Here is a 259755-nt window from a genome sequence, read left to right as displayed (position 1 = left end):
CATGCATTGCACTTCTTTTATTTTGGGAGATCTGTGTTGTCGATGTCCTATGTTTTGTTTTGAGTTCAGCCTGACTGTTCTTTAATTCAGGGGTTATGTGTTTAATCAGCATTCCTTGTGGTCTCTAAGTGTATGGTCTTAGAACTGCCACACAGAACCTGTGTTTGCAGCTGGGGTCGAGAGACGGGAGTCCATAGCCAGTTGCTGCCTTAAGAACTTTTGGTGCAAGATGGCCGGCACTGAACTTTTGATATGACAGTGTACTTACTGCCTTGTAGTGAAATAAAGCTGTGCCCTTATTTTACTTACTTTTGATTTCTGTCTTTTGGTTATGGATGATAGTTATACTTCTAAGAAAATGGACTGAGCATTTTCCTCTGTTAATAATTTGTATACCATCTGAACTTCACTTGAAGAAACCAAGAATTACAACTTGGGAGAAAGAAGAACAAGCAAACCAAGTTCAGTAGTTCACAAAATAATCAATCACGTGCAGGACGACAGCTGGGAGGAATCTTCTAGCGTCTGTCAGTCAGGGTTCCCACAGCATTTGAATCAGGATACTGCGAGGACAGTTCATATACAAGGGTACTGATGCTGCAGACGTGGGTGAGGGTAGGAGGACCACAAGGGTCGTGCATGCACATGGATACAGGCCTGAAGGACACTGTTACGTGTAGGGCGAGAGTCATGGAAAACAGGAGTCCTTGAGAGGAGCAGGGACCTTTGGAATACTCACAGGAAGAGAGCCAAGGGTAATCCCTAACTTTATATCCCTTACTCTTCCCATCTCAGCCAAGGGTCACCTTGGCAGAACCAACCAGAAAATAGAAGGCACAGTAGCACCTGGATGTAAGACCGCTGGTTAGCCCCCTAGGGCAGAGCCAGAGGGTAGTTTTCTGTTGAGATAAGAACAGGGTGTCCCAGTCGAGTCATCCATTCAGTCCAACGCCCTGTCTTACGGATGACCTCTCGCTGGCCTCCATCGTTCAGCTCAGTGTTCTCTTCACTGTGCTACAATATCCTTTCACACAGGTTCCTTATAATTTCCTTTAGTCACTCCTTTCCAACTCAGACATTGAATTCTCATATGCACAATGCACTTCCTAGAGCCAAGGATTTGTTGCCTCTAGTCACTAGTTTTCAAGACTGTTCAGTGTTCTTTGATTGTATTTCTAATAGATGATAACACATCATCCCAGTGTTAGGAATCTTTTTATAGGCATGAACCCTCAGAGTGTTTTCCAGGGGCTGACTCCATCCCTTACTAGCAGCTTGAACTTGGACAAGTCACTGACCTCTCTGAGACGTTTTTCTCCATCTGTGAAATGAGTTCATTCCTACAATGAACTCTTGCTACATAATGTACTTTACAAATGTTTGTTATTACATATGCTTTCCATAATTAAGTGACACATGCTGTGTAGTGTGTCATATGTTCATCTGGTCAATAATGTGCATTGCTTATTGCAGAGTTAAACTTAGGAGTCATATTATATCTATTAAATTAATGGCAAGAGTGAACTCAGCATTATACAGAACTGAAGTAAATATTTATTTTTGTAACAATACATAACCCAATAACTAAAAACTAGAAACCCAAAAAAAAAAAGAAGTATTAATTTCGGTTTTTATGTACAAATACCCATTTGTAACATAATGTAACACTCCTTTCATGAGCATCTGTAAAACTTTTATCTGTCCTGGACACTTTCTTTAATCCTCCTGCTCTCTACAGCAGAGATTCAGGTAGAAAAATAAATGTAAACAGTGTTACTTACTATCCAAAGAACAGGTGTCCTTTTGAGTTACTGTGTATAAAGTTTGCGACCACAAGTGCATATCTGGAGAACAGGAGAGACACTGAGAACACCTTGAACTGTCTCCCAGCCATTAATGGGACTGATAATCCAAGATGAGCAAAATATTCAAAGAACTTCTTTGTTTCTTTAGAAATGATGCAATATTAGAACTGAAAGGGACCTTTGACATCATAAGGCGCTTCCAATAAGGGGCTCACCACATTGCTTCACTGAAAGAAAACCAGTTTTGGAGCCCAAACAGTCTTGGTTTAAATTCAAACTCTGCCCTTTATCGGCTCTGTGACTTTGTAAGACTTTTATTGAGTCTCCATAAACTTCATTTTACTTTTATTTCTATTGGAGATAAAAATACATCTCAAGGATGGGTATCGTGAAGATCATGTGAGATGGGATACGCGTTCTTGCACCTTTATAGAATGTCGCAGTGCCGATCCATGAGGTAGGTCACCATAACACCTGTGGGCAAGGAAAAGCACGTCTGTTCCCTAGCAATGTGGAAGTGACTAAGAGTGAGACCCACGTACCTGATTGGATGTTAAATCTATTCATTGTATTAAAACTAATGTTAAATCTAAATTATATCTTTTCAAAACATTCCTAATCATTCAAAATACTCCTAAACGTATTTAAATATATGTTTCTCCTTCTTATACAAATGTATGTGGGAAATATGGGGTATAGTTTCTTTAAATGTAGGGTTTCTAATTCAAAACAGAAAACTACCTGGTAGATAAAACGTGATGTGCAGATCTGTGACATGGACCTTAAAATAGTAACAAGTTTGTTATTTATTTTTCTCCCTTCACTTTGCTATTACAAAATAAAGTCTTCCTTATTCACCATTTTTAGAGGATAGAGTTGGAAAGGAAGGCAGCTAAAAGGCAAACCTCTTTTGAGAAATGTAGTGAACTTATACACAACCATACATAGTCACTGGGAAATACAGCAGGGGAAGCTGAATTATAAATCTTAGGGAACTTTTTAGTGTTTTGGTCATTAATAGGTAAGAATTCTTTTTAATTAACATTCAGCACAAATGTTCTTGATGCTAATGTGGAAATTGAAGAGACTGATACTTGCTTTACAGGCCACATTTTTCTTATTCAAGTAGCATGTGTTCAGTCCCTATTGTGGGCCAAGTGCTGTGTCTGAAGTAGGGATTAGAACTCAGAACAACACAGAAAATGCCTGCCTTCTGTGAGCTTGTGTTCTGATGGGAGCTACCGCTGAGTGAGTAGATGATTACAGTAGGTTCATAACAGGGGTAACAGAGACACAGGAGATCTAGATCTGGAGGAGCCGCACAGGTTTCCACAGAAGAGTCTAGCAGGACTGAAAGACAAAGCTACAGAGGAGGCAGCGGGGTGAGGGTAGCATCTGAAGTTTCCTGGAGAAAAACATCAGAATATATTGATTTGTCTTTAAAGTCATGATGACAAACTGCAAATGAGCACTTAAGCTACTGCAGGTATCTACTTTTTCCCTTGCTCTGGACAACGGTTTCACACCACTTCCTCTCAGACCTCTTTATCCCATCTCCATCCAATTCCCAGCTGAGAACCTTGACTCGGACATCAATGAGAAAATAGAAACATTCACCTTCCCACACCAAAGCCATCCTTGCCTTCCCAGTTGTTAGCATGGATGAATGCTCTCAGCTGCAACCAAAGGCCAGCCCTTCCATTTGTTCTTTGTAATCTATTTCCTAGTCTCCTCCAGACCTCATCCTGTAGGTACTCTTTCTCCTATATTGTAGTGTCTTCCTCTGTTCTGAATCATTCTTCTCACATTAACATGGGGTGCGTCTCCCAGCAGTAGAAAATCACACCCTCCTTATCCGGTTGCCACCCTCATACAGCCCCATTTGTCTGCTCCTCTTCTCAACCAAACTGCTTAAGGGAACTTCTATGGTCATGGTCACATTTCCTCTTGTTGCCTCCTCCCGAAGCCGTCACCGCACGAACTTTCATGGCCCCTACTTCACCAAGCTTTCCTTCATCATTGTCACCAATGGCCTCCATGTTGCCCAATCCAGCGGTCATCTCCTCAGCCTCATCTTAATTCACCCATTGGCAGCCTTCAACAGGATTGACACTCTCACTTTCTTAAACCACTCTCCTCTCTTGGCTCCAGGGTACCACTCGCCTGGTTTTGTTTCTTTTTACTGGTTTCCTCTGCTTGCTACTCCTCCTCCCCTTGCCCTTGAATTGGCCCTTCCACTTTCTTTCTGCATTACTCTTTCCAAGGGATTTCATTACTGCTGTTGCTTTAAATACCATCTCTATCTTCAGCTCTAACCCCTCTGGAATTCCAGACTCCTGTATCCTATTCCAGGTTAACATCCCCTGCTCCCCCCATAAACATCTTTAATTTAGTATGAACAAAACAAAGGCCATAGTCACTCAATGCTTCTATTTTTCTCATTTGTAGTAATTAGCCCTAATTTTTTAATTGATTTCTTTATTTCTCAAGCCAAAAATTTGTGTCATCCTTGACTTCTCTCTTTACTTTGTAAGTCCTCTTATACCCAAGTGTTCAAAAAGACCTGAGTACTCTACCTTGAAAATATATCTTAAACGTGTCCACTTTTCTTCATTGTCAGTAATGATATTATTAGTAATAACACAGTATGTGTTAAGCGCTCGCTACATGCTGGGGAAGAAAGGAGAGGAGGGAAGGTGCCGGGCAGAGAGAATAATAATGGTGAGATCTGAGAGGTCAGAATGAGGAGAAGCCAAAAGGGAAACCTGGGGGAATGGGAAAGACATGGGGCTGGAGAGGGAAGTTGTATAAATATTCTTAAGGAGTTTGAACTTTGTCCTTAGAGATATGGGGAGTCATTGAATGGCTTTAGTCAGGGAAATAAAATGATTAATTTATACCGGATTTATAGAAATAATTCTGTCAAATCCCTTTTTCCCGAGTATAAACTTAAACCTCAGGTTAGCAGGGCCAAATGATTGCAGCGAGTCTGAATTTTATACCCAGTTAATTGGATTTTACAGAGTACATTTCCTACTGCTTCTTAATTTCAAAAGAATGTGCTTTAGTCCAAGAAAGTTTTATTGAAAAATATCCTTTGATCTGAAGTTTATGACACCTGTTTTCATATTTTATCATATACAGAGTATTTTATCATGTACAGAGTAATTAGTACAGAAAGAATTGTTTACATAAAACACTTTTCTCCTGTAAGAGTAAAATGTTTTCAAACAATAACCAGTAATTTATCTAAAACCTTCCTTGTTTTCAAACACTAAATCTTTAATTGACTTTTAAAAATATGGTATAATCCTTTATTTGCCTGATATTTTACCCATTAAGGGATCCTGCCAATATTTGCTCTTGAAGGTGTCTTCAGCTTACTTTGATATTTACTTTATTACACTCTTTAATCTAGAAGACATTCTCATAGTCCAGCCGTTTTCAGATTTTGGGGGCATAAGAAACACATTAAGAACTTGTTTAAAATGAAAATTCTTGACCTCACCCTCAGGGATTCTGATTCATAAGTCAGGCTAGACCTAGGAATATTTCAGCAAGCTTCTAGGTGATTCTAATGCAGGTGGCCTGAGGGGATCACACTAAAAACTCTGCCTTAGGAAAAACATTTTACTCCCCCAACCCTGTGCTTTTCTTCTAACACTTCCTACAGCTTTCAATTCCAGTTGAGCTTATAATTCTTTTATTTTTTTTTATTGAAGTATAGTTGATTAACAATGTTGTGTTAGTTTCTGGTGAACAGCAAAGTAATTCAGTTTCATATATATATATACACACACACAAATATACGTATATATTCATATATATGTATGCATATTCAGATATATATTCTTTTTCATTGAATATAGTTCTCTGTGCTATAGAGTAGGACCTTGTGATTTATCTACTTTATATATGTAATATGTATCTGTAGAGCCCATAATTCTTCATTAAAATGCCCACTAATCTATAGAATATTTGAAAAATACTAAGCCAATAACTATAAATAGAATTTTTTAAGTCCAGATAATTACTGTTACAAATATTGCTAATTAAGGATAACCTTGGCCTTCAGATCCATCTTTTGTTTGATTTTTGCAGTATGTGGGGAAGTGTAGTTTTACACACAGTACATTTGAATCTTTCTAATAATATAGTTCTCTTGCACACGATCTATCAAAAGGGATTTTATAGCTCAAGAAGTTTAGCACATTAACAAAACAAAACAACACTGTTTTAGTCCAAAAGCCCCTGGGTCTAAACCAGTCTCTAACAAATTTGCCAAAAACCCTTGTTCAAGTCACTTTACACCACTGTGCTTTGGGATTTCTGTTTAAATAGAGAAAGTATTTAATCCTGTAAATAGTTATGAAACACATGAAGGTCCCCAGATCAAAGACAAATAAAATTTGAAGAGCGCTTCAATAAGCCAAAGACATTGAAACACTTAGGGTAGAATTGTGAGGTTTTCCTGCTAGAAAACATCCTCTGAAATGAATTTGAAAGTTAATAAATCACCCTTAGCCTGTGTTTGGTGGCAAATGTTAAGGCTAGAGCTAGGATTTGTCTTCATTCACTCACTTTTCTAAAGAATGTAAATTCTTACTTCTAGCATCTAATGATGGAAAGACTTCTCTATCTTCTCTTCCTTGGTCGGTTTCAGAGTCAGCCAGTGTAAGCAGTCTCCAAGTGTCCAGCCTGAAGCACACTGGAAAGATGGTCATTGGGTAGAGCAGTAGCCATTGGCTTTACTTAGATCATCCCAAATCCATTCTCTTCCCCTATTTCAAATATGCCAAAATGAAAAGACATTAGAAACATGTATTCTGGTTAAACATAGTGCATTGAAGACATGAATTAATGACATACTATCAAGAAATTCTACCAAATGACAATGAAGGCAGAAATAAGGGGCATAAGTGTACAAGTCAAACAGAATAGAAAACAACAGGTAAGAGATATTTGCGAAGGATCTAAGTCACTTATTGAACAAATATTCATTGAACAGTTCTTATGCAAGGCAAAATTCAGCACCATACATAATTTGCTATACATAATTTTCAAATTACTGGCAGGGCAATATGGTCTTAGATACCCCAAAAAGTAATCGTCTGTTCAGATTTTTTTCTAAATCTTAATAAACATAACCATAAGCATATTTCTCTAAATCCAAAATGTCCTTTATCATGTTTTAACATTTTTACATCAGGATGTGTCTTTTTAGCATAGTCTGAGTTTTTCTTTCTTTGAAAATTGCTATTAAATACATAAGGCCAAATAATTGGTGAAACTATAAAATAAAGAAAGAGCTTGGAATTCTTAGAAAGCAGGAATTTCAGAAAACACTTCCTAGCTTTTTATTAGTAATGAAGCAACAAGTGTTCAGGTCCCCCATCAATGTCATTCACTTTCCTAGCCACATAAGAGCCACATGCCTATGGTTCATGGGTTGCTACTGTCTAAACCACTCTAGGGTTTATCTCTAGCATCTAATCCAATGTCCAACATGGGGTAGGTGCTCAATAAATGTATGGAAAATCCATGGGAGAATATGAGTTAGCATCCTGCACTGTCTTTCCTCTGCTCAATTGGTGTGACTATAGTCAACCACTTCACCTCTCTGAGTCTGTTTGCTCGCTACAGAATGAGTTTGGATAAGCTCAGCTAGAGACTCCTTCCAGCTTTAACCATCTTTGAGAAGGAGAAGTCATTAAAATGCAGCAAATGGGAAACTATAATGATTTTAGAGGATTTATTTGACATGTGTACTGCTCATGAAGGTAATGCATCTGATAACTTTTATGGGCTGAGTTATGCCCGCTCCCCAACCCCTAATTAACGAGTTGAAGTTCTAACCCCCAGTACCTCAAAATGTGACTGTATTTGGAAGTAGGACCGTTAAAGGGGTAATAGGGTTAAATGAGTTCATACCAGTAGACCCTAATCCAATATGACTGGTGTCCTTATATGAAGAGGAAATTAGGATACAGACACACACACACAATGAACATGTGAAGACACAGGAAGAATACGGCCATCTACAAGTCAAGGAGAAAGCTCTTAGAAGAAATCAACCCTGCCAACATCTGCATCTCAGACTTCCAGCCTCCAGTACTATGAAAGAATACATTTCTGTTCTTTAAGACAATCAGCCTGTGGTACTTTGTTACGGTAGCCCTAGCAAACTAATCCAATAACATTTGCAAAACATAAATTGTGTAAGAAGGGGAAAGGAATTTCCACAGTCTGGGACTCCTTCCACCTCTGTTCCCAAGTCTCACAAATTCTGCTTAAATGGGAGTCCTTCTGTTCTAAGGAACTCAACAATACTCCGCTATATCACTTGAAAGCTACTTGACATATAGAAGTTTTCTGTGCATCTTATAGCTAATTTGTTTAACTTTACTTAAGTCAACTGGCTAGCTGTTTCATCATGCAAAAGTCTTAGACAACTTATATCTACTCTCTAGAACACTTATGGAAAATTCATACCATAGAACAGAGGTTGGCAAATTATGGCCCCTGGCCAAATCTGCCTGTACAGTTTGATTGGAACACAGCCATACCCTTTAATTTACACATTGTCTATGGCTTGTTCCCCACAATAATGCCAGGGTTGAGTAGTTGCAAGAGACACCATGTGACCTGCAAAGTCTAAAATATTTATCATTAGGCCCTTTGCAGAAAGTTTGTGACCTCAGCTCTTGAGGAAAAGTAATCAAAAATCACACTAGTGGTTCTATTATTAGCAGTGAAGATAATGGTTCTGCTTCAGTTAAACAGATTGAGCTTATTATTCTTTCTTCAGTCCCCGAGCCCTTTTGTTGGCTATCTGCCATGACTGCTTTTCTGGGGGAGTTGAGAACATCTAGTAGGTTAAACCCTATATCACTGCCAACATTTGACAGGTTTTGAGCGACAAATATGGCAACTTCATGTGATTCAATGGCATACTTCAGCCTCCTTCAGCGTGCTCAATTTTGATTCTGATTTCCCTTGGTAGTCTTCCAAGCATCTCAGTGATTCTCAGTCTTGGCTACATATTAGAATCACCTGGAGAGCTTTTAAAATATGAATGCCCAGGCCACTTGCAGAACTTATTGAAGCCGAACTTCTAGGAGAGGAGCCTGGCATTTGGTATTTTGGGGAAACATACCAGGTGATTCCAATGCGTAGCCAGGCTTGAGCGGCACTGAGCTACTAAGACTTTTTGACAATATCCAGCTGCTAGGTGTTAAGGGCTCCTACTACTGAGACAGAATAATGGGGACAATTGTAACGAACAACTGAAATTATCACTACTACAAACCTAAAGCTGCATCAGAACACCTGGAGGGCTTGTGAAAACAGATGGTAGGACCCATCCGCAGAGTTTCTGATTCTGTAGGTCTGGGGGGAACCTAACAATCTGTATTTCTAACAAGATCCCAGGTGATGTTGATGCTGCTGCTCCAGGATCCACACTTTGAAGCCACTGCACCATCACTCCCCTCCATGGGCACGGAGCCTAGCTCATAGTATGTCTTTCGTGAATGTTTGTTAAACCAGATAAATGGAATTGTGACAGAAGGTAAAGTGGACGGTTTTCTCTGTGCTACATGCTAGGGTTATAGCAGTGAAAAGACAGACATCCTCTGTCCTCACAGAGCTTATGCTCTAGGGAGAAACACAGAACTTCAAAGGCAAAGAGGAATGCTACAACAGGGAAACATGGAATTTTATAGCAGAGCACAAAAATCCCCTATCTGATGGTTCCTTGCCTTCTGAAAAGCCATTTTAAATTCCATTTTGCCAAATTCTATCATTACTAGGTCAGCTGGAATCCAAGAACACAGCACTCACTTGGGAAAACAGATGGAGAGAGGGAGAGAGAAAGAGAGGGGTGGGGGGAGAGAAAAAACAAGAATGAAATGGAGCTGGTTGAAAGATTTTTTTTTTTTTTTTAAAGAGCAAAAAAAAATTATTTGACTGGGAGTCAGATCTAGGTTCCTACTTTGATAGTGTTACTACTGGATTAGTCACCTTGAGCTGCTATAACAAAATACCACAAAAAGGTGGCTTAACAGAAATTTATTTTCTCACAGTCTGGAGGCTGAAAATCTGAGATCAGGGTGCCAGCATGGTCAAGTTCTGGTGAAGGTTCTCTTTCCAGCTTGTAGATGGCCAACTTCTCACTGGATCTTTTTGTGGCCTTTCCTCAGTGTGTGCCCATGGACAGAGCAAGAGATCTTTCTCTTCATCTTCTTAAAAGGCCACCAATCCTATTGGATAAGGACCCCATCCTTGTGACCTCATTTAATCTTAATTGCCTCCTGAAAACCTTGTCTTCAAATACAATCACACTGGAGGGTTAGGGCTTCAACATATGAATTTTGAGGGGACATGATTTAGTCCACAACGACGACTCACTACAAACAGGCTTATTTAATCAATTATAAAATAATACTGTCTCTAATATAAGATCCTAATACTTCCTAGGAGGAAAAACACCGAGGTGTGAGTGAAGGTCGTATGACTCATCCCTTCACTCCTCTCACACACGTTGAGCTTCTGGGATGTCTATACCTTAGAATGAGAGAAGGTCAACATTTTCAGTTATTTGAGCTGCTTAATATGATAAAGACCTAAGACACATTCAGAATCAGGGCTTGTGGAGAGTTAGATGGCTATCTGGGATATCAGGGCAGTTGTGATGGTCCAATTGCCCCAAGGAGTCTTCCATTCCCATGGCTCAGTGGCTCTTCTCTCCCACCTACTCTGGTTCTACAGCCCTTCCCACCATAAGTGCTGTCTCCAAGCCCTGGTCCATTTATCTCACAATAAATATAGCCTCCTACTTTCGCCATAACAATAGGATGCCATGATTGTTTTTGGCCTGGGCTAAATTTTTTAATTCTTTTCTGCAAACTATTGTCAGAGACCTTCAGTTTTCAAGCCAAGGCCCAGTAATTTTGTCCATAGGGAAATCCAGAAATAATGTGCTACACCAATAATAATAGACTTAAGTGGAGTAGAATTTTTATTTACTCTTCATACTGCAAGACATTTGCCTAAGTTCCTCCAGAATTCCCTTTCCATTCCTCTAACCGCTCCCCTCTGAGTGCTCTCCAGGTAGGTGGTAACATTTTGTAAACATCTGCTTATCCCCAAACAGGATGGTTGTGGTTTTAGTAGTAGGAGGAGGAGGCAATGGGCTGCACTCACTGGAGAAATTCCCAGCAGCCAGGGTTAATTAGCCATAGACCTTCCCACACAGTTTACAGAAACTTTCAGCATACACTGGAATTTTGGGTGCTCCCAAAGCCATAAATTTCAAATTCATTTGTGAGACTGGTTCCCTTTGGTTCAATATTTGAATTAAGTGAGTAGAATAAGGCATGGGGTGTAATGTTCCAGGGACAGAAAAATCAATTATCAGGCTACATAGGCCTTATGGTTTTAAAACACTAGTGGATGGAGTATTTCCAGGGCCCTTCTTCCAAACCCCAGGTAGCACATATTGACCACTTTTCCTTAACGTCTAGCTGTGTCACTCTTCTGGAATTGCCTTATGTCTTCAGTCCATCACTGCATGTATATTTTAGCTTTCTGTGCCAAGTGGACTTTATTCTTAATCTTGGACCTCTGGCCCCTTTGGCAGAGTCATGAGGTGGTCTTCTGTCCTTCTATATTCCATGATCCCATGATTTCCTACATGTCTTGTATTTTTGTTTATATCACTATTGAGAGGAAGCCCCAAATGTAGAAAGAAAGAAAGATAGAAAAGAAGGAAAGAAGGAAATGAAGGAAGAAAAAGAGGCCAACATATGACTCAGACTTAGAGCTGCAGTAAAGGAACATTCTCTAGGCCAGTGGGCAGGAGTTGCATTCTCACCAACCCTCCCTACCAGCAGGCAGGCAATGCCTCCATTCAGACTCTGTAAGTCATTTTGAAACTGACTGCTGTTGGTGCTTTAATTGGCATCCTTCCTTTCAAGTTGGCTTTCAGATCATCAGTGGTTTTGTCTGTAGACCCTGGTGCCAAAGTGAGGTGACAAACCTTTGCTCACAAAGCAATATTCTCAATAATGTTTTATCCTGGGCTGTGGAGCTGTCTGATTAAAGGTGACTAACAGAAAGACAGGTGGATGGATAGGAGAGGGTAGATGAGTAGGTGATCTGATAGATCAAGCAATATAAAATGTTAATTATAAAATCAAGGCAGTGAGTGGATGGGTGATTGCTTTAAAATTCTTTCAATTTTTCTGGATGCTTAAAATATTCACAAATAAAATGTTAGGGGGTGATGATGAACACAATGTCAGTAGTGAGGTTAGAGACCATAAACACTTGAAAGTTGAGCATGCAAGGAAGACTGTGGAGGTTTATTTTTTTTAATTAAATGATGTTATAATTATTTCCTACTCAATATTTTCCAGATAAAACATATAGATGTTATGCAGAAAAAGTTAGCATTTTGAAGACTTTAAGTGAAATATGCAATCAAATTTCAAACCACTGATCATTTATTAACACATAGAAAAAGCATAGGTTTTGGTATCAGATGGCAATAGGAAAATGCCTTGCCTCTTCCATTAAGCCAAGTGACAATCTCTCTGAGCTTTGTTTTTTTTGTGCACAAAATGTGCTGGAAGGGCTGTGGTGAGAGATAATGCCCATATCTTAAAGTCAACAAGTTATAAATGTTACTTATAAAAAGAAATCAACTATAAGAATTACAAAGAACAAGAAGACTTTTATGTTATTCCAGTGTTTCAGATAAACTCCTCCCAGATTTGGCCAATGCTATGTAATAGCACTGCTGAAGAATTTCAAAAGCTTGGAAGTCCAAGAGACTCTCAGTTAAACTCAGCTTTTTTCTTCTGAAGCTCCTGGAACTCATCATTTAATGGTTTTCTTCACTCTTAGGGGAAAAAAAGATGGAAATAAAATATTACGACCTTTCTTAAATAAATTACACAAAAATCTGTGTGTACCTATCACAGAAAGAGAATTTGCACATTATTATTAAAACAAATGAAATATGTCATGCTTGCAAAGTTCCTGTGAGAAATCTTTGTCCCAGGTCACTATTTGATGCTGTTACTAAAGAACAGAGTGGGATGTGTCCCTTTAACCTGCCTCAGAAGAGAATGGAACTATGATAGTATAACAAAGGAACCCGAAACTTAGCATCTTAAAAATAACAGCCATTCATTTTTTTCTTGGGAACTGACACATCTGCCGATCTCAGCTGGTTTTCCTCAAGCACCTGAAATCCAACTCTACTTCTGGATTTGGCTGCATGAGCCACTGGGATTGTTCACATGATGGTTCCACAGGGTTCCAAAAGAGCAGGCAGTGGGGTGGGGGTGGGGTGGCCCGCAGGGACACACTGTCTGGAAACCAGGCATGATGTCACCTCTTTAGCAATCTATTGGTCAAAGCAAGTCACAAGGTCAGCCAAGAGTCAAGGGGAGGGGAAATCGGCTCCACTTCTTGATGGGAAGAGCCACAAAGTCACATTACAAAGGGAGTCAAATAATTGTAGCCATGTTTGCAAACGGTCTGTCAAAGCAATCACCACATCCCTCACTGAAAGATACTGCTGAAAAGGGTCAGCACGTCTTCCTCTTTAAAGCAAATGGGTAGTTGTGGACCAAATCCTGTGTTTCGGGACTGACCACCAAAAGGTGACAGGCCTGAAACAATGACATCTTGTGAGCTATGAAAAACCAATGTGCTTACACCTGCTAAAATGGCTGTTGTCAAAAAGACAAGAAATAACAAGTGTTGGCAAGAGTGTGGAGAAAAGGGAATGCTAGTACACTGTTGGTCGGAATACAGCCGCGTTGTTTTTTTTTTAAAAAAAAAAAAACAATACAGAAGTTCTTCAAAAAATTAAAAATAGAACTACCATATGATCCAGCAATTCCACTCCTGGGCGTAAATCCCAAGAAAATGAAGACATTGATTTGAAGATTTATGCAGCCCAATATTCATAGCAGCATTGTCTGCAATAGCCAAGATATGGAAGCAACTTAAGTGTCCATGAACAGATGAATGGATAAAGAAGATGTGGAATTTTATTCAGCCATAAAAAAAGAATGAAATTTTGCCATTCTTTACAACATGGATGGACCTGGAGGGTATTATGTTTAGTAAAATAAGTCAGATAGATAAAGACAAATACTGTGGGTTTTCCACTTATGTGTGGAATCTAAAAAAATAAAACAAACAAACAAATATAACAAATGAAACAGAAACAGACTCACAGATACAGCAAATAAACCAGTGGTTGTTTACCAGAGGGGAGAGGACTAGGGGGAGGGGCAAGATAGGTGAAGGGGATTAAGAGATAAAAATTACAATGAACACAATAAATAAGATACATGAATGTAATGTATGCCCCAGGGAATATAGCCAACATTTTATAATAACATCATATGAAGTATAATCTATAAAAATATCAAATCACTATGTTGTACATTTAAAACTAAGATAATATTGTAAGTCAAATATACTTCATTGAAAAAACCCAATGTGAAAATAACTGAGTATTTTATATTATTTGCAACAGAAAATAAAAGACAATTGATAACCTAATGGCTAATCTTTGAGTCTTTTGATGTTATGAAATTGATGTCTTGATTTCATGGTTTTTCTTTAAATAATCAAAATTAGTTCTAACACAGAAAACAGAATTACACCTGCATTAGACACGAAAGCATCTTTTATAGCTTGCCAGCACATTAACATGCATGTTACAGAGGGCACTCCAGCAGGTTCTTGAAAAATGATTTTTCCCTAAGTAAGATTGTGAAAGGCGTGGGATGCCTGTTTTCCACAGGTCTCACCTCATGAGTTGTATTCCCCTGGAATCTTATGGATTTCTTAGCTGGAAATAATCTTTCTCCCCTCTCACACAAAGCATTGTATTTTTCCTTCTTTTTTAACACTTAGAAATGTATCCATTATCTTTTACATGCATAGTTCTTCTTCCTCACAAGATTTGTTTGTCATATCTTCTTTTTGTATTCATCTTTGTGTCCTTCATAACACTTTACAAAGTAGCAAGTTTGCTATTTAATTGTACTGGGCATTCATGGTTGGTGTTTAGTCTGATTGCTCAGTAGCTATGTTGTGTCACTGGTAAATACACACACCACACACACACATACATTTATTTATTTAATAAAGACTCCCGTGGGCAGTGAATGCATCAATATAGGGGATTATATACTCCAAAATGCCCTTCCATTACAACATAACTAGATCCTACACAGATTCCAACAAACATACTTTTTAAAGAATGTTTTAGTCTCACAAGAAAGTCAAAGGAATCTCTAACTCCCCCACCCCCAACCCAACTCAAAGAAGACAAAGAATTAGATGATGAAGCAGCATAGGTGACTAAATCCAATCAGCGGAAGTTGCCATGGCAGAAAATACTCATACCAGCTGTGGAACGTGGAGGCTTCCACACTAATCCAGGACCCTCAAAGGAACTAAAATGCTTCTAAGTTGGTAGCCATGGTAGACAGAATTCTAAAGATGTTCCCCTCCCCTAAGTTTCCTGTGCCCTCGTCATTCAGTCAAACACTAATCTAGGTGCTGCTCCAAAACGATTTTGCGGATGTAATTAAAGTCCTGAGTCAGTTACCTTAATAGAGAGTCTGTTGGTAGGCTTGAGCTAGACCTGTTAAGCCCTTTAAAAGCTGAGAATTTTCTCCAGAAAGCAGCAAAAGAGGAAGCCAGAAAGACTTGAAGTGTGAGGGGGATTCACACCCATTGCTGGCTTTGAAGATGTATGGGGGCTTCATGCAAGGACCAGCGGGGAAATCTCTAGAAGCTGTGAGTTGCCTCCACCTGACAGCTGGCAAGGAAATGAGGACCTCAGCCCTAACCAACTCCAAAAAACCGAATTCTGCAGACAACCTGGATGAGTTTGGAAGCAGAGTCTTCCCCAGAAGCTCCAGATAAGAGCTGACTTTGGTCAACGCCCTGACTTCAGTCTGTGAGGCTCTGAGCAGAGAATCCATCCAGGCTGTCTTAAACTGCTGACCGCATAACTGTGAGCTAATAATTAGGTGTTGTTTGAAGTTGTTAAGTTTGTGGTAATTTGTTAAGCAGCAACATATGACTCTGTGCTTAAAGTTGTGAAGTTGAAAGAGGAGAGGGAATATGAGTAGTCTCTTCTTGAGAACTAGTTAGAAGGAAAACTGTTGTCAGGCAAAACTGAGTTTCAGTTAAGGCCCAGAGGTGGCGGCATCATTAACGTTTAACATGTGCTTGTCAAAATGAGACAATGATGTGTTCAACAGAAAGATGCTGACAGATACCATTATCAAGCGTAGGGTCTGCTTTTTTTTGCCTTTATTTTTTTTTCTTTTTCTTTTTTTCACAGAATCAAGAGCTATATAAATGTAAGTTTACATTTTATAAAGATAGCCTTTCTTTTTCTTTTTAGCCTTTCAGTTTTCTTGAGATATAATTGACATACAGCACTGTGTATGTTTAAGGTGGACAGCATAATGATTTGACTTACACACACCATGAAATGATGACCACAGTAAGTTTAATGAGCACCCATCATCTCATATAGATACAAAGTTTTAAAAATAGGAAAAAAAATTTCTTTTCCTTATGATGAGAATTCTTAGGACTTACTCTCTTAACAATGTTCATACATGATGTACAGCAGTGTTAATTATATTTAGTGTGTTGTACATTATATTCCTAGTACTACTTATCTTATAACTGGAAGTATGTACTTTTGAGCCATCTTCATCCAATTCCCCCACCCCCACTCCCAAGATGGCTTTATGCAAAGCAGAAGGTAACACAGCCAGAGATAAAGTTTCCCAGGTCCCAACAAGTTCCCCCAAGGGACATCTAGCTACAATTGTAGAAGATCCTGCCATCTTAGAGTGAGGACCCAGCCAGGCACCAAGAACTCCTTTGTCCCCTCCCGGCTCCCACTCCTGTCTGACACCAGGAGAGACCCCGCCTCCCCACCTACTTAGTAGGGTCAAGGAACTAGGGCAAAAACGATCCCTGAACATTCTTGAGTGTTTGCTGTGAGATGAAGGGATATCAAAGCAAATGTCCCAAGAGTACCTCTGACAGGTCCAACTTTCAACTGGCCTCAGGTCCACACCCAGGGGGGCTCCCGTGACCGAGGGGCACCTCAAAGGGCTTGGAGAAAAGAGTACGAGGTACCTCTGAGCACAGGTCCAGGACTAAAAGAAGAAATGTGGGCCTTGTGCATGGTGCTGTCACCATGGGCCTGAGATGTTAGGCCACTTAATCTTCCTGAAATAATGTACTGGGTGTGGCAGGGATACAGGTCTGCTGAGGGGTGAGACAGAAGTTCGCCCAACTGTCCTGAGAGAGCAATTTTCTTTTCCATTTGGACACATGGAGAAACTGACAAAAATGCATAAAATCAGGTAGGTGAAATACGGAGTATAAGCCATGATTCCATTGATCTTGCAGCAGCGTAAGCAGGTTTTTTTGTCCTAATTAAAGAAGCACTGCAACCACTTAGGTATTGCTCAGTTGAAGAGGATAGTTCAAAGATACCATCTCTCTCTGTTCTGCCCACTGATTTTCAGGAACTCCCTGTTCACGGGGACATTTGCACAGCTATGACTAGGTGCTCTGCTTGGCATATACTTTTTTTTTTTTTTTTTGCTTCCTTATTTATTGACTTGATCAGTTGTGACTTCTATATTGGTATCTGTGTTTATTTGGGGAAAATTCCAAAACAGAAGTCCTAGTTACTGTTTTTCTTTTTTCTTTTTTTTTTCAAATACATCTAAAGGATTACCCAGCAAGGCAAGCACTATGGCCAGGAGGAGTGACAGCCAACCTGTGAGTATTTAACCCTGGCAAACTCAGAAGTGCACAGATGACGCTAACATAGGTAGGGCTGAGCCATAAAGAATTCATGACCATGACCGTGAACCTCTGAAATTACATGCAAAGTTTTGAGTAAGTGTGCTGTTTTCCACGGAGAGGGGCTTTAGTATTTGAGGGCTCTTCCCTCTGGACAATATTAGTTGAGATTTTCTTGGGTGCAAATGACAGGAATTAAGTGGAATTAACTGTCTGAACCACAGCTTCTGTCTCAACCACACCTTGGAGGGGGCCCAAGATGCTTCTCTGGAGGCAAAGAGGTAGCATTTCAGGGTTGTCTCTGCAGCTTTCAGTGGGTCTGTTTCAGACTTATCCTGGCAAACTTTCTACCTCCCAACTCCAGGTACAAAAATCTCAGGGAGAGACACTCACTGATCCTGTGGGAGTCAGTGCTGACTTGGGTCAGATTCCCTAGGAGCAGAGCCTGTGAAGAGGCGATGTGTTCAAGTTGCTTATACTGAAAGTGCTCTCAAGGGAAAGGGAACGAGGGAGCAGAATGGGGAAGAGGAAAGAAATCAATCAAGGGTGCGATTTCTGGCCAATTTCCAACTTCAGCCTGGTCCTGCAGGGAGCCCTGGGGTGCAAGTGGTGCTCAGAGCCTGTCCAGACACAGGGCAAGTTTTGGGCACTTTTAAACTCCCACACCAGCTAGTCATTGGCTAAAGATCACCCCATTCCAGATGCTTCTGACTCTCTGCACTTGCTTGCAAATATTTATAAGCAAAGTGTCTCCAGTTGCCCAAGACAGGCCTCAGAAGAGTCACAGATGCGATGTCATAGATGCAAAGTGCATCAAAGCCAGGGCATGGGCACACAAAAATAGGTGCCAGAGGGGATGGGTGCTAAATACCAGGAGTGTCTGTTACATGTGTTTTTTTTCAGGCTTAAGTGCTATGGTCAGTGCCTTGGGATTCTGTGTGTCTTCATTTGATTCAGGGACTTTCCTCCTGAACAGTCACTGTGGCCATGAGGTTACTTGAAGATGGCTGCTACTATTTAGATCTCACGGTTAGAGATGGGAGAAGTTCCCCTAAAGGAATGTGACAGACAGATAAAATGTAATTTTCTACTATATCTACTCCCCAAGGATTAAGAAGAGTGAAGGAAGCATTTTCAACCAGAATTCTGCAGAATCTTGGTATTGAGGTCTAACACTGAGATACAGTATTACAGAAGATGCAACGTTCTGTTCTTTGTGATGCTTGTTCCTTTAAATAAGATTTACTTATGAAGATGTCATTTATAATGGAGAGTTTCTAATGGAAAGAATCAAAGGTCAAAAGGCATTCATAAAATGTATTTGAACTTACAGCAATGTTTGAGTAAAGATAGGTTTCTGGAGAACTGAATCTGGCATATTATTTTCTGTTATCTTGATCTACATTTCAGGAAACAGAATATACCTGAAATTAGTTGCTGAAAGTATTTTATTTCCTAGAAAACGATGTTTATAGCTAAGAGGGCATCACATGTCTTTCTGATATTAAAAAAAAAGGCAATTTTGAGGTTGGAAAACAGTTAAAGGCAAATATTAAATGACTTACAGTTGATTCCAAATAAGTACACATTTCAAAACAAAATATTGCAGATCACACAGTAAATGTTTCTTCAGCTTTATTCAAAAATCTGTAATGAGGCAAATGCAATGAAAGATTCATTGACAATTTGTGTACAATCCCTGCAGAACACATCAGACACTGTGGAAATCTGACAGATGCTTGGATTTCATTGAGACAGATTTCACAAGACTGTAAAAGCTTCTTTTTAGTTTACAAAGTGCATGGCCAGGCCTAGGATGACACTGCTAACACAAAGGAAAATTCACTGGAGTTGTAGAAAAGGACCAAGAAAAGAACCAAGAGTTTGGTTAGGTGCCAGTGGTCATACAAAGTCAGTTTTCTGATTTATTCTTGCTCTCTTGGGTTCTAGATTTCTTTTTTTATTTTAATTCTTATTTTTTATTGAAATGTAGTCAGTTTACAGTGTTAGTTTCATGGGTACAGCAAAGAGATTCAATTATACATACATGTATTTTTTTTCATATTATTTTTCATTACAACTTATTACAAGATATTGAATATAGTTCCCTGTGCTATATGGTAGGACCTTGTTGTTTATCTGTTTTTTATATATAGTAATGTGTATCTCATCTATTCTCCCCCCACCCTTTCCCCCGGTTTTAATTTCTTAGTACCCTTTCTACCTTTCAAGGCTAATCCACTCCCCTGGGACCTGATCCTTGACCTTTTCCTTGAATGTGGACCTAGAATGCCCTCCTTAACTATACTTTATGTTGGCTTCTTAGTTCATGTCTGCTTCAGGTTGTTTTGAGCAAAAATTCACCTAACCCAGTTTGGCTCAGGACGTCTGTCACTTAAACATCCCAGTCATCATATGCCACCTTATCCCAAGAAGTACAAGAAAGAATTTCTCATGTTGAAGGAAATCCCAACATGCTGTTTTTAAATCTGATAATAGGAGTTTAAATTTTCTTTCAAAGAAGGGACAGGTAAAAATATAAAAGACTATTCTACAAAAGAAAAAGGCTAAGAAGGGGAACCAACACTGCCACGATAAATACCTGTGCAGAGTTGGGCTGGGAAAGCTTCTGAGTGATAAGAATTTAGTATATCATAAGGAAGGACTCATAAAATGACCAGGAAGGAGAGGGCTTGTGGTCAGTAGTCAGTGATAGGACCAGAAAATCCATTTATACAGAATCACACACTGTATAACACAGTAAAAAACAAAACAAAACAAAACAAAACAAAAAACTAACTAAATATTTTAATTTGTAGAAAAAGAATTGAATGTTTATCAATACCTAAATGCTGCATTGCTTTTGATTACCTTAGAAGTAAAAAACAGAATCAAAAAAATAGACGTCAATAGATTTAGCTAAAGAGATCTTTACATCTTCGTAAAATATTTTCCTTAACCAAAGTAGGAAGATCTACAAAAGGCTGTGAAAAGATGTGTGGAACACATATGATAAATACAGCAAATTCTTTATCACTTAAAGAATTTATACAAATTGGTAAGAAAAACATACCCAAAAAATCCCAGTAAATGAATGCATGATTTGAACAAGAGGAAACATAATTTGCAAACAGAAAGACTTAAAATTATGAACCTTGCTAAAAATTAAAAGTATATGTTAAAAATAACAAGTAGGATTTTTGAACAATTCAAACATACTTAATAACTGTTAGAAGAGGCCTCTGGAATTTCATACAGTCATCTACCACTGCTGGCAGTGGGAATTGCTACAAATATTTTGGAAAACAAGTTAACACGCTAATAAAGAACAATGAAACTCATCATTTGCCTTGACAAAGTAATCCCACTTCCAGAAACTTGGTGTTAAAAAAAAGCCAAAATAAATAAGAAGCAGTGGGACTTATGATGGAAAGAAAGGAAAGAAGGAAAGAGGGTAGGAAGTTAAGGAGTTAGAAAGAAGAAAGAAAGGAAGAGAACACTAGGGCATTAATTAAATTATGGAACAAAGAAAGCAGCCTGTGAAATACTATGTAACCTACAAAAAGCAAGTGAAATGCTTATTATGTAATGTTCAGTAAATGAAAGCAGGATATAGTCTTTGGCACATGTTAAACTAGCTGCTATGCCCAAACTGAATGCATATCAGTAGCAGTAGAAGGGAATCTTAAAAAGTAAAAAGAGTTGGTTCCTTCTGGATATATGTCCAGGAGCGGGATTCCTGGGTCATATGGTAAGTCTATTCCTAGTCTTTTGAGGAATCTCCATACTGTTTTCCACAGTGGCTGCACCAAACTGCATTCCCACCAGCAGTGTAGGAGGTTTCCCTTTTCTCCACAGCCTCTCCAGCATTTGTCATTTGTGGACTTTTTGATGGCCATTTTGGCTGGTGTGAGGTGATACCTCATCGTAGTTTTGATTTGTGTTTCTCTGATAATTAGTGATGTTGAGCATTTTTTCATGTGCCTATTGATCATTTGTATCTCTTCCTTGGAGAATTGCTTGTTTAGGTCTTAATGACACCTGCACTCCAATGTTCATAGCAGCAGTATTTACAATAGTCAAGACATGGAAACAGCCTAAATGTCCATCAACAGATGACTGGATAAAGAAGATGTGGTATATTTATACAATGGAATACTATTCAGCCATAAAAACCGACAACATAACACCATTTGCAGCAACATGGTTGTTCTTGGAGAATGTCATTCTAAGTGAATACCGTATGAGATCGCTCACATGCGGAATTTAAAAAAAAAATACAAAACAGAAACAGACTCACAGACATAGAATACAAACTTGTGGTTGCCAGGGGGACGAGGGGTAGGAAGGGACTGGGATTTCAAAATGTAGAATAGATAAACAAGATTGTACTGTGTAGCATAGGGAAATATATACAGGATCTTGTGGTGGCTCACAGCGAAAGAGAATGTGACAATGAATGTATGTATGTTCACGTATAACTGAAAAATTGTGCTCTACACTGGAATTTGGCACAACATTGTAAAATGACTATAACTCAATAAAAAAATGTTTATAAAAAAAAAGTAAAAATAGTTGGGATTTACTCTCTCTTCCAAATTGTCTTTACTGTTACTTTATGTTTCCATGACAATAAAGTGTAGCTGATGCAGCCACCAACTCTTCCCAGCTGGCAGGTAGCCTGGCAGGCGGGAAGAGTTCTTCATTGTTCATAGAACAGCTTTTAATTGACCTTGAAAGTTTCTGAAATAGGGATAACAAAGGAAAAAACAGAAAAAAAATAAATAGATAATTTTATTTACTCATTTTTTTTAAGCCAAGAGATATCTAATAGCATCGACTTTCTATATACACATGAGAGGAAATTATTCAGGTAAATGGTTGTTTACATTTCCATGCAAGCTTCACAAAAGCACTTCATAAAAACTCCCAAATAGAAACTGAGTATTGAGTCACTTATTGGCATTTTGTTGTGTTAATCATCACTGTTGAATAATAAATGATTTATTAGTCATTCCATTGTACATGCTGCTACACTGGCCTTTATCTGATAACAATGCACTCCACCCTAGTTACAAAGATACTCTTTTTAATAAAATGGGAAAATCTGACCTTTGAGGCAGGCTTTCTCCTACCTCTCCTCCATCTTACACTTTGATTTCTTTGGTTCCCCAGTTTGGTCATGGGAAGGGAGCAAAAGGATTGACTGCCCTGCTGTAGGTTTTTTCAACTGGTATCAGAGAACCAGTTTTCCTTTTTAATGATTAATAATAACAGTGGAATTTTTCTATTGTTTGGTTGTCATTTCTAAGCTTTCTATTGCTGTCAGCCTGACAGCCAAAAAAACCCTCGAACAACCCCAGAAACCACTGCTCTGGCTTGGGATCAACGAGTGGCAGCTTTTGGAGCTGACAACTTTGGATGGAAGAGATGTCAGGTTTGCAACCATACCTGCTTTTGCCTCCTCCACTGTGGAAATCTACAAGGGCCTGTTTCCTTTTAATACCTAGGTCCGAAACTAAAACACAAGAAAAAAGATTTCTAATTCCTGCCTCCTACTCCCATGGTTGCCCAACTGTCTTTTTGACAGGTTATTAAAATCTTTAAAGTTGAGATGTGTTTGTTTTTGTTGTGTTTTGTTTTGTTTTAAGTGCTCACATTCACACTGATGGATTTAGAACATCCTGAAAGCCAGGTAAAATTTAGCTTTCTGAGGACAGCAGAGCATTGGCCCTGGTTTCCCAGAATGGCCCTGGGAAAAAATCCAGGAGAAAGCAGTGACTGTCAGCTAGCCCGATGTTCTTGCAATAAGAACCGTATGTAAATAACTACCTGTGGACCTTAAAAATAAAAGGTCCAATAAAAAATGGACCTTTCAGTGCAGTTCTGTCTCAAGACTGACACATCATTTGCTGTTCTGTATTGTAGAGCTAATATGATTTGGGTCTGGATAAAGAATTCACTCCCTTTTAGAAACTGATATGGACAGTAAACTTACACAGGACAAGGATCCTGACTGTAAATTCAGTGCTGCTGCCAGGATTGTTTAAAATCCATATACACAATTAGTCAAAAAGACGCAAAATTGTGTTTCACCTATGGAATATTGGAGGAAATTCCTTACCTGCCTCACCAAGAAATCTTTTTTTTTATGAAAGTGCTCTTTTTTTAATTTTAGTTTTTTACCTTATCCCATTTGTAAACATATTGCAACATACCAGGTACTTCTAGGAAACAAGAAAAATTTCCAAATGGAATCATGACACTGAAAAGAGTTCAAAGTAATTTTAAGAAATCTTTAGGTCCACATAAATATGGCTTCAGTTTTAGACAAAATAATTCAGTTTCCAAAGAGTGAGGGCAGGACGTGCCTGTGATATCTTGGCTGTTTTTACTGGTGGCTTCTTCTGCAAGGGCTGAGTGTCATCTTTACTTGGGACCCTGACAGTTGATACTCTGCCTTTCCAGGCTCCAAACTTCTGTGCCTGGAGCCACTCTGGCCATATCTCTATGAGGGAACATCAGAGAAGAGGCCACAAAGGGCAGGAGTCCCCAGGATCCGCTCAGTGTTAGGGCCTGTTTCATGGTGGATTTATTTCGTTTCTTGTTTATGTTTCTTTCTTGATGTAACCAGGTCTCAGTTTCCTCTTCTGCAAAATAGAGATCATAACTCTTCATGTGATTGCTCTGTGGAATAAATCTGTTCCAATGAGTAAGTACCTGGCTCAGTTGATGGCCATTGCAAAGGATGGAACAAATGACAGATAAAAACAATAAAAAGTTTAAAATATCATAATCTGGTTGTGATTAAACAGTTCAGTTAGAAAATCTGTTTCTTATTTCCTCGCGTGATAGATACCCTTTTAGAAATCTTGAATATATTGCAGTAGGCTCTGACACATGAATTTATTTTTATTTCATCTACCTAAACCTAAGATCTCTTGAATTAATATGAAAGATTATGCAAAGCTATATTTTATTACAGAGCCCGGATCTCCTTTTCTTTTTTCAAACTGGAACTGCAGGATCCAGGAAAAGCTTAAAAATACACAGAATCCTATTCATTTACTCCCACATATATTCTGTTTCTTCTAGGTCCATCCCACAATAGTCAGATAGCTTTTGTGTGAATAAAGGAATAAGCGAACATCCTCTCTGATAACCTCCCTCGTGCCTGGCCTCACCTCTGAATTATGAGAGTTCTTTTCCAGTAAGTTTGACCCCTTTCTCCCCTCTCATTCTGCTAACCAAAGCTTAATGTCATATCCTCATTATGACAATTGACAGATTTCACAGAGCCTCTGGCGTTTAGAAGATTTCATTCTTTGATGATCATCTGGATAACAAGGCTAAGTCAGATTTAGATTAAATGAATTATGTAATTAGTAGTTCTGTGTTTCTAAACTCCTTTGGCTATTTTACTTTCTCCAGAAAAGTATTCTTTGGTTCACTGCCATTACATTTCACTTTACATTCAAATTCTCTCATCGTAATACTTAGCAGCGAGGACAACACACAGAATGTTGAGAGGTGAATGGTTATTCATGAACAGTATATACGATGATTTAACAAATATTCTTATTTCATTGAGTTGGTTCTAGAAAGTATGAAGAAGTTGGTTTGTGTTCCCTCAACACGTATGCAGGACCCACTGTAGGCAGAGTTCTATTTTGGTGACTGTGGGAAATCACCAAAAATATGGAAAAAATGACCCCTGCTCACTGAGTGACTCATGTCAATTTTAAAAGGTGGGGATTTTCAAGAGATCTATTTGTCCAGTTTCCCTATTTCTAGGTATGTCTATGGTTGTGTCAACAAATAAGCAAATGCAGCTCAGTTTTCTCCTGTCTGTGGATTGGGGGAAGCCAATGCTCAGCCATCACAGAGGACTGTTCTGGAGTGAAGATGAGTAATCCAGCGTGCGCACGCGCGTGTGTGTTTTCCATTTCACCATGGGTCTACATAACTTCCAGCATCTTTCACAAAGGAGCCTCATTCCACCTCTTGGGCCTCTGGCCTTAGAATTACCTGTGTGCAGGCCTGCCTTGAATCAGGGGTAGACACACACCACCTTAGGGAATTAATGGGTCTGTTTGCCAATGTTTGACATATTGTGAAGAAATGTGTCTGCTGGTGAAAAGGGTTTGGTCTTCCAGGCGCTCCTTCATGCGTCTGGCAGGCCTACGGGGACAGGGCCAGCGTCAGGCTCTGGCCATCAGGCCTGAGAACGTGGCAGGGGACACTCCGGGCAAACAAGCGAGGCCTCCCATAATGAAAAGTGACAGTGTTCCCACTGGTGGGAGGCCCCCGGGGAGAGGGCCAAGAGAGTGCTGGTAGTTAGGAAAGGATTTGCATAATTACATTCACCTGAGGGACTCCATCTACCCAACAATGGGTCTTATTGTGGTAAAGCCAGCAGCTGGCCATACAGTTCGAACAATGTGAGCGGTGGCCTTGTTCTTCCAAAACAAATGCCTAGACTCTGTGAAATGACAATTCACATTTTGAATGGTAAATAGTTACTAATAGTACAAATGTGAGCATGATGTGAAACACGCCACATTGTGGGGCATGCACTTAGATGTGATACGCTATTACTTCATGCTATAGCAGAAGGAGGCTGTACCATGAATAATACCACATTTATACCTGCACTGTACACAGCTTCCTGGTATATATGTTTGAGACTTGCTAAAGTCTCCATGAAGACTCAGAGGGCCCTTGAAGTAGAACTTTTCTCCTGATGTTTGGGGAAAAAAATGATATGTGGAAGGCTTTTCCTGTGTCAGGCACATCCTGTTTCAAGTTCCGGTACAGTGTCTTTTGTTCTTTGACTCCAAAAGATTGCAATGGATTTGAGAGATGTTAATCAGAGCTTACCGGGGAGGTGCCCAGTGGCCCAATGGCAGAGGCCGCAGCCCTCACACTCAGCGGAGCTCCATGGCTGGGGGCATGTTTACCCAAGACTCCAAACAGACAGAGTGGAGATATGGAGACAGCAAATACTGTGCCCGGCTCATTTCCTGGTATTGCCCACATTTACATTAAAATGGGAGGTGCAGGGGGTGGAGGCTGGGTCAGTTTAGAGGTAATTCCTTTTATTATGCCCAGTAATTGTTATATGTTGTCCCTCACGCTGACAGCACAGGGCACATTTCTAAGGGGAGAAGTTCCCTACAGGGGTTTTGCCTCTTCCCAACTTTAACTGGGGACACCTTTGAAATACCATCTTGTAAACATAGCAGCATCCGAATTTCTTTTTTGGCGTTTTACCAGAAAGTCAGGCGCTAGAGGAGCCCTTGGACTAAGGAAGGAGCCAGCATCCTCTTCTGAAACTCAGGCTGCACCCAGCCTAATACAAAAGCAGGTATTTGCTTTAGCAATTTCCTGACTTTCTGATAAGATACAGAAGCTAGATTCTAGCAGGATTCCAAAGTAGGAACAGGAAAAGGTCCTCTTGGCCTTGGCTCTGTCCCTGTCTTCCAGAGATGGCGTCTTGATGAAAGACAAACAGGTTGGGTTTTATCTTTTTTTCAACAACAGGCCATGGGAATTCAAGTGAAGACACCTTGCTGGCAGGGAGAACGCTCACTCCCAGGGAGACAATGGGAATGCAGGACTGGCAGGGTGGGTGGCAGGTGCACACACAGGAAGCCCCAGGAGGGCCCATAGCTCAGGTTACCACCAGTTCTCATGACCCGGCCCCCCACCCCAATCTCTGCCCCATCAACCACCACCACCCCAGCGCCAAGCTGAGCTCTCTAAAACAGAAAACACAATTCCTTGAAACGGCTAATATCTCCCTTGCTGGTACCCAACAAAGCCCTCCAGATGAGGCTTCTGACCATGTATGGCAACCACAATCTTCCCTTCTATGAAAGCCTGTCCATCTCGAGGATTCCTGCTAAGCCCAGAAGACTCTGTCTGCCTTTTGCTCCCTGAAGCTTTCTGTAACTCCACCCAAAACAGCTTCTCCTTTTGTCAAAGGCTATACTTTGCACCTATCAGTCTGAAATTATTCATCATGTGGTAATGGGTTTTGGGGAATGTCACTTCAGACTCTCCTCCTGGTCTGAGAGCACCTCAAGGGCAAGTCTTGCTCATGACGGTGTCCTTGGCATCCAATGTGCGTGGCAGAGTGGAGTATTGTGTTTACTAAATAAAGTACCAGGTGGGTTGATAAATATCAGTTGGGTTAAGGAATTAGGTCATGGATGACTGTGGTCATTCCAGAAGAAATACTCACTGGGGACAGGCTGTTTGGGATCTTCTGCCTATGGTTGTGCAGACTGGAACCTATACACAGTGCTTCTGGGTGTGGGTGACTCGATGCAATCTTCCCCACAGTCCACTCTCCTAGCCACGCCTCTGACATGTGTGCCTCAGCCCAGTGGAAGGATGCCATTCACTCACTGGTCTCCTCAGAGGTCACATTTTAGCAGAGTGTCAGCTAGAGGAGGTGCTTTGTGAACTCACTCGGGGCACTGAGTGCAGAAGGGTCCCTGGGGCTGTGTGGCTCCCATCTCCTGAGACTGGAGTCCGTGGTTGAAACCCTGCTGAGTCATTTCATTCCTTTTTCTCTGTGAAGGGGGAAACCTATCACAGAGTTAAACAAAGTACTTTAGAAGGGCCATCACTGCCATGTATTTGGAAAATGTTCAAAAAGCCCAAGATGGTTCCACAGACACCTGAAACACCACGTATATATAAAACGGAAGTTATCACCTCTGCTGAGCAGACCTGCCCTCCCCTGCATTTCCTTCAGTGGGTACATCTGATTGCCCAGGCTAAAAACCCTCCTACACTGTCAGTCTCCAGTCTACCCATGGGACCTACTGGGTTCACCACAAAAACAAATCTGATCTTCTCCCCTCCATTCTTTGGCCCTGCTGTCAGTCCACCATCTTCTCTTGACTAGATTATGTCAATGGCTTCTTGCCATCGTCTGTTACATCTGGTCTTTCCTCCCAAGTTCATCTCCCAGATATCTTTCTAAAACCAGGATCTTACTCTCCTGCTTAAAATCCTTGCAATGTTTTTCTTTTAGTCCCAGCCCATTGGATAAGTCTAGACCCTCTAGCTTGGTACACAAGTCCATTCACTTCTGTGCCAACCTACCATTCTGCCCTTTTCCAGTAGCTCCATGCCATCCATATATTAGCCAGTTTCCTGAGAGGTCCATGTTCCATCAAACTTCTTTGACTTTTCACTTGCTCTTCCCTAAGCCTGTGCCTTGCTCCCCTGTCTGTTGGTTTCGTCTCTTGATAAATCTGCATCCCCCTCCAAGTTCTCTGTCCCTTCTCCATGTAACTGTACACTCCTCATGGTGTTCACATGAAATCATTTGTTTAATCTCTTCCACGGCACTCTGACTTCATCAAAGGTGATATGTGATTCATTTTTCTCTCCCCAGCGTTTATCCACGTGTCTAGTCTTTATTTTGTGCAAAGTAAATGCTTGTTGAACTGACAGTCATCAACAGAGGCACCAAGAGCTCTCCCATGAAGTAACATGCAACTACCAAGAAGAATGAGTTAGACCCACGTGTGTCGATTATAGTTTCAGAGTGATATGTATGGTACACCCTATTCTTTGTAAAAGGTAGAAAAAAATAACTCTTTACATTTATTTTTGCCCATCTGAATATGGCAACGTGGATGAAAGAAATCCTAGGTACAGTCCTTGGTTGTAACCCAGCGAGTGAGGCTGGAGGAAGGAGGGGAAGGGTGATTTTCTTTGTAACTCTGTTGTTTAACTTGTCATAAAGAGTGCATGTTGCTTTTGTAAAATCAGTGAAGAAAAATAAGGCAAATGGTTGATGAATGAATAAATAGGCTTTAGGAAAGACATTTTCAGAAAAGAAGGACTATTGTTACTGTCGTGCAAACTCTAAGAAAATCTGAATAAGAAAATAAAAATCTCCAGAATGTACAATTAGGGTGTTATTATTCATTCTCTAAAGGATTTGCCTCTCCTCTTAAAAATTCTTCACAGGCTTCTTTTTTAAAAGGCAACTCCATGAAAACTCTTACAGATCATTAACTGCAGGGCTGGCCAGAGGGGTGAGGCCTAGAGAGAGAAAGTTTTAGGAGTCGGTGCCAATTGAAGATCTATCAGAAATAAAGATAAGCTCCAGTGATATTACGATGGAATTATCAGGGAAATTATTACATTGAAAAAATTCAAAGTTCACACAGTTTTTCTGGAGAAAGGGCATCCCCCAACCCCCGGCTCAGGTTTCGGAGAAGATGCCTAGCTTCCGGGTGTGGGGAAAGTGCAAGGTCAGGGCCATTGTGAAAGCACTGTACCCAACTGGCAGGTACTGTATCCACGTCCCACTTCTCCCTAAGAAAGCAAATCCTTCCCAGGTGTCTGCAGTTAGTCAGAGAGGAGATGTGGGTAGTAGTGGGCAGAGTCTAAGAAATTGTTTTATTTTAATAAGGAATAAAAATTAGGTAAAGTAGACCTGGCAGTCACCAGGAGAATAGAAGAAACATTAAGAACACTAAGGTGCTCACCGTGAGACTGACGTGGACTGCCTTACACTTCAGCATTAATGCAGAGGCTGGTGAGAGCTACCAACTTTATTTTTAGTGTTTGATAACAGAAAAAAGTCGATCAGGCTTGCATTATTGACTTACCACATCCTTGTCACTAAGGAATAATTTTAAAAAGAAAGTCCTCCCCAAAGAAAGAAAATTCATATGCCTCTTGAGCTTCCACTGACAAGAGTTATGTGATAAAATCAATTTAAAAATAATAAGTACATAGCAATGAATCTATATGCAGAACAGAAACAGACTCGCAGACATAGAAAGCAAACTTAGGGTTACCAAAGGGGAGAAGGAGGAGGGGGAGGGATAAACTAAGAGGATGGGATTAACAGATACTAACAGCTATACATAAAGTAGATAAGCAACAAGGATTTACTGCACAGCACAGGGAACTATATTCAATGTCATGTAATAAGCTATAATGGAAAATAATCGAAAAAAATATATATAACTGAATCATTTTTCTGTACACCTGAAACTGACACACTGTTGTAAATCAACCATACTTCAGTAAGGAAAAAAAAAAGCCCAGGCTTGACCGTGGAAGGAAGAAGTCCCATCATGGGAATACACGGGACGTCTCAGGATCAGGTCAAATAGGAATGGCAGGCTCTTTCTGTAAAGGGCCTGATAGTGAATATTTCAGGCTTTGGGGGCCAATAGATAAAATCCAGAACTTTTATGACAAGAGTAAAAAATAATTTTCCACCATTTTTTTAAATTGACCAAATTCAGAACCATTGTTGGACAGTGAAATTTGAATTTCCGATGAAATTCGGTTGTTTCCAATACAAAATAGTATTGTTTTTAAACATTTTTTCCAACCATTTGAACATGTACAAAGCATTCTTAGGTCCTGGGACACACAAAAACCAGTGGTAGACTATAATTTCCTGACCCCAGACATAGAACATTTCTGGCTCATGACAGGGGGTCCTTCATCAGTCAAGGCCCTACCAGCTCAAGCCAAGCTTGGGCATCACTTCAGAATCCTTCTCAACACAGCAGTGCTGCCTGTGACAACCTCAAGAAGTGGGGAAGGGCGGCCTGTCTGCCATGCAGTGACCATCTCCATAGTGAATGCTCAAAGAACTGTTACTCAGACAGCAGCTGGGTTCTTCCAGCCCTGTCAGATCTGGGTGCAGTTGACTCAGTCCTCCATCCCCAGCCTCAGGAAAGTCGATCTCCAAGATTTCAGTTATTTCCCAAAGAGCTCGCTTGCTTGTGTCTGAGGGCAATTTCTTCTGCTGCATTGGGTCAGTTTATACATTTGCTTGCTCTTGTCTTATTACCACTTTAACCAGACTGTAAAATTCAGGCATTCATATTTTAAATATTTTTTAAAATCCAACCCACAGACATTTAATGGATGATCTGGGTGCACAAGGACTACGTGGCAGCAGTAACAGCGTCTGTTCAGTGTTGTTGTTTATGTTACCATCATAGAAACACTTTTCAGACAACTGACTTGTTTGGTGAGACACTTTTCACATAGTATCTTACTTAATCCTTCAGTAGTCATTGGAAGTAGGCTTTTAAAAAACAATTACTACCCTACTTTACAGAAATAACTTGAAGCTAAGGAACCTGCCAGTTGCAGAGGTAGTGAGCGGTACGGCTGCATTTTGAACACAGTCATCACCCCGAGCCAGAGCTCCGGCACGCTACATGCTCCCCTTCACCCGTGCTGTAACGGACCATCAGACACTTTTACTCTTGAAAGTTCTTCTCCCACTTCCCTGGGAATTCCCACTGGCCAGAGCTCCTCATGGAGTGTCCTGGCTTCCAGCCATTGTCTAGGTCCCTCTCCTCACGTGGGCCTTTCTCACCGCTTCTCGTAGAGTGCTCCCATAAACTCCCAGTACCTTGATGCAATTATTTAGACTAATTTAGCTTTGCCAGCCTCATATTCCCAAACTAAGCTGTAGAAGTCTTCTTTGGGAAGTAATGTCATTTTGTGGGAAGAAAACTTTGGTGAATTGCATGTAGAATGATCAGTCCCCGTCTGTAATGACAGGTTGGATGAAATGAAGTACATTAGAAAATCAGAAAATTTTCTTTTCTTGTCTCTTCTTTCTGGGGCAGGGGGAGTGAATAGACAAGGAAGGATGAAATCAAGGATTCCTGATCAATGTAGAGAGAAGATACAGGTTTTTTTTTTTTTTTTTAAGAATTTGCTTTGCATGCAACTGTTCAGTAAGGTCTTCTATGCATAAAAAGGCCTTGTGAGAGAATATGCAGAATGTATGAAGTCAAGAAGTGAAGAATTCAAAGGAAACAGAAGATAGGACATGAATGTAGGCTTCTTGAGAACTTAGGGAAATTCTATATACTTTTCATATTGGATTTTGACATCAGACTTCCCACAGAAAGTGCTAATGTTATTTAAGTCTTTGGAAACAGGGTGAATCTATATGGTAAAGAGTGAGCCTACAGGGAAGAGGACAGTTCTCTCTGGGTAGGGAGTAAAGAATGTAGCAAAATAAATGCATGAAGAGGGTGAGCTGACAGTGATCTGAAAACCATCTTAGAGAGGATACGGGAGAGATTAAAAAGAGGGCCTGCATAAGGGCAGGATGGTGGGGCTGGAAGGGATGGGATGAATATGAGAGAGTTGATGGTGTTGTTTGGGTATTAGGTGCAGGAAATAGTGACCTCTCTAGATATTTCAACCAGATAGGGACATAATATAAGGAACTGGGTTCTTTCAAATGTTTCTGAAATGGCAAGAGAACCAAACTCTTACACACACACACACACACACACACACACACACACACACAAACCTATTGATCCTATTTGTGTTCTGTTTCTCTGGAGAATCTTAGCTAATACAGTTGGGGGTGGGGGCGGAGCATAGAGGGCAGTATCACTAGATCTACCACTGTTGAAATAGAAGAAATAATACTTGGTTACAGTTTCAATGTAGCAAGAGGGGAAGAGAGGAAGAGACTAAGCTGATTCCAAGTTCCCAGTGTGGGTAACCAGCTGATGCCCTGCCCCCTGCCCCTAAGGAAGACAGATATGGCACCAGATAACACCATGAGAAAACAGAGTATGTGCTCATCATCCTTAGAAGACACAGTTAACATCCAAATGCAGCCATGTTGCAGCACATGAGATCTACCCCCTGCATGTCACAGGTTGCCTAAGAGAGGTAATTTGGTCACTCACTTATTCATTCAGTTTCTCATCACTTAAATAGATATTTAAGTCTATTAAGTCTACCAGTATCAGGTACTACTCTAAGCTTTGGAGGCACAATGGTGAACCAGAAATGAGTTTGCTTCTTTCACAATGTTTCCATCCTAATTTAGGAAGAGGTGGTAAACACATAAAGGAAACAATTCCAGATAGTGATATGTGCGCTGAGGACCATGAAAACAGTGCAGTGATGGAGAATGACAGGGAGTGGGGGTTACTCCAGTCGTGGTTATTTCAGCTCAAACACATCTGGAACCCAACAGAATGTAGGGATCAAATGGCCTTAGTGTGAGGGGACAACTGAGCTGCACTGAGTGTAACCGAGCTGGAATGAAGGTAAAGAGCTCCAGGCCCATGTGATGAGTTCTCACAGGGAACTCGAGCACAGTACGAGCATCTATGATGCACTCTTTGCTTCCCCACTCTGAAGTGGTGTAGAATGTAAAGGAATGAGCCTGTATAATGGAGATGCAAGCTGGACTGCAAGGCCTGGACCCAGAGCTGAGTCTAAGAAGAGCAGCAGGGGAATCTCCCCTCGAGACCAGAGACTCCCTGGGGTAAGGGTGCCTCCTGGGGTGGTTGTACCCCAGCCCTAGCACAGTGCTTGGTACCTGGTGGGTCCTCTATAAATATTTGTTGAGGAATCAAATAATCCCTTGGCTGAAGGTGGAGGGAGTGGCTACAGCAGAACCAGGGAGACTTAGCATGCTCTGTGATTTCTTCACACTTGGGAACAGCATTTTCCTCCCTCCATAAAATGAGTCCTAGAGCCTCCTGGGAGGAAGGGGGAACAGGCTAAACAACTGCAATTTTGATTCCTTGATTTCAGCCCTTCCTGTCCCCTGTGGACTGTGATTCACTTTTTTTTTTTTAATTGAAGTATAGTCAGTTTACAACATTGTGTCAATTTCTGGTGTACAGCATAATGCTTCAGTCATATATGAACATACATATATTTATTTTCATATTCTTTTTTACTATAAGTTACTACCAGATATTGAATACAGTTCCCTGTGCTATACAGTATGAACTTGTTATCTATTTTATATATAGTAGTTAGTATCTGCAAATCTCAAACTCCCATTTATCCCTTCCCACTCCTTTTCCCCCTCCATTAACCATAAGTTTATTTTCTGTGTCTGAGAATCTGTTTCTGTTTTGTAGATAAGTTCATTTGTGGCTTTTTTTTTTTTTAAGATTCCACATATGAGTGATACTATATGATATTTTTCTCTTTCTGGCTTACTTCACTTAGAATGACAATCTCCAGGTCCACCCATGTTGCTGCAAATGACATTATTCTATATTTTTTATGGCTGAGTAGTATTCCATTGTATAACTATACTACAACCTCTTTATCTAGTCATCTGTAGATGGACATTTAGGTTGTTCCCCTGTCTTGGCTATTGTAAATATTGCTGTTATGAACATTGGGGTGCATGTACATTTTTGAATTAAGTTTCCCTCTGGATATATGCCCAGGAGTGGGATTGCTGGATCATATAGTAAGTCTATTTTTAATATTTTAAGGAATCTCCATTCTGTTTTCCATAATGGCTGCACCAACTGCATTCCCACCAGCAGTGTAGGAGGGTTCCATTTTCTCCACACCCTCTCCAGCATTTATCATTTGTGGACTTTCGAATGACGGCCATTCTGCCTGGTGTGAGTTGATACCTCATTGTAGTTTTGATTTGCATTTCTCCGATCATTAGTGATACTGAGCATTATTTCATGTACCTATTGGCCATTTGCATGTCTTCACTGGAGAATCTGTGATTCACTTTTAATGTTCCTGCCAAAGTATGGTTTTAAATTCTTTCCTTAGGTTTGTCACCTTGGCACAGCTGAGAATTCACAGGCCTGGGAATTCCTGAAGATGTGTTCAGTGCTAAGGGAGTAGAAGAGACTAGTAGGCCAGGAGAATGTGGAAAGAGTAAGCTGTCAGGTTTATGCTGCATCATTTTCTCATCTTTCTAGACCTGCTGGCGCTGGTGCCACATACTATGCAGAAAGCCTGCTCAGTTCCATCCCCGAAAGATGGGCACAGTTTCCCAGATGACATGACCCAGCTCTAGTCTTAGCTCCGCAGACGGGGACCATCCACACTGAAGCTAATATTTGCCATTAAGACAGCATGGCCAGATCTAGCAAGTAAAATAAGCTCAGTTACATTTGAATTTAGATGAATAACAAAAAAAGTTTTATGTCTCCATATCACGTTTCAAATATCGCATGAAACGTAATTATGATGAAAATGTTTTTTTATTGTTTACGTGTAATTCAGATTTGACTGGCAGGTCCTATTTCATCTTGCAACCCTACTTAAGGCCAAGAAAGAGGTTTTGATTCTGCCACCTGCGTAAGGTCTTTCCATTAGACCTTGATTCTGGATTCCAGCCTGAGGTCTCCCCACCTCCATCAGGGTTCTGGTGGTGTTTTGACAACCATCCCAGTAAGTGACTTCTCCCTTTATCTGAGACCCTACCTACTTCCGTATCTACACGCACAGGGGTCTTTGGCCTGTCTGGACAGAATCACAATATCTGAACATATGATGAGCATGTCACCCACACAACAGGAATTGCACATTCTGTCACAGTTTTGTCCAGTTAGCATAGGAGAGCTTTGGGCTTTTCACTGGGATACTAAATTCAGTCTCCCAGTCACCATGCTCAAAACCCCGAGGACAGTAAAGCTTCGTGGACAGTTGGTAGATATGCAGGCGAGAACACTTCCATTTCTCTTACATGTCAGAGGATTAAATAGTCAGCCGACCATATGACATGCCTGGGAGCTATTTTCAGCTCTGTTTTAACCTGTTGCACTCCAGATAGCTGCTTCTGTATTTTTATCTTATGTTATGCTTCCTTTGAGGCAATAAATACAGTGCAGTGAGGTTAAAAAAAAATAACTAACAACTTTTAAGAAAACAATCTAAAATAAGCGCCTGTGTAGTGATTATAAAAATATTCAGATTTCCTTTGCTTCTGCTGGTGATGTTGCAGCCCACACGTTTGTGATACATCTGCACGTGATGTGCCTTTAGCCACATGCTTCTTTTCCATTTAACCTTTTAGGTCAGATCTGTTAGGTTTCCTCCTTCCCCCACCACATGATCAGTGCAGGATGTCTTGCTTTCTCTTGTTGAAGCCGAGTCGTAATTCTGTTTAACCCTTAATTCCCATATAAAGGGTGATGGCCGTGTGTGTCATAATGAAATATGTCCAGAGATTGGCTGGAATTCCTGGTCCTGGCTCTTTTACTGAGCCTGGCTCTCGAGGTTGTGTTTAAAAGTGCCACTGGTCATTTTCCCCTTTGCTTAATGGACGTGAGACTGTGAGGCCTTGGACCATGTCTTTCTCGCTGCCGTAACCATCTGCTTGGGCTACCATCGCAACACGCCACAGGCCGGGTGGCTTAAGCAACAGAAATGTACTTTCCCACAGTTCTGGAGGCTGGAGGTCCAAGAGCAAGGTGCCAGTCTCTCCGCTTGGCTTGCAGATGGCTGGCTTCTGGCTGTGTTCTCCCCTGGCCTCTCCTCTGTGTACCAGCCCCTGGTGTCTCCTTGTGTGTCCAAATTTCTTCTTCTTATGAAGACCCCAGTCAGACTTAATTATCACTCACCCTAATGGCCTCATTTTAACCTAACTACCTCTTTAAAGACTTATCTCCAAATACAGTGTTGGGCGTTGGGACTTTAACATATGAATTTGGGGGAGACACAATTCAGCGCAAAACAACCCCTGTATGTCCCATAACTAATTTGGTGCCTGACATGTGGTAGCAATAAATGTTGAATTAAAATTGGTGCGTCACATCACTTCAAGTTTCTTGTACTCGTTAATCCAGAGCGTTAGATTTTTAAGCTTCTTTTCTACCTACGCATTTTACCGGTCATTGATTGTGTAAAGGAAAGTGATCTGACCCACGTAAGATTTGTGACACTCGCTTCCACGGAAAGGAGGCTGCGCGGAAGCACATCTCTCGCTCTGGCAGGCACGGAGCCTGTCACCCCCACGTCGCCTCCGCCCGCTCCCCGTGTGGCTCGCGATGGCGGCTGACTGTAAACGCAGTGGCGGTCACGAGGCTCCCCGAGCTGTCATTCCCCAGCCCTCCTCTCAGCAGATGCCTGACCTCACCCTCTGGAGGCACGCATCTCTCTGCTTCCATTATTTCCTTCAAATTGGGAAGGAAAAAAAAAAAAAAGAACCCACCAAAGATCTCCTGCTACTTCTCTGGGGGAGAATGGGCTTCTCAACAACATACCCATTGTCTGATCTGAGCTTTGCTCTACTAGTCTTTCAGGGAAAGAAAAAAAAAAAAAAAAAAAGAGCCCCCAAACTTTGATCCCTGGGGAGGTGAAGCGGAAGTTGATCTTCACCATTAAATTTTTTTTATAGATAGCAAAGTCCATGCTTCCACCTGCATCCAAAGCAGAGGCAGCTGGCAGAACAAAGCAGCAGAGAAAAATAGCTGACCAGAATCTCTTAAATTGCCCATGTACAGGTGCAGCTTGTTTTTCATCTTGGTGGCAGTCACTAGTGATTGACAATGTTTTACCCAGAGGACTTAACCCTTTTTCCTCCTAGATGAACCAGAGTCAAATCTCCTAGTTGAGCAAACATTTCCTACCCCTCTGTCTATTCTAAAGAAACTCAACGCAAATGAATGGCAACCGTACTTCAAACCAGTGTTACCTTCAATGAAAGACAGAACTAAACACTTTCCGACCAGTTTTCAAAAATTGTCCCTCAACCTCTCTGGCTTTGATGCCAAGGCTGAGACACTCCTTTTGTATCAACAGACACGGAGAGAGATGGTGCTTGATGGCTGTGCCTCTAGAATGGGGGCGATGTTAGGTGCTGGATTCTCTAGGTGTTCAGTAAAGTACCTGACCTAGAAAACCAATTCCTGTTCGCCCTCAGCTTTTTTCCATCACCATCAAACAAGTTATTTTAGATACCACACAGCAGAGAGAAGAGACACTGTCACGCAACCCAGTTTTAAAATTTCCAATGATGGTGAATGAGATGGCCTCGCCTCAGCAGCTCTGCGCTGGTGGGTGTGTTTCACCCCCAGCAACTCCCACTGCATCACATGTGCAGTTACCTTGCATAGTTGTGCACAAGGACATTTGCCACTTGGGGAGTCCCCCCAGAGGGGTTGAATTTGTGTAGAGTCCAGACAGCCAGCCATCTGCATGGTGCTCTCTCTGGCAGGCTTTGGAACTTGCATGGTGGATGGATCGAGGGGTCACATGGCGACAGCGGCAATCTTTTACAAGCAAATGAGCGCGCATCATGAGGGCTGCATGGATCTCTCTCAGAACCTCCACAAGAGGTTCTGAACATTTGAAAGGAGGCCAGGTGCAAAGGAGGAATTACCTTCCAAACACTGAATCCTCCCGGTGAGAAGGGACGTCTGTGACTGCTGATTACAAGTTAGCACTTCAGAGGAGGGCTCCAGAGCCCAGGGGTGGGCCCCTCAGGATCCTGAGCCAAGGGAAAGAGACTGTGAATGAAGAGATGGTACTGGGGATTAGATGGCTTCACGTTCTGGAAGGTGCATTATAAACCTTCTCCTCTTAGCACAAGAAACTGCACAGAGGAACATGCTTGATAATTTAAATGCTTGCAATGCACTGTAACATGAGCACAGAGATGACCTCAATGACTCTCACAGCCATGGAGCAATGGTTTGACTTCTGAATGGAAAAAATGACATGCCAACCACTCTGACACTTCCTTTGAGAGTCAGTAAATTTCCCATTATCACACGTGCCCAAGAAGCTTCCCACTCTGTCTCTCGTCTCGACAAGGCCTTTGAAACGAGTGCCTGCAAGGTGGAGGGCATCTGTCCAGATGCTCTGGTCTCCACACTCAAACCAGTTAATCTGGAAGTAAAATAATCAAAGGAACTCTGTGGTCTGGAAACCAATCTATCTCATTCATAAATCAGACCTTTGGTATGAGTTGTGATATATCTACGTGGCCAAAAGCTATTGAGTTGAAATTTTTTTTAATTTTCATTAATTGTTTTGATCTCAGATATCGGTAACAGCTGCTAGTGATTGTGCCTGAAATAAAACACCAAGATTATGCAGAAATTACATCCTCAGCGCCATGGTGATAATCTAATGAGGCAAAAGCTTGGATGTGTGTCAAGTTAAGCAGCACAATAGGTGCTGTGGGGCAGACAGAGATCCTGTAGGAAGCAAAGCCTCAGAAAGAGCTCAGTCTAGAGTCAGGTGGCCCAGCTCCACTCTGTCGGAGTTTACAGCGGGCATGCAGAATGTGCTTCTGTATCGACCCAATTCCCAAAAAACGTCTGCATGAGTGGTGAGAACAAACGCTAAATTCCACTTCAGTATTCAGTCCTTTCATTTGGACTCAGGAAGCGGAGAACACCCAGGCCCAGAGGGAGCCACGGGACAGCTGAGAGCTGGTGACTGTCTTTTCACTTCGGACATCCCAAGAGGGAGAAACTCTAACCATCACACGGCTTCAATCAGATTTACGCACAAGGAGTTATAGGGAATGCTCTAGACTTTGGATATTATTGGCCTTGGGAAAAAAAAATTTTTTTTTTTTAAGTTTGTAAAGGTAATTACCATTATTTACAGTCCTGAGGGCAAAGCCCCACCCTGGGCTTGAGGCCAGGGGATCTCAGACTAGAGTGTGGTGAGGTGAGCCAACTCCAGGACAAAAGCACAATTATGCTCACAGAAAAACCAACACTGGTGGTGGTGGGGTGAAGGAAACACCCACGCAAGGGGGAGGCGTGTGTAGGGAGGGGCTCCCTTTGAAGTTTCGAATACATCTTGTAAATTTTTCCCCCTAGTGCTGGGAATAAAGATTCTGCAGAGGTTTTCCTCCTGGGCCTTTCGTTCAGCCCTGCCATAAGGAAATGGACTTCCTTCTTACTTGATGTGCCAATTTGAAAAACTGAACTCTAAATAAAAGCATTTTGGTAGAATTAAGAAAACGGGAAATGTTGTGTAAGGTGTTATGAGGCTTTCTTCATTCCTTGGCCAAAAGGAACGCAAACCAAACACCCGAAGAAGATGTCTTTATTTTTCAAACCCACTTCACTTCGCCCCCTTTCTGATTCATGTCCATTTGTCCACTTGGGAAAGTGTTAAAGCTGTGGGGTTAGAAATAATGTTGCCACAGTCTAGCTGGTTCTCCAGTCGGAAAGCACATTAGCTAATACCTAACTATTCACACACATTACCTTTTACATCTTTTTCTTCTTGCCAGGATGAAGGCCAGATGATTATTTGTGCTGATACTATGAATCAGCGACAAAGAAAGCTGGTCATGGCAGTGTGGACATGCGCTGAGGTCCACGGGCACTGCAAGGTCCTAGGGAGCAGAGAGAGGGAGAATCAGGACCCGCCCAGCATCCCCACCTGGAGTGGAATGGCTGAGCGCACCTGGTCCCAGAGGGCAGGCTCCCCGGCTCGTATACAGCACAGTAGTTCTGGAGAGAAACCATAGGAAGTTGGATTTTTCCCTTCAGTTCAGGAGGAAAATGCTCTTTCAGAAACAGATGTGGACATATGAAGTCCTCGGGCTTTGACCTCAGCGAAGGGCAGACTGAAGACGTTTTGAAGCATCAGCCTGTCCCTCACCGCTGCACACGCCAGCGGCCGACGTCTGGTAGAACTCGAGCCATCAGTTCTGCACACCCAGCTCTTGACTGCCCAGCAGCCAAGAGGAAAGGGGAATTACAGGATGGCTGGACTTGAAACACTGCTGTGGCCCCACCTGAATTTCAGGTGCCCCAGGGAGTCCTTTCAACCACCTGGGATTGAGGCTGTTTCAAGGTACAGATGCGAAGTGTGTTTGTCTTGCTTTTGTTTGCACCTAAATACAAGTACCAGCTGGAAGCCAGAAGGGGTGGGGCACTGCAAACAATTTTGACTGTAAATAAAGAGAAACTAAGAGTTTAAAAGCCAGGAAAGGTGTGGAGGGGAGGCAGTGAGAGGGAAAAGAAGAGGGGGAAAGGAAATAGATTTACTAGAGAAATAGAAGAATGCACAGAAACTTGGATTGGTGTGATACCACTGCATCTTTTCCATGATCTGTTAATATCCCCACATACATTTCTCCCTCAACTTACCAATATACAGAAAATAAGCCTCTGGACCTGTGATCTGCCTTGTTGAGTATTGAATGTGCCTATTATGCACCAGGCACTAAAGTAAACACTGGGAATAAATGATGAAAAGATATTGTCACGCTACAGTCAGAAGGCAAGTTAACACTTATGAGATGGCTGTCATGATGATGTACATGGTCACCAAAACGTAAGGGGCCATCCGTGTCTCCTTAGAATGGACAAAGGGGACTAACGAGGAAACTCAAGAAGGAAGATCTTACACAAACCTCTTCTTTACCCCAAAAGCAACCCCAATAGACACAGTTCCCACAAGGATGTGAAATGCATTGGTGATGGTCTTTTGTTATTCATTCCTTTTGGACCAGGATATCTCTGTAGTCTATGAAGATTGGAAATAAAACATTTTACTGAAGTGCTAAAGGCTGATATGAATATTTTGGGGCCATGTGCAACTCTGAGATTCATCTTTGATGCAGCTATTTTGTTGAAGATTATTCTGCAAAAGGCATTAGAAATTTGGAAAATATTAAATGTTTAACTTCTTTATTCATTTTTTAAATAATAGAAAGTCACTTTCTGTCAACTCTAAGGGCAAAAAACATTTTAAAAAGAAGCCATTTCATTTAAAAAGAAAATACAGTCTGTAGTTTGACAAACTCAGGGGCAGTAACGTAATAATTAAGAGGGGAATTTTGGAGTCAGAAAAGCCAGAGATCTAAATTCTGACATCCCAAGTTACAACATGTGCAATCTCCAATACAAAGCTGTACCTTTCTGAACTTCAGGGTCTTTGTTTTGTTTTTAAATGGGAGTAACAATAATAATATCTACCTTGTAAGCTTATTTTGAAAATTAAATGTGATAATAATACATACAAAGCCCCTGATGAGGAGCCCAGTACTTAGGCTGTGCTCAGCATATGGTAGCTATGATTAGTCTCTAATCATGAATAACTGTAATAATAAATACTTTTCCTTTCCCTGCTAAATTATGATTGTGCATAGGACAAAATGAAACAGAATAATCTTTTTGTTTTTTTGGTATGAATTTAATGGCTACAGCCGACTAAAAGGGTTAAATTTTTGAGTAGAATGATCTGCTAGTGCTGAAGAGTGATTTATTTAATAGGATAAATGTCAAAAATCACATCTCCCTGGCTGTGCAGAGTGAGTGTCACAGCAAGGTTACCCACAATGGCCTACATTCTCAAGAAGCTGACCAGACGAATGTTTACATTCAGGAGAAGTTCCACTAATCCTAAGGAGAATTAGAAGATCCAAAGTTGAAAGCACATCAGGAGTAAAAGTTAAGGGTGTTCAGTAACATCTCGAACATCAGTCACGCAGAAACCTGAGTGCAAAGTGTCATGACCATTGGTGGACCTGACTTAGCTGAACCCAAGCCAACAAATGTTGAGCCCCGTCTCTCCCCTCCAGGCAGCCGGGTCTGTGTGTGATTGGTACACCTCTGCCTCGGGGGTTTGGGGAGGGGCTCCTGAAACTTCTAATGTAAACACTGCAGGGCTGGATATTGGGCTTGCTTGTTGAACAAAGGGCTGTTTGAAGCTTTTAGATTTTTTTTTTTTAAGATGAAAAAAATAGGGGATGGAAATGACTAGATTCACTTACTGGCATAGAAATTCATAACATGAAGCAGTGAATCCTTAAAATTAGATACTTCGACTCGGGACTGTGGACTTCGTTTATGAATCTAGGGATATTTTTTCTCCAGAAACTACTGAAATTTTAAGAAAAGAGTGGTAATGATATCAGATCCACAGGCAGTAGGGTTCAGATATACCAACTTCAGAAGGCTTTTGAAGGATTTTTATCCTCAGATGAATGGGAATGCAAAATATTATGCAAATCGGATTTAATCTTCGGGATAATTTGCCTCAATAAAAAAAGTGAAAGACATGAAAGGAAGATTACATCCACATTAAAAGACTGTGTTTTTATGTAAATAAAGGGTTGCTCCCTGTGCACTGGGGGCTTGAGCAGGAGGTACAAAGCCAGTGCTGGGATGGAGCCTCCATCCTGGATCCCCTAGTTTCAGAAGCAGAATGAGATGGCCATCAGTGATGGTTTTAATGGTTTAATGTTGAGTTCGGTGAAAGTCACTGGCTGGTATCAGACAGAAAAGAAGGAAAAAGTGAGCCAGAAAAAAAGAAGAAAAGGGGAGACTGGGAGAAAGTGAAGAGGGAATGAAAAAAGACAGAAGACAGCTGTGACCATGGAAAGGTGTTGTAGAATGACTAATGACATCTTAATATGAAAATGAATATATGTATATTCACGTATGACTGAAGCATTGTGCTGTACACCAGAAATTGACACATTATAAGCTGACTGTACTTCAATTTAAAAAAAAAAGTAAAGTTCTAATAACATCTTAGATTCATTCATCAAGTCCTTATTCTTACTGGGCATTTAAGACTTTTAAAAAGACTAAATTCCACTTGAGAACATCCTGTGATGTGGAGCACAAGCAAAGATTTTTAAGAATATGTACATAAAACAATGATATATATGTTATATATATGACAACTATATTTCAATAAAAAATAATTATCTCAGGCACACAAGGAATATTAAGTAATACAATGATTGATAGGTTATGTATTAATGTTAAATAGTACATTAATCAATACATTGTCAGTTTCAGTGCCATGTGCTCAGTGTTTTTATTGACATTGTATGAGAGCACAATTACCTATTGTTAGTAATTAGGAAAGGAATCCTAGTGCATGTGATATTTGAGATGAAACCTGAATAGAAATATATTTGGCAGATGCTTTGGGAAAAGGTATCTTCAAGTCAAGAGAACAAGTCAAGGGCTAGAAGCAGCAATGACCCTTGGCGGCAGTGGTATGGTCTCCCTGCAGTGGGACCAGAGGGCCTCCACATGCAGTCACGAAACGGATGCGCAGACGAGACAGATCATGGAAGTCTTCGCTGTGCTCGGTTGTCTGGACTTTCAGACATCAACCAACTTTCTTACTTCTGCTGTCACTTCTGTGGTGACTAAATTTCATTTGAGAGTTTCCTGTGATGTCAGAGAGGACTGGATTTATAGGAATTATTCTTAAGCAAATGGGAAAAGCTCAATGGATTTAGTGATAGTAGGTGGGGCACCATGAAGAGTTTTAAACAGGGTGTGACAGTGGTCAGGTTTGCATTTTAGGAAAAATTCTGCGGTACCTCCAAGTTAGTTCACCTGATAAAGTTTTACGTCAAACGGGACTTTATAACTCTTTTAACAGAAAATGTAATTTATTTGGTAACTTGAACAATAACCATTTAGCTTGAATAGACCATGCATGAAATGATTTTGTTTTACTTGGTTCATGAAAAGGCTTTAGAAAAGGGACTCTGGTGTTTTCTGCACGTCTCTTTTCTCTTCCACCTACAAATCACAATAAAAACATTTTTTTCACATGCTCTTATTTGGACTCTGTTATACCTTCACATTTGAAGTTCTTGTATTTAAGAGATACTTTAAGATACAGGACAGCAGCAAAAACACAAACACTTTATAGCTGACCACAGAAGATCACGAGCTGATCTGAAAAGACATGTGGCTAAGTTAGTATTATTAAGTAATGTTGCCCCCTGTACAGGGGACATCCATTGGCTTTCCATAGAGCTTATTTCCTCATTTTTCAGATGTTAGTGAAGAGTATTCCTCGTTGGAAAGAGCATAGCACTGGGAGGAGGATGGCTGGACTCTGACCAATTGTTGTTGGGCGAGTCGACTTACCTGCTTGTGATTGGTTTGAAAAATGGGGGACTAATGCCCCTTTGGCTTAACAAAGATTGTTATGAGGCTCAAGGTTAGTAATGTGTGTGTGTGGGGGGTCCTCTGAAAAGCACTGTGGGGTGATGGTGGCAATACACACATGACAATTTCAAGGTGAAACCCAGAGTGGAAGAGTTGAGGCGCCGGGTCCGACCATTCACCCAGCCCCTGTCCAACGCCCGACTTTCGGGGATTAGCTGGTGAGTAACTGATGTGATCACAACACTTTGAAAAAAACAGGGTAAGTGTTAAAACTATTGATGATGCTGAGTTATAAAAATGTACTTAGGCAAGTAGTCAGTAAATCCTGCTATTGATACGTTAACGAGAATCAGTCCCTATCTGCGTCCAGTTGTCAATATAGTGAAAAACCAACAATTAAAGAAAACCACCTGACCGTCCATGCACCGAGAAGTCTCTGCTGTCGCCTCGTTTACATGTTTTCCTACTCTCAGCCTTCACTTATTCAGATTCATCGCTGGCAATAAGCCAGTTCTAAAGGTGAACTTACCTGAATGCAGACCATGATCTATATGGGACATTTAGTTATGTCAGAGGTAGAGAAAACTTAGGACTTTTTCAGAGTTAGGGTGTAATAATACACCCTAGTTAAAGAGTGAGAATGTAACCTGGTAAAGAGCAGTAGGAAGAGGAGAATCAGAAGTAGGAGGCGAGGGGCTGCCCCTGGATTCTGTGATCCTGGACATGTTCCTTAACTGCGGTGTGTGAAAAAAGGGTCTTTGTTTTTATGTTTTCATCTCTCCCTCTGTCTCCCATTTCCAGTTTTACACAGAAGGGCTCTGAAGAGAGCTTTTCCAGTGGAGACGAGTGGGAGGATATGGAACCATTTCTACACTGGCTCTTGTTCACTTTTCCCCTGGGTTATTCAGTTGGGCCTCTGTGGTTGCTTTTTTCCCTAAAACTTAGGCCCAAGCAACAAACTTCTGAGGTCCTCTGGATAGGGTACATTTTCAATAGCAAGGATAAAGGGAAAGACAATCACTGGAGAAAATACAAAGAACATCAAGTGTTTGCAGGCAGCCCGTTGGTAACTGGTCTGGAAGCACTGCCCCTGGCCTGCCTGGTTCCTCACCTCTGCTTCCACCAAGCAGGATGGATCCTATTCTTTATCACTTGCAACTTTTCCCTTCTCATGAAAACTTCCAGATTCGAGGTTCCCAGACCCCCGTGGGTCCTCCTGTTTGTAGTCTGAGCTCTGACCTTCCAAAGGAAACAGGCAAGGCTGAGGACATGGACATAATGTTGATTTCACTTTTTAGGGGCAAAATCTCCACTCCCCCAGTAAGAAGGAGCCTGTTTACTGAGGTCCATCCTCAACACCAGCCACTTAACATCTGCATCAATTTATACACATCAAGTTAAGAGAGGATCATTCTTTGACACCGATATGAACTGACAAAGAAGTTATCACTACATACGAAAATCTATTTTGGCCAAAAAAACTACATTTTTTTTCTTTCTCTGGATTGGAGGGAGCTGGAGCAGTGATAGTTTCTGCATGTCTCTGTGCTCTAGGTTTGCAGAATGGCAGGTCTGTGGCTTCCAGAAGAGGATGACACACACACGCCGAAGGTGGTCTTGGGAGTCTTGTTTACAGGGGGAGGGTGTGTTCAAGAAAGAACTGACCTCAAATCTCCCAGGAGAGAATCGTGTCATATCTACACCAGGCAGGCAAGCGAAGGGGTGACCAGACTGTATCATTCCCCTACCAGGGCCATCCCTCTTCAGGAAAAAAACCACACAATGCAGAGAACAGTCTAAGCTCTATCTCAGCTCAGGATCTTTTCTATATTCTAGACCTTCTTTATTGAAATTAAAAAGTGACAAGTCTGTCTTTGGCTACAGGACACTCTAAATAGAGCTATATTCATGTTTGAAAGAAAAAACTACCTTCACTTTATGGGACTGCAGGATCTGCAACAACTACAGTCTAACAGTCTGTCGCAAGTGTATTGGATGTTTCAGTTTGCCAGACCTGTCATGAGAAATTAATGACAGGATGTTGCAGAAATGGCAAAGCTCCAGCAGCATCTTGCATGGTTTAATATAGCCCCATTTCCCCATTTCAATGTATCTGTGGTTAGATAAATCCTCAGAAATTTACAGCTGCTACAGACGAGTTTATTATGTACTCTGCCTGCACACATGATAAGTATAATAAGAATTTGATGTTCTTAAAGTGCATAGACTTCACTGACATTTCTTTACCACTATGGAACTATTGAGTTGCTAAAAGTAGCATCTACAGATACTTCTGAACATTAACTTCTGTATAACAGGCAGGGATGATTAAAAACATCACCGTGCTTTGCCGTCTTGCATTTACTTTAAAACTGAAGAACAGTAGCTCAGAAAAAAAAGTTGTATGGAATGTTTATATAAAACGGTCCTGTGAACAAATTAAACAGAAAAAAAAAAAACTTTACTGATTCTCAGTTGAAAATACTGAAAAACTGAACTGAAGCCACCACGTTTTTTCTCCAGGGAACCTTCTTCCTTTGGTCTCATGACTGCTTTTTCACAAGCTTCATTTATTCATTTTTGCTCTGGCAAATTTCCCTCATGTTCTTGCTTTTTCCTCCTTTTGGACTCCTCCCCCTCAGTAACTTCAGTAAGTAAATCATCTCATTCCAAGCAATTTTAAATGATTGGCAATATGTTTACTTAGTTGCCTTTGTATAAATAAACTATTCCTACATTTCCCTCTACCAAATTCTTTCTTAATTCTTCCTAAGTATCTAAGTGATGATTTAAGAAAAAATGAACTAGAGTGAGTAACGATCAGATAGTTCAGTGCTTTTGGAAATGACATCGAAGTCTATACATTTGGACCATCTTGACACAAGTAACAGAGGAGACCATGTGCTATGCAGTTACATATGTACTTATGACTCCCTCTCCCCTTTAGATTAAGAGTAGACAGTAAAATTGTAGCTTCTTAGCAGCTCTATCTTCCCTTTTGAGACAATCAAAATATCTCATCCATAATCAGGATGAATTTGAAGTGTTAGAAGAGCAACTTCAGAAAATGGGCTCACAACATATGCCTGATGTAGATTTGAAGGGGAGCATTAGAAAAAAGCATTCTTTGTGTTTACAAAACAAATGTTTTTATGTTATCCAGTTCCCGCCTTAACTTAAAGTATTTCCTATTCACTTTAATAATTAGAGCAGAAGGATATGATGAATGAAGTGCCTCATTACCAAGTTTGCTTTCCGGGTCTCTGCAGAGAGTAGCTGTCTGCTTTTGCCTAGCTGGTCCATTGTTAACCCTAAATGATGCTGACATCCAATTCTCCTGCAGATAATTGGGTCCATCCATAGATTGAGTTTGCCAGTCAGCAGAGGCTTTTGATTGATGTGACTCTTGATGTTTTTATTTTCTCTATGTGACTGGGATGGCGCCTTTTCTATTTTTTGAATAATATGTTACTGTATGTGTATTAGTTTGATCCCACAGAATTGATTTCTTAAAAAACTGTACGAATTATAGTATGGATTAAAGATTTTGCAAAACAATTATGGGGCAAAGATATTATCAGTTAAAAAAAATTTTTACTCAGACCTGGTATTTCATTTTATGTAGGTCACTGCAGCACAGAGGACATGAGATGTCCCCAGTGCCTGAGGGTGGTCATGGGTGCCTCACTTTGCTTCCTCACAAATGTGTGGGCTGGAGACTGACTCCAGGTGTTACTGGTTCCCTCTGCCCCGCACCTGAGTTGGGGCCCTTCAAGACCTCCCAGTGGAGCCTGACAAACCTCCATGGACAGCGAGCAACATGTTTACTGACCATGTGCACTTGGATGAGTCATTTAACCTTCAAAGCCCTGGTTTCCTTATTTGCGGCAGGGAACATTTTATGTATCTCATGGGTTTGAAGCGAAGAGAAAATGGTTCATGTACATAAAGTGAAGAAGACTTGTGGACTCTCTTCTGTAGCTAAGTTCAATGAGGTAGAAATCAACTAACACAGAGCTTTAGAAAGGTGGATAGGTGATAAATGTTCCCATAATCTACTTAATAGATAAAGACCTCAGATGGAAATCATTTAAATGTGTATAAAAGTATAAGGTCATGAGTGGGCTATAAAGTGGTAAATTATTTCCCAGATAGACTCTTGCTGAATTACCTAAAGAGAAAATGTCCTTCTTTAATAAAACTTTACTGTAAATGAAAAATAAAATTAAGGTTAAGTGTGGGTTTTTTTTTTTTAATGAAAAAGAAACCTTACACAAGGCTTCAGAAGTACCAAGTGTTAGCCATTTGAAAATTTTGATTTCATATTTAAAATGTGCATTTTAAACAAATTTGCATTCATGGTATTAAATCTTTTTAAAACTTGAGTTTTATTCTAGCTTAGTAAATTCTATTCATTGCATAGTTTTGATAATGAAGAAACTTTAAGATAGAGTAGAATCCATAATTGGGAAATAAATATGAAAGAATGACATTATTATATCTAGAAAAGACAGTGTCAAATTGTTAACTTGCTTGGAGATAAGAGACTTCATAAAAAGAGATAAAATTCAATAATTTCAGAATAAAGATAAAATAAAGAAAATAATTTATTGCTAAGTAAATAGGTAGCATTATAAATCTTCAAATGGATTCTTGTGTCTGACTTCTCGGCCTGATTATGATTTGGACTTATTAATTGGAGGGCAGTTTTGATCCTCCCCACTCCAACCCATCTTGGAAAGTGTGGTGAAGATATTTTATTAATCTATTCACGAACATAACGCAAGTCTTGTTTTGTCAACAGGACCAAAGAGAAAAGAAACGGGCTCTGAGTAGAAACCACTTTACTTGGTTATTTGTGTCAAATGTTATTTTTGTCTTCAGTAGTTGCAACATAAAAATAACCCTTTATTTTTTCATATGAACATTGAGATCTCAGCAAATGTTTCGCTCCCCTGACATTATTTTACTTGTCTTGATTTAAAAATCTTTCTGCAAGTTTTGAAATTCTTTGTAATTAAAATAAAAAATCAGAGAATCAACACACATGTCAAAACTGTGAGCTGAAACTGCAGAGAGCCACATATTTTAATTTTTTAATTATCAAGTACATTCACAAGACAGAAAAAACAAGCTTGTACAAGGATGACTCAAGCTGGCTGGATGTAGCTGTATCTGAAGCACAGACGTATGCGTCCAGAACAGGGGAGGCTGGTGCTATCAGAACAGTCTTCTGTGCTGATCACTGAGGGCTTCTGCAGTCATCAGTGCCACTTTCCACTTTCAAAGGCAACCCCCCTCTCCCAAGTCCTACACAGAAGGGGTTGTTTACCACCAATTTTCATGCCTTTATAACATGTGCAGGGATAAGAGTCAAATATATTTTCACTAGAAGACTTTTCACGTCGGGTATACATCTGGGCAAAATTTACACCTCAGTGCCCTGTTTTTCTCACTTCTTATTTTAATAGAATCAATTGTCTTACTTGGTAAATAAGTCTTCTAATTTTATATTAGTTTTGACCTTCTTGGAGTTAAATATTGACAAGCTTATAATCACTTAGTGGAGAAAGGAGAAAAGTCAAGTAAAAAACAAAGAGATGAACTTTCCTATTTTATAACACCACACTTCAAAATATATAGTCACATAGTAATGACACTGTGATTCTGGAACTAAAGAAATAAATAATGCAATGTAAACATTTAAAAACAAGTACTAAGAGCAAATAAATATTAAACAACATAAGTCTAACAAATCACTTATAATACTTCAACATAAAAATGCTTGTTCTAAAAAGTAAAAAAGCTTGGAACACTGTTGTCAGTCTAGCCAAAAGCCACTTTTAGTTTACATGTATCAAGTTACAAACACATTTGTTACCTTTTAATGTATATCAAGTTATAAACAAACAAATTTGTTACTTTTGATGCTTTTCTTGCTGGGACCATTTTGAATACACAAAATCCTGAAGCTGCTTACTTTTAATTTTAAATAAAGTTAAATTTCAATAGCAGATATTTCATATTCTGAGCACAACATCACACATATAATCACATTATAGATACAATAATATTAAATGATCACTTGGAACGGACATCCTAACAATGCAAACACTTTTTCTTCATATTTGCTGAGTAGCAATTATGGTTTTTCCTTTATTGATTTTCCAACAATGGTAATGTGATTTTGATGCAATTACTAATAAATACAAGTACCAATACTTTGATCAACAACAAACACAATGGTTTATAACTATTAAGCTCAAAAGGCAACATTTATTTTTCCACACATACCTTGCTGGTTTTTCTAGATTCTTTCATAAGGATAAGAAGTAGTGGATCCTTTCTTTCTCCCTGGCCATCTGAAATTTCTAAATTCTGAAGAGAAATTCCATTTGGTTTAATTTGTCATTTCATTTCTGTGTTTTTGGTTCTTTCTCTCATTATTCTTCTTTAACTCTTTACTAGGAGAAAAATGATACAAAAATGTTTTAAATGAACCAAAACAATGTCTTTTGGCCACAACAAATGTTGGCATGCCCAGGCAACAGCACAGGTGAAAAACACACTGTGCAACAGACACACACAACCAAATAGGACCAAAATATTAACCTGCCTTCTTAAACATACTTCTAGTTTAGCTAGCTGAACTTCCAGAATTCACTTCTAGTTTGCCTCTTAAACATACCGTTAACACCTTTATAGTAGGACCAGCAGTTGCTTACGGCCTGCTCCACCAACGACTGGTTAATACAAGCAAAAAAGAAATACATTTCTCAAATACAGACACTAAGCATTGCAAACCCTGGGTAGCTTCCAGAAGTTAAGAGCAGGCAATCAGAGTTTATGAAGTTCTTCATTCACTGGAAAAAAAAATTGTCATGGATGATGCTTCAGGGTTAGTAACTGGAAAGCAGCACATTATTAAACAACACTCTTTCATTTACTCCATGGCTGTGTCTACTTCTCCAAGTGGGTTAACTATTACAGCTTTTCAAATAAATCCAAAAAATGGTGGGTGTCATTTCTGATTGACAAGGAGAGTGATGGCTAACCATGTATCTAGATGCAGCTTTGAAATAAAACAATTTAAACCATTAATAAAAGTCAACAACCAATCAGCAGAAGAAACAAGAAGCTGTTTCTTTAGAGACCACGTGGTTAAGTCCAACCAGAGGATGATAAAGCAGGGGCTGAACCTGACAGTTTGTAATGCAGTTACTCACGTACCAGTGGTGAGTGCCTGGACTTACACAACACTGCTGCTGTCTCTCCTCTAAATAGAAAGGACTTAACATCTGGTTGCTCTTAGAAAACAAACTTCAGCCTAAGAGTGAAGGTAATCTGGTTAGGTGGGGGTCAGTTCCAGTGATCACTCATGAGAAAAGCAGAGACTAGTGCGTTATGGCAAAGGGGGATGCACTCATAACCATTTCCTGACCCTAAACAGGAGGGTTAGGGAGCACCTATGCTTTCAGGAACGGGCCCAATCTGAAACAAATGGTTGGACTACCTTTTCATGTGGAAAACAATTACACGTTGAGGGGAAAAAAACATCCTCTGTCAGTCCATGTTTCTTGATTTTAAATTTGTTTAACCAGTGTTATACACAGAAGCCCCACAATGTTTCAAGTGAGCATGCTCACAACAGCACCTGAGGTAGAGTGTAAAATGGGAGAGACACAGTGTGCTGAAGCACAATCGCACTGGGGGCAAAAAAGGGTGTCACTTCTGTCCTGGTGTATGTGCAAGTGAAGTACAGAAAACTTGCCTAAAATGAGAGTCTGATAAAGATGGGGAAGAGAGTCAAAAAGGCACTGGTGGATGAGGGGCACGAGCCACCAGGAGACTGTGGGAACCCCTGCAGGGGCAGTGGGGCAGGTGGAGACCTCAGAGGGATAACGGGGCGAAGCAGTGAGAGGAAGGGTGCAGGACAGCCACAGGACAAAAACAAGGAAGAGAAACAGTAAGGTGAAGGAGGGGGAGGGGATGACAGCTGGAGACAGTGAGATGGGCCCTGCCCGAGACAGTGGGGCAGGCTGAATTGATCAGACGGAGGCTGTGTTGTGAGAAGTAAGGAGAGGGAACTCGAAGAGAAACTTAACTAGAAAAAGCTAGAGTAGGCAGTAAAGATAACATATTCAAGGGAAATGAATCAAACTAAGGAGAGGAAGGATAGAGAATGACAAAGACTGCCCAGGAAAGGCAGAAAAGGGGCAGAATGAAAGGAAAAGGAGAACAGACGGTCAAGCGTACACCTCGGACAAGGAGCAGACCCCTTCTGACCACAGGGATAAGTGAGGATGGCACAACCCCCGATGATGGATGCTGACGGCGCAGGGATGGAGCAGCTAAGAGACGGCGGAGGTCTGCTGAAGAGGGCAGGCTAGGTGTCCTCTAACCAGGATGCCAGAAGGAACGCGAATCCTGGCTTTCTCTGCAGCATCTCCTCATAAAGCATCCCCGTAACAGGACAGAGGGAGAGAGGAACAGAGGGAGGGCCTTTAGAGCAAATCATATGAAAAGAGAAAGGGAAATCTCATAGCAAGATTTTGAAAATGAATATGAAACCAAGCTAGTGTTGGTGCATACGTTATGTGCGAAAATTAAGATTCATAAAAGTACTGGGCCCTGCCCCACAGGAAATTCAATCCCGTAAGTATTCCCTGAAGGTCTGCTATGTGGCCAGACACCAGGCTAAGTCCTGTGGGAAAAAAATGTGAGCATGTTACAGCCTCTCCACAAGCACTTCTCATTTAATCAGAACAAGGAGGCAGAGCACTATGTAACAGAAATAACCCTGACCTTGGGGCCAGGAGATCAAGTCCTAGTTCCGGTACTTCTTAACTCTGACTCTGAGATGCTTATTTCTTTAAATGTAGAAAGAATGGGCTATATTAGAAAATTTTTGAAATTACTTTTGTTTCAAAAGAAAAGATCAAGCAGTATATACATCAATACATGTTGAGTAGAAAAATTAGAAAATACACGAAGTAAAATGAAGAAAAAAAAATCACCACAATTCTACCACTTGGAGATAACTACTGACATTTTTTGATGCATATTGTTCAATATTTTACATGTATGATATATATATAAACTATTTTATAGTCATCTTTTACTTAAAAATTTATCACAGATCTTTCCATGTCTATGAAAATACTTCTATAATGTAATAAATAATAGTCACATGGTATATTCTATTATATAAATGTTCCATAATTTAATCAACTCTTTATAGAAACTGAATTTTTTCCTTCTATTTTTAAAACACAGCTTGAAGGAGTAGCCTTTATCTGGAGACAACCTGACTCACTCATGTTCCCAGGACTCCCCATCAAAACCACCCTCTTCCAGGTCACAGATGGCCTTTTGGGTGCAAGTCCCAAAGGCATTTTTCAGTCTGTATTTTACTTCTGTTCTCTTTGGCGTTTGTCGTTGTTGACCACGCCTTTCCTAAATCTCTTCCCATTGACTCCGTGACGTGACCTTCCCCTGGCTTTCCTCTTACCTCTATGAGGGTGACTTTTCGGCCAGTCTGCTCGTTCTTCTTCACCTGCATGTCCGTGACGTGTCCTCGGTCCTCCCGGCTCTGCTCTCTGCCCACCTCAGAACTGCAGCAGGGAAGACGGGAGACAAGGAGCCATAAGAGAGCTGCTGCCACAGCTCGGATGAGGCTTTGACTTAGGGAAGTGGCAGTGGGAATAAAACGGGGAGATAAATGGGAGGATCTGAGGGAAACACATTCAACAGACCACATGAGTGATTACTATGTGGATGAGAGAACAGGGAGTTGCTGAAAATAATGTGGAGACATAAATCTTGGCTGGCTGAGCTCCTCTTTTACTGTATGAAGGGGCAAGAATAAAATTTTACTTGTCTCAGAAAAATATTAGCTGCCTGGGAAAAATCAGAAAGATTTTATCAAATTAAATAGGAAAATTTCTCTGTGTGTATATAAAAATGCAGAAAATTCCTTAATGACAAAGAAAGGGGTGAGGAAGTTTATGCAAAAGAAAACAGCGATATTCTGAACTGTGGGATAGGGAATACTGCTTTCCCAATGGTTCAACAGAAAAATACAAAACAAATATTTTGTGGATGAGTGTGTGGTAATGAAATTTATGTTAGAAAAAGTAAAGTGCAAGAACAATGTAAAAAGGGAAATTCAAAGAACAGAAGGCAGTGTCTCCTTTCTAAGATGTCCAGGAATGGTGGCAGACATCAAAATAGAGAAAACAAAGACTGAAACAGGTATAAGGATTTCAAAATCAGGCAATAAGTAGGATTGAACAGTGACTGCTGTGGACTCTGAGCTGTGTTCTTTCACAGGTTGAAGCCCTAACACCCAGAGCGAATATATCTGGAGACTGGGCCTTTAAGGAGGAAATTAAGGTCAAATGAGGCCATGAGGGTGAGGTCCTAAGACACAGAACTGGTGTCCTTATAAGAAGAAGAGACACCAGAGAGCACTTTCTCTCCACACATGTACAGAGGAAAGGCCATGTGAGGACGCAGCAAGAAGGTGGCCATCTGCAAGCCAGGATGAGGGGCCTCACCAGAAATCAACCCTGTTTGACCCTTGATCTTGAATTTCCAGCCTCTAGACCCATGGAAAAAAAAAAGTTTCTTTTGTTTAAGCCCCCCAGTCTGTAGTACTGTTATGGCAGCCTGAGAAGACTGCCGTGGAGATGAACAAGCCAGGAAAATGATGACTGAGAAGGAAATGATCAGAAATCACAAAGAAGAAAGAATGAATAACATATGTTTAGAAAGGAGGAGAATGATTAGAGAGAAAGGAAAGTATGAGCTCTGAAACAAAAAGCACGAATAACTCGCAATCTTTCTCCAGGGAACCTATGCTCTAGCATTAAAATAAAAAGGCAAGAGTCTGTGGATGCCAGGGTAACAAGGAGAACGAGGGACGCAAGCCAGGGATGATACAAAAAGACCCTGGCAAACTGGGGAGTGGACAATTCATCTAAGGAAGGCAACCCACTAGCTCAGCTCCAGTGGAGGGATGTAGTGGAAGAAGGTGCAGCTGTCGTCCAGAACTTCAAAAGAAGTCAGAAATATATATTTAAGTGAAATCCTTTTATATTTGGGCAACTGGTAAAATTATTCACAATGGATCTTGCTGGCAGGCCCAATTTAAAAAATGTATTTTTTTGCTCTGTGGTCCTATACTGCCCTGTTCTAGACATACCTGCTGGCCTCAGAGTATTTCAGACATGTCCATACTTTTGTGCCTTAGCTCCTGCCATCCTTCTGACTTCTAAATCCTTCTCTTTTTGTTCATTCTGTCTCTACATAGTTTTTAAGACTTAAATATTATCTTACATCTTTGGGTTTCCCTGACTACTGCAGAAAAATCAGACTGTGTGATCCTCTCCATTCTTTCTCTCTCATAACATACATACAATCTAACAGAAAACTACCCTGAAAAATACAACATCTGGATTTTTGCTTGCATACAAGATGGAGTAACAGGAATTAGATTTACTGCTCACCTAAAACTGGCAAAAAATTAGACAAAATATGTGAAACAATTTTCAAGATAGTGAATCACAGGGAATAAAAGAAACTGATACCCAAGAAATGGCAAATGAGATGAACCCTATGTCTGCCCGGCTTATTGTCCTGAGAGTTTCCAGGCCACAGCAGAGGGAGAAGAAACTGTGTGGAGCCTGGAGGACTCCCTGAGTGAGAGCTAGGAGTCTGCGGAGACACAAGGAGGCTACAGTTCACAGAGTGAGAGAAAGGAGAGAGCTTCGTAGTGAGAGAACTTGAAGACCTGCAAGGGGTTCGCTTCAAGTACTCAGCAGAGTAGAGACAAGCATACACATCTGAGGAAATTTCCTGAGGGCAGGGACAGTACCTATTCCCATCAACCAGGATGGAAAACCTTACAACTCAGAGGGCATTGGGTAGAATACTCAGAAGGGATTTGTATCAGTAGTAAGGAGAAATTAGCCTTGGACTAAATGCGGTTCGAGTCCCACCTAACAAATTTTAAAAGCAAGACCTGAAAGGATCAAATTGTTTTGAAGTAGCTTAACTACATTCTAGAACAGAGCTTAAGAATATTCATAGGAATACAAAAATATCTAGCAACCAATAGATAAAATTTTCAATGTGTGGCATCCAATAAAAATTTACTAGGGATGCAACAAAATGGGAAAATACAACCCATGATGAGAACAACAACAAAAAAAAAACCCTAAAACTGACCCAGATGTTAAAATGATCAAAGATAGTAAAAGATAACTATATTCCTCCACCTGCTCCAAAGGTTAACAGACATATGGAAGATACCTAGAAGCCCAAACTGAACTTTCAGAGATGAAAACTAAAATGTCTGAGGTGAAAAATATACTAGATGAGATTAAAGGCAGATTAGACACTGCAGAGAAAAGATGAGATAACCTGAAGGCAGCAACAGAAACTTGCGAGATGAAGTTCACAGAGAAAAAAAAGATAAAATATCAGTGAGCTGTGGGACACCTTCAAACGGCCTAATATATGTGTAATTGGAATCTTCAAAGGAGAGAAGAAACATTGGGGTACAGAAAAAAAAAGTAGAAGAAAAAAAATGGCCTAAAATGTTTCAACATTTGGTAAAAGTTATAAACCAAGCCCAGCCAACCCCCAGCACAAGAAATATGAAGAAAACTACAACAAGGCACATCATAATAAAATTGCTCAAAACCAGTGATTAAGAGAAATCTTAAAGTAGCCAAAGTGGGGAAAACCATGTTATGCACAGTGGAATGCAGATAAGCGTAATAGCCTATTTCTTGCTGGAAAAAACTGCAAGTGAGAAGACAGTGGAACAACATCTTTAATGTACCGGGAAGAAACAAATGCAAATCTTTCAATGCAAAATTGTATACCAAATGAAACGGCTTTCAAAAACAAAGGTGATATAGTCCTTTGCAGACATGCAAAAAGTGAAGGCATCCATTTTCAGCTAACTGACAAGAAACTGCACTATAAGGAATGTCAAAGGAAATCCTTCAGGCAGAAGGAAAACTGTAGAAGATGGAAATACGGATCTACACAAAGAAATGAAAAACACTGAAAATGGTAATGAAATGTGCCATTATGTAAGATTTTTCTTATTATTCAACCTCGCCAAAAGATAACACTGTAGGCAAAAATAACAATCTAGTGAGGGGTTTATAACATATGACTACAGAAGCATGAAGGTCAGGAGGGAAGAAACGCTATTTTAAATCTCTTGAGGATATACTGTGTGATAAGGTTTGTATTATAAACCCTAATGGAATCACTAAAATGGAAACAGAGTCATAGAGAGTAAACTAAGAAACTAAACAAGATAAAATGTATAAAAGATATTCAATCTAAAACAAAGCACATAAAGATGAAAACAGGAAACAAAGAATTAATGAAACAGGAAAGAAAAAGCTGTATGATGGCTAAAATTCAATTATATTATATAAATATATAAATAATATACAAAATACAGAAATATAAAAAACAATTATATTAAATGTAAATGTTTATCTAGTTACCTTAGTTAAAAGGCAAAGATGGTCGCATTGAATAAAAAAAATTAACTCAAATATGCTGCCTTTAAAAAATACTTTTTTTTAACCTACTTGTATTTTCACATATGAAAAATATGTACCATTCTAATACTACCAAAAGAATACTGGAATGACTTTACCAATATTAAACAAAGGAGATTTTAAAACAGAGGATATGACCCAAAATATAGGACTGCAGGCTTATTTAATAATAAGGGTGTCAACCCTTCAAGAGGATGTAACAGTCCCAAATATACAGGTACCTAATAAAGAGTTTCAAAATACATGACAAAAAACTAACAGAACTACAAGAAGGAAAAAATAAGCCTACAACATTAGTTGGAGATTTCAATACCCAACTCTCAATAATTGATAGAACAGGTAGACAGAAAATCAGTTAAGGCAACATAAGAACTAAGTACACTATTAACTCATGTGGCTAATTTATTTATAAAAGGACATTACAGTAGACAAGCACATAATACACATTCTTTCCAAGGGCACTCAAAACTTTTACTGACAGAGATCATAGTAGGATCATAAACCAATTCTCAATAAATTTAAAAGGAGTCAGATCATACAAAGTATGTTCTCTGATGTCAGTGAAATTTAAATTAGAAATAACAATCTCTAGAAAAATCCCTAAATAATGGAAATAAAATAGTCCACTTCTAAGTAACCCACAGGCCAAAGGAGAAATCCAAAAGAAAATAAGAAAGTGTACTGAATGAAATGAGCATGAAACAACACATCAAAATTTGTGTAACACCATTAAAGCAGTACTTAGTGGGAAATTTATGGCACTAATGTTTGTATTAGGAGAGAAGAAAAGTGTTAAATCAATGACTACAGTTTCTATTTTAAAAATCTAGAAAGAGAAGCAGAAATTAAACCCCCCAAAAGCAGAAATAAAGATCACAGTGGAAATCAATGAAACAGAGAACAGATAAACAATAAAGAGAAATCAATGAAACAAAGCTGGTTCTTTTCAGTAAAACTGATAAACCATTTACCAGGGTGTCTGGAGAAAACAGAGTAAAGAAATAAATTATTAACAGCAGGAATTAGAGAGGCAACATTATTACAGATTCTATTAATATTAAAAAGATAATAAGGAAATATTATGAACAACTTTATGTCAATAAACTCAACCACCTGGATGAAATGGACAAGTTCCTTGAGAGACACAAATTATCAATACCCTATACAAGAGAAACGTATAACCTTAATAGCTCTACTTATATTAAACACATTGAACTTGCAGTTAAAAATCTTCCAAAACAGAATACTCTAGGCTCAGATAGCTTTACAGGTAAATCCACCCAACATCTGAAGAAGAAATAGAGTGACATCAGCAGCAATGGTAGTGTAAGCACTTCTGAAAATTCTCTCCTCCAAATAAGCTATGAAAAAACTAACAAAAATAGTTTGGATCAACTTTTTCAGATTCTGGGAATTAGCCAATAGCTTGTACCAACTGGAGAATGTTTATTCAGGAATAATGGTTGACACTTGGTAAGAACAGTGAGCTTTGTGGTATTTATACTTGAGCTTATTACATTCCCACTGTGGCTCTGTGGGTACCTTTAAAAAGAAGAGCCTGCATTTATGGTGAAAGCCAGCAACTTGGCAGCCACTGAGGGGAGCAGAACAGGGCTGAAGCTCTTTCAAAGTCCCATTCCCAAGGAATTGTCATTATCTGATCTGTCTGGTGGTTCCCTGGAAGACACCACTTTTAAGCCTGTCTGCATTTGACCTATCTTTCTCAGGAACAATTACAGATAACTTCAGGGATGCCTGAGTGGTGAGTAACAGTAGGCAAACAACAGACTGACTAAAAAGATGTAAAGAAAAAGCTGGGGGAATGAGATGCCCACAGGGGTTTTGAAAAGCTCAGACTCAGTCCTGGGAGTCTGGAAGGTCTCCCATGTGTAGGGCTGTGTGTGCATAGAAAAGACCAGAGAAGCTTTTATGCCCTCACTGCTGGCTGACCTTAACACTCTATGCCAACAGGAATTGAGGGCTAAGACAGAGCTGTCAACTGCCTGGCTGGGTGTGGAGGGTGTGCACAGAACACACAGAGCCCCTAGTAAGATAGGGGCACCTACTGGTTCCAGGCGTTTAAGGAAATCTGTGTCCAATTATTGGCTGATCACTGATCTAACTCAGTAGAGACTCCTGTGGCCAAACATTACAATTATAGAACTAAAGAATTTGTTCAGAGAAGTGACTTACCAAAGAACAACAACTACAATAAGTAGGAACTACAAACCCTGGGGACTGGGGGTGGGGAGAATCTAATTTCAAGAGTTGTTACATTAGGTCATTTAAAATGCCCAGTTTTCAACAAAAGATTACAAGACATGCAAGGAAACAAGAAAGTATGGCCTACATACAAGAAAAATGCAATCAACAGAAACTGTCCCTTAGGAAGCCAAGACACTGGACTTCCTAGACAAAGACTTGAAATCCACTATTGTAAATACGTTTGGAGAACTAAAGAAAACTGTATTTAAAGAACTAATGCAAAGTATGAGAACATCTCATCAGAGCATATTAATAAAGAAATAGAAATTGCAAAAGGAAGATGTAATTCCAAATTTGCACAGACTGTTCCAGAAAACTGAAGAGGAGTGAATTCTTCTTAACTCATTTCATGAAGCCAGCTTACTCTGACACCAAAACCAGATTAAGACATTGCAAGAAAAGAAAACTATATACCCATATTTCTCATGAACAAAATGCAAAAAATTAGAAATAAAATTTTAGCAAGTCCACCAATTTATAAAAAGGATAACACACTATGACTAAATGAGGTTTAGTCTAAGAATGAAAAGGTTGTTTAACATTTGAAAATCAATGTAATTTACCATTTTAACAAATTCAAAAGAAAAATCATATAATTAACAGTGTGGAAAAAGCATGTGACAAAAACCCAACATCTATTCCTGACACAAACTATATCAGCAGACTACAAAATGAATAAATAAAGGGCATTTATTAAGAAAAAACCTATGATAATCTATTTAATAGTGAAAGACTGAATGCTTTCCCACTTACTTCTTTTAAGGATAAAAGAAGATAAGAGTATCTACTCTCATCATTCCTATTCAACATTGTACTGGAGGTTCTAGCCAGCACAAGGAGCAAGGAAGGAAGGAAGGAAGAAAAGAAGAAAGGGAGGGAGGGAGAGAAGGAGGGAAGGAAAGAGGGAGGAGAGAGAGGGAGAGGGAGGAAAGGCATCTAGATTGGGAAGGGAGATATTAAACTGGCATATATATGTGTGTGTGTGTGTGTATATATATACACACACACATACACATACATATATTAATGACTGTCTATGTAGAAAAATCTGGTGAAGTCTACCAGAAAGCTATTAAAACTAACAAGACAGTTTAGTAATGTGGCATGATACAAGATCAACATACAACAATTAGTAGTATTTCCATAAGTTAGCAACAAACAATTGTAAATTGAAATTGAAAAATACTATAATTTAACTATGAAATATGCAGGAATAAATCTGCCAAATATATGCAGGACTTATACACTGAAAACTAACAAACAATGCTGAGAGAAATTATAGAAGGCCTAAATAAATGGAGAAATATTTCATGTTAATGCGTCAGATTGAATATTCTTAACATGTCAATTCTCCCCAAACTTATCTGTGGATTCAAGGCACACCAACTGGAATTCAAGAATGCTATAATATAGAAATTGGCAAGCTTATTCTAAAATTCACGTGGACATACAAAAGACCTTGAATAGCTAAACCAACTTCAAAAAAGGACAAAGTTGGAGGACCAGTAATACCTAATTTCAAGACATACTATAAAACTACAGTAATCAAGACAGTGTAAAGACAGAAGTAAATCAAAGGATCGGAACAGAGTCCAGAAACAGACTCACACTTATACTGACAACTGATTTTCAATGAAGGTGCAAAGGCCATTCAGTTGAAGCAGGATTGTTTTTTCAACAAATAATGCTGGAACAAATGAATATCCAAATGCAAACAAAACAAAATTCTCTTATCTAAACCTTACACCATAAACAAAAATTAACACAAAACAGATCACAGACTTAAATTTAAAAACCAACTGAATTAAGCGGGGGAGTGTACAGCTTAGTGGTAGAATGCATGCTTCGCAAGCGTGAGGTCCTGGGTTCAATCTCCTGTATCTCCATTACAAAATAAATAAATAAACCTAATAACAACAAAAAATAAAACCAACTGTATTAAACTTTTACAGGAAAACACAGGAGAAAACCTTTGTGACTTTGGAGCAAGGTTTCTTAGATACTATACTAAAGCATGATTTAAAAAAGGAAAAAATTGAGGAACTAGACTTCATCAAAATCAAAAAAGTTTCCTTCTCTAAAGCTACTGTTTAAAGAATGAAAAGGCATAAGAGACTGGGAGAAAATACCACAAATCATGTATCTGATAAAGAACATATTTAAAATATATAAAGAACAGCACGATGTCACATAACCGATAATGGATGGTTTTGATTTCAGAAAGGGTAGGGGGTGGAAGGATGAGAAAAAAGGCTTTCATTTTTCAAATGAACAATCAAAGTAAGACCTTTGAAAAAAGTTGCAAGAATCTAAAACAAAAAAATTATTTACAAAACAGAAACAGACTCATAGACATAGAAAACAAACTTATGGTTACCAGTGGGGAAGAAGGTAAGAAGGGGTAAAATGGGAGTTCGAGATGTGCAGGTACTAACTGGTATACATAAAATAGATAAACAAGTTTATACTGTATAGCACAGAGAACTATATTCAATATCTTGTAGAAGCTTATGGTGAAAAGAATATGAAAATGAATATATGTATATTCACGTATGACTGAAGCATTGTGCGCTGTACATCAGAAATTGACACAACATTGTAAACTGACTGATAAAAATAAAAGAAATTTTAAAAAGATAAAAATAAAAGAAATTAAAATCCAGAAAAAAAAGTTGCAAGTAGTAGGGTATTTTAAGGAAAAAAGATGAACTACTTCCTTCTCATGAAGAGAAGAAACTGAAGGAGTCTGGAATAGGATTATAAAAATGGAAAAAATATATAGTGGAGGAGAGATTGGATACTTGGAATTAACTCTTATGGCTGCACTATATTAAGAAGAGATTTCATTCATTCATTTAGTTCACATTTGAGTGTTCTTAAATAAAGGGCTTTAATCTAATTGACCATCTGAATTAACTTCTCCCTGGCTAAAGAAGTTAATGAAATAAAGCACTCTGTTTTTTCAAAAAAACCAACAAACTCAAGATAAAATATATTAGTAACTAAGGATCAGTAATACTATTTAAGGGTTATAACATATTTTAGAAGCTTCATTACAAGCTCTGACTTGGGTAGCAGATAATACCATCGTAGGGGCATGAGACACAAAAAGTAAGTTTTAGACTTTCAAGCAAATGTCTTTAAATCAACCTAAAAATGTTGGTTCTTCATATCTTAAAAAAAGAATGTAGCTTTACTAAAATGTTTGCACAGAAGTGACTGATATTTCTTAAAAAAATAAATAAAAAGAGTAAACGAGGCACAAAATTCAAGCGGAAAATGGTGAGAGGCAGTCCTATGTGGCTCATTTATATATTTCGGTCAACCAACTAATAAGAAGATGTTAGAAACTGAATGGCAGGGCTGCAAAGTAACAAACAAAAAATTGCCTCTGTTGATTTACTTGGGTACAATGGGCTCATTTAAGCAAATGAGAGAAATAAAAGAAATGACTTCTTTGTACATACTGGGCTGTAGTATTTCCACCTTCAACTCGCCTACAGTTTTTAAGTCATGAGAAATATATCTTAATTCATCCTTACTTCTAAGAAATTATGAGTGTAGGGAAAACCCAAAGGCTTTAGATGAACTCAAGCATTTAGACATATCTGAACTTCTCATGAAAATTTAGTTTCAGAAGCTTCTTAAGTGCTCTGTGTTCAAAAAAAAGAAGCCAAGCTAACCTGACAGGCTTCAGAAGCTGGAATATTTTGTGAGGCTTTCTTGAATTTTAACCTGGAGAGTGTTGCATGGATCTCTGTGTCATCTGAAAATAGGCATCCAATGCAGTCAGACTGACTACAGAGTCTTTCACTCACATGTTACGTAGAAATTGTAAAAAAATCTTATAAAACATGTTCAAAGAGAGAGCTGCTCCCATTTGTATAAAATATGGTTGTTGAAACATGGTCATATAAAATTTGGTTGTTGAAACAAGAGTTTGTCCTCACTGATCCCATGTATTTTTTTATATGTGTAATCTGTCTTTGAGTATACATACACTCCTCAGAGTTGGTTATTATATTATCAACTATTACGTCAAATTTTAATTGTTTGGCGACTGGGACTGAAAACATACCTGGCAGATATAACAAAAGCAAAAACAAAAACCTGCAAGACCTGAGATGTGTGTTTGCATCATATGACAGCAGAGAGAAGGCATGGGAAGAGCAGATTAGGAAACTGGGGATTTGTGTTCTGGTACTGGGTCTGCCTCTCACTATCTCTCAGATCTTGTTTCTCCACATGTAAAAGAGGGGTTAGAATGCTGGTCTGCAGGGAAATGGTGAGATAATGTGAATGACTGCACTCTGAAGTGATACAGGGCTATACATAATTATATAATCTTCAGTAGATTTTTCTCTCTCAAAAAGAAAGATTTTTAAATCTACAACAAAATGGGATCTTACCAAGGAGACTAATAACACTGAACATAGTACAAAAAACAAACACACACCCCAGACGTCTGGGGATCTGAAGATTTAGGTCTTGCTTTTAGTTCAAGTGCTAACATAAACGTGCCCTGTGAAATGTGCACAAGGCTTTTCCCCTTAGTTTTCCTGACTGCAGAACAAAAAGCATATAGAATTTCTAAGGTATCTTCAAGGTCATGATTCTGTGACTCTTTTAAAATACCATTTAAAAATTCTGTTTGTCTTTCATCTGTAGAATGAAAGATTATCTTGGGAAATAATGTATGGTTTTATTTGATAATTCCTGTAAATTAGACTGTCATTTTAATCAGAATTTCTGAACTGGAAGAAACATTCTTCAAAATGTCAAAGTCTAGAGTAAGGTCAACTTGAACAAATATTTTCCTGAAGGACAGTCAGTAGGGATTAGCTGTGTGCACGTGTAAGCATGTACCTAGACACAGGGACAGTGGAGGTGGATGGGAGGGCACGACAGATACCTAAGAAGGTTGTTACACGCATGTGATAGTTGGCTAGTCATGTGTGAATATGAAGTTTGGGCTTAAAATTAGGTATAAAATGATCTGCAAAGATAAAAATTGGAAAGTATTTTGGGAAGGCTTTTGATTTTTTTTTTTCCCTGAGGTAAAAGAGGGATTTTTCTATTTATGTATTAAGCAAGTACCAAATAAAAATACAAAAACTTTCTAGAGATATTTTAAAATTAACACCTCAAAAATTGCTCAAATACACTAAGCATTTGTAAAAATATATATAACGATAATTTTCTGGGTATTAGCTTTTTTTCTTTAATGCCTCAAAATAGGCATTTCATAATTTCTTTGGCCACATTGTCTACTTGTTTTCAGTTAATGTCATTTCAAAATGTTATTCAAACAAAATAAATGACAGAATGGTCCACAAAACAATACCTCAGCATGATATTTTATTTAGTACTATTTCTTATAACTTTGCAATACATATTCTCAAAGTCTAATCGTTAAAATATTTTCCTTAAATGATCTAAACTCTTTTAGAAATCAATTATCCAAAATTTAACTTGTAGTGTGGTGTTATGAAGAGGGAAATGGAGAAACCGTCCTTAAAACACCAACATCACGAACAACAACAACAACAACAACAACAACAACAACCACCACCACCACCACTATTTATCATCGAAATTATTTAGGAGGGAAAGCTGCTTACTGTGTCACAGACTCTGAGCCCAGTCTGAAATCCTGGGACCTGACTGACTGCTGTGAAAGAAGAAGAACAGAGAGTAAGTCACAAACCTCAGAAGACAACACGGGCAATATTCACATGCTGAAAACCCACCAACTGGCTGAGTGAGGAGAGAGCATGCCCGTGCAGAACATACGTGTCTATGAGCATAATGCATTCATTCACTCCTATGAGAAGGCAAGGAAACAGCGCTCCAGATCCATTATGCACTCTTTGCAAATAGAGTCAGCTTTTAGGTGTGTGGCGAAGAGTTGGTTGTGAATTGGCCTAAATTAGTTTAGTAATACTATGTCATATTACTTAAATTCTAAATTTATCTTTCAGCATTGCAACTTTCCTTTATAATCTTTTCAGCATACTCTGTTTTCATAGAGATACTCACTGAACTGTATGTAAAATTTTGAATCTGAAAGCTCTTTAAATCTACTACAAAATTTGTTCAGTATATCTGCTTTATTAACAGCACCTCCATGAGGAAATCAAATAAGTGCTTTCTGTGGTGCCTGATGATATCTGAGTGTTAGATGGTTTCTCAACAGTTTGAACATTAATTCCAAATGAAAGCATACTGTGGAAAAATAGTGCTTGATACGGGACAGTATTTTAGAAATCAACTCAATCTTGCTATAAAATAGTCTTGCAAATGTTTTTAGAGATAATTACATGCTATGGAAAGGATCTACTTAAAATTCACACAGAAAATATAAACTGCTAATATGTTAAAGTCTTGAATTGCATACAAATGAAAGAGATTATACCATATTCACCTAATTAAATTTTTTAAACTTCAGAAAACAAAAATACCCAAAGTGAAATGAAAGAAGAGGAGGACAACTTTCTCTTTCAGTCTTGAGTTGAGTAACTACTGCTTTGCCAGTCTTATCTCTACTGAAGTTTGTTTTTGCTTTTTTAGATTTCCTCCTTCATAATCAGATTTCAGCAAGATTTGGCACTGAGTATCTTCAAACAAGTATAACTTTTCTTATAAAGATTTCAAGAGGGTTTTGTCATTTTCTGGACTGTAGTTATGTGATATTATTGCTAGCTATGCAGCTTTAAATCAAGCATATGATAAAAACAAGAGTTAAATAACAAGAAGACATAGTGGTGAAAGGTGGATGTTGTAGTAAGTGATCCAATTCAAAGAAAGAACAATTCTTGATTCTTCTCCACCAGTGAAGATGATCTGACTCAGTTAAAATGTGTTTCGGGAAAAAAAGTATAAACACGTGGAAAACTTAAATTCAAGGGCTAATTCATCTTGCAGAATAGTCTACCTGCCCTCAACTCAATAGAACAAGAAGTAAAGAAAACCATCAAAACCTCTCAGAAAGCATCAGTTATAACCAAATTTCTTCTGTTTTCCCCTAGATTTATGAAATAAATTCTGAACAGAGCAATCAAATTATAGGTAAGTTTTTTTTTTTAACATGGTGTAAGCATTACTTCTCTCTCTTTGCCCAAGGCAAGACCAACATCTTAACATATGTATATACAGTCCTCCCTCTTATCTGAGGGGGATTGGTTCCAGGACACTCCCGCCCTTACAGATACCAAAATCTGCAGATGCTAAAGTACCTTATATAAAATAGTGTAGTATTTGCATATGACCTAACAACCTCCTGTATACTCTAAATCATCTCTAGATTACTTATAATTCCTAATATGATGTAAATGCTATGAAAATAGTTGTAAATACAATGTAAATGCTATGTAAATAGTTGCCAGCATGGCAAATTCAAGTCTTGCTTTTTAGAACTTCCTGGAATTTTTTTTTTTTCTGAATAATTTTGATCCATGGTTGGTTGACTCTTCAGATGTGGAACCCACAGATAAGGAAGGCCGACTGTATGTGGAATGTTTCAAAACAACTGGATTAAGAAAAAAAAAAACCAACATAATGGCTCTAATCAGATTTGAGCCTACTCCAGAGGCTGAGAGAAGAGACATCAGACTGAATTATACATCTCTGTTAAGTCAGTGCTACTTCTCCTTGTTTGTTGTGACCCCGACAAATAAGTAACAACGTATTGCCACATGCAGGTCTTACCAAACCTGCTTTCAGTAGTCTTTTCATGTGAAATGGGTGCTGTGATGCTCTCAGAAAATTGAGCTTAAGTAGATTAAACACTGTCCCTGACATCTTTCCTACTGTGTTACTCCATTACTGTTATGGGTATATCCAAGTCCTTTTTCATGATGCAAGGTTGGCTTACCCTGTGTTTGAATCCTGTCAATCACAAATTAATCTGGGAGTCACATGACAAAGTCTTAACACTTATTTGTAAAAGGACACTTATTTAATCAGGACCAATACTTCACTTCTAAACACCTTTACTCACTCATTCCTTGGTCTCAGCAGCAGCACGCCATATGGGTAGTTACTCATGGAGGCAGAAGGAGGGGGAAGAAGGAGGTGTCTCTGTGAGCTGTTTGGTTTCACTTTATCTTTAAACAAAAAAGCCCCCAAGGCTATGAGACAATCAGCCCATGAGCACCCCCCACCATCAAGGCCAAGGAGCATGGCTGCCCTTCTTTCCCTCCTGTCCACACACTCCTCTCGGACAGCTGTTTTGTGACTTCGTTTCCTCTTCACGGATACCCTTGATTTGGAGAGGAGGGGATGAAGAGAGGAAGATGAGCAAAGCAAAGGAGATGAATGAAAGGATAAGAAGGTAGAGACTCCTGCTTCCCAAACCCTCACAACTTTGGAATGATGCTTTTAAATTCAGATGCAGTGAGACAAACATGAGAGGAATGATTAGTGGAGTGATTTTCAGGGCCTCTACTCATTACATGGAGATTTACCAAGAAGAAACAACTCATAAATAACTTTGTAAAAGAGAAATGGGCCATGCAAACAACTCACCCAAATATTTCTATAAACTTGAAGAATGAATGTAAAATTAGGTAAATGTGATCAACGTTTGTTGTAGCTAGCACACCAGCTTTAAATAAGGCAAACTTCAGATACAGTATAGCTCTGTTTTTACATGCTATTTATATACCTCCTGATATCTACCTTTTCCAAAGAATTAATATCTGTAATTTTTTTCATACCCACTTTGTAGAAATTTTTTTAAAAGAGAGAACCAACCCAACAACCAGAGCTGTTGGTTAAATTTTAATCTTGGTTCTGTCATTAACTCTTTATGTGGACTGAGTAAGCCACTCAACTTCTCTTGGGGTGTTTCTCACTTGAAAATGGACAGGAGGTGCTCAGAATAAAAGCATGAACTATCACAGCACCATGCTCGTATTTTACAGATGAGGAAATGGAGGCCCAGAGTCACCGAGATTTCAGAAGTAGCCTGAATCCTGTTTAAACTGAGTTAACAGCGAAACTGTTTTTCAATACAGTTTTGTTTGAAAGCCTCACATACAAACACTTAAAAGTAAAATTTCTGTAGGTGAAGTGAGGTTTGGTGGCCTGGCAAACACCTTGCCCCTCCAGCCCTATCCCCCAGAGCACTGAAGACTAGGGCTCTACAGAGGAGATTTTACAAACTGCTGGACTAGACAAGCTCTTTCAGGTTTTCTTTATTGCTAAGATTTTGTTTTCAGGAGCATAATTTTATGACTTAAAATATTCCTATCAGTTTGGGGTTGATTCTTTGATTTTAGAACCTATTATTATGTGAGTTGCATTTGATGCTAAATCCTTCAATTATGCTTTTCCTTAAGGACAAATGATTCCTCTGTATTAAGATGTAGTTTCTAAAGGAGGAGGGTATAGTTCAGTGGTAGAGTGCATGCTTAGCATGCAGGAGGTCCTGGGTTCAATCCCCAGCACCGCCATTAACATAAATAAATAAAAAACTAATTATCCCCTTCCCCACAAAAAGATGCAGTTTCTAGAAGTATATTAAAACAAAAAGTGAAGGTCTTCATCTTGATTCATGATATGCAGTTTCAGATACTAACTGTGCCAATTAAAAACAGTAACAACAAATACTTAGGGAACACCACTCTGGAGGCGAGGCACGGTGCTGGGTACCTAGGGATACAAAGATAAGTGGGCTCTAAGAGCTTAGACTCTAATGGGAAAAGGCATGGATACAACCAATAAGGCAGAGGGAGATACACATTGTGATAAAGTTAAAAAAAATGTGCATATATAAAAGAACAGAAGCCTTGAATTGTAACTGGAGGCTTTTGACAAGGATTCACAGAAGAGGGAGCATTCAGCTATCTTAAGGGATAGACTGAAGTTCTGATAACAGGAGTAGCACAAAAACTATACAGCTGGAGAAAACAGGGTAAGCAAAGGTTTGAGGTTTTGTGTCTGCAGGGCAGCATACTTAGGAGGGTGTTTTGGAAGATGAGGAAAAGTAGGTCAGAACTGCTATTCAATTTTTTGAGGGATGAGAGCTAGATTACTTATGAGATTTGGACTTTAAAGACAAATGAGGCACCAACTAAGATGAGCTGGTAAATCTCATGAGCTGATTTCCATTTTAGAAAGGCAGCTCCAGGAGGAGGTAAATGGTGCAGTAAAGACTGAAGAACGGGAGAATGGAGACTGCCGTAGGCAGAGGCAGGGGACTGTTTCGTAGCCATCTCCTCTTGAAGCTCCTCCCCCCCTACTCTTTAAAAAAACTTGCACCCTTACTTAATGCCTTCTACCCTCTGTCCTTTTCATTCTGCACACTCCTCTGCTCCCATGGATTCGACCAGTATGGATGACTTCCAAAGCAATACCCTGAACGCAGACAATGACCTGGCAATTGTCAGTTTTCAGTAAATCTTGTAAATACAACAGTTTTTCTGCAGATGCACTTGGAGCCAAACATTTTCATCAGAACTGCCTTGCAAGTCCGAGTTTTCAGCAAATCTCTCCCGAGTCCCATAGATGTCCGTGAGGTCTACATTGGCTACTGCAGGTACTACAGACATCGAGTCTCAGACTGAAATTCCCCTTCTATTCTTACACACCAAGATGTTCACATTAGAAACCTAGATTTCTCGTTTTCCTGCATATGGATTTAGTCACCAAACCCTACTGTCTCTTTATGTTTGGTGTGGATTACTACAACAGCCTCTCCTGGTCTTATTTCCTTTAGAACTGCTTTTTTTCTTGTCTTCTCAGAGCTTCTAGAATGAGCTTTTGAAACAACTGATTTGATCATGTCATCCTCCATGCTTTAAATCCTTCAGTGGTTCCTTACTATCTTCAGGACAAAATCCAGCTCCTTAACATGCCATACAAGGATCTTCCTGATCCTGTCCCCTTGTTCAGGCTCAGCTCTTTCTGTCTTTAACTTTGCATCCTAGACTACAGCCATGATGAAATACTCAGGCTGGCCCGGGTGCCATGCTGATCTGTTCAGTCTGTCCGGAATGCACTTCCTCCCATAAAACTCAATTTGGGAATCAACCCTTCTGGAAAGCCTTTCCTGACCTCATTAATCTTAGGTCAGGGGATGTTTCTATCTGCTCTCCTGCATTTCATGTAGAACTCTATCAAAACACTAAGACTATTATGCTGTAAAAATATCTGATGTCTGACTGTCTATTTTTTCAAGAGAGAACTCCCTAAAAAGGAAGGTAGATGACGATTCCATTAACACACTGGAATATAGAAGAAAAAAGCCAGGTTTTTAAAAATGGACTTGGTTTTGAGCATATTGGACCAGATATCTCAGAATGATGTCTATGTGAAAATTTCTAGTAGGCAGTTAGAAATACACTTGGGCAATTCAGAACAGGAGACAGGGTTACAGACGTAAAATTTGAGATATCTGAAATACCAAAGGAATATTTGAAATTATAGGGGAAGAGGATAATCCAGAAAAAAAAAATGTTATGAGAAAAATAAAAAAACAACAAAAAAAATGCAATATACATCTTGGTGAAGGCTTGTATTATAGTAGCAGGTAAAGTCAAAGAATGAGAGAGAAAAAGGAGAGGTAAGTGCATTGTTACAAACATTAAGGAAAGAAAACAGCGGAGACAATGGTGTTAATGACCCAGAACACTGGGGTACGGAGTATTTACATGGTCTGTAATCTGCTGGAATGAGCTCCTCCCTCCAACCCGTGCTTTATCCCATGTCTTGTCCCCCTGTGACCAGCTGGTTTTTCAGTTTCTCTGAGGAGCATTTCTGGCCACTTGAGGGCTTTTGCACCAGCTGTTTCTAATGCCTCAACTGATCCTCCTCTGCACTACCCTCCCCCCCAATACCTTATAAAAACCAACCCATCTACTACCTACCACAAGGCCTCACAGCTTCCCTTCACTGTCCTTTCACTGCTTATATAGTTTGATGACTCATTAATTACAGTTACTTTCACTCATTAGGCCGTAAGTTCTGTAAGTGGAGGGACTATTTCTGTTTAACTCACCATTACACCATCCAGACAACATTCTACCACAGTGCCAGGAAAAACAGCAGGCGATGAAGACACCAAAGGGGTGGAGGAGTGAGGATGGAGATCACCAGCTGAGTGAGGGCTAGAAGAATGTGGGAGGGGAAAATAACCAAAAATACAAGTGGAGAGGTCAGACACAGAAAGGAGGGCAGGGCTTTGAGACCTGAAAGCAGCTGGAGAAGGAAGGTGAAGTTACAGAAATAGAAAGTACAGATGAGATGTTGAGGGAATTAACATTGAGTAACTTCAAGAAAGCAAGGAGACAAAGTCAGCCTTGACTAAGAGGTCAGGAGCCTGAGAAATGTGGACCTGATTTTGACCAGACACTGTATAGAATGGGGTAAGGAGTCGGGAAGAACAAGAAGATGATCACGGGCCTCACTGAGACTGGGAATCGGAAATACAGCACAGAGACAACCACCACAATTACATACTTTTCTTTAGCAATGATAGAAGAGTGGAAGTAAGAGAGATGGATAACTGGTTTACCCCCAGGCCTGGGGACTGGTAAAACCTGTATGCCAAGTCACACACTCCAAGTACCCTGTATGTGTCTGGCATCAAAATGCTAAGTAACTGTTGCTTCCATGCATTTATTTCCTGCTGGTCTAAGTGACCTGGTTTAGGGAGAGAGAAAACTGATGGCAGATAACCAACAAGGTGGGAAACATCAGCATGCTAGCCACCTTCCTCTTTTTTAAAGAAAAAATTCTGCAAACTATAAGAATCATCTGGGTCATCTCCTGCCTCTTTCGAGACTGAACTATTCCCAAGTGATGGGAGGTGAGGGAAGGAAACTGGAGAGACTGAAGGAGACCTGCCAGTTTTATCAAGTCCACGTGGCCCTCTGTGTACTGCTGACCATCCGCTCGTGTGCAACGCCACCACCACTGAGGTCTGCAGCAGGGTCAGCTCTGTCTGGAAGATTAATAAATACCTCATTATGGCTGCTCCTATTTGTTTACCTGATCCTTCCTTCATTCAATGAACATTTACTGTAAACCTGCTCTGTGCAAGATGCTGGGAATTCAATTTTAAATGAGACATAATCCTTGCCTTCAAACAATTTTTAGCCCCTTTATTTTCATCCAAAGAGGAAGAAAGGGACAGAAGAAAAAAGTCATACGCATGAGCCATGCTAGGAGTAGTAGGTTACATCTTTCCTTTTGATCCCATTTCCTATGTCTGACTTTTTCCTTCTTCATCTTTATAAAGACTTACAGGTTTTATAAAACCACAATGTACTTTCAATAAAGTTTCAAACTGCAGCTAGTCCTATTTGTGGAGTCCATACTTGCAAATTCGCCTGCTCACTAAACTCTATTAGTAAGCCCCAAATCAATGCGTGTGGTGTTTTCCTAGTGGAACACGTGCACTGGTGCAGAGTGGGGACAGACCTGAGCTGCCCAATGCATACATTTCCAGCTGAGGTCGGAACTTCAGAACCTTCTAATGCTTTGGCATGTTTCTAATGCTCCGTCTTACTACTTCAGCTCTCATGCAGTAAGTAAGTGTCCTTTCTGTGGTCTATTTAGTGTCATGTATTTTTGCACTTCTGTGCATTTTTGTTGGTAATTTTTTTAAATGGTACCTAAGCATAGTGTTGAAGTGCTGTCCTGTGTGACTAAGTGCAAGAAGCTGATGTGCCTCACAAATAAAATACATGTGTTGGTTAAGCTTCATTCAGGTGCAGGTTACAGAGCATGAGTTCAATTTTAATGAACCAACAATATTAAATAAAGTGTCTTTAAACAGAAACACACATAAAACAAGGTTAAGTATTGATCAGTTGATGAAAATGTGACCACAGGCTCCCAGGAACCTAATCGTGTATTTCCTCTGGGAGCATTGGTTTAGAATTCACTAATTCAGTGTTCATGGTGACTTCATAGAACGTAACAACTGTAAATAACAAGAACTGACTATATTTTTCGTCATGGTTTCTGTGCATCCACCAAATTTTTAAGTTACTGTCCTTAGCTGCTACATTTCCTAACCTTATTCGTTGACAAATCTATGAAGTTTTTTGGGAGCTCTGCCTCAATCAAAATTGTAATCATTTACTGAGAATATACTATATGTAAAGTACTAAGGTGGGAACTTTGAGGGGAATATGAATGTTGGAAAGTTGACTCCCATTGGTTTCACCTGGCTATGTGTAATGGCTTATAGACTGCTACACAGTCAGGTCCACTGGAAGTTATACCCTGCGATCAAAGGGCCTGACATAGATATATTATTCCTCTGATGAGGTTAGAAGAACATTCTCCAGCAAAATTCGGTAACTCTGCGTACAAAGGAGCTTTCAGAAATATAAAGGAGTATCTCCCAAAGATTAGCTTGTTTAGGGTAGAGTCTGGGCACTGGTATTTTTACACAAATGCCCAAAGTGATTCTGAAGCCTAGCAGTTTGAGAACTATTAATCTCGCATATATCGAACCAGTAATTTGTGAAGGTAGGAGACCTCAGGACTAATTCTTCTTTCTTTTTAAATTGAAGTATAATTGATTTACAATGTTGTGTTAGTTCCTGGTGTATAGCAAAGTGATTCAGATGCATATATACATATATTATATAAGTGTGTGTGTGTATATATACACATATATATATTCTTTTCCATTATAGTTTATTACAAGATGTTGGATATAGTTCCCTGTGCTATACAGTAGGACCTTGCTGTTTATGGCTAGTTCTTGATTTGTGTGTCTGAAGCAGACTTAGTACTGCTTAGTTGCCAGGGACTGCTGTGACCTCTACTGTCTCCTTTCTCCTTCTTCCCTTCCTCTGATTCGAATCTCAATTTGTACCAACGCTGTCCACTAAGAACTTCGATTTCCCTCCCAACAAACAATATTAAACAGACACAGTAACTCTCATGCTCATAATTTAGCAAGGGCAAATATATGTATACATAACTTGGCACTAAGGTAGCAGGTGATAAATGCGGTAAAAGACAAACAATGTGCTACGAGATTATGGAAGAAAAAAGGATTCCTTTGAACAAATGGAGGTTCTAGCTGGCCTTTCTGCAGCCCAATCTAAAAGGCTGATTCCTTATTCTACATTGTCCCAGTATGCATACATATGTATATATATTCATATTAGTTTAAACAAAACTGGTATGTCGCTTTAAAATTTGTTCTTTAGTTGTCTTCTTCAACCATGTATATTAAAGCACAAACCATTTTTGTTTTAAGATATTTATCATGTACACATATATCAGTTATAGCAGACTAAATATACATGGCATTTGAAGTAATTATAAAAGTTGTGATAAAAAATGTGACTCAGATAATAAGATTATTCATATGGAAAAATTCAATTTGAAATGTAATTTAGACCTATGCCTGCCAGTGAATTTAAGGACAGGGCAACATAGCCTCCATGATCTTGGCCCAGGAGTGTTTTCTACAGTGATCTTGGGAACGATACTGCTTTCCAGTCAGTTGACTCTGCAGGCTGGCAGGACGTGGACCGAGAGCATTTCCTCACAAGGGAGACATCAACCTTTGGGGGTCGATAAAACATTCTGTCTCCGTGTGAGATACAGCGGTGTGTCAGAGGCTGCTGCTTAAACACACCCACAGTAACAGGGAAGAAGAAATCGGGGTAAAAAGAAAGAAAAGACTCATCAAGCACAAAAAAGTTTAGTGAACGAGAGATACAAGCCAATCTGTTCCAATATGTTCAGACACCTTTCACTGTGCATGTGGTTTGTGAGAACAAAAAAGATACTCAAATAAAAAAAGATTCTTCTCTTCTTATGTCAATTGAAGGAGAGCCATGTTAGAATCAGAGACAGCTATGACCACATTATTGGGACTGCTACGTAATAACAGTAAGAACATCAGCAGTTAATCCTCCATAGTTTATGTAAATATTAGCATTAGTTAATTTCTTAAGCAAAGGAAATACATGGTAGTCAAGAAATATCTAAATTTATTCAAGACATTTTATATAGATTCATCACATTGAGCCTCACATAACTGGATACATCTTTTTGTGAAGTCGTTTTTAGGTAGGGTAGTCTATAATTCATAATTCTAACACCACTACTTATATACTTGCACGTAATGGAAAAATAAAAACAAAATTTCCTTCACAAGATCTTAAAAGCAGATATATAATTTAAGGAAAGACATACTTATATCCATGTATGTATATGTATAAAATACTATATATTATACATATTTTTCTATTAAATAGAGCAGGCGTTCTCAGCTCTGGGGTGGGTGTGGGGTAACTGAGACCTCCTTCGCCCCAGGGGAAATCTGGCAATTCTAGAAGACATTTTGATTGTCACAACTGGGGGGGATGGTTAGTGCTTCAGGCATCCAGTGGATAGAGGCCAGGGATGCTGCTAAACTTCCTACAATGCACATGTTTTCCCCAAACAAAGAACCATCTAGCCCCAAATGCCAGCAGTGCCAGGGTTGAGAAACCCTGGAGTGCTTGACAAAACAAGAGGACAGCAGAGTTAGGGTATCAGAGAACTTCTGAAAAAAGGTCCTGCTGATTGTCAAGTCAGAAGACAGGGTGATTGATAATAATCAATTCTGCTACTATCTAAAGGGCCATTTATGGCTAGGAATGATTGGTGGGAAGTTCTCTCAATAACATCTTTCACATTTCAGATTTGTAATAGATTGTAAGAGGGATCTTACTGATATTTAGGTTAACTTTTGAAAATAACATCATGAAGAACAAACATTGTATTGTTCTGGCGAACAACCCTTAGAGTCACTGTCAGAGAGAGTACTGCGCCAAGGGGAACACTGGTTTGATCCAGTACATCATTTATTTTATACTTTTATATATCTCATCATCATTCAAAGATTAAAATCCAAGTTTGCCTTCTCAGAGTCATGAAGGAGTTCTACAAACATGTATTAATGGTTTACTGAAACAATTATGAAATCTTTATTGAGAATTTATATTAATCTTTAAATCAAGTTTTCTCAGAAGATTTGTACAGGAAAATGAGATGTGATGGGGGATGGGGTCAGAGACTCAACTACGTGAATAATTATCAGTGGGTTGCTAAACTGGAAAACAACTGTGTCCTTATGTTATTTTATATACATTTTAAGTAATGGTAGTTTGGAAGACTTCAAGAAAATGAAACATTTCCCAAACCTCATTTTGGGATGGAGAGTACAGAGGGATTATTTCACAGCCCCTTTATTTCAGAATCACTGGCAAAATGATCTGGGTCCTGTTCCCAGGAGAGAGAAAGTGAAAAGGCAAGTAGTCTGTGGGGTCTCACTCTATGGAGGGTAAGAGGGTCCTAGAAACACAGAGGGGAACTGCCCAAAGTAGCAAGAGACACAGCTGTGGGGGGACGAGATAAGGCATAGACTCGGCACACATGCCATGGACAATGGCTGAGGCCGTGGTGTGAAAGGAGAATGCGTATAAAACTGGTTACCATACTTTTTAGAAAGTCAAGTCCTTCTGGGTTCCTTTCGGGGCAGGAGGGATTCTGGAGGCTCTGAGACTTCCTGTACGTAGAACTCTGGGGGGCTTTACTGTCAGGGGTGGAATGTGTGGGTGTGTGGTGACTGACCCTGGCTCTGCTGTCACGTCATCGGGTCCCACTCACTTTCTCGGTGGGACATGGTACCTCTCTAGACCAAAAGATATTTCCCAAATGAAAATTACACTTTTTTCCTCAAAATATGTATAAATTATTGAAATAAGTTATGGGGAAAAAGAAAATACATAGCAGTGTTGTCGGCACTGAGGTTCTTCACGGCACACAAATAAGCACTTAAGTTTCAATCTACTTATAAGTTAAAATTTTGACTTAGTTTTCTTCAGATAAAGAAAGAAAATGCTAATATTCCTGAAATTTCATAGCAAATCCATAGCAAATATATTAATTTTTATCTATATAATATAAATTAGAGATTAAATCAACTGTATTTGATAAACAGAATGGACTAAAGTAAAAAGGATATAAGTTGATATTACTCTTTAGCATTAGGAAGGAGGCAATAATAATTAAGATTGTAATGATTTAGTGTACACCAAATTTAGGTAGCTGGAAAATCTGCTACCACTGTCTATTACAAATTTGTTGTTGGACTTTAACACAGTAATAAAATCATGTCATTCCTACGATTAATAATAATTCAGATGCACTCTTGGTACAAGAAGAAGTAAATGGGAAAAGCTTTTTCTATATGAAGTGGCTTCTGAAAATAGTGCACAATTAATCCAGGCTTTAATAAACTGTCTACTTTTGGGATGAAGAGGGTAAATGAAAATCAGGTATTTTGTAGACTAAGGCAGATACATGCACATTCAGGGCAACTTGTTCATTGCCTACTGTTTTTCTGATAGGCTGACAGAATTACCAATGTAAAATTTGGTTGCATGTGTTTGGCTGGAAGAGGAACTACCATGGTGTTATCTGATGCTTTTGCGTTCTCTGTTCTTATTTTGGACTAGACAAGAAAACAGCTGTTCCTGAATATAACTGGAGTACGCAGTTTGGTTTGGAAGCCAGCTTTTTTGAATTAACCCAGCCTGCTCTCACTGACTGTATATGTTAAGTAAAATGCTGAAAATAATTAAAATACTTTTCTTACATGAAGAGAAGAACTATAATGGATATTTCAATAACTATCTTGGAATAGAAAAACCAATAACTATTATTCATTTAATGAGATTTTAGAGAAAGACAAATAAAACATCACAGTAATTTCTCCACATTCACAGAAATAATCTAACATTCCTATGCATAATTATTACTATACACTTCATATTTATACAAAAACATAATTGGTTGTGTTAATGTCAAAAGGTCTATTGATGGTAGACGGTACTCTTCTGCCATGGTTTCATTTTTTTTAGAAATTGAAAAGAAAAAAAGAAAATCAAGCATTTTCAGAAATTGAAAAAAAAAAAAACCTGGGTATTTCAGGAACCAAACAAAAGATAACTGGCATTTCAGTATCTCGAAACTATTAAAATAACAAAACTGTCTGTGCTAATAAGAATAGATATTCAATATATACAACAATAAACTCAAAATGAATTAGAGACTTAAATGTAAGCACTGAAACCATAAAACTTCTAGACGAAAACACAGGCAGTAAACACTCTGACATGAGTCTCAGTCATATTTTTTTGGATCTGTCTCCTCAGACAAGGGCAACAAAACCAAAAATCAACAAATGGTACTATATCTTGATAAAAAATCTTAGCACAGAGAAGGAAACCATCAACAAAATGAAAAGGCAACCAACCTACTGAGTGGGAGGAGATATTTGCAAGTGATATATCCAATAAGGGGTTAATACCCAAAATATATAAAGAACTCATGCAACCTAATATCAAACAAACAATCCAACTGAAAAATGGGCAGAGGATCTTAACAGACATGTTTCCAAAGAAGACATACATATGACCAACAGGTACGTGAAAAGATGCTCAACATCAGTAATCATCAGGGAAATGCAAATTAAAACCACAATGAGGTATCACCTCACACCTGTCAGAATGGCTATCATCAAACAGACAACAAATGACAAGTATTGGAGAGAAGTATGAAGAAAAGCAAACCTTTGTGCACTGTTGGTGGCAACGTAAATTGGTGCAGCCACTATGGAAAACAGTAAGGAGGTTCCTCAAAAAATTAAAACTAGAACTAACCTATAATACAGCAGTTCCACTTCTGGGTTATTCACCCAAAGAAAACAAAAATAGTAATTTGAAAAGACATGCACTGCTATGTTTGTTGCAGCATTATTCAGAATAGCCAAGATATGAAGCAACCTAGGTGTCCACTGATAGACAAACGGATAAAGATATGGTACATGTACAATGGAATATTACTCAGCCATAAAAATCAGTTCCTGCCATTTGTGATAACACAGATGGATCTAGAGGGTATTGTGTTAAGTGAAGTAAGCCAGGCAGAGAAAAACAAATATCCTATGATTTCACTTACATGTGGAATCTAAAAATCAAAACAAATGAACAAACAAAAGAGAACCAGACTCACAAATACAGAGAATAAACTGGTAGTCGCCAGAGGAAAAGGAGCTGGGGGGCTGGGAGAAATTTGAAGGGGATTATGTGGTACAAACTTCCAATCATAAAATAAATAAGTCAGGGATGTAATATACAGCATAAGAAGTATAGTCAATAACATCGTAATAATTTTGTATGGTGACAGATGGTTACTAGACTTACTGTGGTGATCATTTCATAATGTATTTAAATGTCAAATCAGTATGTTGCACACCTGAAACTAACATAATATGGTGTGCCAACTATACTTCAAAAAATTAAAATAAAAAAGATGTACAAGATACAGTGGTGAAAAGAAAAATATTAAATATGATCCTATTTTCATCAAAGCAAAGAATGAACATGAACAAAGACATGAATGTTTACATATGCAGAATACATTTTTAACAGGATATGCAAGAAAATGTTAAGAGTGAATATGAATATTAGCAGGACAGAGTTTTGTTTTTCATTTACACTATCTTTAGAAATGAGTGCTGAGTTCATTTACTTTTATAGTATAAATCCTTAAGATAATTTTTAAAAATTTTAAAGGAATTTTAATAACAACTTACAATGAATAAATTCCTCTCCAAATAAATAAATGAAAAAGGTTAATGCTTAGGCTAGCAAAAGCAAAAAGCCTTAAAAAAAAGATTCAAGATATAAACCCAAATAAACAGAGGTTGTCAGCACTACTTTTTTCCCCAAAACTTCTGAGTTTCTTTTCTCCCTGATAGCACCAATATTCTTCCTTCTATAAGATGCAAATTTACAGCACACTGTGATAAAAATGCTCTGGAATGAGCTTGAGGAAAACTATTCTCCTATATGCCTGTGCTAGAGGTTAATTCATCTGGGGACTCAGGCCAATTGCAGACAGTATCTAACAAGATTGGTCTTCTCCTCCTCCGGTGGAAGAGCCAAATGCTGCCCTCACCCACTCACATTTCAGTGAACCAGATGAAAAGTGGGAAGGTACCTGGCACACTTAGCAACAGAACAGGTGTGTTCCACTTGGAAGAACTTATAAGATTCAGCAGCTGCCAAGGTATTAAAAGGTATAATTTTACTTCTTATTCTATAGTTTGAATAGAAATTATTTAAAAAAGAAAACTACTGAGGAGGTTTCTTTCTTTTTTTTTTTTTCCCTTACAAAGTATGGAGAACACAGTTCTAAAGACTTCCACGTGAAGACAGGTACAATGAAACAAACATGTAACAGGGATGCGAGAAAGCAGCATGACGGACAAGGTGGCTAGATGCGCAGGTAACGGCTGTCTGCCGCTGCTGCAGAGTAGGCAGTGGGGGAAAAGGGCACTGGCCTGAGAGCATGGAGCCCGAGCTCCTACTAGGAGTGTTGTTCTGAATGAACCTCTTGTAACCTTTCTGGATCTATCTTCATTTCCTCACCTACAAAGTGAAGGAGCTGACTAGATGCACCAGGGGTGACCTCTAAGGTCCCTTCCATGTCACCAATTCTATAATCCGACAAACTTAGGACCCTCCCCCAATTCTAGTCACTTATCAGAGACCACTTTTCATGTTCTCCTTTTTTTTTTAAACATATCTCATAGGTGATAATAAAAATAAAACTTGCACATGAAATTAAACATCTGGTAGATTTTGTGGTAAGTTTATAAGGCAGGATCTTGATAAAATCAAACCATACATACTCTGATAAAGAGACTAAACTGAAGAAATGAACTACACCAGGTGCCAAGGAAGCCCAGTTAACATATTTCTCAAGGGCTGGCTGTTGGCGTCATGGCTCAGAGTGCACATAACGCACTTTGGTTTCCTGGGACAACACGAATGTTCCTCAGGGACTTCTCACATGAAGTGTAGATCATTCTTTATAGCTTCTCCCCCAGGAAAGTAAACCATTGTCTAACTATGCCCATGGTACATTCCTAACAGGAAAGATACATAGGATTCTATTCCAACACATGGATTCAGATAAAGCCGATCAAATCATGTTTTTTAACAAAAGAAATCCATGTACCTTAAGCTTTAAAGCCCAATTCAAGCTCCATCTTCTCCCTGACTTTTCTATTCCCTTGCCTAAATGCATTCTTATCCTCTGAAACTCCCTTGCTTTACCTAATTTATGTTTTTAAATGTTTTACTTTCATATCTACAAGTTCTTTGAGATCTATTAGAATTAGAGTTTGGGCAGCAGTGGGATAGCCTGAAGCAGACCTCGAGGGTAAAGTTGGGTATGTGAAGAATTGTTGGTTGGGATAGGAATACAAAGACCTATTTTAAGCATGGAGATCAGTCTGTGAAAAGCAAAGACACAGAAAATTACAAAATCAATTACAGTCTAAACTAAGACTCTGATGCAGCGAGTTCTTCTAGGTAGAGGAGCGGCACAGGCAGCGAGAACTGGGGAGTCGTGGAAGGGAGTGGGAAGTCTTTATCCACAGGAACACGGGTGCAGCAGGAAGAGGCATAAATCAGATACTGACAGGGTTCTTTGCATCTCCTCTGGCTGAAGCAGGATTAGCTCAAGGCTATTCGACAGGAACAAACAAAGGTGGGGGTCAGGTAACTCCAGGTTCAGAGGTCATCATGATGCAGTCGGGAATACCAGTAAGCCAGTACAAGTAAGGGCTGTGTCTTTCATAGCATCTTACACAGCTCCTGACATAGACTATAAATCTTGTTAACTTTCACGGTGGCTCTATGCCAATGTTGCAAAAGCTCCCAGTGAATTATATACCTTTAGGTTGTAAATTTATATTAACATCCTTCTAAGTTCTTAGATCTGGTGAATTCCAAACAATGTTTACTATTACATATGTGGCATTTGCCCCATAGTCAAATTCCCTGCCAGGCCTTTCAGCTATATCCCTTGTATTCCCCATACTGTTAGAGGCAACCATCTCCATAAATCCTTGCTATATTTGAGTTTTACCAAGAATTGGTTTTATTTCAGTTCTTTGCAGCCTAAGCTGTTCATTCACACACAACCCAGCTACAAACCACGGGGGCTGGAGTTCACACTGGCCTCCTCTTAGCTCTCTGCTGCTGATTTCAGGCTACTATACTTTCAAAGCACTCCTCCTTGGGTGCCTCGACATGTGGCTACAACACCCTCTATTCATCTTTGGAGCTGTTATCATTGGACCTTGCGGTCACTCTGACACAATGGTTCTCGATGTTAGCTGTACATTAAAATCACCAGGAAAGCTTCTGAAATCTACCCATGCCAAGGTTCCATTCCAGACCTATTAAATCAATTTGTGGGTGTGGGGACAGGCATTTATTTTTTTAAGTTCTCAGGTGATTTCAATGTGAAGCCAAGGTTGAGACATCTGCTCCAACATAAGAATTAAGGACTTCAGCTCCTGGATCATTCGTGTCCTCTTCATGCCAACTCCTGCAAACATCCCGGAATCTGAATGTCCAACAGGACAATCCGCCCAGTACTCTGGGTCCTAACTCCTTGGCCAGCTCAATTCTAGTAACGTGTTCTTTGATTTCACTTCAGCTCTTATACAACTCTGTGAATTTATCATAACCTTGAGCTGCCTGACATCTGATACAGCAACTAAACAAAAGAGTTTTTGTATTTACAGGCCACAGTTCCAGCTTGTTAACCCCTTTACTTGCTTGGCCCTATGCTGCCACTGGGGCATGGGTGGTCTGCTGCAACCTCGCAGAGAACCTTGCTTTCTAAGTCTACCGGTCCTCCCCTGATTCCCGTCCTTTCCAATTGGGCTGATCCTCCTTGGTGTGTCACTCTAGGGCCTCTCTGACCAATGCTATCAAGTTTCTTAGCCTTTTGTCCTCTGTCACACCCACAACAACTCCAGCGGTGCATCAAACCAGATCTGTCCTCACCACTGCTACGCCCTAGAGGCTGAGCCCCACTGACGAAAAAATCCAACTGCACAGAATGACGCCACCTGGATTTTTATGGTGTCCAAACAGCAGTTCCCAGAACTGCTCAGGAATCTCTTCACCTGTCCCCAGTGAGCTCCTGCTATCCTCACAGGTATTCTCACCTCCACTACTCTTCTTCCTACTTCACTCCTCCGACCCTCACATTTGAAGTGGGCCTTCCTTTCTGTTTTGGAGAACATGGAAACAGCCTTATTTTCTAGGCTTCCATGCTTTAAGCTTACCTGCATCTTTATCTGTTCGGAGGGGTAATGCACTAAGCTCAGCACAGCCAGATGATCCAGTCCTTTGTTGAATGGAGCTATCCTGTGCCTTCTAGAATGTTTAGCAACATCTGTGACCTCTACCCACTAGATGCCATTAGTACCCCTTGCCTTGCAGATGTCTTCAAAAATATCTCCAGGCATTGTCAGATGTCTCCTGGGAGGCAGAATCATCACCCTCAGTGGAGAACCCTGGCTCTAAGCCAAGACTAGTCTATCAACCTGTCTTTCCCAGAAAAACCTCCTGCTTCCTCCAAGGTCCGTGTCTGCTTTCTTAATCTATCTTCAGCCTGAACCTGTCCACTGGTTTTGATTCCTTAGTGTATAATTCTGTACGTCATTCCAGTGTTTAAAAAGTCATTCCTAGAGCTAGGTCTCCAGCCACTGCTTGACTTGTTTTTTCCTTTGAGTGAGGCTCTGGGAATGGCTTCCACGAGTTCACTTGCTGAGGCCCATTCTGCTCTTCAATCCTTGTCATATTAGTACCATCCCTGACTCCAGTGCAGAGGGGCCAGGGTCCTCCTGCCAGGCAAATGCTTAGACAACCAAACTGATTGGCTGTTTCTGACACTCTTGACTGTACCCTCCTTGAACTTTTCTTTTTCCCTAGCTTCCAGGCCATTTGCTTTTTGTTTGCTTTGTTTTGTTTTCTGGTTCTTTCCTTCTCCTTTGATTACTCTTTCTTAATTTTCTTCTCTCTATCTGACTGTCCCTTAAGTACTAGTTCATGGTCAACCGGATTCTGTCCTTGGCCACCTCCTCTCAGAACCCTTTTCTCCTGTGCTGCCTCCTTCATTACAAGTTTCAACTCTCCTGCTATAATACATGGATACACTAACTCCTCTCCATTTTACTGTGAAGCTCTTCCCTCAAATTCCAATCCTGCATTCCTAGCTCCCTGGGGAGTATTTCTACCTGGGAGCACTGCAGACACTACTGACAAATCAAGGTATCTAAAACAACTCATCACATCCCGCTCCCACCATTCCTTGTCTCTATTTCCCCAAATCTTCCTTATTCTTTTATTATTTCTGTGATACCACTATCCATTCAGTTGTATAATAAGCCAGGACCTTTGGCACAATTCTACATTCCAACTTCACTAATCACATCCCATCAATCATAAAATCCTGTCAATTATACCTTATGACTGCCCCCCCCCAACCCTACTACTTCAGGATTTTATACTTTTAAAATCTAGATTCCTAACCAATTTCCCTGTCCCAGGCCTCAGCTGTCTCTAACCCAAGTGCTATGCTGCCACCGGAACGGTACTTTTATCCTGGAAAGCTGTACCTGTCACCCCCTGAATTACCTTCTCCAGGGGCTCCTCTCTGTCTGAAGGATACCATCTAAGCACCTTCGCAGAGTACACCAGGCCTGCTCCCCCATTTCTCCTGTTCTTCTCTCCAACAGACCCTGTGTTCCCCAAACACAACCATTCCATACCATGCCTTACTCAAATTATTCCCTCTGCTAGAATTTTTTTCCTAAGATCATCTACCTAGCACATACTTTTCCACCCTGTAAGCCTCGGCTGAAGCCTGACCTCCTCTGGGAACTCTTCCTGGACCCCCCAGGGCAGATGTAGAGGGTTTCTTCCTGTCGGAGCCCAAAGCATCCTGCACAGATTTTCCTTTCAGTTCCTACCAGAGTCTGCTGGAATTGCCTGCTGGCAGGTGTCTCACCCACCAGTCTGTAGGCTCCTCAAGTGTCTTGCCCATTCGATCTTGTCTCAGTGAGACTCATACCAAGGAAGCACTCAACAAACACAGGCTGAATGGCTGAACGATACATGACAGGCTCAGCTATCAAAAACTCCATCATGGCATGGTGTTTGTTTAAAAAAATGTATATATATGCCAGCCAGTTCATGGACTCATACAGAAGCGAAGTTACTCGGTCTAAGGCAAGCGCTGATGTCACATAATACATTATAAGTCCTATATATGATGGCACAGTGCCTATTAAACTTTTCTGCCAAAACACTACCAACATCAGAACATTGATATCCCTGAGGGAGCTGATGGCACAGCTGAAAAAACATGACATTTCTCTGGCTGCTAATATATCCATATTTATTTTAACCTGAAAATTTTTAAAATAACTAGCAAGTGAGACGAATGCTCCAGGAAGATAAAGCATCTTTATTCTGTGGGCTCCAGTGATTTTTAGTAGAAACATGTACCCCTCAGGTGGGGCTGATGATGGGGTCAGTCTCACAGCTACAGAAACATATGTAGAGGAGAAACAGTGTCACACTTAAAGTCACCAAGTTCCACTTTGGGTTCTCGTCCCAACACTTGGGCTGAGGCTGGGGATCTACTTTAATCTCTCTGAGCCTCCTCAGTTTCCTTATCTGGAAAATGGCTATAATAATATTTGCCTTATATATTATAAATGTTGGTGCCAGTATTAAAAGAAACAATGTAAACAATGAAGGATATAAGCATGAAAAATAAAGTAATATTTTATCCAGAAAGAGTGAAAATCAAAGTATATGTAATATATATTCTTGAAAACCCTTACCTTTTGAGGAGCCGGAAAAGTTTTTTCCATTTTGGCTTTTTCCTTAGGAGTTAAAGGAGGGGACCGCTCCTTTACCTCTGGAGGCAGTTCTTGATAGAGTGCTGGAATTGAACAGAGAATTCCAGTCATCAAACTGAGGAGCACTGTCCCACGTGGAAACACAACACTGGAGGGGGGCAGGTATGAAACCAGAGACACTGATATGCACTTCCTTGGTGTATAATAAGCTACCCAGCACTTATCGTTAAGGCGATTTGTAGTCTTACACATTCGTTATCAAAAGAACATAAGTTATTATTGGAAAGTTTTCATCAGCAGGATTTCAGAAATGTACAAGGTGTCATTTTCACTTACTGTGTATGTGGTTCATGCAGATGCTTATTTCATTTTATCTTAATACAAATTTAGCAAGAACTTGCTATATGCAAGGTTATCTGCCAGGTACTGCTGGAGGAGATAAGATGATCAAAGACAGTCTCTGCTCTTAAGGAGCTTACAATCCGGTCAGAGACAGATATGTTCACAGTTAACTGTAATATGAAATAGAAAGGGATATTATGCTAAAGAGAGATAAAAGAAAGACAAATCCTGATGTGGGGATGGCAAATGCTTAATGGAAGAAGTGGTAGGTATGTCAGACTGAAAAATAGGTAGGATTTTGCCAGGTGGAGGTGGATAATTTGCAAAGACGGTATGAAATAAACAAGCAGGGGGCTGGCACTAAACATGACACAGAATCTATTCACAGTGTTGAAGCTAAGATTCTTATAATCTAAATAATCTATTTAATCCACACACTGTATTGAATCTAAAAACTTGTGTGGGAATTTTAAAGGGCCAAAAAGGAAACCTGCTTTGGTTAAATGACTTGGGCAACACTGAACTGAGAGAAAATGCTAAAATAAACCTGATAAAAATTCTAAAATTATGAGATATATTAATGGGTTTTGTGTATGGGTTGATTTTATTATTGGGTTTATCTCTTATTGGAAAGGACGCTAAATGTCATTAATGGAAGTTGATCAAGTTTTTTTTTCCAGTGGTGTAAGATACAAAGGGAATGTGCTTTGTGATAACAGGGTACCAACTTCTTCTATTGTGTCGTTCTCTGAGAGGACATGGCTTTCAATTGAAGGGTTGATAATAGAGATTATGTATGTATGTATGTATGTATGTATGCATACAAATACACACACGCTCCCTTTAATCATTTGCTTTGCATATCTGGCTTCAGATAAAGGACAATTTTTTTCCTACTATTTTTAGAGTGGAATATGCTGCTGACAGTCATTTTTTTCTCTAATGTTAAAAATGCAGAGATGAGTTTTTATTAAATTCAGGTAAAAAGTAGTATAAAACAAAAGGAAAAGAACCCCTGATGAAATGAGAATTCAATCATTATATTCTTAGGTTTTCTGAAAATTTTTTGTTTGTTCTGGCCTCCACAAGGCTTTCCAACATGCAGTGACTGTCAAAAGAAAACATCAATTATTCTGGGATACAGTAAGGAATTATGGCAATTGAGAGATGGCCGATTTCTGCACGCAGCCACCACGTAGCATCGCTGCAGCATGCTTCAGAAGTCGCACTTTGGTTACTGTGGAAAAAACCCAAATTTTGTTGACTCTTTAATCCCCTGTGGATCAAATATCAATAGCCTCTTTAGATTTATAAACCTAAGAGGTTATTTCTGCAGACTAACTAGATTCTAAAGTTAGAGCACTTAATACCATTCTGCCTGGAAATACAATCTTTTTATACTGTCAAGTGAAAAAATATTTTAAATGTTTCCACTTGTATTTGGAAGGAACATGGATTATAATATCGAGTTAGAATTACTGATACACTCCAGAGTGATTAAGACCATGCAGGCAGCTCTTGATTTAAAAACAGCAGCTACCCCTGCTGATCCAGCTGCTGATCCTCTGGGACAGCTGGCGCTGGGAAGGGGAGGGAAGCAACTTGGAGATCAGAGATCATCTGATCTGGAAGTTAGAAGTGCTGAGTTTATGAGAGGTGACTGGAAATTAACCTGTCCAAACATTTCTTCCTTCCACACTATCTTAAGTTTTCTCCATTATGCATCCTCCTTTAAACATAAATGTATACCTCAGAGAGCATTTAAGTGCTATTAGTAATTTACTACTCAGAAAAAAGAATTAAAACAGTGGCACAGAGGAAATTATAAATTTTGTTATGAGAGAGAGAAGTGGGTAATTTTCCAGACACTGAGCTCTTTGAAGGGGAGAAGTTTGCTGAAAGCGGCAGATAAGCTGGAGAAGGAGCCTCAGTGAGACTCAGAGCTCTTGGGGAGGAAGCACTGGGAAGTGCTGGGTGCAGACAGGGCCCTGGAAGGGAGCCCAAGAGAAAACATTTTATCTTAGCCTAGCCCAGCAGCCAGGACTCATGAAAGAAATTTTTCTTCCTCCTTTCCTTCAGTTCTTTTCCCTTCAAAATTCAAAACTTAGATTAGAAATCAACAGTACTTCTATTCAACTACAGTTTGGGTTAAATGGGGTTTCAGAGACTAGCCTGAAAGCCAACTATGATGTATAATAATTACTTTGCAGAAACAAAAGACTTAAACATTCAAAACACAGAGTGTTCTCAAGGCTGCCTCGACTACACTTTAAATCAGAACTGTACGACTTCGGCGTTTCTGGAAGAAGGCTTAGAGATGACGGAGCTCAATTTCCTTGTTTTATAGGGGAAACTGAGGCACATCAGTATTAGTCGTCAAACCAGGCCTAGCAGTCGGCTCTCCTGACCCCTGGGGGTTGTGCTTTTCCTGCAAGGCTCTGGTATACTCCACCCCTTTCTTCATAGTCGTTAAACTACTTTATTTTCAAGCTTTCTGTGTTGGTTCTATTATCTCTCCAGGCCTGGTAGCAAATCTCCAGCTTTCAGAAACTCGGATTTTGAATTTCTTCTCCAGCTCCTTTCCTTTTCCTTTCACAAGTGAGGGCTTAATTTACTTGAGAATGCAACAGTCTAATGTAGTTTTCTTTTAGTACCAGCTATGCCTGGGGACACAAAGTAGAAAGAATGAGAGTTGGGGAGCTTAGAGTTTCATAAGGCGCCTGAGGAGTCACTGCGGCAAAAGGAGAGGTGACAGAAGAGTGCATGAAGCAGGTGGCTGGGAAGAGGAGCTAAAGAAAGGTGGTAGCGACGGGCATGTCCCCTGGGATGGGAAGTCCATGAAGCAAATATTCCAATCTCAGAATGTAATTACTTTCGTGTGTACTAATGCTCCAGTGCCCCTTTTACTTTTTTGCATCATGAGAATGAAAAGCAATACCCACTGGCAAACATGCAAAAGTTACAAAGACAGTAAGTTAAAGTGTAGAAAATGATAAAATCTTGGACTATCAGTTACACCATATTAGTGAACCAGGAAGGGAGCATAAAACTTACTTTCACTAGCCACATGATTAGCTGGAAAATAACCTTCCTGTCCCTTTCCTACGCTGCCATACCACCAGTCTTCATTATCTTTGAAAAACACTCGGATAATGTCTCCGCGATGGATGGTTAGTTCATCTGATCGATTCGCTGTGTAGTCATAAAGAGCCACTACCTAAGAGAGAGATAAGACCACCACAGCTTTATCACAACTGTACCACAGAGAAAACCCCCAACATTCACTTCCTCTTGCAGAAGAGCAGCTGAAACCAAAGCAGTACTTTGGTGAGTCTGAGGCCTTCTCAAGGTTTGCTAATGGGATCAGGGGTGGTGGGAACACAGCAGGAGAAGCAAGATAAAAGGCTGTGGGATTGAGAAATGGTTAAGAGCATTCAATACACTAAGATTAGCTTCAAAATAGCAGATGTTAATTTTTTTTCAAAGTAAATTACTTGTGGAGCAAATAAAAAAAAAGTTCACACATTATTTATTTTCGTAGAATTGTTTTATACTACCTTTAGGTCCCATTCCCTCTGCTATGCAGATGCATCTGAAAAAAAAATTCTTTAGAATGTCAACAATTTTACAAAAAGGAAAAATTCAATGCAACAACCTGATTACATAATTTCATTGTCATCACTGTGGCTTACCGTTAATGTCTCTTTTTGAGGTGTACTTCTATGCAAACATTTTTTTTTTGTATTTTACATCAACAATCCAAATCTTCTGCTACCTTTTAAAACACCTTTGTAAGCTTATTTTCAAATAATACAACTTTAAGAGGAAAAGCATTTCTATGAGAATCCTCTTTCTCCATTTTATTATAGTAGTTACTATATTTGATATTTTCCTTTTGAAAAACAGAATTCAAAATGAATGACTCCAAAGGCGTTTACAAATTCCTCAGAGTTACAAGAAAGAGCCAGACCTCATTAGATGTGATGCAGTGTATAAAAGAGGACATAGTATGTACACTAAAGAATAAACTACTCCTAACTTCTTCCCTATGTAAATGAGATTTGAAAATTTACAAGTTATAGAACTCCATACGTAATGGGAAATTACCATTTCAATGCTCTGCATTTAGGTTGAGTACTGATTCATTCACTTAACAAGTATTTACTGAAATCCTAATTTGCCTGGTACTGTGCTAGGGCCTGAATACACAATGATGAATAGGATAATTTCCAGAAGGGGTACCTTGCTTAGGCTTTGTAGGAGAATGAAGGATAATTAGGAAATAGCCACCAGGAGAGATGGAAAGTGTGTCTCAGGCAGACTGCACTGCATGTGTGAGGGTCCAGGGAAGAGAAATGCTAGACAGTTCAATATGGTGGGAACCTGGCATTGGAGGTAAGAGCCTGGAGAGAAGGGTGCAGGAAACAGGCTTCAGGAGTGAGTAGGCGCCAGATCATGCACGCTGAAAGGTTCAGACTGAGAATACGGGCAACTGGAAACAAGGAATTCCATCACAGTCCATAAAACAATCTTGTGGTAACTATAAATTAATTTAGAATATTTACCAACACATTAACCAGGAAATTTTAATGGATACATTTGGAATTAACTGCTGTCACTATACAAGGACAATAATGATAATTTAATTCAAATGAAAGACACAATTCCTACTGTACTGCTTAGCACAGTCCCTAATTTACAACATGCTTGCAAGATGTTGTTTAAAGTTTATAAAGCTCTTGTAACTCTCAGTATATTGATGCCAAATCACTTATGTAAAAGTGGAATTTTCAACTTTTCCCTCTGTTGTTCCTTCTCTAAACCTCTTCTGTATTCTCCTGGGTGGCACTGTCATAGAAGAGAAAGGCTAATTAAAATGATCTGAGTGCCTGCCATGTTCTGGGTCCCTTGCTAGTTGCTTATGTAAGTTGCTTACTCAATTTTATGACAATCCCGTGAGGGCATAGACTCTTATTTCAATTTTATAAATGAGGAGTATGATATACAGAGAAATTTAGTAACTTGCCTAAAGTCAAGCAAACCAATAAGTGGTAGAATCAGGACTTGTGATTTTCTCATTCTTTCTTTCTTGCTTTCTCATTTTTCCCCAAAATGAAATACGTTTGTAAGTCATCTTTGTCTAGGATCAAACATAGGAAAGAAGCAGCAAAGAGGCAAGGAGGGACAGGAGACCCTAATCACTAATGAAAGACAAGACACGTTTTTGGACTCGAGCAGTACTCGAGCAGCTGGCTGTGCTGAGAAGACCGACTCCCCGGGGTCGCCTGCAGGTCCAGCATGTCCCTTTCACGACACCTGAAACCCAGTTCCAGAAACTGTGTGGGGATTTGTTCCCACTGTTCCTCATCCTGGTGTCCCTATAAAAAGAGGAAGAGATACCAAGAGCACACGTGCACTGAGAAAAAGGCCATGTGAGGACAGAGAGAAGGTGGCCGTCTGCACACCAAGGAGAGAGGCCTCAAAGAAACCAACCTGGCCAGCTACTGGATCTTAAACTTTCAGCCGCTGGAACTGTGAGCAAATTTCTGTTGTTTAAGCCACCCAGTCTACGGTATTTTGTTACAGATACTCTGGAAGACTAACATATAACACAGTCTCACAACCTCATAGCGTCAGATGACTCATGTGTTACCAGCCTCTTAAAGGTACCACACATGGACAATGCCTCACTCGCATCCATTTTGGGTCCTTACCTGCTTAAAACACTGTGTTCCACACTCCTACAATGCTATCTCCTGATGTAGAAAAATGTCCCTCTTACCAAACTCCACAAATGCCATCCTTAGGAGGGTGATGGCTGGGGAGACTACTCCCCCCAGCAGTCTTGCTTTGTCACCATCATACCATTACTGACATTTAGGCACAAAGTGCTACACGATGAAGAGTCAGTGTGTTTCACATGCCAACAGCCCACGTGCTGGCAGAGCAGTGTGACCATTCTCTCATCACACTGAAGGCACATGACAAAAGCCACGTGGCTCATGACAATCTGCTTGTATTCTAGTGTGTGTTTTTATCAATATGTTCTTATCTTCTCATCTGAAGACACTTTCTGTCTTCTGAGCATCATAGTATATACACAGTAGAATTTGCTTGTTTTAATTTGGCAGTGGATTCTGCATAAACTCATGTCTCTCCATCTCCAATTAAATTTTATTGTCACCTCACTGTTTTCAGATAAAATAAAGCTCCATCGGGAGCTTTTCCTCACCTAGTGTTGGAAGACACAGTCCCATGCAGAGGTTTGCTTTGAATTAATACTATTTCTATCGTCTTCTTATTCCAGTAGGTCTTGTCACAGAAAATGTGTTCTGATCATTCTCTTGAGAAGTATCTTCCATAATGTACCCTTCTTTGCACATGGTGGTCTGGCACATAGGTATGATGGAACATTCTCACCAGTGTGATACAAATCTTGAGCTGACAAGGTGGTTATGAAATTTTTCTTACTCTTCAGACAGAAGTTTAAAAACACGTGTTTCTGTGCCCATGTTGGTAATGACAGGTCTGGGAAATGAAATGTTCCACAAAATCCACTTGGTCACACTTTGACCACTATTCATGCATTTGAAGAGAGCTCCTTCCTTCTCTTTCTCCAAGCTTGCTGAGTTGCTTGGGCACAATCATTCATGGTGGAAGTGCCATGGGCAAGCTTCCTTTTGTCTGACACATTTTTCAGTCTTCATGACAGTGCTTGCCAGATACTATTTCTTGGTTTAAGCAGAGTCTACCAGGCTGTTATAAGACATTTAGGTGAATTCTTCTTTGTATTATCTTTTGAGAGGTTTTCATTATTACACTTGTCTCTGAAGAATTCTCAATGGTTCTTGGATCCAGTGTACTGGTGGAACATTAATCAGTATTGTCCAGCAGCAGATGCTCCTTGCAACGTTATCTATGATGCAGTCCAAAAATCAATATACTTAATGGCCCTAAGTCACTCAACAAGCTAAGTTATGTTGAATAAACCACACTTGAGCACTTTCTCCTCCAGCTCTGCTTCTGCTGGGTCCATAATCATCAGGAAACTTCTTTGTGCCAGCCTGAAGCCAATGCAGCATCTGGATACCACCACCTTCCTTCCCTCTGCTTCCTACTTGCTTAACCTGATTTCAGAATTCTGGCCTCCAGAACAGTGAAAGAATAAATTTCTGCTGTTTTAAGCCATATCAAGCTGGTGGTAATCTGTTACAACAGCCCTAGAAAACTAATACACATGAAGTTTACTTTGGTAAGTGCTGGATTTTCTTGTATTCCTTTAATGAGTGTTGGACATTTTTTGGGTTTGCAGTTACTTGAGATCAGTTTGACTTTTTCCAGGTTTGCTTTTAAGTGTTGTTGGAGCAGATTCAGGAAGACTTTATTCTAGGACTCAATAAACTTCACTACCAAGGTGTGATTCTCCCGATAATTCTACCTGATGCCTCTGCATATTAGGAGTTTTCCATTCTGGCTGGCAGGAATGTGAATCATTCCCATTGAGTTGTGCAGATGGGAATTTCTGATTCTTTCCCTATAGAGTTTTACCCCATGCAGGTGCAGACCAGTACTCAAAGACTTACTAAGTGTACTTCTAATGGTTATTGGTAGGATTATTACCAATTAATGTAAGATGCAACAAAAACTAACATCTTAGTAATTTTTTTTTTGGCAGAAGCTTTGTTACAGTATTTAGTGCACATTAACTAAAATGTGTTCATTTTTAGTCTTCATGATAAATGAAGTTATGATTTTATTATACTTTTGGTATTCTTAAAGAGAGGACATCAAGCTTTAATACAGAATTATGTAGGTTACACTTACGCTAAAGTGATAATAAAACCTTTGTCCTTTTTTGATTTTTATACATGTTCCCCTCTGGTATGGCCCCTTCTCCTGTGTGCTTGGAGTGACTTTGGCTATATGGCTGGTTTGTTATTTCACTGCTCTGGATATATTAAACTAGCAAGCAACTTACATACAAGAACAATTAACTGGAACAAAGGTAGATACAGATTCCATAAGGATTAGCAGAAATGTGTATGGTCTAAGTCAGGCAGTCGAATTTACAGCATTGTTTTTCACATAGTTACAACATGAAGTGATTGTAGCTTTTTAAACTATGAAACCCATGAGAGATTGTACCTTCTAGTTGAAATAAAGTATTTATAATAGACTGTGGCTTCAGATGCTGTTTGTTGCTTCCTGGACCTTTAGGGAAATATTCTTAATGAATTTTATAAAGTTATGAGGACAGGGTTTTTTAAAAACCTCTTTCAAGTTTCATAACTGCTTCATTATTTATAAGAGGTCTGGGTATAGCTGTACCATTTCATATGCTTTCTGAGAGAAATGGACCGTTTTCTTGGCCACTGGAGATGTTTCTCGTGTAATCAAACAACAGTTTATACATTTTGATCCTATTCTTTTTTTTTTTTAAACCGTGTGTTTCTTTGGAGTTAAAGTGACTATGATAGCCTCAACAAAAACTTCAATCCCCACTGGGCTAAAGTTGAATAGTCTACATAGCAGTGTGCTCCTGTTTCTTTTGCTAGTTCCTGCCCTTGTCTCAGACACAGGTTTTTCCTTCATATCTTTCAGTCCTGCTATAGTTTTGGGGTCACCTCAGAGATCAATCTGAGGTCCTATTAATACAAAGGATATACTTACTGTTATTACTAAAGTTCTGGAACCAACTCCTCTTTCACATTTTGAAATGCAGCTACATTTACCACAAAGAAGCATGTAAGGAGGACGTCAGGCACTGGATAAGATAAAAAGCCTCAGATGATTGTAGTCTTCTTGTCTGTTCATAGTCTTCCTGTTTGGCCATGTCAGAGAACCAGGAGGTACTAGCTGCCCCCTACGGTGACACTGACTGTGTAGTGGTTGAAGACAGTGGGCAAGTAATCCTCCAGGAGGGCATCGCTGGCATAGATCATGAGTAGGAAGGTCTTGCCCGTGGTCCAGGCGCCAACCACCATGCACCTGAGCATCATTGTGCTGGTCTTCAAGCCATGCTGCGGCTGGCCATTCTCTGGGCATGGAGCTCCATCTCTACCAGTCCCTTCTCCTAGGTGTGCCCGCATGCTCCCCTCCAGGCTGCCCCCCAGTAATTATTTAACAAGTGAAATAAAATAAACTTCAAGAAAGTCTCATTTCTCAATTATGTCAATTAAGGAACATTTGATCTTTATTATTAAAATAGAAAAAAGAGCAGATAAAGTTAGTATAAAATCAAATTTAACAATAAATCCTGAATTGTACATAAGTACATTATTAAATATTCAAATAACCCCTTTACTAATAGTGACAATGGGACTATATTTTACTTCATGAAATAAAACACATAATCCTATTTCTAGCATCATGTGGTAGAAATATATAGTCTCTTACGAATATTTCCATGAACACTAAGTTAGACGACTCTGAAGATATTTATAAAAATGAAAACAAGGTCCTGTTATTATTAGTTGATCTTATCTGGATAATAATAGATTAAGGAAACAGAGATAAAGAAAGTAAATAATTGCACAAAGTTTATTGCCTCTGTACCAAACTATCTTCTTATCCTGGTATACAATGCTAGTATCTGTGAACACTGAACACATCATCAAACAAATATTTGAAAATATTTAATTTCAAATACCTTCTGGTAAAGTAACTACTAAGGGCAATTGAAAGAATACCACACTAGAAATCAAGACAGTGAGTTTCCAGTCCTGGCTGGGCCTCCTACGCTAAAACATATCATAAAACACTCACACTGGATGTCTGTAAACAAAGGAGTTTGGACCATATGCTAGGTTAGGTATATTTTCCAGTTTTAAAATTCTATCATTTCAGGTACTCAAATAACTGTTCCAAAAGAACAGCATTCATAGATTTAAAAGTAAATTCAAAATATTAATTTGTTGGGTAACAGTGTGACAGTATCATTTGTGATCACACATGAATTAGAAAGGCTTGTTTGATTACTCTAATACACAGGCAACGTCTCCTACTAATGATTAAAGAAGAAAGATAAAGCATTTCTTTGGAATTTACCATTTGGAAATACTCCAGTCTTCTTCAATAGGAATGACTTGACTTTTGGACTTCACAAATAAAACTACTCATTTTATATGATGATTGGTATCAATTACAGCTTTTCTTACTGGAAATCACAATTCACATACTTTGTTACAGTGAATCATTGGTGCTTCACTGAAAAAGGCTCTAACATGTATCTCTGTATTGATTATGTCCTTAAAAAAAAAGTCAAAAGAATGATGCAGACCTTTATACACTGGTCTACAGATGTTTTTTGGTTAGTGAAAAAAAAGATCGTGTACTTTTTTTTCTCTTGGGAGGGATAGCAAAAGGAGAATTATGAATCACACTGGTGTAGATTAGGGTTCTCAAAGTGTGGTCTCACCAGACCAGCAGTGGCAACATTACCTGGAAACTGGTTACAAATGCAAATTCTTGGGCCCCACTCCAAACCAACTGAAATCATATATTCTGGGGATAGGCCCAGCAATCTGCTTTAACAAGCCTGCCAGGTGATTCTGATGCACCTAAGGTTTAGAAAGGAACTTCATTTCAATGACCTACTTTATAAAACATGTACATTTATTTTCTGCATTTATCAAGTAATGCAACTGAATGGGTAAGAAACATCATTTAAAATATAAAATCAGACCTTATAACAAATCGTTATTGGCAAAACTTTAAAAAGTAAACCTGTTCCTCCTTTCCTATTAGTTTTACTTATCTTTCTTAGTTTCCCTCATCTCACTGAAATGCTGACTAGCTCCAGATTTGAGTAATTTAACATCTACTTCGTCATTTTTTCAACAAGCTCATGCTCAAACTGCAACTAGGAGTCATAGTAAACATTTCTTAGGTTTCCCTACAACCTCTTAAGAATTAGCGAAATTTTTAAATTAGAAAAACAAGCACAATTGAAAGATTAAATCTGTCCATCCAGCAATCATTATTAGATACATGTTGTGTCTGAGCTACTCTGACAGGCTAGGGAAACGGCAGTGAACAATTTCTGCCCTCAGGAGCTCCCGTTTTATTGGTATTTCATTGTTTTTGGTCTAGTGGGCCTTTTCAAAAAAGGGATACCTTTAATATTTGTACAAGTTACTCTTCTGTTTATCTACTTTTAAGTTGCCAATGAAGAGTACCAGGGTGCATGCTGATACTGAATATTAAAATAATAATTTATTTATAGATTACATCAGAAAAGTTAAATTCTCTTAACAAACCATGAGCTATGAAATTAGTATAAAATTTGTAAAAAAGACCTAGATGAAGACAATGTTTTTAAACAAAAAGAAATTCAAGTATTTGCAAACAACATATTCACAATTTCTACAGTTTGAGTAGTTATAAATTTTATACTTCATAGTTTAAAGAAGGATTTATAGAGATTATAAACAGAAACACACCCCTTATAATAAGTGGAATGCTCTTCTTTTTATCCTATTGCATCCATAACCATACTTGTTTTTATTTTCCTATAGATGCTACTCTCCTCGCCAGGTCCTTTCCATTGCCACCTTGTCGTGAGAGGTAGCAAAAATTTTTTATAAATACATAAACATACAAGTTTATAAATATTGAAATAAAAATTATTTAATTAAGTTTGTTAAGGATATAAACATATGAATACATAAATAATAAAACTTACAAATAAACATATAAATAGATAAATAAGCTATGAAAGGGTCTTCAAATAGACTTGTTGCAAAATTACTTTGGAAAAACTGATTCTAAAATTGAATAGGCACCTACAGAAGCTCAAAAATGTCTATATGAGCTATAACTTCCATTTCTCTTTTAGAGTTGAGGTATCAGTGTATTTCTCTGTGCTTAAATATACATAACAGAGATAACAGACCTATCAAAAATAACATGAAGTCTGGAGATACGTCTTTTGACAATGAAATTAATCTTTTCAACGCCTAATGACATCTTCAGGATTTCCCAGGCACTGACTCTATGTACAAGGAGCTGTAGTATCTGATATTTTAAGACAACAAATATAGACATCTTTGAGAACTACTTAAGAGTACTCCTAAGGACATTTGTTAAACTTATTAACAGAATTCATTAAATTTATAAACAATTTCTAAAAAGATAAATTAGTTAGTAACACATTCATATAATAAGTATCTTGAGTGTGTGCTATATATGGCATTGTACATAGTACAGGAAATATGAAGAAATGCAGCATACAGTTCTTGATTTAAAGATGCTTAACATATAATTTAGAAAAAATATACTGTTTCAAACATTACATACTTAAAAATTCTTATTCTTAAAGTTTAATTCACTAGTTCTAAAATAAGTATATAAATAGCAGTTTATTTTTTCTCAGCATCGATGCACATCTATTTAATAATCTGTTATGTCAAAGATATGTCTATGTATTCCTCTAGATGTACCTAGAAATATATGTATCTACCATTTATTTAATACCTGCTATGTGTCAGGCATGTGCTAAGCATCTTATACTATATATGCATGTGTATGTATATACACACACATTAAATATATACATAGAGTGCATATATTTTTCTGTTCACCCATACGTTCATACCTTCATTTAGCATTTGAACATGCCTTAGCACACCTTATCTAGCATTTGTGATGCCTTTGTTTCCTTAGTTATAAACTAAAAGAACTTCTATTTGTCTAAGTCATACAGTTTGGCAGGTTCTAGATGTTAGCAGGTCTGCTGTTCTCCTAAGTCTATGCTCTTAATCACTAAACCTACATATTTAAGTTTGAAGTTAGAGGCCTTTGTGGAACCAAATAAATATAAGTCTGCTTGGTTCACTGCCTAAGACTTTTGCTAAGATTATGCCAAAAGAAATATGTTTAAGACTTGGTATTTCCATTACAGAAGGCACCTGAAGAAGATCATCAAAGCACTTTCCTTCATATTAGCTTCTCAGTCATAATCTGTTGATGAGGCCATCAAACTGGGAAGTTATGTGGTAAACTGAAATTAGGCGTAGGTGATAGCTTACATATGTATACTAACATGTGTGTCCATCTGATCACTGCAGTTTATATATTTAAGGGTGGAAGGAACTACTGAAATGACTACAGGCAGAGTTAACTTGGAAAGACCTTGTGAAGGAATCTTGCTTGAGTAATAAATTTAATTGGAAAGAGAAAAGCTTCTTAGGTTGCCGACAGTCAGACACCAATAATTAACTGCTCATTTCACTTAAACACTGAGGTTTGTCTATTTCTAATTCTAATGTCAATCCAAACATTCTAGGAAAAGCTCATGTACACATATGTGAGCATTTGGTTTGGTGGGGAAGAAGACAAGAATATAACAGAAACTGAATTCTAAGTATGGCAGAGTTATAAACTACATACTGAAGCACTAAACACATGTCCTAACACACACATAGAGCCCTTTGAAAAAGATTCCAGGTGTTTAAAAAAATCTCTGTCCAGTCATTAGCTGACCACTAAGCTAACCAAGCAGATACTTCAGTGGCTCCACAACACAAAAAAAGACAGTGTTTAAATAATTATTCCAGGAAAGTCCTAACTAAACAAATACCAACAATAATAATAATAAAAATGACAAACCATAGGGCTATGTGGGGTTTAAGAATCTGACATCCAGGTTTGTCAGTTATATTATCTCAAATGTCCAGTTACACAACATGTAAAGAAAGAGTAAAGTATAACCCTAATAGGAATCAAGGAAGTCAACAGAAATTGTCCCTGAGAAAGCCTAGATGCTGGATTTACTAGAAAAAGATTTTAAATCATTATATATATATTTTAATTAATAAATTATATATATGATTCATTAAATCAATATATTTATATTTTCAAAGGTCTAAAGGAAACTGGTTTAAAGAATTAAAACATAAGAATGCTATCTCAGAATCAGAGTAAAGAATAATTGAACTTTTAAGATAAGTAAACTGAGATTATCTAGTCTAAGAAACAGAAAGAAAAAGGAGTGCAGAAAAATGACAGAACCTAGGACATCTATGGGCTGCCATAGACATCTATGGGCTGCTGCCAAGTGTACCAACATATGCCTAATGGGAGACCCAGAAGAAGAGAAAACAGAAGAAAGGAAGGAAGAGCTATTTGAGGAACTAATGGCCCAAACATCCCAAATTTGATTAAAAAAAAAAATTAACCTCAATATCCAAGAGCCTAAACAAACTCCAAGTAGGATAAACTCAAAGAGATCCACACCTAGACATATCATAGCCAAACTACTGAAAGCCAAAGAATCTTGAAAACAGCAAGAGAAAAACAACTCATCACACAGAAGGAATTCTCAGTAACATTAACAACAGACTTCTTATCAGAAACCTTGAAGGTTAGAAGTTAGTAAGATGGTGCTTTCAACAACATTTAGTGTGGAAAGAAGGCTCAACCTGTTATTCAACACCCAGCAAAACTATCCTGTAAAAAAGAAGAAATCGATACATTCCCAGAGTTTGTTGCTAGTAGACCTGCTCTTCAAAAGAAAAAACAAAGTAACAGGAGTCCTTTGGACTGAAAAAAGAGCACTGATAAAGGTAATTACACAAATAAATACAAAGGACAGTAATAAATGTACTTTTTTGGAAACTCTTCATTTGATATGAAAGGGAACTTTGTAAAGAAATAATTATAAAAATGTGTTGATGGGCTTACAATGTATAAAGATGTAATTTGTATGACAATAATAGCACAGAGAAAGCAGAAGGGAAGAGAAATGTATTAAAGTTTTTATATACTACTGAAATTAAGTTGGTATTAATCCAAACTAGATAGTTTTAAGTTAAGATGTTAATTGTAATTCTCAGGGTAACCACTAAGAAAACAACTCAAGTAAATATACAAAAAAAAAAAAGGATTTAAATTGATATATTCAAATATTAATTTAACCCAAAAACTGAGTGGTGAAAGAATGAAGGAGCAAACAATCAGACATCAGACATAAAGAAAACAAAACCAAACTGCAGACTAATTTAATCAGTGATTAAACTAAATGTAAATGGATTAAGCACTCCAAACAGAAAGCAGAGATTATCAGAATAGAACAAAGACACGATCCAATTGTCTGCTCTCCACAAAAAGAACATTTTAGATTAAAGACACAATAAAGTTGTAAAACATGAAAAAGACATACTATACAAACAGAAATCAAAAGAGAGCTGGAGAGGCTATTCTGATATCAGGCAAAATAGGAGTTTAAGACAAAAACTGTCAGTGGAGATAAAGAAGGATGTTTTAAATTATAAAAGGGTCAATCAATCAGGAAGCCATAAATAAGTATGAATACATATTAAGCCTCAAAATACATAAGGCAAAACAGACAGAATTGAAAGGTGAAATAGATAATTCAACAACAGTTGTTGAGGCTTCCATACACCACTTCTATAATAAACAGAACTAGGCAGACCAAAATGGAAACAGAAGACTTGATCAACACTAGAAACCAACAAGATCTAAGAGACATCTAAAGAACACTCCATCTAACAAAAGCAGAATACATATTCATCTTAAGTGGGTGCAGAACATTCTCTAGTATAGATAATATGTTAGATCATAAAACCTTTAAAAAAACCCCTGAAATCTTAAGTATGTTCTCTAACCACAATGAAATGAAAATAGAAATCAGTTACAGAAAGATATTTGGGAAATTCACAAATGTGTAGAAATTAAACAACACACTCCTAAATAACCAACTGGTCAAAGAAGAGATCAGCAGGGAAATTAGAAAAAGATAAATAAAAAAATAAACACAACATGCCAGAATGTACATGGAGCAGCAACAGCAATGATTTTTAAGAACTTTTACAGCTATAAATGCTTGTATTGAGAAGAAAGACATCAAATCAATAAATTAACTGTATACTTTAAAACTAGAAAAATAAAACTAACTCAAAACAAGCAGAAGAAAGGAAATGATAAACATTAGGATGGAAATAAATGAAATAGAAAATAGAAAAAGAATAGAGGAAATCAACAAAATCAAAAATTGGTTCTTTGAAAAATCAAGAAAACTGACAAAACTTTATCTAGACTGACCAAGGGTAGTGGGGGGAAGGTAACATCCCAGTTAATAAATTCAGGAATGAGAGAAAAGATATCACTACTGGCCTTACAGAAATATATAGGATTATAATGGAGTGCTATCAACTGTGTGTTAACAAATTAAATGGTCCAGATGAAAGGAACAAATTCCTAGGAAGACACAACTTAAATTGACTGAAGAAGAAAAGGAAAATCTGAATAGACCTGTAAGAGATTGAATTAGCAATCAAAAAACTTCCCACAGAGAAAAGTCTAGGAACAGAACACATCATTGGTGAACTGTACCAAATGTTTAAAGAAGAAATGTCAATCTTTTATAAACTCTTTCAAAAAAAAAAAAAAGAGAGAGAGAGAGAGAAATGAATATTTTCCAACTCATTCTATGAAGTCAGTATTACCATGATCCCAAAGCTAGACAAGAAAACTACATGTCTTACGAATACTGATGTGAAAACATCAACAAAATACCAGTAAACAAATCCACAACATATAAAAAGGATTATATACCAGGTCCAAGTGGGGTTTATCCCAGAAATGATAATTTGGTTTAATATATGACAGTCTATGTAACAGACCATATTAATAGCCCTGAGGAGAAAACCCACATAATCATTTCAATAAATACAGAAAAATCACTTAACAAAATCCAACATCCTTTCCTGATAAAAAACACTCAACCGAGTAAGAGTATTTCCTTAACTTGATAAAGGTTATGTATAAAAACACACAGCTAACAACATACTTAGCGGTCAAAGACTGACAGTTTTTCCCCTAAGATTAGGAACAAGACAAGACAAAGAAATTGACTTCTGCTACTTCAATGCTGTACTGGAGATTCTAGCCAGTAAATTGGGCAAGAAAAAAGAAAGGCGTCCAGATGGAAAGAAAGAACTATACTAGCAGATGACGTGATCTTGGGTACAGACAATCTCAAGGAATCTATTTAGAAAAACCCAAAAACATCTTTTAGAAGCAGTAAATAAATTCATCAAGTTGCAGAATACAAGGTCAATACAAAAAAACCAATTATATTTCCATACCTAAAGAATGAACAATCTGAATACAAAATCAATTCCACTTATAATAGTATCAAAAATAATAAAATACTTGAAACAAAAATCTAAGACTTATATATTGAAAATAAAATATCATTGAAAGAAATTAAAGAAGACCCAGGTAAATTGAAAGACCCATGTTACTAGATTGGAAGACAATATATTGTTAAGATGAAAATACTCGAGTTTGATCTACAGATTCAACACAATTTCTATCAAAAATTTTGCAGAAACTGAGGTGATTTTAAGATTCACATGGAAATGCAAGGGACTTAAGACAGCAAAAATAATCTGGAAAGAGAACAGAGCTGGAGGACATGCTCTGATTTTAAAACTACCTACAAAGCTACAGGAACTAAAACAGTGGGTTATTGACATAAAGACAAGCATATGGATCAATGCAATAGAATTGAAAGTCTAGACATAAGCCCTCATATTCACCGTCAAGTGATTTCTGAGTAGGGTACAAGACGATTAATGGGGGAATATTAGTCTTTTCAGTAAGTGGTGCTGGGAAAACCAGACAGACACATGTGAAAAAAGTAGTTACATCTCTAACTCACACTATATATAAAAATTAACTCCAAATGGGTTATCGACCTAAAGGTAAGAGCTAAATGTATAAAACTCTGTAAGAAAATATAGGAGTAAACCTTTGTGAACCTGGATCAGACAATGGTTTCTTAGACATGATATCAAAAGCACAAGAGACAAAAGAAAAGAGCGGAAAAATTAAACTTCATAAAAATTAAAAAATTTTTTTTTGCTTCCAAGAACATGATCAAGAAAGAGAAAAAAGATCTTCTGCCAGAGGTCAGTAGGTATTCTGTGAGAATTGTTCCACATGTAGATGTACTGACATGGGAGTGACCTAAATGTCCATTGACGGATGACTGGATAAAGAAGCCATGGTCTGTGTGTGTGTGTGTGTGTGTGTGTGTGTGTGTATGTATATATATATATATATATATATATATATATATATATATATAATGGAATACTACTCATTCATAAAAAGGAATAAAATAATGCCATTTGCAGTAACATGGATGGACCTGGAGATTGTCATACTAAGTGAAGTAAGCCGGAGAGAGAAAAAAAAATACCATACGATATCACTTACATGTAGAATCTAAAAAAAAAACCCAGCATACTTATAAAATGGAAACAGACTTACAGACTCACAGACATAGAAAACAAACTTATGGTTACCAGGGGGAAAAGGGGGTAGGGAGGGATAAATTGGGAATTTAGGATTTGCAGATACTAGTTACTATATATAAAATAGATAAACAACAAAGTCCAACTGCATAGCACAGGGAACTATATTCAATACCTTGAAATGGGGTATAAAGAAAAAGAACATGAAAAGGAATATATATATTTAGGCATATATATATAAATGAATCACTATGCAGTACACAAGAAATTAATACCAAATTATAAATTGACTATAATTAAAATAAAAGAGAAAAAGACAGTCTACAGAATGGCAGAAAATATCTACAAATCAAACATCTGATACAAGACTTGTATCCAGAGTATATAAAGAACACTTATAAGTCAATAATAAGAAAAACTCAATTAGATATGATATAGGTCATATCAATATGATATAGATACATTTATATTCATATATAATTTACACAATTATACAATGATTTTTATATAATATATATTTATATACTATACACCTGGCACATGGTAGGTACACAGTATGTGTCGGGGGAATTATTATTATTTAACTCCTAAAGTTCCCTGAGTTATCATAGAGGACTGGTGTTTTATAAAAAAAAATTTCTGCAGGACAGCCACGACTATAAATGTGTTCCTATTTTCCAAATTAAATGTAAATCTGCTAACTTCAACTCCATTTCTAAAAACAAAAATGTATTTCTACATTTGGTATAATAAGTCTGAATCCCATATATACATACATAAATATAACATTCAAAAAATATATCTAACTTATATAATTATATAGTAAACAAAATTATAATGTGCCCAATCAGAAAATGGCCAAAGGATGTGAATAAATTATTCAAAGAAGATATACAAATAGCACTTCAAAAAATGCTCACATCTTTAATCATTAAGGAAATGCAAATCAAAATCAGGAGATACCACTTCCTACCCAATAATATGGCTATAATAAAAAAGACAGTAACAAGTGTTGGTGAGGATGTGAAGAAACTGAAACCCTCAGAGTTGGCTGATTGGATTGTAAAATGGTTCAGGTACTTTAGAGAACATTTCGGCAGTTCCTCAAAATGTTAAACAGAGTTACCATATGATGCAGCAATTTCACTACTAAATATATACCCAAGAGAATTGAAAACCCATGTTCACACAAAAACCTATATGTAAATGTTCATATAGCATTATTCATAATAGCTAAAAATGGAAGCACTCAAATGTTCATCAGTGAATTAAAAGATAAATAAAATGTGGGCTGTCCATATAATAGAATATTATTCAGCCATAAAAAATAATGAAATTCTGATGCATGACATGGATGGACTTTTTACATGCAAAGTGAAAGAAGTCAGATACAAAAGGTCATGTATGATACAACTGCATTTATATAAAATGTCCACAACAGGCAAACCCAGAGAGATAGAAAGTAGATTAGTATTTGCCAGGGCCTAGGGAGAGAAGCCAGTGGAGGGAGGTGGGTGACTTACTGCTGAGTATAGGGTTTTTTTGGTGACTGTTTTAAAATTAGATACTGGTGATGGGTGCAAAACTGTGAATATACTAAAACCCAATGAATTGTAGTCTTTAAAAGGTAAATTTTTTGCTATGTGCATTATACTCAAATAAAGCTGTTATAAAAAAAGAGCATCATATTAATTATGGTTATGGAAGGTGAAGTTAGTCATGATAAACAAAGGAACAGATACAAGCCAAAACGCAGAGATGGAGACAACAGCTCTCCATGTCAGAGAGGAGAGCCTTGATTCTGGCTATGGAAATGGACAAAAGAGATTACACTGTAGACACATAACAGAGGAAGAAAGCGTATATGTGTGACATAAGAGATATAGATAAACAATATATAACCAAGGTTTTGTTGGTAAGAACTAAGCAGCTAGCTCGTAGTACAAGTGACAGAAGATTAAAGTGGAAAGGCTCAAAATAAGTCCCAGGGAAGACAGGCATTTTATTGAGCTGTACTAATTTTCAGGATCTTTGGTTACCAAATGGTTAACAGCCTAAGTGTTCATTATAAAGATTTTTATAGTAGAAATGGAGGAAGAAAAGAATAATTAAGATTAGAAACAGAGGAGGAATCATTCACACTTAGACACCAGCTGCAACTTAAGTGTGTACAATGAGTTTTATAAGTAGGTCTCAAGGAAGAAGGGACAAAAGCCCAATCACCTCATTCTTGGGTGATACTCACAATTACCTTTATATTCCTGCTCTTAGTCCCGTTCTTCAAACAGCTGTCTGCGGCATGTGGGTAGCAGAGTTTAATGTGTAGCAGGTGTTTGTAATTTCCTTTCTCAAGGTCACAGGTGACTCTGCCAGAGCACTAGAAAAACCACAGCTTCTGGGCCCCTTTCTTCCCACCAAACCCCAAGATCCCCTTCTCACATCCAGACTACTGTCTGCTACTCATGTGTCTTTAACCCACCCCACAGCTATAAGAACTGCAGGGCCACTATTCTGAGGGAATCTAAGACTCTGCCTGCTAACCTCAAATCATAACTGATTGAAATTTCTTGGTGGGTGGATGGATGGGGTGCTTTCCAAGAAAAAATTTTGAAATTGGCTTTCTTAGATCACTTCCACAGCAGATTATTAAGAGGGAGGAATCTGTATTTGGTTCTGTCCTGTCCTCAAGTCAAGGCCTTCATGATCCGTCTTAGCTGTCATTCTGTCATTCTTTCCAGTAGTGCTCAGCTTTCCACTCTCTTCATTTCCATCCCCTGCCTAATGCCATTACAACTTACAGTGATGACACAAAGATCAGATTGAGATAATATACACTGTGGAGCAGGGCTTTCAAAACTGAAAATTCTTTTTATGTGTTAACTGCTGTTAGTATTAACTGAACTGCTCCCATTTTCCACAGAATCTGCCTTGTGCCACTGAGTGACACTAGAGTTTAATGGTTTAATCACATAAATTAACTCTTTTAAGGAGCTAATATTTTTGGCTCATCTACCATAATGCATTAACACATGCAATTTTAATGTTTCTAGAAGATTCTTAATGTCCTTTTTATGTTTCAGTTTCCCTACTGGCAAATGATGATAATAATAAAAATACTTTTATCTTATAGAATTATGACATTTGTGAGATAACCTACAAAAAACACTTTGCACAGTGCCTGGTACACAGTAAATGCCCAATAAATATTAGGTATAATTGTTATTACTCAATTCCTAAAGCTCTTTATCAAAAAAGGAATCGTGTTTTGTAGTACAATTTTCCTGCAGAACTGTAAACATGATTGTATTTCCCAAACAAGATATAGGTCTACTAACTCCAATTCCATTTCTGAAAAGAATACTTATTTCTAGGTTTGGCTAAATAAGCTTTGAATCCAAAAAGTGCCCCCAGAGAAGTCTGCTCATGGTGCCGTAAGATATTACCAGGCAGAGATATGGTGACATGAAAACTTTATTAAGTTTCACTAAAAACACAAAACAAGAAGTTTCACTTCCTGTAGGGATTTATCTTACGCGTTAAACAAATGTGTGATCCAATAATGTGGTTACACCAAGAGGTGTCTGTGTTATGATTAGGGATAGCACTGTCATCTCTGCCAAACACTGATCTCTGGGGACACTGAGATGATGGCAGGACAAAGGGCATCCCAGTAAGAAGAAACCTGGTGAACTCATACATGTTTATCAAGGTCAAAAATGAATCTATGGAACATTAGTAGTGGCAGATGGCAAATGTCCACCTAGGCAGGAAAAACAAAGCATAACTTGATATTATTTAATTAAAATTTCCCAAAATAGAAAATAATATTCCATAAAATGATGGGTATGAAATTTTTCTTTTCTAAATAATTATTTCATTTTATGGCATGATCAACTCAAGTTCTGGTTTCTGCTATAGTCTTTATTTAATGCTTCCTTGAAGGAATCAAATTCTATACTAATTGAAAGGAAAATTTCAAGTGATGGCCAAATCTTATTTTGAAAGACATGCAAGTAAATGCTCTGTTAAGGACAATGTAATGCAACACTGAAATTGCTTTCAAACATTAACATCCCCCAAACAAAATGACTTATAAATAAAAATGTAAACTGCCAAAGGTAAAGACATTGTTGCCATTTTGATTTCATTAACTGTTCAATATTTTCCTAATGTTTCAAATAAAGACAATAAGGGACATTATAAAATTTATTCATGCTACAGAGTTCAGTAGTGAGCTACCACCATGGCTAAAAAAAATAAAAATTCAAAAGAATTTTGACAGGCAGGAGGATAGAGAGCTAAAAATAAACTGAAGAAATTCAAGATAGGTAAGTGGACAACTCTGCGTTTAGGGTTGAGAGATTACTATGTGTTAGACACTGTACTCACTACTTGAATCAACGACACTAATGAGGTAGGTACTATTATTGTCTCCATTCTAGAGATGAGGATACTGAGGCACAAATATGTAAATAAGGGGATAGGTCTTGATGGTACACCTTTAAAACATCAAGGAGTTACGGTAGGTCATAATTCAGTATCAAACACAGTATCCAGATTACAGAAACCAATAACACCACTATTTTTCATATCACAATTAGAACAGTAAGTCCAATTCTGGATGGCACTTTTCTAAAGAATGTGAACAAACTGGATGGTATCATTATAAATCAAGGTTAAGTAGAAGAAAATGGATATATTTATCCTAAAAAAGAGAAGATCAAGATGAAACAGACACTCTCAAGCATCTCAAGAGCTGTGTTTAGAGAAGAGGAATCTGATTTGTTCTACAATGATCTAGAAGCAGAGTAGAACCAAGATATTAATTATTTGTAGTAAAGCACAAAACTTGAGTAATTAATCAAAGTGTTTCTAAGGTAGAAATAGTTTTTGTTTTCCAAGAAAGAACATATCCACAAGTAATGGAACTTTTCCTTCAGTAACCAGTGACACATCCTTCTCATACGCTGAAGCTGAATGCTAAAAATGTGTAGAAATTAGAAATGTCACAATGCTTTATCACAACATCCCATTATCTGCATATAATGCAGTCTTTGAAAAAGTCATGATGCAAATATCAGGAATTCCAGATGCTCTTAAGAATGTGTTAATAAAAAAGAAAACAATTTCCTGGCTCTATATTTACTATCTGTGTAATCCTACGCAAGCTTCTTAATTTTTCCACGCCTCAGTATCATAATTTATAAAATGGGCTAATAATACCTAAGAATCACGCAGATGGAAAAAAGGTAGACATAAAGACACAATGGTAACAGAGTAAGTATTCAATAGATACATATCATTGATGTTCATAACAAAGTTAAATAATAGTTTGATCTAATTATTGATTAACTTGTTCTTGGAGATTCAGGATCATCGTGAGTATCAGTAATATAATAGCTAGTAGTGTTATGTCCAATACGTTGGACAGTTCTCAGATTGTAGCACTGAAGAACATGGAAAACTCCCCTTTTGGTGGCATACACATTTTATTAGGGGCGACAAAATTCTGTAATTTTTTACAGGCCTTTCTGATATAAGGCTTTACGTTCTGTAGAATGAGGCTTATGGAAAAAATGCAGTTGTTGCAGACTACTTAAAAAACCTATGGAACTTGTAAGTAGGGCAATGATAGAAACAAACAGTCCTAGTCAAAGTGCTAATGTGGTATTAAATCTTTGCTGGCATCTGTACCCAGCATTACTGTTAAGTCAGGTCCATGAAAGAATTTACTTTCAACAGAGACCAGTTTATCAAAATGGAAAATCCAACTGGTTTTAGATTTCTCCATCAACCAAACAAAACAATTTTTTTTTAAAATTAGGGGAAATATCTTTGCAGCTTCTTCATAGGTACTAGCAGTTACCAATGCTACTAAACTAGCCACTAGCAAAAGGCATTTCAGCTTTACTATAAAATTGCTCAGTCTTTCCATTTGATTATGTGAAAGCCTCTGATGACTTTAAAACTTGTAACATGCAGGAAGAAATACTCTGCAATCTTATTGACATTATTTATCTATTTATCAATTGCACATGAGCTAATATATATCAGAGAAACACAGACTATACTTACAATGACAGTAAGTACTACTCCAAAGAAACAAGTCAGGGCGAAGTAAGTGTTTTGGGTGGGGCATATCACCACCTCCCCTTTATGGTATAACAGAGCTCCTGCCTTCTGGCTCCTGTCTTCCCATTTTAAGGTCCTGAGGAAACAGACTCCCTTCCAGCACTTGCTTTTTTTGTTGCTTGCAGGAGAAAAATGACCAAAATAATTCCTCTGGAGTAAGGTCTCATGGGAACCCTGTGTTCATACTTCTAGGCATCTTACTATTAACTAAGAAAGTACTTCAGGTAGAGTCTAAAATTTTAATTTTGGTTTAATGCTTTTAGATGCACTGTTTTAGAGTATTTGTGTACTTTTGAGTTGTTCTTAATTCATAGTTTGATTAATCTATTCCTCAAGTTTTACCAGTTTGTGTAAACTGAACATGCCATTTCTTGTGTTAGGAAAGACAGTGAAAGAGTTTGAAATGGACAAAAGAGATTACTGGGTGCTCTTTCAATAGAACCCTAGGCAGCCTGACCAGTGGGTGCCCCCCGCCTTCCCACTGTACTGCATATGCTCTCTAACCCCTGCTGGCTAAATTAATCAGCCATCTGGACACCATATCCTACTGCTAGGGATCATTTCACCAAGCACTGGGCTTACAAAGGTGGAGAGATTTGGTCCTGGAGTGAAAGGACTTAGTTTTTGATCTACCGAAGGCAACTAATCTAAGTCTACTAATTAAGCAGCATGAAATTTCCAATAGCAATGGTGGTGATGGGCATTTGTTACTTGACCTGGTGGACATAACTGCCATGTGTATAACATACGGGTGAATTCTAACTGAATCCTCAGAATAGTAAGAATGAGAGAAATGATGAGTGAGCATTCAAGAGACGACTATCAGAGATCTGCTTAGTTGTTCTGCTTTAGGATGTTATCCTGGAGTAAGAGAAGATGAAAAAGATTCATAGAACTTTAATTCCAAAAGCAGACCTAAAAAATCAACTTCTTCAACCTTCCTCATTTTACCAACTAGAAAAGTTTTAAGTACTTAGTAAGGAACCTTGCTATAACTGCTCTCCTCTACTCCTTTGTCAAATGCTACAATACAATCTGCATCTTTCTCACCATTTATGTTGCTGGATTTTTCCTTCCACCTGAGATATGTTTTGAATGTAATAATGTTGAATAAATATTAAAAATTAATTTTTTACTTTTGAACAACATGAGAAAAGAAACATTTACTTCACATTCTATATAGGTTCAACTCATGGCAGCCCTTTTGGCAAAACACTACTTTTTTTTTTTTTTTTAAAAAAAACACTACTTTATTTTGTGAAATAATTCAGCAACATGCACTCAAGGCTAAGTTAACTGCTATTCTATTTTCCATCCTCTTCTCATGACAGGTTTCCTTGAATTGCTTCCAGTTCACCATGCCTCCTAATGCAACCATCTAGCTTCCTTTCTAGGGCCCTGCACCATTCTCCCAAATGTTTCTGGCTACCTATGACAGCACAAAAATTTCCTCCATTTAGATCCACCTGGCTTCCAAGATCTGACACTGTTCTTGATTTCCTGTGTCTCTCTTCTCTGTCTTCTGTGAAGGCTCTTTTTTCCAACCTTCTGAATATGGACATCCCTGAAGTCCAGCCTAGCTCTTTGAGCTTATTTATTTCTATAGTTTCAGCCTGTAATCACTTATTTACTTAAGCTGTATCTACCGACAGTCTATAAGAAACGGTGAAGAAAGCAGGTGTGAGTCCTACTTTCATGGAACTTATATCCAGCCTACTGAGGAAGACAAAAGATAAACAAGAAAACAACTAAACAAAAAAATACCAAATTGGGATAAGTATTAAGAAGGAAAAAAGGTGCAATAAAAAAGATCAAGTGGGGAGTATCTATCTCAGATAGAGTGGTAAAGGAAGATCCTCTGAAAAGCTGACATTTACTGGGATTTACAGAAAAAGCCTGTTATGAAAAAGGATGTGTATATTCCTGACAGAGAGACCAAATGTTCAAGGCCAATGGGTGAGTGGTAGAAAGGCTGGCTGTGTTCAAGCAGAGAGCATGATAAGGTGATACTGAAGAGGCAGGGAGAGAACAGATCATGCAAGGCCCCGTAGGCCCCAGGAAAGGGTTTGGGTTTTATTCTGTAAGTAAGGAGAAGTTACTGAAGAGTGCTATTAAGCAGAAGCATAACCCATTCTGACTCACATTTGAAAAAGACAACTCTGGCTGCCATGACTTACAGAACTGATGAATGAGGAGATCACACACTTAGGATTGCCCAAGACAGTCCCAGTTTATATGCCTGCTGCCCTGGGGTAACTGGACTTTTGCATCAACTCCAGGTGAGAGCCATAATACACAACAAATAAATACATAATAGAACAAACTTTAAAAAATGAAAGAGAAAAAGAAAGAAGGTTGGTTGAGACACAGGCAAGCTGCTGTGCCAACCTGCATCCAACTCCCTTTTTCTGATGTCCCTGCCCTGGCTGGGACCCCGGGGTCCTCCCTTTGACTCTTGACATCAGGCTTGGGATATGTTCTGTCTTATCTGGCCATCTCTCATGATTAAACAATATTCAGTATCTGGTAAACAGAAACATATTGAGTGGAATGTTTCTTAACACATTTATTCCTCACAACAATCCGTAAGGCAGGTAGTAGAATCCCCACTTACAGACGAGGAAAACCAAAGTGCAAAGCTGTATGATGCGGCTCTATCAAGCACAACAAATTTAGATCTTCAAACTCATCCTCTTTTCTGAGATCCAAGTCCTATAATCTCAGTTCTCTACTGAACATTTCTACTTGTTCATGACTTCTGCTTACCTGAAATTTTACATGTCTAAAAGTGAATCCATTATTCTCTAAAAATCATCCTTCATTCCTTTTTTTTTTTTCAAATCCATTAACAGGGTCATCATTCTCTCAGAACCTATGTCTCCAGCCTTGGAATCATCATTTACTTCCTTTCTTTTGAGTCTCTATCATCAGTTCTAGTATTCGAATCTTTCTTGTAAGCCTACCTCTATTTATTTGCACTACCCCTTCCTTATTCAGACCCTATCACCTCGCATGTGGATTACAGTAGCTTCACAGCTCACTTACCTACTTCCTATTTCTACCCACCTGCAATTTCATGAGCTGCTTTTATTCCAAACTTTTAAAAACATGACTCCCTTGATCATATTATTCTCACACTCAAATGCCTTATTGTTGCTTATATTGATAAAGTTTTAATTCTTTACCTAATATCCATTGATCTTTATAAATCATGCCCAGATTACCATTTCTAATCTATCTCATGTTCTGAAATACTCTGCTTCAGTCAAACTGTCTACCCATCTATAAACTGAGTGCACTTTCCTTCTCCTATGATCTTTGTTCACACTGTCACTCTGGTCTAGAACATCCTATTCCTTTTTCTTCTTTTCATTAAAAATTTTTTTAAAATATGTTTTTATTGGAGTATAGTCAGTTTACAATGTTGTGCCAATTTCTGGTGTAGAGCACAATACTTCAGTCACACAGGAACATACATACATTCGTTCTCATATTCTTTTTTACCTTTTTAAATCGCATCTTTCCTTTATGACCCAGTTGAGCACCTTCATACCCTAAACAGCCTTCCAAGACCACTCTAGCCCTGGGAATCCCGAAAGCATTCAAGGCCCATATTCCTACACTTGAGCACAAGTTGCCTCAGTGACATGACATCTGTTCCATATTGCTCTGAACTTTTATCTATTCATGTATTGAGATTTAACTGTTAACGGTTTACTTGTCTAATTAGACCAAGAGCTAGTCAAAGACACAAAGCACGTTTTATACTTTTTGCATTTCTACTTTCCCCATACCACTCCCAACCCTATCCAGCGCTTGGTGTTGCACTATCCTATGGACATGGTACACTTAATGTTTGCTGATGATTTAGAAAATAAATTCCTATTATGCCACTGTTATGGTACAGTCCTCCAAAAAGACGACACTTTCAGAATTTCACAACTTTGTCAGGTAGAGAAATTTAGCAAAGTCAAAAAAGAATTAGGGGAAAAAGTCTAAGAAAACAAATGTCAGCAGAGTATGCTAATGGGAAAAATCAACATAAATTTCATAATTTACAATGTCTGGAGAAAAACTAATGTGCAGAGACTTAAGAAAAATGCTACATCATGGACAACTCACAAGGTCTTAAAGGAGAACCTATTTTGCATTTATATTTGAATTTCAATAGAACTGCTTTGAATTGCTACTTTGATAAGTGAAAACAGATTCTTTTACGACTTAAGTTATAAAAGCTTGTAGTTTATCAGTTCCCTCTCCACCCTGCAATTACCTTCAGGAAGAGATTGGCCACAGATTCTATTTTATGAGTTTTATAGGGGCACATTCATCCCAATTTACATACTATGAATTCCTGGAAAATACTATAGATTGGAGAAAATAAAGTATTTCCTTTGGATCAAAGACATTTCACTTGAAATCACGTATTTATCCATAAACAAGCTGCCCCAAGTATTATGTTAAAATGTAAAAGACATATTTTACATAAACGTATGTATAAAGTCTATTAAGCTAATGTGCAATAATGCAATATGTAGCAATCTTGTGAAACTAGGGCTAAACAACGATAACAACCTAACAAGAAAAGCAGTTCAAAATGTTGTAGAATGAATATCATATAATCCATAATCATATAATTCAAAAGAGTCTTGGAATAAAATTTCATTTGTATCAGGACACTTATGAATAAGTTTAGTGTTAAAGGTAAGCAACATACAAACATCTCAAATAAATTTTCAGAGTAATAAAATACTCTAAAACACAGCAAAGTTTACCAATGATGAAAATTACAAGACAAAAACTTATTACCAAGCCCTAAGAATACTAAGAAGGAGTATAACTGCAGAATGAATGAATGAACAAATGACTTGTTAAAGTGGTCTTAAAACAATGAAGAATAATGAATCAACATTTAAATTTCCAATCAGGCTAAGATATTTTAATTCTTAGTAATTTATACAAAATTTAGATGAATGGCAAAAGTGTTCCATGACTGATATTATCCTGATAGGACAGCCTGGAGTTTCTTTCAACCTGTTGTGGTGGATGTGTAGACTTCTATGAAAATGTAAGCTGAATTTTATAAATGCCAAAAAATCCATTTGTTAAAGGAAAATTTGTTCTCATTAATGGGGGTTGTGGGATCACTGAATAAAATAAGAAAAAAGAAATAGTATTAGTATACAGGTCTGGAAGGTAGGAGCTTTACAAAAATCAATGATTGATTACAATAGGTCAGACTGATGTTGTTTGAATTTTATCATATCAGTTTTCATTGGAAGAGATCAAAAAACAATTCTTCTTAAATCACTAAAAATTCTTTATATATACAGCATGGATTACTATGTTTTAATTCCACTAGAAAATATGAAAAACTACGGGAACTGCTGTGCATATGATTGTACATTAAAGGGCAGGTATGTTTTAACTCTATGTTCCTCATGCAATAACCTAAAATAACAAAAGATCAAACGTGGGTGGAAGACTTCCTTATGCTAGTTGCTATTTCTTTTTGGTTTGCAAATAAGTCCTTCATTTAAAGTAACTATGGGACTCTAGCCTATGCTGATTTAACTATTAACTAACTTTTACACCTGCCTTTCAGGGTTCAGACAGTGACCTCTGATTAATCTGAGTCTGATATCATCCTTAACTTGCTGTAGACTATAAGCAGGTGCAGCAACTAGCTCTTAAAGTGGCATGATCTAATTATTTTCATGTAATCTAATATTATGATTATCTAATGTCTTATTTGCTTTTCCTATAATGGTAATATGTTTGAATGAATACCATTCATGACAAAAGTCAGTGAAAAGAAAGCTACACGTTTATACATCAAATCTGAGCTAGGACTTAAGGTATAAAGAAAATAAAAGAAAATCTATGATACACGAGCAGGCGAAATAGGCTACTTGTACAAAGGAGTAACTATCAGGCTGAGATCCAATGTCTCTCCTAAAATACTAAATGTCAGAAGATGATCAATTTCCACAATGTTTTGAAGGAAAAAACTTATATTCAAATAATTAAAAACTCTGGCAAGCTGTCTTATGCAAAGACAACTAAGATATTTTAAAATATGTATACTCAGGTAATACATCTCTCAATTATACTTCTTGAAAAAATAACTTGAAAATGCACTTAAATATGAACAAAATTAAAAGCTCCTAATACCAAAGAAAAAAAGGAAGTAGTGATGATAGCCAGTTAAGAAGAAAGGTTTGATTCTTTTTGATGGAGGATCATGCCATGTGGGGAAATACTCCATTTTACTTTCTATCAAAGGCATCTCATATACAGATATGGTATTAATTACGTCAAAAAATCCAAACAAAAATTAAAATTCAAGGAATAAATGAAAAAGGGAAACAAGTAAATTAAAAAGAAAGTGAAAAAGAACACAGAATCAAGGGACAAAAGTGGTTTTGTTCTCAGGCTAACCTATATTCACTTAAAGGACACTGCATCACATTATAGTGCTATAAGATCAAGCTATCCTCTGTAACCAAGTATTTACAGAAAAGTTCACTCCAACTTGGAACATTAAGAAACACATCCTTCCCTGTCAGAGAGGCTTGAGAAAGTCTTGTTTCCCTCCCCTGCTGACAAGCTGTAACAAGCATCTTGTACTCTCCCAGACCCAATCATGGGAGTAGTTGGAGCAGGAGGACATTTAGAGAGGTGGGCTAGAAACTGGTGGTTAGGTATGAGGACGAGAGTCATTAGGGCCCAGCCTCCACCATTCTGAGATCCTGGCCCACTCCTTTGCTATTTTTTTCCCCCTCAGGCCCAAGGAATCTCTCTCCTCTTCAGCCAGTATAGTACAAAGTTTGAACTTAAAAATATCCCACTTTGTTACACTTTTAGACAGACTTTTCCCTATTTCTTTTATCTCTAAATTTAATTTTCTTTTCTTAGATCCTTTTAGGGAACCTAAGGGTGCACTGACACAAAGGGTGAAAATTAGGTAAAATTGTATTTCTGTAAAAATCAGTCTTTACCTATCCTGGGGCCCAGAGGAGAGTGGGTAATGAACAGACTTGTGATTCTACTTAGAGGTTATGGAGAATGGGTCAAGGTTAATTGTCAGCAAGCTGGGGGACTTTGGGGGAGAGGAGAGGGTAGCAGAATATGCTTACTTTACAGTAAAGAGACAGAAGAAGAAGAGTCAGAAGAAAAAGACATCAAAAAGGAAGACTGTCCCAAGTCAAAACCTGGGGAACTAATAATGAGTGTTTGAAGAGTGCCTGTCTAAACCAAGTATTTTAAAACGTATCGACTACACAGAGTAGAGATATTATTATCATATTAGGAACCACTATTTAATAATCCAACTGGGAAAACATAACCAAAGACCAACAATACTTAAACCATTATTCATTAGATTTTGTTTCTAATTCACTGGAGTCATTCTGAGATTAGGGCACTAGAGTAAACCTTAATACCATTATTTCTCATGAGTCCATGAACATTTAGTTCTATTATTTTATTATTTAATTAACATGGGAATCTGCCATCAGCCAGCCTACCAGAAGAAACAAAAAAACCCTGCCAGGTTGCACTCTTCTGAGTTCCAAAATGTACAAAAAACACCAGAAATCTAAACACAGGTGGTGCAGGAAAGCCTATAGGAATATATTTCAAAAGTACGTAAAATAATCAAATGAGTATATTGTTCAAATACATTAAAATAATTTATTTTCCACAACTGCTAACCTTCAATTTTTAATATTAACCAATACAATTCACAAAATGTTATGGCTACTCTTTTAGCATACTTACTAAAGTATAACCAGAACACATATACTATACCCATGGACTTTTTTACGATTATGCTGATGAATAATTCTTCAAACACCAGTCTCTTCCAGAGCCCCACATATTAAGTTACCAAACATGCTGAATCAATATATGGATTTATTACAAATAGAAAATGGAATCAATCTGTCCATGGGGAAAATATTAATTATCAATAAAATTCAAATATGGTTTAATACTGTTTTAATTTTCTTTAAAAAGGCATTATCAAATCTTTATCACAATAGGAAATGTTGAATTATATGGAGTGCTTGAAAGATTTACTGTATAGAAAGGATAAGAAATAAGAACATGTTTAGTGAACAGTAAGACACACGCTAGTCTATATCATCATATGACTTCAAGTGGGAACCAGTAACTGATGTATATTTCATACATACACATATTATATACAGAGATTAAAGGGAAATTTAATTATTATCTATATTATATATATTTGTTCTATATTATCTATAATTGTTTTTAATTTAGTAAATAGATACTGTAATTATTAAATGCCTTTTCTTGTCTGGTAGTAATAGAAGAAGGATAAAAGATTACATTTCACTTCTACAATAATAATAAAGCATAGTAATCTACAAGAGAAAAGAAGCATAATGGCCCATTTTCATGATTACAAAACATTCACTCTAAAAAATGATGCTAGCGCACAAGATAGCACTCCTTTTTAAAACGGTATAAATCAATTTGCATAGAAATTTACAGTACTTTATTAAAAGTATAAAGTATTTTTAAGTTAAAAAAATTCTATTCATTACATTAATATATACAAGTACCTGTAAAAACAATACAGTATCTTACTTTTCTACATATTGACAAAGATTGGCAAGTTTTCTTCATTAATTAGAAAACATAAGGTTAATCTTTTAAAAAGGCATATAACTTTTGGCAAAAGGGAGATTATAAGAGTTTTCTACAATGGCATTTTGTGTCACTATAACCGGTATCATTTTGCAGCTTCTTAGCAGTTTTAACAATACAGGAACAGACTGCCTTACCGTTGGTGCTGTGTCTACATGATGGTTACAAGGCTTTCTTTCTATGCTGATAATCTCTGTGAAAAGAAAAGATTGTGAATATTTGCTTATTATACTTATCTATTTTATTTGAAAGCATTTATGTCAGTAAGACATGACTCCTACAGCTTACAAGAAAAAAGTCTCACTTGGGCAGGATCCTTTAAAGTGTTATCATGACTTCTTTGGTCAGAAACAGTTGGACAGGTTAACTAGGAGACCTGACTCAAGGTGACCTGAGCCAGTTTTCCCATTCAAGTGGCATCCAGCAACAGCATAAGATGTGTCCTTATCTTGCTCTCAGCACAAACTGTACCGTTATCTCTGCTCTGCTGCATTTCTTCCGTGGAAGTTTTACTTCTGACTTGAGGTCATCAAGTTTTCATAAAGAAATATAATATCACAAAGTCTATGAAAGGAATCGCTTCCTTATTTTCTCAAAAAAAAGTCTATTTGATTTTCTCTTTGATCATCCGACTTCCTACTATGAATGACATAGTCTGCTATTTATTCAATTACCATAGAGCGCTTAAAGAAAAAAGTTCCCCTAATTCTCTCCCTTACAATGACAATATAGACTGCTAAACCTGAGAAAAATCTTTTTATCATGTATGGATTTATCTTTTTATTTCCAATATCCTCTACCACATTTCTTTATAATAAACAGCTTCTAAGGATGTAACGCATTGTGTCTCATCTATAAAGATACTGGTTCAAAGTCTAGCTCCGGTTTAAAGTGAACATCAGTGTGGATCTCATTTATTTTTCAATCTCTCTCAATCAGCAAACTAACATACGAGTTACGCTATTAGAATGGTTTGTTCAAATAATGCTAAAGGCTGTCACATGTCGGGCTGGTGAGAAGTGAGAACTATAATGTACTGTTAATAGCAAACAGCACAATTTCTAGTTGAAACAAAACACTAGTTCTCATTTACAGGTACTTAACTCATTTTTCTTAAAGTATAATAAGGAATTAAGTAAGATTAACACAAAACAATAGTTTTTTAAAAATCACTTTGCAAGAGTGTACTCAAAATGAACAAAGTACCATGAAACATGATTTTTAAAAAATTGTATTTGTTTCACTTAAAATACTCTCAACCTCTACTGTTAGCCAGTGAAGTATAAAACATTATACTCCCTTTATTCAATCAACTAATAGTTATAAGTGGCTATTTGTCACTCAGTGATAAAAGATAAATTATAAAGGATAGATTATAAAAGATAAATAATGAATAATGATTTCTGATCTTAAAAGTCTAGTAAAACAGATGTTCTTTTGTGAAGAAATACTACACAGCAAATTAACAGTTCTGTCTTAAGTGTAATAACAAAGTCTTTAATTTTGATGGAAAGACATTTCTATTCATAGATAACATTGGCCTTGAATAAAAATTTTTTTAAAAACCCAAGTAATACATATTTGAAAATACTCAAATAATGCTGATTCCTACTGTAAGATTTTAATAATACTGAAGTATACAGAATAAATGGTAAAATTCCCACTTCCCAAGCCCCCACATTCCCACAACCCTCCCTAGCTGCAATCACTAAGAATAGTCCAGAATGACACCCTAGCTTTTAAATGAGAGTGGTCATAACACAGGGTTCAGGAATTAGCAATATCTTACATGTGTGTTCTCACTACTATACTCTCACTGCAATAAAATTGACCTAGGCTGATAGCTGATTTTTTAAATTCTTATCCAATTGGAAAGCAATTTCAAAATGATATAAATAGAAAACTTTAAAAAAAAAACCCTAAAACCTACATCCTTAGGTTATAAAAGAACAAAGAAAAAAATACATATTTTACAGTTTCAATTTCAGGATGAGAATGTGTTGAAAATCAGAATTTTAAAATGGATTGTCAAAAGATACATGCTTATTTTAAATTTAGATTGCCTACTGAAATAATATCATTTGGAAATACAATCATACATATTTGTTCAAGTTTTCAATAAAGAATATACAGAAAGGAATAAGCTTAAAGAAAAATATCCCCAAATAGCTTCCTATTCTAAGTAAATTTTACCTAAAATAATCTACATTTATATTATATTTCACTTTTATCTGGTAAAACATTCCAGATGTTCCTGTGAAAGTATTTTTGGGTAGGAGTAACACTTAAGTTAGTAGACTTTGAGTAAAGTAGACTGCCCTCCATAATGTGACTGGGTTTCATTCAATCCATCGAAAACTGTAAGAAACAGACTGACCTTCCCTGAAAGAGGGAATTTTGCCAATAGAGTGTTTTCACCAGGGTATGTCTAAGTGTGTCTTTGTTCTAATTAATCTTTCTTGGGAGTTGATATGCCCTTTAATCTGCAGAGTCTTATTTTCTGCTCAGGGAAATTTTATTCTGCTATCTGTTTAATGCTGCAGCTCATTTTATTTTTATTGTCATAATTTTTGTTGTTTGATAATTGTTCCACTTAATCTTCTAGGTGAACATCCTCTTTTTCACTTTGTCTAATGATTTTAAAATTTCAAATCATGCTTAGTTCCTTTCCAGAGGCCTACAAAGACTAAGAAGAGAGGGATGGCAAACTCTGGACAGTATCTCAGAAGATGAAGTTTTTTCCCTGGAATCTCAGTGCCAGGGTGTCAGGTAAAGGGTAGGAGTGAATCTCAGTGCCAGGGTGTCAGGTAAAGGGTAGGAGTGAGAGGGCTGTGCCCTCTTTGGTGCTGAGCAAGGACCTGTGCGCTCTTAGCCAGCTGAAGCTATAAATCCTCTGGGTTGCTGGCTATTACCTGTCAGCATGATGTCTGTAGTACATCAAGGGGCTGGCAGATCCCAGGGACCTTCAGAGGGACTGATAACGCAAAGGGGCCTATCCATCTGGAGAAGTCTGCTTCCAGGACCAGTCACTGGGAGATGGTCGTAACCTGCTACTGATGAGGCCTGAGAGGAAAAGCTTACTCCTGTCCCTCAGCAGAAGGCTAACAGCTGGACAGGTTTGTTTTTGCTCTTTTGCTACAGCTCAGACCTCTAGCGGTAGAGTTGGGACCACAACCATGGGGATGCAAAGAAAACGAACAACTCCTACAAGGAATTTCAGTAACCTGAAGACAAGCAAATAACCTTATACAACTGATATTGTAGCAGTAGTGCCACTGATAACAATGGAAAAGTTAGAGAATCTCTTAAATTAAAGTAAAACTAACAAAACTCAACAATTAAGATTTTAAGATGGTTAATTAACAAACAACAAAGATAATCTGATTTTAAAGGGAGGAAACAGCAGCTTTCAGAGAGTAAATAAGAAGACAGGTCACACAACCAAGGAGCAGCAGTTCCATCGCTGAAACCCACGCGTCTAAGCCACAAACCCTCCAGGCCCATTTGTGTGACTGTTTAGCCCCTGTGACCAGGATCTGATTTAATTCATCTTTTATTCACACCGCCTGGTCCAAATGTGTGAAACACAGAAGGTTCTCAAGAGTTGACTCAAATATTAACTGAATGAATTAATCTACACGCTATCCACAGGGTTTATATGCTACAGCGCAGTGATAACTGTGTGCATTAGTCATCAGAATGTCTGAGGTAATGTTCCAGGACTGTTTTAAAAAAAATGTTAATTAGCTACTTCCTTTGGTAATGTTTCCAAACCTACTGTAAAACTGAAATGTATTTATTTTAAAAATTTCCTAATTTTCCAGACATTACTACACTCTAGAGAAAATAATGAAGAAATTTTATGCTTCTTGGGAGATGCTTTAGGTATTTTATTTTAAGGAAAATCAGAACATGGAATTTTTACCCTACTTGTACCTGACTGATTTGAACAGCAGAATTATATATTTTTTAGTTTCCCTAAACTCCACCAATCTTCAAGTTGGGACCATGATCAAAGGAAAGAAAGAAAAAAGATGATCAGATTTACTGCAAAAAGAAAGCAGGCAGGAATATGTGCCAAATTCTGAAGTCAGAACATATATCTTGCAATCTCACGTATCTTCACCAAATAATTATGGGCTACCCACCAAGCACAAGGCATTGTGCTAACGACAGGAGAACCTCGATCGGACCTTCTATGAAATTTTCTAAAGAGTTGTTCTAGGCAACATTATTATTATGCAACCTGAGTTTTAAAAATTGCCATTAATCCCTAAAAGGGCAGAGGGAAAACTGTGTTTTATCTATGGCTAGGAGAAAATGAAATACAATTTATTGTATTTCAGTAAAATACAGAGTTTTAGAAGGCAAAGATCATTCTTGCCAAATTTAATATAAAGATGTCTGTACAAAAACTGCAAGCCCTTCTTAAAAACTGAAAAAGAAGTAAAACTGTTACTCAGATAATATTCATACCTAGAAAGTCCAAAAGAATCAATGCTAAATTAACACAACTAATAACAGGACTAATGAATCAGAAAGCATAATATAAAATTTAATATACAAAAATCAATAGCCTTTACATATTCAAATAACCAGAGCATTATAAAAGAGAAAATATTTGAATACAAAAAATTCACAGAACAGTATGAAGAAAATGTTAAAATTCTTCTGAAAGACATAAAAGTTGTCTTGAACAAATTGGAAGATTTGCCTTGTTTTAAGACAATGTAACATCATATAAATGCCAATTCTCTCCAAGATAATGTGAAGATTTACTGCACATTTATGAATTTAATGTGATCCCCCCCCAAAAAATTTTTTCCCTAGCACTACACAAGTTGATTCTAAAATTCGTATAGAAGAATATGCAAGAATAGCTAGAAAAATTCTGGGGAAAAAAAAAGCAATGATTGAAAATAAACACTTATAAGTATCAGTATATATTATTGTAAAAGGCCACTGTAATTAAAGTAATGTGGTAATGACACATGAGTAGACCAGTAGAATGTATTAAAATGTTCAGAGAACGGCCTAGGACTAAATATAGCAACACCAACAGTGGAACAACCTAACATTATACGCTACCGGATGTGATGCAAAAAAGCACATATCACTTACAGTATTCTTGACAAAAATGTCTGGCCTGGATCTAATCATGATGAAATAAAAATGTTGCATATTCTACAGGACAACTGGCTCAGGCAGACTTTTTAAAAAAGTCAATGTCATGAAAAACAAACAAAAAAGATTCTAGATTAACAACTTAAATGAGACTGAAATGATAAAACGACCAATGTTAAGTGTGAATCTGAACTGGATGCAGGATAAAATAAGTAAACAAATAAGAAGTTACCAAAGACAGCTTGGGCACAATTAGGAGAGTCTGACTATCAACTGTTTATTAGATGATATGATAGTATCATTAATTTTCCTAAATGTGATAATGGTACTACGGTTATGTAGGACAATATCCTTCTTCGCAGATACATGAATGAAGTTTTAAAAGGAAAGAAGCAAATGTTGTAAATTTAGAATTTTATTTTACCTATTTTTTGTAACTTTCTTGTGATTTTAAAGTATTTTAAGATAAAGTTTGGGAAAGGACTGTAGGCCCTTAATAGACTTCTTATGGCCCATGTAGAAGGCAAGCAAATTTTCAATGGTTTTGAAAATTGCAAAATCTTCCACATAAGCAGAGTACACAAGATTAAAGTTCTCAATGAAAAAATATCTCAGCATTATTTAAAACAAACAGCCAACAAAAACCCAAAACGCTCCTCCTCCAATTCTGGATTAATTAGAACACCTTCTTAAAAATGAGAGAAAAGATCACAATTAATGTATGAATAAACAAATAGATATTATAATATGTATTTATATTTTACATGTTGATAGCTCCACTCAATAAATCTACTATGTTTATTAAAAATAATAATTTTGGGGAAATATGGTCTTGTTCAGAGATATGAGTTATTTATAATTCTCTACTATTAAATTTTGTTCCTTTACAAATACATTTCAAAGACAATTTATTAGTATAATATATCCTGACTCTGGAGCCACTCTGTATGTATTGAAGGACTGGCTCAGGCAATTATTAAATATGTGACATGGGCAAGTTATTTATCCACTCTATGTCTTCTTTTCCTCATTCAGTACACGGGAAGCAATACATATCTCACAGGTTAATGGGACGATTAAATTAGTTAATTAATAAAAGAAAAAATACTTCAAATTGGACCTGGCATACTGATGACTGAACATAATTGATATATATATTTAAAAAGTTTATTTTGACTTTAATGTTTAAAATATCTGATCCAGAAGGAGATCAAGATGGCAGAGGAGGATGCTCAGCTCCTCTCCCACCATGAACACATCAAAAATACATTTACATGTGGAGCAGTTCTTATTGAGCACCAACTGGAGACCAGCAGAAAGACTCTTCTACAACCAAGGCTGTAAAGAAAGATCCACACAGAGCCAGGTAGGAAGGGAGGAGAAGTGACCAGGTTAGGACCTGTGGCCCTAGGAGGGGACACAGAAGAGGAGGGGGATATCAGGGGCCCAAAGATGAAAGAAACTGAAGGTGATACAAAGAAAGGAAGAGATACGCCATGTTCATGGATTGGAAGAACTAACATTGTTAAAATGCCCATATACCTAAAGCAATCTACAGATTTAGTGCAATCCTCATCAAAATATCCATGACATTTTTCAAGGAACTAGAACAGATAATCCTAAAATTTATGTGGAACCACAAAAAAACTCATAATCATCAAAGCAATCTTTACAACGCTGGAGCTATTACAAGCCCTGACTTCAGACTATACTACAAAGCTACAGTAACCAAAACAGTATGGTACTGGGGAAGGGTGTAGCTCAATTGGTAAAGTGCATGTTTAGCATGCATGAGATCCTGGGTTCAATCCCCAGTACCTCCTCCAAAAATAAACCTGATTACTTCCCCCTCCCCTCCAGCCAAAATAAAATAATTAAATAATATGATGATAAATAAATAAATAAATATTAAAAAAAAAAAAAGTATGGTACTGGCACAAAAACAGACACATAGATTAATGGAACAGGACAGAAAGCCCAGAAACAAACCCATGCACTTATGGTCAATTAATCTATGACAAAGGAGGCAAGAATATACAAAGGAGAAAGGACAGCCTCTTCAATAAGTGGTGCTGGGAAAACTGGATAGCTACATGTAAAAGAATGAAATTAGAACATTCTCTAATACCATATACAAAGATAAACTCAAAATGGATTAAAGACCTAAATGTAAGACTGGATACTATAAAACTCCTAGAGGAAAACACAGGCAGAACACTCTTTGACATAAATTGTAGCAAACATTTTTTTGAGTCCTGTTTCCTAAGGGAAAGACAAAAAAATCAAAAATAAACAAATAGAATCCAATTAAATTGAAAGGTTTTGCACAGCAAAGGAAACCACTGACAAAATGAGAAGACAACCTACTGAATGGGAGAAAATATTTCCAAATGATATGACCACTAAAGTGTTAATATCTATAATACATAAACAGCTCATATAACTCATTATAAAAAAAAAATCCTGATTTTAAAAATTGGCAGAAGACTTGAATAGTCATTTTTCAAAAGAAGCCATACAAGTGGCCAACAGGCACATGAAAAGATGCTCAACATTGCTAATTACAAGAGAAATGCAAATCAAAACTGTAATGATATCACTTCACACCTGTCAAAATGGCTATCACCAAAAAGACCACAAACAACAAACGTTGGCAAGGATGTGGAAAGAAGGGAACCCTACACTACTGGTGGGAACATAAACTGGTGCAGCCACTACAGAAAATAGTATGGAGGTTTCTCAGAAAACTAAAAATAGAACTGCCATTTGTCCAGCAAGTCCACTCCTGGGTTTATATCTGAAGAAAACAAAAACACTAATTCAAAAAAACACATGAACCCCAATGTTCATTGCAGTGTTATTCACAATAGCCAAGATATGGAAGCAATTCAAGTGTCCATCAACCGATGAATGGATAAAGATGTGGTATATATACATAATGGAATATTACTTGGTCATAAAAAGAATAAAATTTTGTTATTTGCAACATGGATGAACTGGAGGGTACTACGCTTAGTAAATAGGTCAGACAGAGAAAGAAAAATACTGTATGATATCCCTCATATATGGAATTCTAAAAAGTAAAACAAACTGGTGAATATAATGAAAAAGAAATAGACTTACCAATAGGGAAGGCAAGAGAAAAGGTGCAAGACAGAAGTAGAGAATCAAGAGGTACAAACTACTGCATATAAAGTAAATAAGCTTCAAGGATATGTTGCACAGCACAGGGAATATAGCCAATATTTTATAACTTTAAAAGGAGTACAATCTAGAAAAATATTGAATGACTATGTTGTATACCTGAAACATACAATATTGTAAATAACTATACTTCAGCTTTAAAAAATCCTATATTTGTCATATGCTTTCAAAAGCATTTAAATATATGTAAAACTAAAGTTTATATAGGAATAAAATAGTAAGCATTATAATTAAATATTTATATGACAAAGGTTAGCTATTCTAATGAGTTCTGCTTTAAAAAACTTAAGGGCTTGCCTCATACAGCCTGAGGTGACTTTATCATACCTTTAATAAAGATATTTTTGTTATAAAATATGCACACACACACATATATATGTGTATAGAGATATATATATGTGTGTATATATATAATCTGCCCCCTCCTCTGTCTCACTACTGAGTTTTTATCCCACTACTCTCTCCTCATTTGGATGATTAAATAGCTTCCTAATCCAACTCCCTGATTTGCTCCATGAACCCTCCAATGACATCCCACACTGCCAGAGTGACTCTTTCAAAGGGAAAACTGTTATCTTGTCATTCTACAGTTTAATCTTTAGAATAAAAATCACCCTCCTCAAGTGTTTAACTCAAACTGCTTAATTCAAAATGGCACATGAAGCCATTCATACGTCCTTTAAAGTTCTGGCCAAACAGTGTTCTCCAGGAAACACTGCATGATTTTCTTCTCCTCACCCCACTTCTGATTTAGATACTCCTCCCCATCTCTCCTTCCCTTAGTATTCCTGCACAATCCTCTATCACAGCATTTTCCTCACTATGTTTACTAAAACTTGTTTTAGTTGCTTGTGTCATATAGTCCATCTTCAGTAAATATTTGTTAAATGACTAAATACATGAATAGAGAAAATGAGAATTATAAAAACATCTTAGAGCGAAACAGGCTACAGATTCTCCACTGGTACATCATCTCACATTTTACATATTTTAATAAATAATTCATCTAAAAGTGAACTTTTAACAAATGTGAATCTTAAAGCGGCTTATCGTCATTTAGCCAAGTAAAATGTTAATATTCATTTCATATTGGATTTTTTCAGGATGCTATCGGAAGCCCTCTATTTACTGGGTACATATTTCAAAGATTTCAGAAAGAAATATTCTCTGAAAACTGTACTTTTTATATATTATATGAAAAAAATTTCTCCAAACTCCAAAACATCAGAGGCTAAAGCCTTGAGTCAACAAATTCTGGATGTCTACACAGACCACAGAGGTAAAGCAGTGAATATTCAAACCACAAATTTGTAGGCTTTCCTGTGTTAGTCATGGAAACAGGTAGTGACCCACTCATCAGGAGTATGTAAACACGAATGAATAGCTGAGACACTAGAAGTCCGATAATGCTCCCTAAAATGTGAGACTAGTAAATTGATGCTTGTGGAAAAGTACAAAGCAAGCAGGGAGAAGTGGGTAGCTATCTGGTGTAGAATACATCAATCAGACAATGTGACTCCTGGCTTCAGCTCCACCACCAATAATGAGTATAATTCAGTCTTTCTGCTTCAGTTAAGTCTCATACCTTCTGGGAAGATTTCCTGGGCTATGTTAGTCTCTGATGAGCAGTGCTTTTTATTCCCAAATATTAAATTCACTGATCCAATGAATATATGAAGTTAGTGTTTGTTCAACTGACTTTTAAACTGATACCCAAATAATTTAACTGTGCTAATCAGTAATTTATTCTATTTGAATACTACTTATTTCTATTTGAAAACTACCAAGAACTGCATACAACTTTTAGTATCTGATCAATTTCCTCAGTAAATTCTAAGAAGAGGCTGAAGTGTGTTCACGTCACAACTTTTGTGACATGCTGTAGGTATTCAATCTGAGGACAATCAGGTATGTTTCTAACAAAACTGTGACTTATTTACTATATAGACAAAGGCAAAATACTTCAATTTTGTGTGTTCAATCCTTAAAATATAATTTAGTATCTCTAAGTCCTTAACACTGATATTAATTATTAGAACAATTTTACAGTACCTTGCAAATCACAAGTATAGCTACCAAAAAGATGAAGGGCATAATAATATAATTCAGGTATTTATTTTTTACTCAGATTTGTTGTTGCAGTGAGGAATTTTAAAAAAAGACATTTAGCATCCAAAGAAGCTTCCTGTATTTGCCTGTGTTCTCAATTGTTTCCTATACTGTCTTTTTCAATAGCAAATATCCAAGTTATCAATTTCATACTTATCCTAATGGCTCTTAGTCTCTTCAATAACCTCTTCCAGCTTATCTTGCTAATGCCTGTGGATTCAAAGACTACACATATGCCACTGACTCCTTAATCTATACTCATGCTCCAAGTACATTCCAAAGTTTGCCGTCTAGTTCCTAGCACAGGGCTTGAGTCATAGTAGGGACACTTAGTAAATGAGGTTCAAATAGATGAGCAAGCTATTAGATGTCTCACTTCAAATGTCTGCTAAGCATTCCAAATGCAATATATCCAAAATACAATTCATTACCATTTTCCCTATATTCCTATGTTCCCCTATTTTTGTTAATGGACTTCCATCTACTTATTCACCTAAATTAGAATCCTTACTTATCCTCAAATTCTACTTCTTTATCCCTTACTGTTCACATTACAAACTTCCAATACTTCAATGATTTAACATCTCAAGTTTCTTACTTCAGTCCTGTCCTCCCACCTCAATTACTAAAATAATCTTTTAATAGGCCTTCTTAGCTGGAATGCCCTAATACCTTTTATGATTAACAGTCTTCTCATCTTATAATGATAACTTTAAAAATTGCCTTCTCTATGAGGAATTATTTGTCATGACATCATATCTACTCTCCAGTACAATCTGTTCATTTTTTAAATTATAGCAAGTATCAGACTGTACAATCCCACCCACCTCCCCCTTCTAAAAATATGTCTCCAGTAAATACTGCCAGTGCTGGGGATGGGGCGGTGCTTTGCACTTCATCAATACAAGGTTCGGTACAATCTGGCCCCTCGATGCTCCTCTGGCCTTCTCTCCCAGCCACTCCTCCACTCCAGCAATACTGGCCTCTTTGCTGTTCAAAATGCACATCAAGCACACTCCTGACTTGGGACCTTGGTTGGGTATGTTATTCTCCCAGACTACATGACTATTTCTCCCTCAAAATTCTGCTCAAGTGTCACCTTCTTTGTGAAGATTTCCCTTACTACCCATTAAAAACAGCATCCTAACCCCATTCCCCAGCTCACCCTATCCCCCTTGCCTGCTTTGTTAGTTATTCTGTATTTATTCACTTATTGTCTGGCTTTCTCACTGGGAAGGTAAGCTAAACAAGGACATGGATTATTATCTGTCTTTTTCACTGATACATTCACATTAACACTTATAACAGTGCCTGGGACAAAGTAAGTACTCACTGGGTACTTACTGAATGTATGAATGAATCTTGCATTCCCAGTATCTGCATGTGCAGGAATTAAACATCCTTTAGAATTAAAAACAAAAACAAAAAAAAGAAAAACGTTATTAACATGAGAAAAGGTTTAATAATGGAAGACTTTTCATCTATTACACTGGTATGGGTCTGAGAATATAAGAAAGAGAGAACTTATCTCCCCAGGTCCATCCATAAAAGAGACAATTTAAATTCTAGGAAGAGATAATGAATTTAAATTCTGGAATATAAACGTGATGATTTATGAGTTGTTTTCCACAACTCAAAGCAATGAGAAGTCATTTAAAAATATGATTATGCTATATCAACATTTTCCTGTCAAAGTTCAATGAATGTTAGGAAGTACATTAATTTACCTAACTGCTATAGTGGTGCATTTATAACTGCCTTTTTAACATTAGTTTTTGGGGTTTTGTTTTTTTTAATGGAGGTACTGGGGAAAGAATCCAGGACCTCGTGCATGCTAAGCGTGCGCACTACCACTGAGCTATTTCCCTTCCTGCCAATATAGTTTTTAAAATGTTTTACTTTCAACTCTTTATTAAATCTTCACTTGAAAATATACAGATTGAAAAGACTGCAATGACATTAAGTTTTGAGCCTCATAATATTATAAAAATAAAGAAAAAGAAAACAAGGAAAATGAGACACTGTCTCCCCTCCTCCCCAAAAAACCTTCATAAACTGTATTGATTCTGAATTGGCCAAAATAAAAAACCTGCTCACTGCCTACTTTGCTCAGACAATTAACAAATTTAACAGCTGTAAAATATGAAAGACTGGATTCCTTTCAAAAGAAGGGCAAATACATACCACACACAAACACACACACACACACACACACTCAGAGTCACACTCACAAATTAATATGAAAGAAACTAGAGTACTTTCTATGTATTCACTTACTTATTCCCAGAAAACCCCTGGGAGGCTGATTTGAAAGATGTAACATACTAATTAAGGTTATCACATGACTTGCCATATATTAGTCTTGCAAAAGTCCAGCAACAAAATCCAAATTCCTGGTTCTAAGCTATCATTTAGAGGAGTCCTAAATGGACAATATTCTACATTGTAAAGACAACACAGAATTACTACATTTAATCAAACTGATGCCTTTCCCTGTGCTCCCTTGGTGTTTGATGCTTATCTCCGGTTGAACTCACTCCCCAACCAGACTGGGGGGGCTTTGATGTACTGTCTGAATTATTTTCTGATAAAGTATAAAAGGGTTTTTACTTTTTTAATTGAATAACAGCTTTTTTTAAGGTGCTTCTACTTAAATACAGTATTTCTGGTTTTGCTGGAAAAGAAAAAAGATGGACATCAGTCAAAAATCATTCTCAATTTTACTCCTTATGAAATTATAGATGAATTTTTTTTTTCAGAGGAGAAAGTTGAGAAAAAAAGTAAATTGATTGAAATTAGAACATTAGAACAATGTTCTACTTTTTACTTATCAAACATTTACAATGCAAAAACTGCTTAAATTATTTTTAAAAAATGACCAGTCACTCCACTTAGTCATTTCTTAGTTTCCATATCTGTCATCAACTTTGCTCTCAGACTTGCAGAAAAACGCAGAGAGTGATTCTTTACATTTTCATCCACTTTTCATTCAAGGAACAAGCTTCCTGAAAACATATATTTAAAATTCTGGAAAATACAAATCAACATCATCTAGACATCTCTATCATTACCAGAAGGTCTGGTTCCTCAACCTAATTTCCACTGTTGGTTGACATTTTCAATAAGTGATGGATATTCATTTCCAGAAAACATTACCAGTAAATTCTATGATATCATAGTCTCTTCACTATCCAGACCAAACTGACTAAACCACAAAAAGCAAGAGTATGCAGTTAGCTACTCTGTGAGAAACTTTAGGGCTATTCTGAGTTCACTCTTAGCAAAGTATAATGTTAACTTAGTAAGAGTAAATGAAAACTTAACTAAGGTTGTCTTCTTCCTCTGAATTTCCAGGGCCTTCAACAGACACAAACCAAAACGTTTATACACTGAAGTTTTTTTTTTTCTTTTTTCATAGACTCAATTTATAAAAAGGGACATAGAAATTTATAAAGGAAATAACATGATTATTTTTATGATACGAATGGTATTACATTTTTTCCCTATGACCAGGAGAGGAAACACGAGGAGCTGCTTCCTTGGTTCGAAGCAGTGCCCACGTCAAGCAAATTCAGTAAATAAAAAATAATTACCAACTGTTCAAATTCATAACTTTTCAAAGAACAGAACATAAAGATCAACATGGACAATGATGTGAAATATGTGAAAATGTTAATGTGCAGATACATAAAGGGAAGGAATGAGTAATATTAATATGGAATAAAATTTACTCTATTTTAAGTATGAGTTAAAATATTTTTCATTATCAGAGATGTGGTCAACACTTTGATATACAGATATACTCACTATAATACTGAAAAACTAAAAATAATCGTTAAGCTCTAGCAACTGAAGAAAGGCTTCAAAATTATGGAATACTTATTTTCTTCCAGACCAGGCACTAAGTTTATTATCAAAAAAAAAGTTAACAGTAAATCTTAAAAGTACATATTCCACAATATCGTTTTGTATGCCTGTCTTAAAAATGGAAAAACTATCCATTTCAGTTTGAGATTATAAAAATAGTAAAATGCATCTTATGGTTGATATTAAATGACATTAAATGTAGTTTTACTCTCAAACTATAAAAAAATAGTTATGCCTGATCAAAAATAATGCTGCCACTTTATAACCTGCTCTCTCCCCTTGCCTGCTGCTGTCAATATAAAGTTGCTGTCATTCTTCCTTTAATCCGCATTTGAATGAATTGATTACTGACTCATAATATCAATTTACCCCGGAAGCACAGCACTAAAATGCAAAACACTCACTATTTTCACCATGATACGAATTATGTTCTGATAAGGAAGCTGAAACCTTCAAAATCTCTTACTTTAGAATTATACAATGTGAACTACTTTAGTCACAGAAAATGTTTTAATCGGTATGTCTAGAAGTTGTATCTTGAAAAAAAATATGTATGTACTAAAAGAATATGGATTTCAACGTAAGACACTTACTAAGTTTAATTCTAAGAGCATAGTGACTTCTCTTCTAAAATTTAGTGGGAAGTTAAGTAAATTTAAAATCAAAAGGCTCAGTGATTGAAACAGTTCTGAATATAGTCATAAAGATACTATCTACACTCTTACTGCACTGTAAGTCAAACACAGGTTGGTATTTTAAAACTTTCACTTGCAGTAAACACTTTCCTATCCTCTATTTTCAAATGACGAGTGACTAAGATGAAATAACTTGCTCCAGGTCATAGCATAAGAAACAGAATCTCAATGTAAATTCAGGTGTCTCTGACCTTTTAGCTAAGGGCTACCAGAATATCAGGTACTGATTTAAAAGTAAGAAACATCTGAAATCTCTATTCAAGTTAATCAATACTGCTTGTTTCTAACATCTGCGCAATCATGATGATGAAATCCATGAAACCTTCAGGATAATATATTCAGGAAAGTTTTAATATTAAAACCATTATTTGTATTCAATTAAAAAAGATAATCTATTCTTTATATTGTAACACCTGATTTGTCTGGTTGAATACATCAAAATAGACTTTGTAGGTCTGAATTGTCCAATATGATAGCTACTGGCCACATGTGGCTATTTAAAATTAAATTAAAATGAAACAAAATAAAAATTTAGTTCCTCAGTCACACGAGCCACATTTCAAGTATTTAAGTGCCACATGAAGCTAGAGGCCCCTGTACAGGACTGTGTAGGCCTAGAATTTAGGAAAGAGGTCTGGGCTGAAGAGAGACATTTGTGAATCACTGGCATATGGGTTTTACTTAAAGCCAAGAGACCATCAAGGAAGTGAATATATATAGGGAACAAAAGAGGATCAGATTGCAGTGGAACAGTCTATTAAGACATGGAAGAAAAAAGGAAGAAACAGCAAAGGAGAATGAAGAGGATTGGCTAATGACGTAAGAGAAAAACCAAGAATTTGGTGGCCCAGAAACCAACGTATTATGAAGTGATCAAATGTGTCAAATGCTGCTGATAGGTCAAGCAAGATAAGGACAAAGAACTGACCATTGGAATCAGTAATGTGTATAGGTCACTGGTGAGTTTGAAATGAACAGATTAGAAATTTCAACAAATTTATAAAAGATGAAAAGTGATTAGAAACAACTGTCTTAAAACTTTACAGTGGACTGCAGCAGATACAGAATCTATCGGACAATGAAACTCAGAGGAACTGTGAACACAGAATCGGCATATTTGGTAGGGGGTAAGACAAAACAAAACCCAGGAGAAATAACTGAAGGTTCACACGTAAAACACTCAGGCCAAACAGGCTGCAGACCCCACATTAAAAAAAATGGATGCTGCTCAGCATTAACCACATGTGGAAAAAAAAAATCAGTGGCATTGTCTCATTGTCTCTAAAAATTACACTGAACAAACCATTTGGAAAGAATGAAGACTTCTAGAGTGGATACTGTTGTCCTGCTTATTCTCATTCTGGCAATTACTCTGACAGCCTGACAGGTGGACTCATTTATCTTGCCTGTTTATCCTAAATATAAGCTGCCAGTTAATATGTTTTGGCCATATACACAGTTCTCCATAGACCTTCTAAATAGTTTGACTACAGAGTTATTTATACAACAGAAGAGGGACACCATATTGGTGCCTAGCCCTTCATTTAAAAACAACAGATACCAAGGATCAAGGAATATGAAGAAGAATCACTGGCATAAAAGAAAAACACAGACAAAAAAGCTGAACATAGAGGAAACATCAATTCAGAAAAGAGAATGTAGTGATTCAGGAAGATGTCATGACATCCACAGAACTTTGCTACTATGAAAAAGAGAACAAACAGGACAAGAAAGAAACCATGAAGATCAAATGGATGATTAGTGAATTAAGAAAGATTTAGAATAAAGAAATGAGAAGGCTCTGAGACCGATGAGTTAGAAAAAGGAAAGGAGTTGTCCAACAGTATCCACCTGAAAAATGGAAATGTTATCATCAGAAATGAGACAGAAGTAAAATACATAAACTCCTTTCAGGAAACTCAGCCTCACTCATGGCAATGATTACTTTTCTGTCACATTCATGACAAAGTGGTTAGCTTACATATCTTGCTACACAAGTTTGAGGCTGAGTACCTTTATTGAGATTAGATACCATATTTCAGAGATACATGTACTATAAAAGCTCTGTTTAACTTTGCCTAAACTCTTAAAAATTTTATATTTGATCTTTTAAAAAAAGATACCGTAAGCAAATAACTTCTATAAATCTTTAAAATATGAAAAAGACAAATTAAGAAGTTACTAATACACCAATTGGAAAGCTTTATAAAAGGTAAACACCAGAATATCTGTAAATGCAAATTCACTGACCTGGCATGTACTCTGGCTATGTGAGAATGAAATTATGTCATTTTCATATTCATTAACTCAGTAAGATTTCTTTTTAATTTTTCATATTTATGGTTTTCAGTTGCTTTCTTTTTATTTTTCACTGACTATTAATGTAATTATTTTACTTTTAAAATTAACCCACTGGACAAATACCACAGTATATTTTGACAACTAAATTTAGTAGATTCTTAAAACACACATACATGCATACAGGAAAGTGACTGAAAGAGAATAAAAACTTAAAGTTTTCTATTTTTTAACAGATGAGGGGAAAAGGTTGAAAATTTTAAGGTTAGAACCATATATACCTTATAAATATTACATAAAATAGCTTCTTACAAAATAAATGTCCAGGAAATAGTGCACAAATTTAAGTTCATTCAAATCAGCAGATTTAAATGCAAAGAAATATTTGCATTCATATTTTCCCTTTAGAGGATATTAGGAGAAATTTCAGATCTCAGTGGGGACAGTAATATCAAATGCATACCCTTAGGTATGAAGAACCATTCATTAAGTATATTAACATACACTAGAGTTGATAAAAATAATGTTTAAATTAGAAAACAATAAATACGCAGAATGTGCTTTAAGTTACCAACATGATTAGAAACACTGTACTAATTCAAATGGCATTTATTTTCAGGAAATATAGGGGCATTTATTACAAGTTAGGATAAGTTTTAATCTTCAAGAAGTGGATTAACTCAGATCACTGGAGAATTACTTAGTAAAGTCCTGATACTGGTTGCTAAAATAGCACCTTATACATTTAATGTACCAATCAAATGTTAATTTTAGAGAATCCAATTATGAATGACAACAACAAAAATCTAACAAACGAATCTCTTCTTTGTGGAAGAGGAATATAAAATAATGATATGTTAAAGAAAAAAATCCACGTGATCAAGGTCTTCTGCTCAGTGTCCAGAAAAACCCAAATATCCAAATACGAAAACATTTCCACCTCCAGGGTCTTTGTGCTGACTGGTACTTACATGGATAGCCAGTTTCAAAAGTTAAGCAAGTTCAAGTGGATTATTTAAGTTTGAGAAGTTTGAAAAATTTATTCTAATTATTTCATCTTAATGTCTTCTTTGGCATGCTTCTCAAAATTCTCTATCCATGTTTGCCCCTCTGACATGTTCTTTTCTACCATCACCACTTAACACATTTTATTAAATCATGTCTTAAAATAACATTTTCTCTATTCCTTATCTCTTTGGCCACAATGCAAACTGCATAATTTGAAACTTAAAAACCAAAACAAAAAAAAAAAAAAAAAAAAAAAAAAAAAAAAAAGAAAGAAGAAATCTCCCATAAAATCTTATGGTGTTTATTCTCACAGGATCTTACAGATTTCAAAGTATTAAAAATATCTTTCTGATCCTTACAATCCTATGAAATAGAAAATTCATATGAAGTAGAAAATAGAGACATTATACTGAGAAAGATAAAGTCAACTACCCAATATAACAGCTGGGAAGTGGCAGAATTAGGGCTCAGGCCCAACTCTTCTGGCCTTCTGACCCCAGGGATGGTACTTTCCCAACCAAAACACACACATGCTGAATTCAGAAAAGTGGCTGGTTAGTATCATAAAGCACATTTAAGGACCTTCGTTTACAGAAAATCAATTAATTCTGTAGATTATCTATGGTAGTGAATTAAGTTCTTTCATCCATTCCATACCTGAACTGAAGTCTTAGAATTCTGAAGGTTTGAAATCAGAATTCAATGAAACATTTTTTTTTCAATTAATAGTTTAAAGTTCATTCAGTAATACTAAGAGAAAACTCTGGAAATTTTGATAGTATGAGAAAGTTCTTTGAGCTCATTTTACCTTCCTTAAAATGGAAACCCCCTTTTACCATCACCTGTGTTTACTGAGAGTCATTCTAACCTAATTTTTGCCAAAATGTTTTCTTTTCTCCCTTTGAAATATAAGAACCATCATATTTCCAGCTTAGATGTAACTCTACCTTCTACAATGGGTTTATGTAAGGATATCACAGAATCTCTAGTGAAATTATGACACATAAATAATAGATTTCAGTTATACTATTTAAAAAGTTCTCCATTTCTCTATAAAAAGTTAAAACCTTAAGAAATTCTGACATCTTAAAAACAATAAAATTAAAATTTAACCAGAAAAATTGCTCCTAATTTTAAGAATTGGTCAAGGGAATAAATGTATACTTGGCAAAGACATGCAGAATAAATGGAAAAATACAGTTTTTCAAATATTATTCAACATGTAGAAGCACAAAACTTAACTTGACAGATCTCTCAACCAATACTGAAGTCATCTGAATTATTTTATGATTTTGTTTAAATCAAGTATCTCGATTGTTTAGGGTATTGTAAAAAGTTAGATTAAATGGTTGGCTATCAAGTTTAATATATGTTTATATGGTCTAAAGGAGAATGCAAACAAAATATGGAGAAGACAGAAGCTACTGACTGTTTTTGAAAGCCATGTCACATTCTGCACCCCCAGCATACTCCAAGTCAACAATTAGAAAAGATGATATAAATATTACATTAATAGTCATGTTCATAAAAATGAATCATTTGATTCTGCATTACTACTTACCTACTGATATGAATTAAATTAAATTTAGCACAATGCTATGAAAAGACGTAAGTACACAAAAAACAAAAGATGCTGTCCTTCAAATACAGACACACAAAGATGGTAAGTACTTCCTGCTGATTTCTACCCTCATAACTCAGATTCATTTTATTTCTTACTGAATAATCCACATGTTAAAATTTACTACCATAATAAGGATTCCTGAGATGGTCGAATGGGATCTGGGATTCAGACCAACTATCACAGAGCAAAATTTCTCTGCAGAGAATCTCTTGATTTGACTAGAGGCTAAACACCAGTTTCACTGGAACTAGGCTTTGAGAAATCTAATGACTAGTAAACCTAGAATTATATTTAAAGGTCAAATAAAAAGATAAGTTCACTAATTCTCAGAAAATACCTTTGTGAAAAGTACCAGGTTATTCCTTTGCAATAAATATATCACAGACCTCTAGAGCTAGTAAGAAAAGGTAACACTCATGCCCAGAAGGACCACTGGGCAGAGTGGAAGAACAATGGGCCAGGAATGAAGGAGTGGCTCCAGGCACAGCCTCACCTAGGGCCCACTTCCCCTCTGGGCCAATGCCCAGCTCTAGACAGAGGCAGGAAGTAGGGTGGTGGCGCGGCTGGGAAGTACTGAGCTAGGAGTGAGGAGATCCTGCTTCAGACATGACTGCCACTAGCCACGTGAACTGTGCCAAGTCAGCCCCTCTGCTTCTCACTTTCACTCCAAGGGGACTGACAGTCAGTTTTAAGGTACTAGAAGCTCTCAAATGAGTTTACTCCTTATGATTTTAATGTTTACCCTACTTCTTAGTGAGTTCTGTTGAGGATCAAATGAATATATACACAAAAATAATTTTTTTATACTAACAGAAGTCGATGTTATTGTTTTACAGATTTTCCTCATTATACTAGGAAGTACGAAGTTTGGAGATGCAGTATAACATGTTCACTATATGGTGAGACATTTATGAGCTATAACCTACAATATAACATAAAACTTTAAAATTAAAAATTTTTTTCCAGCTCCATTAAGGTATAACTGACAAATAAAATTTTATAATTTTCTTTCTTATACAAATTACTAAGGGAAGATTTATGGTTTTAATTATAATAAAATTAGCTGATTCATTATTTTATTAATTCAGAGTCTAGAGTAACAGCCTAATGAACAGTTCCTACAATAAATATCTCATAAGAGTCGTATCCAGCTCTTTTCCTCTCTAACCCATCCCTCACTGAGACACCAGCTGTATTTTTTAGAAACACATTTCATCATATCTCCTTCATCCTCATACCTTTGGATAGCTCTACCTTACCAAGAGAATAAAATGTGAATTTATCAGTAGGGTACCATTGACCCCAATCTACCTTTGCAGACTCAGTTCCTCCTAAACATCCATCTCACCATTTCCTCCAGCTAGCCTAAGATTCAAACCACTGCCTAGCCAAACCAAGCTCTCTTCTAATTGTATGTTCGGTTACCCACTTCTTGGCTTGGTGTGTCCTCCTGAGCTCCCAGCTGCTGATGAGGTCAATGACAAAGATAGAGGCAAGACCATTTAAATTTCTAAGGATTGGGATAATTGTTAATTATTACAGTGACTTAAAATTAGAACCCAAAGTATTTTCAAAGCTACTGTACACATACTCATCATGTTTACAATATGTGTTATATTGATATAGCAGTTATGAGAGATGATAAGGACTCTGAAACTCATTCTATGATAGAAAGCCAATTAGGAATTTTAAGCAGGAGAAGTAACAATTTATTTTGCAAAGAATCACACTGTCTACTGTGGGTAGAATAAGCTAAGGGACAAAAGTGGAAGCAGGGAAGTGGAGAGAGAAGGGGGGATCCTGAAAGGCTGCTGCTTCTGCCTGAACAATGGGGTATATGTGCCAGGACTGCTGAGGTGGGGAGACCAGGTGTGGGGCAGGGGAAGTGGAGGTGGACAGAGGAGGATTTGAGGGTAAGGGCTCTGCTTGGACATGTAAAGCATGAGAAACTGCTTAGTTGCTTTACCCACTCTTTATTCCAGTGACGCTCTGTTTATACTGTAATTTTAGAATTAATCACACTGGCGTTAATTTGTTGCATGCTCTTTTGTCTCTCCAACCAGACTTTAGGCTTGTTGAGAATGGAGACTGTAACATTTAGCCCATATCCTTAAGAAGGGGTCTTAAACAATGTAGCCACTTAAAATGATTTTAGAATAAATAAAGGTAGTATTCTAGAAACTCTGAAGATTACAAACCAAAGGAGAAAGAAATACTTACTTTTCTAGGGGTCTCCATTACTTAGAACTCACCCTGAATAAGGTCCAAAGAAGTTACAGCAGACCATAAACCCACCTCTGAGTCTAGCTTGCCAGCATATAAACTCACTCATATATAATAAATATCAAATCAATATCTCCTCTTAAGTCTCTAGCATGAAGGTTAGTGGGTCATTATTGATTAGTTCTGTGTAAATAGCCTTTCTTTATACTGCACAAAGCCAAACATCCAAAGATATGAATTGAATATTTAGATAGGTTTTCAGCAAGAGTTTTATTTTTAAACATCCAACTACATTGTTTCCACAGTCCTTTATTTCAGATTCCAATAGATTATGTGTACAGTCAAGAACACTTAACCACTTATTCCCTTTTAAAACAGGTTTGAATATTAAATACTCAGAATTTTTAAGACAGAAACTCACCAAATCCAGAGCCCTCACTGACCTGTAGGGGTGAGAAAACTGAGGCTTGAAGAAATTGCTCGAGAGTCTATAATCATTTAGAAGTGTAGAAACTAGTTCACCTGTTTCCTTGTGCAGGATTTGTTCCCACAAAGACTGGCTTCCTAATGACTAAGATGAATCTGGCCACTTTGCAATGGACTACATATTTTGCTTTTGTAATTTTCTATACAGTGATGTCTCAGTAAATTTTATAGGAAGAATCTGCCTTAAAATGAGGTCAGGCATATTAATAACTAAAAATCAAGTCAAGTGTTACCATGGATGGCATGGCTTAATGGTACATGCTGCTGGGATAGTGCCTACACAGAGGACATGCAGGATAGAAAAGCTCCACTCAGGGCCCACATGGTCGTGGAAAGCTGAAGGTAAGTGGAGCCAACCCTCTGTATAAACGTCAAGCTTGTCTTTATCATACCTGGCTTTCCTTTCATTCTCTATCTTTATCTTCATCTGTCACAGTAGCAATCACTCTTCTATTTCAAAGGCCTTCCTATCTATCCTCTCTGCTCTTTCCATTTACAGAAAAATAAAGAATTTTATAGCTATTATTTACAGATGGTTGTTTGATAAACTTAAGACACTACTCCAATGAACTTTAATCAATCTGCCAATTCAACTAGCACTTATGTCCTATGCCCTTAATCCTGAAGTGTGAAATGAAAGATTTGTTCCTAGGAGAATTTGAGACCTTAGCAGAGAGACAAGGATCTGTGGTGGGGATAGGTTCCCTCCCCGCAAGTCAGTAAAATGACTTGTCTGAAGGCACAGCCAAGTATCAAGTTAGAGAATAAGTCTACGGGAGTGGTGCATGCTGGGCCCTCCATTGTACAGAAGAATGGACAAAACTATTGCTCTGATTTCTGGCAGATATCGGAAACACTAGAAATTAAAAACTTCTAAGGTTTGGGATAACTGTCATTTGAACTCAAAGTATTTTCAAAGCATATACTCACATGTTTACAATATAGCACCTTAAGCTTACGGAGTGTTTTCATTAGTGCTATGTGATTTGAACTTCAACAATATACAATGTAAACATCATTTCTAGTTTTGAAATGACAGTTCTAATGTTTGCACATAATAATCTGGATAATAAAAGGTACAGCCAAGAATCAGAACGTAAGAGTTCTTAGTCCAAGTATTTTCCCATTGTAATATGTAACTTGTACAGTGTTATTAAAATGCAAGAATATTCAAATAACTTGTATATGTAAACTCCACATACTTTCACAGCAGAAAAGTAGTATTATTCCCAAATTTCTAAATAAATCATATTGATCTTAACAACCTCAAGTTTCTTCTTCTTATAGCTCTCTGTCAAACACAACTATTTTGTTACTCTCAGCTGTCTCACCTTCTAAAAGAATTCAGTAGAAAAAAGAAAAAAAAAAGATAAAAGAATTCAGTAGAAAAAATACTACAAAAGCTATAGCTAATGAAGAGAAATCATCATCTTTCAACACCAAAAATACGTATTTCTCACCTAGATGTTTTTTCTTTGATATCCTTTGAAAACTGTATTCAAATAATTCAGAACACTAGCCTGAAAATTTGCAACTGTATAGTTTGCTTCAACTCAGTGACTGATGTACATTTTTATAACTAGCTTCTTTGCATATTTTGTTAATTTGCCAATTTTGAAGAAACATGATATTACAGGTAGGTTGCATCCTGTTTCTACCAACATGCATTTTATCTGGTCTTTCTCTGAAATGAATTATAAAATGCGATCATTCAAAAACTATATGGTTCCTTTATCTAAGGGAAACTGAATCAGATTTAATATTATACGTGTTTAAAACTCACAAGTTTTGCTACTTTTAAATTATTATATGCTCAACAGAATAGAGGTTGACAGTATCAACTGTTAAAGCTACCAAATTCAAATCTACCAAAGAATTCAGTGATTTTTAAAGAAAAAAAAAATGCTGGGATATAATTCATCAAGTGTGAAAACTGACCAGTACAATGCTATAACCTGTGCTTCTGAAGTGAAATAAATGATGTCCATTAAAAAAATGGCATCTGAACATTTAAACACTAGTCAAAGTAAGAAAGGGGCTCACCGGTCTGAGTGAAACCAAACTGACGTAGAATCTGCTGAGCATCCAGCACATTTGATTGTTTTAACTTAGACTGTTGTGAGGAGGCCGGTGTTGAAGTAAATGAGAGATTTTTGTTGACCTGTAATAGGAAAGGCAAATCAGAAATGAAAGCGTAATATCCTGGGTTACTGATGCAAAAACTGGATGAGAAATACTTGCTTACGATGCAAACCAGGACACATGGTAGAACAAAAGGAGTGGTAATGATTTATATGCTTAGTTTTCAAAGTTTACAAAACTTTATAGTTTTTACAGAATAGTTTTTATCAAGGAAGGAATACAGTGGTAATGGAAGTGTTGCTATATGAAAGTCAATCCACCTTACTTTGAAAACAAGCTTGCTTATGAGAGAATTGACTTTATTAATAATTTGAGTGGTGAATAAAATTGTGCAAAAAATGCGAAAAATAAAAGTGACTCATTGACTGCTTTCAATCAAGAAAGAGTTAAAATGTTTCACATTTCTCTAGCATTTTGTGAAAGATCAGGTACTTCCTTTTCAGGGGCTGCACAGAAAACACCTGTAATACTCATGTTTATATACATCATGGTGACATAGATAAGACCAGCTGTAACCTAACTTGCCAAGTGAAATAACTTCCACTGCATCAAAAAAAAACCTTATTCTTAAGACAATTTTAAAAAACAGCATTAAAATAGTAAACGAGCAAAATTTCTGTAAGTAAATACAATATTCTGTAACACAAAAATCCTATTCTAAGTGTCTGGGTACAATGGTCCCACAGAAATCAACTACAGCTATTATAGAAAAACTCAGTTCACAGAAAATGTTTTAAATGTTTAGTAAATTAGTAAATTCACTCTGCAACTCAGACTTAATTTCAGCAGTGAGCTATTCTCTTGGTCATTATTAATAAGTCATTCACTGTAGCTTTATTATTTTTATCAGTTTCAAAAATGACAATAAAATATGACCTAATTTTAAAAAATTTGAAACAGTTTTTGCATGTCTAATTTACTGTAAAAAAGTAATCTGTGAATTAACAAACTGTTCAGTGATAGTTTATGGTACATAAATATTAGTATATGAAAATAGCTCCTTTCTCTCTCACTCTCTCCTTTTAATAATCAAAACTACACAGAGGATTTCCACCGTATTAGTATTTAAAAATTCCCTTTTGATGTTCTGTTTAAGACAGCAGTGGGTTGTGGTTACATGCCCTTTATCTGACCCATTATTTACATGTTTGTAAATGCTTCTCTTCTTGCAAACAGTGATAGTAAATGTATATCTTAGATTAAGTTTTTCTCTTGAAGCAAAGAGATTCAGATAAGCTGGTGAATAAAGTCAATTAATTAAGATAATATGGTAATATAGTTCTAAGGTATCTAAGGTTATGGTACCATCTTATAAAAAATAAAAGTATTTTTCAAAGTAGTTTGATGGGATCAAATACCACATCAATGCTAAGAAAGATTATCCAGTTTTAAAAATTCTATCAGGAGGCATTATGAAACACAGACCAAAATTAACGTTGACTATCTATATTGATACAATAGCTAAAGTAACAATGAAATCACCTAACTCGTTGAACTTTATGTTCCACCTTTAAATGGAGATAGTAAAAATAGCATGTATACTTCAAAGGGAATGTGCCTGAAGAACAGTAATGATGAACTGGTATCATAAAGCGCTATTCACACAGGCTAACCAGAAAGCACTAAATCACATATTAAATAAGAAATAGATTAAATAGAGTATGTTGGCAAAGGGGACCATTAAGTGCTATACGAGTCAAATGCTATATAAATGTCAGTTACTAACATTGCTAGTAGTAAGGGTAATTAGAAATACGTGATGCAGGATGATAATGTGGTAAATTCTTCAGAGTGCTATGCTTTTAAATGGAAGTACTATATACAAAATGATAAGTTTATCACTTAACTATTTAATCTACTTCTCTTTTTAGAATCATTTTTCAGTTTTACTTCTGTGTTCTTGAAAATTGTTATTCTACGTGTCAAATAATGCATTTTGAAATCTGGTGCAAAAGAACAGGTGCATGCTGGGGACACACACACACACACACACACACACATGCACAAATCTGCTTTTCAGTCTTCCTCTTCAGAAATTTACTTGTGCTAAAACAAAAATGAATAGCAGGAAAACTAGAATAGGATTAAACAGAAAGACTTGACATTCTTTTTACATAAAATGCTGTTAAAAAAATAAGACTATATTCTACAATTACATGTTCTTCCTAGGTATTTTTATAATTCTGCTTTATTATATGGCAATTTTATTTTTAATTTTTTGAGAAACTTCCTTAATGTATTACATAATGTCTATACCAATTTATATTACTACCAACACACAAGGTTCTTTTTTTTCTTCTCATCCTGGTTAAAACATTTTATCTTTTGACTTTTTAATAATAGGTATCCTAACAGGTATGAGATGATATCTCATTGTACAGATCTGCATTTTCTTGATGACTAGTAATGCTGAATGTCGTTTTTTTTCACTTTTTTTTACTGAGTTATAGTCATTTTACAATGTTGTGTCAAATTCCAGTGAAAAGCACAATTTTTTAGTTATACATGAACATACATATATTCATTGTCACATTGTTTTTCACTGTGAATTCTGCTCTTTCTTAACACATTACTTTAGAGACTGTTCAGGTGTCCATGAAGTGATATGTGGCAACATAATAGGGCAGATAAACTCAATTCTAATTTTATGGGAAAATTATTAATTATTATAGTGATTTGAAATTAGAACTCAAAGTATTTTCAAAGCTAGCTTACATATATTCACTAATTCATTTAGAGGAAGAAAAATAATAATAACCATTAAATAGAGTGAAGCAATATCTATTTTTGAAATATATGCTGTGGAAAAGAATTGCTTAATAATTTTACAACAACAGAAAGGTTGGCTAAGATAGTCTACCCTACAACAATCTATCCTCTTTTCACAACACACTTTTCTGCTTGCTTCACGCAAAAACCACAGTCTGCCAAAGTCGGTTTAATACCTCCATACTGTGGAAAACTAAAAACATAAAAATTTAATGAAACTCGTAATAGAGAAAAAGAAAAAAACCACCTAGAACTTCTGCCAAGTTAATCACAGAACTGTTTTGCCTACTCTTTCAGGGTATAAACAGCTTTGTGTAAAATATTCAAATACTAATTCTCTAGAAGGGGGTTAATTTTCATGTTAAAAAAGTCGCAGCTCTAACCTAAAACTGAATGCACAAAACTAAACAGACTAACAATAGTTTACCTTTCAGTGATTTAATTTTAAAGCCATTGGGAGAGATATAACACTTATTTTCATATATACTTACAAGTCTAATCATTTTAGCTGACTTTATAAGTTACATTCACCTGAAGAAATGTTTGTAAAGTTTAAAATTGCGAACACACTTTAAATTGGCTTCAAATAATAACTGAAAAGATGCTAATACTGTCTATATACTTATGCTAAAAAAATTTGACCCCCTCCCTTCAGACAGCTGTCTATTTTACACACTAAAGTCACACAATGCAGAGAATATTTTAATCGGAAGATCGTTCAAAAACCAACACTTAGGAAATGTTTTGTATGTCTGTTGTAAAAATTACAATCCTAATATTAAAGAACATGTTAAACAGAAAACTTGAGCCAAAGTGAGATTCAAGGTATCTGAAGTCACGTATCTCAACATTCTCATAATGTAAGTTCTAAGAGCCGCTTACATTTCTGTGATTTCTAAGTTAGTAAAACCTAAGAAATGAGTAGGCTATGATGTCATAAAGAGAAATTCAAACATGTCTTAGGTCCCAGATGATTTCCTTACAAGTTGGTACAGTGAAGTGAGGGATTAGAAAGAAACACTGAATATTAAAAAGAAATTCTTTACACTGGGGTAAAGTGCTACAAATTGCACCCCCCCACAAGTCAGTTCATCACCACTGCATTAACTAAACCACAATTCAAGTTGGGATCAGCCAAAGAGAAGTTTTATTTTGTCATTTTTAATCAAGACTTTTTGAGCCTTTGATACATATAGCAAGGACTGGTGGGTCAAAAATTACTGATATCATCCCCATGTGAAGCTCAAAATTAAGATCTAGTCCTGGGTCACACTACTTACCCAGTAATAATGCCTCAAGGAACGTCAGTTTACCTCAGTGCAATGCAAACCTTCACCTCCTTTCTCTCTTCGTGTATTTCCTTACTTCAGACAGAAAATTTGGTCTTGAACCCCCTGAAATCCTCATTTCCAAATCCACGGAAGAATATACCTCATGCCCCTACCCTGGTCTCTTTTCTTTCACTGCCAGAGGAAGACGTATCCTTCTAGTCAAGATTAATCCCTTCAGATGTTCCTTTGCGGATATCCGTAAAGCTCTTCCAAATTCTCTACTGGCTGCTTCCCTACAGGCTATATGCATAAATCTTTCTACTTGAGTACAAAAACAAACAGAAGACAAAAATTCTCACTATGATTCTGTAATTTCCTTAAGCTTCACTGAAAGCTAAACTTCTTGAAAACATAGCACATAACTGCTTCCCATATACCTCAACCATTCACTTTCAAACAACTACAACAAAGCTTCTGTCCATTAAAACACTAAATCTGAAGTTAGAGTCATTGTAGACTTCAAATGATCAAATTCAGCATATTCATTTAGGCCTCTGAGCCTAAATGCCACTGTTAATCACTCTCCTGAGTCTGGAAAACCATTTTCTGTTGGTTATCCTCCTGCTGCTTTATCAGTGTTGTTTGCTAAACCCACTGGGCCCTCTTCTTCCCTCACACCACATGGTTGTCCTGGGCAATAGCGTTTGTTTTCATCACTTCATCTGCCTTCTATGCTGGTATTTTTTCAGTCTAAAACTCTTCTGATCAGTAAGCTCAGAACCAAACAAACCTTTCCCCCACTGTTACTTCCTGAGGGAGAGCTATCACAATCCACCCAGCTGGTCCAGCAGACAGATGGGCATCGTCCTTGACTGCATCCCCACGCTCCACACACAGGCACTTGCTAAGTCAGTCAGACGCTCTGGCATCTGATCCCACATTCTCCACAGTCAGCACTACCACTGCAGTAGTCTCCTGATTTCTTTCCCTCTTGTCTGTTCTCTAGTTCTCCTTCTACACTGCTACCAGGGTGATTTTTCTAAAATGCCAATTTTACTGACTAACACTTCTGCTTCAAACCCATCATCAATTGTCCCACTGGATAAAATCCATACTTTTTAGTATGGCGTACAGTGCTTTCTATATTATAACAAATACCTGGCCTTCCAACCTGATTGCTCCATATGCGGTGTTCCAGCTACAACAAATTGCATATAGCTCCTCAGACACGCCAGGCTGTTTCCTGTCTCTGTGACTTAGTTCACACTGTTCCTGTTTCCTGGAATGGGCTTTTTCTTCCTGACTCCAGCCTCCTTGTGGATGCCGACTCCTTTGTCAAGCTTTAGCTCAAGTACTACATGGTGTACGAAAGCCTTTCAGACTCTCCCCATAGAACTTACCTCTCCCTCCTTTGTCTCTTCTCTATGTCCCACATTTCTAGTATCCAGCACTGGTGACACATTAGTATGCTTACTTATTTTGCTCATTATCATCTATCAGACTGTAATCTTCTTGAGGGTAAGGGACAGGTTTTGTTTATCTTTCTTTAGTAAATGGCTGGTACAGCACTAATAACTACACAGAAGTCAGATGAATTAATACATGTGAAAGCACTGCATGTTTTAAAATCTTACCCAAATTTAAGGTAGTAAGTGTATGAAAGATTTCTCAATGTATGTAACTTTTTGATGATAAGAATTACAAAATGGGCTTAAAAGTAAGAAATTCATTAGTTTACATGGTTTAATTCTCATCTTTAATTCTAGAAACAGAAATGTGAAATAACAGAAAAAATATACACAGATCTCTGGCCCTAATTTCTAGCACACAGCTCCTAAAACCCTTGTAATTTCCAAGAGCACTAGGGAGCATCTCTTCTTCTTACAGTTTATCTTTGACCCTGGTTCCTGAGACTGAGCTCCGAAATCCCTTGGAATTTCCTAGGTGGTAGGAATCTTTTGCTCCAGGGAAGTAACTCTCTGTGGGCTCCTAGGTGAGGGCTGGTCACCAGAAAGACCAAGAAATGATGAGAAACTTGTAATTTTCAGCCCCTCTCTCCATTTTCCAGAGAGAAGAGAGAGGCTGAAAACAGAGTTGATAACTGACCATACCTACCTGAAGCCACCATAAAAAATCCCAAGAGCATGGGATTCGAAGAGCTTCCAGGATGGTGAATGTGTGGAGGAGACTGGCACAGCCAGAGAGAGGACAAAGAAGACCCAAGCCCCTTCCCACATGCCCTGCTCTGTTCATTTCTTCCATCTGGATGTTCATCTATACCCTTTTAGAGTAAACTGGTAAATAGAAAGTCCACTGTTTTCCTGAGTTCTGTGAGCAACTTCAGCAAATTAACCAAACCCAAGGAGGGGGTCATGGGGATCTAAACTGACAGATGATTGGTCAGAAGTGCAAGTAACCTGGACTTGCAAATAGCGTCTGAAGGGCGTGTGGGAGTGGGCAGTCTTGTTGGTTTGAGCCTTTAATTTGCAGGATCTGACTCTATCTTTAGGGAGACTGTGTCAGAATTAAGTTGTAGGATACCCAGCTGGTGTCACAGAATTGTTTGGTGAGGGAAATCCCCCACCCATTTGGCCTCAGTAGTATTGAAGTGTGGTTAATAACGCGAAAGGAGACAGAAACAAAACTGGTTTCTTCTAAAACAAAGATTTTTCCTGTTTCCTAAGACTTCCAGTAATGAAATCCCACAATTTCTTTTTGTGGCCTCTAGTAGCTTGTACTACTCCTACAGTAAAGCCAATCTTCCAAATACTATAATAATAATAAAACATTAATTTTCTCTTTTGGAATGCCAAGAATAAATAATTGTGATCAATTACAAATAAAAAAACCCTCCAAATAACTAAAAACCGCTACTCTCAAATCTCAACTTTCTTCCTCTTTATGATAAAAATACATAAACTTTTTAAAGGAGATTTAAAAATTTATTTTCTTTGTATTCTCTATTTTTAAAACCTTTTTATTTTTCAGTGAATAATATTTTCCAAGATAGATTAAACTATAATATAAATCATTACTTTACCTTAAGAGCATTCTTCTATAAACTTTAGCTTGGTTGCATTTATATTCATCTAGGGTAGGTGACCTTAATTTGTTGGGAAAAAAGATAAAGTCCTCTGGCTTCAAGAAGCTTCAGAGGAGCATAGAAATTCAGTAAAGATTAGAGGTAGAAGTGATACTATGTACAATTTTAAAAAAGAAAGAAAGAAGGAAGGGAGGGAGAAGAGGGAGGGGAGGAAGGAAGACAGGAGAGAAAGAGTTGCTCCAACCAGAGGGAATTCATAATTTAACTCTGGGAAACACAGGCAAAATTTAAGGCAGAATAGGCCCAATTATATGACATGCTAGGTATGAATAAATACGCCTGGGAATATGAGAAAAACAGACTGATTTCATTTGTGAGGAATCATACAAAGCTTAATGGAAATAGACTCCAAGCAGCACCATTTGTGATACACTTCAATCTACCCCTAAACAAAGGAAAGAGCAAGGAAATTTATAAATTATAAATTCAGGTGTAAATATTCCAGGGCTATTGCAATTCAGAACAGTGCAAGACTTCTAACACCAATTACAGTCCCGGAAGCAATCAGATGAGAACTCTTTTATCTTCCAATCATCAAATCTGTATCTGACTATCTACCCACAGTTTCTACCTATTTGCTTATCAGAAAGGATGAAAAATCCCTTCTCTTAAGGCTACTTTCTCCACTGGTATTCAGGATTACACTCCCTCTCACTTTTTCAATGCATTGTGTCTAGCAATTACTACCTCCATGGTACCTTATCAACTTCTCCATCACCATTGAATTATTCCCATCAGCAAATAAATTTGGCTTAATACTGTCCATCTAATATTCCCCGCCAGCTCCTGTTTCTTTGCTTCCCATTCAAAATTTCTTAAAAGAATGGTCCACACAGTCTGCTTTATTGTCACCCATTCTGTCTTCAACCTTTCAACCCTTTTGTCTCAGCCACTTACTGAAATAGCATTCACCTGGGTAACCAAAGGACGTCATCATGCCAATTTTCTGTCCTCATTTTACTCATTTTCTCAGTAGCATGTGACAGCTTATCACTCCTCTTTCTTAAAATACTTCAAGGCTTCCCTGATGTACTGTTTCCTGGACCAGTGCCTTAGGTATTTGGTTATACTCTCTCCCCAGGTGACCTTACTAAATCTGACAGTCTAAAACAAATTTGACTTTAGCCCTGACTTCTCTCCTGAGCTCGACTCATATATCCAATTGCCTACTTCATATCTATGTTCATATTGAAAACTCCACTCCAGTATTCCTCATCTTTAATGCACTACTAACATGTACACAATTGCTGAAAGCAGCAACATAGAATTTATTCCTTGTTTCTGTCTTTTACTTACATCACCATCCAATCCATCACCATGCTGTGTTGAATCTACTTCCAAAATATGTCCCCAAACCTGTCCATTACTTGCATTTTTATTATTACCACTGTCAAATTAAACAAGGAGACCATTAGGCTGAGGTGGCTGTAATGCCAGGATGGCCTATGGTCACTAAGCAAATCAAAATCTAAGCCTGTAAATCTCTCAAGATTATAAAATTGAAGCCTAAGGACAACCAATCACAAACAGCCAACTAGGCTTTAAACTATAGCCAATCAATACTTTCCTTTGTTTCTGCCTTTTCTCTCTAGAAGTCTTTCTCCAGCGCCTATAGGTGAAATGCTTCTGATTTCCAGCTTGGTGTTGCCCAACTGGAATCAATTTTTTTTTTTGCTCAAAAAAGCTCTTAAAATACTTAATATGCATCAGATTATCTTTTAACACCACCCTAGTCCAGGCTACAATCTCCTCTTTCTTGAACTGAAGACTCTTACTCTCTTTTTAAAATCCATTCTCATATTCTCTGCAGTTTAGCATCTCAATCACTTGTTTCTCTAATTCAAGCAATATCCTACACTCATTATTGAAGGACAGCAGAATATGCCACCCCAAAATATGTGATTATTTTTGGCATAAGGATTACTTTGAGAAACTGCAGACACAGAAGTTCTCTAAACAGAGTGGAAGTTACCCTTTCATAAGGGAAATACACATTAGAAAGGGTGTCTACCAGAAAGAGAGCGGTTATCAGGAATAACTTGTTCACCTGAGAGACTTGCCTGCATAATAGGCAACCAGTTCCTCCGTCCCTTTCCTAGGGTCAGTTCCCTAGTAGCCTTTAGAATCTCAAAACTTTGTGGGGCTCACATACGTCTGTAATTAAAATTGTCTTTTTTTCTCCTGTTACTCTGTCTATGCCAATTTAATCCTTAGACCAGCCATAGAACCTAGAAGAGTAGAAGGTAGTTTTTCCTCCCCTACATCACCATGCCTACAAGGCCCTTTAAAAGGCGTGCGTGACCTCCTGATCCTCTCTCCAACCGTGTCATGAAACCGTTCCTCCTTGCCTGCTCACTATCCCACTTAAGCTCAATAGTCCTCTTTCTGTTTCTCCAGCACGCCAGTTTGATTTCTAGATAAGGACATTTGCAGGACAGGACTAGCTCCTCGTCAAGTGTTTCTCTCAGACAGGCCTTCCACGATCATCCTCTGAGAAAACAGCCTTCCCTCCCAGTCATTCTTTGTCCCATGGGCCTGTTTTGTTTTATTCACATCACTTATTGCTGCAATTATCTTATTTATTTCCTTTTTAATTGTTTGTCACCTACAGTAAGATGTTCTTAATCAATGTTGAATCTTGCATGTGTGCACGCAAACACACACACACACACACACACACATTTGGTAAACACTTAAATACTTGTTTAAAGAATGTTACTGGGGAAAAAAAGTGAATCTTCAACAATACAAAACTCTGGCTGGGGTTTAGGGAAGGAGAAACGTTAAGTACCTGGTAAAATTTATTATCCTGTATGTAACAGATGAGAAACAACATAAATATACTCTGCTCTTAAGATTAAAGTCTTTTGACAGTGGTGCCAAGACCATTCAATGGGGAAAGAATAGTCTTTTCAACAAATGGTGCTGGGACAACTAGGTAGCCAGATGCCAATGGAATAAACTTAGACCTCTACATTATACTAAATCATACTAAATTTAGTATGATTTAGTATACTACATCATACTAAAAAAATTAACTCAAAATAATCACAGACCTAAATATAAGAGTTAAAAATACAAAAATCCTAGAATACAGAAAGTAAATCTCTAGTATATCGGGTTAGGCAATGATCTCTTATATAGGACATTAAAAGCACAAGTGACAAAAAAAAGACTAACTAAACTTTATAAAAATTAAAACATTTTTGTTTTAAAGGATATCATCAAGAAAGTGAAAAGATATCCTATAAAATGGGCTAAAACATTTGCAAATCATATGATCTGATAAAAGACTTCTATCCAGAATATATTAAAAAAAACTCTTAAAAGTGAATAATAAAAAAATTAAAAAATTTTTTGAAGAATGGCAAAGGAATTGAAGACACATTTCCAAAGAAGATATACAATGGCATTCCAAAAATACTCAACATCATTAGTCATTAGGAAAATGCAAATCAAAATCACAATGAGATGCCACTTTCCACCCACTAGGATGGCTACAATGAAAAGGACAGAAAATAGTAAGTGTTGGCAAGGATGAGGAGGAACTGGAACCACTGCTGGTAGGATTCTAAAACAGTGCAGCTACTTTGGAAAAGAGTTTGGTAGTTTTCCAAAATGTTAAACAAAGAGTTACCATACGACACAACAATTCCACTCCTAGATATACACCCCAGAGAAATAAGAACATATGGCCAAACAAAAACCTATACATACATATTCACAGTAGTATTATTAATAGTCACAAAGTATAAACAAATGTCTATAAACTAATGAACAGGTAAACAAAATGTAATATACCTATACAATGGAATCTTATTTGACAATAAAAAGCAGCACCCATACATGCTACAAATGGAGGATGCATGAAAACATTATTCTAAGCAAAAGAAGATGGTTACAAATGACCACATATTTTATGATTCCATTTATATAAAATGTCCAGAATATGCAAATCTTTAGAGACAGAAAGTATATTAGTGGTAGCCAAGAACTGGAGGGTGTGATATATGTGTATGTGTATGTGTGTGTGTGTGCGTGTGCATGTGCACTTGTACCCAAAAGTGGAGACTGATTGCTAAGAGATATGGGGTTCTTTTCAGAGGGAATGAAAAAGTTCTAAAATCAGATAGTGGTGGTTGCACAACTCTATGTATATGATAAAAACCAATGAAATGCACACTTTAAAAGGGTGAATATTATGATGTGTGTCTTATATCTCAATAAAACTGTTATATAAAGAATAACTAAAGACATGAGGAAGGTAAACCTTTTCAGATCTCGATTAATTTCCAAATACGTTATCATATTTTCAATGACTATTTATTCTACTTTTGTTAAGTACTAGGAATACAAAGATGAATGACATGACCTTCCCCCCTCCAGGAATTTCCAGATTAGTGGAGGATGTTCTCTAGAAAGTCTTGCCAAATATGTGCAAAACACTTTACTCTTTGCACATTCAGACAGCATTACAAAAGAAGGGCATACATTTGTTAAAATAAAGAGAAATAGCTCTAAACTGCTAGTCAAGAGAATAAATTTTTTTGACTCCAGTTTTATATGTTATACATGCTTAAGAAGATTTAGTAATCATGGAGCTACAATCATTACACCAATCATTGCTATCAGGAACAAGCTTCCTGAACATCTGCAGCCAAGTCAGAATATAGTTTGTTCTCTTTTTTTCCCCATCTTCCTTCCCCTTGTCTATATTCTATATCCTGTTGACTTGTGATAATTAGGTATATAAAAGTGATGGGTCCTGACTGATACTGAACAGCTCAGTGATGGGATAAGCCCAGTGTTTTCTGACAAATTTCCCCTATGTGGAAGGAGACAATAGCCTATTTATTGCTGTAGCCCTAGCACCTGCACATGGTAGGAGGTGTCTACTGAATAAAAACAGCATTTCTACTGCACTGACATTATATAAAGTAGTCTTTGAACATACTAATACCATTCTAATTCTTTGCCTTCTGGAAATCTCACTCTTTTACTGTTTTGACATACAATCAAATTTGATAAACGAATGGATGTCTCATTATTCAACTGAACTTTGGGAATAAACAGAAGAAAAGATGGAAGGATGAACATGTGGTGTCATTTTAACTCTTTTAAATAAAACTTATTTTCTTGACAACTGAGTTAAAGATGGTACATAAAATAGTCTTTCTTGTAAAAGGAAGAATGCTGTGCTAAAAGCATCTCAGATACAAATTAGTTAAAATTGTTTAATAATTAAGAGCCTTTCTGTATACCTCCATTTTTAGATCAACTTTGGGGTCTTGGGCAAATCACTTAACCTCTCTAAGCCTCAGTTCCCTCCTTTCTAAAATTGGAGTAACAATAGTATCTAATCTGTCTCCTCAAAATTGTTATGTAGTTAAAAGGGAAAAGAAATATGAAACATGGTATAAATGATCGAGAACATTATTAGCACAACATATCATTGCTATTTATGGGCAGCTTGCATTCATTTCAAGGCTTACACACTTTACTTGGCATTCCTGGAACTGTATTGGTGTCTCTTACCTATAAAGTATCACAGAATCTTTTTCTCAGAGACGGAAATGACCTTGCTGGCTCTTTGCTGAAAGTATATCCCAATCACTTAAATATTCTTGAATCTTCAAAAATATTAAGCTGATTGCTAAATTCTCAAGTTCCAGTATTATGATTCCTTGATAAATTCAAACTCAAATACAGAAAATACGTATAAGATGAACTTCTGCGAAAGTTCTATTAAAAACTATGAGTGGTACGTTTTAATTATTTGGTGTATGACAATGAAAATGAAAGTTATCTTCCTGGTAATAAAAAATACTTACCTTTGCAGCACAGGCTCGTATCACCTCCTAAAAGAAATACAATAAAATAAGTAAAGAAATGCTCATACCTTCATATTAATATAATATCAACTCTTTTAAATACATTCAGATATTAATTTTTTAATAACCAAAGTCAACATTTGGGAGAGTTTTTGTTTGTTTTTTTTTAATCTATCACCCTGCAGGTGTCACTCTGCATTGTTTCCAAAGAGCTGGAAAGAATGTAAATTAAAGAGACTTGATGATATGACCTTGGTAAATCTAACCTCCAAAAAAAAAAAAAAAAAAAGGCACTGACAAACAAGATTCTGGAGGGCCCACATGTATCTGCCTCAAGAAAAACTTGTCTCCTCAATAAACTTAGCAGAAATACTAAACTTCTGTCCTGGAACACTAATGCCTCGAAAAGACACACTTTGAACAACAGTATATAATTATCTCCATAAATGACAATACCCATACATATAATTCCCATATTAATAATTTATTTCAGAGGAAACGTAATAATAAAGACTACTGAAGAGTAAAATATATGACTGGAGGAGCTACAGCAAGAAACAGCTTACAACTTATGGTACAAGGCCAAGAAAAGGTCACTTTTGAAAAGGAAGTTAGTAAAAGCCAACATAAAATAGACAATTTGAAAATTTGCTGCTAAGGAGACATAAAAAATGTTCAAGTCTAAGGTTAACCAGCATGGATCATCAGCCTAGCACAGAACTAGAGAAAAATAGTAACAATGTGGAGTTCAGAAAAAAAGAGAACTGAAAGACAGGACATCAGTTTTTTTTTTTAAACCCAGAAATTTCTAAGGGACAGACACTTAAGTCTAAAGGATATTAGTAGTTTCAATCACTAAAAGGAAACAGTAGAACAGTAGGCATGGGATTCTGACTGCCTGGACTGAATCTCAGCTCCAATGTTTCCATCTGTGTCACCTTGGCAATATCGCTTGATCTCTCTAAGCCTCAACTTCATCTTCTGTAAAATGCGGATAATACTGGCAACCACAACTATAGGATGGTTTTGAGGATTTAATGCAATGAACATGTAAAATACTTAGCATAGTACCAGGAATTCAGTATGTCAGTTATTACTCATAATTAAACACATGTTACTGATCACCAATCATCATAAGGTGAAACCGCCTGTGGGGTAGAGAAAACTAATCAATCTTTGTTTTTCAAAATTGGCATAAATCCCATTCAATCCCTATTCCTATGACTCTGCTTGACAAGCAACTCTGTCGTCACTGACCTAGACTTCAGGTTAATTTTAAAGAGAGGGAATGGTCTTGAGTGCTAAAGCAGCTAGAGAGTGGTATCTTTTATTATAAGATGTTTTTAAGTTTATAAACCAACTTTTTGTGGAACTGCTTACTTTAAGTGGGTACCCCAGATTCTGAGTAGCTCTGGATGCACCGAAAAGACCAAATTTCTGGATCTGAAAACCTAGAATGAGCTGTATCGATGCTCTCAAGACACTGTCTACCACCTGTGAGGTCTCATTTGGGCTGCAGAATACCCTTTAGGTGCTGCTGCAGCAGTAGTACACAGTCAACTCTGTTAAATGCGAAACAGCTGAATGAGTTTTATTATGAGTAAATGATAAAGCTACCAAGAACAGAAAATTCTCTATTTTTGGTGTCCTTTACTCACGAATGGGTAAACACCTATTAAATACCTGCAGAGCTGAATTTATTATGTAATTCACACACACACACAAATCATGTCCTAAACTCGAACTACATTTCACTAGAAAAACATTCTTACTATGGTAATAAAGAAAGAACTATTTCCAGTAATACAGTCTTCTATGATACAGGAGTCATATTGTCTTCTCCAATAGACTTCTACATAGAAGACCAGTGACACAGCCTTTTACAGGCTAACAAATGTAACAGACAAAGGAATTTGGGGTCTACCAAAACACAATTCCAGAAACAAGAGAAAAGGAACTGTGATAAAAGGTGGGAATCAACTCAACCTAAAAATTTGCAAAATATAAAAAGAATGGAGCTCTCTGGGAATAAAAAAGACATTTTGGTTTTATTTCCATACATACTAAATACATTCTGAAAGAAAAGGCACTGCAGATAACATTTGAAAAAAAAGTTCAGAGAATCCTCTCAACACGGGAAATACATGGTTTTTCAAAAACCACAGCAAATAGACAAAGCTTTCATTTCCAAAGGCAGTTTCAATCTATCTCAATCCCAAAGCAAACATACTCACTAAATAATTTTTAAAAGAAAAGATTTAGTAAAAGCTAAATAAATCTATGATTCTAAGAGAAATAAGTTTTTCTCTCATAATAATCAATTTATTTTCCCCTTGCCTTTGATTTCCTATCTTAAAAAATATTTTTCTGGTTTTATTTTTCCTTTACATCTACTTTTATTTATTTGAGGATGACAGCTATACAAGATGACACAGGAGAAAAGCTACAAGACTAAGGTGATTCCAGGATGTTACATTTTATAGTGTAAAAGACTAACAGACTGTAGGAAACTTGTTTTTATATATCTATCTGTGAGTTGCCTTTAAGTCTGTAAATGAAGTCATTTTGCCATGCAAGGTTTCTGATAAGGGCCATTTCTTTTTTTCCCAGTGAAGAAATATTTTTCTCTAATTTTTAAAACTCCATTTACCTATTCACACTTTAAAATTTGGAATACCATGCATTATTCAATTATTTTAAAATGTTAAAATATAAATAATTACAACATTGAAATATTTATTCATTTGTACTCACACATTCTAAAATTTATACTGAGAAATATAAAAAAAATTTCTCCCAATTCCAACTAAACCTAACCCCACTGTCTGAGTGTGATCTGCACCCTGGTATACCTCAAACTCTCTAACATTCTAAAGAAAGAAAAGGAGAGAGGAACCAAACACAGTCAGAACTAAAGATGTCTCAATGTAGTTCCTCCTATGTTTGGTTTAAAACTGGTCAAGATTCCTATCAAAGGAGGAGGGAGAGGGGTATTTATTAAGTGCCAGGCACTGTGCCAAAAGATGACAACACAAGGATCAAGCCTGCAAAGTCCTGGTCTTCAAGGAGCTCAGGCTAATTTTAACTAGAAGAACTATTATGGTCAGAGAGCATTAAGTATTTTTAAGGACAGTCAAGCTTCTCAATACATTTGGAGAAAGACTGTGTAGTAATACACTAACAGAACAGCACACAACTTTTAACCAAGCATCCTCATCCTCATTTACATTATCTGTTTTCCAGTTTTATGGACAACGCCTGGTTTCTGGGCACCTCTCTTAGGAGTGAGACAGAACTTTAAACTATGCTTATGAAACACTCGTACCTACTCTTTTTTTGGAAGTACATGTTTATTTCTTTTATCCACTTCTTTGTTGAAGTCTCACCATTTTCTTTATTATTTAGTTCCTGAATATTAAGAAGGCTGATCCTTTTACATATTTTATGTCAATATTTCCCCAGGTTGGTATTTGTTGTGTGTGTATATCTGCAGGTATATAACATGCAGATATACACATATATATTTTTAAACAGAGAAACAGGTCTTGGGCTAGTCTTTACAGAGATACCAAATCAGGAAAGCATGACAGATTATCTTAACTAAGTTCAGTCTGTTTACTGCAGTTAGTGATTTTAGAACAAGTACCAAAAAGGAACTATAAAAGTATAAGAAGGTCTAGTTCTAAGTAGCTGTTTTGTTTGATTAAAATTTATTGAAATGGCAATGTAAAATAGGATCAAAATGGTTTTAAAATTTCCAATTTCTTAACCACATAAAATAATCAAACATACTGTGACAGAATCGAGTCTCTGTTTCACTTGTTGCATCTTCACTGAAGAATTATCAGTGGGGATATAGTCATCAATCTGAAAAGAGCCTTGAGGCAGTTTAGGGCAGGTGCATAAAGCATCCTGACTCTGGTGTATTCCGGGTAACGGAAATGTTCCATTGTAGCGTTTGAACATTTCAGCCTCCTGCTGGGCAACTGGAAAAATGAGTTCATAATTAGTTCAAAGCATCATAGTAAAAGCATAATGCAATAATTAAGCAATGAAACTGTGGCATTAAATGAATGATCAGAAAGTGCATAATACATTTTAAATTCTGGGTAATAATAATACAACATGAATGACAAAATATGAAAGTACTAAATACTATAAACATTAAGAAGGAAATGTAATAATTTCACAGACTACTTCATGTCGGGCAGTATAATTGAGCCTTGAAGGCCATGCAGTATCTTGATCTGATAAACAGAACAAATTGGGATGGGACTCTAACTTTAAAGAGACACATACAGAAAATACAGTATTAAAAAATCAAAGGCATAATAGAATTAAAGAAAATGCAAAAACAATAATTATTCACAAACCAATCCCCATAAAACAACCATTTTTATATTTCTTACCCCTCTTAATCTTTATACATATGTACATTATATGTAAGATATCACAGTGTAAACACAATTTTACAGTTTTTCAATTCAAATGCAAATTTTTCATACTTCTACAACTATGTAATTATGATTTATAAATGCTTTACAATATCTCATCTATGGAAGTGCCAGTTTATTTATACATTCTCCTATTACTAAATATTTATAATGTTTTCTGTTTTTGTGCATTATAGATCATGTATGAATAAGTACTTTTATAGTTTAACTTATTTTTTAAAAGAATTCTTTCTTTGATTTAATTCCCCAGAGTGGAAGACATGACTCCAAGGGGGAATATTTTTGATGATGATGATGATGATGATGATGATGATGATGATGATGAAGACAACAGAACCTGTACTGTACTTTGTGATTTTTTAAGTTGCTTTCACATATATTATCTCATTTGATCACTTAAAATAAATGCATTTGAAAAATTTTAAATGCCTGCTTGTATATGCAAAGGAGAAAAAATAAAAGGTAATCACTAAAAATAGTATTTCCTTGATTAAATAATTATATAATTTTAAACTCCATGAAGGAATAAATGGACAATTTTGGACTTTATAAAATTTTCAAACACCTGTTCTTCCATACTTTTAAGACAATTAGAAGAAAAGCTAAAGACTGGAAAAAATACTTGCAAATCATATATCTGATACAGCATCACTTGTATATAGAAAAACTAACTCAAAAATCAGTAATCAGAAAACAAGCTAATTTTAAACATGGGCAAAGGATCTGAATAGACGCTTCACGAAAGAAGATATATGGATGGTAAATAAGCACGTGAAAAGGTCTCAACATCATTAGTCATTTAGCATAAGCAAATTAAAACCACAATGAAATAGCACTGCATACCTATCATAATGGCTAAAATTAAGAAGACTGACCATTTCAAATTTAGCAAGGATACAGAGATACTGAAACATACACTACCGGTGGGTAGGTTAAACAGCACAATCACTTTAGAGAACAGTTTGGCAGCTTCCTAACACGTTAAATGTATGTCCGTAATGGGATCCAGCCCTTCTAGTTCTACGAATTTATTTAAGAGAAATAAAAGCATATGTTTATACAAAAACTTTTAGACGAATATTCATAGCATCTTTATTTGTAATAGCTAAAAACTGGATAAAACCTAAGTGCCCATCAACAAGTGAATGGAAAAACAAACTGTGATACACTGATACAATAAAACACCCAGAAATAAAAAGGAACTATTGATAAACTCTAAAACACAGATCAACTACAAAGTAATTATGAGTGAAAGAAGCCAAACAAAAAAGAGTACAAGGTATATACTGTTTCACTTACATACAATCCTAGAAAATGCAAACTCATAGTGTTTTCCGGGCTGGAGAGAGAGGCAGAGAGAGACTACTAAGGCACACACAGTAACTTTGGGGGATAATGAACATGTTGATATGTTCCTTATCTTGAATGAAGTGACAGACTCATAAGTATATAAGTAAGTGTAGACTTACCAGAGTATACGCTTAAAAAATATATGCAGTTTATTGTATGTCTATTATACTTCAATAAAACTGTTCACAAAAAGGAAGTGATAGAAGGGGTTAATAAATCATAGAATCAATTAAAAATCAATAATCCAATAGAAAAATGGGCAAATGACAATAGTCTAATAAGAGAAAATTCACTAAAGAAGAACTATATATTCAAACTACTAATAATTAAAGAAGAAATGAGGGGGGAAAGGCAAATTAGAAAGTGATGCTTCCTTTATTGTCTGTTGAACTAACCTACTGTACTTCAAGGCATTTTCTGCCCAAGGAACAAGCTAAGTGAGAGTGGCCGGGTGTGTAATGAAGTATTGTTTAAAATATTGAGAAACATGTAACAGTGGAATTGTGCAATAGTTGTTTAAATAAATTATGGTGTATCCATTTAATAAAAGGGAATTCAGCCACTAAAATCATACAGATGTATAATTATCATGATGGAAAATTGCTCATAATGTATTATTAATCAGAAGGAAAAAGTTTTTAAAGCAATATAATGAATATGCAAAAGGATGATCACTATTTTTTTAGTTATCAACTTTGGTTTCACAAAGCATGAATATGAGATAGCACCTATAAAAAATGTTAGGTCTTTGATCTTTGTATTCGTGTACTACTTCATTCACGCGCTCTAAATGAAGGATAGCTCAATGTAACTGGTGCTCTTTCCCCGCAGACTTTGATGGTAGTAAGACCCAGAGGACACAATCGAGGGAGAAGACATGCCTACAATCCCCCCTTTGCAGTGATGCGCATTCCTCAGCACCAATTACTGTTCTCAGATGGAAGTGTAGCTGTTCTATACTTAGATTTTGTGGGTCTGGTTACTATTTTTCAGTATATAGTTTGAACTTTTCATAACACTCAGAACATTTATTTACCTCAAATAAAAGATTGTCTAAAAACAGAAACTCTGAGGCTATAAAAGAAAAGTGCTCAATGGACTAGAAGTTTAACATTAGTAGATAAGTCAACGATGAATGAATCAACAAATAAAAATTGTGTTCCATGAACTTTGCCTTATTTGCTTTTCAAAATTGTCTTTTGAACACTTAATTGTTTTTTGCTAGTGTGAATGGAAAGTAAAACTGGGTTTAACTACTTAATGGAATTTTCTGACTACCCCTATTTTTGTACTTGCCAGATACATATTAGCCAACCACGATGTCACTTCAAGTTCTGAGTGAGTGAGCACACACACAGCATGTATGGTGATACAGGCAACAGTTACATGGGATAGTGGGATTTTGGTTTATCTTATTCTTCTTGCCAAACTGTATTTTCTAAGTATTATGTTATGCTAAGCATGTATACTTTTCCTTTTTTAAAAAAGGAATTCAACTAGTAGAAAATAACAGAAGACGTTGCCTAAATATGTACGTTTCTTTATTTTTCCAGGCACTAAGATGCCTTTCAGAAATGATTAAAATGGCCTATATGGATGTAGATAACAAAAATAAACCTCTAACAATTGTGAATACTTGCTTCTGTTGTCTAAAGGGAATCTTCTATACAATAACCATCTGACTGGATTTCAAGGAGTCAAATTAACACCCTACTTTATCTTTAGCACCTCTAGCTTGTGAAGACAGCCATAAAAAAAACTGCAGAAATATTCACAAAGACCTAGTTTCTCAGATGCTACAAACACAAGCTGCTTACAAGTTCTTGCATTCTTTCCCCTCCCCCACCCTTTACAAATACAGACATCCATTTGTATAAGATTACTTTGCTGTAAAATAGGTTATAATAGATGATTTCTGAAATTCCTTCAAGCTCTATGCTTTTAACATTTCAAAGGTTTCTAAAACATTTTTATACAGGTCATGGTTAGAGTATGATGTTGCAATTAAAATACTGTGTTTCTTCACTTAGTCATTTTCTCTGCTTTGTGCTAATTTAACTCTGTATGGTTAAAACTTCGCTCTAATCTAACTTACAATTTTAACAGTCTCATCCCTATCCTTCCATGACTCTTTGAGGAGTGCACTAGAGCAGGCTCTGGGAACACAAAGACACTGGCGTCCTCTTGGGTTTGAATTCCTGGAGGTCAACAAGAAACTACTGCTATGTGCTAAGGGGTAGAGCAGAGGAACGGACAAGGGGCTGGGGACATGGGTGACAACTACATTTGCTTAAAGGACTGCTATATCCATCCAAATTCTTCTAAGTTTACCTACAACCAGCTGTAATTTGGGATTCCATATTTTACAGAATTAAAAAAAATTTTTTTAAATATTTTCATAGTTGACACTCTTTTTTGATTTATATAGTAAGTTCACTGCTTTTGTGTATGTTCTGGACTTAAACAATTATAAAAAAATAATGTGGTTTTCTCAGGAGATTTTTATCTTTATAGGAGGAAGAATGGAGGAAATAAGATACTTTAATCCTGTGCCCTTTGCATTTGAAGAGAATACAAGGCTTGTTATTATTAAAACATGTACTTATGTTATTGACTTTATAATAAAGTACATCTAAAAACAGCATGTTCTTCCTCTTACACTATATTTCAGTAATATTTCCTTCGGTCAAGATGTGTTATTACAAAGAGCCCTGTTACTGTGTACAGCCATCTTATTGGATACCTAATTTACTTATAAGTATTTCTATTTCTAATTATAATATGATTAGTGCGAGCTGGCAGGTCTACTTTTCTAGTTTCCCCACCTCCAGCAGTCACACAGCACCCTCCTCTTCCTCTTGTATCTGCTACATGAAGAGAATTTCTGTGGTCTGAATGTTGTGTTCCCCTAAAATTCCTATGTTGAAATCCCAACCCTCAAGGTGATGGTAGGAGGAGGTGGGGCCCTTGGGAGGTGTTTGCATCATGAGAGCTCTCATGAACGGGATTAGTATCCTTTTAAAAGAGGCCCCAGAGAGCTCCCCTGCCCCTTCCATCATGTGAGGTTACAGCCAAAAGGTGCTGTCTATGAACCAGAAAGTCGGCTCTCATTGGACACAGAACCTGCTGGTGCCTTGATCTTGGACTTCCCACCCTTCAGAACTGTGAGAAAATAAAAAATAAATTTCTGTTGTTTATAATCCATCTAGTCTCTGGAATTTTTTTTATAGCAGTCTGAATTGATTAAGACAAGAATGTTCAAAAGTTTATATATATATATTTTAATTTTATTTTATCTGGCCTGACTTGTTCCTGCTTCAGCTAGTCTTAAGAAATTATGTCAATGGACTGAAGATGTTCTACTGAGTAATACTTCAATTCTAGTAGCCTAGGTATATTTCAGGGCCTGTTAATAATCTTGTATTTCCCTGACACATAAATTATATCAAGGAGAAGGTACAAGTGCCACTAATAAAACTGCTCAAAAAGCTACACAAGAAAGTGTAAAAGATTCACATCTCATAGACAACCAAATGGGAGAGCATCTTCCATCATTCAGCACATCTACTAGTTGAACATCAAAATGTAATAAACTCCCCTGAAGTACCTGGATTGTACTTTTGTTGATTTCCTCTCCCATCATCAGTCAATTATCACACATCATGCTATTCAACTGAAAGTGTACAACATATACACTGCTACAGAAAATGGCTAGGATTCCCTACTGCAGCCTGGCTCACATATCTCTGCTCCATGCCTTGCTTTATAGTTTCACTTTGTCCTTTGATAAAAACATTACAATAAAATAGAACAAGTATTTTTCAATTTTTCAGGGGAAAAAAACAGATGTAGAAATGCTAAATTTTTTTTAAGCAGGGTCAAAAAGAAAGTGATGGCATTTTGTCTAGAATCCCAACGCTCTAACTCCTACTTCAGTCTTTCCCACCACACTGTTGTCTATTTTGCACAGTACCATCCTTTCTTCCTGGGGCACTTTAAAAAGCACCAATACAAGCATAAGAAAATGCCTGGATGAGGAATTCAGGGCTCTAGTTTGTGCTCAAGCCATTAAGCCATTTTCCATATGTCCTAAATCCCTGAATGACACAGCTTTCAATCAGAGGTATACATCATGTGTGGAATATTAGAATAGATATTTCAGGAAATGACCAAGAAATAGGTAGTTTCAGTATGTCTTAAAACTTGGCATTTCTATCTCTTAATTTCTCCTACTAGGCTAATGATGGGCATCTAAAACTCTGACCTACAATCAGTTATACATGTTACTGCATAATCTTATCTAAGCATGAGGATTATAGTATCTGAGTTTACTTTTGAATCACTCACAATTAGTACTTCGATAACACTATTAAATTACACATACAACTAAAATATCAAATTTATTTCAACTAGACATTATCTTATTGCAAAAATATTATAAAAGTAGTTAAATTAAAATTCAATACTACATAATAAAGAAAACTCATATTTTGGACTACATTGAAAATATAATGGCTTAATGCATTATAATTACCCCCAACATTTGTAAAAAAGTGAACAATCAATAATGATACTAAATAACTAAAGTTCCTTTTAATCTTAAAGGGTCTTCCTACATATTAAAATTGAAAACAAACACTACAAGTCACCACAGGTACATGTGGCTACCTTCTTAAGTTACTTCATGAAATAGGAAATGAAAGACTAAATAAGTAGCTGTGACAGACAGTTGAATGTTTAAGAGCATGGCCCTGGAGTCAGACAGCCTGGTTAGCTTTATCACTTACCAACTGTGTGACCTCGGGCAAATTACTTCATTCTCCCTGTGCCTCAGTTTTATCATCTGCAAAATGAGGATAATAATGGCATCTCGCCTTGTGGGGATTTGGGAGGACTGTATGAGACACTGTATGTAAAATGCTCAGGAGAGTAGGGGATACTGAATAAGCACATGCTTGCTAGCATAAGTACTTGATAAATGTCAGCTGCTACTACTACGACTATTATTAGTCCCACATTTACTAACAGATCATGCCTTTTATTCTATATTTTTATAAAATGTAAAGGAAAATGCTATTCTATGGGATTTTTAATTATTTCAAATATTTATTGCACATCAGTCATAGAAAAGTAGTATGTTAGACAGAGGGCCTTATAAACACCATGGGCTTTTTGTTACTGAGCAAATTATGTAACAACATTTTTATAGGACTGTAAAGGTACATATTGCCCTGAACTCCGGAAAAACACATCACAATGTAAAAAAATAAGGCTCTCAACAATGACAATGCAGGTAGTTACTAACGAACATGGATTCTATAAACAAAATTATGTTTTGTGTCAATGGTAGATTGCTTTTCAGTTTAACTAAAATTTTTCTAGAGGTTTACCAACTACTTAGGAAGCACAAAAGGTTGGAAAAGAGCATTGTTCTGATGCCTGGGTTTCACAGCCGTGTTCAACTTGGCACACAATAGATGCTCAGTAAAGATTTGTTTTACCTAAGACACAACGACTGAAAAGCACGCCCGAATTAATACTGATTCAGAGGAGATACTGCCACCTAGTGAAAAAATTGGGCTCATTACCTAGGATTATCAAGTAATAATGAGAACTTCCCAAATTAAGACTTGAATCTACTCACAATACTACATATATATTCAATACGTATCAGTATTCAGACGAGGTACTAGTAATTAAAGCTAGGTAAGCCTCCATCTCTACTTTCCACAAAATATAGATAATACAAAGAAGTCACAGACTCCACAGAGAGGCATACAGCAAATGGTTTTGTAGGAAAAAAAAAAAAAAGGCTTGCATATTAGACAATTAAAAGCTAATATTTCAGGAAATCTGTTTAAAAGGCAGTTCACTGTAGCAAATGAAAGTATGGTCTGCAAGTCTAGACTGTATAGATCCAAGTCCTGGCTCCCATAAAATGGGGATAATTATAATATCTATTTCATAAGATCACTGTGAAAACTTAAATATATGTAAAGTGCTTAAAACAGTAACAGAAATATGGAAAGTTCTTTGTAAGTATTAGCTATGATTATTATTAAATATAGTACAGGATCCTAGAGGTTGAGGCAGACAAATATTAATAACAGAACATTAACTGCTAAAGTCTAGCTTCATAAATTTAAGTCAGTAGAAGCCGTTTCTCTGACTAGTACTCTGTTATTATGGGAATCCTAAAAGTACATTATTTGTGGTACTCTGTGACTAAATTTTGTATTACTAGATGATTAACCCTTTCAACATCAGGCAAATAAAACTGCCTTCTGAAAGTAAAAATCATATTTCTTACCAAAAAAAGCAAAAAGTCAGTAGAATGAAAGACTTAAAAGACCACAACCTGAACACATGCTTAACAGGGAAAGACGCTTGCTGACTCTTCACAGATTTTGCTAGAACTGAAAGATGGATGATACATTCAGTTACCACTGTGGTCTCATTTGCAGCTTATTTAACTGATAAAAGTAAAAAAATGAGCTTGCTCCATTTTCCTTGAAAATTGCCAAAACGTATCAGCAGCTCTGATAAACACAATTTTAAAAATCATGTTAACTGTTTCGTATCTTTCAATTTTTATACCACTAAAACATTTATGTAAAACTACATGTAAAACTTTATTTTCAGACAAGAAAGTCTGAGCAAAATACTACTGTGGTAAAAAAAACAAATAAAATAAAAGGCAAAGAGATAATGGGTCAGTAACAAATGTTACACTTTTCAATGAAAAATTTAAAGACTCTGTGACTTCATGATTCTGGTCTGTATGTAATGAGTAAAATATTTTAAAGACTGAAACAATGTTTCATTTTTTTCATGGTTATATACCATTCACAAAAACTGTGCTAAATCTTGCACTGCTTGAGATTACATAACTTCTTCCTAAGCTGCTGCTTTTTACAAGTAAGCAGCAAAGAGTTGGGAAAATGTGTTGAAACATTTTGAGTTTTGTTTGTAAACATGTGTTAGTATAGCAAAAACTATTCTAAATACACTGTACAAAATAATTTTTAAATATATATTATTTGAATATTTAAATTTCTAAAATATTCATGGAAATCCTTCCTCTATATTAAGACAGTGTAGACATAACATAATGTTCTTAACTTTATGCATTTACTTTCTAATACAACTGACCTAGAAGGGTACACACTCTAGTCAACAAAAGGGAAAGGCTGACCAACAGAAAGAGTAAAAGGGGAAAAAAAACTTTTTTCAATTTTATTCCATACAGAGATGCTTCTCGGCATATTAAAACATATGTTTCCATAAATTCAAGTGTATACTAGCTGGGGCATGGTAACAACCCACTTTATCTTGTTTGTTTGTTTTAATATAATGCTTATCAAATTTACAAAGTATTTCCACAGTCCCTGTCTCACAGTATGCTCACAATAACTCTCTTAGGACAGGTATTGGTAGCAGTACCATCTACTAGAGAGGGAAGGCCAGAGGCTTGCACAAGGTCACTAAGGAAACAGAACTGAACCTAAAACCATTGTTTCTGAACTCCTAAAACACTTGGCTCTTTCTATTTACGCTTCTAGAATGGACTTCTTAGTCTAAATACCTACTGTCTAAAAACCAAATGGGCAAACTTAACTGGGCTAATCTAATGATGAACTCCTTCTATCAAAGACAAAAAGTAAACTGAAGAAAAAAGGATGAGTGGAACTTTAACTTGCATTTGTAGTGAAATTTTCAAAAGCCTAAAAAGTAAATTAGAGTTTAAATGAAACCTGTTGTAAAACTTCTTAAGAGGCCGAGGGAATAACAGTGCGCCTCTTTGCTGTGTAACAGATCCAGTTATAAAGTACTTAGGTATAACTCTCCTCCTTTATATGAAGATTTAAAGTAGACGAAAGAAAGAGCTGCTTCAGGATATATGTTTGAATTAAACAACAGATTTGGACATAGGATGATTTGAGAAATTCACTTGTCTCTTCCTATAATCAGGCAGTGTTTAAATTCTGCTAGATTGTTTTGTAATAATAAGTGGTATTGTGTTTAACAATTTCACCGTGAGTAACAGTGTTCTGTAAATCTGAATATGTTAGAGAAATTCATTATTTCTGCTTTGTAAAATTCTTTAAAACAAGATAAATCTCAATTTTACACATTATTTTCAAATATAATTCACCTATAAAGGCAGAATAAAATCCACATTATGATTAAGACTTCAGATTTAGAACTTCACTCAACTAACAACTTATCACAAACATTAACCATTCACTCTGTATTAATGCAATAGGCTTAGCCAATCACATTTCGTTAATTTAAGACATTCTGTCCAAATAGTTCCACAGCAGTATAACCTACATACATATTCATATATTTATGCATTTATGACATTGTGCCTAAGCCAACTTAGCAAAGACAGTGAATGATATACATGATATCCCAAACAAACCAGAGACTAGTAAAAAAAACATTCATTTCTGTAAAAGAATTTATGTATGAAGAAGATGGAACTGTAATTTTGAGAGTGACAGCACTACCGGTACGATGCAGAACAATGAAATCCTAATTTCAGGACAGAAATTAAAGAAATATACGAAAAATAGCATAAATCCAAATAATTCTAAGAATGCCATACTATTCCTGAAAAATGTGTCCAAAGTCTTTATTTTCTTATTATTTCCCCAAATAATAGAATAGTGTAATCTCAGTGTAGAAAAAGACATTAGATTTCTAATTCTAGATCTCATTTTCATTGACACTTGACTTTTTGCCTTTTTTATGTTAAAAAACTCTCAAAACTACAACTTATTTAAACTCTGCACATTAGTAAAAAAGAAATACATAGAGTAAGAAATTCACTCAATACACAACAATAAATATTAAAGATTCATATTTCCTAAATGTTACTTACCTTTTAAATTTAGTTACCATATTCCCAAATAACTTTTAGGTAAATTTTGTATATTTAAATTGATTTATAAAGAAAGTGATAATTACCTTTCTGTGATTACAACACCAGAGCACAACCATTATGTGTACTTTTGATGATATTTAAACTCCATAATAATAGCACTTAAGAAAAAATTAAATGTTATAATGTAATAATAATATGATCTATTTAAGCTGTTTGGCTTCTATAGTATATTCAAGAGAGCTTTGTTAATACAAAGGATGATAGTTTTTACAGAGCTCATAATTTACGGTTCAGTCTAAAATGTAAAGGTTACTCTAAATATTCTTCACTTATCAAGCAATGGACTTACCATGAAAATCATAAATATATAGAAGAATTGGCTCATTCTGCCCAAATGCACAAAATGCAACCATATTTTCAAGTGGATGATACGAAATGTCTCGAATGGGTGACTTGAATGGCAGGTCAGAATACATTGCTACTTGTTCTCCTAAATAAGAAAAGACATTCAATAATTTGTACTGTCTCAGAGAGTTCTCATTATAAGATTATTCTGCAAACTTATTAAAAATACTTATAATAAGTAATGATAAAGCTCACATTATTTAACATGAAAACCTCAGATACTTATATTTGAGTACCACTATATTAAATAATTATCTTTATTTTTCATTCTATTAGCCCTTCTTTTGCTACTTTTCAGTCCAGCCTTTTCACTAAGGTTTTCAAGGCACAAAATAAAGACAAAGAACTTGGAAGCAGAGAGACCTGACTCTGAGAACTAACAGAGTTGAGCAAACACCAACTAACAAAGAACTCCAGGGAGAACGAGGGGAGGAATGTCAGGACTAAAACTGAAGGAGCTCTCTGGTTGGGGAAGGTTTAGTGGGAAATTAATTTTTCTATATTTCTTCCAGAGACTGCTTGAGGTACCATCTGCTTTAAAGATACATACGGTTATAATGACTAAAAGAGGCCTATAGCAGAAGTTGAAGGAACCTATGAAAATCAGAACTCAGAAAGCAAAGAATCCAGTTTCACTGATTGCAGGGGAAAAGAGTTTTAACACTTATGAATTGATGCTAAAGTATCAAAATACAGTAAGAAAAAAAAAAAAAAAACCTAAGTGAACTGACTAGTTAAAAATGCCCAGAGGGAAAGATCAAGAAAATAAAAAAGGCGGGATCAAATCAAATGCTGTGCATTAAAGAAATTTTAAAGTAAATTTCATAAATTTCTTCCTGTTGCTAAAAAAAAAGTTTATATAGTTTTGGCTTTTCTTTTAAAAAACAAGGTGAAACACAAATGAACTGCCCAATGTAATTGTTTCACGGAAAAAAAAAATTAAATTACAGTAATTTGGGTAAATTGCTATCACATTTCAGACATCCAAAATTCTGATAGGAATATGTTTGTTTCTAATAAAAATGTATTGTAGATGTTTAAACATCTGTATATCTAGTTATAGTCTAAATTCAGTTTATAACACTGTATTTTATGTTACAGTCCTCATTAAATACTTCTGTAAGACCGACAATATCTCATTACAGGTAAGGAAAGAATAAACCTTGAATTATAATGTGAAATTCTAAATCCATGAAAATACCAAAACAATAAAGATCAGAATTCAATATATATTTAGACTGCAGCTGAATTTTATTATGGGGTTTCCAATTTTGAAAAACATAACTGAGAACCTGAAATCAGAATTTCCTTGAAAATTATTCCATAAAATGGTAGATTTTATACTTCACCAAAAACAAAACAAAATAAAATTTTAAAGTTCAATGAAATATTATTTACCTGTTTCTGGGTTCCAAACATATACTATACCATCCTCACTTCCAGCAAAGAGAAAAGTCCCACATGGTGTCAAAGTACTATGAATCTTCTCTCGATAATTTGCTGCACCTACAAATTTCCTTGCTGCTAATCTAGAAGCAAAAAAGATTTTACAAATGTAACCTGTCTTACCCATTTAAAAGACTTGCGATAGAAAAACTTTTAAATACTTCATTTGCATTTAACAAACAATTTGTGAGAATCTGTTATGTAGGATACATTCTATGATAGACACAGAATAAGGAAGAGACAGTCCCAGAGCTCAGGAGGGCTTACAATTTAGCAGGAAAGAGAAGAAATGCATCAGCGTAAAATAGAAAGTGGATGTAGAAAGTGTCACAAAAGAAGAACAGAAAGAGCTCTTTGCAGATTTGGAAAAGAGAGATTATTTCTAGCTATGGAGCGAGAGACTACTTTGTAAACAGTACTGGAATTGATTACTAAAAAATAAACAGAATTTTTATAATCTTATATTTTTTCCATGTGTTAAATTTTAAAAACCAAACAATGAATACTTGATCTTTGCAGAAATATTAGAGAAAATATACTACTGAGTCATCTATTAAATATGGTATATGATCTTTCAGACTTTTTTCTTACATACAATAATAACAGCTAACAGTGTTTTAGTGCCTATTATGCATCAGGTAAGTACTATTATCATCCCTGGTTTACAGGGAGGGTAGTACATATACTGTTCTGTTATCCTCTTTTTTCAATCAACAAGGAATCAGAAATAATGGTCCTTCATGTCAGAAAATAAAGATTATGCATTATCATTTTAATAGGCATATATCATTGTCTAAATGTACCTTAAGAAATTTTCTATTGTTGGATAACACTTGGGTTATTTCCAGCTTTCTCTTACCATGAACATGATTTCTATGAACAATCTTGCATATTTTTTTCACTGCTTTATAATTATTTTCTTAATATAAATTCCTAAATCCAAGGTTACGAGGTCAAATACTTCTGTTGTATCTGTTTTAAGTACTTCACTTGTATAATAAACTTTATTCCCCATAAAACACCTATGAGGATGGTATATTATTTCTTCCATTTGAGTGGTGAGGAAAGAGAGGCACAGGGAGGTGGAGAAGGCAGTATCTGACTACACTCAGTGTTCCTCTAGAGCGAAAGCATGATCACAAGTGGAATACTATACTGCTTAACTAGAGAGTAACCAAACTCCATAGGCCTGGCCTTCTAAAATCTGGCTCTAATCTCTATTTGATTCCCTCTCAGCATTCCTTAACAAGAAACCTAAGCTCATATAGACTGACTCACTCTGCCTTTAACACAACTTCTGTTATCCCAGCTCAGAACTTTATTTCAGGTTTTTCATGTTTTCCATCCCACTGAGAACACCACCATCTTGTCTCAATTCTATCCATCCTTCAAGACTGAGCTCAAAGACCAGAGAGCCCTTAACAGAAGACTATAGGATAGCTATCAACTTTACTGTTGCCATGAAAAATACAACTCTTGTATTATTTATTTATATTCATTAAAAAATACATATTGAGTACTTCCTGTCTGCCAGGTATGATGTGAGTACTATGTCCAGAAATAAAGAATAAGCAGATTCTAGTCCTCAAAGATCCCATAATGCAGCCTAACTGAATGTTATTTTGGAGGTAGAAACTAGATTATAAACTCCTGATGAACTCATTTTGCTTCTCATTCTCTCACGGCACCCATGTCAGTATCTTGAACAGTTCTACATAAATACTGAACGGCTTGATGGTTAGCCCTGAAAAGATAATTGCAGAATAAACTAATAAACCACATTTACCTTTCTAAACACAGGAGTGAAATTTTATAAAACAGCTTTCTCTCAAATGTTTTACAGGAACTTTTAACATCAAAACAAAAGCACACAAAAGAAATCCATACTGGTTTTTCCAGAACTCTGCTTCTGCCTTTTACATTAAGGATATTTCCCTTCATCTGCCTTAATTAGAAGTAAAACAAAAAGAAAAACAAGGATGTATTGATCAAAAGCCCTCTCATTCAGGTATGATAATAGATCATAATATTATGCCATATCAATATCAGAGAGAAAAAAGATATTCTTTTTTATTGTTTCTTTTTTATTGTGAAAATAAAAAGCAATTGACTACATCTCAGCCTCAGAACTGTTCACACTTAGGGTCAGATAACTGTTGTGGGGGTCTGTCTTATGCACTGCAAGATGCTTAGTAGCATCTCTGAGCTCTGTCCACCTGACAAGTGGAATAAACATTCAAAAAAGTCTCTAGACACTGCCAGAGGCTTCTGAGGAACAAAACTGCCTAGTTGAGAACCATGGCTGCATTTTATAAATGTGAATTAATTTGTTACTTATTCCATGAGTGTTTAACGTATAAATACTGAAATATACTTACATTCGGAGATCCATAATTCTCAAAGTACTGTCCTTGGTATGAATTAACAAACGTTTTCCATTGGGATGAACCTCCAAGTAACTTATTGGAATCCCCTTAAATTCACTCTCTTTAATTTCCTAAAATGATTTTTAAAAAGATTACAGAATATTACCACGGTACATTCTGTTTAAAGTGAAGCCCTTTTAAGTACACAAATTTAATTTTAAGTCATCATTTTCAATTACACAATTCAGGATGCTTTAAAATTGTTAGCCAAATTATTCCAAGTTAACTTCAGGTTAAGGATGAATATAAAGCTGATAAGATCTATTTCTGGCTGTTACATAATGTCATATTTAATTAGTATGTGTTTTTGTAGTATATTCCTAAACAAGAAGCACTTTCTACAAACACATCTTCTAACACTACATTTTCTGTTTATCATCATATAAGAAACTTTCTAATTTTTATAAATTCAAAAGTACAGGATTAGATTTCAAGTTCTATGTCGGTCTTAGATTATTTCTTCATACATTTACTTCCACTTGTCCTGAGAAAGGTAAACTATATGGTTCTTACTCTGAAATCATTTAGTTTAGATTGTAATTTTAGGCTTTTTTTTTTTTTTAATACATAAGGCATTATAGAAGACACCTGACTAATGTTGTCAAGAAAGACAAAAACACTGAAGGAGAATCTGCTTACACAAGGCTTGCATAAGAATTTCCAAAAGTCCTTCTAGTTTGGATTACCAGGAGAAATAAAAACATTGCAAATGCAAAACTGCTTAGACTAAAGTCTGAAGAGTCAAAAGAGGGTCTGCTTTAACCTGCAGGCAGAATACTTTATACACCTTATCCCTCGAAGTTCCCTTATTATTTCTGCTCACTTCTAGAGGGTCTCCTCTTCAGAGGTGGGTTGGCGCCAGTCGAGTGGGATACAAACTGCCACCATCCTATCAGCAGCTGAGCCCCTGCTACTGTTGTTTGATGCTAAAACTTGCTGTCAGCTACTTTTTAAAAGTTACAGAATAAAGTCAAACACTGACACCACAGATGTGGATTCCACTGATCCAAACTACACCAATTTGGGGGTGGAGATGCACTGTTGGAGGTTTGAGTAACTGGAGCAACACCTGCACACATGCAAATGTGCAAAATCAAAAACAAGGCTGCATAACAAGTTAAGTGTTAGGTATAAATTTAAGAAAGGTACTGGCAGATTTAATGTCTGTAGTATATGTTAGTGATTTCCTTCATATTTTTCTTTATTATATTCATGCTTAAACTAAAAAAGTTCTAGTTTTAAAGACCATGTCCAATGCCAGGGAGTGTGTGTAACAGCACGTGTACACTTCACCCTATGGGACAGATGAGCATAACTTTGCGTAAGTTCTCTTCACCGCTCGTTGGAGAGAACCAAGAAAGAAATGGCAGTCTCCAGTCTGTATGAGGGCATCAGCTGCCAAAAAGACACCCCAGCTCATTTCTTAACTTATCGTTTTTGACTATCTCAAGTAACCACCAGGCTGCAGATTTCCAAGGTATATGTGCCTTTTGGTTACTATAGCGAGGTAAGAAAACACATGATTTTTAATACAAATAACAGACACTGCATTGTAGACTAAATGGGTAGAAACAGTGTCTTTGGAGCCTTGCCAATCCCTCAGGTATATAAGTAATCAGAAAGCTCTTTTCAAAGTGTGTGAAATTAGGCTACAACATGAATCCTAAGCCATCATTCATTAAACTGACAGACCAGATGAGAATGACTGAAAATAGACTAGACTGGTTTTTAAACAGATCTGATAGACTCAATAGATTTAACTAAAGTTCATGGAAATTCTTTTTCACATAGAGTGTCTTTTTTTCAAATGAGGACAATTGTTATAATCTATTATGAACAAAAAAACTGAACAGAAGTATAGCATATAAGACAAAAACTGTATCAATTTATATAAAACAAATTCAGGTTTAATGATTTATTCTGTATTTTTAACTAAAAAATACTAAATACACACCAACAAAATTGCTTAGTATAAAGCCATCTTAAAAATTAAAAACACCTTACTCCCCAAATGAGATTATCCATTTCTGCTGATTTAGCAAATTTCAAATGAAACAATTATTGTGATTAAATGATAGACTCCCCCTCATACTTACATAATTTTGAGAAATAGCACTGTTAACAAACCTTGAGCAGTTTTTTAGTGATGTTATTGGGCCAAGAAAAAAAGAATATGAATAACAGAAAATATGTTATTACATATAGTTGGTATATAACATATACCTCATTCTGCATAAATTTCAGTAATGGATCCCTGAATATCACTGTGCAAATGAGGGCTCAAAAAAAAAAAAGTAAAACCTGGCCAAAATGAAGAAAATTTTCACTAAGGTGCTATATTATCAATTAGCCATCAGGAAGACATGATAATCAATGGTAACTGATTTTTCAGGGACTGAGAAAAACTTAATTTCTTTGAAAAGAGAAAACAGAATGTGTTGACATCTTATTTTAAAGTCACGCGATTTGATTTTTTTCCAATTTCTTTAATTAATCCCCAAATTTGAAATGACCTTATACCTTATTTACACTCCAGTGGCGCACTGAATGTTGCACATCATTAACTTTGACGTACGTGTTCCAAACAACAATCACCCCTGTGCAGTCTCCTGAATACATGTGATGGCCTATTTAAAAAAATAAAGTCACTCACATATCAATATTACACGAAGGTAGAAACAAAGATTATGAAATTGGGAAACTATATCCCAATAAAACAAAGAACTGGAGGGCTATTAAAAGGTATTTGTTAAAAAAAATTAAACAAAAGCAAATAGTTTTAAAAAAAGGCATACAATCAAAATTCAATTAAATTTTAACAAATTCTTCATTCTTTTGAATTATTTTTGATGATTTATCTCCCTTTGCCACCTACCTGAATTTGAAAACAAAAAGAAACAAGCATCTTAGTACATGTGTACATGGCTAAAACTTCAAAGCCAAACAAATTATTTGAATTATCCTATATGATCTGTATTGCTCACCTTTGTTAACATATATAACCTATTTTATATTCCTAGAAAAATACCTATATTCTAATATATACAGTTGGCATGACGTCTGAGACCTGGTAGGAACTCAGTAAATGATCAGGGAATGAATAAAACTATTAAGTAACAGGTGTTCCAGTTTAACAACAATTCTTAGAGTCAACCTATCTTACAGCTGAATGGGACCTCAGAGATCATCAAGTTCAACTTCACACCCATTCAGGAATAGTCTGCAAACCATTACGAACAGATGGTTGTTCAGCAACTGTGAATTTAATATTTTACAAAGCAGCTTATTCAACCGATGAACTGCTCTGTATGTTAGAATGTTCTTTCTAATTCTGAGCAAAGAAAATAGGTCTTCTGTAGCTCAGGCCCTATATTTACCTACTGGAGAAACACAGACCTCTTTTTTTCACATCTTACCAAATATTTGAAGAAATTCTTCACCTCCTTCATAATCTGAGCTACTTCTATCATGGCAGAGTCTTCAGATCCCTGTCTATCCTTGGCTGACCTGTCCCGAGTGTGTTTCACCTTATAAACATCCTTGTGGCTGGAATGAGTACATTAGCAGTATTACCATTTTGATCTAGATCCCATACTAATTAATTATAGCTACAGACATGTAGTGTCTGAAATAATGTAAAAATGACTGTGTTTAATAGATATAATGAATTTCTTTATTCTTTCAGCTGATAAAATAATCTATATTTTATGTCTTTAAAACACCATTTACAATATCATAGTCTAAGATTAAATCTTTAAATAATTACAAATTTCCCTTCTGTATGTTTCTGTACTTTAAAAAAAAATCCTGCTGCTATAATTAAAATATATATTTTCAATATTCTTTTGGGATTTTCCCCTCATCTTCCTCATTTTACCCTTAACATAAAAAATCCCCTTTAAAAAAAACCTACTAAGGGAATAATCACCAATCCAATAAAAAGTATTTATGAAATTTAGAACAGGACTGGTTGTTACAGCAACGATTATTTGAATCTAAATGTTGAGGAATTTGCTGACGTTATAATTACTCACAGAGCTCCCTCAGTGCCAAATCTATGCCTAGGACTACTACATGATCTGCAAAACATGCATAAACCTACATATGCACTAACATATTTAATTTTATTCAATACATAAAATCCCTCTCAAGCTTAAATAATTATTATCCTGTAAAATAAAAAACATTTTTAAAATTCTTCATTCAACTAGACTTCAGTTGGAATATACCCTCTGACATACCTTCAATATCAAAACAGAGGGAGTTGATGAAACTCTTGTGAGTGTCAAATTGTCGGATCAGTATGGCAGGATCCTCTCTCATATCAACTTTCCATATACGTATCACAGAATCATAGCATCCTGTAACCACCAGCTCTTTCACAGCTGGATGGAATTTAGCCGTGTAAACAAAAGAAGGATGAGGTAAAACTCTGAAAGTATTTGTATTGTTTATTTCATTTTTCCATATCCTGGAAAAGGATAAAAAAGTTATATATTGCTCCTGAAAGGCAGATGTTTCTCCAAGAACCAATATAGGCAATGGATTTGATAAATAAGCAAGTGACAACAACTAATGGTAAACTAAATTTTATAACAATAAAAATAATGTGATCACATTATTTGATGGCCAGAGTTCTTTACATTTTGACAAAGCTATTTCTTATAGTTACTATCAAGCATAATAATTAGATTGCCTACTAATTGTAATCTATACTGCAAAATGAAAAACTGTATTTGTATTTAGAAATGTCTGTATTTTTTTAAACCTATCTATTTTTTGACATTGCTTAAACACATATTGAATAGTTGGTAAAATAGTGCATTTAATAAAATACATATAAAAATAAAATAGGAGGAGAAATTTCAATGATTTCCCACTTAAATTGTATATAATTGCTTTTGCAAAGTGCTTACAGTTGAGGTTTAGAGAACAGGATACTCTATTAACTTTTTACTCGTAATTTCAAAGCCTACATAATGAACGTATCTCAGACTTAGAAGCCATACTGAAATTACCATATAAATACTTGAGTAAAATAACATTAAAATAATTAGAATATTTTGATAGAAAATACGCTATTAAGCACTCACTTTATGTTTAATACTCTTGTTATTTCTTCCTCTAAATAATAGGTGATTTAAAACAAATTATTATTACTGTCATTGCTATAGCCTTAACAAGAGTAAATTCTAACAGTTAAAGTGTCATGTTAGATATTCTGCATTTCTAGTCAATGTGTAAAAAGGAAAAATCTAGCAACAAACAGGAGCTTTATGAGTGTGAAGCACTCGAGTTTTAAAAATTTAAGTTATCAGAATTAGAAAAATCTATTAATTTTTAATGTGAGGATTTACAATTCATCCTTTTAATTACTAAGAATTGAAGCAAATTAAGCCCTTTTCAAAATTACTGAACAAAGAAAAAAATACAGTTGCTATTCAAGAATAACATTCTTTAAGTTTTCTCAGCAGCTGCTTAAAATACAGGATATGATCTTCAATTACTAAGAATCAAAACTAATAATGAAGGAAGTGAAAGAACATGTTTTCAAGTAAAAGTAAAGCACGTGTGTCACTGCGTAAACATTTTTACTAGTAACACTTTCAATGAACATATGCTACATGAAATATAGTACTTATTGAAAGAACAAAATCACTAACTTTTGGAGGAAATATTAAGAAAACTGCTAAAAGATAAACATTGCTAATAAATCTTAGTAGCATTATCTGAAATACTATGAAACAAGCAGAAATGAAGCAATGTATCTTAAAAACAGCTCAATATAATTAAAACACACAATATTTTAAAAGAATACAGCTTTTATATAAAAGTCGAACTGGTATCAACGATGGCTTTAGTCACCCAAGCAGTGGTAGAATCCAAGATCAAAAGAAATGCATTAATGGATCTGTCAAAAAAAATCAGGTTGATCATAGACAAAGAACAATGATATACAAATTCGTAAAGACTAGATGAACACAAAAAAATTATTACAATTAGGAAAGGAAAAAAACATACTAAAGTTAAAACAGTATGTGTGCAGAGTGAGGACATATGGATCTATTTGGGAACCATCATATGCAGACAAGTCTTTCTGATTATATTAGGAGCTAATGATCTGTATTGTTCTCCAATTACACTGATAACTAAAGGAGATTTAGGTTAAATCCACATGGCAGAGAGCTAACCAGCGGGGAAAGGTTACTCAGGATACTAACAATAACATGTGATGGGGACCCCAAGGGAAGAGAGAAAAAGACCTGGGTAGAAACCCAACTTCTTGTCACTTTTGAGCGTTAGTGACTCTGATTCTCTTCCTTTTAACTTAGGTTACTCATTAAAGGTATTCCTTACCTTTTTCAAAACTCTCACTGTCTTTTTGGTTCTAGTCACACTGTTTATCTCCTCGCTCAGTTAATCTTTCACAATATTATTTTTAGGATATAAAGAATCCTAAAGTAGTATCAATTTCAAAGCCACATAAAGAAAAAAGTATACTTTACTGTAATATATGTTGTGTGATGAAATCTAAGGTGATTTCAAGAAATGATAAATCTAAGCTGGATTTTAAATGATCACTATGAGCCCACTCTGGCTTATCAAAGGCACTTAGATGTTTGTTGAGTGAATGAGTTCGGCAGGAAGGGGAAGAAAAGGGCATTTAACAAAGATTAGATGTTAAGGGTATTTCGAAAGATCACGTGGGTGAGGCAGAAGGTACATGGGAGGTGCCCAGAGAAGATGTAAGGTCAATGAGGGTCATGCTTGTCATGCCATGCCAAGGAACTGGAACATCTTCCAAAGGGCAGTGGTAATCGAAGATTTTTTTTAAATCAAGGCATTATGAAAGATGGTTTTGAAAAGATAATTTTAGCATACCAAGGACAGGGGAGCTAGAGACTGAATACCGGGAAAGCTTAGTAACAACAGTTTAAGCAAAAGATAACTAACAAGGGCTTGAATTAAGGCAACAGCAGTGAGGTCAGAATGCGACAATGTGAGCCTCTCAGGAGGCAGAACTAACACACTTTAGAACTACTTCGATGTGGAAAGGAAAGAAGAGATGAGAACTACTCTTGAGTTCCCAGCTTGGGAGACAGGCTGGGTAAGGTAAGTTTTGTTTTGGATTAGAGATGCCACTAGGCAATCCAGACAGAAGTTTGTAATACAAAGTTGAATTTGGAAAAAGTGTCGGAGCTAGAAATCATTAGCATGTACATGACAGTCAGACCCAGGGAGATGAGAGAGACCAGGATAAGCACACCAACCTACAGAAGACATTGAGTAAAGGGTCCTGGGGATAAGCATTTACAGAGAACAGGCAGAAGAAAGGGAAGTGGAGAATGAGAGTGAGAATTGGTCAGAGTGAAAAGAAGAAAACAGAAGAGGCTGTAAAATGAAACCCATGACTTGAAAATATTTCAATATTTATATATTGGACAATAATTACTGCAGTGAAGGCAAACAGGGTTAAGGACTAAAACTAGCCAGCAGATCTGAAAATTAGTAAGAAACTGGAGATCTCTCAAAAATAAGTTTATGTAAACTCACAGTGGAAGTGAAAATGAGACTAACTGGGTTGAAGGAAAGACAATGTGAGCAGAATGCTCTTGATGGTATAGAAAGAAAAATAATGTGGTAGTCTGGAAAGCAGGGAGATTTTCTTTAGGAGACTTAATCATATGTCTAAGATGAGAGGACATAATCAATAGAGAAAGATACTAAAGAAACAAGAGAGGTAGGAAATAAAAGTAACAAGACTGTGGATTGAAAGATTTGAGATTAAAAGCACAGGTCAAAGATTACTCCACACTTCCTTGTTAAGAGAGATGTACAGAGATAAAGACTGGTAAATTTATGAATATTAGGTAGGAAATCAGAGGGAAATATGGGACTTTCATGTTTGGCTAAATTTCACTGTAAACTGAAGGTAGTCATTTAATGAAAGTGGCAAGATTGTGTTTTAGTGTAGAGAACTTGAAGAGTCATGTGGTTTGGATCTGCTGCTGGAAGAATGAGAAAAGATGGCTGAATAAAGATAAATAAAAGGATTGCTCAGCAGAGATGAGAGCTCAGGTGATTTTAAGACTTACAAACCCACAGACAGATCTTACCAAGGTTATGTATTTTTCTCTAACATAGCCGTGCATCAGACAGAATGGTTATGCTTGAGAGAACAGAGAAGCCAGATGCGTTATTGGGGATATTGTTAAGAGGGATTAAAAGTAGGTTCCCAGCTAGCCAGAAATCAGGTCTTCATTTAAATATAAACTAATCAGTAATGATAACATCTTAATCAATTAGACATTTTATACTGAAAAGGATGCTGATTAATAGAAGACGGGAGCTAGACGCTAGAGGTGTCTTCAAAGAGCATGTGTTAAAAGAGCAGGAAGCAGAAGTAAATAAGGGTGAAGACAGAGTGGACCTCAAACTGCTCTCAGTGTCCATAGATATAGTACTTATGTGTATCCACTTACATTTGTTGGAATCCAATTAAGTGACATATATAAAAGCATCTTGAAAATCTGCCTAATAATATTTGTAGAATATACCCATGGTAAAACAATCAGCCAAAAAAGTGTAAATAAAACTTTAAAAAGTAGCTTTTAAATATTTTATTGTGACACTTATTAAACTGAAAGGAGTTGAATTATTTTAAGACTGTCATTCTGAAAAGTACAAATATCTGACAATCTATTAAGCTCTTAAAACAAAAGATGCATATTTGTGTATTGATCCTATACTATGCACTGAGCACCACTGTGTCCTGGCCTCTGCATCTGGCTAACAGTGAAGACGGAATCCCTGACATCAAGAGCCTATATTCCAGGAAAGATCTCAGTTGTTTAATAAACCTCATGTCAAAGTATTAACTGAACAGCATATGTAACGATCATTTAAAGACAGTGAGGACAAGAAACATTATATATTACATAAATGAAATATATTTAACAGAAACGTCTTCAGGAAAAAAGTTTTCACTACTTCTAACTTAATCAGTGGGCCTGTATGATGCATATTTAAGACAGTCCCTTGATAAGCAAGACATAACTGAAGCGTAAGAGTAATTACACCACTTTATGCTCCCTTTGCTTTCCTTGAGGACAAATGTCATACACAGTGATTATTTCTCAAGTACACTACTAACCTGGCAGTGCCATCAGACGATGCAGTAAGGATACAGCGATCATCTTTTGACCAGCAAAGATCATAAATGATATTGAGGTGGCCACACAATTCTCTCATGAAACGTCCAGAAGGAATTTCATACACTAATGAAAATATTAAAAAATTAGTATGTTTCCAGACAGAGGATTCTTAATCCAATAATATAAAGATTCATAATTTATAATTTGTACATAAGGTAAGCACTAAGAATATTACACCAAAGACATTTTCATCATAAAAAATTCAAAATCTACTTAAAAATAATTTTTCATTTGCTTTAGACACAAGAATTTACATACATAAAATTTTATATGTTTACAATTAATTATTCTCATCTCTTCATTACTATTCTCCCAATAATCTTTGATAATTAATTTATTAATTAAATAACTTTTAAACTGCAATTCACTTCAAAGATTCTGTAATTTGGGCTTCATGAATAAGGTATTATTTTATCTGAAAATCAATCAAATTTCAAACAAAATTTAATTATTTGAAACAAAAAAAATTTAAACTGCACTATTGCTAGAAAAAAATTCAAATCCTAAAAAACGATAGACATAGTAAGAGAATTAACAGAGACCTAATCTTATAAACAAGGCATTTGCGGTATCGCTATGTTATGTATACATAAAATCTTCTAAGATAATGACTTAACACAGAACAAGGTTTCTAAGTCTCTACTTCCACCTAGTGGTAAAACCAACTGTCCTTTAAGCAGTACAGAACTGGAACCGGAACAGTAAAATAAGGACCTTAGAAAATCTGCAACCCCTTATAAGCAACGAGAACACTGGCTAAAAGTATTAAAATTAACTTTTTCAGAATGCTGGAAATTAAACAAAGGCTCACAACAATCTGAGGGACATTTATTCAAGAAAAACAATTGAATCTCGGTAAGAACACTGAGCTCTGGGGTGTTTTAATTTGACCCTGTTCCCATTCTAAAGAAAACCATATCTAAAGAATAAAGGTGTGAGGATGATTTCTCACCAATAAGTAGAGATAGAAAAAAAAAAAACCCAAAAAACAAAAAAGAAATTCTGGAGTTGAAAAGTACAGTAAGTGAAATAAATAATTCAATAAAGAGGCTCATAGCAGACTTGGACAGGCAGAAGAATCAGTAAACTTGAAGATAGGTCAATTGAAATTACGCAGCCTGAGCAACAGAAAGAAGAAGAATGAAGAAAAATGAATAAAGCTGCAGAGACCTAAAAGAGGCCACAAAGTGTCCCAACACAGAAATGGGGGGAGTCTCAAGAAGAAGTGAAGCAACAGAAAGGAGAAGAAAGAACAGTTCAAGAAATAAAGATGGAAAACTTTCCAAATTTGTGAAAAACATTAATCTGCACATCCTATAATCTAAACAAATTCCAAGTAGACACATCATAATCAAACAATCAAAAACCAAAGACTAAGATTATTCTTTTCCTTCTTGAGAATTAAGCAGTAATTACATCTAAACTCATATAGCTTTTTTTTTAAGCTGAGGGTAACACATATTTATCATAGAAATGTTAAAAACATATAAATCAGAATGAAAATAATTTTTTTACTGCCCAGTGCACAGTGAAAAGAAAGAACTATTAATATTCTGGAGTATGTTTCCTAAGCCTCTTTTTACCCCCAGTGCATAGGTTTTAGTGAATTTTTAAAACAGCGTAGTTGTAATCAAACTACACAAACTGTCTTAAAGCTAACAGTATTTCATGAGAAGGAGTATCTATTTAACAGATGCTAACCAAGCCAGTTATGAGTCCCTGATGGAAAAAAAGGAAATCAGCCAGGAATAAACTGTGCTAAGCCCAGAAAATTCAACACCAGTGCTTAGGGCAGATGCCCATGGAGAACTGGCTGCTTCCTGCTGAGGTGAGTTGGTTTTCATGATTAAATAAGAAGTAAAGGGAAAGCAGTTAAAGTCTCTAAGTCTAGAAGAGCATAATAATTCTCATTTTAAGGGTATGATTTTGGCCTCTCTGCTGACTTCTCTAACATAATGAGAATTTTTCATCTAGGATCTCCAGAATCCATTATAATCGTTCTAGTGCGTAACAAATTTGAGGACTTTCATAATCAAATTATCGCTGCTGTCAACCAACTTGTTAATCCTTCATGTTGCAAAATTTCTGTATTTAAAATGGAAAATGATTTTAAAAAATCTTCCTGCGTGTTTTAAAAACAGATTTACCATCCTTCATGCTCATCCTCATTCCACTTCTGAACATACATTGTATAGAAGAGTATAAATTATAAAAGAATTGTTACTTTACATGGACAAATCTATTTTAATTTAGTAGTACTGGTAAATTACACAAATTAAGATATCAGTGAATTTTAAAATCCAAAAAATATCCTCCATATAGACAATCAGATTAAACAGGCAGAACTGTTACTCACAAATAATTGGATATCCATCCCGGCTGGCACAGGCTGCTGCTAATATTCTTCCATTGTGGGAGAAAGCAAGACAAAAACATCCTCGTTCTCCTGCATTTAGTGAGAAGAGGTGCTTGTTGGGGATACGGCAAGCCTGAAAAACATACATTTTACAAATAGAAATTAAGGAACATTAAAATTAATTAGTTTAATAAAAATTAGTTAATCTCAATTACTGTAGTGGTGTTTTGGTGATTTTTTTTTTTAAAGACCCTTTACTGTGGTTCAGAGGAAGAGAAAAGCAAGTAAGCAGAATGATGGAAAACTGCAATAAATTACTTTACTTTTGCAACAGAGAATCAGTTTCAGTTCTTTTAAAATTAAGTGAATTTATACTCCATGTCTAACTAGTACTTAATTTACCTAAAATATGAATAGAAAATTTCAATATCTGATCCTCTAGAGTTGTCACTACCACATTATTTTTACATACCCACAGAAAAGAATTTATGTCATACCCTTATTTTTGCTGAACCACAAACTTGTTCTGAGGTATCAATTTCCATTTAGGGCCTTGCTGAAGTCCAGGATGTATGACTACTCATTCTCTTTCCCTTTCTCTCTTAAAATAACCCTCATTTCTGGCTGTGCTCCAAGATGTATTTTCAAAGCACTCACTCACCTCCTATTGGTTCCTCATTCACTAATTTTAAAAAATTTCTTCATAATTTTTATGTTTTCATTCCTTAGTACCAGATGAAACCAAAACTTTTTGTGTATTAATATTTACTGTAGAAAATACTACTTCTATTTATCTGAATTCTACCTCTTCAAAACTTCAGTGAGCTTTTCTTTCTGTGTTTCTTCCTTACTTTTCAAAAAGTTCAAATGAATATATATCGGGCCTTCACTACATGTCATGAATGTGGTACTTTATTATGAATATCTTTTCATATATTCATCACAGCAACCTGGTGAGTAACCATTATTACTAAATATAGTTAATAAAGATTATTCAAAGGCTTAAGCCCAGTTTAACGGGCCTAGTCAAAGACTATTAGCTCAAGGACCGGCTTTCTAGATAGGTACCAGGTTTTTCACATGTAGCATCAAGATTTAGCGGCATTATGAGAAGGCAGCACTATGAGAAGCTAATATAAAGCTGAAAAATTCAATAGACATTAGGTGCCAGTAATGTACCAGACACCATGCTACCCATTCTTTCCTTCTATTCTCCACTCAGATGAGTCAGAAAAGGGAGAGCGGGATAAAAAGAGGACAAAAGTTGAAGGAAAAGTCAGGTTTTATAGCCACTTGCTGCTGCTTCTCGAGGAAGAGATGTAGTTGAGGAAAACTCTGTGCCTCATCATTTAAGCCAAGATACCAAAGGCACCATTATTTTCTTGGGGTTCCCAGGGTTTGACACTGTACTCAGACTAGCACATGATGAAAGTTTAATAATAACAATACAGGTTCCTCAACATCTTCAACTCTTTTCCCTCCATTACTACCTTGTGAGTCACTAAATTTCTTTCTTTCTTTTGTATTCACCTCTTATTTCTCAATTTTTCTGACCACATCCCAAGGTTGGACCCTCTTCACCTCACACATCAATGACTGCAATTGCCACCTGCTAGGTTTCTCTCATTCTGATAGAACCTACCTCAAGATCTTCTACAAGCCATCCAGCATTTGTCCTAGAGTACAACTGCTATCATGCTTCCCTTCTATTTATTCTATTTATTCCCTTTATTTCTCAGTGCCACACAATCAAATATCAGGCTACCATCTAAGCCACTCCACGATGTGGGCATAATCTATCACACCATTTTATCTCTTTCACAAGCTTGGGTTTCCAGGCAGCCAAATTTTGAGGGCCTAAGGAACATAGCAGGTCCTTTCCCATTTACAACACTGCCCCAATATGAAACACTCTTCCCGGACCTCCTCACCCAGCCCTATCTTGGCCACCCTTAAAAGTCTACCTCAAGATCCACCAATCTGTTGAATGAATCCTTCCTCCACCACTCCAGTTCACCTTCTATGTATCTGCAATTCTCAAACTGTTTTAGTTTTAGAATGCTTCCCAATCTTAAAAAATTTTGAGGACCCCAAAAAGCTTTTGTTTTTGTGGCTAGATCTATTAGGTATTTATAATATTAGAGATAAAATGGATAATTTTAAAAAATATTTGTTATTAAAAAAAGAGCAACCCCATTAAATGTTAACAAATAATTTCTTTTTATGAAAAAATACATAAAATTGAATTACTCTATATTTTTGAAAATCTTTCTAATATATGGCTTAATAAAAGATAGTTTTTATTTTATTTACTGCTTCTGTTTTCATTTCTCTTTTGTGATATCATGTATCATTTGGCCTCTGGAAAACTCCAGTACATGCTGGAGAGAATGAAAGTAAAAAGACAAACTCAATCATGAAATCATTAGAATCATTACTATCTTATTATGCAAACAGACTGACTTCACAGACCCCTGAAAGGGTCCCGGGACTTCCCCAGCAGTCCTCAATCACACTTTGAGAATTGCTGACTTAAACAATTCTTTTTACACTTACATTTCTTCAAGACTTCTTTGCAGCACACCTGACTGAACAATACTGTAACTGTTTCCTATGTCTCCAATTGATGTGAAAGGTCCCCAAGGGACCAGTCTAAACGTCATTTTCTCCATATTATTATGTTTGACATACTTAAAAATGACTTTAAGATGTATCTGTAAAACTGCCCTCAAAAAGAAAATCAAATATGATGCAAAACTCAGACAGTGAAAAGGTCTAGGAAAATAGTCACTTATGTATATACTGAGTGTATAAAATGAACCACTAAACTCTTACGGAAACAAGTAAGCGATTTGCAAAACTGGATCAATAATGCTTCTTGCCACTGCAAAATACACTAACCAAGAAAGAAAACTTCACTAAAAGCTTAAATACTGCTGAACTTGTGGTAAAAGAATATGAATGTACCTATCTTTATCAAAGTGTGATTTAGGAAGAAGCCAGGGGCTGTACAAAATTTCACAAATTCATAAACGGTGAATTTACGGGCTGAATTCTGTCCCCCAAAATTCGTATGTTGAAGTCCTAACCCCAGTACCTCAGAATGTAATAGCATTTGGATATAAGGTCTTTAAAGAGCTGGCCAAGTTAAAATGAGCTTGTTAGGGTAGAGCCCTGATCTAATAAGACTAGTGTCCTTCTGAGAAAAGGAAGAGACACCAGGGATGCACATGCACAGAGAAAAGACCATGAAGAGGCAGCAAGAGGGCAGCCACCTGGAGCCAAGGAGAAAGGCCTCAGAGTAAACCAACCCTGCCAACCCTTAGTCCTGGGACTTCCAGCCTCCAGAACCGTGAGAAAATAAATTTCTGTTGTTTAAGTCCCCCAATCTGTTGCAGCCCTTAAAACAAATAAAATCCCAGGTTCCTAACAAACTTAAAATAGCACCTTTATGCACCTAATAGGTACTGTATTATTATTTGTCAAATGAATTAATAGAAAAACAAGACTGTGGTTAAAAACAAGGATAATCTGAGAGTTTTAAGCAGCAAGCTAGTTACCCTAGGAGCTGCTGGAGTTTTAAAAATAAAGAAGAAAATAACTAAATGAATCCAAAGCTAGTGAATACCTCACCTGCCCAGGCAGCCGCTTCCACTTCACCACTTCCTTTGAATCTTCTAATCCAGGTTCTGTGTCTACTGAACTTGACTCACCGTGTTGTTTACAATACACTGTTTTACCCTTTTCTTCCTGAAGAGCCGTCATAGAGCGGTAAGATGGCTTTATCTGAATATGTATAGAAAATGAGAAAATTTATACAGCATGTTAATCTTTTTCTCTTTTCTAGAATGCATGGTTATTAAAATATTGAAACAAACAATATAATGTGGAAATGTTTTAATAATGTAACCCAGAAAAAAATTCTTTTATTTATACATTATTCTAAACAAAATGAAAACTGCTTGAAATTATAGTCTTAAACCAAAAAGCCTTAAAAGTGGGAAGGAAAAAAACAAAACTCTAAACAGTTACATGAAATGGTTTTAATAACTCTGCCCCTTGGTTTCCACCTCTTTACCAATACCTACCAGATGTTATATTATGGCTCTGACATTGTGCTATGGTAGCTCTGGCTTTGTAATCACAAAACTGATAACATAAAGATCTGAAGTTTTTTAAATTCTCCACTTCTTAAAACTGATTTAACTCCTTTCAAACCAATGCAAACCAACCCTGTGGTCACAGTTTATAATATCAACTACAGAATATGCACCTGACTTGAAATATCATACAGCAATAAGACAAAAGCAAAAGTTCATTTTAGGACAAATGCTTTGCTAAAATAGTCATTATCTTAATCTATGGAAAACAGAAGGAGAAATATTACTTCCTGATTATTTTAATAATACTGTAAAAAATGTGCCTCTAATTCATAGGTCTGCAAACTACAGTCTGGGCCAAACGTAGTCTGATGACATTTTTGTAAATAAAGTTTTATTTGAGCACATCCAAATCCATTTGCTTAGTTATCGCCTACGTATGTCTCTGTAGCTACTTTTCCACTAGAATGGCACGGCTGAGTAGCTGCGACAGAGACCGCATGGCCTGCAAAGTCTAAAATAGCTACTGGCTGGTCCTCTATGGAAAATATTTTTCAACTCCTACTTTAAGTCATTATTTTATCTTTAAGTTTTAAAAACTAGTATTATTAAAAAAAAAACAACTGTTTTCCTAAAACTGAAATCTATATTTAGTATTTAAAATTCACCCAAGTATCTTTTAAGTATCAGCTATTACATGCTTATTACATAATCCCTGAAGGTATCTTTCTATTTTAGAAACCCATTAAAATAATTCTAGATACTTTATCTTTTTAGAAATGGAAACAGGTCACCTTTTAATCTCAACAAGAGAAGATATATTTTTGCATGTGCTATTAACTTACACATTCTGGAACTTTCAGTCCTCTTACAGTTACATAGAGCGTTGATGGATAACGATTTCTTGGAAATTTTGACCACCACTCAAAAACCTCGACGACGTTTGACTGGGATCGAGGCTTAGTAGGTGGGTAATACAGCTGCAAGCGAAGTTTTGAATTGATGTTTACATTTCCATTGGCTCCTAAAAGCTTAAATAAGAATTCAAATAAAACGTTACCTTCATTGAAAATAAATGCATCCAATAAAGCGAAAATAGATAGTCAAAAACTAATTTTAAAAAGATTAATATGGTATGCTGAAATTCCTTAGATTGGTAAAGCAAAGGAAAGAACACTGACACAGCTGGTTAAGCACAGTTTCAGATCATTTTCACAAGGTAACCCAAATGACTTCTAAAATGTGTTCCTGATAGCTGTCTTTTCCCTTATACAACTTCAGACCCTTGGTAAAGCAGTGACATTACTGTGGCAGGTGTTACTTTGTACAAAGGAGGTGATCAATACATGTTTGTTTGAAATGACAATGATAAAGATTAAGCTGACTATTATTTAAACAGAAACAAATTTTCCATTTTTTTAGCATCAATATTTTAATGGTAAAACTTTTGAGATTTTTTAATTTTTAAAAAGTCAAAATTATTTTAAAAGAGTAATTAAGATATTAAACTTATTTGAGCCCTTTATTATGTTTTTAAAATATTTTAGTCTATCTTTTTAAAAGGTCTATTCAATTAAAAAAATTGCTAAACAAGACAACTTACATTTAAGCTAAATAAATGGATATTCTTAAGAGAAAAAAAAATCTCATCAATTCAAAATAGGTGCTCTTTCACTGGACTATGACTCTAAGTAGAAAATATCTTTGTTAACCTTCGTGTCTTTTACAAATAAGCAGAGACAGTTGGGAGCTTTTGCAGCACTTCACAACATGAAGGTGACAAACTAGAAGAGTAGGGACTGAGCACAGGGAACATGCTTAATAACTGTTACTGACTTATGCAACTTGGAAAGTAAAAAAGGGAAAAGTCAAGAAAGACGTCAAGGCAGAGCTGTCCAACAGAACTTTCTGTGATGACAGGCATGCTCTCTATCCGTGTCATCCAATACAGCATCCACTAGTCACGTGTGGCCATCGAGCACTTGACATGTGGCTAGTGCAACTTTGGAAATTAATTTTTAATTATATTTAATTTTAACGAATTAATCTGAATTCAAATGGCCACATGTGACTAGTGGCTCCCAAAACAAACAGTGCAGCTCAAAAGTTGTAAACTTGGGAGACTGGGCAGGTGGTGGGGCTACCAACTTAAGAAGCAGATTAGAGGAGACGGAAGAGAGTTAGGGAGGATGTTCAGTTTGGGAGAGTCTGCGATATCTACAGGTCACCCCAAGCTGAAACGTCTTAATTCTGAAGCACACGCAAGAAAAGTGGGTCTAAGAGAAGCGGTTTAAAGGTGAAACTATGCGTAGTATTGATATTAAAGAGGTTAGTGGAAGACCTGGAAGGAGACTGAAGGAATGGAATAAGGAAAATCAGGAAAGGATGGTGTCGAGAAAAGCAAGGTAACAAGAGTTTTAAGGGAATGATATCACACACATAGGTGTGATAAAAGAAGAACTAGAAAATGTTCAATAATTTGGTACACAGAAGTCATAGTGATTTGTTTGGAGAAGCTTCAGCAGCTGAGGCCCCATCCAGATTGCAGTGTGTTCAGGAATGAGGTATCAGTAAAGAAACAGATTTAGCAAAAATACAGCCCATCTTTTCCCTACCCTCTACAGGAGGAAAGGGAAAAAGTCAGGAGGTTGTAAGCTGAGGGGTGCCATTATGATATAGAGGGGTAAAGAACAGTTTCAAATTGAGCAATAAGATGTGTAGTCATTAAATATTAAGTATTCGAGACTCCCTTCCTAAACTGTAGTATTATCTGCCTGAATATTATAAAGGAGTAATATCATTTTTAAAAGATACTTATTCCCCAGATTCTAAATCATATTTTCCATAAGTTATTTTAATATTCACCAGGCAACTTAGCTTATACTAGTAAGGTGCTTAGCATGAGAAAACTAAGATCCGGCCAAGATCCTGCCATTGTGGTTATAAAACATATAATGTGGAACTTGAATAAATAAGGCTTAATTATTTTTTAGTTTAAAAGAATAGTCATATATATGTGCTAAAAGAACTGAAAGTGTCCTCCACTTGAGAATTAGGATAAAGTCTCATTTTTATCTGGACAAAGGTGCTTTGGGGTTCATTTGGACCACTATAATAACTTTACAATTATCTAGGACATTCCTGGAACCAATGGTATAGGTATTAAAACATCTGTATTTTAATTTGATTCATGCCACTTCCTCAAAGATGGATTTTTCCTAGTCATTGTTTCCATACATTTATTAATTCCCTCAATAGGTACTCATGGAGCACTTTCTCTGTGCCATTAATATGCTAGAAGTTGATGATATTATGGAACAGTAAGTTTAAAGAGTGATATATTAAACACAAGGAGGTCTGGTAAAATAAGGACTAAAATATGTTCAACAAATTGTCCGAAAAGAATCACCGATGACTTGAAATGCTTACAGTCTAATGAAAGAGATATATAAGAGTTATAACACAGGAAGCACATAGAATAACGTACCCTTTATTCCTGATTGCCGTTTATGCCAATGGCATAAAATGGGTAAATAAATAAAAATACATTTGACACTTAAGGTAAAAATGCTGTGAGATACACTGTTTCCCAAGCGCAGTTTATAGTAAACATTGCAGTTCTGCACTAACTATAGCGTAAAAGGAGTAAGTGCACTTTCTAATAAGACCACAAGGTGGCAACATTTACTATGTGAAAGTGACCTTTTTTTGTTTTTGTTTTTCTAAAAAAATTTAGTATGAGAGGGGGTCTAGGTAAAGGTATAAAGGTTACAGAAGAAAGATTTTCAAAGGTACAATGGACCAAGTGATTCCTAAGGCCACTCTAGAATTAATTACTTCCTCACCACAGCCAAGCTGGCTGCCATCCAGCAATCAGACTGTGCTTGTTCTAAAGTCTCTCTTTAACCCTCAACGTGGACTGAGTGCCCAAACTGGGTTTTCACAGCATCTGCTCTATAACGCATAATCATGTACGTAATATGTTTATATAGAAACTGAACTGGAGGGAAAGAACAATGCCTAATCTACCTATGAATGTCCTGTAGTTAGTAGAGTGCCTTGCATTTCATAGCCACTTAGTAAATATTTGTTGAATGGATGGATGCACAAACAGAAAAAGTCTTATACTATAAAACAGGTTAATTATTCAACTTTTTATAACTCAAATTTATGTTTGAAATCAGAAATGAAGGATACCAGAAATAAAAGAATTATAAAATTAAAACTTCCCTTTTTAAACATCAGTCTATCTACGTCTTTCATCTCTGCTTAGACATCCTAGACAAAGACACCATTGTTTTACACCTAGACTACTGCAAGAATTTTCTACCTTGATTTCCAGTACATACATCTGTGCCTTTCTCAATCCATTCTCCACCCAGCAAAGTAATCTTTCTAAAAATTAAATCATTTTATCCTTTTGTTTAAAATCCTGTAATGGCTTCCCACTACTCTTCAAAGTCTATAATGGTTCCCTGTTGCTATAATGGCTCAAAGACCATGCATAATCAAGACCTTGTCTACCTCAGCAAGCTCTTCAGGCACCACCTTCCCTCTCAGCTTCTGTCCTCCAATCTCAGTGGCCTTCTTTTGCTCATCTAGGAATTTCTTGCTCTTTTTAACATCAGGGTCTTTGCACAGACTGTACCTTCTATCTAGAACTCTCTCTTCCCTGCTACTGCCATCTGTCTAATGCTCAGGTTCAATGTCTCTTCTATAGGAAACCTTTTCCTGACCCTGCAGGATGTTTTCATCATCCACCCCATGCCTCTTGACAGTATGTACAAAATTTGTACTAAGTGATAAATTGTATAATCAATTGTTTTATGTTTATTTTTCTTGCTAGAATATGAAGTCCTTGAGGTCAAGGAGTTTATCTTCTTTATTCACCAATGGGAACAGTGGCTGGCACATAGAAAGAGTTTAATAATTAATATTTGTTGAGCTGAATAATGATGGCAGGGCTGTGCCTTTTTCAATGCTGGAGCCTCAGAGCCAAAAAGTGTACCTGGAAACACTAGGCACTCAGTAAATAGTTAAGAATCTGAATGAGCAACACCTGAGCTTGAATTAATAACCCTTCACCACCACAATATTACCTTGTTAACATAACCCCTTATACGAAACCAAACTGACTTGGGAAAAAGTGGCCAATCAGATTTCAAGTTTATTTTAAAACTGCTTAAAACGGATAAGAAACATACCTTGAGAAATGCCCAGGCAATTTTCCGGAAGCCGCATTCTTGGTTTCGAATTTCAGAGTTATTCTTAATTTCATCCATGCTTAGGAAATCAAGAATCTGTAAATAAGCATAAAAAATTACTTCACAGAATACTAAGCTACCTAGAATTTAATATTTTCTAATAATATATTACCAAAATTAAAAAATCCTCCGTTAGAGGAAAAACATTTTTATCTCATTTCACTCACTTTTAAGTTAACTCACCTAGTTAGTGAGGTTCATTTTCTGACCACTTCATTTTTTATTAATAAACCCTTACGATTTATTTAAAATCCATGACAAAGTATTAATTACCTCAAATATAGTCTAGGCACAAATACACCAGGCATAGAATTCTTAAGCTTTACTCATTTTTTTTATGTATGAGAGCAGATTTCAAAGGATAGTTTGAAAAATTCATGGCCTCATCTATGGGCCCTTCCTTGGATCACCTTCCTGAAGTTGGGTATCTTCTCTTTGGATATATGTTGTCATTAGGCTTCTCAGGAGAATTTCTTCTACATCTCCATCTTGTCTGTATGTTATGGACTTGCAATCACAACCTGCCACAGGACTATCTGTATTCTAGGTACTTGTCACAGACTATCACTTTGAGCTCACTGGTGTTTATATTAAAAGCTCAGCGGAGATAACAAATCTTTACAGAAGACTGCTTAAAAACTAACACAGACTCCATCTATTCCTCTTCTTTATATACTTAAATTTGCCTTCAGATATAATGCATTCACAGTGAAAAAACACCAATTATATAAGAAAAGTATGCAAGAGTAAGAACGACTTGTAATCAAGACCACAGGTCTACACATATCTAAACCTTTTTCTGTGTCTTCCTAAATATACATATGTTACTACAAATCCAATGCTATTTTGCAAGCTATTTTCATATGATATGTAGTGGATCGCTCTTCAAGTCAATATACACATGCAACCCATAAAATGTATACCATCATGTTAATGGCTACCTAGTATTCTTCTATATTACAAATACCATAAATTTAAAAAAAAACATAATTTAGTTAAACCAAACCTCTTACTAAAGAGACTTGTTTCCTTAAAACTTCTGTTATTATAAACAGTGCTTAAATAAATATCCGTACACACACCTTTGTGTACTTGTCATTTAGGAGAAATATCTAAAAGTAGAATACTAGCTTTAAGGACTGCTGATAGATAATATCAAGTTGTCCTCAACAAACCCTTAAAAAGTTGAAATCAGAAATTAGTTTTGTAGACAATAATATTTTAATGTCAAAACTTAAAAAGTAATTGAAAGTGTTTATAATCCCACAATCTTTCCTAAATCTCATGTTACTAAAATGAATATAATAGAACATTATGATTAAAAAAATGACAAATTTCTATGACAAAGAAACAGTACCTTGATATATAAATTACATCACTTTTTTAAAAAGCACAGCTTTTACAAATCATGTAACACCATCACAGATGTAAATGGTAGAATATTCATATCATAAACACACACAGATTATCTGAGTTAAGGATCATAAAAACAAGTAACTCTACAAAATCAGTTATTGGCTCTGATCATGTCTCGCTTTTCCCATGCTAAAATTCTCATCTTTTTTAAACTGGAGGAGAGGCTTTCTTTACTTTTCCTTGCTTATGGAGAGATACCATGAAGTACAAAAAAGAAATGTAGTACTTTAAGTTCAAATTATCTTTAAACACTAATTCTGCACTTAAAATAAGAGTAACTTTGGGGTAATCACTTTATGCTCTGAACCTTTATTTCCTTTACAGTAAAAAATTAGAATAAGTCAGCTAAAATTCAAATTATATTTTAAAAAACTCATAAAACTCAATAGCAAAAAAAGAAATCTGATTAAAAAGTGGTCAGAAGATCTGAGTAGACATTTTTTTAAAGAAGACATGCAGATGGCCAACAGGTACATGAAAAGATAAAAAGATACTCTATACCATCAATCATGAGAAAGATGCAAATTAAAACCACAATGCGCTATCAACTCACACCTGTTAGAATGACTAGCATTAAAAGACTAAATAACAAGTGTTGGTGAGGATGTAGAGAAAAGGGAACCCTTGTGCAGTGTTGTTGAGGATGTAAATTGGTGCAGCCATTGTGGAAGACATACGGAGGTTCCTTAAAAAATAAAAAATAGGCCTACCATATGATCCAACAATTTCACTTCTGAGTATTCATAAAAAAAATCATAAACACTAATTTAAAAAGTAGTTATTTGCAGCAACTGTTCATTGCAGCATTATTTACAACTGCCAAGATATGGAAACAAACCATGTGTCCACTGATGAATAAAGAAGTTGTGGTGTATATACACAATGAAATATTATTAAGTCATAAAAAAGAATGAAATCTTGCCATTTGCGACAACATGCATGGATCCCAAGGGCATTATGCTAAGTAAAATAAGTCAGAGAAAGACAAACACCACGTGATCTCTCTTGTATGTGTAATCTAAGCTAGCTAACCAAGATCATAGATACAAGAACAGCTCGGTGGTTGCTATAGGTGAGGATTGGGAGTTGAAAGAAATAGGTGAACTCATTTTGTTTTTGTTTTTTATTTTAAACAAATTTAGTTTTTTAAAAAAGTCAGTTCAAAGGCTATCCATTTTATAAAGCTTTCCCTGACTGCTATGACCCTCTACTAACCCTTCACATTTAAGAAGTTCTACTTCATTGTGGTTATATGACACATTGTATTAGTCAAGTAATTTGTGTATTTTCATCTTTATTTCTTCTAGTAGTATAAAAACTCTTAGGAAGTCTGATATAAATGAGTTTATATTTTGTGAAAAGGGTTAAGAATGGAAGATTGTTTAGACAGATTAGATTCATCACTTCACTTAATAGTCATGGCATTGTTGTAAGGATTAAACAATAAAGAGTAAATCAAATGGCTAACTACTTGCACTAGTAAATGCTCAGCAAATACACTATTACTTGTATCTCTATAGCACAGTACAAGTACATTATTCCTAGGGATCAAACTGTGAGAGTTTCCTATCTTTCTGAGGGAACAATCAAGAGACGAAGAGAAGAAAATTTGAGAGGCTAATAAACGCCTCCATCTTTGACTAAGCAAAAAAAAAAAAACTACTTTGCTATATTATTGATCTACTAAAATTACAGCTTATATTTGTGCTATTAAAATATTAACTAAAATTTAGTTTAAATTGCTCTATTCAATTCATACCTCAAAGAACAGGATGACTTTAGGGCTCTCATCAAAATCTCGAAGCAAATAGGGAAAGTTTTCATTAAATATAATTTGTTCTTCCCACTCCGGAAGTCTTGATTTTAACTGTTTAAAATCATACGGCTGGGTCATAATAGGAAGAATATAATCCACGCTTTCTTTTTCATAGTAAGATGAAACAGGCCGTTCACTGTTCAAAAAAGATACTTACATTAACACAATTCTTCATAAGTTCGAGAAAGAAAGGAAAAAATAACAAGAGTGTTCAAGGTGAGGCAACCAGGAAATGAAATATAAGGCAACCAGCCATGAAATATAAGGAAAATTTATTTTATCTAGAAAATTATAAATTGTTTGAGACTTAAAAGTGGTAGTAACTTGCTTTCATCTTGCATTTATAAACTAACAGTCAGTGTCACAGAATTATTTTACTATTTAAATATAAAGTGAGAAGTATGATTATACTTTCGGCATGCAGAGCTGGAAGAAAGTAACATGTTCAGAATCTTAAATGAGTTTGTGATTAATTTAGTACAGTAGATTTAAATAACAAAACGAGCACAACAGGACTGTAAGTACTTTGAGGTGTGCCATATTTTCTTTGTATGCTCCAAGATGAGTAAGTGAATAAAGTTTTTTACAATTTTTGTATTTCCTATCCTTGCCATTTTTTCTAGGCAAATAATTATTTTGAATTCTAGTAGAGTCATTTATTTTATTATACTTTTTATTTGGGTTTCAAGCACGTATTAGCTATAGAATTAATATTATGAAAAAAATTAAATTCAAGATATTTGCCTTACCTGAGGCACAGATAACATATTAATTTCAAAAGAAAAATATGAGGTTAGAAAACTAAGCATTTACAGTGCAACATAAGATGATTCACAATGCAATTTAAATGTCATAAGTTAGCCATTAAGCTTGGGAGAAATTCTTTCAACTCCACTCCACTTAAAATGAATTACTGAATTAATAAATGTTCCCCATTTCTTCTGTAAAACATACTGATGAATATCAATGGCTGATAAACACCTAGAAATGTAAACTATACTCTAATTAGAATCTGTAGCTCTATTCCCACTGACTGTCATATTCTCTAATTAGAATCTATAGCTCTATTCCCACTGACTGTCAATGGCAGAAAAGAGGACTTCTACTGTACACATTTTCAATTGCAAGGGTTAACTGTCCAATCAAAAAAATTACCTATCATCTTTCTTGACATATTGACCAGTATTCTCATCAACCACATGAATTTTCACCATCGGGTGAGATATCATAAAATCTGACTTAAGTCGATCAGTTCGGTGAATGTAAACTCCCAGGACAAGGTCATCATCAAGCAAACATTTGGGATAAACTGGACTATCTCGGCTTGTTATTTCATGAACACCATCGCCATCAGTGTCTTCATTATCATCTGAAACTACAGGCATGGAAGAAAATCAAAGTTATACCTAACTGTTCCCATAACAATAAACACTGAATTTGCATATAATCTAATCTTTTCGATCCATGATTATTTGTCTTTGTTAACAAAGGCACTTCAAGGAAAAGGAAAGAAAAAGCCAGACAAGAGCAGACTACATTCTTAGAGTAAATACTGCGTTTACTAATGCATTAAAATAGGGCAAAGAATCTTTCTTTTTTTCCCTAACAAGGACCAACAACACAAAGAGAAAAAAATAAGAGGCAAAGACAAAAAAAAAAAAATAAGAGGCAAATATCTAGGTATTTTCTAAGAGGAACATGTATCACTCAAATCATTTATAACTGTAATTTCTACTTCTGAGTAGGATGCAGTAGAACATAGCAGGTCAATGCTTCTGGTAACAACAACTTGAAAAGCCAAATAAAAGACAAAAACCTTATTTTTAAAGGCATCAGAAAAGTACAGAAATAATGTATAGTAGTAGATGGAATAAAATTCCAGAGAGGGAGAATCAATCAGAGGTGATGGACTGGCAGCTGTTTCAGTGTGTGGGGACATTTGTTATGAGCAGAGGACCCAGGCAGAAGGTCACTACTTAGAGAAGGAGTAACCAGCAAAATTTTTAGTTGTTTCATGGGGTTAGAGTGATAAAACTGGAGGTTTGAGGAGTCTCAAACACAGGGATAATTTTCCTCACAAAACTGAATACCGGGACTACGTGAGAGGCTGAAGAGGTAGTGAAATCTCCCAGTCTTATGGTACTAGGAAACAATGACCCACCAGCGGGAGGGGCCTGAAACAAAACAGGCAAAGAGGAAGCCCTGGAGGACATGGTCATTTTCTACCTACAGCCACTTTTCACCTGGGGTCACTTACCAATTCTGGGCGCATCTAGAGGTTGAGAATCCAGGCGTGGCCCCTGGCAGAAGGCCCCTACTGGGGGACAGAGAAACCAGCAGAGATTTTGGCGTTCACGCGGGGCTGGAGTGACAAAATTGGAGACTTGAGGGGCCTCAAACACACGGCCAGTCTCCCCCTCAAGACATTTGCCAAAATTTGAAGCTGCATGGGGCAGAAGGCTAAAGGACTAAGCTGAAAACCTCTGAAGACAGATACCTGCCATGCTCTCACTTTGAAACACCTGGAAGGCCACAGCCTAGGAACATGGCAAATCAGAGATAGAACTTAACAAAACTACAACCCAGATCTGACTTAGCTCAGATTAGTTGAAATCAGTTGCCCACTCTGTCTGTCTAAGAGAGGAAAGAGGAAATCCTCTCTAGTGGAAGATAAAATCATCTGGAGTCTCTGGGATTCTACACACAATGGCCAGCATACGATAAAAAGTTACTAGACATAAAAGAGGCAAGACTATATGACTAATAACCAAGGAAAAAACCAGAAAACAGAAGCAGACCCACAGATGATCCAAATTGGAGTTAGCACACAAGGACTTAAGTTATGACCAATATGCTCAAGAAAATAAAGGGAAAGATGGACAAAATAATTTTTAAAAATGTAGAGTTTATACAGAGAATTAGAATTCTTAAAAAATAAGCATTCTGGAACTGAAAAATGTAATGTCTGAAATTAAAAATTCAATGGATGTGTCTAAAAGCATATTGGACACAAAGGAAGACATGATTAGTGAAACAGAAGAAAAATCAATATAAATATCCAAACCAAAGCCTAATGGGGAAAAAAGCAGAAATATACAGGGAAAAAAACCCATAAGAAACATGTGTACAAACTTGAGAGTTTGTGAAGTTATAATCTAGAAAAACAAGAGAGAATGGTGAAGAGCCATATTCAAAGGAATAATGACTAAGAATTTTCCACAACTGATAAATGGTATCAACCAGTAAACTCTAAGCAGGGTGAATTTCAATAAAGCTTTATGTAGGCATAGCATGATAAAATACTGACACCAAAGACAAAAGGAAAACCTAAAGAGCAGCCAGAGGGAAAAAAAGACAACAGTTCCTTCAATGGGACAGAAACAAGAATGCAGTCGGGAACAAAAATGATGGAAGCCAGAAGACAATTGTATGATTTCCTGTAAACTGAAATTATATACTAGTAAATACATTTCATAAATGAAGGTAAAGGCATTTTAACACAACAAAGTCTGAGTGAATCAGCAGGCTTGCACTGAGAGAGAGGATAAACAGTGCTTCAAGCAGATGAAAAATGGAAATAAAGAAAAAGTAAATTTGGGGATGAAAATAAATTAATATCAACTTTACAAAATGGTAACTAATACCTGTGAAGTTTAAAATATATGTAGAACTAAAATACATGAGAAGAACTAGAAAGGAGAGGGACAGATGCAGAGAAAGCAACTGACAAAATTCAAATGGAGTCAAACTACTCTAATGTTTAGCAGTGTTGGGCAAGTGTATTTTGTGAGGGAGTTAATTTGTATTAATATAATTTGTATTATAAGTCAAGAATGAACTTAATGTTCTCTAGAGTAACAGCTTAAAAATAATAGAAGGATGTATAATTAATAAGTAAATAGAGGGAGCAAACTTTAAAAAAATAACCTGAATAATTCAAAAGATAAGGAGAATACAGAATATAAAATACTTAGATCATACAGAAGACTAACAGTGAGATGATAAATATAAGGACACAGAAAGATCACAAACAAGAGGATATCCGGGGTGTGAACAACAGCACTTCACATTTACTGGGGGCTTGTCCCCAGGGAGTTCACAGCCTGGGGACTGAGACCCCACATGTGCTGGGGTCAGGGGAGAAAAGAGGTGAAGGCAAAAAGGAAAGCAATGCAGAGACACCGTGGCCCAGACAAAGGGATGCAAAGCAGACACAGGCAGGGAGTCCAGTGGATGGGGAGGGACGGAATGGAGTACTAACAAGCCCTGCCTAGACCTGGAGACCACGGGCCAAACACAGGTTTGAAGGCTGCCCCTCCCTGACCAGGTTGGCACCACCTAAGGGTACACCGTGGACATGGTGGAGAAATTAGGATGGGAAACAACATACTATGCAAACTCAAACCATAAGTAGACTTTAAGGGAAAATGGATTATCAGAGATAAAGAAGGACACTGCGTAATGACTGCTATAGACTGAACGCTGTGTCCCCCCAACAATTCATAGGCTGAAATTCTAACCTCCGATGTGACTGTATTAAGGGGCTGGGCCTTTGGAAGGTGATTAGGTCATGAGGGTAGTTTTCATGAATGGGATTAGTGCCCTTATCAAAGAGACCCCAGAGAGCTCTCTTGCCCTTTCCACAATATAAGGACAGTGAGAAGACACCAGTCTGCAACCAGGAAGTGGGCCCGCACCAGACACTGAATCTGCAGGCACTTTGATCTTAGACTTCCCAGCCTCCAAAACCATGAGAAATAAATGTTTATAGTTTAAGCCATCAAGTCTACAATATTTTGTTATAGCAGCTTGAATGGACTAAGACAATGATAAAAACGTCAATCTGACAGAAAGATATAACAACCCTAAACATGAATATATTCAATACAATAGCTTCAAAAAGATGAAATATCCCTCCATTCTTTTTGAGATCATCAACAACTCTGGGTATTTCAAGAAAGGAAAAGTACAAACCAATCTCTCTCATGACACAGATACAAAAATCCTTAACAAAGTACCAGTAAATCAAATCCAGTAATAGATTAAAAAAGAGAGAGTTAATACATCACAACAAAGTGGGTCTCCCCAACCACTGCCAAGAACACAAAGATGGCTTAATCAAATAATAAGCCACATTAATAGAAAAAAAGGGTGAAATTTAATATGATGATGTTGATAGATGCAGAAAAAGTACCTGATAAAATTCAGTATCTCTTCATGATTAAAAAAATGATTGGCCAATTACGAATAGAGGGTAGCTCATTAATCTGATAAAGGGTATTTACAAAAAGCTTATAGCAAATATCACACTCAATGATGAAATAATAAAGTTTTCATCCAAGGCTGGCAGCTAGAGGAGACGACTTGTTATTGCCACTTCTATTTAACACTGTAATGGAAGTCCTAGCCGGTGTATGAAGAATAAGGAATAAGAGATAAGAACTGAAAAAGAAGCAATAAAGCTATCATTATTAACAGATGATATGACTGTGTATGCAGAAAATTCAAAATATGGGTAAACTCTAAGAAGTAAATGGATTTAGCAAGAACACTGGATACAACATTAAAAATTTTTAAATTACATTTCTACATAAATATCAGTAACAGAAAACAAAAATTTAAAAAGCAATGCTATGTACAATAGCACTGAGAAACGTCACTTTGCAATACATACAAACATCAAATCATCGTTGTACACCTAAAACTTATTTAATATTGTATGTCAATTATATATCCATTAAACAAAAAAAATCATACTTAGAAATTAATCTAAAGAGACTGCTGAAATTTACAAATAAACAGAGATGCATAACAATTTTATGGATGGCAAGGATACTTTGTAAAGATTTGAAATCTATTTAGAGAGTTGCTAAATTGTGTATCTCTTCAGATTCACCCAATCTGAATCAAAATCAGAGGGGAGGAATGAAGAATAGAGAAGCTGCTTCTAAAATTCATATGGAAGTGCAAAGGGTAAAGGACAGCCCAGGCAATGTTGAAGAAAAACACTGGAGTACTTTCAATACCAAATAGCAAGAGCTATTATAAAGCTAAAGTAATTAAGACATGGTGGTGGTGGTGGTGCAAACTATCTAAGAACAGAGACTAGCGAAACTGACCCATTTACAGAGTCATGTTATTTGTGATAAAAGTGACACTGAAATGCAGATGAAAATCTGGTCTCTTTAGTAAGTGGTATTAGGTCAATTGTATATTTATACGAGGAAAAAATGGGGCTGGACCACTACCTATCCCCATACACAAAACTCAATTCCAAATAAACTGCAGATCTAAATGTGAAAAGTGGAACAAAAAACCTTTAGAAAAATAATATATAGAGAAGTATCTTCAGAATTTGGGAAAGATTTCTTAAACAAATTACAGAAAGCACTTACCATCAAAGGGAGAAACATGGATAATATGGGGTTATGTAAAATTTAAAAATTCTGTTTTTCAAAAGATACCAATAGGGGAAAAATAATAAAACCCAGAGTGGAAAGGTATTTGCAATATATATGTATTCATATCTGGGAAAAGTCTGCTATTTAGTTATATAAAATATTCTCACAAATTAATAAGAAAAAAGTGGACAATTTCATTTCTTAAAAAATACACAGAAGATATGAACAAATTTACTGTGAAGGAATCCAAGTAGTCAATAAACATGAACAAGATGTTCAACTTCACTAGTTACACAGAAATCAAATCAAAGTCAAAATGAAATCATCACTACACACTCCTAAGAATGATTAAAATTTTAAAGCACTGACAATATAAATATTGGTGAAGATGTAGGGCAATGGAAGCTCTCAAATATTGGTGGTATCAATTGGTAACCCAAGTGTGGAAAGTGGGAAGTCTCTATTAAAATATACATACTCTATGACTTAGCAACTCTACTAAGAATATGCCCAACAAAAATGTATACACATGCTCACCAAAAAATGTGACTAGAGTGTTCACTATAGCTTTATTTATAATCGCTTAAAACTAGAAAACACCTCAAAAGTCCATCAATAGAATAGGTAATTAATTGTGGTTTATTCACACAATGGATATCTACACGGTACAAAAACAGGACTGATAATGAATAAGCTCAACTGCATGCAACAGTAGTATAAATCTCACAAAAATAATTTTGAGCAAAAAAAGGCAGACACAAAGAGCACAGTATTTATGATTCTATTTATAATAAAGCAGAAAAATAGGGGGAAATTAACTATGTGTTAGATGTCATGAGAGTAGTTGTCCTACTACTGGGTGCTAATGATGTTCTGGTTCTTGATTTAGATGATGACTTTATAGGCATATTCAGTTTGTGAAAATTCATTAAGTAGCATATTTGTAATACGTATACTTTTCTTTTTAAAAATTTAATTACAGGAACCACAGAACACCATCAATTAAATCATCCAATGAATAAGTACCATATACTCTAAAATTGCTTATTTTAGTTTCAATTTTTGGCAATTAAATAGAAATTGAAAAGAAAAAAAGATGTAAGAAGAAAAAGGCAAGAATAAGTAAAGAAAAATAAGAAAAAAGAAATGAGTAAAGAGGAAGGGAGAATGCAAGAGGTAAAACGAAAAGCGGGCAGGAAGGAGAGATGCTGAATTAGGAGGCACTGGGAAGATACCACGTTCGACAGAGATGCAGCTTTAACATCTGAAATTTTTATGGGCTGTTGACCATTTACAGATTTCAATGCTATAAGTCATAATTATTTACGGGCAATGACATAAAGAAGAAAAATCTTCTATGCCACAATAGCAGCTATAAAGTTAATGTCATTCTAGAGTTGAATCAAGTCACTAATTAGAGACGACAAGTAAGACTGATATTACAGAGACCCATAGTTACAAACAAATGAATGCTATAATCTAAACGAATCCAAGCATAAGTACCAAATATACTACATTGGATTTTTTTCAATTATACCCTTTGGGACTAGATTTTCTTTAGTTTTAAGGACTGAAGTCCTAGAATCAAGTGTTTCCTACCAAGATACGCATTTTTCATTTAATTTGAATAACAAACCTGCTTTAGCCTTCTTTTTCTTTTTTTTTGGTTTGGATTTTGTGTCATCTTGCATGTTGTCATCCACATTTTGTTCCACTGAGCTTATTTCATCATCTTGATGAGAATCTGAAGTAACTGCTCCAACTGGAGATTCCTTTTGTTCAGCTTCGATTGGGTCATTAGAGACGACCAATGTACTGCAAATATAATCCAAGTACAAGCCATCAGAAAGGTACCATTATTATTACTACTTATGGTGCAGCAAAGTGAATAGTGAATTGAGGCAAGGATAATCCTAAAATAGGTATTATTTCCTATTGGGAGATACATGTATTTCTCATGCACTAAAATGGTAAGCTAATAGTAATCTTTGGATGGTTGGATTGCTTTTATTTTCTTCTCTGTGTCTGTAAGTCTACAATGAGTAAATATTATTTGTAAAATATGGAAAAATGCTATTTTCATATACTCAAACAGGCGCTTGTAACTCAATAAAGGGGGTAATAATTGGGTAATTATTTAAGAAGCAGACGTAAGTGAAGAGTTAAAGGTGGTGATTATGGAGCAAGACTGCCAAGGTTCGGCTGTGCTTCTTACTGGTTCTGTGACTGAAAACCCTTCAGTTTCCTCATCCACAGAACTGGATGATAATACTACTATTCTTCACAGGGTTGTTACAAGGAATATAGCACATATTCCTTGTAAAGCATTTAGCACACAGGAAGGTGCTACATACAGGTGAGCTGTTAGTACTGTCCTGGCCACGTGTCCAATTGGAAGACATTTTCTTTGTGAAACTACAGGTATCATTCAAAAGCTGAAAATAAGAGTGTTTTTTTTAAAGAGGACATTTTATATTTATCGGTGTCACATACCTTGTTTCAGATTTAGACAGAATTGGAACTTTCTTTTTTTTCTTTTTTCTTTTTTCACTGCTCAATTTGTCATCGTGCAGTGAAGTATCTGAGGGAAAGTAAGTCAACTGCTCTTTGAGTTTCTTTCTGATTTTCTTCTTAATCTCCTTCGCCATTTCTTCAGCCACTTGGAGCTGGTATACCTGCATCAGCTCATCTTCCTCATCTAAACTGTTATTTTCTCTTTCTTCCTTGGCCCTCTCACTTTTCTGAGGGGTGGCACCCGGCTGTGACTTGGTCGGTGCTTTCTGAGGTGTGGAATCCCCCTTCTTCTCAAGAGTTTCCAGTTCCACTTCTTGTGCAGTCACCTGGAGCGCTGTCTTTACAGCCTTTTTAGTTGCCTTTTCTTGCGTGTCTTCCTCTACACTAACATCATCATCTGGGTTTTCAGCGGCTGACTGTAGATGCCTCGGTTTGTTTTTAGGGACTCGCATGGTCTTATCTGGATTATAGATGTCAGCAGCACTTATATAATCACTTTTAGTTTCTTTAATTTTCTGAAGATTGCTTCTAACAGCGTCAAGCTAGGAAAAAAACAACACAATAACAAAGTTTCAGCTAAGCACAGTTTAGTTACATGAAGATAAAATAACAATGAGTGTTCAACCATGTGTAATACTGTGAGGATTATTTCATTTTTTTGCTTGAGCACAGTGATACCATTCTAGGGCAACGGTGGGCACTTTCCTAGTTTATTTTCCCAGCATTAGATTAGTAATCTTGTGAGTTAACTTCAGCTCAAATGAGTTAGTTAATTAACATGGGGAAAAGCACTTACTGACTTTTCAGAAGTGAATTATTGCTCAAATCTCAAATGTTACTTTCCTCTTTGGCAGAATGATCCATACTCTAATCTAGTTAAGGGATATTTGAGAAATTGCTAAAAGAGCCATGGTAATAGTACTTCATGTTCCCCAATAGAAAACACATACACGTCATTTATCTTGCTTTATAGTTACATTCTAAAACCAAAGGTCTATAGCTCTCAGATTACCTGCAATTAGTTCAAACGTATCACTGCAAATACTGCTAAGTATCAAGTATTATCAAGTTACATCAAATGACAAACTAAGCACACACCTGTACGTCTTTCCCCAATCAACATTATTCAAAATGAGAGATATTTTAACAGAAAATAAGGTTAAAAATCAAAAAGGAATGTTACTAGTAATAAAATTAATATTTTGAGAAATTCCCCAAGGATAAAAAATAGGCAGGGTTAGATCTATTAAGAAACTACCAGAAAAAACCATAGCCCACAGGAAAAGACTTCTCCAGAGAAAAGGGTGGTTCTGAAAAAGCCATAAGCACAGAGTCAAATAATACAAGAAGGAAGGATAAGCCTGAGGACAACCAACTGAGAAGCTGGGAAGGACAGCTCTGTCCTCCACCTCTGTCTGTGTTACCTGGTGACCTTCACCCAGAGGATAAAGCAGTTGTGTACAGAGAAGTATTGCAGCATCTATTCAGGTAGGCACACCCTCACCAACAGCAGAAGCAAACTATGCTGAAAACAACCAACAGGCAGAAGAGGAATTCTCATATGGAAAAATGACTAACAACTAAAAGCTGACAAACACTGAAAGGAAGTATCACAATGAAAGAAAAGCCATCAAATCCAATAAAACAGAAAAATTAACAGTGAAGAAAAATAAATAACATAAAATAATTTAAAATAAGTGAAATTAATATAATGAAGAAATTAAAAAGCATATGAGATTAAAAAAGAAATAGAATTATAATTTTGAGTGGCAGAAATAAAAGCTTAAGAGACATGCTGAAAAACAGAATGGGCAAAACCAAAGTGCTTACAAGATGAAAGCTAGTTATCAATGAAGAATTCTCCCAGAAATGGATGAGCTTACTGATGAAGACTGAAGTTCAATTTTTTAAAATCTGCATGTTTAAAAGTAGTTAGAAAATATCTAATATATGTAAAAAGATGGGAAAATGCTAAAACAATTAGCATTTATATATCCAACATTCTACCATCTCCAAGACTCTTTTGCTCACCTAAATATATTTCCAAATTCTATCTATTCAAGGACAAATTATGAAGTCATATCCTCAAAAAAACTCTCTTAATCAAATATAATAAAAATATTTTCTCTCAAAGAAGTTTCTTTTCATATGTTCTGTTTCTCATAGATGTAATATATGCCAAACTTAAAATAGTAAAAAAAAAAAAAAAGCAAAAAATTAAACAGAAAAAATCAGAAAACATTTAGGGGAAAAAAAGACCCAAAGCTCAATCCTGGTTGTTTCATACTAGGAAAATCATTGCTAATCATTTCAGAAACTTATTTCTACCTTTTTTCTATGAATACAGTCATACCTAATAATCTTGAATTTCTATTATGTCAAAATGGGGCACATGCATATTTCTTCTACTTTCTCAGTGAGTACCAGAAATGTAGTGGCAATATATACAAATTGTGAGGACATTCCTGAAGGCAGTAACTTTGGACAAGATAACCAAGTATCAGAACTAGAAGGAAAAATTATGGTCTAGAAGAAAAGATTTTGAAAATGAAACTCTGGGAAAGCTAATCAGATGAGGTCCAGTTTTTCATTTACACTCTTCTACCGATCTTTCAACCTTTGTACTAACTTCATTTAAAATACAATTCACAGAGCATCTTTGGTAGCATCCCATACATTTCACTTCATTGAACTGATAGTTTCATTACTTTTTAAATATCCTATTCTGGTGGTCTGGATTTCCTTTTTCTTGCAGTTTCATAGGACAGTTTTTACATTTCTAAGTAGTTTATTAATTTTAATCTTTTGTTATTGATTTCTAGTTTTTTGTACTATACTTAAAAAAGGTCTACTTTATGGAATTTCATAATTCATGGATTACCACTGAATTTTGAAGTGTCCCAAATACATCTGTTCATTTTCTATTATATTTTTGCCTATCCTTTGATCTTTGCAGTCTTGGCATCATTTAGGTTTTTTGCTTCAATTTGTCTGTTTTTAAAATCAGCTTTATTGAGACATAACTTAATAAATTACATGAACAGTAATAGTCACCAGTTTTAAGTGTGTACTTAAGTGAATTTTGGCAAATACATACAGCCGTGACACCACCACAATCATGATGTAAAACATTTCCAGCATCCCACGTGTTCTTTTACAAAGTCAACCCCTATCCTTCCACGTCTGTATCTCTTTTTTGGTTAAGTGTTCAAGTCTTCTGCCTATTTTCATAAGATTGTTTATTTTAAAATCATCAAGTTCTGAGAGTTCTTAAAGTGTTCTAAATACACTTTATCAGACAATGTGTTGTGAATATTTTCTCTCAACTTGTAACTTATCTTTTTATTTTCTTAGCAATGTTTCAATTTTCACAAGGCCCAGTTTATCCCTTTCTTCTTCTATGGTTCATGTTTTTGTATCCTGAGAAATCTATTCATAACTCAAGGTTACCAAGGTTTTTTCCTGCTTCTTCTCTAAGTTATACAGTTTTAGCTCTTCTGTATTTTAGGTGATTGATTTGTTTCTATTTGAACAGTCGTAGTTCATAAAATTGTTTATGTATATCTTATTGTTCCAGCACTATTTGTTGAAAAGATTAACCTTTTCCTCAGTGAGGTACCTTGGCAATTTTGTCAACAACAACCATATACATTAGGGTCTCCTTCCAGACTCTCTTCTGCCCTATGACCTATATAACCATCTTCATGACAATACCAGGTTGTCTTGATTACCATAGCTTTACCATGAGTTTTGAATCAGATTGTAAAATTTCTTTAACTTAGTTCTTTTTCAAATTTGCTTTGGCAATTCTAGGTCTGTTGTTTAAATTTCCAAATAGATTTCATAATTAAATTTTCAATTCTTAAAAAACCTGCTGGCATTTTGATTAGGACTGAACTGAATCAACAGGTCAATTTTCAGAGAATAGATAATAATCTGCCAATAATTATTTGACAATGATGATTCTTCCAATCCATAAACATTGGATATCTATTTATTTGGTCTTTATTTCCAGCAGCTTGGGGGTTTTCACTATACAGGTTTGCATTTTTTTTAATAAATTTATCCTTGATTGCTATATATTTTTGTTACTGCTATAAATGCTATTTAAAATTTTCAATTCAAAATATTCATTACTGATATAGAAATAACAATTGGTTTTTATATTTGGACTTTATATTCTGCTAAAATCATTCAATAGCTCTAACGGCATTTTTTTGAGACTGATGTGTTCAAGCTTGGGGCAAAAGCTTTCAGTTTTTTACTTATAAGTATGATCTTAACTGTAGGTTTTTGTAGATGCCCTTTATCAAGCTAAGGAAGTTCCTTTCTATTCTTTCTAATAGTTATCAGAATAGACGATGAATTTTGTCAAGTTTTTTTTCTGTATTTATTGAGATGATCAAATGGTTTTATTTAATCTTATGATATGGTGAATTACCTCGACTGATTTTTCAAACGTTGTGATATATTCCTGAGATAAACCCTCACTTGGTCATAGTGTATTATTATCCTTTTTATATAATGCAAGATTGATTCCCTAACATTTTGTGGAAGATACCTGCTCTATGTTCAAAAGAGATACTGGTGTAGTTTTCTTGTAATGTCTTTGTCTAGTTTTAGTATCAGGGTTGTTAATGACTGCCTCCAAAAAAGAGTGGATTATTCCCTCTTTTTGCATAGTTTGAAAGAATTTCTATAGAATTAATGACTTCTTTCTCAAATGTTTGGTAAAATTTATCAATGAAGCCACCAGAGAAAACTAACCACTGAGTTTTCTTTGTGGGCAGGTTCTTAACCACAGATTCCTGTTTTTGTTTTTGTTTTTTTAAGATATATAATATTTAAGTTATGTGTCTCTTTTTGAGTGAGCTTTGGTACTTTGTGTCCTTCAAGTAATTTATGCATTTCATATAAGCTGCTAAATGTGTTGTCAAAAAGTTATTCATAATACTCCCTTATTATCCTTTTAAAGTCTGTAACACATCTGCAGTGAATGCCCTCCTACATTCATAATACTGGTAATTTGTGTCTTCTTTCCTTTTTTCCTAATTGATATGTTTAGAGGCTGTGCAGAAAAGGGTTAACCCAGCAGCCCTAGCTGCTTAAATCTGCAAATCCCAAGACATGACTATTTTCAGGACCAGCCCTGAGCAGGTTCCTGGGAACTGAGCTCTGAGCCCTTGGAACATAGTACTTGACAAAGGTGAATGAATACATGAAACAACTAAAGGATATTACTAACAGTGAGAGAACTCAGAATATTTTCCACCCTTTAAAATTAATTTAATAAACAAAAAACACTTTTGGAAGCTGTTATTCATAAAAGAAGTTATCCATAGGCCCTATGAAGTAACTGTTACAAGGATAAAATGATACAGGAGAAAATCAAGGAGTGAAATCAAGATGATATAGGATGGACAATGAACAAAACATGATTTAAATTCTCCCTTTTAAAAGGTAAAATTTCAGATGCAACTTCAAAATTAATAATAGCTACAGTTTGAGTATTTATTCTCTACTTAGCAATTTATGTTCATTTGTTCCAGTTATTACTGCTGAGTGTCAAACCATTCCAGACTTAGTGCTGAAAAATAATCAACAGTTCATTATACTGGGAACCCAACATATCCTTCGTATTTATCCTGTCCCTCTTATCTTCATCTCCTGATACTTTGGTTCCATAATCCATCACTTCAGTCATCACTTGCCAATATGATCTACTTTTGATCCAATACACTTATCTGGAAAAACTGCAGGCATCATTCAAATTAAATGACCTTCATCTCTGTAACTACAACGAGGCTGTTGAACATGGCTGGAAGACCCTGAACCACTTCAAAAATTGGTACTATTATAAAAATATGGTCTACGAATTCAACTGATATCTCAAAGCTACTGGACAATTCTTCTATGCTGCATATCTGTTCATCTGCAACTCTTCCATACCTGGCACTGAAAATGCCTAGATGAGTTTAACTCCATGAACACAATGGCCATTTCAAACTTTCTTCACTCATCTCTAATGTCCAATGTTGTCATTTCTGAACTTGCTTTCACAGATAAAAGCCATCATATGGGAAGTTGGAACTTTCTGCTACTAAATCTATGAATTTTCATGCACCCCAAATGATATTTTTCTCCTTCCTTCTTTTAAAGAGATGGTCTTCCTTACCTGTGTTCTAGAAAAACTTCCTGCCCCATATCATCAGTCCCTCCATTACTTTCCTGCTATCAGTATTTAAATATCTGAATGTAATCAGTATCATCTTCACAATACTCCTTTTCCCAACCAAACTTCTGTAAAGGTTGTCTATGGTTGTTGCGCTACTTCACCTATGAGCGTTATATTTAAAAGCCTTGCTCTCTACCTTGCTACTAAACTTTCAGACATTTATTTGGTAAGCAAAAAAACCATCTCTGGGTTCCAATCTGAATCTCTTTGAAAGTGCTTCTATATTTTATAAATCAATGTTAGATTGAAATTAGTTTTTTTCCTCATGCCTTTAGCTCACTTAGAGATTTAGAATCTTCCTATTTATGGTTTTTACTTACAGTATTTCCTTACATGTTAACAGGAACGGAATTCACTCATAAAGTTATTCTGAAGATTGGTAAGGCATAACTATAAAACACTGAAGATCCTTCTGATTCCAGAATATATGCCTGCTCTGTACATGGCATTCACTGTTTTTGTTCTGAAGAGGCCCTACTGCTTCATACCTTATTAAAAGAGCTCCTAAAGGGTTGTGATTGAGAGAGAGGATTCTGCAGTCAGACTGTCAAGAGTTTGAATCCTGGTTCTACCACTAACTATGTAACTTTGGGTAAGTTATTCAACCTCTCTGTGATCCGATTTCTCCATCTACAGGGAAAGAAAACTTCAAAATTTTATTGTTTGTATTACAAATGGGTGAATACACATAAAATGTTCAGAAGAGTGCTTGAAACATAGAAAACACCATTAGCTAGTAAATTAAAGCAAGTATTCCTCTTCTGTTTGCTAAAATAAATCATTTCAAAAATATTTTGTTTCCTCTAAGTTTTCCAGGAACAATCCTCTTCTTCTGAGCTGAAAAATCTCTTCCTAAATGTTATTTTTTAGAATACTTATCTCTAAATGAAGAGAGATCTTGAATAGTCTGGTGTGGCTGACTGGATCATGTTTAATCGCCTCCCACTTGTGTTGTTCCCAACATCTAAACTGGATCCTAAATAAATGGACATATCTTCGGCCCATTTTCTGGTTATCCATTTAATTTCACATTCCTGGCCCAAACTGCCCCTTGTTCATGCTCACAAAGCCCAGTTCTGACGATGAGAGAAAGTATGAGGTTCTACTTTGAGTCCATAAAAATATCCGGCAGTTGTTTCCAGCGTTCTTTCTGCTTTTGCCCAATGTACACCACCTTCTCAAGGGGATGGCAGTGTTCCGTCTTCCTCATGCCACTATTCCCTACCAAGCTGCATACTGGTACAGAAGCAGCAGCATTTTCCATTTTAGAGCAGCATCCACTACGGGAGACCTAATCTGCTCCATTCCGTCAGCAGTTCTTAACTGGTATGCAGTAGTACACTGGTGTACTATGAACCCCTCACACGTGGGTGGCTGTATTCTAGCCAATGTTATTACTTTTTTTTTTTTTGCCTCACTTGTCAATGTAACTGTTACACTGATGGCTGCCAGACGGAATATTAAAATGAACAGGTCTCAAATTATAGACTAGGGTAAAATTTTCTACAAGTAAAATGTAGGATGCATATAACTCATAAAACTCCTGCCAAAGAAATGTATGTATTCTTTGTATCAATTAGCAGAACATGTATGAAGTTATTTGTGTATTTGTGTGTGTGCGTGTGTACACAGAGATTATGGTCAAAGGAGTAAAAGATTTAATGGAAATAGCAAGATAGATTTGAAGAGTGAATAGTACATTAGCTGACATACTATTACAAACTAAAAACCCTGGTAACTGGGTTGATGTTAATTGCTGATTTGTTTAGTATTGCTTTGAGTTTTGTATTTTCAGTCCTTTCAAGTGTGCTGCCAAAATTCTATCATTTGAAACTGTACTTCAAGTACAAAAGAATAATTATCTCCTTATGGTTCCATTGATTTCTTCCGGTTCTGCTGGGTAGAAACACATGAGTAAGTCTAAATAAAGATAAGCCACTGAATATCTGAAGTAAGATATTACTTCCTTCATAAATTCTTCATAATTCAGGGATAAAATCTTGATTTTCTTAAAAAATGTGTAATACGGCTAGTTTTGAGTTTCCTGGTTATTGGCAGTCACTCTCACCAGTTTGTCTGCTACCCTTGTAGGACAGCACTTAAGAACTCGGTACTCCAAGAGGGAGGCTGACTCTAAAGAAAGCTTTATTTTACCATGTTATTGACCATGACATAGATTTACTGTTCTTAAATTTCCAGTTTCTCAGAGTTTTCATATGAAAGCTGTCATTTTGTGCAGATATGTAAGTCATCGTTACCAAATGATTAATTACTCACTGAGAGTTTTTCTCCAGATTTGCCAATGTTTTTCTTCAATTTTTTCCTTTCACGTCTTAGATCATTGTGGGCCTTAAGCAATTCCTCAAAGCGAACTTTTGTCTTCACTTTGGCTTCACTCTCAACTACGAGTGAAATAAAGACTCATGTCATTTTTGAAACAATTCCATTATCACACATATTATGCTTAAAATAAAAAACAACATAAAAATCCCACTGTCTTGTATAAACCAGCATGAGTTCTCTGGCTACTCTAAAACAACTGACTAGATCTTCTTTCTCAAAAAACATCTCTTTTGGCTTTGCTGATACCACACTGACCTGTATCCCTTTTACCTTTTGGGCTATTCCCTCTAAAAGTTTCCTTTCCTAAGTTAACTTTATTTATGATACACAGTAGCATCAACTACTGTTAGTTACGTGGCCTTAAACAAGTTACTTAACATCTCTAAAATTTCATCTTCCTTATCTGTAAAATCAGAATAATCCTATGTCAAAGATCATTTTGCATGAAAAATGACTAGCACTTGCCTGGTCAATAATCAGCCTTCAACAAATACTAAAAAGCTGAAAGTTATTTCCCCTTTGAAACATAAATCAGTTCATGCTTGCTTAAGACCCTGTGAGTTTCCCATTTCACTTAGGGCAAAATAAAACAAATCCTTCATATGGTCTACAGGGTTCTCACTTCCTGGTGTGCCTATCCGTACACTTTCAAATCAAAACAAATATCCCCTTAGGTCCCTACATTCTAGCCATACTGCCCTTTTTCTAGCTCTTTTGCCAGAACAAGAATTTCCCATGTGAAGCTGCTTCTTCCTGGTGCAAACTTCCTCTAACTCTTTTACACCTAGTCGGTGTTAAACTGCTTGTTAAAATGTTGCCTCTAAGGTGGAACACTTCCTGGCAACCTCATTTAAATGTCCCTATTTCTCATGTGGCAGACTCTTCTTTTCCTTCATAGCAGTTAAGCCAACTTGAACTTGGATAATTATTTGTATATCTATACATATAAATATACTGCATCCCCCCCACTATTCTAAGTAGCTAGTAACTACATCCCTAGCTACTATCATGGGGTCTAGTATAGAGTTGAGTACTCAATACACGTTTTAAATAAATAAATGCCGAGTGAATTAATGAATGCCTCACAGCAGGTTCTGGCAAACTACTGCCTGTAGGCCAGTCACATGTTTTATAAATAAAGTTTTATTGAGAGACACAGCCATACACACTCTGTTAAGAATTGTTATGGCTGCCTTCGCGCTTCAATGGCAGAGTTGAGTAGCTATAGCAGAAACCAAACCTATAATATTACTAGTCTGGCCTTTAGGAAAAAGTTTGCCAAAGTCTGCTCTAGAGTAAAACATCCATTCTGATCATAAAAAATATGCTGTCATTATTATTTACCCTGTCCAGCTAAGTCCCCAATTGCCATCCATTGAATGCGTACTAACTTTAATCACCAACATTAAATAGAAAACTGAATAACAAACTATTAAATTTCTCTAAATGTAATATTTGATTGATGACTTCTACTTTATTCCTTAATTGGCTAAAGAACCCCTTAAAATAATCCAAACTTTAAAATAAATAATATGTATTACATATAAAAATTTCATAAAAGTCTTACCAGTGGGCATATCTCAGTTTTATGGAGAGCATTGAGTTATAATGCAAAGCACTGACTCAATTAGGAACCTATAAAACAAAGAGGATTTATCTGTAATATGAAATTTCCAAATAAAAATTATAAAATATTCTTCATGCAAGATTATGTCATTGTTTGTTCACTACCTTATCAGATTTATACCAATAAAGCTAAGTTCCCTTATCCCTTATGCAAATGACTTGAATACATCTGAATCAGTTTAAAGTTTTAAAGTGAAGCAAACTGGACTATTAGTAAAGTATTTATATATTTGAAACAAATTTTTTTTAATTTTTGAAAGGCAATAAACATGTAACTTAGAACGTTAATACACTTTTTAAAGATTTTCAGTGAAAAATGAACATTGCAGTGCACTTTTAAGAAACCAAACACCACCTCAGGACTGATTTTCCCAAAAGCATCACTATTACATCTGTAAAGTATGCTTGTGGGCAGCACATTCACAGATAATGAATTTAACATTTCTGTACCTACCACTGAAAATGCTGCTATGCTGGAGAATATTAAACAAAGCATTCATTCCATTTTCCTCAAATAAATAACCTGGGTATGTGTCATTGTATATCAAAACCACAAACTTGGTATATATTCCTGAATTTCCCATTTTATTTAAAGATAGAGGTGTATGTCCAAAACAAACATATTAATTCCTGCATTAGAACACAACATGCATATGTTTTTAATAATAAAACTGAAGACTGTTCAAAAAGAAAAAAGGAAAACAATCTGATTTGACTTAGTAATTATCAGTTAAGGTTCCAGATCCCTGGGGATACACATTCATGTGTATTAGGGGTACTTTGGACAGAAACGCTAAAAAAAAAAAAGAATGATCATACAAATACACCTAATTATGTGAGTTAACCCATGTAACAACTATCTAGTACACAGACAAAGCAGTCATCAAATGCACGTTGTAGAAACTCCTCTACTTTACTGATAGGAGTCAGCCTTTACTCTTTCTAATAAATATACAACTAATAAGCCTGGTCATCTATGTTCCAACCTACTCCAAATTAAAAAAAAAAAAAAAAAGGCTGCAAAGGCAAAGGTATCAGTGATTGAAACCTGACAGCACATAAGTAGAAAAATATAAAGCAAATAAGGATTTAACATTTATAGATTCCATGCTCATTCAATATACAGGAAAACAGCTGAACTATATCATGCCTATGAGTTATCAAGAAAAGACACTCTTTTCTTTGTTTTCTCTTGAGCAGAAAATTGACGTTTTAGACAATAAAAACTACTAAAGAGATAGGACAAAGAGTCAACTATGATTCTCATGTTCTTCAAGCCAGAATAATTAGATAAGTAGTTCAATTAAATGGAATATAGTGCAGTAGTTTAAAACCCAAATCCTGAAACTAGTCTCCTATAGTTACTTGTGTGACCTTTGGAAATGTTTTCTCATTTGTAAAATAAATCTAACAGTAACTAAGGAGGGAGAGGCAAAGGGTTGTTGTAAGGGTTACATGATTAAAAGGTTAAAACAGTACCTTAGACAGAATAGGCATCAATAAACATTAGCTACAACTGTAATAGATACTTTTTTTTTAATTGAAATACAGTCAATTACAATGTGTCAATCTCTGGTGTACTGCACCATGTCCCAGTCATGTATATACATAAATATTCATTTTCATATTTTTTCCCATTAAAGGTTACTACAAAATATTGAATATAGTTTCCTGTGTTATACAAAAGAAAGTTTTTTAAAAATCTATTTTTACATATAGTGGCTAACATCTGTAAATCTCAAACTCCCAAATTTATCCCCTCCCATCCCCTTTCCCCAGTAGCCATAAGACTGTTTACTAAGTCTGCCAGTCTGTTTCTGTTTTGTAGATGAGTTCACAGTGTCTATAGATACTTCTTATGGGGGCACTCAGTGAGCTTAGTGGGGCATGTTGAGCTGGGTATCTGACGGTGTAGCTATAAGCACTGGCTCCATTGTCAGATCCCCATATTCAAATCCCAGTTCGACCTTTCAGTAGATTAAGCTGAGGTCTCTGTGGACCTCAATTTCCTAATCCTTCAAAGGAGAATAATAATAATAAATCACTCATAGAGTTTTTGTAAAGATTAAATAAGAATATGCAAGTCAAACACTTAGCACAATACCTACAGCATAGCAAGCCCTTCAAAAGTGACAGCTGCTATTAGTGTGTGTGTATGTGTGTGTGTGTATACACATATACACAGTATACATGTGTGTACGCACACATGCACGTGGGGCAATATATCCGTGCACATATATTCAGATTATGTTTGATAAGCAGTATAGTAATCCAGCAAGCAGATAGAGGCTGAAGATTTGGGCATCATTTACATTTGTGATGGCTGCAAGAAAAAAAAGTGCCAAAGACAGAATTCTGGGAACCCAAAAAATTAAGTAAAAAGACATCAGAGAGGTGAAAACTGGGAGAGAGAAGTAACCAAGGGAAAAAGAGTTTCAAGAAAGAAGTGGTCTACATTGTGTGGTACCAAGAGTTGCTGCGCGTTTTTAAGAGTGCACTGGATCTGCAGTCAGGAAGTCACATGGGCAAAGTTGTTTGTGGAAGGCCAGAAACCTGGCAGCCACAGGTGGAGGGATGAATGGAAGGTAAGACCTGTAGAAGAAACGTGTATATGATTCTTCCTAAAATTCTCCTTCCAACTGTCTTCTCCCCTCCCTTGCCCCGAAAGGCAGTGACATGAGGCAGTAAGCTTTGAGGGACAAAAAAAACTCTGGAAGGAGTTTGCTGTTTAAGACTGTTTCCATGCTTCTATCACCCTACCCTTTAAAAAAATAAACCATCATCTACACTGCAACCAGAGGAACTTTCTAAGAATACAAATGTGATGGTATCATTTCTCTGTTTAGACCTCTTCACTAGCTCCCAATCACTCACTCACTAGAAAAAAATATGAGGCCCTGACCACCAGGGTCCAAGGCTACTGATGAAACGACCTCTTGCCTTTTTTCTACCTCTCTTTCCCCAACCACACTTCTCCACTGTAAGCTCCAGGCATGTGAAACTACTTACAGGCCCTCAAACATGCCAAACTCTTTCTTGCCTTCATACCACTACCTATATGCCTCTCTCTCCAGAGAAATGCCCTTCCTCTCTCTCTAACAAACTCCTAACTATCCCTTAACACTAAATGCAAACAGTCTCTTCTCCGGGGAGCTGCCTCCCCTTGAGGAGCTAGAGACAGTCTCCATAAATAAACAAAATTCTAAATATGGTTTTAAAAAACTTCTGGTATTTGAATTCCTTTCAAATGTATTTTTAAAAAATTCCCAGTTAAGTATTTCTCCTATGTGCTCCTATGGTGCCTTGATCTTCATACCTCATACCTCCTTCTGCCTCAGCCCTGAATTTTCACCCTGCTGAAATGTTCTGTGACCACCACCAAACAGCTAGCTTGTGGCAGGCTGGGCCTATGCTGTCTTCATGGAAGTAGTCCCATTTCAAAAGAAGGGGGGCAGTAATAATGATTCTAGGGCAAAAATATTCAGGCTCTTGTTTTAACACTTATTGAATGTCTGGTCTAGGGCAAGCTACTTAATTTCATTAAGCCTTGTTTTTTATTGTTTTATTGTTTTCTTTTTTTCTTGCCTGGGAAATTCAAATGGCACCTACTATATTGTAAGGAGAAAATACTGAAAAACAATGTGATCAGCACAGTCGCAAGCACATTCCTTTATGTCCATTATTACAGTATTAAAAATAAATAATTATGTGACAGATAAGATACATTAATTAGCTATTTCCATTATTTACCATTATTTAGTAGTTTAATGCATAATTCAATTAATAAACAAAAATTACTTAATGATAAACACATCAAAAACATTACAGAAATGATTATCTCTAAATGTTAATGTATGTTACAGCAAATACATTATACAATTAATGACTAATATTAGATATGTAACATCATCAGAAAAAATTAAGGTCAAACTTAAAATGACATCCATGAACCTTATATACGTCATTAGGTTTAAAAGCTTCTCCCTCAAAAACCCTTTTACAAGACCTGCTAAGAGATACGAAACAGGAAAATTAACTGCGTTACATTTCATCTCATTTTACTTTCTCTCTAAACACCTGATTATCAGCCAATGAATGACTAAAGAACACGGGAAGAAAAAGCAGAGGCTTGTATAATTCATTCCATAACCGAATTTTATAACGCAGGAGAAAAGGAAACAAAAACCTTGTATACATAATTCAATTAATAAATCAAGATAGTCTCCATAAATATTTAAGATTCTAAATACGATTTTAAAAAACTTTAGTGTCTGAATTTCTTTCAAATATTTTATTTCTCAGAGTCCTCGTAGCAGGCAACCTTCTTCCTGAAATCGCAAGCACTAACAGCAATCGTAAACGCAACAGGTGAAAAAACTTGTTAGCATCCTTTTCTCAAAAGAAGGAAAAGCCGGATACACCAGTCTGTCGATGTTTTCACAGTAATACTGAAATGCAGCACAACCATTTGGTAGGGATTCCTAAATAACATACTTTTTTTTTTCTGTTTGTATACATATTGAAACGACCCTATTAATGTAACTTGACTCATAAACGTAGCACATCGATCACCTTTTATCAGGTGTAATTAAGAAGGCATTTCATAGATTTAAGCTTCAGCACCAGGTTGACAGCCTAAAAGGAAATAAATGTACTTAGTACGCATTTCATTCAAACACTATTAAACCAGAATCCGCAGACGGAAAGGTAAAGATTGCATTCCCTCTTTCCGGACACCACGCTAAACGCTCTGGAGAAGAACCCAGGAAAAGGAACAGGAAAGTACGTAGACGTACCTCTCGAAAACCACCTCGCTCCACTCGGCGGCGCTGGGCCCGTCAGACCTCAGTGGCTCAGCGCGGCCCCCGCACGGCCCCGCCGGCGCACCGCCCCCGCGCCCTCGGACCCGAGCAGCCCTCCACGCCGCTGTCCCCAGAGAGGGCCAGGGCAGGGCGAGCGCCCGCGCCCGGGCTCCCGCCACCAGGAGGCCTACAGGGTACTCACAGAGAAGAGGGAGCAGAGAAGCCGACAGCTTGTCCCGCTGGAGTGGACGCCCGGACGGTCCAGGGCTGTTCCTCGCTCCAGGCGGGGCAGGCCGGGAGTGAGGCCGCCCCACAGCCGCCCCAGCCGCCAGCCACCCGGGCTCTGAGACGGAGCCCGGTGCCGCAGTGCGGGCAAGCGCCGCCAGCTGACGTCAGCGCCTGCCTACGCCGCCGTTCCCATGACAACCGATGCGGCCAGCGCTAGCCGCCTGGACCGCGGCCGGGTCTCGGCGCCCCTCGCGGCCCCGCCCCTTCCTCTGGTCCCGCCCCCGCGCCGCCTGCGCCTGGGCCTGAGGTGCTGCAGTGCGGCAGCTGCGGGGGTGGCGCGCGCGCCCGCCTGCGAGCCCTCTGACGGCGGCCGGGCACGCGCTCGCGGGCCGCGCGCTGGACTCATCCGCCCGCCCGGTAAGCGCGAGGCGGCGGCCCTTGAAGGAGAAAGTCTGCTCGCGCTGGAGCGGGAAGGGGCTCTGGGAATGCGCAGGTGTTCCCCAAAGCCTGCTACCATCCCCGAAGACGCGCTCGTCTTCTCAGAACTGTAGCCAGCGCTGGGAAAGACGCGAGGAGACAAAGTGAGTCAGGCTGTGGTGGAACCCGCCAAGGCTCAGAAACAAGAATGAGGCAAAGAAACACACTAATCACCCCTCTACCCCACGCCATCGCGCCCACGAAATGAGATATCCTTTGAAGCGTGGAGACTGCAGAGTTGTACTCAGACCAAATCTTAATACCTACGATTCGTCTGGTGCTGAGTTATCTCACTGTGTTCAAAGCAGAACAGCAACCTAAAAAAACTCATCTTTTTCTACACCAAATGCCCCCTCCCACGTTCTAATTTTTGCCACAGGCGCCATCTTTAGCTCTGAGTCACCAGGGATGGAAAAATACTAGACAAGTCCTCCTCGTCTCGAATTTTCTGCAGTTGTTGTCACACACTAAAACCTGTTGCTTCGTTTGTACGGTAAGAGCACTATGCATATTTCTTTGGAGGCCAGCTTTTCCATTCCCATTGACATCACCGCACCCCACAAAGCATTTGTTTCTCTAAATCCTATGGGACGTCAGTGAGAAGTATTACCAACCCAGTGGGTCCCCATCTTTGTACTTTAAATCTAATTCTCTTTCTAGATTTCTATCTTGGTTTGATTCTCCTAGTGTCCTAGTTAAATTCCTGTAGAATATCCTAAATGCCTCTTAACATCAAATCATGTCCATGCTAGCTTTTTAACCCTCTAGGGTGCAGTCCTGTCCATCTTAAATCCCACTGCCTCATACCAGGCTTCATCTCTTCTCACTGGGATTATTGTGAGATGCGTCTTTAGCAATCTCTTGGCCCCAGGTTTTCCCTGAATTCCATTCTGCACACTGCTACCCGAATGACCTCACTAAAAATGTTAATCTGATAATGCCACTCTCCTCCTGAAAATTCTTCAGAAATGATCTGTAGGAGAAAATCAAGTTACTTTGTCTAGGATACAAGACACCCCATCTCCCTGACTTTTCATCTCTCATTGTGTCATTTCAATTTTATGCTTCAGCAATATTGAATTATACCATGAAAAATGATCCATATCTTTCCATGCACATATTGTCCCCTCTCCTTGAAGAATCCTTCCTTGTAAACTCCTGCTCCTTCACGTCTCAGCCCAAATGTTGTCCATCCTTTGAATCTTAACCAGGTTGACTAATTCTGCCAAACATTCCTGCTATATGTATATCTTGCTATGCTTTGGACGCTCATTCTCTAAGTTAAATTTAATTGTTTACATTATACTTTAATTTTTCTAGCCTCAGTGTCTATCACTGTGTATCAGATAGTTGATACTTCACGAACATTTGTTGAATGAGTAATAGATAACATAAATTGAGCTCTTTCCAGAAGCTTTGCATTTTAAGTGTTTTATGTACTTTGCACCTATCCTCATAACTCTAATGTAAGTACCAACTTTTAGAAAAAGAAGTTGTAACTCTGGCTGCTCATTCTTACTCAGGTATTTTAATAATGTATTCCCTGTCTATCAGACTGGCTGAGATGTACACCTGTTATCATCTCTGGCCTGGACCTTTACAATAGCTTGCAGAGGTATATTGGTGATGGTAGGGGAGGAGTGGTGTCAGGGAATATGTTACAGTAAAAGTGACATCTAAGTAAAGACCTAAACAATGTGTAGGGTTGTCCAGGTTGGGAAGGGTTCATGGGTAGAGAAAGATAGAATATAGTCCTCAGTAAAAGAAAGCTTGGCATAATTCACAAATTGAAATCAATTCAGCTTGATTGACTGAATGGTCTAGAATGAGGTTAGCAACTGTAGGAGGAAGTAAGACAAGAGAGAGAAGCAAGTTATGAAGAGACCCTGAAGGCAGTATTGTGAGGTCAGTGAGGTACTATTGAAGGATTTTAACCTTGGAGTAAAACTTTTAATTTCAGAAAGATAACTCTGGCTGCAGTGTAATAAATGGATGGGAAGAAAGCAAATCTAGATCCAGGAATATCAGATAAAGTGCTGTTGTTGTAAGGCATGTGAGAGATGATGGTGGTATGGGCAAGAGTAGGAGCAGTCAGAATGAGAGAAGTATACTAATGCAAGAGAATTTTAGGAAGTAGGAATGTTAGGACTTGGTGATTGATTGGATGGAGGAATGAGTGATAGGAAATAATCAAAAATGATGACCAGCTTCTTCTCTTGTCAGATGAAGAGGTGGCAAGCATGTCAGGGCCATTAAGGTTAAACAAAAGGGAAGTGAAGAAATAAATATATTGAGGCTAATGGGAGCCAAGTTTCTCCCTAACAGAGAAACAAATTAGTTAGTTACAAATAGGAAAAGGAGAAATTCCAGAATGACAGTTTCCAATATTTATGTAAACACATACAGAAATAAATACAGATAAAAGTATTTGTGTATGTGTATGTGTCTTCTTTCTTTCTTTTTCTTTCTTTCTTTCTTTCTTTCTTTCTTTCTTTCTTTCTTTCTTTCTTTCTTTCTTCCTTTCTTTCTTTCTTTCTTTCTTTCTTTGTTTCTTTCTTTCTTTCTTTCTTTCTTTCTTTCTTTCTTTCCATCTTTCTTTCTTTCTATCTATCTATCTATCTATCTATCTATCTATCTATCTATCTATCTATTTTCCCCCCTAGGTCTCTCTGCTCAAAAGGTCTAGGAGCAAATGTGAAATTCTTTATACTATTCTTGAAATTTTTCTGTAAGTTTAAAAGTATTTCAAAATCATAGAAAATGTTTTAGATGTACTGAAGTTTCTGGCTTAGGTAACTGGATGGAGAATGACTGATTAATTAACAATGGAAAGGAAGGAAGAGTGGGTACAGAGGGAAAGATGTTTGGTTTCAGTGGGATATATCCAGTAGTCAGTTGAGTATATAGTTAACATATTCATTAGCCCCATCCAAACTGGAAAAGCAAATATGCTGCTTTCACTCTCATTAATCAAGCATACATGACCAAGGTCAGTCTACTAGTATTAGGAGAGGCACACAATTAAGAGTAGTAGTGGTAGTAATAATAATTAAATTGGTCAGTCATTCATGAAAATAGATTTAAGGTTTTTAAAACATTAAATAAATAAAAATAGTGAATTTATTGATTAAAACAATTTAACCTCTACTGGAAATAACTGTTCTGTATATCAACCAAATTTATTCAGTAAATTCATTGACTAAAACCAATCAGAACATTAAACCAATTAGAACAGATGTTGGCTCTTCTGTTTGTATTAGTTTGCTAGGGCTGGCATACAAAGTACCACAGACTAGGTGGCTTAAACCACAGAAATTTATTTTCTCACAATTCTGGAGGTTAGAAGTCCAAAATCAAGGTGGCAGCAAGGTTGGTTTCTTCTGAGGCCTCTCTCCTTGGCTTGTAGATGGCTGCCTTCTCCCTGAGTTTTCACATGGTCCTTCCTCTGTACCTGTGCTGTCCTAATCTTCTCTTCTTAGAAGGACATTAGTCATATTGGATTAGGGCTCACCCTAATGACCTAATTTTAACTTAGTTACCTCTTTAAAGACCTTATCTCCAAAAATAGTCATGTTCTCAGGTTCTAGGGGTTAGGATTTCGACATACGAGTTTTGAGGGGACAACCCAGCCCATAATCCTGCTGGATTAGGATTCTGGAAGTGTAATGGAATGCAGTAATTGGACCTTGTTTGGATTATCTTGAAAAACAAACCAATTGTATAAAGGCATGTCTTAGGCAATTCCAGATGTTTCAGTATGGGTTCAGTATTATACAATATTAAGGAATTTTTGTTTATTTCTTAATAGATGAAAAAATGATATTGTGGTCATGTAAGAATATGACCTTTTAAAGTCTATAGAATGACAAGATGTCTGAGATTTGCTTTAAAATACTCCAGAAACAATAAAAACAGGTCAGGGAAAGATGACACATATGTATCTAAATTTTGATGGTTGTTGAAGCTGGCTGATAGGTACCTGGTATTTTATTATGCTTTTTCTTTGTGTGTTTGGAAATTTTCATAGTAACAGGGAAAACAAAAGTAAGAAAACTTTACAGAGATTTTAAAAGGCATAGAACCAAGGAAAAAAATAATCAGTACCACTCCCAAAGAAAATCTCAGTTGGCTTTTTTGGCAATTTTTTTTCAGCCTGTTTTCCATGCGTATTCTAATTTTGGTCGTATCATAGCAAGATGTTTATTTCTGGTTTCTTGAATTAACATTATATTATGCTTTCATTTCCATGCAATTATGTATATCATATAAACTGCATTAAAAATTCTGTTAATAATGTTCATACTTGCTTATAGTAAAAATTCGATCATCCAGATGTTTGCAATGTAGAGACCAAAAGTCTGCCATATGTTAATTACTGGTAATAGTTTTTTATACATTCTTCTAGACTTTCATGTATATATTAAATATACTAAATTATAAAGACGACTTCATACTACAGATTTTGTCCTGCCCCATTGTTTTTGTGTATATCATGTATTATTATTCCAAAAGGTTTTTTTATGGCATTAATATATATCTATTTCATTCACTTTAATGGAGTCATACTATATAATTTTTATTCCAGAGTTTCTTTATTAATTATAATAAAAATGCCACATATGATGAGTTTTAAAAATTGAGACCTTTTATAAGTTTTTCAGATTCTTATTAAGTTTACTCATCAGCATTTTATATAATTTTAGTGCTATTTTTATTACAGTGACTTCTCTTCCTATATTTTTAAACTAGTGTTTGCACATTTTCCTGCTTTTCCCCTTTCTAGGTCGGTCTCCTTTGCTAGTTTTTCCTTATCTCCTTTACCTCTTGATACTGAAACATCCCAGAGCTAACCTCTTGAACTTCTTCTCTATCTACACTTACTCACTTAGTGATTTCTTCCAGTCTCTAGTCCCGAGGTCATGCAGACTACTACCAAAGCTATCTTCCCAGCCCATTCTCTTCTCTGAACTTCAGACTCATATCCCAGTGCGTGCTAGGTATCTCTGCTTGGGTGTCTAATAGGCAACTCTAACTTATTTTTTCTGACCCTGAACTCCTAATCTTCTGCCTCCTCAGGCAAACCTCACTTGAAGCTTTCTCCATCTCACATAATGGAAAACTCCATTTTTTTCCAGTTATTCGAGCCAAACACCTTGGAGTAATCTTTGACCTTTTTCCTCTTCTTATACCTCACTTGCAATCTATGAGGTAAGTATAGATTTGAACCCAGATCCCATACGAGAGAAGCTGTATGTGTAATTCAGAGGGGAGTTTTTTTTCTCCACCCAAATTTGAGCCTAAGTAGTCAAACCTCCTTGTCTCCCTTTGCTAGTGTGGTCTTTTGAGGATGCCAGTTTTATGCAAAGATCTTAGTGCCCACGCTGAACAAGGCCTCATCTCCTATATCTTAAGAGGCCGTTACATTCTCAGACTACATTCTCACATCAGCAAATGTGTCTGGAGGTATGTCTTCAGTCCCTGCTTACCACATTTGTTTCAGTTCTCTCTTCTTTTTGGGCCCTTGAGAATTTAATTTGCTTTTCAGTGAGCTCAACAATGCAATTTAGTCAGCATTTCTAGCTTATTTTCTGATTTTTTTTTCCCACAGAGTATCTCTTTGCCACATTGGGTAGAAAAGAATTCCTTTCTCTCAACTCTTAGTACACATTGCAGGGAATTTTATGAGTTAATAGTAGTTGCCTTTTAAGAGTAATTGTCTCTCAAGTTTAGCAGATAACATGGAAATAATTGAACCTTCTTCATAAACTTTCTGTAGGGTGACATGTTAAGAAAACTCAATGAGCCAATAGTATAGGTTAGGTTAGAATTCACTGAGCTTCCCACAGTGTATAAAGCAGTTTATAGATTTGTTGTCTACATACAAATACCATTTTATTAGGAAAATGTTTTGGGTCTCAGAGGACCCCATGAAACAAAAACTGCTGCAGACTAAGGAAAGAATTAAAAAAAAAAGAAAAAGCAGCATACTCTTAATCTAGGTCTCTAAAGCAGTGAGCACTAGATGGCAGCAAATCAATGTATATCACTCCCTGTGCCTAAAAGATCGCAGTTTAAAGATATGAAAGACCTTATGCACCCATTTGTTATCCAAATCACTTAACTTACAGATGTTTAATTTACTCCTAGTTTGAATTTATAAGAGTTCATGATATGCATTTAACTCCAGGGCTGAAAATATAGATTATTAAATATAGTTGAGAATGGTACTTATACTACCAGAGTCTGTTTAGCAACACTTACAGGAGTCCAGAGCTCTTTCTTGTCATCACTCTTTAGACAGCTTATCACTGATCTATGATGAGAGGCCCTCTGGTTGGACAGAAGGCACATTTTGGACACTTCCTCCTCTTCCTGAGTTATAGGGCCTTTTGTGGCTGCTTATGCTTAACTTTTCATCTTTTTGTTCAAATGGTATCTATTTACTAGTTTGAAAACTAGCTTCATCTCTCTTGTGAAGTGTGAAAACAGGGTCTTCCTAAGCCTTGTTGTGACTAATTACCAGGCCTCCTTCTCTGAGGGATTCAGGTCAGATATTTCTACCACAAGGGAGAAGGGACTTCCCTTGTTTTCACATGTAAGATTATCTTGGTATAATTAGTATGTAGAATTTGAGATACATATTTTTGTGAGTGATTTAGCTTTTTGATCCTATTTTTTCCTCCTCCTAAGATGATTTATAATTTTATATGTAGGAGAGCAAAGTTTGTTATCCCAAAATGTCTCTTTGGCATGGGGGTTATTTCAAGCTCAAAACAATCAAGGCCCTAAAGACTCAGGAAGAACCTTTGACCTTCCCCCTGACTGCCCCAAAGAATTTATCTGGAAGGCCTGTTCCAGCTATCACCAGAGATATCTGAAAAGAGTATGGGCAAGATGTGGTGGAAGAGACTCAGGCAGGGCCTAGACATCAGAGTCTACTTTGTCCCATGTATACCAAACATTTGCTTTTCCATCTCCATGTCAGTTGCCCTCCTCCCCTTTGAAGTCCCAAGCCACTAACCCCAACATCCTCTTTTGTGTTTAGATGAAGATGGTGTTTAAAGTGAGGGCTTTGGCCAGTTTAGTAAGTTGCTCAGTTCACTTGGGTCTCTCCCACGTATACATGTTATTAAGCTTTTGTTTGATTTTGTCCTGTTACTCTGTCTCATGTCAATTTAATTCTTGGACCAGCCAGCAGAATCTAGAAGGGTAGAAGAACATTTCCTCCTCCCCAACATATGTCTTTGAAAACGTCTGGAATAAATTATTATTAAAGCAAAGTGTTAATAGTACAGAAAGACTTGGAAGAAAATCACTGGTTCATCACTTTCTCCTCAAAGTACTTCTCTTGAGAGTAAACCTCTTTAAACATTTTCTGTTTTTGTTTCTTCCAGTGATTACCTCTCTATCACTTATCACTATTTCTTAATTCATCAGTTTTAAATATTGCCTTAATCTACTGCTAAGAGAGACAATTAAACTCATTTACATTGCCTTCTACCTTCCTTAACCATCTCTTCCCAATAAGTCATATAAGGAGGCAGTAGAGTGTAATAGATAAGAGCATGTACTCTAGAATTCCACTTCTGCCATTTACCAGCTGCATGGACTTAGACAAGTTACTCAATCTCTCTGAACCTTTCTCCTCATCTGTAAAATGGGGAAAATAATAGTCCATTCCTTGGACAGACTATTTATTATAAGTGGATCAATATATCTAAAGCACTAAGCAAGTGCTACTGTTACTATATTTCCTTTTTTTGGTTATCTTTGTAAGTTTACATAATATGCATTTTCTTTAATTTTTGATCAACTATATATCATATCTCTTACCACCACATCTTTAAAGATGAAGATACTTAGCAACCTTAGCAACCTTACACTTCCCTTTCACTCTGATCCCTTTCTACACCTCAGTCTCACCTCCCATATTTCTATTTTTTAACTGGATGTTCTATTTTCTGGGAGATTTTTCTCACTTTTATCTTCTAACCATCTATTGAAAATTTTACTTTAGCAATCTGAGAGTTTTACCTGATCTCTAGTTTATTTTTATAAGATTTTTAAAGATTCAAAATGTTACTGACGTGTTATTCAGGGTATGGTAAGGAGACAAAAATTACTACACCAATAATTTGAATTGAGAAAATAATTGTGAACTACTAAATTGTGAACTAAGTAAAAGATGTATTCACTACTAAAAGGGATAAAAGAGAACTTTAAGGTATACAGAGGTAGTAACTGCAGAGATCAGCTATTACTCCCAAAATTGAGGGAACAGTGAATAAGGAAGGAACCTGGAACCTCCACAGGAGGAGGCCCAGAGGCAGAGATTCAGGTATCTGAGGAGGGGGCGTGGTTGCCATGGGAGCACGCAGCCCTGCTGCACAAATAAACACTGCAGGACCCCTGCTGGATCATAAGAGACAAAGAACGTCAGAACAAAAAGCCCCTCCCCTCCTGACCTTGCAGTGTCCTTACAGTGCCCTCTGTCGGCAGACCGTACATCTAGCAAGGAAGCCAAGCCCAATGATGACAGCAGAGTCCACTTTCAGGGTCACCAGCAGGGAAAAGAAGGATGAGTTTGGAGCTGAGAGGCAATAAATTAATAACTGGCATAACTATCTCTGAATCTATTCAATAAATAGACTGCCTTCCTTTTTTTGGTTCTTTCCTGTTCTTGAATTATTTCAACTTTCTTTGTGGACTTTTTTTTTCCTTGTTTATCTCTGGCCTCTCATAATCCTAGAGCCGTTAAAAATGGCTAGGATTCCTTCACTATTTATTTGTTAAAAATAAGGCAATGAGTGCTGTATGGTTGAGGACTGGGCTTACCAACTGATCAACCTTGCTTTAGGGTGTTTGGCTGGGGAACAGCCACATCAGCTACCCTGCTTCTTTCAACAATGCAGTTTCTGTAGAGAAGAATGCCTGCCTCCTGGGCATTCTCCCTGTTGGAATGAAGGCGTGGTGGGAGGGACAATTATAACTTACACTCACTTTAAATTAATTACCCTGTTTTAACTCCACATTCCACTCCCCACTTCCAGTTGCTGTTTTCTGAGCTTCTCTGTATTTCTGCAAGTCTGGTTTTCTCAGCTCCCATTTAGAAACCACTTGCATTAATTTCTTGTAGCTTAAATAAATTAACACAAACTTGGTAGTTTAAAACAACAGAACTCTGTCTACTTCTGGAGGCCAGAAGTTGAAGATCAAGGTGTTAACAGGGCCCTACTCCCTCAGAGGCTGTGAGGACAATATATTCCTTGCCTTGTCCAGTTTCTGGTGGCCTTTGGCATTCCTTGGCTTGTAGCCACATCGCTGCTGTCTCTGCTTCTGTCTTCACATGACCACCTTCTCTCTGTGTAATCTCCCTGTGCTGCATGCTTATAAGGATGTTTGTTGTCGGATTTAGGGCCCACCAGGAAAATCCAGGGTGATCTTCTCATTGCAAAATCCTTGACTTGGGGAGGGGGTGGGTATAGTTCAGTGGTAGAGCTTAGCATGCACAAGGTCCTGGGTTCAATCCCCAGTACCTCCATTAAAAAAAAAAAGATTCTTAACTTAATTAGACCTGCAAAGACCCCTTGTCCAAATAAGGTAACATTCATAGGTTCTGGAGATTAGGATGTGAAGATATCTTTTGCAGGGCAACCATTCAACTCACTATACCTCTCTTCTACCTGCTACTCTCTTTAATAAATTTGATGACATTTCTTGTCTGATGATCTACTTTCTGTCTTCCTTATTGATTCTATGTACATATTTATATACAGTACATATATATATGTGTGTGTATGTGTGTGTGTGTGGTGTATTTTCTTTGTAACCATGTCCTAGATTATTAGGAAGAAGAGATAAATGTATGTAGTCAGTTAATAATCTTGACTCTGGCATATACAATTTATTTCAGAAAAATTTGTATTAGGTAGTCTCTGTATAAAATCAAATTAAGCTAAAGTTTGGAACATACAGAAAAAGTATATAAAAGAGATTAGTTTATAGTTTATGTTTCTCTTTCTCTCTCTCTGTCTCTTATTCCATTTCAGCCTCTTCCATCATGGCTCCCCAAATATTCAGATTCTCCATGCTTCCCATAAGCATTCAGCAGTTTATCTAACACCTCCCATTTAAGATAGGAACGAAATAATAGAAAGGACATGTTATTACCTTATCCAAAGCTGATCATTTTGATATTTTTCTGGCTGTTATTTAAAAAAAAGTATTTTCAGGTCTTTCTCATGATTATGACTGCAGTTTTCCTTCTGACTAGTGATAGCAGTAGGTGGCATATACGCTGCCCACTTCAACTTTGTTGTTGGCCAGGATTACTAATGGTCATATCACTTTTTCTCAATAAACCTAGACACAGATTCAGAATTATTTTCAATGAAATATAACATCCATGCGGTCATTACTGACTTATTGGAGCTGGCATGTGAGTTGGAAATTGATTGCCATCTCTGCTCTAAACTCTCTACAGATCTCGTGACTTCAGTATAATTTATCACTATATGTATCTCCAAGTGGTGTAATTTTGATACATCTTCTGCTCTAACGAAATTAGAGGAGGCAGTAGAATGTAGTTGAAAAAAGCACTGAATTGGGAGTCAAAAGGCTTAGGTTCTAATTCCGTTTCTGTATTAATTACTTGTGTTGTATCAGATAAATTAGCCTTCTAGAGCTCAAGTTTCTCACTTGAGCGATAAAGCAATTTGACTATGATCATTTCTAGGATACTTTCCGGCTCTGGAATCTTTTAATAGTATTTTAATAATATTTAATAGTATTTTAATAATAACACTAGATAGTTGCACTTAAATGTTCTGTCATTACTGAGAACTCAGTGTGTCAAAAATTTTAACCCAATGCTCTAAAAGGATCTTTGCTTCTTAGAGTCTGTATTTCTAGTACTTGCACTGTAAACTTAAATCTTTTAGTTACTCTGGGCTCCTTTTTTATTACATTTAACATTTTATCTATCACCATGTCCAATAAATTCTCCCTTAGGAAGGCTTTTGCAACTGTCCCCCTTATTTTTGCATATCAGATCACTACTTTGATCCAAAAATTCATGTTCCCTATAAACCTGACCTCTTTGGCCTTCAATTCACCTTATGTACCTTATAAATTCAATATCCTTATTTATTTTCACAGTGTAAATTTCCTACTCAAAACCGTTGGTGATTTTTCCCTTGCCAATATGATAAAATCAGAACTTTTAGTCTGCAATTCAAAGTCTTCAGTATTCTGCCTATGATTTAATCTTGTTAACCTGAAACAGAATATTGTTTCACCTCACTGTTCCATCCACTATCATCTAGTCATCTACCAACTTTCTTAGTGCAAATATTCAAGAAAGAGAATTTGATTGGTCCAGCCCAGCCTCTAGGTCTGTTGTTCACCCTCAGTTTAATTAGTGATAACTGGGACCCAAGGACTATTGGAGAAGAAAGAATATTCTCTTGGAAGAGGGTAAAATTCGTATCTTTAATAAATCCTTAGAATTAAAGATTATGTAAGGACCAAACCTAAAACTATAGGAAATCCAAAATGTAAATAAAACATTCAGATCATATACAGATCATCAGTCATCTGAAATATTTTTTCCTTTCTCTCAAGCTTCTATCACTGAGCACAGTCTGTTAGTCAGATGACTTGGAGTCATGCTCCGGAGTTAGACAAACATGCATTTCAAATACATTTCATATATTAGCTGTTTATCGTTGGGAATATACTTAATCTAAGTATATTAAAGTTTACTCATCTGTAAAATAAGGTAACAAGAATTACTAATACTTTTTTAAGGCACCATTCTAAATGTCTTTCATATGGTAACCAGTTAATCTTCATAGTCCAGTGAAGTAGGTCCTACTTTACAGATAAGAAAACTAAGGTACAGGGAAGCTGAGCAACTTACTCATGATGGTTAATAATGAATGGAGACACAGTGTTTGAACTTAGAAAGTTGGATTACAGAACCTGGATTCTTAGTTGTTACATAATATCTGTGCCCAACAAATAGAATTTTATAGGTGTTAACTGTTATGTTAATTGCCGTCCATTTTGCCTACTAAATATCTGTTCCATTCTCTCTACGTCCACTCATCACCTCTTACCTGGATGGTGAAGAAGCCCCTGAGAGCAGAAGCCTCATCCTTCTTTAATCGACACCCCTCTTAGGATTTTCCAAAGCACTTTAACATGTCACTTCCCTGTTCAGAATTTTCCAGTGGCATGCCTCAATTACTTGACATACGTGGCCTACAATGAGCCTTCCCAGCCCTATCACTCCTCTCCCATCCCCACCCCAGAAACTTTTATGTGGTTCCTGGAAGAGGTCAGTTTCTCTTATGTTTAAAGGAGGGACAATACCACATGCTCTTATAATTTTGCATATTATTTTCTCTGGCTGAAACGCTATCACCAACCTTGTCCACCTGTCAAAGGGGATCAAAAGGTACAAATTTGCAGTTATAAAATAAATGGATCTTGTGGATATAATGTACAGCATAGTGACTATAGTTAATAATAATATATTACTGATTTGAAAGTTGCTGAGAATAGATCTTAAAAGTCCTCATCACAAGAATAAAATTGTTTTGTAGCTATGTATGACAGCTGTTAACTAGACTTACTGTAGTGATCATTTTGCAATATATACAAATATCAAATCATTATGTTGTGCACCTAAAGCTAGTATAATGTTATATGTCAGTTATATCTCAGTAAAAAATTTTAAAAAGGCTATTTAACTTTAAAACTGCCCTGCCACCTCTCTTTTGACATGGTCTCTGATTCCTCAGAATAGACTAGAACATTTATGCTCTGCTCTGATGCCTTTGAACACTCACACTACATACATTACATTTATGTATACAATGAATGTTCGTATTTCTATACCCTTACTGTATGGTAAATACTGTCTCAGTCTTTTGGGGCTGCTATAACAAAAATACTCAGAGACTAAGCAGTTTATAAACAACAAAAATTAATTTTTTTTCAGTTCTGGACACTGGGAAGTCCAAGATCAAGGTGGTGGCAGATTTAATGTCTGGTGAGTTTTTACTTCCTGGTTGCCATCTTCTTGCTGTACCCACATATGCCAGAAAGGTTCAAGGGATCTCTCTGGAGCCTTCTTAAAAGGGCACTAACCCATTCATGAGTGCTGCACCCTCATGACCTAATCACCTCCCAGAGGCCCAACCTCCAAATACTATAACCTTGAGCATTAGGATTTAACATATGAATTTGCAGGGGGGAGGGTGGCACAGACATTCAGTTTATAGCAAGTATCTTGAGGGTAATGATGATGACTGTTCATCTTTGTATTTCCAGTATCTATCACAGTGCTCTACATACAATGGGCACTAATTATATCTTGACTGAATTTCATTCTCTCTATATCACTTAGAAAAATGTCAAAGCCTCCATAACACTCATAATAACTCAAAGCCTCCTTCCCACTAGTTTTAATTTTAATCTGATACTTTTTAGAAATTCAGGCATTTTAATTTCTTGAAAACATTGAAAATTCCTTGGGAAAAAGAAAAAACAGCTGGGTCTACTAATAAATGCTGATCTCTAATTACTGAGCTAGTTCTAACATTTTATCAAATTGACTTAAAACCCACTGGGGAACTTGGTTGGGAGTAACAAGAGAGGACAGAGGTGGGTGCTCCTGGGCTGACCACTGGTCTGATATGCACTGGACACTCTGGATGCCCAGGAATGCTCACCACATCCAGACTTTGCTCTCTGAATCATAGCTACTCCTTTCCTGTCCAATCATGATGTGAATATTTTCCGTGGTTCACTGATGGATCCTAACATCTGGTACTGCACAGACTGACCTGGGCACACAGCAGTCAGGCCTGGAGATCTGCTGGTGCCCTCAAGTTTAATGTAAGGGGAAAGTGGCAGTGTAGTAGATTCAGAGACAATTATTATGTTATTGAAGAAGCAATGCTAAGAGTCAAATAGAAAAAAAAAAAACCCACTAGAAATCCCATATGGGATCCAAATAATAGGAATCAGCAGGAAAGAAAAGGCAACAGGAAACAGGGCATATGGAAGAAATGCCATGTGATCCAATCTTCTGCTACTGGACAGACCTGACTCCTTATAATGGCTGTAGCACACACCTGCTTGATGATGCCACCTGATTCCTGATCCACAAGATGTTTCAACCTCACTTAATATGAATTTTAACACATGGGGATGAAAGTATTAACATATATTAACATTAGCCTTGGGACTAAAGTTGAAAACTTTTATTCTTTCTCCTTCGCCATTTGTTTTAATGTGAGCCTATTAGTAAGAAGAGTGGGTAATTTATGTGAATAAAGTAATCATGATACTTTTTTCTACCTCATCTTATGTCATTAAAAAAATTATTGTCTCCTGGCCCCATCTCAACTTACTGATGAGTGGAATTATATAGAAGTATCAATAAATTAAGTTTGCAGATTCCTGAGATTAACTATAGATGACTGACACTGATCAGAAGATCTAATATTAAAACAGAACAACGGAAGTGAACTTGGGAGAGAATAAAACTTTTACTATTTCCCTTCCCCAGTTGTCTTTGCTATCTGAGATCATCTCTTCAAGGTGGCCTAACACTGAGTGGCCAGCCTGATTGTCCTGTTGCTTTTGTATATCCCAGCCTATCATTCTTAAGGAAATTATTAAGGTCTGTAAGTATCTCTGAGTCCAGCTACAGCTTCCTTTATAGGAGAATGTAGACTGAGAAAGGTACAGAATACATGTTTCCCATTGGAAATATTTAGTTAACTTGTTATTTCTTTAGAATAATTTAAATTTGGTGCCAAAGACCAAAGAATGAAACAAGGGCTTTGAAAAATATAAAAATTTTTCTTTCTTTTGCCTTTATTACATGGGTTACCATGGAAATGGAAGGACTTACAACTGACAGAAGACCAGAGAAGGTATGGTAGTACCAGGGATTATAATAACCTTGTGAAAGTTTTCCTTTCAGAGATAGGGTCAGCTAGGACAACTGACTAACACACTGTGTGGTGGACACAAAATAGCCAGTAAAATTCCTAAGGTTTTTCAAAGCAAATAGTGTCTGTCTCTCACCAAAGATACAAACACAAAATATATCCCAAGTCTTGTTCATTGTACTTCCTAAATATCTCCAGAATTCGTTGATCTTTATTATTTCCCTATTTCTGCTTCCTTTACCCAAGCCCTCATTATTTCTTGTTTGGATTCCTGTGATGGCCTCCTTACTAGACTTCTTGCTTTCAGTTGTGCCTCTAAATCTATTCTGTGCCTAACTGTCAGCAACTCTGTTCATGGCCATCATGCTTAGATTTTTTAATTTCCAATATCCTTCAGAATAAGTTTCAAAATCTTTAACTCGACATACTAGGAAGACTCTTCATGATCTGACACCTGTGTGCCTTTCCAACATCATATGCTACCACTTTCCTTCCTTATACTCATCTGCTTAGCAAATACTGATTATTTGTCAGGCACTGTTCCAGGTGCTGGGAATATACTGGTGATCATTTTCAGTTTCTAGAATGATTCCTGTTTGCTCTCATCTCTGGACCTATGCACAAGTTCCTCTCTCTCAGGAACTCCCTTCTTCCTTGCAAGTGTACCTTCTGCTAAGCGCTCTTCTGACTTACCTCTAGTAAACCTTCCCTGTTCTGTAGGCTGAATGAGGTGACATTCTGGGTCATCTCAAATTACCCTTACCCCTTGTGCATATCACACTACATTTTTTTCACTTCTCCATCTGCTCCACCAGGGTATAAACTCCTTAAAGCAATGTATCTTATTAATTTTTGTATCTCCAAGACAGTGCCTTGAATATTATAGGTATTATTTATGGCAGATCCTTTGGAAAATCTTCAAATGGGTACTGAGATCCTAAGCCCTTCCTAGTCACAATGTTGCCTTCTCATGGGAGCGGATGAATCTAATACATTTTGATCATTGTTTTTAAAGCAAATTATGCAAAGTTGGCTGTGCACTTTTATGAAAGATATGAGCAAAAATAGAGAATCTTTCCCCAGCCCTTCAAGGCATTGGCACCTAGCTGGCACTGTAACTGAGTCTTCAAAAGACCATTACACCATTCTTCCAAGCTGATTGCTTCAGGATGGTGGGGGACATAGGAAGACCAGAGAATACCATGAGCATGAGCCCACTGCCATACTTCATTTGTTGTGAAGTGAGTTCCTTGATCAGAAACAATGCTGTGTGGGATACCATGATGGTGGATAAGATATTCTGTAAGTCCACAGATGGTAGTTTTGCCAGAAGCTTTTCATTGAGGGAAGGCAAATCCATATCCAGTGTTTATTCCAGTAAGAACAAAACTCTGCCCCTTCCATGATGGAAGGGATGCAATGTTATCAACCTTCTACCAAACAGCTGGCTAATTACCCCAGGGGATGGTGCCATATCAGGAATTCAGTGTTGGTCTCTGCTGCTAGCAAATTGTATGCCCAGCAGTGGCTGTAGCCAGGTTGGCCTTGGTGAGTGGAAATCCATGTTGCTGAGCCCATGTATAACGCCTGTCTATCCCTGTTACTATGGCCACTGTGTTCATGAGCCCAATGAGTAATGGTAGGGGTTGGCGGGGGAAAGAGACTGATATCCATAGAATAGGTCATCCTATCCACTTGATTTTTAAAATCTTCCTCTGCTGAGGTCACCCTTTGGTGAACATTCACATAGGACACAAATATCTTCAGGATTTTTGCCCATTCACAGAGGTCTGATAATTGGTCATATTTGGTTTTGGGCCAAAACATCCGTGGAGAAATTTGGTCTGTGCCAAAAGGTCCTTGATATTTGGTCTTGTTCAAAATCATTTCATGGACATTTTGGGGAGAACCAGATTTTAATCTTTTGGCATGGACTAAATGTCTTATGGACATTTTGGACCAGACCAAATAAGGCTGCTAATCATTTGTTCAACCAGTGAAACCACATCTGGTATAGCAATTGGAGTCACCACATCCTTAAGCTTACAATAATCTACTGGCATTCTTTTAGATTCTTCTATGTTTTATGTAAGACAGCTAAGTGAGTTGAATGGGGAAGTAGTGGAAATCATCATCTCTGCATCTTTCATGTCCTTTCTTCATGGTAGCACTAATCTCTGCAACCCCTCAAGGAAGGTGTATTGCTTTCAGTTTAATATTTTCCTAGGTAAAGGTAGATCTAGTGGCTTCCACTAGACCTTCCCCACCCTAGTAACCCTTACTACCCAAGTCAGGAAAACATTGTGAGAATTCTGCGAGTTGTTGACTGTGTCTGTTCTAATTATGTGTTCCAAAAATAGGAAAATAACTACTGGATAAGTCTGGGGACCCACTGGGTCCACTGTGAGATGGACCTGAGCTAAGACTTCATTGACCACCTGACTTCCATAAGACTCTACTCTGGGGGCCACAGTGTTGTTTTGGGTCTCCAGGAATTAGTGTCAGTTCAGCGCCAATTTCTAGTAGTCCTGGAAAGATGTGATTATTTCCTATTCTTCGGTGCCCAGGTTCCCTGGTAAGGAGCTATAGGTCCCTGAGGGGAAAACTAGGAGAAAGATTAACAGTATGCATTTTTGGCAATTTACTGAGGTCCTTCCTCAGCGGAATTTGGCCTCCCCTTCATTCAGGGGGTTCTGGGTCTATAAACTGGCTCAAGTCTGGGAAATGATTACGAGACCGTGACTCTGTTTTTGTGAATCAGTTTAGATTTTTATTCAAATGACTTAGAATCTTTTTGCTTATACAGATAGTGTAAGAATTTAGTAGATTTCCTGTTTATTTCTCTTTTAGAAATACCGTGATCAACTAGCCAATGCCATAGGTCTGTCCAAGTGAGACTATTCTGATTGCTGCTTTGACTCTGTGGTCCCTTATGGTAATCACACCCACCTTGCCTTTGGTGGTTGAGTGCCTTCACTTGTCCCCTGCCCCCCTCGGGATCCAGTTACTCCTACTGCATTTACGTTTCCAAGATCAATGATTACAGTTCCCACTGTAAGGTCTGGCTTAAAGAGAGGAGTGACCACAGAGCTGTTCATGAATGCTAGAGTTCCGCTCACAAATTTACTTCTCACAGTTCTGGTGAGAGGTATGCGTTCTGGTGGCTCCCAGAGAGAAAAAGTCTTAAATGACAAATCCACTGTAAACTTCCAGTTGCTCTAAGCCTTTGAATTCCTTTCCTACATTAAACTAAGGCAGGTCTGTTGCCGAGTCCAAACTTGTTATGCTCGCCCCACGACAGGCCAATAAATCGGGAGACAAGGTATTGGGGCAAGGAGTAGCGACTTTATTCGGAAAGCCAGCAAACCGAGAGGATGGCCAACTAATGTCTTGGAGAACCATCCTCCTCTAGTCAGAATACAAGCTCCTTTTATACAAACAAAACAAAACAAAACAAAACAAAACAAAACAAAACAAAACAAGGGAGAGGGTATGGTTGATTGCTGCAATCTTCTTACTGCAGGCATTCTTTGTTCTTGCAGCCGTCCCAGTTGGCCAGGTCATGGTATCCCTGTAAACCTCCAACGAAACAAAGGTTATTCTCTACTACAGGTCAGCATTTTGAACTCAATCATTGTGGACCACCTTTTGGTCCATGTTTCAGCCAACCAACCAACCAACCAGACTGTTAGAGCTCTTTCTAACTCCCCAAGCTGCAACATCATTAAATACAAAATCTCTGTTTAGTGAGTATGTATCAATCAATTCAGCCTGATTCAATTTTATATTCCTTCTACCATTATCCCACATCTTAATATTCATTCCCACAAACATTCCCTGGATTTCTGTTTACAGTAACTAGAAAACTAGTTAAGTTTTGTTTTGGTTTGGTCTTTGTGAGTGTGGCACACCTCTCATAGGTCACATTTTATACCTCACTGTTAAGGGCTTTCTAAGACTTAAGTCTAGTTATAGGTTTAGAAGCAAAGAGGTGTGGTAGTAGTAGGTCCTGAGGAGACTAAGCATTGTTTTCGTAGTAACTGCCTCAGGGGTGGCCATTACAGTTTCCTCTGGCAAAGCAGAGTTAATCTCCTCAAACAGGGATGGAGAAGTCTCTTCCACTGGGGGTGGAGAGGTTGCTTTCACTCATCAGAATTTCGGGCTCAATATCCCCAACATCATCAGAGTCTTCCCACATATCCGCATTCTAACTTTCAGGATCACACCCTTCCCAATCAATGCCTCCACTTTAACAGTAGACACCCTGCGGGATTGGGAGTTCATTGTCATTCAGCCAGTTGTGGAATAGAGTTCTGAGTTTGATTTTCAGCAATTTCAGCCCTGTGGCTACAGGAGATAAGGGTCACCTTCAGGGCATATAGAAGCTTTCAGGTTATTTGTGTGGCACTTACTATTTGTCTAATTTATTCTTTAATTTGACAAATGCCTATTGAATATCACCCATGTGGCAGCTAGACACATGGCATACTTCAGTGAACAAAAAGACAAAGGCACCTTTTGTGGAGCTGACGTTCTAGTATATAAGTGAACTGCCAATTTTAATACAGTTTTGGATTTATTTAAGTTTATTCCAAAATTTGAAAAAAAGTTAATGACGGCTTTTGCATAGCCATGCCCAACAAGCAGATACTACATGACGTCAGCCTATAGACACAACACCATCAAGTTGTTACTCAAATGAGACTCAAGTTTGACAGGATGTCAGCAGTTTCATTGTTATCAGTAATCAGTGTCTAGAACTCACTTATTGCCCTAAGCATGCTGTTGAGTGAGCCTGTGTAAACATCTATGTGGCCACCAATGTTAAGCTTCTTGGTCTTGACTCCATCTCTACTGTGTACCTAGACTCTTGCCTCTGTTCTGCCTTTGCACTTCATTTGTTGCTGGTGATGGATTACAGCCCTGAACCCCAGCCAAATTGTCTGGGCCTAGGAACCTCACTAGTCTTGCCATCCCTTTCTCTCTGGGGGATCTGGATCGTATCTCAGTGTTCTCTCCACAGCCCACTGGCTAAGACCCCTTTAAAACCCAGACAACCCTTCCCATTCCAATCATAAAACTGTCATCCATTAGATAATAACATTTCCCACATAACCAATTTCTGGTGCCATGCTCCCACCTGGCTTATTTGAAATGATGACAACATTAAGCTAGACTGGACTCAAGTTTGGTGTGTCCCCTTAGAAGCTGAAATTGGGGGGAGCTCTATCCATCAGGCTGGCCCTGTCCCCACAACCTTGGCTTACTTCCCTCTCTCCTACAAGTCTACATCTGAGGTTCTCTTCTGGGTCGGCTGCCAAGGCCAGTCAGATGATAATACAAAAGAGTAAGAATTCTCAGCATTCTGTTGAGTTTACTTTTCTAAACAGTTCTTTGTATTTTAATACATCATAATCACAATTATCAGTAACATTTTATCCTTTCTGCAGCAGATTAGACCTCCTGCAAAATAATGATTTTCAAAAATTATCTAAGATTCAGATGCTTCACCAAATGTTTATACTTTTGTGCAAGCAGTATGGTCCTATTCCAACATACCGTTCAGGGTGCTGATCAGTGTTTCTTCTAACTTCAACAGTGATAAATATCTATTAATTCTCCACTATGTTTATGGCACCATCCCAAATGCTGCTATAACTATTTTTCCTTTCCAGGAAAAATAAATTCAAATATGGAATAAGAAGCTCAAACTCTTGAAACTGGACTGACTTTGCTTCTTACAAATTCAACATGCTACAGCCGTGTGCTTAAATCTGATTAAAACTGAATGATGAAATAAAACATTATTATTTGGGGGAAAAATACTATCTGAATAAATAGCTGAAGTGAAAACTGTCTCTAAAAACCATAGCATTTAATATGTAGAGACTATAAATTAAGTTACACATTCCTCTGCTATTTTGTGACACGGTCAATTCAGAGTACCTTAGCATTAATCTTGAAGACATTTAAAGATGCTCACTTTTCCTGTTCTTTTCCTTTGAAAGTACATGTGAACCTTCTTTGCAGCAAAAATCTCATAGTATGTACTTCTTTTTGATATACCATTTCTGTCACATGATGTATGGAATAATCAACTTTGACTTTTTAGATTAAAAATGTTGTTCCAGAATTTTAGCAGTTTTAACACATATTTACATTTTTAAATGCTTTTACGATAATAAAGGTAAATGCAGAGACAAAAGTTTTGTATGTGCATAGGATAGAAACCAGGCCAATTATGTCACTATCAAACTTTTTTCAGAAGACTTCTAATTTTAATTGCATGCTTGAATACCTAGAACTTTTTGGCTTTTGTTTCTCAAATATTTATTAGTAGAAAACAGATTGAAATGCAAGATACACCAGATAAATCTTCTTAATGATTTTACATAGCTATGTGATGATATTCGAATTAGAATATCAATCTTTTGGTTTTAAACTTCAAATGTTACATCTGTGAACATAAAAACCAAATGACTTTTACTTTCCAGGGGAAAAAAATCTTGCTCAAATACTAATAACTGATCCAATTTTTATATCATTCTTACACTATTCCAGCACATTTCCTACAGTATTTCACTCTATATGACTTTCTGACCTAGACATTTATGTTTAAAGATAGAATTTTATAGATGAAAACATAGTTACCTTAGAGAGAAATCAGTTTCGAATAGTGCCAGAAGCAAGTAAATGGAAAATAGGATTATATGATAGACATTTCTGCAGTTTAGTGAGCTAAACTCTCATAGTTAAAGGTTATTTACACAGATTGGCAAAGGTTCCCAGTTTCATTAACAATTTTCCATTTTTAATAAAATCCCTGCTTTCCTCGTAATTCACTGGGTGAGAAGTAACTTGAGAAAGCTACTCCTTCCCATATAATCACTTCTTACTCAGTAATGTTAATTAGTGAGTAATAATTTTGTTTGTTGAGACACATACTTTGAAGTTCAGATGCAGGTTACTCTTTGTCCAAACTAATTAGTTAAATAAGAATGGGTTGTAATGATCAATTATCAGAGGTAATACCAGCAAATGTTTCATCAGCTTTATGTAAAACAGACTGCATGAAAGTTAAATAAGTTGAAGAATCCTTTAATAGGAAGTGAAGCACTAACAACTGGCATTTAGTGAGTTCTTGCTGTATGTTTGGTATTTTGCTAAGCACATTATATACTTTATTTCATTTAATTCTCACAAAACCCTATTAAGTATGTGCTATTGTCCTTATTTTAATGTTGCTGAAGCTGTTGCTGTAAGGGAAAGTAGCATGCTTAAGGGCAAACAGCTACCAGGTGGGGAATTGGAGACCCTGAGCGTTAATCTGACTCAACTTCCTCTGTTCCAGTGGCATTTTGCTTCTGTCTCTCTTACACAAGTGTGTCTTGTCTTCTTTGCTAACTCATAAGCTCGTTGAAGGGAAAAGACCATCTCTTGTTAAATTTTTAAGTTCATTACTTGGGTGCAGTAAGGATCTACAAATATTTGCTGGAAGAACATCAGTAAAAATGTAGTGATAATACTATAATGATTGATAGTATTAGTTATCAATTTTTACTTTTTAAGAGTTAAATATGGTCACCAATGTGATTGGTTCACTTGATTGTTGCCTAATGTATTTTATTAGGTTGATTCTGTTATTGTTGATTTGATTACAAAGTCATTTGCTATTCTGAGATAAACAAAATGTCCCTAAGTTCCCTGATACAGTTTTGCTGCCAAGGAGTGAAAATTTTTATTCAACAAATATTTATTGAGCATCTACTGTGTGCCAAGTGCTATCTAAGCAGCTGGCGATACAGTGGTGAACAAGAAAGATAAGGTCTCCGTTATTATGAAGCTTAAATTCTAGTGTCTGGGGGTGGGGTGGAGGTGGGGGTGAAAGGGGAAACACATTAGTTAATATCAGTCTGTCACAATTTGTATGTGATGATGCTTCTACAGAGTACATGGCACATAGCAGGGACTGGATGTACATTACACATCTGCTTCATGCTGGAACCATTAATCTCAAAACTTTTTAATCTTAAGAATGTAGGTAAACAGAAGATCTAAGCTTGCACAGAAAAGCAGCAGCGTTAAAAATGTGATTTTAGCTTTCAATTCAGAGATATGACATTCTAAAAGACAATTAACTCACATAAAGCATTTATTTATTTTACTGTTAACTCTTTTGGCATTACACTGTATTAATGGTGTTAGTTTTAAATAAGAAAGCACTCTGTTCATTTTACTAATGCATATTAGTAAATATGCATTATTAGAGATATTTTTACATGTATTAGATTTGAGTCCTTTTGTATTATTTATTGTGAATATTATAGAATATTTGAAAATGGTTTAAAGTACAAGGACTTTGCTTTGAAAAAACCATATTATAACTTTTAAATATGTAGAGTAAATCTCTTACCTTTACAGTTATTTGTATTTTTAAAGAGTCCTATATGAAGATTTTTTTTCTTCGCTTTACTTAATATATTCATTCCTTCAACAAATACATATTGAGGTCACAGCATTGGGGAAGAAACAAAATTCTGCCTTCAAAGAGCTTACTGTCTTGTGAGAGAGAAAGAAAATAAATAAAATAAAGCAATACATTATAGAATATGTTAAAGGATGGCAAAAGCTATGGAATAAAATAAAACAGGAAAGGGGGCAGAGTGTTCTGAGAAACATTTACAACTTTAAATAAATATTGTTCTGCTTCAGTTTTTGAATTAATGAACTACAGGGTTTCTGTGCTAGTTTTTATGTCTACCATCCCACCTCCTCATGCAAATACATTCTTTGTGCTGCCCTCTATAGAGTGCATCACTAGGCACCCTCTCTTCCCCGCTACCTTCCTGGCTTCCAGTCAAGTTCATCCAATTGATGACAAAGCAGAAGATGGGAAAGCAGAAAGAGAGAGAAGTAGGAGTGTTTATCCCTCCTTTCTCAACTTCACCATAATTCTAGTAATGGCTGTGTTCCTCGACAGCCACTGCTCATCACTGGGTACCCTGCTGTCCACAGTTCCACCTCTTACCAAACTTTCTATCTCTGCACTTTAGTTTTAATCCGTTGATAATGGTGTCTCACTTTTGCTAGCTTCTATGTAATTGACCTTCCCTCTAGGGTGCAGTTTATCCTGCCCACACACTGGTAAATAGTCCTTTCATTAAACTCTCTTGGGTAAAAACCCTTTGAAGTATGCCATCACCTTTTTGCTATGATCCTGACAGCTCCTAAACTACTTCAGAAGAGACATAGAACAAATTATTGGTCATAGTAAAACCCTCCAAAAACTGAAGACACTCATTGTAGCATCATATTCAGTAGCAAATAAATTATGAACAACATATATAACCATAAAGTAAATGATTAGTAAATGATGTTATATTGACATGATAAAGTATTGTTTGCCTCTACAGTGAGACTTAAAACTGTAGAAAACATGGAAATAGAAATAATTATTAGAAGTAGGATGTATCTACTCCAGCATTGCAACTATGTAAAAGTGAGACAATCTTTGGATAAGAACTAAAAGGTAATAGGTAAATATGAAGAGAATTATATCTTGGTAGTAGAATCTACTTGACTGTTTTTAATGTTGGAAGTTTATATCATTAAAAATTAAAATTAAATACTTTATGAGTATCAGTATCAGGATATTAAAATACTATGCTTATGTAAACTAGAATAAGTACTCCAGGCAAAGGAAAAGCAATTACTAAGTTCTCAAATTATTCTTCTTACATATTAATTCTAAATCCTAGCTATAAATTATTAACACACCCTGACTTCCAAGGTTGAAATAAGTTTTTAAAAAAATATTATTTTATGAGTAGTTTCTGATGGCTTGTGTTCAAGGAACAATCTCTTAAATAATCAGCTTTAGAATCAAGTATAAGCGAGGAAAACTTGTTAATACTGGGCAACTGTATTAGATAAACTGGTTCTTAGCCTTGCAATGCGTATTCAACAGCTTTTGTTTCCATTTACCTCTCTTCTAAAATACTCAAATTTCAGATTTCAAGTTAATGCACTCAGAATCATGAGACTGATCCCATGACTGGGTGTTAAGGAGGAAAAAAATCAGAGGAATGAGTCAATTATATGAATTTCAGGTATATTTTAGATTTCTTGATCAAGAATTTATAAACAAATCTGATTCTTAAGGAAACACTCTTAAGATGGAATTCTGAAAAGTGATATCCATTGTACATGGAAAATTGAGATACTCTGATGAAATGCCAATGGTAAAAGTCCAAGTGGCCATGCTTAAACCATCACAACCTTAGGTCTGGTTGCTTGATGTTTTAAATTAATTCACTTTTAGTTATTTTACTTCCCGTTCAATAGCAAGGTACAGTATTATATATTTTTGGAAATATCCTAGTATTGTTCTAAGTGTGGGACAATGACCTTATCTTCTTCATCAGTTGTCACCTTTGAGGTGTCCAGAATCATCAAACAGCAAATTGTCATACTCTTGATGTAGAAGGAATACTGATTTATTTTAGTAGAGATTGCATCAGATGACCTAATCAGTGTCACCCAACTCTAATTTCAGTGAACCAAAAAAAAAAATCTGTTTTTGCTTCTGACAGTCGTCTCTGTGAATGAGGTAACTTATCATAATACGTGATGAAGAGGAGTAAAAAGACCAAAGGTACTGAGAGGGATGTAATATGCATGTTGCATTTTAATGTTACAGGACTAACAGGGAGTTATTTTTCCTACTTACTATTTTCTGATGCTTTTAGCAAACTTACTTGTTCTCCTGTTCATTCTTTATATGAGTACAAATTCTCTTACTTAGAAAACTCTTATCAGGTTGGATTTTTTCACTTCAGTTGTATTTTCTGCCAAACTGACCAATTGAGACAAATTTCTCTTAATGCAAATCCAGTTAAATTTTTAAAATATAAATTGTTCATTAATAGTGGTCAATATTTACCATATATTTCTGTGTATTTTTTTACCAGGTACCCAATTGCAACATACAAATCTATGCAAATGATGCAGAATATATAGAATAGGAATATAAAGTACTAGTAATGCTTCCTTGTCCTTGCCATGTGCTTATATTGCATTATGATCTCTAAATAGGAAAAATAAGAAAAAGAATTTAATAGCAGGATACTGAAAAATAAACTCAAAAGAAAATCAGAATTTTGAAATTCTGAAAACCAATTTCTTTACTAACAGTAATTTTTTTAACTTAACTACATTGTAAAGGGTAACAAATAGGTTGAATATTAAGTGGCAGAAAAACCAAATTTTACTTATTCTTCAAATTTTGCATGCTTTTGCTAATCACAAAAGACAAAAGAATTACCATAGTAATTATGCTACTGGCTAGGACCCTGGTTCATTGAGCCTAGAATCCTGTCCCTTGTGTATGATAGCAAAGGATAGTTTGTTGATGAATAAATTTGTTCTACTTTCCAACAACCATAAATATATCAGGAATCTAGCCAGAAGATGTCCCAAGTTATTTTATTACTCATTGTAGACCTATGATATTAAATATTAAGTATGAAGCTGATTCGTTTTATTTATTTATTTTTCCATTTATTGAGCCCTTATTCTGTGTCTGGTAGATTATCTTTGATTTATTCATAATCTCTTCCCAAACCCCCTTGTGATTGGATCTCTTGCAAGGAACACCAAATATTTGATGAGTGGTTGGGCAATTCCTTCCCATCCTATGGAGGGAAGTTCCAAGGATATCTTAATATATTTAATATTTTATTTAAATCACTCCTGATATATGTTTATATACACACAAGCTCTCCTGAACATATAACTTAATGTAATTAATTGTTAACACTTTATTGATACCTTTATGCATGTATAGGCAGTTCTAGGTTGTAACAGGCCCATCGGAGTACTGGACCTACAGAGAGAACTTGTCTCAGATTCCATTCTGGAACTGTATTACTATAGACTGCTAATAAATTATCCCACAAGATGTCACCAAAGCTCCAGGTTTTTTTTTTGGAGTGTGACTTTTCTGACTTCGTTTTTCTTGCAAAAGAATTGAAAAAGATTTTGTTTCTTGGTTTTCTGCCTGCTCAGTAGGCAGATCTGCCAGTCTGCTCCAATTATACATGAAAGTGAGTCACTGAGAAGCAGGGTTTAGTTAGGGGCAAGGCAGCTTAAGGTAGTTTGTAGCCAGCCATTACACGGGCCCTCCATTGTGTGGGTATCCACTGAAGGGACTAATATGAAAAAAAGGGGGAACACAACCAGGCACCTTCTGAGCTCAATAACTAAGTTCCTTTAGTCATAAATGAGACCCTTTTAAAGGCTTTGGTTGACATTCCAGGTTCTTGCTCATACCAGGATGATAGAAAAGAAGCCTAAACTCAAGAAATACCTGCTGGGAGAAGATTGAATAAAGAAATACTAAGAGTACTTTCAGTGGTGGAAAATTGCTGCTAAATCTAACTACTTCTTGGGAGGATTTTTAGACTCAAGCAGATTCCTGTAAAGAATTTGGTTTAAAACAATGTGTTCTTTTAGGACAATCTTTATTTTCTTCACAATAAACATGAATATTAAAAGACATTAAAAATTATGTTTTGGAGAAAAGCAAGCTTAAATTTTAAGGATGTTTCCACCATTACAAGCATGTAACCCTAATATAAATATGAGATCTTTCTTTAATTTCTCCATTTCCCAGATCTCAGACAAAATAATGTTTGCTTTAGTACCTTTGAGTAGTAACATTGGCTGTATATCTCTCTAGCCAGGGTCACTGGTTGCATTTTTTTTAATGGGTTATATTATATAGGGCTGGGAATACAGTCAGAACCTTCTCCATCTTTTCACTTCCCTTCTTTAAGTGGGGAATATGTAACTTAAAATTTTGGGATTTAAATATATATGAAAAGAGAAGTTTTACTGTTGTGAATCAAGTGTTTGAACATTCTCATGTTTTCTTATGAATAAAGAAAATCAGATTTGTAAAGATGAAAAGTTCTGTAAAGATGCCAATTCTATGAACATAAAAGGATTTGGACAAGATTATTTCTCTGATCCTTTCCAGCAGGAAAATATAACGACTCTCTTTAAATTCCATATTTTGAATTATAAAATGTCCATTTCTATTTCAATGAGATTGCTTTAGGTGCAGGGCTTTTCTTATTTGAATAGCTGTCTTGCTGTGCACGATGGCTCAGGAGTTAAAATTCAGATCCCGAAAATCTAATTTTCTGCAGTTACTGAGAGTTTTCATGATTTCCTTGGCTTTTTTTACTCAATGTGTATTTCCAATCTCTGTGTTAATGAACACACTGTTTCATGAAATGCTTTTATAATACGGTTCACATAATTCTTCATTTCGTTTTGGAGGTGGGAGGCTCTTATACTTGTATCAAAGATGTTCATGAGCTAAAAGGCCCAAGTAAATAATAATACAGGGATACTGATTTCTATTTGATTTGAACCATCACCCAGAAAAATGGATAAACAAAACAGTCTAGCCAGGAGAGCAGGAGTGAACCAGTCATAATATACGAAAAAGCAAATTGCAGTTTCAGTATCTCAAAGAATCACACATTTAGCCTTTTTAAATACCACTCCCACTTACTCCATCACCCTGGGCTGGTGCTAGCTCACAGGGCACATCAGTTGTCCCAGTTTACTCATAGTAAGGCCTGGGTAGGCATAACTGGAGATTTCAAATATGTGTTCACAAATAAGCAAATCACTGACTCCAGCTGAAATGACATTGGCTGAAAAGTATTAGGACTATATGATCCCTCACTCACTTACCTCGTGCCTGACCCTGAGTTCTGTGCTTTACGACAAACACTTTCCTAGTCTTTGCACTCAAGTAGTTCACAGCATAGTTGGGGAAAGGAGGCAAGAACACAGACAACTACAGTATTGCATCTATACTAAGGCATTCTTTTTTTTTTTTTTCTCTCAGTTTCACATCTCAGAAATCAGGTTGCATGTTCCAATTCACGGCACCTTACAAATGCTGTTGGCAAGGCAGCAGTCGTAAGTAGTCTTGGCTTATGTGGGTGAGAACTTGGTCACCACTGTTTACGTTGTCTTCCCTTCACTGATACGCACTGTGTTAACACTGTATCAGCTGAGCTAATTGCCATTTAAAATGCTTTTCAAAATTCACTATAATTCAGCATTAGAATGAAAAGGTATTGTGTGCAGAAAGGCTAGAAACAGTGCAGTGGGATGTCTATTTGGTATCAGTGAGGTAATTATCATTGGAGAGATGAACCCTGTTTTTTACTTTCTTGTAAATTAATGAAATGCCTGATGGGTCCTAAAAATGGAAAATACTTACAAGTTAAACTTGTTGTGTAAGGTGGTGTGAGTGATGTACGTGCAAAGGATTGCCGGTCACCTGTGGTCTCTGGACCAGCAGCATCAACATCATCAGAGAACTTGTGAAAAATGCAGAATCTCAGGCTGCATCCCAGACTTACAAAATCAGAAACCACATTTTAAAAAGATTCCCAGGTGATTCAGATGCACATTAAAGTCTGAGAAATCCTGGTATCACATGCCAAGTCCTTCAACTAAAGGTATGAGGAATTGCCTAATCCCTTTGAAGAGATGGAAGAATTTTTGAAACAACAAGGAGTTGATGTGATCAATTCCTTTGTCATGCAGGACTATCATTCAGGTGTCAAACACCAATATCAGAAACTTCCTGCTGAGTTTGAACAGCAGCTGCTTAACTTTCTGTGACATGTGATTTGATTGAAGAAAAACTGAGACTATTATTTGGTTAAATAAGTAAGACTAAAAAACTCTGGGCTGTTTGATATATCTCAAAATTGTACGAAAAGAATTCTTTCAATATGTATGAAATGAAAATTCTAAGTTATAAGAAAGCTGTGTTGTAATTTTATTGACGGCTTTTTTGGTTCCTTAGCATTCCGGAATAACAGTGTATCTCATAATTGATGGTGTCTTAGACTTGATGAAAAGCAGCACAATACAGTGTGCTGCTATAGCAGCAAGAAGCAGGGACTGCTCTAGAGCAGGTAGGAGACCATCTCTCGTCACTGGGGAAGGCTTGTTGCCTTGGGCACAAGCTAGTCAGGTGAAGAAGCCAGGCGAGTGGAGTGGGGTGCAGAAAGGGGAGTGTTCAAAAAAGAGAAAATAGCAAGTGCAAAGGCAACGAGGCAGCTGGGCAAGAAGCAGAAGAAATTGAACCACTTTTTTTCTAGGAAGGGGGTATAGATGCAGGCAGAGGATGCTGGATTGACAGCTTTGCCTTAGCTACAGGGTTACAGAGCAAAGGCAGAGGGAAGTACCATCATACCTCCAAGGGGGCTTTGATAACTAACAGCTCCAAGCCCACAGGGAGAACTGATTTTGCCTGGGACCTATTTTCTGTTGAATGAGGTTCAGGGACAAATTTTACTCTCTCGTTGGAATTTCTTGAGTGAGTTTGGCCCCCACTTAAGGAATTGAAGCATTGGTTTTGATAGCTACAGGTGAGGTTCTCAACTCTGCCCAGTATAGTCACCCCGAGTGATGCCTGGGTCCCACTCACAGAAATTCTGAGTTAACTGCCTGGGGAGAAATATGGGCATTGGAATTCTTTACCTTCTCCCTCTGTGATGCTACTGTGCAGCTTATTTTAAAAATACAGGCTTAGGGTCAGAATGAGTTAGGGTAGATGAGCAGCAGGTCAGCAGTAAACGTGGACTTCAGCGCCCTTGAGGCCACAAAGAGACTAAACCATCTTCAAACCTTGCCCTTTTGGGTGAAGGCAGTTATTTGGGCAGATATTGTGGGGAAATGGGGGATGAATTTCTGCCATTATCTTATGAGTCTCTGGATTCATTAAACATCTTTGATCATCTTGAAACCAACTCACACTAGGATAACATCTTTTTCCTGACACCAGATGGGTGTTTTGAAAGTAAAAAACTTTAACATTTATGTCCTTAGATATGCATTTCCCATGGCAGCCCCCAAGGTGGTGGGGCTGAACTGGCTGTTGTATCACGGTTTGGAAATGGTAGAGGTCATGGTGCTGTTTCTTCTTTTTCACAAGGAGTAAGGGGCTTTTGCAAGGCCAGAAAATAGCCTAAAATTGATGTCTGCGTATTTCTGCAGAGCCTTTGAGCTCAAAGAGGACATATGCATGCTGGATAAGGAAGTAGACACTTGTGCATAATGGAAGTACACTGGTGGCATCTCTGCTACCTCTTGCCACAAATATGATTCCTGTTGGTTAACCTAGCTCAGTTAATGCAGTGAGAAAGGCAGCTCAGTGAGGAGCTTGAGTGAATGCACACAATGCTGGCTATAGGCATTTGAGCCAAAGTATGGGGTGGACATCATCTAGAAAGAAGAGTAGTGTGTTTTCAGAGACTGAGGATAATAGTAGGCAGCAGGTTACAGATAGCCTGTTCTCTCAACAAGTTGTGTACAGTGCTGGGGGTGTCAGGTGGGGCTCCTCTGATAATGTCTGCTCACGTGGGATCCAGCTTGGGGTAAGTGGATATCTGGGCTAACTGTATTTACATCTGTTCTTCAAATCTATGTGATGTCTTCTTCTATTATAGGCTGCCCATGGAAGTTTATTATTTTGAAGACAGATTTCTAGTTCAACTCATGGAATACTCTTTGCTTGGGGGGCGGGGGCTGAGGCATTTAGGCTATTGTAACAGTCTCCCAACTTGTCTCCCTGCTTCCAGTCCTTCCTACCACAACTCTACTCTTAACACAGTAGTCAAAATGATCACTTAAGAGAGTGAGTCAAATCATGCCTTCTCTACTCAAAATCTTTTTATGCCACCTCTACTCAGAGTAAAAATCAAAGTTGGTACCACATCCTCCAAGCCTGTTTGTGATTTGTGCCTCCTTCTCCACTACTTTTCTGACTTCATCTCCTTTTATTCATCTCCTCACTCACTCTGCTTCCACCATCCTTGCCTTTTAAATGCCAGTCGTATTCCTGCTCCAGGGCCTTTGCACTTGCTAGTCTCATTATTTAAAATACTTTTCCCCCAGATATTTGGGAAATCTTCTCCTTCAAATCTTTTCTTGAATGTTATCTTTGCAGTAAGGCTTTCTTTGTCCACATTTTTAAAACAACATTCTCTAACTCCTTTCTCTGCTTTATTTTTCTGTTTTCCTCATTTACTTTTAACTAATTAATAAGCTCCAGGAAAGCAGGATATTTCCTCTTTTGTTCTCTGCTGCATCCGTAGAGCTGAGAACAATGGGTGGGGATTAATAACTAGCTCTTTGTTAAATAAGTGAAAAGATACACAGATTAGCTCCAAGCAATATGATTTCTTGGTAACACTGGGAACTGAGCACTGACTACGTGGTCCACATCCAGAACATACAGAGCTATCCTCGTTGGTGACTTGCTTGTTTTGCTGATGCCATAGAAAATAGACGGTTAGGTGGGCTCTGCTTCCTGGAAAACTCTAGTGGTGAGTGGTAGAGGTTTAGGAACAGCACTGAGGAGCTGGAGGTGGGCCGTTTGTCATGCTTCTAGCTTCAGGATGAATTCTATGAGTTCACTGGGCAACAACTTCTCAATAGGCAACAACTTCTCAAGCCTTCCTGGCCTAAAATAGTGAAGCATCATGGTGCTGGGGTGAAGATACATTGTGTTCGTTGCTCAGCACTCATTACCCTAATTTGCTTAGAGGGACCCACCTCTTCATTTTCAGCCTACGTACTTCAAGTGAAGTGGGTTCCCCAGAGCAGAGGTTGGCAAACTGCTGCCCGTGGGCCAAGTCCTGCATGCTGCCTGTTTTATGAAAGCCTGTGACCTAAGAATGGTTTTTACATCACGAAATGGTTGCAAAAAAATCAAAAGAAGAATAATATCTCCCGATATGTAAAAATTATACAAAATT

General features: G+C 36.6%; 1 protein-coding gene, 1 long non-coding RNA gene and 1 pseudogene across 7 annotated transcripts; 1 reads left to right on the top strand and 2 right to left on the bottom strand.

The window, feature by feature from the left end:
- Positions 1-50428: 50428 nt before the first annotated feature.
- AHI1 (Abelson helper integration site 1) lies at positions 50429-226592 on the bottom strand. Of its 6 annotated transcripts, none has more exons than XM_031456381.2 (28): positions 226426-226592; positions 221363-221430; positions 219730-219854; positions 211197-211759; positions 210340-210518; positions 204560-204664; positions 203458-203677; positions 202246-202438; positions 199011-199106; positions 194652-194837; positions 193340-193492; positions 189707-189839; positions 187290-187413; positions 182377-182606; positions 180656-180762; positions 178088-178206; positions 175662-175792; positions 174208-174348; positions 162957-163150; positions 159165-159191; positions 146092-146209; positions 133192-133248; positions 121548-121603; positions 91370-91532; positions 87956-88056; positions 66828-66877; positions 54861-54963; positions 50429-51813 (listed from the first exon to the last, which is right to left on the bottom strand). In XM_031456381.2, the coding sequence occupies exons 2-28, from the start codon at positions 221370-221372 to the stop codon at positions 51811-51813; spliced, it is 3687 nt and encodes a 1228-aa protein (XP_031312241.2). In that variant the 5' UTR covers positions 221373-221430; positions 226426-226592; the 3' UTR covers positions 50429-51810. The 6 variants fall into 6 exon arrangements, 5 of the variants coding, with proteins under 5 accessions (XP_031312241.2, XP_031312243.2, XP_031312244.2 ...); XM_031456383.2 differs by having other exon boundaries at positions 66828-66874; XR_004138351.2 differs by lacking the exon at positions 66828-66877.
- LOC116154429 (rho-related GTP-binding protein RhoQ-like) lies at positions 91513-102184 on the bottom strand (annotated as a pseudogene).
- Positions 226593-226853: 261 nt separating the features above from the next.
- LOC135321578 (uncharacterized) lies at positions 226854-241895 on the top strand. Its single transcript, XR_010381443.1, has 3 exons — positions 226854-227421; positions 239935-239985; positions 241851-241895. It is a non-coding gene; the product is annotated as an uncharacterized LOC135321578 (long non-coding RNA).
- Positions 241896-259755: the final 17860 nt, after the last annotated feature.

Source organism: Camelus dromedarius, chromosome 6 (assembly GCF_036321535.1).
Source record: "Camelus dromedarius isolate mCamDro1 chromosome 6, mCamDro1.pat, whole genome shotgun sequence".
In the NCBI taxonomy this organism is placed as follows: Eukaryota; Metazoa; Chordata; class Mammalia; order Artiodactyla; family Camelidae; genus Camelus; species Camelus dromedarius.
This window is presented reverse-complemented; position numbering and strand designations above follow the sequence as displayed.

Coding starts and splice junctions, on each gene's coding strand:
- AHI1 (XM_031456381.2), bottom strand. Junction 203,678..204,559: donor TCTAGATGCGCCCAGAATTG/GTAAGTGACCCC, acceptor CCATGCCTGTAG/TTTCAGATGATAATGAAGAC. Junction 163,151..174,207: donor ATATATTTATGATTTTCATG/GTAAGTCCATTG, acceptor TCATTTTTCCAG/TTGCCCAGCAGGAGGCTGAA.